Genomic DNA, 288,358 nt, shown 5'->3' on the forward strand with positions numbered 1-288,358 from the left:
TGCACCTTTACAGCTGGTGGGAAGGTTTTGGGGCTTCCTCCTTAGCCACACTGGCCTTGGGTTTCAACTGTGGCTCTGTTTCCACTTCTACATGTGGGTTGTCCACTGGGGTTTAGCTTGTGAGGCTCTGCCCTGCAGGGCTTGGGTTTGCCCCTGTGAGGGCCAGGTGTGGAAGTGGTGCAGCTGCTTGGGTCACAGGGGTTCTGGCAGCACCAGGTATTCAGGGGGGTTGGTAGCTAGGGCAGCAGGAAATATAGTGCTCTAGGAGGGTATGGCCACCAGTATTGGCCAATACATGCCAGTGTTCTTGCCTGGAGAAACCCCCTCCCTGACAGAGAAGCCGGGCAGGCCACAGTCTATGGGGTTGCGAAGAGTTAGATATGACCGAAGTGACCCTGCACGCATAGACGCAAGACTTTTTGCCTGTGACAGCTCTGCCACTGGGTGTGAATTATAGATACCCTATTACACTTTCCATTTTGACCTGCTAAATCAGTCAAAGTGTGTTTTGTTCCATTTTGTGGTAAATGTTAGTATTTACATTTTGGTGTCATCTCACATTTTTACAAGTCTTCTAAATTTTTAGAGGAATAACTCAAATAAAAGTGCTTTGTAGACCTTTGATTTTCCTTAGGTATAACATAAGTTCACATGGAAACTTGGCAATTATTCTCCGTATTTGAGTATTCCATAGACCATGTATTACACTGACAACTAATATGAAAAATGCATGCTTCCATAAAAAGAATAGAGCTGATTTTGTCTTTGCTTAAGTCAACCAAATATATCAGCACGGTTACTCCAGTACTCTTGCCTGGAAAATCCCATGGATGGAGGAACCTGGTAGGCTGTAGTCCATGGGGTCGCTAAGAGTCGGACACAACTGAGCAACTTCACTTTCACTTTTCACTTTCCTGCATTGGAGAAGGAAATGGCAACCCACTCCAGTGTTCTTGCCTAGAGAATCCCAGGGACGGGGGAGCCTGGTGGGCTGGCGTCTATAGGGTCACACAGAGTTGGACACGACTAAAGTGACTTAGCATAGCATAGCATAGCATAGCATACTCTTCCCTTTATTTTAATTCATACATCCAAATAACCTTTAGAGTAAAGCCAAGAAGATGAAGAGTTGCCAACAAAAAAAATGCTTAATGCCAGATTCCTCCTACCTAAAAATCTTTGTTTTTACTATTGATTTGAATGAAACACCCCATTTTCCTTCTAGTGGTTTCCTCATTCATCAATAGCTCTTTATCCTCATGATCATGAGAACCACCAACTGCAAATGGGCTGAGTACAAACCACCTTTAGAAACTTTGAACAATCACGTCCATTTTAATGTTGAATAAAACGTTTGAAACCTAATAGGTTCATCTAGCCAACAAGCCATTATACACTATTTTACTGCCAGTTTTCTTTAATTATCACTCATACATGATATATTTACAGTTCTGGGAAATTACACTCACACATGATATATTTACGGTTCCAGGATCTTGAAAAAGACCATAACTCTTATAAAGATTGTGTTTATACAGCTTTGCCATTGTAAGTTACTTGATCACTTTGCGTATTTGTACAGCTGAATCCCCAAGGTAGGACACTCCTGCAAAAGGCTTAACTGGAATGGACATGTTATACCATGGTTAGGATTAGGGTAAAGGAATGTCATTTTCTTGACTTAAAGATGCTCCTACGTTAAGCCTGTCTATAAATAAGATCTGTATGATAAAATATCAGATCCTTTGCATGGTAATTATCATACTTCAGGGCCTCCAAATTAAAAGAGAAAATTGCATTACCTTTCCAGATAGGCTCTGTCCTGACTTCTAGTCTTGTGGGGTGACAGTAAAGAACAGAACTGAAAGGCAGGTGGGCAGGAAGTGTCTGAACTCCATGAAGGTATTCAGTGAGAATGGATTTCAAGTTGTCTGCCTTGCAGTTCTGCTATTCAGAGATTTGGTTTCTGTTGTGTTTTTGATAAAAGAGGAGTGGACGGAAAGGCATAGACTGACGGTGCTTACTGTATTTCTTTGCAGAAACAGACAGTATAAAGGCTTCCTAAGAGCCTTACAACATTGGTGTAGTGGATACTGTGAGGCGCCATTCAAGCTCCCAAGTTCCCCACTTTTGCCTGAGGCTGATGGCAGCTCACCATGTCTGCGGGAACTGCCCTCCACAGGGCAAGCAGCTTCATCTAAGATTAGGTTCCCTCCCCAGGGGCAGCCAGTATCCAATGATTGGCCCTTTATCTCAATTAGGACAACTCCCATGGATGGCTCTAGAGACTGTCATACAAGGTTCAGAAAAACAAATATCATATATTAATGCACACATGTGAAATCTAGGAAAATGGTACATATGAACTTATTTGCAAGGCAGAAACAGAGACACAGATGTGGAGAACAAATGTATGGACACCAAGGGGGGAAGGGAGAGGGAGGTAGGGTGGATTGGGAGATTGGGATTGACATATATATGCTACCGATACTATGTACAATAAAATAGATAGCTAATGAGAACCTACTGCAGAGCTCAGCAAACTCTACTCAGTGCTCTGTGGTGACCTAAATGGGAAAGAAATCTAAGGAAGAGGGGATATATGTCTATGTATGGTTGATTTACTTTGCTGTACAGCAGAAACTAACACAACATTGTAAAGCAAGTATACTCCACTAATAAATAAATGTGTATGTGTGTGTTAGTTGCTCAGTCATATCCTACTCTTTGTGACCCCATGAACTGTAGCCCACCAGGCTTCTCTGTCCATGGAATTCTGCAGGCAAGAATACTGGAGTGAATTGCCATTCCCTTCTCCAGAGGATCTTCCCGACACAGGGATTGAACCCTGATCTCCTGCACTGCAGGCAGATTTTTTACTGTTTGAGCTACAGGGAAGTCCTAATAAATAAATCAATGATTTTTTTAAAAAACCAACTCTGACAGGCCATCCCTGCTCCAGAGCTTTCCCATAAAATCAGTTGAGACCTCTTTTGAGCCAGCATCACAGGTCAACTCTGCTTAATCCTTCTGTAAGCAGTGCTGTCGAGAGTACTCCCCAATTAACCCCCTGCAAGCAAATTTCGGGCTCAGAGACTTTCCCCCCTCAAACCCGACCTCAGACATAAAGCAAAATTCTTTGGCAGAATTAAAGATGACCATTTTTTATCTCATGGTAGATTATTGCTCAATTAACCTGGCTTGAGCGAATGAACTGGCCACAGTTAAATTCCTGCTGGCTTTCCTGTGGATCAGTGTGTGGATCCTTTGGGGGTACAGACTTGGTTGTGTATATGTCCCTTTGAAAAGGAGTAAAAAAAATTTAAGCATCGTAGAATATATACAAGTCTGATATTTAAAAAGTAGAGTTAATGTTTGTCAAATCATAGTAAATATATGAATGAATAAGAGAGTCTTTAGTTTCTACTTTCTCAATTATGTATATTTTCCTTATAGCACAATACATTGTTAATATTGAGTGACTCTGAATAAGAATGAAACTTTGGGCATTGAAGACATGACCAAGATGTACCTGGTCCTGTAGCGATGTAGATGAACCTAGAGTCAGTCATACAGAGTGAAGTAAGTCAGAAAGAGAAAAATAAATATTGTATATTAACACATATATATGGAATCTAGAAAAATTTTACAGGTGAACCTATCTGCAGGGCAGGAATAGAGATGCTGACATAGAGAACAGACTTTTGGACACAGCAGGGGAAGGAGAGGGTGGGATAAACTGAGAGAGTAGCATTGACATATATACATTGCTGCTGCTGCTGCTAAGTCGCTTCAGTCGTGTCTGACTCTGTGCGACTCCATAGACGGCAGCCCACCAGGCGCCCCCGTCCCTGGGATTCTCCAGGCAAGAATACTGGAGAGGGTTGCCATTTCCTCCTCCAATGCATGAAAGTGAAAAGTGAAAGTGAAGTCGCTCAGTCGTGTCCGACTCTTCGAGACCCCATGGACTGCAGCCCACCAGGCTCCTCCGTCCATGGGATTTTCCAGGCAAGAGTACTGGAGTGGGGTGCCATCGCCTTCTCCAATATATACATTACTGTGCATAAAATAGATAGCTCGTGGGAAGCTGCTGTATAGCACAGGGAGCTCAGCTCAGTGCTCTGTAATGACCCAGAGGAGTGAGATGGAGAGAGTAGGAGGAAGACTCAAGAGACAGGGGACATATATATACTTATAGCTGATTAACGTTGTCGTACAGCAGAAACTAATACAACACTGTAAAGCAATTATGTGCTCAGTTGCTCAGTCTGAGTTGCTATAGCCTGCCAGGCTCCTCAGTCAGTGGAATTTTCCAGGGAAGAATACTGGAGCAAGTTGCCATTTCCTCCTCTAGGGGATCTTCCCAACCCAGGGACTGAACCTGCATCTCCTGTGTCTCCTGCATTGGCAGGCAGATTCTTTACCACTGTGCCACCTGGGAAGTCCAAAGCAATTATACTCCAGTTAAAAAAAAAAAAAAAAAAAGATAGACCTGGTCAAACCATGGTTTATCCAGCCCAATGTTCTGGAAGATTCTGTGAAAGATCTTGACAGTCATTCCTGACATTGACTTCAAAGTGTCAGGAAGTTTACCCCAAACATGTATCCTTTGTGCTGTCATGGCCCTGCTTTTACATAACCTATTTCTGTGATGTATACTTATTCTAAATCCCCCACTGGACTAGGACTTCCTCAGTGGGAAATTATTTACATCTGTATCCCTCCCCTCTTAAGCACAGTAATTAATAGGCCCCTATTGAATTCCAGTTTCAATCAGCACAGGATTTATTAGCACTTATGAGATCCTGGGCACCAAGCTAAACATGGTTTGAGAAAATGAGTCACAGTTAACTACCACCCAGGAACTACTAAATATCTGGGGTTATAACACACTTAAACAGCTGGAGACCATTTGTTGTTGTTGCTTAGTCACTAAGTTGTGTTTGACTCTTTTTCAACCCCAGGGACTGTAGCCCACCAGGCTCCTCTGTCCATGGAATTACCAAGGCAAGCATACTGGAGTGAGTTGTCATTTCCTTCCCCAGGGAATGTTCCTGACCCAGGGATCGAACACTTGTCTCCCGATTGGTGGGCAAATTCTTTACCACTGAGCCATTTGGAAGCCCTAGAGTCCATTTAATGGTGGCCAATTAAATATGGTAGGTGAAATATTCACAGGAGTCTTTGATTTCTCCTGATGCTCCAGTCAAGAAACAGTACAGGAATACAAAAACCCTAAAGCCACAAATGTAGAGAAAACTTGAGAAAAGATCATTAGCAAACAGGATTTCAGTGAAATGTTGGAAGTGTGTAACTGCCTAAAAAGCTGGAAGATGGCTAAAACCTGAGCTGCTGCTGCTGCTGCTAAGTCGCTTCAGTCATGTCCGACTCTGTGCGACCCCATAGATGGCAGCCCACCAGGCTCCCCCGTCCCTGGGATTCTCCAGGCAAGAATACTGGAGTGGGTTGCCATTTCCTTCTCCAATGCATGAAAGTAAAAAGTGAAAGTGAAGTCGCTCAGTCGTGTCTGACTCTTTGCGACCCCGTGGACTGCAGCCCACCAGGCTCCTCCATCCATGGGATTTTCCAGGCAAGAGTACTGGAGTGGGGTGCCATTGCCTTCTCCGAAAACCTAAGCTAGCAGGGCAGAAAGCCAAGAAGTCAGTCATTCTCCACACAGAATACTACCAGGAAGCTTGCAGACACAAGGAGGGAGGGCAGTAGGGTAGAGCTGAAAACAGAAAAATTTATTTGGCAATTTATATAGGGATCTGTTAAAATGCAACTCCCCCAACCAAAGGGCCAGAAGATTGCAGCCTTCCCAAGACAACAGAGGAAAGGAAGCTCACTGTGGAGAAATTGAACCAGGAAATCTGTGGATTCGGGGACACCAGACTCAAGTGAAAAGAAGGGTGAGTCTGACAAAAAACAGAGAGACAAAATAAAGTCTACAAACTGAATGCTGACACCCCTCAAACTTACTCACCCTGATGAAAACTGGCCACCAGATCATGTTGACCTCATAAGAAACTGGAGAATTCCTTTCTTAGGAAACCAGTCCAAGAGAAATGTCTACATTGTACTTCCCTAGTGCAGTGGGTAAGAATCCGCCTGCCAATGTAGGGAACACGGGTTTGATCCCTGGTCAGGGAAGATTCCACACGCCACGGAGCAACTAAAGCCCTTGCACCACAACTACTGAAGCCCATGCACCCCAACTAGAGGGCAGCCCTTCTCTCTGCAACTAGAGAAAGACCCAGCAAAGCCGCCCCCCACCCCCCCAAAAAAAAGAAATGTGTACGTAAAATGACAACTCAGAATTTTCCTGATGAAATAGGGCCTGCCCAATCCCACAGTGGTGAAAGCCACCAATCGCCAAACTCTGCTCACGTGTACAGAGCTTCTGAGTGTTTCTCACTCAACATATTAGGACACCAAGGGCCACCATATGTTTGAGAAAATCCTCTAACAGGACTGACAGGGACCAAAACAAATCACAGAGAGTATTTAGAAAACCAAAACCAAAACAGAGTTTCAGAATAAGAGAAGATACTGTTCTATAAAGCAAGAACTGATTTCACTAAAAAATCCATTTAGAGAATAAAAATTCAGAAAATTATGTCTATATACATATATAACCAACAGAAGAGTTGAAAGTAAAGTTGAGAGAATCTCTCAAAAAGGAGAACAAAAACCAAGGAAATGGAAAATAGGAAAGAAAAGAGAAGTATAGATAAAATGATACTGAAAACTGCCTGGAAGAAAAATGCAGATCATGTGCAAATGATCAGGCTCAGGAAGAATCAGACTTCTCCACCACAACAGGAGCTAGAAGACAGTGGACAAATGCCTTCAAACTATCAAGAGTAGCTTGATTCTTCCAATGAAGATTTGGAATGCATCATCAGCAAACAACTGGGGGAAAAGTAAGGCAATTATTAACTCCAGGAACACCAAAAAGTTGTACAAGACAGGAAATGTAATAATGGTATACTACATGGCTAAGCTGTGAATAATGATTACTTAGAATGTAAACGTGGCCTACTAATTTTAAAATGGTGACAAATACATCGGAAAGATGAAAAGGAAGAAAATGTGTGTGTTGATTCTGAGGAAGGGCAGTGTAAAGGAGTTAGAATTTCATTTAATAATAAAAAATAATAAACCAATAAACAACAGTAAAAGAATGTTATTTAGAAATATGAAGGGATTATCATACAAAGTAAGCCAAAGACAAATATCGTATGATATCACTTATATGTGGAGTCTTTAAAAAAAGATACGAATGAACTTACTTACAAAACAGAAAGAGACTCACAGATATAGAGAACAAACTTAAAGTTACCAAAAGGGGAAAGGGAGGGAGGAAGGTTAAATTAGGAGTTTGGGATTAACATATACACACTGCTATATATAAAATAGATAACCAATAACCAACAAGCGTCTGCTGTAAACACAGGGTATTACTGAGTACAAATACTCAATATTTAGTAATACTGTATAAGGGGAAAGAATCTACTTCCCTGATCAGGGATTGAACCCAGGCCCCTGCATTGGGAGCATGGAGTCTTAGCCACTGGACCACCAGGGAAGTCCCAGGAATAGGTATATATTGTTTCATTAAATATGAAACAAATTTTCCAATTGTTGTTCAGCCACTAACTTGTGTCTGCCTCTGACACCCCATGGACTGCAGCACACCAGCCTTCCCTGTCCTTCACTATCTCCCAGAATTTACTCAAACTCATGTCCATTGAGTCAGTGATGCCATCCAACCATCTCATCCTCTGTCACGCCTGTCTCCTCCTGCCCACTCCTGCCCTCACTCTTTCCCAGCATCAGGGTCTTTTCCAATGAATCAGTTCTTTGCATCAGGTGGCCAAAGTATTGGAGATCCAGCTTCAGCATCAGTCCTTTCAATGAATATTCAGGACTGATTTCCTTTAGGATTGACTGGTTTGATCTCCTGACTGTCCAAAGGACTCTCAACAGTCTTCTCCAGCATGTCATAAACAGTGGTTATATTCTCAGACCCCCTCCAACTATTTAAAATTAATCTACAATGTAATCCAACCTAAATGCATCTATTACACGTAAGCAATATTTTATAATGGTCATCTGAGTTAAATTCCCCCATTCCAGTCCATTTTAGTTCACTGATTCCTAGAATGTCAACGCTCACTCTTGCCATCTCGTTTGACCACTTCCAATTTGCGTTGATTCATGGACCTGACATTCCAGGTTCCTATGCAATATTGCTCTTTTCAGCATTGGCCCTTGCTTCTATCACCAGTCACATCCACAACTGGGTATTGTTTTTGCTTTGGCTCCATCCCTTCATTCTTTCTGGAGTTATTTTTCCACTGATCTCCAGTAGCATATTGGGCACCTACCAACCTGGGGAGTTCATCTTTCAGTGTCTTATCTTTTTGCCTTTTCACACTGTTCATGGGGTTCTCAAGGCAAGAATACTGAAGTGGTTTGCCATTCCCTTCTCCAGTGGACCACATCTGTCAAATCTCTCCACCATGACCCGCCCGTCTTGGGTGGCCCCGTGGGCGTGGCTTTGTTTCATTGAGTTAGACAAGGCTGTGGTCCTAGTGTGATTAGATTGACTACTATGGGCAGGAATCCCTTAGAAGAAATGGAGTAGCCATCATGGTCAACAAAAGAGTCCAAAATGTAGTACTTGGATGCAATCTCAAAAAAGACAGAATGATCTCTGTTCGTTTCCAAGGCAAACCATTCAATATCAGAATAATCCAAGTCTATGCCCCAACTAGTAATGCTGAAGAAACTGAAGTTGAACGGTTCTATGAAGACCTATAAGACTTTTTAGAACTAACACCCCAAAAAAGATGTCCTTTTCATTATAGGGGACTGGAATGCAAAAGTAGGAAGTCAAGAAACACCTGGAGTAACAGGCAAATTTGGCCTTGGAATACGGAATGAAGCAGGGCAAAGGCAAATAGAATTTTGCCGAGAAAATGCACTGGTCATAGCAAACACCCTCTTCCAACAACACAAGAGAAGACTCTACACATGGACATCACCAGATGGTCAACACCGAAATCAGATTGATTATATTCTTTGCAGCCAAAGATGGAGAAGCTCTATACAGTCAGCAAAAACAAGACCAGGAGCTGACTGTGGCTCAGATCATGAACTCCTTATTGCCAAATTCAGACTTAAATTGAAGAAAGTAGGGAAAACCACTAAACCATTCAGGTATGACCTAAATCAAATCCCTTATGATTATACAGTAGAAGTGAGAAATAGATTTAAGGGACTAGATCAGATAGACAGAGTGCCTGATGAACTATGGATGGAGGTTCGTGACATTGTACAGGAGACAGGGATCAAGACCATCCCCATGGAAAAGAAATGCAAAAAAGCAAAATGGCTGTCTGAGGAGGCCTTACAAATAGCTGTGAAAAGAAGAGGAGTGAAAAGCAAAGGAGAAAAGGAAAGATATAAGCATCTGAATGCAGAGTTCCAAAGAATAGCAAGAAGAGATAAGAAGCGATCAATGCAATCAATGCAAAGAAATAGAGGAAAACAATAGAATGGGAAAGACTAGAGATCTCTTCAAGAAAATCAGAGATACCAAGGGAACATTTCATGCAAAGATGGGCTCGATAAAGGACAGAAATGATATGGACCTAACAGAAGCAGACAATGTTAAAAAGAGGTGGTAAGAATACACAGAAGAACTGTACAAAAAAGACCTTCACGACCAAGATAATCACAATGGTGTGATCACTCACCTAGAGCCAGACATCCTGGAATGTGAAGTCAAGTGGGCCTTAGAAAGCATCACTATGAACAAAGCTAGTGGAGGTGATGGAATTCCAGTTGAGCTATTTCAAATCCTGAAAGATGATGCTGTGAAAGTGCTGCACTCAATATGCCAGCAAATTTGGAAAACTTAGCAGTGGCCACAGAACTGGAAAAGGTCAGTTTTCTTTCCAATCCCAAAGAAAGGCAATGCTAAAGAATGCTCAGACTACCGCACAATTGCACTCATCTCACACGCTAGTAAAGTAATGCTCAAAATTCTCCAAGCCAGGCTTCAGCAATATGTGAACCGTGAACTTTGTGATGTTCAAGCTGGTTTTAGAAAAGGCTGAGGAACCAGAGATCAAATTGCCAACATCCGCTGGATCATGGAAAAAGCAAGCGAGTTCCAGAAAAACATCCATTTCTGCTTTATTGACTATGCCAAAGCCTTTGACTGTGTGGATCACAATAAATTGTGGAAAATTCTGAAAGAGATGGGAATACCAGACCACCTGACCTGCCTCTTGAGAAACCTATATGCAGGTCAGGAAGCAACAGTTAGAACTGGACATGGAACAACAGACTGGTTCCACAGTGGAAAAGGAGTATGTCAAGGCTGTATATTGTCACCCTGCTTATTTAACTTCTATGCAGAGTACATCATGAGAAATGCTGGGCTGGAAGAAGCACAAGCTGGAATCAAGATTGCCAGGAGAAATATCAATAACCTCAGATATGCAGATGACACCACCCTTATGGCAGAAAGTGAAGAGGAACTAAAAAGCCTCTTGCTGAAAGTGAAAGAGGAGAGTGAAAAAGTTGGCTTAAAGCTCAACATTCAGAAAACTAAGACCATGGCATCTGGTCCCATCACTTCATGGGAAATAGATGGGGAAACAGTGGAAACAGTGTCAGGCTTTATTTTTTTGGGCTCCAAAATCACTGCAGATGATGACTGCAGCCATGAAATTAAAAGACACTTACTCCTTGGAAGGAAAGTTATGACCAACCTAGATAGCATATTCAAAAGCAGAGACATTACTTTGCCAACAAAGGTCCAACTAGTCAAGGCTATGGTTTTTCCAGTGGTCATGTATGGATGTGAGAGTTGGACTGTGAAGAAAGCTGAGCGCCGAAGAATTGATGCTTTTGAACTGTGGTGTTGGAGAAGACTCTTGAGAGTCCCTTGGACTGCAAGGAGATCCAACCAGTCCATTCTGAATATCAGCCCTGGGATTTCTTTGGAAGGAATGATGCTAAAGCTGAAACTCAGTACTTTGGCCACCTCATGTGAAGAGTTGACTCATTGGAAAAGACTCTGACGCTGGGAGGGATTGAGGGCAGGAGAAGGGGACGACAGAGGATGAGATGGCTGGATGGCATCACGGACTCAATGGACGTGAGTCTGAGTGAACTCCAGGAGTTGGTGATGGACAGGGAGGTCTGGCGTGCTGCAATTCACGGGGTCACAAAGAGTTGGACATGATTGAGCAACTGAACTGAACTGAACATTTTATAGGACAATTTCCAGGAGATGAGTTTTAGGTTTCAAGCTGTAGGTAAATACTCCAGTTATCTTTTGCTATATAATACGTTTTTGAAACTGAGTAGCTAAGGGACTTCCCTGGTAGCCCAGTGATTAAGAATCTGCCTTCCAGTGTGGGAGACATGGGTTTGATCCCTGTTAGGGAGCTAGGATCTCACATACAGTGGGGCAACTGAGCCCATGTACCACAACTACTGAGTCTGAGGGCCTCAAAGAAACAGCCCACATGATGCAACGAAGATCCAGTACAGCCAAAAATAAATACTTCTTTAAAAATAAAATTGAGTAGCTTAAACAATAACCATTTTATTACATCTCATGATTTCATGGGTCAGGAATTTGGGCAGGCCTCAGCTGGGTGATTCTTCTGCTCCAAGGGTGCCAACTGGGATTACTCACTGGTACTCAACTGTCAAGTGTGCTGGTCTGGACAGTTCAAGGTTCCTCCCTTGTCTGATGCCTGGGTGGGGATGGCTGGAAGGTTGGGATCAGCTGGGTCTATTGACTCTGACATGGTCCTCTCATCGTAATTGGTCTTCTCATGTGGCATGTTAAAATTCCTCAAAAGAGTGTTTCAAGAGACCTAAGTGGAAGCTACAAGACTTCTCACCTAGTTTCAGATAGCATGTAGTATCATACTTCTACCACCTTGTGCTGGTGGCAAATGAGTTAAAAGACCTACCAAGATTCAAGAAGAGAGTGGGGACTTCCCTAGTGGTCAGTGGTTAAGAATCTGCCTTGTAATGCAGGAGACTTGTATTCAATCCCTGGTCCGGGAACTAAGATCCTGCATGCTGCAGGGCAACGAAGCCCACATGCCACAACTAGAGGGTCTGTTCACCACAACGAAAGATCCCCATGATGCAACAAAGATCCTGAGTGCTGCAACTATAGACCTGAGATCCCCTGGAGGAGGGCATGGCAACCCACTCCAGTGTTCTTGCCTGGAGAGTCCCATGGACAGAGGAGCCTGGTGGGCTACAGTCTATAGGATTCCACAGAGTCAGACATGACTGAACAACTTAGCACACATGCACAGCCAGATAAATAAGTAAATAGATTAAAAAAGATTCAAGGAAAATGGCTGCACAACAGTGAGATACAAGTAGGCATGGTTCAATAGAGCACCATCTTTGGAGGCTACCTCCACAATGGAGATTTAATGTTCTAACTCTGTATAGGTGAAATACCACTCACATTTTCATAAGGAAAAAACTTATGTTAGTGAGTCTCAAACTGTACTCTCAAGGAAACCTACTGTCTCACTGCTCACGTTGAATAATGTTGATCTTTAATATATTTGGAAGAAAAACTGAGATGAATCATTTTTTAAAAATCAATCTTTTGTTTCCCTATGAAGATTTTACTTAAACCCTATTGTTTGATACTCCTTACTTGTGTGATGGAACAATTTTTTGAAATATTTTGTTTTTGGGAATTCCCTGGTGGTCCAGTGATTAAAACAGTGCGTTTACTGCCAGGACCCAGGTTCAGGCCCCTTAAGGAACTATTAATAAGACCCTGCAGGCCACTTGGTGTGGCAAAAAAAAAACAAGAAAAAGAAAGATTTTGTTTTTCACATGGCCTTTTTCTCCTTCCTGGTTCTGTGTGGAGTCAGGCTCTTTGCGCTCACTCGCCTATAAGAAGTATGTGTGTCAGATTCGGAAGCAGAAAGCTCTCGCAGATACTTCCTGTTCTGGATTTTGTTTTCATAAAGCCTGAGCTTCCAGAATCTGTCATGCAGAAAGAGGAAAGAGGTGAGGGTTGAAAGGCAACTAAAGGATGCTGAACAGCAGAGCTTCCCAGAGCTTCCCAGCTTAGCCTTTCCATCCACCTCGTTTCTCTCCCCAGACCTGTGAAACCTCCTGAGTCACTTCTTTGTATCCTCTACTCCATGAAGCAGTCTGAAAATCACAGCTCTAGAACAATCATTGCTCAGATCTTCTGAGTTGGGGAACAACTGGGGATAGTGGAATGGAAGTTGAGGAACTTCAGGTACACAGACTCCCATGTTTCTCTTCTGTAGATTTTAAAAAATTATTTAATTGGAGGCTAATTACAATATTGTAGTGGTTTTTGCTATACACTGACGTGAATCAGCCATGGGTGTACATATGTCCCCCATCCTGAACCCCCCCTCCCACCTCTGAGATGAAGAAAACAGTGGAGTTACAGGTGACTGGAACTGTTTAAGCCTGGAAGTATGGAAGAATGTTGATGCTGATCATCAAAAATGGAGAGCTGAGTAGTTGCATTCAGTATTGGCAGGGAGTAATTTCATCTTTGGAATACTAATAAATCTGAGGTTAAGGGAAAGCGTCCTAAACAAGGTGACCTGCACACAGCTGGAGAGATGGAAACGTCAGTCAGGTGAAAAGCTCAGGGCTATAGAGAAGAGACACCAGCAGCTGTTGAAGAAGTGAGCTCCAACAGCAAAGAGCAGAAGACTGAGGACAGAAACTTAATGAGATCCTGCTACAAAGGTTGAAAACTGGTGACCCACCGGCTGCAACAACCTTCTTCTTTGACTATTGCTTTCTTACTGAAAACGTTGTTCTCTAATATCATAGACTGTCAGAAACTGCCACCCAAAGTTACATCAATAAGAAAAGAACATTCCACTCTTACCTAAGAGTCTAAGACACAGAGAGGTAGCCTCGATTGATTCTCAAGCCAGGTGCAGAGCTGTGGAAAAGGGGTTTCTGGAGACAATACTCCACATCTATCTTAACATTGTAGATACAAGGGAACAAGACTTTTTGGGTCCACTTGTAGTCCAGATCTGGTATCACACAGCACCGCTTTGTTGGAACCAATCAAAATACAGATTCATTTAAATTCACTTAAACTCCACACTTCCCCCAAAGCTTTGTAACAACTCCATCCTTTTCTGTGTTTGGTGAGATGTCCCAAGATGCTTGAGGTGTGAACTCTTCCCCCTTTGCTGTGGATCAATAAACCTGAATCTTAGACTCTGGATTCATTTCTGCAGGCATTGGCATGATCAGGGGAGGACAGAGAACAACTGGAGGCTCTCATAGTACCCGTCTTTAGGATTGATTGATTTGATCTTGCTGTCCAACAGACTCTCAAAGAGTCTTCTCCAGTCAATCCTAAAGGAAATCAACCCTGAATATTCATTGGAAGGACTAAAACTGAAACTCTAAAATTTTGGCCACTTGATGTGACGAGCTGACTCATTGGAAAAGACCCTGATGCTGGGAAAGATTGAGGGCAGAAGGAGAAGGTAGCGAAAGAGGATGAGATGGTTGGACAGCATTACTGATTCATTGGACATCAGTTTGAGCAAACTCCAGGAGGTAGTGAAGAACAGGGAAGGTTGGTGTGCTTCAGACTGTGGGTTTGCAGAGTCCCACACGACTTAGCGACTGAACAACAATAGTACACGCCTCTATTTTTTTTTAATTGTTTATTTTTGGCCACACTGCAGCAGCATGTTGGGTTGGATCTTAGTTTCTCCATGTGGGATGGAACCCTTGCCCCCTGCCTTGCAAGGCGGATTCTTAACTACTGCACCACTAGGTAAGTCCTACTCTTCCATTTTACGAACAAAAATCGGGGACTAGGATTAGCGGTCCTAATTGTCTTTACAGTTTTTCTTTCTTCACACTCTAGATGTGGAGACTGATGAGTTCCACAGGATTATTACGGAGTCATTGGGACCGCCAGTTCCCCGGGGGTCTTCTCCCACCTTACCCTACTGTTCCACATTTCTTCAGCACCTTTCCTCAGACGAAACTTCCTTTTTCTTATTCCTGTCCCCCAACCCCCTCTCTTAGGAATGATCAACCGTTTGAACCATAAACCACGTCCCGCCCTTCATTCAAATCTTCCTTTTCTGGCAAAGCCCTCTAAAAAGGTGGGCTAGAAATCAATGTATCTCCAGACAAAACAGAAAGCAAACACGTCCTAACAGGAATATAGTGTTTTACTTAAACTACAACGTCAAGCACTTTTAACAAGGTCCCTTGTCCTCTACAGAAAAATATGTTAAAGCACCGCTTAACTCTGAAATCCTCTGCGGGGTCGATAGCTCACTCTGCGCTTGCGCGTCCGGTATCTTGGCCCTGCAACCCCGGCGTGGAGCAGCGGCGCGGCCGCGGATTGGTCGCCGGGGCGCCGGTCATCCGCGCGTGCGCAGTTCTCCGTCCGCGCCGCCCATCCCGCCGCCCGTCCGCGGCTTCAGGAGTGGTCAGGCTGCAGCCGGCGAGCCGGCGAGCCGACAGCCGGGCAGGCCGAAGGTGGGCCCGGCCTGCTGTCTCCTAGGAAGAAGAAGAAGGGGCTTGCGCTCCCGATCTCCGGGATCCCTCAGCCCAGCAACCTGCCCCGCCAGTCAAGGGAGAAGCTGAGGAGCCACCGCCGCCGCCGCCGCCGCCATGGCTGCCATGATGGGTCGGAAGTGAGCCTGTGGGTGACCGTGCCGGCCCGGGCGCTGCCGCCCAGGTCCCGGCCGCCCCGCCGGGGAAGCGCGACGCCGCGGGCCGCGGGCCCTTGGCCTTCGCCACGCTAGCCCCCTCGGCTCGGCCTACTTCCTCCAAGACTGAGCGGCGGGGAGTGGCTCCCGGCCTCGGGGCCCGGCAGCCGGGAAGATGGCGGACCCGGCCGAGTGCAACATCAAAGTGATGTGTCGCTTCAGACCGCTCAACGAGTCGGAGGTGAACCGCGGTGATAAGTACATCGCCAAGTTTCAGGGAGAAGACACGGTTATGATCGCGGTGAGTGCCCCTGTCCCCACCCAGGGCCCCTCCTTCGGGCCCGGCCGCTCGGGGAGTTGAGAGAAGTGGGGAGTGAGCGGAGAGCGAGCTTTGGGGCGCCCCAGCCTCCCCAGTGGGGTTCGACGGCCCAGGGGAGGGGCTCGGCGCCTCGTCGGTTGCTCCGGGGTCGCCGCACCCCGGTCTGCAGCGCCGGGGACGGGAGGCACCCGCCCTGGGTCCCGGGCACTCCCCTACCTGGGGCGCGGGTGGAGCCGCCGGGGAACCAGTCGAGTGCTCGTTCGCCGACTTTCTGTGCGCCTGCAGGTTCTGATGTAGATGCAGTCGGTGTGTCGGACCCCCTTCCCCTCAGATTTATCATTCATAAAATAGATCAGAGTTCGGCCGAGAACGTTGGGATCTGCCTTACCGAACCTTAAGTAGTAATGATATTTAGTCTTAAAAGAAATCTTAAATGTGCGTTAGACCGTCTTGTTTCCTCCGTGGGAGAAGGAAAACCGTAACAGTCGCAGTTACGCTGGTACCTTCAGTGTTCAGCCAACCCGCTTTTGAGTTTACAGTTACAAATGGCGAATCTAGGGCTGTAAAAAGTAGTTTTCTTTGGAAATCGGAGCGCTCGATTTTGTCTCATCCACCAGCGGATCTCGCCGATCAACGTTGGGTTAAATAAGTGCCCAGAGAGACTCACTGGGTTTTATGGGGTAGCACTCCGGGAAAGAGTGTTAACTTTTCGTGTGTATACCGAAGTATTATAAAAGCAGATTTAAAAAAATAAATAAATAAAATTTAATCAGTAAACTAGATTTCTTATTAGTACCAGATTCCTACTTCTACAATTAGGATCTGCCTTGAAGAAAAATGACTTTGATAATCACAAGGATGGTGAGATAATGTCTTTTGTAATGTGAAACATAACGTGAAAGGTCCTGAAAATGATTCCCAATTCAAGGAGATTAAAATGGAGAATAAGGTAACTGCCTACAGAACAGTGAACTCTGACAAAAAATTAAATTCATCTTTCTTGCTGATGCCATCTTTCTACATTGCTATCACACTCCCCAATTTTAGTGTTTTTTCACCTTTCCATTTAGCATAAGTTTGAATATCTTAATATAGAAATGGGACAGAAATATCACAGGAGATGGAACATTGAAGGTTAGAAGCATTGACATGTAAGACAGAACTTAAGTTCCTTAGAATTTTTATGTGAAAGTTTCCAAGTTCAGCTCTAGAAGATTAATGTCATAGCTCCACATTGCTTGGGACGGTTTTGGCAAACAAGTCATTAGGTTCCTTATAACTGCAGCTCTTACTGTGTGAAGACTGTCAGGCTGGTTCTTTGTTAACAAGTCCACAGAAAAACCCTTGCTATAAATGACATCATGGAGAGGCCAAGAAGTTATGCACGAAACTGATCATTCTTTTCCTTCAGGATGAGCTATTTCACGTTATTTTAGAGGATGTTCACCAGGCCTGGGTTGTTGGTTGGCTGACACTAGTAGGCTATTAGTTTCTCATAGAGTTCTTGTGATTACTCAGCCTCTACAGTAGTTGACATAACCAAGCTGTTTTCCTTTCAGATTTGTGTTAAGGCTGTCTTATTTCTTCAGATATATTTTTGTGGTTATTTACCCAAACCGATAGTATTATCAAGATTTATTTGTTGTAATGGTAAGATTTGGGATTCACAAAATGTTTTATGGTTAGGTTAGAAGACAGCCTTCTTTTGCAGGCCAAATATGACATAAGATACGAGGAAAGAGTTAAAAGAAAATAAACAATTACCACAGGAAGCACACATTTATTTTAGGTTGTTTCCTTTGGATAAAGTTATTTTAAGTTCGTTACTTAGATTTCCTTAGTAATTAAGTGGTAATATTAAACATCATGGACAAATAATTTAGTCATAAATCAATAATGTACAGTTAGTTGCCCTTTAGATAAACTGGTAAGTATTTTAGTCATTTTGGGTTTTTTTTTAAGTATAAGCAGAAGTATATTACAACTGAGTGTGATACAGCTTTAGAAAATGTAAAGCAACATGTTTAGTTCGTTATTTTCAGAAACCAGTCTTTTGCATATAGAAGTCATTAATTACTCTGATACCTCTTTTTAAAAAAATTTTTAAGTGTATTCTTTAATTTTTTTTCTAAGTTGTCTGAGAATTTGTAACGGCAGCTAGGAGTGGAAATAACAAACCTCTAGGTTAAGTCATCTCTTGTTTTTTCTTCATTTTACTGGATACTGACCCTGATTCAAAGTAAATAGATTAAAAAGGAATTGCTGCAGTGCAGCATTTAAAATTAAATTGTCTGAAATAATTTTAAAACATTATGTATACAGACTTCTGGTTAAATCAAAATTTAAAAAATCAGTGTTTTAGTTTACAGTGTTACCGAATTGTAAGTATAATCATTGCTCACAAAGAAGATAGTTTTTTAGGATTCTGATTTCATCTACTTTCAGTTTCCAATATATTGTCCAAACTTTTTTCCTGTTACCCACGTAGTCAGTGATTTTAATGTGATGTGACCCCATGGCCGTGTAATCTTGCAGTATCTTTCTGTGCTTTGCAGCCTTTGTACAGATTTTTTTTGTTTGGTAATTAAATGCTCAGTGAAGTGCTATACATATCACATATTGAATGAAATAGAAATGCGTTACTTTTTGAAGATCTTTGACAGTGATATAGTAAAACTATTTGCTTTAGATAAGCAAACTTGTGACCCACAAAAACTGGGGCATAAGGGAAATGCCTTCTGTAGTTCAAAGGAGCCAGCTGAAAACACCGAATAAAAGAAATCAATAAGAAAAGTTATTCCTTCATCTGTTTATGCATCATAAAAGTGGAACATGCATACTTGCATCAAGTATCTTTACTGACTATCATTCCTTATATGGTATACTATAGAGGCTGCCAGAATCCAAAACGGACTGTTGTGGTTCATTGAAATTGGACCTAGTTCTTACCTCCAGCACAGCACAGTTTCCCCTTTCAGATGAATGATGATTTGGTGTTCGATCCTGATTACCTTATATATGAAAATTGAAAAAAGGAGCCATCAGTTGCAGAATGTTAGCCCACATCAGTGTACAACTAAGGAAAATCTAATATGATGTAATCCCATGTGATCTGAAAATCACTATTCAGAATTCCAGAGAAAGACATATTCCTGCCAGAAGTGTGTCCTTTGTAACCAGATTTGGTGTTCAGCCTGGTCTGTGCAGATTCAGATAGGAACCACTGAACTTAAGAAATCTAAGGTAAATAAACATTCCTGTTTGGTTTTGTCTCCTTGAAGCCTAAGTTAGATGTGAATACATCTTGTGAGTTGGAGTATTTTTGGAGATACACATTTTTAAAGGCTGCATAATGTATATTTCAAGACCAAGGGCCAAATTTCTAAAGATAAGGATATCCAGATCATGAGTGTTTAATTTATTTGAAAGATTTATTAGTTATGGGATGTACCTTTGTTATAGACCATTAGAAATAGTTTTTATGTTTCACAAGTCTCATTTTTCATCCAGGAAGCCAGGATCACATTTGCTTTAAGAAAATTATAATTCAGTTTTGTAAGTAAAGTAAGGCTATTGTGTGAACTTAATAATAAGCACTGAAGATAGTTTTTTATTTAACAGTGGTATAACTTCAAATACAACTTAGCCACTAAACCACCACTTTAAACAACTTTAAAAAGTCACTCAATCCCAGCTTTATTATCTTTATATCTGCATGCTCATATCCTTATTCTAATACAGTGGTAGTTTGCATATTTGGTGTGAGGTGATGCCTGAATAAACAGCTGCATAAAGTATCAGCTTTTGAGGCAGACTTTATATTACCTGTTATTTTTGGCATATCTCTTTCTAAATGTTTGTGAGCAGTTTTTTTTTTTGTTGTTGATGTAAAACTGAAGATAGGACTTAAGTGGTGTTTGTTTTTTTTATTGTTTAAATGTTTATTTAAATAAAATATCATTTGCCTTATTTTGGAAGGATGCAGTTGTCATACTGTTACCTAACTTCTACTGATTAACTTGTTTCTTCAAGCAAAATTAGAATTCGTGAATTTGCTAATGGTGGAGGGTGTCTCTGTTTCAAATCAGGCAACATTACTGATCACTTATATTCAGTCCTTCTATATAAGTGCTTAGCTTGGGGGCTTCCCTGGTGGTTCAGATGGTAAAACGTCTGCCTGCAATGCAGGAGACCCGGGTTTGATTCCTGGGTCGGGAGGATCCCCTGGAGAAGGAAATGGCAATCCACTCCACTCTTGCCTGGAAAATCCCATGGACAGAGGAGCCTGATAGGCTACAGTCCATGGGGTCGCAAAGAGTCGGACACGACTGAGCGACTTCACTTTCTTTCTTTCTTACTGTTTGATAATTTATCCAGCCTTCTCCTCTGTTGTTCTTTGTGCCCTACTCTCATACTAATTAAATGTCATTTCTAAAATTGTGTTACTCTCTTACAATATCTCATACCGTGTCGTTGTTTGGTCACTAAGTCATGTCTGACTCTTTGCAACTCCGTGGACTGCAGCATACCAGGACTCCCTGTCCTTCACGATCTGCTGGAATTTGCTCAAACTCTTGTCCACTGAATCGGTGATGCCGTCCATCTCAACCTCTGTTTTCTTCTGCTCCTGCCTTCAATCTTTCCCAACATCAGGGTCTTTTCCCGTGAGTCCCTCTTTGTATCATGTGGCCAGAGTATTGGAGCTTCAGCATCAGTTCTCATACCTTATAGATACTAAATAAATGTTTGCTGAGTAAATGAAGAGAGAAAAATACTTTTTTCTTTGATAGAACAAAATATAAATATAGTTTATTTCTGTTATTTTGAACTTGTGTTTTCAGAATTATCATGAATACATCTTGCGCCATCAGTGAAATAGTAGATTGTCTTTTATTAGCCACACCTGTAGATTTGAATGTCAGTGTCTTGGAGTCTTAGCAGAAGGACACTTTATGTGTGTTGTAGCCAAAAAATAATCAAGACATTGAGAAGCCTACATTTAATTGATGCCAAAGGGAGGTCATCTTTGGGAGTATATCCTTCAGGAATGCTTCCAGCTGCAGAGAGAAAACAAACAAACTAATGGTGGTTTAAATAAATAAGAGGTTATTTTTCTCACGTAGGAAGTCTGGAGATGGACCTTTACTTCTTGCTGACTCTGTTACCCTCTGTCATCCTTAGTTATTGACTTTTCATCATCATATCTGTCTTGTTTGCAAGATGGATGCTCCAGTTCCAGACATTAATCCCAGAGAGGAGAAAGGGCAGCTTTGGCTGAAGTGATTCTCAGACACCTCCCAGCAGACTATCACTTCATAGTGTCTAGAGCTGGGTCATGTGGCCAGTAGTTACAAGGAGATTCAGGTAGCAAGTGGTTAGTTTCCAGCCTGTCTGGTGGGAGGCCAGAAGGGGAATTGGGAATGGCTTTGGCTTTTAGGGCTGTTTGTATCATTGTTAGTGTTATTCCAGGCTTTGGGGAGGGGAGTTGTAGGGTATAGTTTCTAAAAACTATGATCTTTTTTAGCTAAGACCCTAGGCAGTATTCTGCAAGGTGAAGGATTTTTTCTGGGGTCATGATTGTTTATTTTGGGGCCTAGCTCCCTTCCTTTACTTTAGAAGAGACTAGAGAGCTGGCACTGGCACCCCACTCCAGTACACTTGCCTGGAAAATCCCATGGACGGAGGAGCCTGGTAGGCTGCAGTCCATGGGGTCACTAAGAGTCGGACACGACTGAGCGACTTCCCTTTCACTTTTCACTTTCATGCTTTGGAGAAGGAAATGGCAACCCACTCCAGTGTTCTTGCCTGGAGAATCCCAGGGATAGGGGAGCCTGGTGGGCTGCCATCTATGGGGCCGCACAGAGTCAGACAGGACTGAAGCGACTTAGCAGCAGCAGCAGAGAGCTGGCGCACATTTAATTTCAGTGCTGAGAACCCTCATGCTCCCTCTCTTATCTTTAGATGCTTACTTTCTCTCTCAGATTACTAATTGTTCCTGCCAGCTTTTAAACTTGCTCGGATCTTGCCCATCATAAAACATAGCTTTCTTTGTGCCACAGCTAGATTTCTATTCAGTTACCTCCTGATCTTTTTTCACCTCTTTCCAGTCTGATCTTTGTCATTGGAGTCTTCAATTTTGCCTTGACCTCTCCACTATGTATGAGATAGTCACTTCCTCCTTGAAAATTCTTCTTGACTTGCATGGATAGTATACTCTCTGATTTTCATTTCATACCTCTGGCTCCTTCCTAAGCTGTATCAGCTGTGCTCAAATTGTATTCTCTAGGCCCTTTAAGGGACCCACATAATCAAAACTATTAAAAATAATGTTAAAATGTTAGTTGCCTTTTTAACCATGTTGACATTTGATTGGTGCATCCTTGCACTTGAGATTGAACAACATCCTTTGGTTTCTTGATGCTCCAAGTTCCTTTCAACCTCAGGTTCCTTAAGCGTCTTGTTCCCAGGGCCTGGAGTACTTCCCCACACTCACTCTCCCTCATGAGTAACACTGACGAGACTGACAGTTGGTGTGCTCTTTATTCTTTGGTTCATTAACATCCCTTCTCCAGAGTGATTCTCTGCTGTTCTTCTGCCTTCCCCAGTCTCAGGTTCTCCCCTAAGTGCTGTCATAGCCCTTCTGAAGTACCCTCTTGTGCAGGATGGAATTCTAGTCAATTATTTGTCTGATATCTGCCCCGCTGTTATTTCCACTAAAGCAGAGAGTGACTCTGTCGTGGTCATCCTTCTGGTGTGGTGTCCAGCATAACTGGCATTCCATAAATACTTAAATGGATGAACGGTTGAAATGCTGTTGCACTACACTGAAAAGCTGAGTGGAATAATGGGAGGAAACCTGAACTGAAGGGAGACTTGAGATTGAATTTTAATTTTGTTGTTTATATATTTGGACCTTTCACGATTCTAATTCCTTATCTGCAGGATGAGTTAGTGTTGAAAATAGAGTCTCTATCTGCCAGAAAAGACACTCATTAAGTAACAATCACTCAACAGTATGAGTGACCACCATAGTAACACTTAATTTCTGTGCTGGGCCTTGGAAATACAACAAAGACTAAAACAGACATACTTGGTTTTGTGGAGTTTATTGTAGTGGGTTTGTTCTGGGCCCTAAGTAAGGACTTTTCCAGAAAGGTTCTAAGTGATGCATAGTAGGTATCCTATTTTGAAGGTTAAATATATGGTGATGTCTTTAAAGGAGCTTAGAAATGTCTGTTTCACATTTAATTTGTATAGTTGAAACTTTTGTTTCTGTTTTTTAGTCCAAGCCTTATGCATTTGACCGGGTGTTCCAGTCAAACACATCTCAAGAGCAAGTGTATAATGACTGTGCAAAGAAGATTGTTAAAGGTAAATATGTTATATACCTTCTAAGTCATCCCAGCAGTAAGTCCAGTTTTGTTTGTGATCTCTTCAATTTACCCAGCTTTCTTTTTTTTTCATTTTACCTTCCCTTTCTTTTTAGTTAGTTGCAGAAGTTCAGATAATAAAAAGGTCAAATATAGTTAAACCCTATTGCTCAAATTTCATGAAATAATTTATGTATAATGCCTGTTGAAGGGTGTTATGAGAATTACAATGTTGTATACATATCCTGGAAAATCCCATGGATGGAGGAGCCTGGTAGGCTGCAGTCCATGGGGTTGCAAAGAATCGGACACGACTGAGCGACTTCCCTTTCACTTTTCACTTTCATGCATTGGAGAAGGAGATGGCAGCCCACTCCAGTGTTCTTGCCTGGAGAATCCCAGGGAGGGGGAGCCTGGTGGGCTGCCGTCTATGGGGTCACACAGAGTCGGACACGCCTGAAGCGACTTAGCAGCAGCAGCATACATATCCTTGGAATATGCAGTTCTATTCAGTATTCCCAAGAGAGTTTCTAAGGTAGCTGTTCTAGAAATACAGCAGCATGAGAATGAAGACAAAATTACTAGACAAGTTTCTGTAAAGTAATAGGAAACGGCAGCCTGTCATTCCCCTGTTGCAGTGTTATTCCTTCCCTGGGGACTTGCCCTGTAGTCAAATGAGAGACCCTTGAGGAATTCACCAGAGGTGCCAAAGATGAGAAAAGTGTGTGCATTCCTGTTAACACCATTAACCTATGCTAAGATATTTTCTAAAAACAGAATCTTAGAGCTGAGAGGGCATTGTGATTATATGGATTTATTAATAAACTTTATTTATAAAAATAAGTGCAGAAACATCTTATATCAAAAGGATCTGATGATTAAATAACTATTGCTTTGTGAAATGATTTCTTTCACTCTTTGACAGCTCTAATTGTTAAAAAATACTCAGATTGAGGCAGCATCTGTCTTATATTGTTCACTGAGCTAGTGGGGTTGGGATTCAGTATCAGGTCGTTAGGTTAGGATTAAGTAGAACACAGACATTTCATCTAGTAACAGGAGGAAACAGTTTATGGGTAGAAGTAGGTCATACCTGTGATGGAAGGAGAAGGTTCATTTCATATTAATTCCGTTTTGTCTCTGATACAGGGAACAGAGTTGTTAACAGAGGTGGGTGGTGGGGGAGGAAGTGTGAGGAAAAGGTATAAAGTCATCTAGCAGTGTGGAAGTGAATGGATTAGGGAGATGTGGCAAGATTGCCAGGTAGCATTAAGAGCGCACTTGAGGTTAGCTGCCAGAGAGTTGAGTTTACCTAGTTGTGTTTTGCCAGGAAGTACACAAGAAGGAGAGGAGGGCAGGAGATGTAGTCAGGAGAGTGATGCTAATGGTGAACTGTGGAATCTAAGCTGGCTGAGGGGGAGGAGGATGCCGGTTGCTAGGGAAGGGGGTGATTTACTAGGGGACAGTGAAAAAGGTGGTAAAATTATAGTCTCAGTGGAGTCAAAGGTTTGTTGAAATCAGGGTAATAGAAGGAGTAAAAGGAAGTAAATACTTGATGCTCGGAAGGCAGTGCAGTTGGTGATGAAAGGAGTGGGACGATGGACTTGGTATCTAAAGGAGAAAAGGATAAGACCATGGAGAAAATTAGGTTAAGAATCTGAGAGGCCAGGCTGTCGTCTAGTACACGGCCATCTACTAATGGGATCACTCACTACTTACACATGAAACCACCGAGGGCTACAGCAGGAATGGGGTCGGTGTGAGATGGTGGACAGGAGGGAGAATTCACTGGTGATTCTGTAAACAATTGCAAGAAAGAGGAATAGACAGCATTATCTTTTGTTGTAAGCATCAAATAGTTTTCCAGATGGATCTCTCTGTCAGGGATGCAGTTATACTACATTCTTTGATTTTGGCGTAGTTTTGTCATCAGTACAGCATAAGATTAGTTTTTTTAATATTATAAAGTTATTGATTCATGAATTCACGGGCAGTTTAAATGTATGAATCATTTTCATATCTGCTCCAGCCAGCATTAGACCCAGTCTGCACTTGAGTATTGTAGATTTTAAAATCTGCATGCAAGCCTTTAAAGTGCAGTTCTATTCTGTCATTTTAGCTCATAATCCTATTTTGAGTTTTGTTTTTACAGTTGTCTTACTACTGATCTAAACTGGCTATCAGCCTATTTTGATAAGTCTGTTACAGTGTCAAGGATATTGAAGGCGTTTTTTTTTTTTTTTAAGGTCCTTAAGCACACTGGAATTTGGAAAGTATTACTGTGAATCATTTAAAAGTGCTTAATGGACCATGGTCCTTAGCCTAATCTTCTAAAAATGGAATATGGCTGTTGGCGGTTATTTAATCACACTGGATATTTAACTAACTTAAAATTCTCTTACCTGTACATTTGTCTAATTCTTAGCTTGGCAACATATCCTCAAGAATATGATGGAAAGCTTTCACCCTTTTGTGAAATCATGGTGCATGACTGGTTTTTCCTCACGTACTAGTTTAGTGACCAAACAGTGAATGAGATTAGTTCAGCCATAGTTTTTCCTTAGTGAAATTTTGGTATACTTGTCTGCCGTTCCCAGAATCCATCGTTTTTCACTTTTTGAAAATGAATGTAGTATTTGCAAGTTAGTCATCTTCTTTTACCTCCGTTCTCTGTGACTTTCGTGAAATGTTTGTCCTTGGGATGTAATTCTCTTAAAACTAGAAACTTGAGCTCATTTAAAACCATTCTTTGACCATCCTACCCACCTCAATCCCAAACTTCCTCTTAGCAGTGTTTTTTCTGTTCATTTTGCAGATGATGTTTTAGAAAATGGTAGTACGTCATTTTTTGACATAGTCATCTCTTTAGGCATTGCAGGTCTACTCATTCATTATTCTTCTTCTGAACATTTTAAAAGTTCTCTTTAGGGCCTTAGTTTTTGTTTTTGTAAAATTCGCTTATCCTGGGCTTAAGCTTTCTCATATTGTTCTAGTGATTTTATCTCTTTTGTACACTCTCAGTGGTGTAGTTTTTAAGAAGAGGCTCGTACCTACTTTCTCAGAACTCTGTGGTCTGTTGTCTTGACATCTAGGGTACTTGTTTCTACTACCTTTTATTCTATTTCATTACTGTGTATAACTCTAAGATGACTTCATTCTTTTTTTTTTTTTTTAAATCTCTGTCCTTTTCCTCAACATTTTGATCCCTTTTACTTTTTACTTTTTACAGAAGATTTCTGCTTTACTGTTTGGAACAGAGTTCTGAGTGGCAGTTCCCTTCTTAGCAATGTGATTAAGAACACAGGCTTTGGAATCAGACAAATTGAGGTTGAAGTCTGGGCTTTGCCACTTTTTAACTTTGTGACTTGTGGCAAGTCACCCAAGCTTTCCAAATCTTCGTTTCCTCTATAATAAGCATAGTGTAAGGATTTAAAAAGATAAAGGTCTTTACTCAGGACCTGGTATGAAGTAAACAATATAACAGATAGCAACTGCTGTTCATTTCCTTTATCCTCTAAGAAAAGAAATTACTTTCTTAATTCACTCTGAACTAAGGATAATTACTTAGCCACAACTGAACTTGGGATAATTCATAACCTGTATAGATATTTTCACTCTATAAAATTAGATTTCAAGCAAGTTACAATGGAAGGTTTCTGTCTCTCTCTCCCTGTGCCAGCTTTGTAATTTATAGAAAGATATCATGGGGCTATGACATTTTCCTTTTATCTTCACCCAGAAACTCTCTACCACTTTGGAGGAGCCTGGTTGTAGTAGCTGGTAGGACTTGGACAAGATACAAGTGAGGTGGAGTTTCTAATAAATACATAGATTTAAGGAGAGTGACACGGTGGGGGAGAATGATGAGGTGTGAGGACAGAAAAATCAGTTAAATCATGGCAGGTTGGACTTGGGACACTCATTGGCACACAGATCAAGTAGAGGGCCATGATTAGAAACTGGTAGGCAGGGATCAACACAGTGTTGGGTGAGCTGGTGTTTCTCCTGAGATGTGGACTCGAGGAGCAAGCTGCCAGGTGTGAGGTGAGAGCAGCTAGTGTTCTCTGGGTCCCTCAGTGTCCACCAGGGTTGTGTTGTTTCATAAATTTATGTACAAGTATTTAGCTTATGTATAGGGCTATAACCTTTTCCTTTTTGTAGATTCATTAGATAAATTTTTTTTTCTTTTGAACATGGTTTATCCACTTGTATTCTCTTGAGTCCTGAACCTGAGTGATGTCTACCAGTTGGTTTTCCCAGTGTAAAGTAGTTGTCATTTACTTAGCATTTGCTGTTTGCCAGGCATCTTACCAGGCTTCCTCAGATTCCCTAGTTTCCCACCATAGCTTCCTGCCCTGGACTGTCTGCCACTGTATCCATTTTAATTTTTCCAGATGTAGCCTGCCATGTGTTCATTTTGGTTCTTCTGTTCCTTGAGAATGTAGTGTGGTAGCTAAGAGAGTGTGTCTTTGGAGCCAAGACTGTCTGGAATGCCTCCCAGCTCTACCTTACTAGCTGTGGAACTGTAGGCCACAGTTTCTCAGTTTTCTCATCTGTAAAATGGGAATAAAATAGTGCCTTGCATAGAGTTTTGTGAGGATTAAATACATTAATACATGAAAGATTATTAGAGCCTCAGGGCTTCCCTGGTGGCTCAGTGGTAAACAATCCACCTGCCAATGCAGGAGTTGCAGATTCTATCCCTGGGGCAGGAAGATGCCCTGGAAGAAGGAAATGGCAACCCTCTCTAATATTCTTAGCTGGGAAATCCCACGGACAGAGGAGCATGGTGGACTACAGTCCATGGGTGGCAAAGAGTTAGACATGATTTAACGACTGAAGAGCATAGAGCCTGACATATAATGCTTTCAAATGTTAGCAGTAATAATTTTATATGATGACTTCTAATGCTCACAGCCTTACCCTGAGCAGACATTTTTGCTGATGGGAAAGCTGAAGTTCAGAGAGATTAAGTGACTTGTACGAGGTTGTAAGCTATTGCCTGACTTGCTAAGTATGTTTCTCTTATTTACAAGTATGAAAGTATTATTTGTCCATAGTTCCACCTCCATCTGTTTCTCACAAGAAAGGCAAAAGTATAGAGGGGCGGGACTCTTTAGAAAGGTGAGAGAGATTCTCTGTTTTAGTGTTAATAATCATTCAACAAGTATTTGAGTTCATCCTAAGCGCGAGGTACTGTGCTAGGAGTTAAACACAGCCCTGGCCTCAAGGATTTTACAGGCTCGTGAAGAAGACAGTGGTCAGTATTATGATAAAATGTAGGTGCTACGAGAACACATAGGGTGGGACTTTTACCCAGATTCCTTTGGAGGTGGCTTGTGGAATTGGATTGGAGGAAGAAGTAAAGCCTAAGCTAGTCTCAAGGGTGCACAGGAATAGAAAGGAGAGTGAGGTGTGCCCTCCAGACAGATATGCCTGTGGGCTAAGACTGTCCACACGTGGAAAGGATCGCCCGTGTTGAGGGAAGACATACATTATGGTATGACTATGATGTTGAACCATCTGAAATTGTCAAATTCAGCCATTTTTTACCAATAAAAACAGTGTGAGGGGAAGGATAATGGGAGATAGAGCTGAAAGGCAAACAAGGGCCAGTTCCAAAGGTGCCTAATTTTATTGCTTATAGATGCATACTCTGGGGTTTTCAAAGAGAAGAGTATTATTTGTGTTTGTTTGTTAAAGGTCTATACTTTTAAAATATTCATTGTATGTAAATTTTACCTCTGAAGAACAAAACTGCGAAACATTGAGTTCTAGCCAGTGGTGTGTGTGCGCTGGAGTATTTAGATGGAAATGTACTGAAGTCTCTGAAATGCATTTAATAAATGGGTGGATAGATACATGATTAAGGCAAACAGTAAAATGATAAACTGTTACTGATAGAACTAATAGTACTGATTATAGGGTTGTTCACTGTAAAATTCATTGTTTTTCTGTATGTTTACACTTTTTTATAAAAAAACATTGACAAATCTAGAAAGAAAAAGTCAGGAATGGATTTGGAGGTAGGAAGGAAGGGATTATTTTCCTAATTGATAACACTGTTATTACTTTAATGATAGCCTGGTGCCTCTATAAATCAGCTAATCCTGGTTCTATCCCTTGCTCCCAGGACAGAGACCCTAGATTATAGTTTTCAGTAAATATTTGAAGATTGACTATTACACAATCTCTGTTATCATATAAAAGTTTTAAGCTTTGCTTAAAGTCCCAAATACAAACATATTGCATACATTTATTATCCTACAAGCCCTCATGTAATGTTTCACCTAACATAAATGTGTTTCACCTAACGTATTTTACTTTTAATATAATATAGACATACGCTATTTATATGATCTTAGGAAAGTCATTTATTCATTCATCTACCAGTATTTATTAAGTAGTTATTGTGGCAGTTGCTAGGTAATTGGATCATAGCATGGATGAACATTCATGTATAGATCTAATAAAACTTTGGAGTTTATCCTTAGATTTTGTGTGATCGATTAAAAGATCTTTTGCACAGGGTGTGATATTGATATACGGAGATCAGTTATATATAAAAGAAGTAGATTGGAAAGGGTCTAGTGCTTTTTTTTTTACCCTAGATGATTTCATCTTCAGAATTATTAACAGAAATACTGCAATCTTAATCTGTTTTAAATTTAATTCCTGAAATTATTTTGCTTCTCTTCATGAAACTGAAAAGATTTTGAATGAAAGTTTCAAATGTTTGAGATCTCTTAAAATCTTCTCAGAGACGTAAGTACTAATACCTTCTTTTTCTTATAAATAAATATTTCTATAGCAAATCTAATATCTAGTTAGTCGTGACCAATGTTGGGACCTTTTATTCTTTTTCTTTTTGTAAATAGTCAACTTAAAAAAAGACAAGAATTTGCTTGCTTATTATAAATTTATTTTCCACTGTTACCATCTGCTGTTTCCAGCAGAGGCCTCAGTTTGTACTTTGGCTTCCTCTAAAATAGTATATGATTTTATAGTACTTTTCTTTTTATGAAAACAAGGAAAAACAATTTTAAAAGTCCCCAACAAACTGAATCCCCAAAACTGGAAACCAAAAGTCACCTTGCTCACTCACATTCCACCACCACTCCTTAGTCTAGTAAAAGAAGCTGCTTAAATGTTAATGGTAGGTCTTGGGGTACACAAAGGGCTAGAAAAAAAATTGTGTGGTTTGTTTTTTTTTAATTCCATAGAAACTCTCTTATAATTGATTTTGAGATGGGACTGGGCTTGTTACACTTTGTAAGAGGAGGAATATTGTGGATTTTAACCACCTGTAGGCCACCGATCAGTCTTCCTTCTAAAAGCTAGTTCATATCTGTACATAAACTGGCAGAGCATTTTTTTTCCTTTTAGGTCATGTAAAGCTGTAGAATACTGTTGCGTTGACATCTAAGATGTACGTTGACAGGAGAGATGATTATAAGCAATGGAATTTAAAATTTGTTTCTTACTGACAACAGACAGTAATTTGGGATAAAGAGAAAGGAATTCCTTAGGTGAATCCTCACTAAGCAAATTACTATTATATATTCTTACTAATTTCCTTTAATGGTCTTGCTTAAGGAAAAAAGCCTCCTGGTATATTAAAGCTCTTATTTTCTCATAGATGTACTTGAAGGCTACAATGGAACCATATTTGCATATGGACAAACATCCTCTGGGAAGACACACACAATGGAGGTAATGTTTTTTAATCAGTATTTGGATGTAGTTTGCAGCACATACAGTGTATTCATTCATTATTTGTGACATTTTATCATGCTTAAACAGCTTTATTTACTCTTTACTGCTTTGTCTCATACAAATTATATACGAGTAACATGGTTAGAATCTAATCAGTTCCTGAGTTTGAATAGAAATGTTATATATGAAATCATATTGAGCTTTGTTTTAGCCACATAACCACAAAATTGTGCGTGTCTTAGAATTAAATAAGAATTCTCTGTCACCTTATAATGGGGAATTTTGAAATTTTTAATGTTTATGTGTTTTCAGTTGTATTTGGAGCACTTGGGTTTTTTCTTTCTCTCCTTGGTTGTGTCTCTGCATCTGTCTCATTTCCCAACCTCTAGCCAGGTACTTGTCCCTCTTTGATAATAAGGGCTCCAAAATTATCAGCACTGCTATTAATAATGAATGTAAACCTGCTCCAGCTTTGCTTCTAGAAAACATCCTATAACCTGCCTCTGCTACAGTGTGTCTGCTTTTATCATTTATCTGAGCATTCTACATATGTAAAGTAAATGATTGCTTATTTTGGAGTCACTCATTTATTTTCATGTTAAAGTCAGATAACAAAGACAGTCTTAGCACTTGGATGAATTTGACTTGAAGTAGATAGAATGATGCAGATTTAAATGGTGAGCAACTCACAAACATTTTCCTGGAATGTGTTCATTCACAAATTGCATCATCTGAATCTAATGATTAAAGAAAAGGCTAAGATCAATTGGTAACTGTATGATTAGCGTACATTATTTATATGTAACTTACCAAAATATGTAACAGTTGAATTGGTTTTTTTTAGGTATTTGTACAGCCATATTTTTTCACCAAAAAATTAGCAACAATTAGAATTCCTATCCTCTCTTGACTATGAATTGTAAATTAAAAGTTTTGATTTTTAATTTGTATGTTACAATTTATTTAGGAACTCTAGTTTTGTTTTCTGTTTAGGGTAAACTTCATGATCCAGAAGGCATGGGAATTATTCCAAGAATAGTGCAAGATATTTTTAATTATATTTACTCCATGGATGAAAATTTGGAATTTCATATTAAGGTAAAATCATTGGGGAAAGGTGGTATTTTATTTTATATCTAGAATAATTCTGTTCAATATTTTTTCTTTAAAAAATATTTTAAAAATTATGGGCAGGTGTAGTTGAAAGATTATTAGAATTAGTAAACTCAGACTCTTCCTCTGACATAGTAAAGGAGTAAGCCAAGTCTTTTTTGCCTTAGCTGCCTCCTCTTTAAGATAAAGGAATTTGTTTTGGTACAAAGCTCAAAAGTTCTGACTAATTAGACCTAAGGAGTCTAATTTTAGATGAAGATACCTAGTGGAAAATGCACTTCAGTCACATAAAGAGTTGAGTGATTTTAAGGCTTCCCATCAGAATATGAGCTGTAGCTGAGTTGTCCCTAGCACTGGCACTGGTACCTGGCACTCAGGCTGGAAAAATATTTGATGAGTAAGTAAATAAATTACTTTGTAATTTTAAGTGGTTGATTTTTTCCCCCCTTTGTTTCCTCTGCCCTTTAGGTTTCATATTTTGAAATTTATTTGGATAAGATAAGGGACCTGTTAGATGGTAAGTTAAGTTCTTGCTCTTCGATGTTACTGTTTTTAGTTGTAAATGTGAGACCATTTCTCAATAACCTATATGAAACTGACTTGAATTACAGGAAACATTGAAAAATGCTTCTTTCAAAGTTTTAATTTAATCCATTTTAACTTATTTAAAGCATATATTTGTGGGTGCTTCATAGGTAGTAATCAGACAATTGGACTGGAGTTCCAGAGCCTGAGTCTTATGCTCTTGTCTTTTCTCAGCTGTCAGACACATTGTCCTTGGCAAACCACAGAACCAGTCTCACTTAGTGTTCTTATTTTCAGAATATGAGTGGCAGAGGTTGGCCTGGACCTAAAATTCTATGTCTCTATATAAGTCTTACTTCTCTATAGGCTCTTGCTTTTGCAGTGATATTTTCATGTTTTTTTAAATTCAGTGTTATTAGGCTTCATGGGGAGAGAAACAAGAAACAATTGAATTAACTATTTCACAGCCAGTGTTAGCAGTTAGGAAAATGTTAATATTATTTATTTTTCTTTTTCAGTTTCAAAGACCAATCTTTCAGTTCATGAAGATAAAAATCGAGTTCCTTATGTAAAGGTAGGTATAATTCAGAATGTTTAGAAAAGCCCTATGATAACATTTTTTAATGAGTGGTGACATTCTTTAAAAATTTATTTTACAGGGATGTACAGAGCGTTTTGTATGTAGTCCAGATGAAGTTATGGACACCATAGATGAAGGAAAATCTAACAGACATGTAGCAGTTACAAGTAAGTGGCATATTTAGTAATACTAGTTAAGGTATAGACTGCTTTAAAGTTGATTTTTCTTAGGTGAAATAATGCTTTAGAAATTATTAGTAAGGGAAAGCCTTGTTTGTTGATATTTGGTTGTGTGATTTCTTTGTAGATATGAATGAACATAGCTCTAGGAGTCACAGTATATTTCTTATTAATGTAAAACAAGAGAACACGCAAACGGAACAAAAGCTGAGTGGAAAACTTTATCTGGTGGATTTAGCTGGTAGTGAAAAGGTAAAATCTTTATATTCCCATGGAAGCATTTTTAATGAACTTCAGCTCAGATTTGGGCTTATGTATTTTTCATTGTTAAATCTTGAAAATGCATATCAGACTGGGTTTGGTGGTAGTTTTGAGAGCTGTAAGCATTTATGCCAGTGTTTTGTCATTGCAGATTACTGTCCTTTAGGCCATAATCCAATTCTGCCGATAAGTGTTATCCTTGACGTAGGTGTATGCTTTATTGATAGTGTGTTGAATGTATGTCATTAAGAATTGTACTAGGTATCCTTTTCCTAATTTTTGGTGTCTATTTTATTGACCCTGACAATGGCCTCCCTCTAAAAACTGTCCATGAATAAGTCCTTTTGGATTTCGCCGTACTCCTTTTGGAGGATTATTTAAATATTATAGTCCTATACAATCTGATTCTGATTTATGTCAAAATCAAAATAAGTTCAAATGTCTTAATACTGACCTGTGTGACCTTTTTTTTGTTGTTTGTTCTGCTAATTTGTTTTTTCTTCTGATTGGAATAATATACCTGCTCCCTTCTACACAAAAATCTTAAACACATCCTTCAAAGTGTATCTCTAATTTTGCAAATACTGAGAAGCTGCTGCTTCAGGCATCATTGCTGACATATTATTCTGTTATCTTTATGTATTTTACATTTTTTTAATAGAAGCAAGTTTGCTTGTATAAAATTGATATATGTAAATTCAGTCTCTCTGTAACCATCACAACATCAACTTTGTGCTTTAGTAAATTTTTTAGTTTCATTTTCCCATGCATCGAAGGGGGTTAACACATTAGTAAGCTGTCAATACAAATCTACATATAAATAGGTTAATTTCATGAGCACACCTAAAAATAAAATTTGGTATCTCCTTAATCTCATTTTTGTCATGTTAAAAAAAACCAAGGTCTCAGAAAAGTCATACTTGATAAATACTGATAACTTAGAGTAAATACTGGGGCTTCCCTGGTGGCTCAGCTGGTAAAGAATCCACCTGCAATGCGGGAAACGTGGGTTCGATCCCTGGGTGGGGAAGATCCCCTGGAGAAGGAAAAGGCTACCCACTCCAGTATTCTGGCCTGGAGAATTCCATAGACTGTATTGTATAGTCCATGGGGTCGCAAAGAGTCGGACATGACTGAGTGACTTTCACTGCTACTACCAGGGTAAATACTTGGCAAACAAAGTCTTGAATCTTTCCCTTTTCTTTTTTACTAGTTATTGATGACCTCTGAACGTTTTAGAAAATTAGAATCACTGAAACATAATTTTGTTTCATTCTTTTGCAATCTTATGTATAGGTTAGTAAAACTGGTGCTGAAGGTGCTGTGCTGGATGAAGCTAAGAACATCAACAAGTCCCTTTCTGCTCTTGGAAATGTCATTTCTGCTTTGGCTGAGGGTAGTGTGAGTACACTTGTTTTCTATTTCCCTGTTGTCTAATGGGGAGTTAAATATAGATAACATACATACATGTGGATGGATGTGAGTGAGAGGGATTCACTGAATGAATAGGTATGAATAAGTTGTCTTTTAGGGATTTATTTTATAGTGTTAGTGTGTATATCCAATTCCCATTTTAATAACTACAACATATTTTATTACTGAGAAACCCATTTGTCTTCTTTGGTTTTTTTGTTTGTTTTTGTATGTAGACATATGTTCCGTATCGTGATAGTAAAATGACGCGAATCCTTCAAGATTCCTTAGGTGGGAACTGTAGAACCACTATTGTAATTTGCTGCTCTCCATCATCGTACAATGAATCTGAAACAAAATCTACACTCCTGTTTGGTCAGAGGTTTGTTTTTGTTCAGGAAATATAAAGTCTAAATGTAGATAGGCATTTCATTTATTAAATCTAGGTAAGTTTCAGGATAGATATATTCAAATCAGTGTGTATTATTAGTATGCTAGAAAACATTAAAGTCAAGTGATAACTTGAGTCAGATTTATGTGAGAAGCTTCAGTTCAGTATTAAACATTTGAATCCAATAATAAAGCAAAAACCTGAGGGATATAATAGTATGTTAAGCCTCTTGACATATGTGACCTGTTCAAATAATGGGATAACTGTATATGAGGTGGTTAGCCGAGGCAAATCAATAATGATGACTTGGACTGTCGTTGATAATTGCTTTTCTTAATTCTGTCTTACAAGTGAATTGGAAAAATAATGGGCCCGTGTTTTTTTTTTTTCCCTTATCAGGTTGCTGATTTTTTTTTTTAAGCTATTCAGAGGTGTTGTAACTGACCCAAATCTAATGGGTTGTGAATAAACACTAAACTAAGTACAGCTCCTAGAATTTAGTCAGAGATAACTAGAGAAGAATAGTTCAATTACCTAGCCACGTATGCTTATATTACAGAGATATAGATATCAATTGAAAATAATTAAGTCATATACTTCCCCTCTCCCCCCAACTACTTGTCTTAGGGCCAAAACAATTAAGAACACAGTTTGTGTCAATGTAGAGTTAACTGCAGAACAGTGGAAAAAGAAGTATGAAAGAGAGAAAGAAAAAAATAAGACCCTCCGGAACACCATTCAGTGGCTTGAAAATGAACTCAACCGATGGCGTAATGGTAATTAATACCTTATGAATTTGTTGTTTAGAGTTTGTGGAATAGAGATTCAGAGCTATTTTATAAATTTGAGACTCTGATATAAATGAAAATAAAAACATATTAGGGATCATCAAATAAAAATGAATAAAATCTTTTACTTTAAATTCTGATTTTACCTGGAATTATAAATAGAGGCATAAAGGCCAGCTAGCTGACTATTGAAGTCTCAAGATGGCAAGATGTTTAGGATGAAATCAATTAAAAATACAAGATTAGATGACTGGCTTTAGAAGATAAAGGGGACAGTCAAAGATAATTCCAACTTTTCAGATCTCAGGGACTGAGCAGATTAAGTTGATAAGAGCTGCTGAAATTGAATAAAATTAAAATTAATTTTAGACAGGTGAGTTTTGTTAACCATTCTGTTGTCTTATTTTAGGAGAGACAGTGCCTGTTGATGAACAGTTTGACAAAGAGAAAGCCAACTTGGAAGCTTTTGCAGTGGATAAGGATATTACTATTACCAATGATAAACCAGCAGCCACAATTGGAGTTACTGGAAACTTTACTGATGCTGAAAGAAGAAAGTGTGAAGAAGAAATTGCTAAACTGTACAAACAACTCGATGACAAGGTAAGTATTATTTGTGTTCTGTTTTGTTTTAGAACATTATTGACTTGTTTTTATTTTCTAATTTCAGTATTAATGGGTCCTCATGACCTATGTACATATTCCTAGGTTCCTGTTAACTTTTTCAAGATCATTGTATTAACAGAAAATATAAAATGACAATTTCTGTTTCTGTGCAGAAACAAATGTATAAGGCATACCTTTCTTCCCCTTCTCTTTAAGCTAAAAGAACTTGCAAAAGGAAATTTGACGTGGATCCTTGGAGAGTCTTAATGAAATGACCTTTTAGAATCAGCTGTCTATGGTGCTAATGATAAAAATGATGCAAGAGGTTAGACTGAGGGAATAGAATCAAATGGAAATACTATCTTCTTCGTACTTTGATGATATCAGTAGTATGAAAAATAGCACAATTATGAACCAAATAAAAAGGATGGGAAAAACAACAGTAAAGAGACTAGAAAAAATTGTTCTGGTGTTGTCTTTGATTTTTTTCTTAGTAGGTGATATTTTTAATGTATTTTAAACAGGGATGGTAGGTAGGTTTGAAGTGGCTACATGGCATTATTTTCAGTAATAGCTTTAAACATGTTTATTTTAGCATGTATTTTGTGAATAACTTTCATAAACATAAGCCTTTTTTCTTATTGCATGATAAGGATGTTACAGTTACTGATAATTGAAAGACGCTCCATTTGTTTCAACATCTTTCTAAGATAAGAGGTTAGAATAAGCTATGTCGAATTTGGAGAAAACAACTTTGAAATACTGGGGAGTGGGTAGTAATCTTACAGTTTGTGTTAGGAAACAGAACCAGGTTGTGAGCTATTTTGTTAACTTGTAACTGAAAATTCTAGGATGAAGAAATTAATCAACAGAGCCAATTGGTAGAAAAACTGAAGACACAAATGCTGGATCAGGAAGAGGTAAATTGAATACTGCTTCCAGAAAAGCTGTACAGTATGTCATTGTCACTTAAAAGATGAAGGCATCTACAGAGCTCAGAACATACTCCAGTACATTAAAACATTTTTTGAATACGTCCATGCTTCACCATGGATATCCTATGGGAGCAGTACATCATACAAACAGAAGCAAAGATTGACTTCTTCGGGCTTTTGGGGGTTGGGTTTTTTGGGTTTTTTAAGTTTGAGTTAAGTCTAACTGGAGGGAAGAGAATGATTTTCTTTTTTTGCATTTATTCTTTAGTATACATCTCCTGGGGTTTTCAACTCTGTCTTTTGCTTTCCTTGTACAGTGCTACTTTGTCTTATTCTCCCCCAAACATTCCTTATTGATCCTTGGACTGGAGTAACCTTAGGTTCCCCCTCCCTTTATGAAAAGTATTTCCACATGAAAATGATGAAGGAAGGAGTATAAAAAACACTTTAACACTGATATATGTCCAAAGGGATTGTTAAAGAAAAGACTTATTTCTGAATCACATTGGCTTTGTTTTTAGTAATTCATACTTTAGGGTATGACTTTTATCATAGAAATGAGAATGTCAGTGAATAAGATTATTTTTTACTCTACCATTTCTACCTTCCCCTTACCTGTTTCTCATTTCTGTGATCTTCACTTTCATCTTGTTTCTTTCAAGTTCCTTCTCTCTAGTTTGTCCTTTTGGACCCTCATTTTACCTTACTTGGCAGTCAGTTCAGTTGAGTCGCTCAGTCATGTCTGACTCTTTGCCACCCCATAAACCGCAGCATGCCAGGCCTCCCTGTCCATCACCAACTCCTGAAGTCTACCCAAAACCATGTCCATTGAGTCAGTGATGCCATCCAACCATCTCATCCTCTGTCGTCCCCTTTTCCTCCTGTCCTCAATCTTTCCCAGCATCAGGGTCTTTTCAAATGAAGTCAGCTCTTTGCATCAGGTGGCCAAAGTATTGGAGTTTCAGCTTCAACATCAGCCCTTCCAATGAACACCCAGGACTGATCTCCTTTAGGATGAACTGGTTGGATCTCCTTGCAGTTCAAGGGACTCACAAGAGTCTTCTTCAACACCACAGTTCAAAAGCATCAATTCTTTGGCGCTCAGCTTTCTTCACAGTCCAACTCTCACATCCATACATGACCACTGGAAAAACCATAGCCTTGACTAGACGGACCTTTGTTGGCAAAGTACTGTCTCTGCTTTTGAATATGCTGTCTAGGTGGTCATAATTTTCCTTCCAAGGAGTAAGCGTCTTTTCATTTCATGGCTGCAGTCACCATCTGCAGTGATCTTGAAGCCCCAAAAAATAAAGTCTGACACTTTCCACTGTTTCCCCATCTATTTGCCATGAAGTGATGGGACTGGTTACCATGATCTTAGTTTTCTGAATGTTGAGCTTTAAGCCAGCTTTTTCACTCTCCTCTTTCACTTTCAGCAAGAGGCTCTTTAGTTCTTCATTTTCTGCCATAAGGGTGGTGTCATCTGCATATCTGAGGTTATTGATATTTCTCCTGACAATCTTGATTCCAGCTTGTGCTTCTTCCAGCCCAGCATTTCTCATGATGTACTCTGCATATAAGTTAAATAAGCAGGTGACAATATACAGCCTTGACGTACTCCTTTTCCTATTTGGAACCAGTCTGTTGTTCCATGTCCAGTTCTAAATGTTGCTTCCTGACCTGCATACAGGTTTCTTAAGAGGCAGGTCAGGTGGTCTGGTATTCCCATCTCTTTAAGTATTTTCCACAGTTTATTGTGATCCACACAGTCAAAGGCTTTGGCATAGTCATTAAAGCAGAAATAGATGTTTTTCTGGAATTCTCTTGCTTTTTGATGATCCAGTGGATGTTGGCAATTTGACCTCTAGTTCCTCTGCCTTTTCTAAAACCAGCTTGAACATCTGGAAGTTCATGGTTCACGTATTGCTGAAGCCTGGCTTGGAGAATTTTGAGCATTACTTTACTAGTATGTGAGATGAGTGTAGTTGTGTGGTACTTTGAGCATTCTTTGGCATTGCCTTTCTTTGGGATTGGAATGAAAACTGACCTTTTTCAGTCCTGTGGCCACTGCTGAGTTTTCCAAATTTGCTGACATACTGAGTGCGGCACTTTCACAGCATCATCTTTCAGGATTTGAAATAGCTCAACTGGAATTCCATCACCTCCACTAGCTTTGTTCGTAGTGTTGCTTCCTAAGGCCCACTTGACTTCACATTCCAGGATGTCTGGCTCTAGGTGAGTGTGAGTGATCACACCATTGTGATTATCTGGGTCATGAAGCTCTTTTTTGTACAGTTCTTCTGTGTATTATTGCCACCTCTTCTTAATATCTTCTGCTTCTATTAGGTCCATACCATTTCTGTCCTTTATCGAGCCCATCTTTGCATGAAATGTTCCCTTGGTATCTCTGATTTTCTTGAAGAGATCTCTAGTCTTTGCCATTCTATTGTTTTCTTCTTATTTCTTTGCATTGATTGCTGAGGAAGGCTTTCTTACCTCTCCTTGCTAGTCTTTGGAACTCTGCATTCAAATGGGAATATCTTTCCTTTTCACCTTTGCTTTTCATTTCTCTTCTTTTCACAGCTATTTGTAAGGCCTCCTCAGACAGCCATTTTGCTTTTTTTGCATTTCTTTTTCTTGGAGATGGTCTTGATTCCAGGCTCCTGTACAATGTCATGAACCTCCGTCCATAGTTCATCAGGCACTGTCTATCAGATCTAGTCCCTTAAATCTATTTCTCACTTCCACTGTATAATCTTAAGGGATTTGATTTAGGTCATACCTGGATGGTCTAGTGGTTTTCCCCAATTTCTTCAGTTTAAGAATGGGGGATAATTGAAAAGTGTTTCAATTTTCAACCTTCAAACCTTTGTTTGAGGTTCGTTCTGGGGATCAGAGCAAAGACTTACAACTTCAGTAAGAGGTGTCTGAAAAGTGAAAGTGAAAGTCACTCAGTTGTGTCCAACTCTTTGCGACCCCATAGACTATACAGTCCATGGAATTCTTGAGGCCTGAATACTGGGGTGGGTAGCCTTTCCCTTCTCCAGGGGATCTTCCTAACCCAAGGATCGAGCCCAAGTCTCCTGAATTGCAGGCGGATTCTTTACCAGGTGAGCTACAAGGAAAGCCCAGGAGATGTCTACCGTCAGTCAAATTAATCCTGGTTGAATCATCATATTTGTTTCAACTCTACTAGCATTGTTTCTCCAAGGGGCACTGGTATCATTTGCATAATTCTTCATTTATATTGTTCTGTCCATTTTACAGGACAGTTGGCATCCCTGGCTCCCACTTGTAAGTGGCATTAGCACTCTGCCCCATTAGAAAACTACAAATTCCAGATGCCCCTACTTCAAAGCAACTGACCCACATGTCTCAGTATCCTCCTAAGAGTCTCTTGGCTTCTTCCAATTTAGGTTTTATTTGCTGATACCATGTTTTCCTCAGACATAGCTCAGATGCCATGCTCCTTTGGCCAAAGAAAACTTAAACTTTTAAAGCATCTACTGATTTCTTTGTTTTTTTGTGCATAGTTAGGATCCTTGTGTGTCTTTTTCTTTCTGTTAGTGTGCACCTAACAATAATTTTCCTATTTTAGCCACCTCCTCCATGAATTCCCATCCAGAAATATCCCCTTTGCTTATACTACCAAGCACTTTGTCATGTCCTGTCTCCATTATGGCTCTAGCGTTTCATTTTGTATTGCATTCGTTTGTGTATCTGTCTTCCACTAGATTTTTTCCATCTCCCACAGTGTTGAGCACAGAATGTGCACACAGTAGGTATTCAGTAAATCTGTTGAATGAATAAATGTTACCATGTATAGTAATGTCCACATTTCATCCCCTTTTTGGTTAGCAAGTAATAAAAGGTTTTTTTTTTTTTTTTAACTTGTATATGTTTTAAAAATCAGTTACTCAGTGTTCTTTGGATAAAATAGATATTTTTATTCCTTCCTACAGCTACTGGCATCTACCAGAAGAGATCAAGATAATATGCAGACTGAACTGAATCGCCTTCAGGCAGAAAATGATGCCTCTAAGGAAGAAGTAAAGGAAGTTTTACAAGCCTTGGAAGAACTTGCTGTCAACTATGATCAGAAGTCTCAAGAAGTTGAAGACAAAACTAAGGAATATGAATTACTTAGTGATGAGCTGAATCAGAAATCGGTAGGATACAGTTTTTTTTCTTAATTGGTAAATTATTCTTAATTGGAAAGTTACCTGAGTAAATTATTTCTGTAAAAGCTTAAGACTGGTAACATCGATTCTTGAAGAACTCAAGTGTCAACTTTATTTCCTCCCATATATGAAGCTTTAAGGTGGAGGAAGAGGGTTATTTTTTTAGTTTCTAAAGGTCTATTAATATGTAATTAAAGTGGTATTTTAATTGGCTACATATTGGCTACTCCAGATATTATTCTACTGTTAAAAGAAAAAAAAGTTGACTACTAGTTGCCCAGTAAAGTCATTAGCCAACTGTTCAAACTATGATTTTTAAAACGTGCACAAAAAGCAAACTAGCAGGATATATGACTTCACATAACTTACATTTTGTTCACTGTTAAATTTCCAATACCTGGACCAGTGTCTTCTAGGACAGTGTAATAGCTTTATCATGGTTCCCCAGGAAATGAAGGTTTTTGTTTTCATCACTGTAAGGCAAGAGTCCCTGCCCTCTGGCAGTGATGCCAGAAATGGTATACAACTGTGACTGCTTCTGCGATATTTTGAGCATCACCATGGATGAGCTCTCATTTTCTTAAAGTTTTGTTGTTAATGCTGGCTTCTTGTTTAGAAATCATATTTAAAGTTGGACATAGGATCAGTGCTCACCAGTTGTTTCCCGTCACATCAAGTGTTTAAAGGAAAGCAGTCAGTGCTACGAAATGACATTTTTGAAAGCCTTTCTGCTCCTGGAGAAGTTCCTTTCCCTTTTTGATCTCCCAAGTTACATTTAGCTTGAAGTTATAATTAATGCCATGGAAATCAAAATACCTTTATAACTCTTAACTGAGTTGCATTACTAGCAAACCTAATTTCTGTTTGAACAAATGATAGGAGTTTCCTAAAACTCTGTAAACTGTAAGTTGGTCCTTAACCACTGACTTCAGCCTTTATGACTGTTCTGTTTGTGTCCCAGTTTCTATATGAGCACTGTATTGGTAAGGAATTAGAAACCCCTAAAGTGGTCTGCATCTTTTTATATACTTAAGAGTATTGCTGTTCAGTTGTTAGAAATATTGTCTGGTAATTTGGACTTGGTAGTACATTGTAGATCACACTGAGTGAACTCACAATCTGCTGGTTTTCAGATGCTTTTTTCAGACACTTAAGGAAATGACCAGAAGAAATGAGCAGCTGAAACAATGGTATCTTTACTAAAAGATACTGATTAAAAGTCAACAACTTGCATTAAAAATACAGTATATGATCTGTGACACAACTAACAGTTTTAAAGCAGGCAGGTTCAGTTGAATTTTCAAAATTGTGGTAACTTTGTTGCTGGTAAGCCAGCTGTTATTTTAAATTTATAATTATAGTAACTCATATAGTAATGCTACTTCATTGTCTCCTGGATAATTGCATGTATCATAGTACAAAAGTAGTAGTAATTATCAGGTGAATTCTTCTCGGAAACTAAAGACTATATAAAAAGCAGATAAAACTTAATCAGCCATCTAGAAGACTTATCAGTTCCATACTAACATATATTTTCCCAGACTGTTTCCAAAGGTAATAAATGAAAATAAAATCTAGTTAATTTGAAAGTTTTCCATTTCTAGGTAGAAAACATCCAATCTCAAAAATTAGTGAAGTAATACAAACTGTCTGCTCTTGATGGAGCTACAATATGGCTACTTTACATGGTCCTCTTAGGCCTAAAATACATTTTAAATTTGAGCTGAGAGCTAGCCCAGAACTCAGTAGAGAATTCAGGAAAATGAAAGCAGAAAATAATGGTTTTGTGAGTACTGAATGAAAGTGAAAATGAAGTTGCTCAGTCGTGTCCGACTCTTTGCAACCCCATGGACTGCAGCCTACCAGGCTCCTCCGTCCATGGGATTCTCCAGGCAAGAATACTGGAGTGGGGTGCCATTTCCTTCTCCAGGGGATCTTCCCTACCCAGGGATCGAACCCAGGTCTCCAGCATTGCAGGCAGACGCTTTAACCTCTGAGCCACCAGGGAAGGTGACTGAATGAAAATACCTGTCAATATTTGAGTTGATCTTTCATTTAATAGATTTCACTGTACCTTTTGTGTTTTGTTCTATTAGGCAAGTTTAGCAAGTATAGATGCTGAGCTTCAGAAACTTAAGGAAATGACCAACCACCAGAAAAAAAGAGCGGCAGAGATGATGGCATCTTTACTAAAAGACCTGGCAGAAATTGGAATTGCTGTGGGAAACAATGACGTAAAGGTAATTGTAACTACCTGAGAGTAAGCATGATTATCTGTATAGAGCTCACGCTTTCATTTTTCACAAAGCTCTTTTCATGCCTGTCATCTCCTCCTCCAAGACCCATCTGTAGTAGAGGGTATTAGCTTCATTTTAAATAGATGAGGAAGAGGGAGAGGATAAAGGGTCCTCAAGGAGACATGCTCAGTCAGTAGCATTTATCTGGACTACATGTTTAGTTTTCTTCTCTATGTAAAGAATTTTGCACTTAGAAATTATTGTTAATAAATTACTCCACAGAAAGTGTGTAATTGAAACAATAGCTCCAGGAGTAAACTGTAAGTAAATTAGCTTCTGATTGCTGTACGTGTTTAAAAAGATAAAAGGTGAGCACTGCTAATTAATTCTTTATATTTGGAAATTTTTTAAACATACAGTAGTAAACAGGACAATACTGTGAACCTCAGAGTTAATCAGTTATCAAAATTTTGTTACATTTTTTCTTTTCTAATAATCTTTTTCAGGGTGCGGATACTTAGTTATATTAGCACTAGTGTGTAGTTAAAAAAAAAATTGCAACCTGGTAGATTTTAAAACTTAGATCAAAAATACAAGCTAGACTCTTAACTGAAAAAACATGCACATAACATGAAAGGTTTGTATGTTGCAGTAGATATTTGTATGGACTTCCTTTTTTTTAAATTAAAGTCTAATTATGGTGACAAGGAGAGCAAATTTATACTTGAGTTTGTAGTGAAAGCCAGCTAAGCAGCCCTGTTTAAGAGTTGGAAATGAAATAAAAGCTTTCACTGTGGAGCACACTTTCCTTCTGTTGTTATTCCAAACTATTGTTTGTTGATGGAGGCTAGGATTCATTCTCATAATTGTGTCATTTCTTAATGCTGGCTCACCTGATCAGAACAGAAATGCGTTGTTAAACATTGAATGATGTGACTTGCTCTTTCTTCACTGTCAGTCTGAACATCCTGCCCTGTCCTGTTTGTGGTGAAGTATGTGAGATTGATTACGTTCTGTTGGAATCTTCCAGTATAAAAAAAGTAGATTTCCTTCATATTCTGAACACTGCAAACATGTTCAAATTTTTCTTTGTAAATTTGTGCCTTGTTTTTAGAAAAATCCATCCATTTCATTGAAGAAGAAAATGACAACCCACTCCAGTATTCTTGCCTAGAGAATGCCATGGACAGAGGAGTCTGTCAGGCTACAGTCCATGGCGTCACAAAGAGTCGGACATGACTGAGCAGCTAACGCTTTTCACTTTTTTCATCCATTTCATGTTCAAATAATTTAGTAAGTGAAAAAGTGGTAAAGGTAGAGAAAATAAAGAGTAAAACTGGCTTATGTCTTATGGCAGAGCCAGTGAAAACCAGACATCTAAACCGCTTTTGTCACTAAACCATTGCAGTATTTTGAAAACAAGTCAGACTTGCAGATAGGTTCTTTTAAAAGAAAAAATGGATCCTCATTTTTCTTGTGTTTTGCATGTAATTCTTTTCCTGTTAAACATCATCAGTAAGTGCTGCTTGAGTTCTCCTTGTTTTGCATTATGTTTCACTCTTTGTGTTATACAAGTCTCTGGATTTTGATGAATGCATAATATAGATTCACCATTGCAGTATCAGAATCACTTCATGGTCCTAACAAGTTGCTTGTGCTTTATCTGCTCATCCCTCTCCCTTGAATCACTAGCAAACATTGATCTTTTTAACTGTCTCTAGTTGTGCCATTTCCAGAATGTCATATAAGTAGAATCATACACTATTAGCTGTTTCAGACTGGCTTCTTTTACTTCAGTTCAGTCGCTCAGTCGTGTCCAGCTCTTTGCGACCCCATGAATTGCAGCACGCCAGGTCTCCATGTCCATCACCAACTCCTGGAGTTCACTTAAACTCACGTCCATCAAGTTGGTGATGCCATCCAGCCATCTCATCCTCTGTCATCCCCTTCTCCTCCTGCCCCCAATCCCTCCCAGCATCAGTGTTTTCCAGTGAGTCAACTCTTCACATGAGGTGGCCAAAGTACTAGAGTTTTCAGCTTTAGCATCATTCCTTCCAAAGAACACCCAGGACCGATCTCCTTTAGAATGGACTGGTTGGATCTCCTTGTAGTCCAAGGGACTCTCAAGAGTCTTCTCCAACACCACAATTCAAACACATCAATTCTTCGGCACTCAGCTTTCTTCACAGTCCAACTCTCACATCTATACATGACCACTGGAAAAACCATAGCCTTGATTAGATGGACCTTTGTTGGCAAAGTAATGTCTCTGCTTTTGAATATGCTATCTAGGTTGGTCATAACTTTCCTTCCAAGGAGTAAGCATCTTTTAACTTCATGGCTGCAGTCACCGTCTGCAGTGATTTTGGAGCCCTAAAAAATAAAGTCTGACACTGTTTCCACTGTTCCCCCATCTATTTCCCATGAAGTGATGGGACCAGATGCCATGATCTTCGTTTTCTGTATGTTGAGCTTTAAGCCAGTTTTTTCACTCTCCTCTTTCACTTTCATCAAGAGGCTTTTGAGTTCCTCTTCACTTTCTGCCATAAGGGTGGTATCAATTGCATATCTGAGGTTATTGATATTTCTCCTGGCAATCTTGATTCCAGCTTGTGCTTCTTCCAGTCCAGCGTTTCTCATGATGTACTCTGCATATAAGTTAAATGAGCAGGGTGACAATATACAGCCTTGACATACTCCTTTTCCTATTTGGAACCAGTCTGTTGTTCCATGTCCAGTTCTAACTGTTGCTTCCTGACCTGCATGTAGATTTCTCAAGAGGCAGGTCAGGTGGTCTGGTATTCCCATCTTTTTCAGAATTTTCCACAGTTTATTGTGATCCACATTTAAGGTTTTTCCATGTCATCTTTTAGCTTGATAGCTCATTTCATTTTTGTATGTAAAAGAAAATGAAAGTGTTAGTTGCTCAGTCATGTCTGACTCTTTCCGATCCCATGGACTGTAGCCTGCCAGGCTCTGTCCACGGAATTCTCCAGACAAGAATACTGGGGTGCATTGTCATTCCCTTCTCCCGGGGATCTTCCAGACCCAGGGATTGAACCTGGTGTCCTGCATTGCAGGCAGATTCTTTACCATTTGAGCCACCAGGGAAGCGCTTTTGTATGTAGGTAGGTACCTGTTGAAGGCCACTTTGGTTACCTCCAGTTTAAAGCTGCTGTAAACAGACATTCATGTGCAGGTTTTTCTGAGTACATAAGTTTTTGATTCGATGGGTTAAAATAACTAAGAGCATGATTGCTAGATCATAGGTTAAGACTATATTAACTTAGTGAGAAACTCCCAAACTGTGTTCGAAATTGGCTTATAGCATTTTTTGCTCCCACCAGCAATAAAATGAAAGTTCTCTTAATTCACATCCTCACCAGTATTTGATGTCATCATTTTTTTGGTTTGAGCCTTTTTAATAGATATGTGACATTATCACACAGTTTTGGTGTTTTTGTTTTTAATTGAAGGATAATTGTTTTACAGTATTATGTTGGTGTCTGCTATACATAAACATGAATCAGTCATAGCACACTGTTGTTTAATTTGCGTTTTGGACTCTTTATTTTCTTACCTTGAATTTTAAGAGTTCTGTTTGTGTGTTTTGAATAATAGTCCTTCATTAGGTTTGTGTTTTGCAGATATTTCTCCCAGTCTGGCTATCTTTTTAATGAAGTCTAGCTTGCCATTCTTTTTCTTCATGGATTGTGGTTTTGGTGTTACACTTTAAAACCTCATCTCCAAACCCACAGTCACCTAGATTTTCTCATTTGTTATCTTCTAGAAGTTTTTTGATTTTGAATTTACATTTAGGTATATGATCCATTGGGAGTTCATTTTTTTCTATGAGGTATTTACATGTGGATGACTAGTTTTTCCAGCAGTTTAATAAAAAGACTGTCCATTTTCCATTGAATTCCCTTTGTCCTCCATCAGAGATTATTTGACTGTATTTGTGTATGCTATTCCTAGGCTTTCGATTGTTTTCTAATAACCTATTTGTTCTTTTGTCAGTACCATGTCATCTTAATAACTGGAGGTTTAGTAAGTCTTGAAGTTGGGTAGTGTTAGTCCTTCAACTTTGTTGTTCCTCAGTATTATGTTGGCTGTTCCTTTTAAGTGATAATATGAATGACATCAGAAAGAGAGGTTTTTAGTTTCAGATTCCCTTGTTCCCTTGTTTCCTTGTTTTGCTAATATATTGGAAAGTGATTGACTTTTGTGTAAGTTAATCTTGTATCCTGTAATGTTGCTATAATGGCTTTAAATAGTCATGTCATCTGCACACAAAGACAAGTTTACTTCTTTCTTCTCAAGCTCCTTATTTTTAATTTGAAGTATAGTTGATTTACAATATTGTGTTAATTTCTCCTGTAAACCAGGGTGATTGATTTATACGTAGATACACATTCTTTTTCATACACTTTTTCCATTATGATTTAGCACAGAATATTTAAGATATATCCCTGTGCTGTACAGTAGGACCTTGTTGTTTATCCAGTCTATATATACTAGTTTGCATCTGCTAATCCCAACCTCCCACTCTCTCCTTCCTCCCTCCTCCCCCTACCCGCCCCACCCCCTCACCTACTCCCCACTGCCCCTTGGCAAATACTAGGTGATGCCCATAAGTGGGACTGACTGCTGGATCATATGGTAATTCTATTTTTAGTTTATTTTGAGAAACCTCCATAGTGTTCTCCATAGTGGCTGCAGCAGTTTACATTCTCACCAGCAGCGTAGGAGGGTTCCCTTTTCTCCACACCCCCTCCAGCATTTGTTATTTGTAGACTTTTTAATGTAGGCCGTTCTGACCAATGTTAGGTGGTACCTCATTGTATTTTTGATTTGCATTTCTCTAATAATTAGTAGTATTAAGCATCTTTTCATGTGCCTTTTGGCCATCTGTATTTCCTCTTTGGAGAAATGTCTGTTTAAGTCTTCTGCCTCTTATGGGGGGTGAGGTGTTTTGTTGTTGAGTTGTATGAGCTGTTTGTATATTTTGGAAATTAAGCCCTTGATGGTCTCATCATTTGCAAATATTTTCTGCCATTCTGTAGGTTGTCTTTTTGTTTTGATTATGGTTTCCTTTTCTTTGCAAAAGCTTGTACGTTTGATTAGGTCCCATTTGTTTGCTTTTGCTTTCTGCTGCCTTGGGATACTGAACTTAGGAGAACATTGCTATGATTTGTCAGAGAATATTTTGCCTATTATCTCTTCTAGTTTTATGGTGTCATGTCTAATGTTTAAGTCTTTAAGCCCTTTTGAGTTTATTTTTGTGCATGGTGTGAAGGAGTGTCTTAACTTCATTGATTCATCTGGCTGTCCAACTTTCTCAACACCATTTGCTAAAAGACTTTTTCCCATTGTATGTTCTTGTCATCTTTGTCAGAGGTTAATTGTCCATAGGTGTGGATTTATTTCTGGGTTCTCTGTGCCAGTATCATGCTTTTTTGCTGACTGTAGCTTTGTAGTATTATCTGAAGTCTGGGAGGGTTATACCTCCTGCTTTTTCCTTAGGATTGCTTTGGCAATTCTAGATCTTATGGTTTCATATAAATTTTAGGATTATTTAGTTCTGTGATGAATGTCATGGGTAATTTGATAGTAATCCCATTAAATCTATAGCTTGCTCTGGGTAATATGGACATTTTAACAATATTAATTCTTCCAGTTCAAGAACATGGAATATCTTTCCATTTCTTTGAATAAACATCAGTTTCCTCTATTAATGTTTTGTAGTTTTCAGCATGTAAGTCTTTTGCCTACATGGTTCAGGTTTATTCCTGTTTTATATGTTTATTGATATGATTTTAAAGGATACTGGGGTTTTTTACATTGCCTTTCTGATATTTTATTATTAATGTAAAGAAATGCAATCAGTTTCTGTGTGTTAATTTGTATCCTGCTACCTTGCTGAATTCATTTTATCAATTCTAGTTTTGTGTGGATTCTTTAGGGTTTTCTATATATAGTATATTATCTACATATGATAATTTTACCTGTTTCAGTTTGGATATCTTTTATTTCTTTTTCTTGTCTGATTGATGTGGTTAGAACTTCCAGTACTACATTGAATAGAATTGGTGAGGGTAGGCATCCTTGTCTTATTCCAGATGTTAGTGGGAGGGTCAAGCTGTTTTTTTGTGTTTTATTTTTATGTTTTTGGGTTTGGGGAATTTCTTTGGTCATACTGTGTGGCTTGTGGGATCTTAGTTCCCCAACCAGGGATTGAACCCGGGCTCCAGCAGTGAAAGTAAGTCCTAACCACTCAACCACTGGGGAATTTACCTGAGCTCCTTATTTTTTGACACTGAATATTGTACTGGAATTTTGTAATGAAACTCATTAAAGTTACTAAGGAATGTGCACTGACCACAGTTCCTCCTTAGTGAACTTAAAAATCATTCTTTTCCAGCCACCTAAACATCATTATTTGTTAAGTTTTGAACTGGACTTACACATAAACAGTAAATTTACTGAGCGCCTTTGAGGAGGAAATCCACAAATTGAAAGAGGCAGAGTTTATTAGTTTTGTTTGTTTATATGTTATATTTTTTTCCCTGTAGGCATGTGTTAACATTAAGTTTAGAAGGTAAGGAAGGCAAAAATTAAGCTCTCCTTTACTTACCCTTTAGTAAAAACAATATTTAATAAAAGTTCCAAACTTCCTACAAATGTTGAATAATATTAAAAGTATTTAATTTTGTTTAAGATTTTAGAACCTAATTGGGTAAACACACACACAAAAAACCTTTTTTTTATCTTTCATTTCTGTTTGTCCTTTTCTCACAGCAGCCTGAGGGAACTGGCATGATAGATGAAGAATTCACTGTTGCAAGGCTCTACATTAGCAAAATGAAGTCAGAAGTAAAAACCATGGTAAAACGCTGCAAACAGTTAGAAAGCACACAAACTGAGAGCAACAAGAAAATGGAAGAAAATGAAAAGGAGTTAGCAGCATGCCAGCTTCGTATCTCTCAAGTATGTGTTACAGAACAGACCTTCCTCATTTTTTTGAACAGCCACATAATAAATTTTATTTATTGTTAAAGTTGTAAGAAAAATGACCTTTTGTAGGTTATTTTGAGTAACAACATTAAGCAGTTAATTCAGCTACTTTTTCCTACTCTAGCTGCAGTGTGATAACATGAATGATTTAACTGGGTTATATTTGGTGACATGTATATGTTAAGTAAAGGAATTTACTAGAAAGCTGTGACTGATGACTATTGAATCTGGAATAATTCTAGCATAAGCAAAACTGCAGGGCCAGTTATATGGCTTTGGCAACTAAATGGATGAGACCATTCAGCAGGATAGGAATTGGAGGAGAAAGGCAGAGGTTAATGTTAGTTGGAGATAACAGTAAGAATATTACTTCATAAATCAGCCTTTAAAGTGCCTTGTTTTGTAAGTGTTAGAAATTGCACAGATGACCATTTCATTGATTAAATTCTTCATCTTTATAAAAACTTGCCCCTGAACATTTTGGTCTTAAGTATCTTGTTCTGTAAGTTTATTTTATGTTTAATATAGTGATAAATCTTGCTTACTCTCAAATATTCTGAACAACTGAGTGTGTATGAGAGGTTTGCCTCCATTCATTGGCTCCACTTCATAACAGTTTATTTTCCTCAAAAGCATGAAGCCAAAATCAAATCATTGACTGAGTATCTTCAAAATGTGGAGCAAAAGAAAAGACAGCTGGAGGAGTCTGTTGATTCCCTCAGTGAAGAGCTAGTCCAGCTTCGAGCACAAGGTACTCTCTTCCAGTTATTCGTGAGTGATACCTATGTTATAAACTGTTACTGACTCCAGTATGATTGTAGTAAACATATTGACACTGATGGAGAATACACTAGTAGGAATACAGACCAATTGGAATAGTAAATATTACATTTTAGTGTGGCTTTGAAATTGTTTTTGAATATGGAAGTGACCAATCTAGGAATTTCTAAGTTGTGTGTGTGTGTGCGCACGCACATGTGCATGTGCCATGTGCACCTGTCCTGACACAGGGGACTTAGAAAGCTGTCTTGTTTCCCTACACACACTAGCCCATCTATTCCAGAATTTGGCCAAAAAAATAAAGGAAACCATAATATCAATACAAAGAATATAACTATGGTCACTAATCAGTATGTACTGAGTAAAATTTACTATGTAGCATTTGGGTAATTTAAAGTCAAGTACTGTTAAGGAAAGTTGTTTAGTCAGTCAATCATGTCTGACTCTTCTGTGACTGTAGCTTGCCAGGCTCCTCTCTCCATGGGATTTTTCCAGGCAAGAATACTGGAGTGGGTTGCCATTTCCTTCTCCAAGGGATCTTGCCCACCCAGGGATCGAACCCACGTCTCCTGTGTTGACAGGAGGATTCTTTACCACTGAGCCACTAGAGAAAGCCCATTAAGGAACCTAGCCTCATAAAACCCATTTGCCCCTTGGTTTGTATCAAGAACTCTCTTCTGTTTTCTCTTCCCACCCAAACAGAGAAAGTGCATGAAATGGAAAAGGAGCACTTGAATAAGGTTCAGACGGCAAATGAAGTTAAGGTAAGTTTGATGTAACATTGGACTCTAATGGCTTTAATTCATCATTATTAATCATGATTAATCTGACTTAAAATCCTCTTCCCCCAATTATTTTAGCAAGCTGTTGAACAGCAGATCCAAAGCCATAGAGAAACTCATCAAAAACAAATTAGTAGTTTGAGAGATGAAGTCGAGGCAAAAGAAAAACTTATTACTGATCTTCAAGAGTAAGTGTGTTTTCCTTTCTTCTGAGGTAGTAGAAACTAACTTGGAAAGACTTGCCTGTTTAGACAGGAGGACATAAAAGGTCACTGGTGGGTAATATATCCTTATTTCTAATGTTTCTAACCTGCATTTTTCTTTGAAACAATTTTTGACTTGAAAATAAAGAATCTTCATTTGTGAGAACTTCTAGTTCCAATGGAAGTTTTTGAAAATTTTTCTTAGGTCTTTTGATGTAGATATTCAGTAAAAAAAATATTGCTCAACTTTAACCGTTATTTCAGATACACATCACTGTCTTCTCCAGATCCTTTCCTTAACGTTTTAAAAAAATAATTATTTATTTTAGCCTGCATTGGCTCTTGTTTGGGGCATGCAGGCCTCTCTAATTGTGGTGCATGGCTCTAGGGAGTCTGGGCTCTGTCGTTTGTATCACTCAGGGTCTCTAGTTGAGGCATGAGAGCTCAGTTGCCCCATAGCATATGGGATCTTAGTTCCCCAACCAAGGATTGAACCCAAGTTCCTGCATTGCAAGGTGGATTCTTAACCACTGGACCACCAGGGAATTCCTGAGAAAAACTTTATGAAAACTGTGTGTTTTAAAAATGTTTCTTTTAATAGAAGTGGTTGTCTTAGTTTTTCTAGAACATATTTTTCTTACTTCCACAGCCATACACATATAGCATAGAATTGATAGAAATTTGAGGTCTTTGACCAAATCATGATTTGAGTAGGAGGCAAAGGAGAGTAACAAAAAATGATGACAAAGCTTGGGACATGGAACTTTTTGTTAATGGATTTAGGGAAAGAATTCAGGAGAATGAAACATACGAAATCAAGATACAGTTTTAAACCAAACTGAAAAATATCATATGGCTGAATGTGGCCAGATCCTCTTTCTGCCTCTGTGGACGGCAGCCTAAAGAGGAGGCCTGGTGTATGTGAATGGTGAGACTACAGAATTTAAGACTTTGAAAATTTTTAATTACAGCATTCAGAAAATGATTTTGATCTTGTGAGGTGTTTTTTATTTTGTCAGCCAAAACCAGAAAATGATGTTAGAGCAAGAACGCCTGAGAGTAGAACATGAAAAGTTGAAAGCTACAGATCAGGAAAAGAGCAGAAAACTACATGAACTTACGTGAGTAGATGTTTTGATTCAAGTTTAAAAATAAAAAACTAAGAGAATTGCAGGCATTGCTCTCAGTTATATTCAGTGGATAAATGTTTCACTTTGTGTAGGCGAAGGGGTGTTTTTCTTAAACCCTCTGAGTTGGTTTGATTTATACCTAAAAACATGCAATACATTCTAGTACTTTAGTGAAAGCAAGGTCTTATATTTCGCTGATAATTAAGATTCAGATTAATTACTTCAAGATCCATCATAAAAATAAACCTAAAGCGTGACATTTAGAAGTTTAGATTTCAGGATCTGCCACAAAATCTGTTTTTGTCAGATTTGATCTTGCATAAAAACACATTCTTTTTTGTCTTCAGTAATTTATAATCTGTAATTTTCCTTTAGTCAGAGTTGTTTCTGATATGCTATATGATAATACATACTCTAAAATTTAGAAAGAACCACTCCTTATTCCTTATGCTGCATATTCTTTCATCTCTCCCATTGCTATGACAGTTCTTTCCTGATAACCTATAGATTTTAGAAGATTATAAGGCATATGGAAATTTCTTTGAAAGGCTAAACATTGGTAAATTTTTTCAAAATAAGATCTTTTTCGTATATGAATTTAAGCATTGATCCTGTCAGATAAAAATATTTGATTGAATACTTGTGCTAAATAAAACTAGAATTTATGGACTCAAAAGCGCATATTTACTGTATTTGTATATTCTCCTACTGTTCAGGGTTATGCAAGATAGACGAGAACAAGCAAGACAAGACTTGAAAGGTTTGGAAGAGACAGTGGTAAGAAAAACTTGGAAATAAATAGGATTGGGGAATATTAATGGATTCATCCCCTGGTTTTAGTAAATTTGAAGACCAGCTTCTAAAAATTCTGCTTTCTTAATTCAAGGCAAAGGAACTTCAGACTTTACACAACCTGCGGAAGCTCTTTGTTCAGGACCTGGCCACCAGGGTTAAAAAGGTAATAAAATAATACCAGGGTGGATATTTATGTAGTAGTGCTTGTTGTTTTTATTGTTCATCGCTAAGTCATGTCTGACTCTTTGCAACACTATGGACTGCAGCACACCTTAAAGCTCCTCTGACCTCCTCTGTCTCCCGGAGTTTGCTCACAGTCATGTCCGTTGAGCCAGTGATGCTATCTAACCATCACGTCCTCTGCCACCCCCTCCCTTCTCCTTTCTCCTTACAGTAGTGCTTTCTGTGTCTGATTGTATTCACAAGTGAAATAACTTTACATTGTCGTAACAGCTTTGGTAGTAAACTTAGACCTTTTATTTGATCCAGTAATACTTTTTCATAGCATTGATTGATCTTTTTCTAGAGTGCTGAGATTGATTCAGATGACACTGGAGGCAGTGCTGCTCAGAAGCAGAAAATCTCCTTTCTTGAAAATAATCTGGAACAACTCACCAAAGTCCACAAACAGGTAATAAAGAGTCTATTCCAATGTCACTGCAATAAAAACTGAGAAGTAACAAGCATTTGAATCTTAAGAGTCCTAAGGATTTTCATACCTTGAGCCATTCTGTTACTGTGTCATGCAATTATATAAATAAACCACTAGCAATTTTTACACTAGTTACTATTTTTAATGGCCTTTTATCAAGAGGCCAGTGAAAAGATGGGTTGTTATTTTCTTTGTAGGGTTTCAGGTCTGTCAGTTTCCTTAATTTATTCATGGTCATTTTTAAATCTCTGGGAGACAAGTCTTTAAGTTAAAATACCGTTGTTGTTGTTTTTTGGGGGGAGGGGGGTCTTCATACATTTAATACCTCAGAGTGTGAAATATATAAAATAACAAGGTGGTTCATTTTTTTTTTTTTTTGTAAAGTAGGGACTTCCCTGGCACTCCAGTGGTTAGGACTCTACATTTCCATTATGGGAGTCCAGATTCTATACCTGGTCAGGGAACCTAAGATCCCGCAAGCTATGCAGTGTGGCCAAAAAAAAGAGGAATACTTACTGTGGGGTTTGTTTGTTTTGTTTACTTTTTTCTTTTATTAAGGCTTGATAACATGATTCAGTTACTTAGTTTTTAAGCTCCTTGGCATACTTGTATGTCTTTGTTACTGTAAACCTGGTGTTTGCACTAGAGTGAGATTCAGGAAATTTTAGCCTTTCTTTCAGCACTTATTAAGGACTTGTTAAGTTTACGTTTACTTGTGGATCTCACTGTATCTAAAAGGATTTTCATGTCCACCAGATGAGTCTCTTGATGAAGAGACCTAATGCTATGTTATAACGTATTGTCATGGGGGAAAGAACAGTCTCACCAGCCCCTCAATATTGAATGAAATTATATTTGGGGGGAGACATGTGAGTATATTTATAGATACATGTATTATCTGCATGTTGCTGCCTAAATTAAACTAGCTGTGGGAAAACCTTAACATAAAATGTAGTGTTTTTTTTTTTTTTTCCAAGAAAGTTACAAAATGTTTATATTTTTTCAAATAATCAGTAAAGCCAGAATCCTTGTTTTCTGTATCTACCTTTAGCTGGTGCGTGATAATGCAGATCTTCGCTGTGAGCTCCCTAAGCTGGAAAAGCGACTCAGAGCTACAGCTGAGAGGGTGAAAGCTTTGGAGTCTGCACTGAAAGAAGCCAAAGAAAATGCATCTCGCGATCGCAAACGCTATCAGCAGGAAGTAGATCGTATAAAGGAAGCAGTCAGATCAAAGAATATGGCCAGAAGAGGACATTCTGCACAGATTGGTTAGTAGGACACAATAAAACCATGAAGCTTTGCTTTGGTTTAAATATTTTTATTTACTGGAGAATGTAGTCTGATTTGTCATATGGTATTTGTTACATTTTCTAGTTTACCAGAGGGTGGCACTGTTGGGAGTGACGAGCGTTGAGGCATAGCCACCTTAGCAGGGGAAGGAGCTAAGTCAGAACTAGATGAGCAAGACTGGTCAGGTTTAGAGAAACTAAGAAGAGCACTGTTATTAAAGCAAGAAGAGACTTGAAAGAAAATGTCATCCAGTATCTTGTGCTTTACTTGTAAAGCAGTGATACAGGAATAAGGTTTTTAAAAAGTTATTAAATTTAACCTTTCAACAAGATTTTTAAGGATTGTATAGGTCCTTGACAAAAGGATGTAACTGAAAAGAAAAAGAGAGATAGAAGGATTTGCTGAGAAACAAAAAGCCAAAGAAAAAACCTTTGGGAATGTGTTGTAAATAAAGAGAAGAGACTAAAGTAAGCATTTGTTTTTCATACTAGCTAAACCTATTCGTCCCGGGCAACATCCAGCAGCTTCTCCAACTCATCCAAGTGCGATTCGTGGAGGAGGTGCATTTGTTCAGAACAGCCAGCCGGTGGCTGTGCGAGGTGGAGGAGGCAAGCAGGTGTAAGCTCCCCACGACACCCGCGGGTTTGTGAGCTCTCTCTGGCTTTTGAATCACAGCTGTCCTTGGGAGGTGTTCAGCAACTGGTGGTTAAATACTTTTTTGGATTCTAACATTAGTAGCATGTTTTCTTTTTATATATGGGATTCTGAAAGTAACTTACCATGGTTTCCTTTAGAGTCTTTTCATAATTCAGATCATAGTATCTGCATATTCAAATTTGTGTTCTTAATGTTGTTAACCTAATACTGGGTCATTTTTTTAAAGCTCTTACTTAATTGTTGTGTTATCTAGTGTAAATACCATGGTTTTGTGGCTATTTTACTGGATATTTAATTATGTTAATTTTTTCATACTTGAAATTTTCCAGTGTTGAAATTTTCATGTATGAAATTTGAAGTAATGAAACATCTTTTTATACCTCCTTACTTTCAGATTATTTCCAGAAGATTCCCCTAAGTGGAATCACAAGAAAGTGAACATTTGTAAGATTCTTGACACATACTAACTAACACACTGCTATTCCCAATGACTGTGCTAAATTGTATCCTCGCCAAGGACACTGTCTATTTTGCTGCATCTTTGCCAGTATTAATAGTTTTTAAATGTCCAGTTTAATAGGCTGGAATAAGCATCTCATTGATTTAGGAATGAATTAGAATTTTTCATATATTTATTGGCCCATTTATATACTTTTTTTTTTCTGTGTCCTTTGCCATTTTACTATTGTGAGTGGTTTTTCTGACTGATTTATGAGTTCTTGTTTCTTTGTAAATAAAAGTAATAGCTGCACCCTGTCAAAGGATAGACAGTTATCACAAAGCAAGAAAATAAATATCATCTGGAAATAGCACCCAATATATATATCCTTCTGGAACTTTCTTTAAATATTATAACTTTTAAATTAGGAAGGTTAAAATGTAAATAACTGTAACACACTACCAGTATACTATGCTGTTCTGAATATGCTATCTGATAGCCTGCTTTTTTAACTTGCCAGTATATTGTGAACATTTTCTTAATACAACATGGCTAATTATAGCTGCCTATTATTTTATCAGATTTAATTCTTAGCAAGTCCCAAGTGTGTAGGTGGTTTGGAAACTAAGGAAACTAAAAAATACAGTATAATTATGAGATAGTTAACTGGTTTGTTTCTGACAAACACTAAAGTTGTTTTATTTTAATCTTCCTTGTTTTTATGTTGTCATTTTTGCATAACATTGGCTTGCAATTTGAGTAGAGTATTAAGCAGCATTCTGGAGAATTCACATTTCCATAAATTTAATACAATTTTTTGTCCACATACTAGAGGTTTCAAAAGAGAGTGACACAGTGAAAGAGTTAATGGATATTGGAGTCCACCTAAGTTTGAATTCTGATTTTTTTACTTTTATGAACTTTAACAAGTTACTTTTTTAACAGTTGATTTCTTTTTTGTTTTCACTCCTTTTTAAAAATTCTTAGGCATAAAAGTAAATTATGAAGTTTATGACCCATTTAATGTATCTCTGAAATAGAACATTTTTCTATATACCTCAACATTATCACAATTGACAAAATATTTTTAATATTATATCAATCCATATTTGGAATTTTCTGATTACTTACTGATTTTTAAGTCTTTTACAGCTGGTTTGTCTAAACCAGGGAATAATCCAGAACCGATGTTTACATTAGGTTATTTGCCTTAAGTCTCGAATCTAGAATAACATCCCACCCTCTTTTTTTTTTTTTTTTTATGACATTGACTTACTAAATAGAAAAGGCCAATCTTCTGGAGCGTAGGCCACCTCTGGTGTGTTTGGTTGTTTCTGGATGCAGCTGCTGTGTTCCTCTGTTCCCTGTTTATTAAAAGCATTTATTGAATTCTTGTGCACATTTTTACAGGATTACATTGTAGGTGTTATGTGTTTAATATTGTGTCACATCAGCAGACATTACAGTGGTTTTCCTGCCCCTGTTTTTTCTCCTTTGGATTAATGACTTGTTGAGCCTCTTTATTAATAAAATGAAAGTCATTCTTGAGAATTATACAAGTTAAGGCATCACTACCTAGTACAGAGCAGATGCTGAGGAGGTGCAAGCTGTCTTTTCTGAAATAGAAGGTGGGCAAAAGAATTTTCAAAGGGTAAATAGAAATCAGGTAAAAGTTTATCTGTTTTGGATATTGTTCTCACATTAAAATTCACGTGTGAACTTTGAACTCCTGTCTCATTTGCAGAGAGCATAGTCCATGACCTTTGTTAAGTAAAGTAGGTTTTAGCAGCAGATTGCTGATCCAGTGTAATGAAAGCACTTGAGGGAGTTGGCTAACCTAGGTAACACAGGTTTTCAAGACTTGAAGTAACTATAAAAGTATGATTACGTACAGGTTTGTTTCATTGCTGGTCCAAAGTATAATGGTTATTATTTTTTAAAGTCTTGCAGTGATCAATCTTAAGCCCAGATTGAGGAGTATATGATAACTACTTTGTAGAGATTTTTTAATTATTAAGAAAAGCATTTCAAAACACTGCATTTATTCTGGGGAGAGATGGCAATGTATGAATGATAGTGATACTCGTAGTACCCAGTTTTATGTGGCTGGTTGGTTCTTCTAGCTGCATGATGCTTTGGACACGTTGAGGTTTTCTAATAAACACAGAGGTAAATAGGCAGTGGATTACAAGGATGCCTCCAGGTAACTCCTACGGGGATTGTTTACTTTTATTTTATTTTACTTTTGGCCACACCTCATGGCTTTGGGGATTTTTAGTTCCCTGACCAGGAATTGAACTCTGGGCCATAGCAGTGAAAGTGCCCAGTCCTAACACTGGACCACAGGGGAAGTCTCTGGGATTGTTTATTTCTTTGTTCCTTTCCGTAGCACATGTACTTCAGGCTTATTGGTACACCCCACCCCTTTTTGTTTTTCACAGCTACCATGTATGTAACATTGCTAGTTAATTAGTGGTCCTTGACTTAATGTCACTGACACTGTCTACTGGCTGGCATTTTATTGACCATCATTTTCTTAAAAAAAAACAAAACAAAACTCTGTAAGTTATATATCAGCTTACTCATAGGTCTTGAGGTAAGTAAAAGCAAATGCAGGGTTGACTTCCTTTCAATATTGTACTGTCCCTAGACAGCTCTGCTTAGGAGACAAAAGGAAGAGAAATCAAATCATTCATTGTTGCGATGAGTTTTGGGAGAAGTGGTCAAAGCTGTTGGCTAACTGTTTTTAAACTAATTGGTATATTTCATTTCATTCTTTTCAAACACAGGTTTTGTATAAATAATATTTTCTCTGTTTTTTTCCATCTTCAGGTGTTAAAAGTAATTGAAGTATGAAGAGGACATAATTCAATGACTGTAGCCTGTATCCCTTGGGAACTCTAGAATTATAACGTTTTTTAGTGTATAAATTGTACCTGGCCTGTACAGCTGTTTCCTATCCACTCTTCTTGTAAACTCTGCTGCTTCCCAACACAACTAGAGTGCAATTTTGGCGTCTTAGGAGGGAAAAACGACAGTTTATAACTGTGGCCCTATTTATTACACAGTTTGTCTTTCATGTCTTAAATTTAGTCTTCACTGTGCCAAGCTAACTGTATCATATAGGACTGTGCTTTTTGTACTTGTTCGTGTTTATTTTTTAATCTCAGTTTAAGTTACCTAGCTGCTACTGCTTGTTTTTCTTTTCTTATAAAATAATACCTTATTTTAGGGGAAATGGAACTTTTAGATTAAATGTCTTAAATTTTACCACTTACAACACTACATGCCCACAAATTATATCAGGTCAGTACTGTACTTAAAAATCCTTTGAAATGATTTCAGAGTTAAAATTACATGCATCATCTCTTGAAGTTTGCTTCTGAAAACTACTCTTTGAGCACTGAAACCTTTAACTGAAAACTGCCTAACTAGACACTTGAGACTGGGCAAGGCTACTTAATTATCTTGTGAAATGCCTATTGCTGAAATTATCTTGAATAGAAATCTTTCACACTATCAAAAGCAAATCTTTTGCTTTTGTTTAAGAAAAACAGTTTGGAAAAGAAATTCATTTCTCTTCTTCCCAATGCTGTATACACATAGCTTGGTGGAATGGAAACACCTTGCTTTGTGAGCCTGTTTAGTTAATATAAGAATTGGATGGATAATAATCTGTCAACTTTATATAATGAAATGAACTAAGATATGGATATTATAGGATTAAACATAATTCCATATTGTTAGTACTGTATTGGTTGATCTAAATTTATAGCATTTGGAAATTGAGAAAACATGTGGAAGGACAGGACAAATATATGGCGAATTTATAAATAATAGGTAAATTTTGGTCTGAAAATCCCTGAGGTGTCTTTAACCTGCTACACTAAATCATACACTATAACATACTTCTTATTTAGTCTAGGAGTAGTAAATTATTTGCAAGTCACTAATAATCCTCAAATTATTTTGTTGGCGGTAGCTGGTAGTTTTGTAATTACGTGTATCTGTTTTTGCCACTTCTTCCTCAGATGATTAAACTAAGTCAACAGTTTATTTTAGAAACTATAAAAATAATAGGGAAAGAGATTTCAATATTTGCTTCACCACTTGGGAGTGGGTAACTGCAACTGTGTTAGCAGAAATTTGCAAAGACTGGGAATGTAAAGTTACTCAGAGGAGAAAGCTGGAAAGTTCTGTGTTAGGATCTGTGTGGCAGAATTAACTTTTTGAAAAAGTTTTATATACAGATATTTGTATTAAATTTGGAGCCATAGTCAGAAGACTCAGATCATAATTGGCTTATTTTTCTATTTCCTTAACTATTGTAATTTCCACTTTTATAATAATTTTGATTTAAAAGATAAATTTATTTATTTTTTTAACAGTCAGAAATCCTCGCTGTTCTGATCTGCAGCAACCTTTAAAATGATTGTATTGTTTTTAGGCTTGATCAAAAGAAACACTCCAAAAATTGAGATGAAAACTTGCAGAGCGGCAAGATTGAAGCAATGCAGTTAACTAAAAACAGTGCTACTGCCTGTTGGTGACGATAGTTTTCTAAATGAAGAAATGTTTGGCTGCATTCACACAGACATTTGTATTTTGTTTGCAAATGAAAGCTTGCTTCTTTGGGCAATATTCTTAAATGAAGCAGAAATTTTTTTCTCTCTTTTGTCTGAATATAGGAGTTTCTTTCTTGTAAGATGTATCACAGGTATTGGTGCTGTGTAACAAACAATGAATTGTAACTAGTGTGTGGTTCAGAATACACAATGTTAGGGTTTTTAAAATATCAATGGTTTTTTTCTATTTATAATTTCAGACTTTCACAAAATGTACAGAGAATTTCATAAATTTGTTTTAATTGAACTGCTTTTGCTATGGTAGGTCATTAAACACAGCGTTTACTCTTATAAGTGAAAATTCTGATCATCTGGAACATTGATACTTATTTCAATTTACAGTGTCTTTTTTTTCTTTTTGACTGAATAAATTAATGTTCCTCTGAATGGCATTGATAAATGGTTCAGAAAAGAAACTCAGTGAAATGAAAGTAATATTTATTCATGGTGATCAGTTAAATTATTTGCCTAATTTAAGAAAACTACTGTGCATAACTCTCAATTTGGCAGGAGATGATAGAGGAGTCTGAGTCTGCCTGTGGAATACGTTGGTTTCTTTTCAGTGCTTGAAGATACATGCAGAGATAATTGGTTTGGGAAGACGCCATATAATTTTAAGTTAACCTGCATGCTGTAAATGTCTTTTATGTTTAAATAAAGAAAAAATTTTTTGAAATGCAATGACTTTCTTAAAATGTGTTTCAGTTTTATATCAGGTTGATTTTACATGACCAAGTGGCCTTTTTTCTTGACAGAATAGTCACTAGTGTGTCATTGTATTCAGTATAATTTTGTTTCCTAATGAATTGCATGTGCTTTGGATATGAGGTATTAAATAGGCTAAAGAATTAAGAGCTAGAGATGAATCCTCAATCTCAGTTATTTTGCTGTACTGTGATAAGGACATGTCACTCTGTTGTTCTTCCCCCAAAACCATAACCCCTGTCTGATCATGAGAAAAATACCACACAATCCAAATAGAGGGACATTCTAGCAAATACCTGGCCAGGACTCTTCGACAGTGTCAAGATCATGGAAAACCAGGAGAGACATATCTGAGGGGACTCTGCAGACTTGACAACTAGATGCAGTGATGCGGTGTGGTTTCCTCAGTTGAGCCCTGGAACAGTAAAAAGATATCAGTTGGGGCTTCCCTTTTGGCTCTGTGGTAAAAAAAAATCCACCTGCCAATGCAAGGGAGGGGTCCAATTCCTGATCCAGGAAGATCCCACATCTATTGATCCTGTGCTCCACATGAAGAGAAGCCACCACAGTGAGAACCCTGTGCACCAAAACTAGAGAGTAACCCCCCATTCTCCGCAGCTAGAGAAAAGTCTGCACAGCAGTGAAGACCCAGCACAGCCAAAATTGAAGAAAAAGATACCAGTGGAAAAACTGGTACAGTCTGTTAGCAGTGATGTGCTGGCTGATTGCTTAGTTGTGATCAAAGTGCAGTGGTGATGGGAGTAGCACTATTAAGAGGAAGAGTTTGAGGGGATTCTCCGTATTACCTTTGCTACTTTGCTTCAAGTTAAAATTGCTCTACAAGGTGTATTTACTGATTTATAAAGCCTCAAAGAGCAGGAGACAGCAAACAGTAACATTTGGAGCAGGAAAGCAACCTCAGCAGACCCCAGACACCTGACTCGACAAACAGTGGGCAACACCAAGAAGCAATTTAGTATTCTCCCCGCCTCCAAAAGACCCCCAAGTGGTCGTGAACGTGACCTGTAGGGATAAAAGTAGCCTGAAGTGGGACTAATTGAAAGTCTGTGTAAACCAGAAAGCAGTTTGACCCCTGGTGCTGACTTCATTGCTGCACAGCTTGGCAACTACCTCTCCAACATGCTAGCATGATCCTGTTTGTTTATTATCTAGAAAGGGTAAAGGAGAGGGTGTCTGGATAGAAGAGCCAGGAATAGTAGGGTATGTCACCTTGAGGGTAGGGTGACATACTGGAAACGAGTGTGCCAGTTAGTGATGTATGTTGCCTCTCCAAATCTACCTTTATTATAGAAGACGTTTGACATGCACAGAGGGGAGGAAAGGGGAGAAGATGGCCATATGCAAGCCAAGGAGAGGCTGAAAGCCCTCACAAGGAGCCAACACTGCCCACACTGGATTGCAGCTTGCAGCCTCCAAAACTGAAGTCATCCATCTCTAATTACCTCATCTTGTCTGTGGTGCTTGGTTTCAACAGCCCCAGTAGACTGATATGATGGCCAACACAGGCAGTGAGCTGGACCCTCAGCATTTCTTTTCTCCTTTCTCAGCTCTGGCATGCTTTGGTTTCCTCGGGTTTTGTTTTGTTTTGTTTAATATTTGTTAATCTTAGCTGCATCGGGTCTTAGTTGTGGCACACAGGCTTCTAATTGTTGCATGGGTTTAGTTGCCCCAAGGCACTTGGGATCTCAGTTCCCCTGCCAGGGATTGAACTTGTGTCCCCTGCCTGCATTGGAAGGTGGGTTCTTAACCACTGAACTACCAGGGAAGTCCCGGGTTTGCCTCTTGTTTAATACCATCCTGTCAGTGACGTGAAGGGGGTTTCAGTGTGGGGAGCACCCAGGGTGCACAGTCCCTTAGCTTGTGGCACTGGTCATGTGACCACCTTTCTGTCAGCAGGCTGGGTCTCCTGTGTGTTTGCCCTTCAGCAAACACAGGCATATCCTGTCCACCTGATCAATGGTCAGGGGTGGGAGGTGGGTGGCCTTGGATCACTTAGATCCCAGCGGAGGTGTTTCCTTCTGCTCAGTCGCAGCCAGCATCTTGACTTGGCCTGCCTGCACCCTGCTTGCCTAGTGACTGTGGACCAGCTGTAGCCTGGGAAACCTAGCAAGCCTCTTCACCATCCTGTGGGCAGCAACCATACCTTTGCAATGAGATCTGAACCCCAAACACTGGGAGGGGGCTCCATTCAAGTCTGTTTCTTCCCTAGGTACCCTCCTTTAGCCTTAGAGTATTCTTGAAAATTCTCTGTACCCGTTTATAGTTAATCCCCATGGACCTGGGCTGATAGTGATATGAACGTTTGTGATAAGAGTATTTAGAACCTCAACCTTTTCGCCTTGCTTGGTTACCTGAGATTAGATTACTAGCAGATTAGAGATTCTGTGAAAAATTTGCCAGCCATACAGGGAGTACCCAAAGAATCGTGGTTTCAGAAATGCCACAGTCAACATATGAACCAGTTGCTTCAGGTCAGCTTCATCATGTCCCCACCCTGCATAGGTACAGACAGCCAAGGATCACAAGGCATGTGAAAAAAGTCTTTAGGATGAGAGAATCAAACAAGGAAAATAATATGGAGGAAAGTGGAACTAGGAAAGGGGGAGAAGATATTTTAAAAAAACACACTACGGGCTTCTCTGGTGGCCCAGTGGTTAGGAATCTGCCTGCCAATGCTGAAGACAGGTTTGATCCCTGATTCAAGAAGATTCCATGTACCGCAGAGCAACTAAGCCTGCGCTCAATAGAATCCATGGACCACAACTACAGGAAGTCCAAGTACAGCAATGAAGACCCAGTGCAGCCAAAAAAAAAACCTTTATTGGGGAGCTATTCCTCAACCAAGTGAGAAAAGAGGAAGACGTGGGACGTACAAAAGAAGGGATTACCAAGGTGAGAGCGTCAAGAGCAACTGGTCCAGATGAGAGCACCCAGTCAGAAGACTGCCAGTTATGTTTCCAAGACAGACAGACAGACTGATGGATGTGTTTGAAGATTTTGAGGGAAAAAAAAAGTTTATAGCTGAAGATGAGTTTAGGGTTAAGTGATTGGCACATAGAACACTAAGGGAAAAAGAATTACTGATTCAAAGAAGAATCTGAAGTATAACCCCCCCAAAAAAAGTAGACTCACAGGTATAGAGAACACACAAGTGATTACCAGTAGGGGCGTGTGGGAGGCACAAACTATTGGGTATAAGATCAGCTCAAGGATGAATTGTGCAAGAGAGTCAATTCTTATACATGGAAACTAACTTTAAAAAATTGTATTAAATTTGTTTTTAAATAATGCCAAAAAAGAATCCTGATAAGCAAGGAAAAGTCGCTGTAGTGTATTACATAACTCAGCTGTAATCGGCACATTGCATCATAGTAACGGAAGCATGGATTGACAAGTGAATGTACAACACGACTGTATTGAGAAGAGGGGTTGTGTATACGTGTTGATCATGGTGAAAGAGGGTTCAGGTTTCATCTTCCACAGGGTAAGACAACTGGTAACACTCAACCATGAGTAATCAATAAGCAGAAATTTGGAGACAAAACAAAATGAAAAGTGGCTGTGTCTGCCTTATTTTTGACAAAGGAGGCAAGAATATACAATGGACAAAAGAAAATCTCTTTAACAAGTGGTGCTGGGAAAACTGGTCAATCACCTGTAAAAGAATGTAACGAGCACTTTCTAACACCATACATAAAAATAAACTCAAAATGGATTAAAGATGTAAGACCAGAAACTATAAAACTCCTAGAGGAAAACATAGACAAAACACTCTCCCACATAAATCACAGCAGGATCCTCTATGACCCACCTCCCAGAATAATGGAAATAAAATCAGAGATAAACAAATGGGACCTAATAAAAAGCTTTTGCACAACGAAGGAAATTATAAGCAAGGTGAAAATACGGCCTTCAGAATGGGAGGAAAATAACAGCAAATGAGCCAACTGACAATCTCAAAAATATACAAGCAGCTCATGCAGCTCAATACCAGAAAAATAAATGACCCAATCAAAAAATGGGCCAAAGAACTAAACAGACATTTCTCCAAAGAAGACATACAGATGGCTAACAAACACATGAAAAGATGCTCAACATCACTCATTATCAGAGAAATGCAAATCAAAACCACAATGAGGAACCGTCTCATGCCGGTCAGAATGGCTGCTATCAAAAAGTCTACGAATAAATGCTGGAGAGGGTGCGGAGAAAAGAGAACCCTCTTACACTATTGGTGGGAATGAAACTAGTACAGCCACTAGTACAAGTGTGGAGATTCATTTAAAAACTGGAAATAGAACTGCCTTATGACCCAGCAATCCCACTGCTGGGCATACACACCGAGGAAACCAGAATTGAAAGAGACACATGTACCCCAATGTTCATCGCAGCACTGTTTATAATAGCTAGAGTGTGAAAGCAACTGAACTGAACTGAACTGAAGGACATGAGAGCAACCTAGATGTCCACTGGCAGATGAATGGATAAGAACGTTGTGGTATATATATATGATGGCAAGTTACTCAACTGTTAAAAAGAACGCATTTGAATCAGTTCTAATGAGGTGGATGAGACTAGAGCCTATCATATAGAGTGAAGTAAGCCAGAAAGAAAAACACCAATACAGTATATTAATGCATATATATGGAATTTAGAAAGATGGTAACGATGACCCTATGTGCAAGACAACAAAAGAGATACAGATAAAAGAACAGACTGTTGGACTCTGGGAGAAGGCGAGGGTGGGATGATTTGAGAGAATAGCATTGAAACATGTATATTATCATATGTGAAATAGGTCACCAGTCCAAGTTCGATGCATGAAACAGAGCACTCAAAGCCGGTGCACTGCGACAACCCAGAGGGATGGGACGGGGAGGGAGATGGGAGGGGGGTTCAGGATGGGGGACCCATGGACATCCATGGTGGTTCATGTCAATGTATGGCAAAAACCACTACAATGTTGTAACTAGCCTCCAATTAAATTTAAAAAATAAAATGAAAAAAGGGGAGGTAACTTTAGAAAAAATTATGTTTCATTAAATATTAAATTCTAATTTTGTCAAGTAAAAAAAAGGGGCTGTGTCTGGAGAGTGAGAAAGAGGTGAGGTGGGGCATGGGACCCTTGTTACATTTTCTTTGGGGAGTGGGAATCACTGTTTTTGTGTAAAGTTTTTCAGGCGTGTTTGACTTTTTAGGGTTCTGCTTGTATTCCATCGTCAGGTGGTTCCCCTCCGAGGATGGCTTCAGAAGCTAGTCCCAGATTCTTGACCCAACCTAGAATTCAACTTGCTCATTTGTAGAAAAACACTTGAAAACCTCGAGGTGATTGTTAGGCCCCTTGCTCTGTATTTCTGTGATGCCAAGTCATCTTGTCTAGAGTTATAACATCTGGTGTTTACTTCAGCAGGACGTATGTTAAAATTAGAACAAAATGGAGAAGAGTAACTAAGGTGGCTCCTGCACAAGGGTGACACACAAATTCATGAAGCGTTACATATTTTTGAGTAAAATGTTTCTCTGAGTTCAAAAAATATATATAGAGAGAGATTACATCTGAAGGGCTCACTTTAAATTAAGCCTTCATAATCACTGACTTTATGTGAAAAGAAATCCATAGGCTCTCAAACTGAAATCAGCAGTTCTTAAAAGTACTTCTTTCTTCAGTAAATGCATGCTTCCAAATTTTGAAGATTTGGAAGAGAAGTGGGTTTTGTTTTAATTGTGGTAAACATAAAATGTATCATCTTAATCGTTTTTAAATGTACAGTTCAATAGTGTTGGAAGAAAAGTCATTTTTTTATATTTGTGTGTGTGTGTATGTGCACAGAAATTAGCTCAGACCTGGAAATATTTGGGACATGATCTACATCAAATATTTATTGTTCTTCAGTTCACATTAGCTTGACAGAATGATGTTAGTAACATAAACTTTAAAATATTTCCAGTGGAGGTAAAATCAGAACCAATGACAACTATTTAAAATATTCAAGAAGTTAACTCGTTTTCACCCACTTAGCAGCCAAGAACCATTGGAAATGAAAACTCAAAATACTGCAACTAAATCTGAGAAATCCCAAATAATTGTCCATTGTTTCTTGAGAGACAGACAAGACATCACCAGTGTAAGCGCCAGGAAACACCCACGTTACCATCTTGGATATATTCTTTTCTCACTGGATAAAAAGTTAGGCACCCAGCTTTTGTATACAATAACTGGAATTGTGCACAGGCCCCCTCCACACTGCTCTGAAAACGAACTTTTGTTTTATGCAAATGTAGGCGAACGAGAATGAACAAAAGGTGCACATTTTAAGGCTGAGCGCATTCAACTGAAAATGAAAAGTGGATTTTTCTTCCGGTAGGAGACCAGCCATGTTTTGCAGCGGGCCGGCTGGAGGCAGACCTGAGGCCTCAGGAGTCCCCTCTTTGCAAATGACTGTTCACTGGCAAGGACTTTCTAAATGCCTTTGTCGGAGGTCCCGACGTGGCCCTCCTGCAGGAATAAACAGGAAGAAGCCGAGCAGTCTCTGGTTCCTCCGGCCCCATGTGGGTGGTGAGGGCCAGCTCCTCCCCACAAGACTTTTTTTTTTTCTTTTTTTTAATATTTATGTATTTATTCTGGCTGCATTGCATCTTTTAGCTTCGGCATGTAGGATCAGTTCCCTAGCCACAGATCGATCCTGGGCCCATTGCACTGGGATCTCGGAGTCCTCCTACTGGACCACCAGGAAAGTCCCTGCAGATCCTTCATTTTGTTATTTAAAAAAATTTTTTGGCCTCACTGAGAGGCATGTGGGATCTTAGTTCCCTGACCAGGGATCGAACTCGCACCCCTGCATTGGCAGCAGAGTCCTAACTGCTGGATTGCCAGGGAAGTCCTGGATCCTTTATTTTTTAAAAAAATGTGTTTTATTTACCGTTGACTTACAATGTTGTGTTATTTTCTGTTGTACAGCAAAGTGACTCCGTTTTACATACTATATATTCTTTTTCATATTCTTTTCCATTATGGTTCATCACAGGATATTGAATGTAATTCCCTGTTCTACACAGAGGGACCTTGTTTATCCATCCCGTATATAATAGTTTGAATAGTTTGCATACGTCAGTTCTAAACTCCCACTCAGTCCCTCCCCACTCACCCTTGGCAAATACAAGTTTGCCCTCTGTGTCTGTGAGTCTGTTTCTGTTTCACAAATAAGTTCATTTATGTCATTTTTAGATCCCACATATAAGTGACATCACACAACATTTGTCTTTCTCATTTACTTAGTATGATCATCTCTAAGTCCATCCATGTTGCGCTGCAGACCCTTTAACTGAACTTTCACAGAGGAAGGAGGGCTAGAGACCCCTGCTTAGGAGGCCTGATGAAAAGATGCTTGGTTATTTAGGAATGTTGGGGTCTTGATTCCTGAGTCTGGACACAGAGGCAACCATCAAAGTGCCTTCCTACTCCACCCCCCACGACACACACACACATTCTAACTTCACTCTGATATCCAACAATCACTCCATTGAGAACTCTGCAGCCGGCAGCTCCAGCACTGTGTCTTCATGGCCCCAGCCCAGAGCGATGGCACCTCCGCCCTGTCCAGTTCACGCTTTCTTCTCCACTCTTCACTCTGTCCCTTTCCCCCAAGGGACTCTTGCATCCATCCTTTGAACTTGGATGTTCCCTTTGTTCTCCCAGCAACACATGCTTTCTGACACATACCCTCATGATTTTAATGTACCTATTGATAAACCCCAAATCTGCTTTTTCAACCCCACCTCTCCCATAAGTTTCTAACTCATATATCCAACTGCTTGCAGGCCATTTACACTCGAAGACCCCATAGGCAACTGCAATTTAACACGTCCCAAAGTGAACTGAAAAAAAACCCAGACGTGATTAAAGTCCACAATAGCGTACTTGAAGTCCTTGGGGACCAATGTTTTATGGAATTTTGAGTTTTTCAGAATTTAGAAAAGATAATACGCAGTATTCAAGAAACAGCACCAGTGAGGTCTGTGCCAGTACCTTGTGATCAAACATGGTTTTTCTCTTCAGCAAAATGTACCACTATTCACTTCCAGTGGAATATACAAAGGCTGAAAAAATTCTTATGTCAGTTGAGTATCTCCAGCACTTCCAGTTCTAAGAACTGATTCTACTAAAATACACCCATGTGCAAAAATGTATTTTGTAGGAAGATGTTCACAGCATGAGGGAGGAGAATCCTTGGCATGTTTGAAAAACAGAAAGGTTCTGTGCTGGAGGGTAGTGAGCCAGAGAGGAGAGATTGGAGAGGAGGGAAGGGCCCGACCCCACGTGTTGTGAATTGTGCTGTGTGCTTAGTCACCCAGTCGTGTCCGACTCTTACAACCCACAGACTGTAGGCTGCCAGGCTCCTCTGAGGATGGGATTCTCCAGGCAAGAATACTGGAGTGGGTTGCCATTTCCTTCTCCAGGGGATCTTCCTGACCCAGGGATCACACCCAGGTCTCCTGCATTGCAGGCAGACTCTTTACCGACTGCGCTAAGAGGGAGAGTTGACCTCCTGTTAACCTCCCATCAAGTGATGTGGGTAATGTCTCTTGCCCTTAAACCTGGGAAAATCATTAGGACAATCCCCACCAATAGCGTCTGGCAGAAGTGACACTCTGTAACTTCCAAAGTGAGGCCATGCTCTTCTGCCTTGTGTCATTGGTACACTTGGTAGTAATAAAAGCCAGCCACCATGCTGTAAGGAGGCCAGGCCTCCAAATGGAAGGGAGAGGTTTGGGTTTCTGGTCAAGCGCCCAAGCTAGGATATCAGGCAACAGCCAGCATCAACCGCCAGACTGAGTGTAAGTCTTCAAGTGATTTCAGCTCCCACTCCAGTGTTTCCCATATAAGCAAGCATGGGAGTGAGCTCTCCCCACCCAAAGTGCAGGTTTGTGAGCAAAATAAATGATTATTCATCTAATGGCTATTGTAGGCCTCTGTGTTTGAGATGATCTGCTGCCCAGCGACAGATAACCAGAATACCCACTGAATCGGGTGTTTTTTTACAAAGATCCTTCAGTGATCCATATGCACATCTCAATGTGAGAAGTGTTGGTTTATGTAAAATTGTGTGACATGCCCCAGGGAACCCTTCTCAGTGTGGCAGCCTGGATGGGAGGGGCGACTGGGGGAGAATGGATCCGTGTATGTATATGGCTGAGTCCCTTCACTGTCCACCTGAAACTATCATGACACTATTCATTGGCCATACTCCAATATAACACAAAAAGTTAAAAAAATTTTTTTAATTGTGTAACAAATTTTTCTACTGCCCTCAACAGCACTGATTGCAAATTATGAAAAATTGCATAATGAGTGAAAATGCTATTTAGAGTAATTTTTCCCAGAAAGCTGGATAATGGTTTTCTGTGAAACCTGCTGTGTTCTCTAGCTGTGAGAACTTGTCCAAAGCTTGGGTCAGACTTACAGTTGGCAAGTAGTGGGTTGCCATGAGAGAGAAAAATTGGCAAAATAATTAAGGCAAGTCAAGAGATTTTAGGGGCCAAGCATCCTGAAATGTTGTAGAGATGAGCGATGAGGGTGTATGACTAATATCTAGTAAATTCACTGTATTTCAGGGCACTAATCATCTTAATAGCAGATGGCTTTGAAATCTTTCAAAAACAAATGGTATCATGCTACCAAATTAAGTGCAGATGAATACATGCAGGTGTTTGCTATTATTAAAGCATCACCACAAAGCTGTCATTCAGATCCTCCTCCTGGGGTGAAGTTTGAAAGCATGTTAGCTCCAGGTCTATGGTTTCATAATGCAGTATACAGGGGAAGCTTTCCTAACTACTAGTAAATGTGGTTAATCCGTATCATGCTTCAGGTCTTCATTCATTTTAGTTTAGTTAACTGTTCTAAATTCTAAGTCAACCCAGATTACGAAGATTGATAAATATCATCAGCCTCCACACCATCTCAAACAACTGGATATTTGAGAGCATCTGAATTTTTCCATGAATTTTCATCTCCAAAATTCCAGACGTTTGGCAGTCGGTGGGCAAAACCAGGTAATGTAGCATTTCCTTTTTACTCTCTCAGCCTCACCTGCCTGCGTGCATGAGACTATTCCTGCAAAGTATGGTCCTGCAGCTGTAGTTATATTAAGTGCAGCTTGCCTAATTCATTTTCCAGTTATTAAAAATAACTTACTAATAACAGTTCTTAGTAACAACAACAAGCAACAGAAATAAGTTCTGGCTAATTTAGGCAGAAAAGAATTTATTGGAAGGTTAAGAGGGGCTCCTGAACACAATAGGAGGAGGAAACCTGGGCTGGAGAAAGGGTAGCGATGCAGCTAATCTTGGCCCCACCCACTTCCCCAGCCACAGTACCATCACCTCACTAAAACCATTTTCCCAAAGACCCACCCTTCCTGTAGCACCACCTCCGGAGCCAAAGCCCTCTTGACTTCCATATGTGAAAGTAGATATGGGAGCCACAAACTGCCCTCCTCTTTCTCCCACAGCAAAAAAGATTATTCCCCATAAGAATACTGGGATGTTATAAGGAATTGGGGTGATGCTAGACATCCAAAAGCCCACATATGTCTGCTATAAATAATATGCAGGGTTTATTTCAATTATAAAATAATTCATGTTCATTGTGGGAAATGCATAGTATTGTTTTTCTTTTTTTTCCTAAAATTGGATTTTTGTTGAATGTACTATTATAACCAATTGTTTTTCACCTAACAATGCACTGTGATCATTTTCCATGCCACTGACTGTTCATCTGCAGTGTGATTTTCAATGTTGGGATGGTCTTTCTTCTCTAATATTAATTTTAAATCCCTTAGGCAATTTCTGTCTCCCTCTCTTTTTTTACCAGCATAAAAATGACACTAGACTGAACATATACTCCTTTTTTTCTTTCTTTGGTTTATGTATAATGAAGCCTCCCCAAGTTCCAGGCATTGTGCTAAGTGCTTCTGTGCATTTTCTCATTTATTGTTCGTCCCATGCAGTGAATCCTATTATCACCATTTTACCGTGAGGAACACTTCCTGGAGGTTCTGTCACCTGCCTACGTTCACCCAGCCTCTGACACCCACCACTTAGCTTGGAGGTCACACACATGGCAGGTGCAGAACCTGCCTGGCAGCCCTGGCTTGTCCGAGCCCAGGCTCAAGCTTGAACCATCTACCTTCCTTCTTATATAGAAATCTTTGCGTAATCCATGAATATTTCCTTAGGATAATAAATCAGAAAAAAAAAGGGGGGGGGACTTCCCTGGTGGGTAGGGCTTCTCAATTCCACTGCAGAGGGCGAGAGTTTGATCTCTGGTCGGGGAACTAAGATCCCACATATCGTATGTGGTGTGGCCAAAATAAATAAAATAAAAACAAATCAGGAGATGTGGCACTGGAGGAGTAAAGACTGTTGATACATATAGTCAGTTGCTGTCCTGAAAGTTTGTACCAACTCATACTGCCACTCCCCTGCTCCTGGAACTAGATTAAACTGCTTATTTTTCCACACCAGGTTGGCCCAAACCTGGTGAGAATTATGTTTATCAGAGAACTTTGGCCAATCTAGCTGGTGAAGAAAACGATGTCTTGGCTTTTGTTTGTTTTTATTGACATATAGTTGCTGTCTAACATTATATGTTACCGGTGTACGATGTAGTCATTCACAATTTTTAGAGGTTATGCTCCATTTATAGTTATTCTAAAATACTTACTGCATTCCTTGTGTTGTACAATATATCCCTTTAGCTTATTTTGTACGTAGTAGTTAAATCCCCTACCCTTATACTGCCTCTCCCCGCTCCCCTCTACCCACTGGTAAATGCTACTTTGTTTTCTATATCTGTGCATCTTCTCAACTGTTTGCTGTACTTTTAATTACTTTATTTTTGGTTGCGCTGGATCTTTATTGCTACTTGCTGGCTTTCTCTAGTTGCAGTGAGCAGGGGCTAGTTTTCGCTGAGGAGCGTGGGCTTCTCATTGTGGTGGCTTCTCTCGTGGAGCACAGGCTCCAGACATGTGGGCTTTAGTGGCTGTGGCTCCCACACTTAGTTGCTCCGTGACACGCGGAATCTTCCCAGACCAGGGACCAAACCCGTGTCCCCTGAATTGGCAGGCAGACTCTTTATCCACTGTACCACCAGAGAAGTATGGTTGTATTTTTTAGGTCCCATGTATAAGTGATATCACACAGTATTTGTTTTCCTCTGTCTTATTTATTGCACTTATAATAATGCCCTCCAAGTCCATCCAAGTTGCTGCAAATGGCAAATTTTCATTCTTTTTATGGCTGAATAGTATTCCATAGTATATACAGACCACATCTTCTTTATCCATTCTGTCAGTGGACATTTAGGTTGCTGTTATATCTTGGCTGTGTGAACAGTGCTGCTATGAACATTAGGGTTCATTTGTCGTTTCCAATTCGTGTTTTCATTTTCTCTGGATGTATACCCAGGAATGGGATTGCTGGATCATATGGTATGAACAGTGCTCTTTTCAGTTTTTTGAGGAATCTCCATACTGTTTTCCATAGTGGCTGCGCCCATTTACATTCCCACCAGCAGTGTAGGGAGGGCTCCTATTTTGGTTTTTAAATTGTGCATCTTTTGTATTTTGTTAAAACACCAGCTGCGTTTTATGGTTTCTTCCTACGTGTCAGTAGAACGTAAGTGGAGGGAGGGTATCTGTTTTGTTCACTGTTGGTGTCCATTTTGTTCACTCTTGTATCCTCAGCACCTAGCAGAGTGCCTGGTATACAGCAGTCACTCAATAAAGATTTGCTGAATAAACAAATGCACAAGCCAGTGTGCGAGGCACTGAGGGCAGCCCTCCCCCTGGCTCATCTCATCCGGTTCTGACAAGTCTCTCTGTTTATCTGCTGTGGATACTCATAGGCAGGTGTGCCCAGCAGGGACCCCAAGAGCCTCACTCTGAACTTCAGGTTCTGCTGCCATAAGGAGGACTTCCCACTCTCTTGGTTTTCCCAGAGTTCCCCCGGAAGGATTCCTGGTATAACACTTAGGCTATATTTAAAGTCACACTGGGGAGTTCCCTGGCGGTTCAGTGATTAGGATTCCTCACTTTCACTGCCAAGAGCTAGGCTTCAATCTCTGGTTGGGGAACTAAGATTCCACAAGCCACGCAGCCAAAAAAATAAAAAAGAATAAAAAAAATTAAAATCACACTGCCCCTAAAATATCCCCAGATTTGGTGAAAATGTGCCCATTCACTTTCCCATGACTTAATTTTTTTATAAGCCTTTTGATTTTTTAAACAATTATTCAAAAAAGTCCATTTTTTGGTACTGATGAACCTATTTGCAGGACAGGAAAAGAGATGCAGACGCAGAGAATGACCTGTGGACAAAAGAGGGGAAGGAGACAATGGGACAAATGGAGAGAGAAGCACTGACATGTATATCCTTTATATCCTTTATATACATGTGTGAAACAGAGGGCTGGTGACAAGCTGCTGTACAGCACAGGGAGCTCAACCTGGTGCTCTGTGATGGCCTCCAGGGGTGGAAGGGAGGCTCAAGGCAGGGGGGGGCGGGATGTGTATAGGTATAGCTGATTCACTTTGTCGAACAGCAGAAACCAACACAACATTGTAAAGCAATTATCCTCCAATTTAAAGTAAATTTTAAAAAAATTACACAACTTTACAGAAAAAAAAAACCCTCCATTTTTAAATTTAGCTTTTGGTGACAAACCCTAATGGAAAAAGATGAAAAAGAACATCTATGTATACGTATATAATTAATATATATACCTGAGTCATTTTGCTGTGCAGAAGAAATAAACACAACATTGTAAATCAACTAGACTCCAGTAAAATCTAGAAAAAAAAATAAGACATTTAAATTTAGCTTCCTGAGTCTGTGCTTGTACCCTCAACACTTCCCTAATGATTTTCTGCTCCTGAGTAAGAAGAGGACGCTTGATCCTGTCACGGACACACTTAACAACCGTGGAGGCGCCAAGGGCCCAGATGACGTGGAGTTTTGTTTCAGCGTCTCAGTGGGATGCTCAGTCCACAGCATGAACCCCTAGGACTTGACCGGGGCACAGGCCACATGTGGACTTCGGTGTGGCCCCACTCTCCTTGGTATAAAAGTAAACAGTTCTCATACCAGGGGTCAGGGCAGACTGATTTGATTAGAGGCTGTGTCTCAAGTTAGCCTAGGATGGTGTGCCAAATGTAACCATTTTCACTGCCTCTATCTCCAAAAGAAGAAAAGAAATAGAAACTTCTATTTGTGGAGATTAGAAAGAACTCTCTATGTATTAACAACATGAGCCCTAATCCTCTGCCATATATATTGCAGGTACCTCCCATTCTTTTCAGGTGCCTGTTTGCTTTATTTGTGGTATTTTTTTAAACTTGAAAATGTTTTCCCCTTTTTTATAGCAAAATCTAGCAAACTTCCTCATTATGTTCCCCGCCGCCCCCTCCCCGCCCTGGCTTTGGAATTATATATAGAAGTCTCTTCTGCTCTAAGTAGGCTAATAATCATACATAATAACCATTTCTCTTAGGAATTCCCTGGCAGGCCAGGGGTTAGGACTCTGCACTTCTACTGCCAAGGGCCTCAGTTCAATCCCTGGTCAGGGAACTAAGATCTTACAAGCTGCATGGCAAAAAAAAAAAAAAAAGCTATAAAGCCATAATCATCTCTCTGTGGAATTATCTTGAGTTGGGATTTAAAAAAAGAAAACTTAGCTTTTCAATGTAAAATCAAGGTGGTACATAGAATCCCTCCATAATAGTGATACAAGGGCACCAACTTAGCTTGGCCATGATTCCAGGGCAAACAAATCAGTCCCAGACTGGGGTGTCAAGGGTCTTGACCCTGGGAGGGAAGATGGAACTATCACCTCTGTTTCTGCTCCAGATCCTACAGATAGCAGAACATCTAACCCTGCAGACACTGTAATAAAAAGTGGGGCCTAGCTGCTCACTGCTCAAAAGCCAATAAAGAGGCAAGGTTGGTGGAAAGGAAAGCTTGCTTTATTTTGGATGCTGGCAAGCTGGTGAGGCAGGGGGACGAAGGCCCAAAGGCTGACTCCCCCCACCTGACAACCAGTGGGCAAGAGCTTTTACAGGTGGAGGGAGGGGGCTCCATGTAGAAACGACACAGTCAGTGGTGATGATCATCTTGAAATCGGTCATCAGTGGTCTGACCAGTTTCTTCTTGGTCATTTTAAGTACAGCAAATCTTTAGTTCCTGGGTTCCCACTTCTTTGAGGCCAATTCTCAGAACTGTTGCAGCTTCTGTTGTGGCTACAGTCTGATCACAGTAGAGTTAACTTCTTCCACCTGGAGGAGGTTTCCGTGTCTATAAGACAGCTCACAGGATATGGCTCAGAATATTATCTATAGCCTTCAAGGAGGAAAGAAAGGCCCTTGACTTTGCTTACTGGCCAAAATATTATTGTTTTGTCCTATTCAACTGCTTTTCTTTATTTTTGTGTTTTCTCACTTTTCTGATTAAACTTATCCTTTGGCTAAAGTTTTTCCACAGACAAAAGGCAGCCTGAAACATGGAGGGCAAGGACTACAGGGTTCTGCTCCGTTTCAATACTACTTCAGTTCCTTGGGGTCAATAACCTTGAATATATCCTGGCATTATTGTAGGCAATAAGGAGGTATCTTTGTATCAACGTGTGTATTCAGAGAATTTTTCTCATTAAATTTCTAAGAACTGAAAAACAACAACAAAAATTAAGTAGCTTCAGGACGTCCCTGGTGGTCCAGGGAAGTTAAGAATCTGCCTTGCAATGCAGGGGACATAGGCCCAATCCCTGGTTGGGGAACTGAGATCCCACGTGTGGCAGAGCCACAAAGATCCCAAGAGCCGAAACTAAGACCAGACAGAGTCAAATAAATAGATACATAGTTTTTAAAAATTAAAAAAATTAAATAGCTGTAAAGCAGTCCTCAACAGTAATAGAAAATTAGCTAAGGAAGAAAAAGGAAAGAAACCACAAAACACAACTCACCCAAATGAAATATATGTTAAAACATGTAATTGTCTATACATATGAATGAGAATTGTTTAGGATGAAGGGATTTGCATCATAAAACTAGTTTACCAGTAACTTGTAATAAATTCTAAATATTTATTGAATTCCTATGAATTCCAAATAAAGGGTCCTGCTTCCAATTTCTTGGAAGAAAACCTGGATCCCATAAGAAGGTGGGAGGCATATTAGAGGCTTATTTTGAGCCACTGGTCTCCCAAAATACACAAGCAAATCAACTTTGTTTTTTGGGGTTTTTAAAGTATTTATTTGGTTGCCTAGGTCTTTGTTGCTTCACACAGGCTTTCTATGTCATGGCAAGCGGGGGTACTCTCTGGTTGTGGAGCGTGGGCTTCTCGTTGCAGAGCACAGGCTCCAGGCTGTGGGCTCAGTAGTTGTGGCACACAGGCTTAGTTACCCCGAGACATGTGGAATCTTCCCAGACCAGGGATTGAACTCGTAGCCTCTCCATTGGCAGGCGGGTTCATAACTACTGGACCCCTAGGGAATTCCAAATCAACTTTGTTTTGATTCGACATTGAGCATGCTAATTTTCTGGATACAGCTACATCTTACAGCAATCACAGCAAATGAAATTTGTCCCCTGCAGAACTTGTTGGAACCTCCCTCTGTTGTGGAGATTCCTTGGTGGCTCAGATAGTAAAGAATCCACCTGCCAAGTAGGAGACCCAGGTTTGAGCACTGGAGAAGGAAACGGCAACCCACTCCAGTATTCTTGCCTGGGAAATCCCATGAACAGAGGAGCCTGGCGGGTGATAGTCCATGGGGTCACAAAAGAATTGGACACAACTTAGGGACAGACTTTCTGTTGTATTTGAAAAAATAAAGTTACAGCAGCAGTTGGGGTTACGTGGTGACAGGAGGAATGGTAATCAGCTGCTAATTAGAATTCAGTGAAATATTAGGGCAATCATCACAGGAAACTCCCACTCAACACTATACATAAGTTTAAAATGCCCAAGGGTAGCAATTAACTTCTGGAAATAGTAGCAGGTATGCGTACTTGAATTGAAGTTAATCAACCCATCTCTATTACCAACACAGTTTACAGAGGCTACAGCTTGATATTTTAATGGAGCCACATCAGTCTGGTGTTTATACCCAGGAGTGTGGATTTATACATTTTAAAATATCTTTATTTTGATTGTAAAACTGTTGCTAAAGAAAATTGGCTTCGACAAAACATTCTTTTGATATTGGACTCTCCTCTTTCTTTTTTCCTTGGAGATTATTTAGGCTTTTCATCAGGGAGAGGTTCTTAGGTAACCTGCAAACACAAGGCACAAACAGATCTTCAAAGTCGTATTGACCTTATAGGGACCTTCACTTTGTGGAGACTTGTGTCAGATCTTTTAAATGAGTCAAAGGAAACTTGGAAAAATGATTTTTTTTCCGCCTTAAGTTACAATTGAAAACCTTATTTGAACCATGGAAAAATTAGAGAAACAGTCCAGAACATAGCCAAATAACATAGTCTAGACTTTACCTCGGAGAAGGCAATGGCAACCCACTCCAGTGTCCTTGCCTGGAAAATCCCATGGACAGAGGAGCCTGGTGTGCTGCCGTCTATGGGGTCGCGCAGAGTCGGACACGACTGAAGCGACTTAGAAGCAGCAGCAGGAGTGGACTTTACCTGCGTACAGGATGCTGTACTTGCTGGATCTTGACTTAAAATTTGCATTTAAAAAGATGCAAGACAACAACTACACAGTCCGTCTATTTATAGATAAAAAATAATACCCAGTCATTTCATCTAGTGGAGAAAAGTTTGGTTTCTTCACATCCAACCCAGAAGATATTCAAACATATGGCAGAAATCACATATGACATTTGAACAGATTTATTTGCCTGATCCTGTATGTATTTATCTATTTTGGGGCATTTGTACATGAGAACATAAATATTACTTTATTGCACCAACCCCAGAGTATTAGTTACTTATTGCTGTTTAACAAATTGCCTCCAACAGTGGCTTGTATAAATAAAAATGCTGCTTCTTTCCACTTTTGTGGAGCAGGAATCTAGGCACAGTTGAGCTGAGCTGCATGAAGCTGCAGGTGAGCAATCAGCTAGGTCTGGGTTCTCATCTAAAGACTAGACCTGGAGGGTAGAAGCCACTTCTAAGCTCACACACCTGGTTATTATCAGTCTCAGGAAATCAACTTTCAATCTTACTCACCTGAGCCTCTGCATAGGGGCTGACTGACAACATGGTCGCCAGCTTCCCCAAGGGAACCAGGCAAGAGACAGGCAGCAAAAGTTGGGGCCACCAAGATGGAATCTGCAGTCCTTCATCACCCAGTCTCAGAACTGACACCATCGCCTCCACCAGATTGTCTTCTCTAGAAGTGAGTCACTCAATCCAGCCCACGTGGAAGGGAGGGGATCATAGAACAATGTAATACCAGGAGGCAGAGATCAGAGGGGGCTGATTTCAGAGACTCTTTCCATGATCAAAATCAGTCCATGAGGATCTTATGGAGAGGAAGTAGCTGGATATGCTCTGTTATTTTTGTCTGCCTGCCATCTGTTTGGGAAATGACTCCTTGCTCCTTCTCAGTCTCTGTGGCTCTGGAAACTGAAAGCTCGCCTCACCTTGGCTCTTGGGGTTGGGCAGCCACGGTGTCCCCAGCCTGGTCAGTAACAATACTGCATCTCCGTGGCCGGAATGACTGGTTTGGGGATGAGACACACAGAGTCCTTTTTCAGGAATTGACACAGGTGCTGGCAGAAACCAGGCCTCTTAGGATCACAGGTGCTGTGAAACGTGGGAAACTGGAATTCTTCTGTCTCCTGTGTCTATATATAGGACTCCTTTGCTCCATGTGAAAAAATTCTTAGAATAAAAGAGAGCTGAGAGGTGCAGAGTGAGTTAAACACAGCAAATTCTCGTACATCTCCTACCTCTCTGAGCCCAGCTCTGCCTAAAGTCAGGCTTACCTTTTCTTTTGCTTTTTTAATTTATTTGGCTGCACTGCATCATGTGGGTTCTTAATTGTGGCACATGGGATTGAGTTTTCTGAGTAGTGATCGAACATGGACTCCCTGCATTGGGAGCACAAAGCCTTAATCACGGGACCACGAGGAAGTCTTTTCTTTTCTTTTCTTAGTTAGCTTTGAATCGGGTTTTTAATCACTTTCATCACAACAACAACAACAAAATGGTTCTAATATATCCAGATGTTATGTATGTGGTCGCAAATACACTATCTTCCCTTAATAAAACCATCATAGCAGTGGCTTTTATAAAGTTGTCTGAATACATTTAGTATATTTAAATTTTTTAACCTTATCAGCATAATGTTTAGAAAACCAAGCTCCATGTGTTTCCTATTGTTTGAACTACTTCCTTTATTCACCTTTAATTTACTTTTCTCAAGATTCAGGAAACGTCTTCTTGTTCCATTTAAGTTCCCTAAGAACGGGGACAAATGCTTTCCTAATTATTATTTCCTGCCTAACGTGCAGCACAATAGCTGGCCACACAGTAGATCCTCAGGAATTGTTAAGTGAATCTTTTAAGTATCCTTTAGATTATTGTTCCATAAGGTCAAGACTTGATTTGGGGACCTCCCTGGCAGTCCAGTGGTTAAGACTCTGTGCTCCCAATGCACGGGCGTGAGTTTGATCCACGGGAACTAAGATCCCACTTGCTGAACAGTGTGGCCAGATAAATAAATAAATACATAAACAAAATAAAAAACCAGACTTTATTTTTGCCTGTATGAAAACCAGTTCAGTATTTTCATGTTAACTTGAGGTTATTCCTATATACTTGGGCTTTTCATAATCACTGCTCTAAACAATTCATAAAATCATTAAGTGAGACTAATCATAGAGGAATGCCAATGTTTATACTTCTTCCCCCAAGGAGAGCTCCTGAATCCTAAACCATTATTTCATGTCTCTAAGCAACTTCCCTCTGCTTCACCCCTAGTCTCCATCACTCCATGGTGACTCAATTTCTAAAATAGCCTTTTGTGTGAAACTTTGTGAAAGGCTTTTTGAAAATCTTAATGGACGCTATTCATGAGCTTTTGTACATATGCGTATGTGCCTCCTACGAGGGATTTATTAGCTCTGTGAGGCTGGTTTCCTCTTATAAGACCATATAGGCCCCTCCAGCTCCTTCCTTGTCTCCCCAGGAGCATAGGTGTGCATGCACTTGTCTTGAGGAGAAGGGCTCAGCTCTTCTCTGTGGATCTGTTTTGATGGGTTTTCAATATGTGGCAGGTATTGTAGAATAATGTAGGGTGGAGACTGCCAAAGTCAAACTCTCCTAAAAGAGATGAATAACTTTGGTTCAGTTAGCATGCTGAGGTCAGAAACAGGGAAATAGGGGCTCTGGTATGGTTAATATGGGCTGAAAATGGGAAGTTAGGTTAGAAACACAGGAAGTTGGTGGTTGTCAGCCAAGGGTCAGGAATGTCACAGTCCTTTAGGAATCCGACAGTGGCACTGGTTTCCTCTTTCTTCAGGTTCCCTTCTCTCTTGATCTCTGCACATCATGCTTCCATCCTGCCTTGGAAAATACTCCTTCTCAGTCTTTCCTGGAGGCTCTTTTGTCTCTTTAATGTGATTGTTTTCCATCTTTGGTCTTATTATGTCTCCGTCTGCATGTTGCCATTGTCAACTTCACATCCTCCCTTCGATTTAGGGAATCTATTTTATAGGCTGATAGAAATGTAAGTCATAGTAATTATAAATGTGTAAATTTGGGTCACACAGTTCTTCTCTGAGCTCCAGATGAGTCTATTCACCTCCCTAGAGGACACATCCATGTCAATAGCCCACAGATATTCCAAACCTGTGTCAGAAATCAAAGAACATCTGAACATGTCCAAGATCATATGCAAGGTCTGTACATAATTTAAGGCCTTTTTCCCTCCCTTGGCAATGCTTTGGGATCTTAATTCCCCTACCAGAGATTGAACCCATGTGCCCTGAAGTAGAAGGACAGAGTGCTAGCCACTGGACTGCAGGGGAATTTCCAAGGCCTGTTTCACTATAGATGACCAAAAATAAACAAAAAACCCTACTATATTTCACAGAATCTAAGGAGAATCTGGACAGGATGGGGGTACAACTAGGTTCAGAAAGACCTGGAACCAGAACCTAAAATCCTGATGATTTCTCTCCAGATTATACCTCTGTACCTCCCACCCGCCACCACACCCCCCATTATCCATTTCATATCTCCTTTTGATGTGGACTAAATTCTTCTGCTTCTCAGTTTACCTGGTGGGAAACAATAAAGATTTCCATTTTCCCTGCTTTAGTCATGCAGAGCGAGACTGACCTGATTCTTTCTGGGTTTTCAATTCAAAACCCTAGAGAAGAAAGTCATTGACCTGGCCGTGGTCAAAGTGCCCACCCATCAACCGATCAACTTTGGCCCTACATGTATGTGTATGTAACTCGAAGTTGTCCTGTAGTTCACTGATGCTCTGGTCATTCTGCTTCAACCTTTTTTCTCCGTGTGTTTCATTTTGGAAAGTTTCTATTACTATGCATTATACTCTTTATTTATTTGGCCACACTGGGTCTTAGTTGTGGCCAGTGGGACCTTTTTCTTTTAGTTGCGGCATGCAGGCTCTTAGCTGTGGCACGTGGGATCTAGTTCCACCACCAGGGATTGACCCTGGGGCCCCTGCTTGGGAGCTTGGAGTCTTAGGCACTGAACCACCAGGGAAATCTCTGCATCACTACTCTTTTCTTTAGTTGTGTCTTATCTGCAGCTATTCACATCCAGTATGTTTTTCACTGTAGACATTATATTTTTTGTACCTATTATGTTTTTTAAATTTTATTCCATTTTGTTACTTAAAGTGCTTACTCTTTTGTTTAGATTCTTAAACATATGGAATATATAATCACATATAATTATTAACATAACAACTGTTGTAATGTCTTTGCCACTGATTTTATCTTTGTCTAATGTCCATGTCATTTCTGGGTCTGTTTCTATGGATTGCTTTTTCTCCTCATGATTCATGGTATTTTTCTGCTTGTTTGCATGCCTGGTCATTTTTCACTGGATGCCAGACATTGTGAATTTTACCTTCTTAGGTGCCAGATATTTTTCTATTCCTATGAAAGTTTTCTTGAGCTTTGTTCTGAGAAGCAGTTAAATTACTTGGGAAGAGTTCAATCCTTTCCACAGTTCTGCTAAGCTTTGCCAGGCGGGCTGAGAATGGCCTTCATTCCGGAGCGCATCTTGCCACTCCTCTAAGGCAGTGGAGTGGCTTTTTGCATGCTCCCACCTGATGCCCTGGGAATGATAAGGTTCTTCATTCCAGGATGAGTCCCTCTGGTCCTACCTTTGAGTAGTTTCCTCACACTCAGGGGCTGACCAGTCCTCAACTGAAGGCCCTTGGGGACCCTCCGCTGGTCTCTGGAGCTATTTCCTTGGGTGGCACTCCCATCGCTGCCACTGGACTGCTCAAGGACACAATGTCACAGCCTCCCTGGACACCGGGTCCACCGGGGTTCCCACTGTCTGAGCTGCCCCTGCAAAACTCTCCAGGCAGTAGGCTGAGACAACCACAGTGCTCACCTCACTTGGCTCCACTCTCTCAGGGATTGTTGTCCTGGGGTGCAGTGTCTGAAAACACTCGTTTCCTGTATTTTCCTGTCTTTCAAAATTGTTTCAGAAAGGAGAAAGGTAAATCCAGTTGTTGCTGTCACGCCATCTGGGCCGGAAGTAGAAGTCCAATCTTTTGAAACTAATTGCAGTTTTTTTTTTAAACTTTAATCTCATGAGATTTCCCTGGCAGTGCAGTGCTTAAGACTCCTGGCTTCCATTGCAGGTGGCACAGGTTTGATCCTTGGTGGCGAGGGGCCTAAGATCCCACATGCTGTGCATTGGAGCCAAAAAAATCAATAAAATGTGTGCACAGATCAGAGCGTCTTCATCTTTGCATCTTGGAATTTAACACAGCAAGTGCTCAACATATGTTTAGTGAAAGGAACTGAAAACTGTGTATAATTACACCCAAACAGAGACCAATCTTCACTGTTTATTCCACAGCGTTTTTAAAGCTGTTACCTGCAAACGTGGGCTATAATTTAAACATTCCTATATTCTGGACTTGACTACATGTGTTTAAATCAAGTATGTCATTAGCAAAATTCTCAGCCATCAAAGGCGATTCTCAACAAAAGTGGTTTAGTTAGAAGTGTATTTCTGAAGCCCTCCTACTGATGAGGGTGGCAGACGGTTGGCATATGTCTTCTGTGCATTTGGTTTACTGCTTATGTTGAATATGAGATCTTCTAAGTGTGTCACAGATTTTTGAAAAAAGGCTTGTGTATTTACAGCTCATTTTGAGCAGAGTGCAACTGCAAATTCCAAGCAAACAACCTCATCATTTGCTTCCTCGTGTAGTGAAACCCTTCCCTGACCGAAAAGGAAGTCAGACCACGTCTCCAACAGTGCATTCAACCCTGTGGAGGTGAAATGGTTGCTCAGCAGTAATAGATGCTACCGTTTGATATTAGGCTTTTCAAGAGTCAGACCTCTGAGATTCTGTCATAGGTCCGTCCTGGACTGCACGTTTTCTCATATGATTAAGTCCATCCACAGCCCCTTCTCAAACCTCTGGGATACTTTGTGTAGTTTGAGCTTAAACCTACTTGAGGGCTCAGTGCTTTCTTTTCTAACCTAAATAAAAAATATCCCAAGAAATAAGTGACAATGAATTCCCTAAGTCCAGTGCTTAGGGCTCCATAATTCCACTGCAGGGGGCACGGGTTCTATCCCTGATCTAGGAACCAAGATTCTGCATGCCATGTGATGCGGCCAAAATATTAATTAATTTAAAAAAACCTCTTCATATGCAGTAGTGTGGATGGACTTAGAGATTGTCATATGAGTGAATAAGTCAGACAGAAAGAGGAATACCATATGATATGTCTTATATGTGGAATCTAAAAATAGGGTACAAATGAACTTATTTACAAAATGGAAAACAGACCCACAGACATGGAAAACAAACTTATGGTTACCAAAGGGGAAAGGTGGGGGAGACGGATAAGAATTCATGATTAGCATATACGCACTGTGTGCGCCCAGTCGCCCAGTCGTGTCTGACTCTGCAGTCTCATGGACTGTAGCCCACAAGGCTCCTCTGTCCATGGGAGTTTCCAGGCAAGAGTACTGGAGTGGGGTGCCACTTCCTACTCCAGGGAATATTCCCGACCCGGGGATCAAACCCACATCTCTTGCATCTCCTGCGTTGGCAGGTGGATTGTTTATCACTAGTGCCACCTGGGAAGCCATATATATACACTACTATCTGTAAGATAGACAATCAACAGTAACCTACTGTATAACACAGGGAACTCTGCCCAATACTCTGTAATAACCTAAATGAGAAAATAATTTGAAAAAGAATAGATATATGTATATGTATAATTGAATCATTTTTCTGTATACCTGAAACTAATACAACATTGTAAATCAACTATATTCCAATTAAAAAAAACTCTTAAAGACAAAATGCCCAACCCAAAGGAAACTCTCAAGTGCTAGAGTTTCAGGCGTAATGGGGATAAATATTTTGAGTACTTTTAAGTTGCTCATCTTACCCATACATAAGGCTAGCCCTGCCAGAGTATGGATGACAATCGCTCTATCACTAAATAGGAAGAGGGGTACTAGAAGAGACCATTTAAAAAAATTCCAGATGTACTGTTCCACTGCATCCTAAGAAACGGCTGCTTTTACTAACAGCAATGATATAAGTGAAACCTTATTCCCTAAAGGAAAAGATAAAAGAAAAATCAGTGGTTTGGAACCTTTAGTCTTTTCCAGCAACCTACTCAAGCCAACAATGACCAGTTCCATTGATTTTGTTTATTTTAATCTAATTAAAGTATCCAACAGCCACTTTCCTTCCCTCTTATTGTTTTGGGAAAATATCATGCTTTGAAGTAGTCTAATCTAGGCTGATAAAAACAATCAATGTTCAGATTTCTTTACGAAGATATACTAAATTCCATGATGACAGAAATGATGCTCACCTTTATTCTGTCCATTGATTGCTCTGTCTCATTTTGTGCCAATGGCATGTTGTTTTGATTCCTGTAGCTTTGTAGTATTGTCTGAAGTCTGGGAGGATTATGCTGTCTGCCTTGTTCTTTTTCTTCAGTACTGCTTTGTCACTGCTGGGTATTTTATGATTTCATATACATTTTAGGATTATTTGTTCTAGTTCTGTGAAAAATGTCATGGGTAATTTGATAGTGTTAGTTGCCCAGTTGTGTCTGACTCTTTGTGACCCCATGGACTGCAGCTCACCAGGCTCCTCTGTCCATGGAATTCTCCAGGCAAGAATACTGCAGTGAGTATCCATTCCCTTCTCCAGGGGATTTTCCTGACCCAAGGATCAAACCTGGTTCTCCTACATTGCAGGTATCTAAGCCACCAGGGAAGCAGATTAAATTTATAGATTTCTTTGGGTGGTATGGTCATCTTAGCAATATTAATTCTTCCAATCCAACAGCATGAGATATCTTTCCATTTCTTTGAATCCTCTTCAGTTGCCTTTATTAATGCTTTGTAGTTCTCAGCATATAAGTCTTTCACCCCTTGGTAAGGTTTATTCCTAAGTGTTTTATTTTTTTGATAGAATTTTAAAAGGGATTGTTGGTACTTCCAAGGTGGTTCAGTGGCTAAGACTCTGAACTCCTAATGCTGGTGACTTGGGTTTGATCCCTGGTCAGGGAACTAAATCCCACATGCCACAACTAAGAGTTTGCATACCACAACTAAATATCTTGCATGCTGCAACTGAGACCTGGCACAGTCAAGTAAATACGTAAATATTTTAGAACATAAAAAGTAAAATGGATTGTGTACATTCCCTTTCTGGTATTCATTGTTAGTGTAAAGAAATGCAACCAATTTCCGTATATTTATCTTGTATCCTGCTAACTTGCTAAATTCTTTTATCAGTTTGAATAGTTTTTGTGTGGAGTCTTTAAGATTTTTTTACACATCAAGTTCACTAATCTTTTCTTCTGTATCGTCTGATCTGCTGTTAATCCCATCTAGTGTCTTTTTTGTGTGTTTTCCATATTTAAAAGTCCAGTGTGGAAATGTGGATTACATCTTTTCTTTTTCTTTTGGCCATACTGCATAGCTTGTGGGATTTTACTTCCCAACCAAGGATCAAGTCTGTATCCCCTGCAATGGAAGTGTGGAGTCCTAACCGTTGGACTGCCAGGTAATTCCCAGATTACATCTCCAAGTATCCCTTTGTCATGCTTCTTTAACACATGCAGTATAACAACTGTTTTAATGTTCCCATCCACCAATTCTATCATAAGTTCCATATTGAGGTCTATTTCTATTGATTGATTTTTTTTCTCACTGTGGGTTGTGTTTTCCTGCTTCTTTTTGTTCTGTCATTTTGTGCAGACACTAGACTGTGAATTTTATATTGTTGGATGCAGGATTATTATTATATTCCTATAAGTATCTTTTGAGCTTTATCCTGATTTGCAGTTAAACAACTTGAAAACCATTTGATCTTTTCAAGGTTCACTTTTACATTTTGTGAGGTGGAGCCCAAGCAGCCTTCCTTCTAATCTGGCCCCTCTCCTGAGGACATATTCTTTTTAGTGTTTGACTTAATGTGTGGTAGTGAAGAGGTTTTTGTTCTGGCAGAGGTTTGGCCTGTAAGGAGTGTTCAGCCTCCTCCTTACAGGTGGTAGTACTTTCTCTAGCCTCGGGCTCTTTCCTCACAGGAATGTTCTGATCGCAGCTCAGCTGAGGACTTGAGGGAACCCTCTGAAGTTCTCCAAGGCTCTCTCTCAGAGGGTTCTCTGCTCTCCTGTGCTCTGCCCTGCAAGTTATAACCGCTTTCACTTCAGTTCTGTCATTTTCATGGTTCTTCAGCTCAGAGATTCCCTTGGGCACCATTTGCGTTTCTCCCTCCTGGAGCCGGAGAAGACCCTTGAGATTCCCTTGGACTGCAAGGAGATCCAACCAGTCAATCCTAAAGGAAATCAATCCTGAATATTCATTGGAAGGACCAATGCTAAAGCTGAAGTCCCAATACTTTGGCCACCCGATGCGAAGAGCTGACTCATTGGAAAAGACCCTAATGTTAGGAAAGACTGAGGGCAAGAGGAGAAGGGGGCGACAGAAGATGAGATGGTTGGATGGCATCACCGACTCAACGGACATGAGTTTGAGCAAACTTTGGGAGATAGTGAAGGACAGGGAAGCCTGGTGTGCTGCAGTTCATGGGGTCGCAAACAGCTGGACTTGACTGAGTGACTGAACAACTACAACTCCTTGAGCTACAGCCTGGAAAGTGTGGATGGTGAGCTGGGACCCCTCAGGGGTTTCCTTATCTGAGGGAACACTGTCTTCTTCTTTGGCTATGCCATGTGGCTTGTGGGATCTTAGTTTCCCAACCAGAGATTGAGACCAGGCCTTTAGCAGTGAAAGCACTGAGTCCTAACCACTGAAAAGTGAAAGTGAAAGTTGCTCAGTCGTGTCCAACTCTTTGCAACCCAATGGACCACAGAGTCCATGGAATTCTCTAGGCCAGAATATTGGAGTGGGTAGCCTTTCCCTTCTCTAGGGGATCTTCCCAACCCAGGGATCAAACCCAGGTCTCCTGCATTGCAGGTAGATTCTTTTACCAGCTGAGCCACAAAGGAAGCCCCCTAACCACTGAACTGCCAGGAAATTCCCAGGAACACTGTCTTAAGCTTTTTTTGGGGTCCATATCTGTGAGCCAGTGTTTTATATTTCCAATTTCTTAATTAAGGTAAGAGGGTAAATCCAATACCTACTACATCATGGCTGGAAGCATAACCCACCTGATGTTTTTGATCCCACTAAGTGACCTTATTCATGGTATTACATCTGGTAACAAGACTAACAGGCCCAAGGAATTGCTAGGTGGAACAGTGGTTAGGACTTGGTACTTTCACTGCTGAGGGCCTGGGTTCAATCCCTGGCTGGGGACTAAGATCCCATAAGCCACATGACACAGTGAAACAAAACAAAGCAAAAAATAAGACTAACAGGCCTGTAACTGGAATGATACACTCCAGTGAATGATATACTTACTCAATAATGACATTTGTATCATAGGCTGACAAAGAAGTTCTCTTTAAAGTTTTTTTTAAAGACTAGTTGTTTGTTTTTTTTTTTTTTGGTCCCAATTTTTTTGGCCTCATGGTATATGGCATCTTAGTTCCCTGACCAGGGATCGAACCCCACTGCCTGCAGTGGAAGCTTGGAGTCTTAGCAATTAGACTGCCACTGAAGTCCCCCAATTTTTTATTTAAAAAAATTGAAGCCTATGGAAACTTGAAAAAATTAAACAATGGAAATCCATAAGCCCTTCTGCTAGATTCACAAATTATTATTTTGCTACATATACTTCATTTCTCTATATATACTTTTCAACCAATTAAAAGTAAGTTTTACACCTAAATATTTATTCTGCATCTTCCAAGAAAAAGACCTTCTCTTATATAACAAGAGCATTATCTTCTTTAAGAAATTTAACACTCTTACAATAATATTCGCTATTATATAGCCTGTATTCAAATTTCCTCTAGTTGTATTTTTCTCTTTCCAGAATCACAGTCCAATCAAGAATCACTCACTGTCTTTGGTGCTTATGTCTCATAAAGCTCTTTTTCTCTGCCATCTTTGTCTTTTATAATGCTGACAGTTTTGAGGTGTTCAGACCTGATATCTTGTTGAATTTAGATTTTTATAAACTGTAATAGTGTTAGTAAATTTTATGACAACTTGGGAAAAAGAAATGCCTCATTGTTTTGGAATCATATTCATCCTGTCACTTTGAATACTATTAAATTTTGACTATGAATGAATCTTATGTTAAGAACTAATATATCTGAAAATTGCTCAGTGACTCAACTGTGCTATTACAAAACTTAGAAGTAGAAGCAATCTAATACTGTATTTCTCCCTGGTGAAGGGAAAGGCAATTGAGAAACTTTAGCTGTTTTGTTTTGTCATTTTTCTGTCTTAAGATCATAGGGTTGCTTAAAAACATAGTGAAACTTCTTTGCAAGCACAGTTCTTATAATCAAAATAGAAAGTCAACACTTTCATGTTGACTCTTAAGCAGCTGAACTTGCATACCCCTTCCTCCTCCAAGTGAAATGGAATAGAAAAATACTTATTCTATTTTTTTTTAACTTTTTATTTTTATTGGAGTATGGGTTCAATCCCTGGCTCGGGAAGATCACCTGGAGAAGGAAATGGCAACCTATTCCAGTATTCTTGCCTGGGAAATCCCAGGGACGGAGGAGCTTGGTGGGCTACAGTCCATGGGGTCACAAAGAGCTGGACACAACTTAGTGACTAAATAACAACAGTTGATTTACAATGTTGTGTTAGTTTCAGTTGTATAGCAAAGTGAGTCAGTTATACATATCCATGTATCTATTCTTTTTCCAAATTCTTTCCCAATTAGGTTGTTACATAATACTGAGCAGAGTTTCCTGTGCTACATGGTAGGTGCTTGTTGGTTATCCATGTTAAATACAGCAGCGTGTACGTGTCCATCGCTTGTCGTATTCAGATTCCCAGGAATATGCATGAGAGAAAGAAATGCATTTTTCTCCTGATGAAAACAACTTCATTTTACTTTCAGAAATTTCAAAACTACCATCTGGTAGTCAACCCTGTTTTTCCACCAGATGGCAATAATCCATAATGGCTGAGCACGATGAATGGAATGTACACAAGGGTGTGAGCATTCAAAGGGCTGTGAGTGCTCAACATGTAATGTAGGAAAAATGATAAGTCCCAGGAGAAGAGGATAAACAGTGGGTTGCTAAGCCTGACCCTCTGGGGGCCAACAACAACCGTCATAAAAGGGATCACGTCACTCATCTTTATTATTGTGGAATCACAGAAGGAAACGATCTGCACCGTTTCTTTTCTTTTCTTTTTTTTTTGTTTCTTGAATCATAGTAAAAAAAAAACAGAAGATAAGGTGGAGACAGTGTTGATATGTAAGTATCAACCACATTTTTTGGCCACATTCATGGCCAAAAAGATGTTGCATGGTTCCTAACAGGAGACACAAATTCAGGAAGGGTATTTTAAGAAAAAGGAGGAAGAAAGAAGTTGCAGAAACTGCTGATGAAATCTGAAGTTTGTGTCTCTGTCCTGCCGACACCAATTTGCTGGTCTTTCAAAATCTGTTTAGTTAGTGTATCTACTTGGTTTTGATTTTAGACGGCATCACAAATATCCAAGCCAACAGTGGACCATCTGGCCCACATGATGCCTGGTGCTCGATAGTCCAAACTCAAGGTGCAGGTCTTTCCGCGACAGGCTCAGGGGACAGGACTTCCGCCTCCCGCTGAATAGCTGTCGTTTTCTCCTCCTCTGGGTTCTTTGTTTCCGAGTACTGGATAGTTCTCTGATAAAGGCCAGGCTGTTCTTTTTGAAGACTAAATAATACTGACTTTTATCATTGTTTTCAGCATTTTCCTTTTTGAAAAATAACAATAGAGTCACAAAGAAGTTTTAAAAAGAAGTTCTGGCTTGTGAGTGAGATGACACTTCTAGAGTTCGAAGTGAACTGGAAAGAATGGAAACGAAGCTGTGTTTTAGGGCACATTCATACGAAATTTCCAAGGAGACTGTTAGCAATATTTCTTTTTGTTTTAGTTAATAGATCAAGTGATCTATTTAATATAGGTGAGGATAGTATAGAAATCAAAAAGAAAAAATAATAGTTATGAGAGATGTGATCCAGGGAATTCAGTTTTTCCTTCAGACAAAATTGTTAAAGGAGATGGTCATGTTTAGTTGCTAAGTCATGTCCAACTCTTGCGATCCCATGTACTGCAGCCCTCCAGGCTCCTCTGTCCATGGGATTCTCCAGGCGAGAATACTGGAGTGGGTTGCCATTTCCTTCTCCAGAGGATCTTCCCGTTCCAGGAATTGAAGAACGGGGTCTCCTGCATTGAAAGCAAATTCTTTACCAACTGAGCTATGAGGGAAGCCCCTTTTAAAGGAGGCTATAATGAAAAATGTTAAGCTTTTATCTTTTTAATTTATTTTTTAGTCATGTTGTGTAGTATTCAGGGTCTTAGTTCCCTAACCAGGGGTCAAATCCATGCCCCCTGCATTGGGAACTTGGAGTCTTAACCACTGAATGTGCCAGGAAAGTCCAACCTTTTATCTTTTTCAAAAAATATTTTTATCACTATAAAAAATCCTAAATGATCAATATAAAACTATTGAAGAATGCAGAAAAATAAAAAAGAAGAGTTACCAATCTGAAGACAACTCCTATTAACATTTTAGCAATTTCTTTCATTGTTTTCTTTCTTCTAGAAATAAGTTTGTTTTTTTTTTATCTTTACGCAAAACTGTTTGTTTTCATGGCTTTTCTGACCTAATTTCCACATTATATAATAACATATCTGTTTTCTTATGAGATTAGAATGACTTAATTTTAATTGTTTCACAACGTTTTGGTAAGGATGAGTCATACCTAACTAAGCCATTATTGGACAATTATTTAGTGTCTCCTTTTTGGTTTAACAAACAACCCTATGATGAACACATCAATGTATACAAAATGGTTTCCATACTTAGACTTTCTTAGAATAGATTCCCAAGAGTGGAATTACTAGCTCACTGGTGGTCGAGTGGTTTAGAATCCACCTTGCAATGCAAGGAACAGTGGTTTGATCCCTGGTCTGGGAAGATCCCTCATGCCTCAGAACAACTAAGCCCCACAACTGCGCCATAACTACTGAGTCCACACGCTGCAAGTCCTGAAACCTGCATGCCTAGAGCCCATTCTCTGCAACAAGAGAAACCACTGCACTGAGAAGCCAGAGCTCTCCAATGAGGAGAAGCCACCACTTACAGCAACTGGGGGCTTCCCTGATAGCTCAGTTGGTAAAGAATCCGCCTGCAATGGGGGAGACTCTGGTTCAATTCCTGGGTTGGGAAGATCCCCTGGAGAAGGGAAAGGCTATCCACTCCAGTATTCTGGCCTGGAAAATTCCATGGACAGTCCATGGGGTTGCAAAAAGTCGGATGTGGCTGAGCAACTTTCACTTCACTTTCACTTTCACAGAAACTAGAAAAAGCAGAGTGCAGCAAGACCCACCACAGGCAAATTTTTTTTTTAATGAAAACATAAATCTTTAACAAAACATGAAAAAAGCACGAAATATTTTAATGCTTTAGTTCTGATTTTTATCATTGCCAATTTTCTTTTTTGCAGAGCTGCTGGTTTCCCCTAGCAATGGGCAAGAAAGCAGCTTTCACACTGATGCCAATATTATCATAAACAACAAACAACAAACCACTTCCCTAAATGGTCTCTCATTAGTATTTTAATTTGCATGTCTTTGATTATGAGTGAGATGGAACCTTTTACCACTGTTTGCCAAAGACCTGAATTTCCTCTTTTGTGAATTGTTTACTTATGTCCTTTGTCTGTTCATCTCTTGGGGTCTTTGTTATCCCTACTTACAAAGAGAACTAACAAGCACTGTCCAGAGAAAGACCTTCTGTCTGCAACGCTGTGAATTCCTCCTCTTTATGTCAGTCCAGACTCAGCATCCGAACAGCAGAGTCAAGGGGAAACTGGGAAGAATAGGGAAGACAAGTGATACATTTCTCTCTGTTGTAGAAGGGAAATGAAAGGTCATGCTACTGAGATAAAAGGCTCTGTTCTTTCACTAAACCCTGTTCTCATTTTAATACTGCTTTCTACACATTTTCAAATATCATATTATGTATATTATGTATCATGAGGCATATATCTCAGCATGAGCCACTGTGAAGCCATGGTGGCTTCACAAAGTGTCCATTCCAGGGAGATTTGTCAATGACTTAATTAGATGTTATTTAATTTGGAGTGGCATCCTTAATTTTGTAACCACTTCCTGAAAGGCAGGCACTTCCACGTATTTTTCTTCCCTGGATGCAATAAGAGCATGTACAAGACAAGATGGGGGTATAAATACAGACTCCCCTGCTTTGCAGTGATGGGTCAGGAGCTAAATAACCTATTTGTTCTCACCTTGAGCTGGTGACTATGGAGAAAGTGAAAGTCGCCCAGTCATGTCCGACTCTTTGTGACCCCATGGATTATACAATCCATGGAATTCTCCAGGCCAGAATACTGGAGTGGGTAGCCTTACCCTTCTCCAGGGGATCTTCCCAGCCCAGGGATCGAATCCAGGTATCCCGCATTGCAGGTGAGCCACAAGGGAAGCCCTTGTGACTATGGAGAACTAGCCTCAAAAAAGGGCAGACCAGTAACAGGAACTCAAATGCTAATAATGACTCTGCAACAGCTTAGTCGCTCAGTCGTGTCTGACTCTTTGTGACCCCATGGACTGCAGCCCACCAGGCTCCTCTGTCCATGGGGATTCTCCAGGCAAGAATACTGGAGTGGGTTGCCATGCCCTCCTCCAGGGGATCTTCCCAACCCAGGGATCGAACCCAGGTCTTCTGCATTGCAGGTGGATTCTTTACCGTCTGAGCCACCAGGGAAGTCCAATAATGACTCTGAACTCCCCAAATTTCTGCGTCTGGAAAATGGGGATAATAGTTCCTCATGTTATCCAAGGGGTATTTGAAAGATTACATTATACAAGAAAAATATTTTGTGGGTGAAAGGAAGAGCATTAAGTGTGATTACACTGCAGTGTTAGTTTTAAAAGTTAAGTTAAGGGACTTCTCTGGTGGCACGGTGATAAGGGATCCACCCTGCAATGCAGGAGACGTGGGTTCGCTCCCTGGTCCCCGCGTGGATAACATCCAGCATGACACAGCGAAGCTTCTGTGTGCCGCAACTAAGACGCGATGCAGTTCAATAAATAAATAAATAAGGTTTAAAAAATTAAGACCCCAGAACGACTTCCTTTGTCAAATATCTTGAGGTCATACAGAGAATCAAGGAACACTGGGGATGAATAGGATCTCATCCCAGCCAGCTCTCTCGATTCACTGGTGGAGGAACTGAAGCTGTGAGAGGAAGTACCCAACATGATACTTGTTTAAGATGACACTGCTAATTAATGACAGAAATGGACTGTTAATCTAGGGGTCTGAATTCCCTCCAGAAGTCTTTCTACTGCCTTCCTCTCTCCCCACACGGTCCAGTGAGTTGAAAGTTACTAAGCACCATCAAGTTAAAGAACTCAATTTGATTTTCTTACAATCTTTTCTTTTTCAGCAGGGGCCGGTGGCATGCGGAACTTCCCTGACCAGGGATTGAACTGGTGCCCCTGCACTGAAAGCCCAGGCTCTTAACCTCTGAACAGCCAGTGAAGTCCATTTTCCTTATCATCTTTGACAGAAACTGTTTCCAGCCCCATTTGTATTCTATGAAAGCTAAAAAATTTTTGTATCTATTTATTTATTTGGTTGTACTGGGTCCCAGTTATGACATGTGGGATCTAGCTCCCCGACTAGGGATCGAGCCTGGGCCCCCTATATTGGGAGCACGGAGTCCCAGCCACTGGACCACCAGGAAAGTCTCTAAATATTTGTTGCTAGGAAAAATAATTACTTCACATAGGCTCAACTATGGGTGTAAAAATGTTCGACAACAGCATGTGAATTTATGTAAATGTAAAACGCTATACGTCTAAATGTTTAAGAAACAAGGGTCAAAGAGCAGACTTCAATCAAACGGACTCTTTTGGGACTCTGGCGTGCAAGGCACTAGCTCACTTTCTCTATTAGCCTAAGCAGGACTGTAAACACCCAGGAGAATGAAGGTCACCAAAATGAAGCAGAACCAGTTTGGCAGTGGGTGTGCGATCTCACTTCACTAGATGGACTAGGACGAAAAGAAATAAATCTGCTAGCCACTCAGAAAGAGGGCTCTGAGATCTTTTTCTTTTTTAAAACAAATATTTGTTCATTTGACTGTGCCGAGTCTTAGCTGGGGCACGCAGGATCTTCAGTCTTCATTGTGGCACGTGGGATCTTTATCTGTGACATGTGAGATCTAGTTCCCTGACCAGGGATTGAACCTGGGGACCCTGCATTGAGAGTGTTGCATCTCAGTCACTGGACTACCAGGGAAGTCCTGGCTCTGGAATCTTTATGGTTTAAGAAAATAGCTCTTTCTTTTCAGTTCATTGTTTAAGGAAAAGTGTGTGAACTCCAGCAATGATGTGGATTGCCTTAAGACAACTGAATGTCAGTACAGGGGAGAATCTTTTTTATCAGAGACTGAGTGAACAAGCAACATGTTGGTTTATTTGCATGAAGCTATGGGAAGTTGTATTAGTAGATACATTCAAATGGTCAAGAGTTCAAACACGTGAATTACAAGTGGGGCCAGAGAAGCCACATGCTCAGATGGAGAGCTGAGATCATCTGTCAAACCAAGGGAGAGAGTTTTTTCTTTTTCCTCTCCATTTCTTTAACTATTAAAGAACTATTAAATCTTATTTTTATTTTTTGTTGTAGTTGATTTACAATGTTGTATTAATTTCTGCTGTACAGCCAAGTGATTCAGTTATACATGTATACATATATTCTTTTTTATATTCTTTTCCATTATGGTTTATCCCAGGAGGTTGGATATACAGTAGGACCTTGTTGTTTATCTGTTCTAAATGTAATAGTCTGGGGGCTTCCCTGGTGGGCTAGTGGTTAGGACTCCATGCTTTCACTGCAGAGGGAACAGGTTCAATCCCTGGTAGGGGAGCTAAGATCCCTCATGCTGCCTGCCCCTCAAAGGTAATAGTCTGCATCTGCTAACCCCAAACTCCCAGCCCATCCTTCCCCGCCCCTGCCCTGCCTCCTCCCTGGCAACCACTTGTCTGTTCTCTGCGTCTGTGCGTCTGTTTCTGTTTTGTAGACAGGTTCACTTGCGCCATGTTTTAGATTCCACATGTAAGTGACATTATATGATATTTGTCTTTCTGCCTTCCTTTACTTAGTATGATCACATTATATGATATTTGTCTTTCTGCCTTCCTTTACTTAGTATGATCACCTCTAGGTCTCTCCAACTACAAAAGAACTTTCATATTCTATCACATGCTTTCTCCGTCCTAGTTAGGATTTAATGTCTTCTTAGATGTACAAAATCCTCTCTTTCCTGGCTCTGTGCAGGCCCATGCACATGTGCAAAGAGTATGAGCGTGTCAATCAAACTGAAAAACAATGGCAAGAAAGTCCTATGTGGCAAGAACTTTTCTGGTGATTTTTCAAAGTAGCCATATTATCTGCCTCATTTTATTCCGTCCGTTAAACGGCATCTTTTCAATTCTGCACACTGTGCAAAATCCTCAGTGTTTCAGAGCCATTAGATGGCTCACTCAGACCTCACAGACCTTTCAGAATTCTATACAAAGCACAGAGGCTTTACCACAACCCTGGATTTGAATTGGATAGCTCTGACCATTTTAGATTCTGCAGCTGTTATACCATGGAATGAAGATTAAAAAAATACCTCATTTTAGCCATTAGTTTCAATCTTATCTTTTACTTTCAAAACAAACTGGTAAGGCAGCAAAAAGAACTGTTTTACTCTCCCAGTGACCTTGCACCCAAAAGGAATAAGTTGCAAATATGATAATATGTTTGTTTTTTTTTTTCAAAAAAAGGGGGCAGAGGAAGGAATTTCCTGGCAGTCCAGTGGTTAGGACTCGGTGTTTTCACTGCTGAGGCCTGGGTTCAATCCATGGCTGGGAAACTAAGATACTGCAAGCCAAGAGGTGTGGCCAGAAACAAACAAATAACCACAGAAAACATACCGGCAGCATGTTATTTAAAATACATACTAATATATATGTTTGCCTATGGATGGCATCACTGACTCGATGGACGTGAGTCTGAGTGAACTCCGGGAGTTGGTGATGGACAGGGAGGCCTGGTGTGCTGTGATTCATGAAGTCACAACGAGTTGGACACGACTGAGCAACTGAACTGAACTGAACTGAAAAGACAAAAAGGAAAGTAAAACCTGCCCACAGCACAAAGTAAAAGTTGGTCTCAAAATCAATGAAAATAGATTTTACAGGACTGTGTAATGAAGCCCCTGTGGCCAGTGTCACAGATCACAGAGTGGCTGCATTTTATGTCTCATATAAGGTACCCTGACAACGCTGAGTGGGAGCTTTGGTATTTTCCTGACTCACAAGGAAGGGAGCGTGCCATCGGCTGAATCATCCTCCTCGCTTCCTGGGGTGCCTGGTTGTTCCAAGACACTAATGGAGGATTAAATTCTGGTTACCATGACAGCTACGTAAATGCTGTCATGATCTTATCAACAGATGTCATACAGTGCTCCCTGGAAGTTGAATTTTTTTCCCTGTCAAAAATTCAATTTCAACATAAATTCTTCGATAACTAGGCACAGTGGATCTAAAGAATTGGTGATATCCTTCCTTTTCTTCACTAGCTGTATTAAGATACAACTCATCTTTTACTTAAAATATATTCCTTCTAGTGAATGGTGTTTGTCTTATGATGTTGCTTATTGTGCTTTTAGAAATTAAAATGAATAGTATGAATAGAAATAAAAATTAAAAGTATAATCAATTCTCTTAGACTTACAGAAACTCAAATTTGAGAAAACAAATCTGAATACCTAGAGCATTAGCTGGCATCTAGTGGCAATGGGTTGGTTTTATCTGTAACGGCGCTAATGTAAACTGTTTTGTGTAAGGACCTGATGGTGGAGACTGTGTTTTTGGTAGATGTTCTGTCCCTTTCCTTTCTCCATTCCAATGGTTAGAGTCATCCCTGAGAGGCAGAGTAGCAGCCACAGAGGTTCCTGAAACTCTTAGTTCCTCAGTTGTGTCTGACTCTCTGCAACCCCATGGACTGTAGCCTACCAGGCTCCTCTGTTCAAAGAATTCTCCAGGCCTAGTGAAACCTGCATTTTTATTTTAAAAACTTTTCTTTGGGGAGGTTTACAGGTGCTTCCCAGGTGGCTCAGTGGTAAAGAACCCGCTTGCCAATGCAGGAGATGTGGGTTTGATCCCTGGGTTGGGAAGATGCTCTGGAGAAGGAAGTGGCAACCCACTCCAGTATTCTTGCCTGGGAAATCCCCTGGACAGAGGAGCCTGGCGGGCTACAGTCCATAGGTTGCAGAAAGCTGGACACAACTGAGCGACTAAACGACAACTTTTAGGATGATTGCCGCCAAGCTTCAAGGACTAGAAACACTTAAAAGTCTTCCAAACCAACATCATAAAAAAAGGTCAGTGACCTTCAGAGTTCTTGAAAAGCCTTTACTAAATGTGTTCAAAACAGCTCTGAGCACTAGTTGCTTTTTGTCTTTTCCCTGCTTTTTATATAGTATTTTCTCATTTCACTTGCCTTCAGATGTTGGTCATTATTATTTTTGCTGAAGTATTCCTTGGAATCCTTCTAATTTCAGTGGCACAAAAAAATTGCCAAGGGCCTGTTATATTTCTTTGTGTTTTGGCCTGCTTTACATGGCTTGAGGATCCCAGTTCCCCAACTAGGGCTTGAGCCCTGGAGTGAAAGCGCAGAATCCTAACTACCAGGCCACCAGGGAACTCCCAGGCCTGTTATATTTCTAATCTGTTCCTGGTTAGGAAGTCAGTTAACCAAATGTATCAGCCAGGGTCCCATCAGGAAAAGGTCCAGCTAAGTGAATTTAATGGAGGTGCTGGAACTATTCTCGGAAGTGGGGGTAGGGAAAAGGAACAGACAAAGGAGTGAGGTTTGCAGCCAGAAGTCATCCTCAGGCCTGGCCTCTGGGTACAGGAGGAAATACCAGGGTCCCAGAGCCTGGAGAGAGCGCAAACCATGCAGAAGGGCTTCCTCAGGGAAATGCATTTGGGGTGGTGAGCAGCTGTCTTTCCACCAGAACTTTCGAGGCACAGAATGGAGGGAAGTGGACACCCTGGCCTTTCTCTCTGTCCACCCTCTAACCTCTGTCAGCGCCTTCCAACCAAGAGCTGCAGGGCAAGGGAGACTGGCTGTGATGAAATCGCAAGGGGTTAGCCTCCAGGGCATGAAGCAGGGCAGAGAAGGCTGGAGAAGGCATCTGGGGATGGTGGTTGGGATGGAGAATAACCAGCCTGATGAATTCAGAATTTTGGATCCAGTAAAAGTTCTGTGCATGAACTCTGTTCCGCCTCAGCGCCAACAACATGCCTTGCCCTTTTTTCTTTTTTCTTTTTTTGGTTCTCAGCTATTTGGATAGTCTATATTGCCAAGATATCTGATTTATAGTTGATCTGACTTAGAGTTTTGTAGTATCATCACATTTGGATTTATGCTGGGAATTGATATGGTTATACTTCAGTGTAGCAATAAAGAGGACAACATGCATTTTAATATTCTAATATTTTAAATATAATTTTGATTGTACAAAAACATGTTTCTTTTTTGAAATTTATTAAAATTTTTATTTTATATTGGAGTATAGTTGATTTACAATGTTGTGTTATTTTCTGTTGTATAGCAAAATGACTTGGTTATTCATATACCTAATATTTATTCTTTATCAGATTCTTCCCTCATAGATTATTAAAGAGTTTTGAGTAGAGTTCCCTATGTTATACAGTAGGTCCTTGTTGATTATCTATTTTATGCATAGCAGTGTGTATATGTTAATCCAACCTCCTAATTTACTCCTCCCCCAAAATGTGACTTCTGAAGTGTGGAACTGAGACAATTCTCCAGGATTGATTCCTCAATCAAATGTTAGTGATGATTATTAGGGTGAATTGAAAGTACAAAGGCTGCAGACAATGTAAATTTTACAGGCTCAACTAAAAGTGGCCTAGGCTCCTGCTGTCGTGGAGCTGGAGGACTCATGGAGCATATTTGGGAAAATGCAGTTGTGCTGGCCAGCCCCATCTGCACATGTGTTTCAAAAATCCCACGAAATAAAGTTTGTATTTGAGCTTAGAGCCACTCAGTTGTATTTGAAAATAAAAGAGAGGTTATTATTTCTTGGCTCTCAGAATCTGCATAGTGGGATTAACCGCCAAGTGCCTGCAGGCTGGATTCAGCACCCTGGAGTGACTGCCTTCTTCCCCATCTCACTTCCTCACCCCTAACACTGGTCCTTCCATCACCTTCAGTCTTCCTGCACTTTAATCCTTGCCTCAGGTCTTACTGGAGGAACCCAACCGAAGAAAGAGGTATACTTTCTTCTTCTACCTGTGTAAATCTGTACACTTTATAACAATTTTATAACAAATTACTCTTTTACTAAGAGTTGAAAAAAACTCTACAGAAGTTCAATTTTATCAATTACTGACTACCTGCCCAATGTTGGTCGTTTAGTCCCAAAGTCGTATCCGACTCTTGTGATTCCATGGACCGTAGCCTGCCAGGCTCCTCTGTCCATGGGATTTCCCAGGAAAGAATACTGGAGTGGGTTGCCATTTCCTTCTCCTGGGGATCTTCCCAATGTTAGGTGGCAGGAAAAGGGACTAGATGCTTTTATCTCATTTAATCCTCTGACCCAGCCTGATGCACCTATCATATGGATTTTAGTAACATGATTTGTTTGGATGGTTGGTAGCTCAGCTGGTAAAGAATCCACCTGCAATGCAGGAGACCCTGGTTTGATTCCTGGGCAGGGAAGATCCCCTGGAGAAGGGACAGGCTACCCATTCCAGTATTTTTGGGCTTCCCTGGTGGCTCAGCTGGTAAAGAATCTGCCTGCAATGTGGGAGACCTGGGTTTGATCCTTGGGTTGGGAAGATCCCCTGGAGAAGGGAACAGCTACCCACTCCAGTATTCTGGCCTGGAGAATTCTGGGACTGTATAGTCCATGGGGTTTCAAAGAGTCGGACACGACTGAGCAACTTTCACTTTCATCGATACCAAATTACATACGTTTACATAAAGTGTTATTTGCACATTTACTTATCACCAGTTACTTGCTAAGAAACACTGACACAATGTTGACCAAAAGTGGTGAAAGCAGATATCCTTGCCTTGTTTCTAGTTAGGGGAGTAGCTTTATTTTTAAATCAAGAAATAGTATTTCTACCTTAACTATGTTTCACGTGGAAACACTGCACTACTGTCTAGTTTTGGTAAACATTAAGGCAATGGCACCCCACTCCAGTACTGTTGCCCGGAAAATCCCATGGATGGAGGAGCCTGGTGGGCTGCAGTCCATGGGGTGGCTAAGAGTTGGACACGACTGAGCGAGTTCACTTTCACTTTTCACTTTCATGCATTGGAGAAGGAAATGGCAACCCACTCCAGTGTTCTTGCCTGGAGAATCCCAGGGACAGGGGAGCCTGGTGGGCTGCAGTCCATGGGGTCGCAGAGTCGGACACAACTGAAGCGACTTAGTAGTAGTAGTAAACATTGTTCATGCAGTGTGAAAGGCTTAAATAATGAATTTTGGATTATTGATTTTTAGGATCATTTCCTTACTGCCTTTTTTAAATGTTGGAGATAAATACAAAAGTGAAATGAATGCATATTTTATTTGGAGGCTATAGGCAGAAAATATTATCAATACAAACATATTTGATTGGCTGATAATAGTCTAAATTTTACTAATTTTCAGCATTGGTCAGTTTTCATTCCAATCCCAAAGAAAGTCAATGCCATAGAATGTTCATATTACTATACAATTGCACTCATTTCACATGATAGCAAGATTATGCTCAAAATCCTTCAAGCTAGGCTTCAGCAGTAAATGAACCGAGAACTTCCAGATGTACAAGCTGGATTTAGAAAAGGCCAGAGATCAAACTACCACATACACTGGATCGTAGAAGAAGCAAGGGAATTCCAAAAAACATCCACTTCTGTTTCATTGACTATGCCAAAGCCCTTTGACTGTGTGGATTACAACTATCTGTGGAATGTTCTTAAAGAGATAGAAATACCAGACCACATTATCTGCCTCCTGAGAAACTTGTATGCAGGACAAGAAGCAACAATTAGAACCGGACATAGAACAACGGACTAGTTCAAAATTGGGAAAGGAGTACGTCAAGGTTTATTTAATTTATATGACGGATACACCATACAAAATGCTGCACTGGATAACTCACAAGCTGGAATCAGGATTTCTGGGAGAAATAACCTCAGATATGCACATGATACCACTTTAATGGCAGAGAGTGAAGAGGAACTACAGAGCCTCTTGTTGAAGGTGAAAGAGGAGAGTGAAAAAGCTGGCTTAAAAGTCAACATTCACAAAACGAAGATCATGGTGTCCAGTCTTACCACTTCATGGCAAATAGATGGAGAAAAAGTGGAAACAGTAACAGATTTCATTTTCTTGGGCTCCAAAATCAATGTGGACTGCGACTACAGCCATGAAATTAAAAGACACTTGCTCCTTGGAAGAAAAGCTATGACAAACCTAGACAGCATATTAAAAAGCAGAGACATCTCTTTGCTGACAAAGGTCCATATAGTCAAAGCTATGGTTTTTCAGGTAGTCGTGTACAGGTATGAAAGTTGGACCATAAAGAAGGCTGAGCACTGAAGAACTGGTGCTTTCGAACTGTGGTGCTGGAGAAGACTCATGCGAGTCCCTTGGACTGCAAGGAGATCAAACCAGTCAATCCTAAAGGAAATCAACCCTGAATATTCATTGGAAGGACTGGTGCTGAAGCTGAAGCTTCAATACTTCAGCCCTGATGCGAAGAGCTGACTCATTGGAAGATCCTGATTCTGGGAAAGATTGAAGGCAAAAGTAGAAGGGGATGACAGAAGATGAGATGGTTGGATGGCATCATGTCTCAGTGGACATGAGTTTGAGCAAACTCAGGAGATAATGAAGGACAAGGAAGTGTGGCATGCTACAGTTCATAGTGTCAGTTCAAAGAGTTGGACATGACTTAGCAACTGAACAACAACTAATTTTCTTGTTCTAGAAAGCCCTACATATAATTTTTTTTTCCCCCAAACTTGGCTGGACTGCACTACCTGTGGGATCTTAGTTCCTGGACCAGGGATTGAACTGGAGCCTCCTACACTGGAAGCTCAGAGTCTTAACTGCTGGACCGCTGAGGAAGTCCCATCTGCCTATATAATTTTGAAAAGAAGTTCCAGGTGGCAATTTTCCCTAAGTCGTAATTATTCATGCCTGCACTTGTTTTTAATGGGTGTAAAAAAACTGATCATGTAAATTTATATGGTGAAAATGGTGAGATTTTACAAGACAATATTAACAAAGTTTTTAAAATCCTTAAAGAGATGGTGTTATGTAAATTGGAATGCCATGCCTATAATTATAATTCCCTTTGATATTTCTGGAATTTAAGCCCACAAATAAATACACTCAAATACTGAAACATATTAGGTAATATAATTTCTAGAGCATCTGTGTAACCTGTGGAAACAGGAGGCAGTTGGCATTACAAAGCGGACCAGTGAACAGATACATACAGAAACACATGCCTTCAGTGTTTTTTCTCAACCATAATTAGGAGATGAACAAATGGTCCATAAAATTTTTATTTTAGTATCTAAAATAGAGGATCCAATTCATTAAAACTTAAGTCTCTACTTAAAGAAAAATAAAGCACTCTTGAAAATGTACCTACATGTGATATGATTTATACTAAGCCCTAAACTAAATATCGTAATTCTTGGATTGTTAAAGATAGTTGAACTTAATGAAAATAACTCTGAATTTTTAAACCTGATAATGTGTACTAATATACCTGATATTCTCATTCTAACCAGGCGAACTTTGATAAAATAGATGAAACCTGAATGTCTTAATAACAAAATAAAGATACTAGAAAATTTAAAATATTTTTTTGTTTGAATAGGTAAATCCTTTTCATGGTTTGAATATCAAAGTTTAAATAGGAATACAGTGAAAAGTCCTTTCTATATCTTCTATCCACAGACTTCTCATAACTCAAGTTACTTTGTCCTACTTTAATATATGTACATGCTAGTACATTATTCTGTTCCATTTTTCTGCTTTTTTCATGGAACAAAAAAATCTTGGAAATCTTTTTTTTTTTTTTGGAAATCTTAATTTTAAAAAAAAAAGCATTTTTTTTTTTTTTTGGCTGTGTTGGGTCTTCATTCCTGTGTGGGCTTTTCTCTGGTTGCAGCAAGCAGGGGTTACTCTCTGGTTGTGGTGTGCAGGCTTCCCACTGCAGTGGCTTCTCTTGTTGCAGAGCATGGGCTCTAAGTCATGGGGGCTTCAGAAGTTGTGGTTCCCATGGTCTGGAGTACAGGCTCAATAGTTGTGGTGCACGGGCTCAGTTGCTTCACAGCATGTAGGATCTTCCCAGAACAGGGATTGAACCCGTGTCTCCTGCATCGGCAGGCAGATTCTTTACCATGCAGCCACCAAGGAAGCCCCAGAAATCTCAATATTAAAACACGAAGAACTTTTTGTTGTTGTTGTTAACAGCTACATAGTGGTCAAATGTATGGTTATATTGTAATTTAGTGTCTTGCTTATGGATATATTTAAGCTGTTTCAAGGATAAGAAATACCTTGTCATTTCTCATGTGTGGAACTACATATGTGGGCTAGATCCCTAGAGGTGAAATTGGAGGTTCAGAGTATGCATACATTTGTAATTTTGATAGACACTGCCAAATTCTTCTTTCTATATATTTCAGCCAAAGCAGTGGGGCCAGATATAATTTTATGCCTTTTTCATTTCATTCAGAAATGCACAAAGTGGGTTACCTATTAAAGAATAAGGAAGAAAGGACAAATTTATTCAGCAATTTAGAGTACGTTTTCACTCAAAAATACATTCAACAGAAATTTACTGTACATCTACTGCATGCCAAGTGCTTTTAGGCTTTTGGAGCTACCTACCTAAACAAATCAGACTCAAATCTCTGCCTCTGTGGAGCTTACATTTTGGAACTCTATGCTACTTCTTAAGACACAAGTTAAATGTCAATATCCTGAAAATGATCTGTTGAGATCCTGGGCACAGGCACCAGACGTATGCTACCAGTGTTATTTAAAACCGACTAGAGGCAATGTTGCATATGATTTCATAGCTTTCCATCAGGTCCTTTTAAACAACACACTTGGGCGAGAGCTCTTTTTATCTGACTCCATCTGCTGTTGGTAGTGATCAGCATACTGTGGGCACTGTTGTAGCATCTGAGATTAGGTTGTGAAATAGGAAGTGGAGTTATGTGCAGATCAGCAAGTGTGTGCAAACTGTTTAGTTCTATCTGAAGCTGAAACCACGGGTGTCCAACTCAGGCTTGGGGAACACGGAAGATAAGGTTATCAGCACATGCCCATCAGGGCACAGTTTCCCTTTTGCTGTCTGTCCCTGTTTTGATTCTATAAAGAGATCCCAGGGGTTTTATGGAAAACAGTGTCAGAAGCATACACCAGCAGTACTCTTGTCTGCTGAACAAGGGCATGCAAAATATTACTTGTTAGGAAGTAAGGGAGACAGAAAGGACAAATGATGCCAAGCAAAGTGGGTGTATTGTCCAGTGGATGGTCAGAGAAAGTATGGCCTCAGGCTTGTGCATGTTTTCTTTTTCCTTTCTTGGCTGTGCTGCAGGCATGTGAGATCTTAGTTCCTGGATCAGGGATTGCTCAGAGTCTTAACCACTGGACCTCCAGGAAGTCCTTTTCTTCCTAAAAGAAGATCTTAAAACTTTAGCTCCCCCATTAGATTTAATTTTATAAGAAGTCAGTAAACTACAGTTGTTAAAAGTCTTGCCAATATCCCACTGGGTTCTTTGCAGTCACTACAGGATAACTGGGAGTTCAGCTTGTGACGGGGAAGTCAGACACAACAGCATCTTCAAGCATGATGTGAAGAATACAAAGGAGCCAGTTCCAGAGACTGGCTCTTGAATCATACCCTGACCTTTTTTCTTTTGCTTGTTTTATTAAAATTTCATCTCTGCACCATAATAGACACAGTTGGTTAGTAACCAATGTTTTCTGCAGTCCGAATACATAGCAGTGATTTTTCTGTCCTTGAATCTTAGAAGGAGGCTTTGGACTCGCCAACATGCTCCTTTCACAGTTGAGGTCGAGAAGGGCGAAGTGACAATGGCATGAGCCAGGTCTCTCTCCCGATTCCCAGTTCAGCAGAACTCCCTCCACAGGCTCCCCAGGGAAACCTGTTATGCCTCCGACTTCCAGATTCCGTGCTGTCATCCTGCAAGCGCTGCAAGCTGGGGTGACTTTGGGCAATGACATCGTGGCCCTCACGGGGTTTGCACATGGCAGAAGCCTCCCTGGAGCCGCCCGCCCGCCCGCGGAATGTGCGCGCTGTTTTCGCACTCTGCCGGGTGGTCCCGGCGAAGGTCCGGGACCGGGTTGTGGACCAGGGTCTCCAGAGTTCCCTTCCGTCAGGTGAGGTCGCGAGGGGACTTCCTCCGATTTCTGGGCCCGGAAAGGCTGACCCTCGCCCGGCAGCGCTCCTAGCCGCACGAGAAAGGGGACAGGCGGGCCCACGCCCCCTTCTCCCCTGGGCCCCACTCCTGCCACCCCAGGGCTCGGGCCGTTTCCCTTCTGCCCTTCCCTCGTTTTCCCCACCGGCGTCTCCTCAACTTTTCCCACTTGGTGTTTAAAGGCGCCACCGCCCCCCTCCCTCGGCGAGCAGCTCGCGCGCCTGGTGCGATCCTCGGCCCCTCCCCCCGCCTCTCCCCTCCTCCTCCCGGATCCACGCCGCCCGCTCCCCTGGCGCCCGCCCGGCGGTCACGTGCGCCGCGCCCCGCCCCGTCACGTGGCCCCGCCCCGCCCCGCCCCGCCCCCGCGCCGGCGCGCTCCGACGTGCCCTGGAACTCACCCGCCCCCGGAGAGCCGCCTGCGGGGACGCGCCGGCCGCGGCCGCCGCTGAGTGAGCGCCCTTCAGGTTCGTCTGGGCGCCCCGCCGCCGCCAAGCAGGGCCAGGAGGGAGCCGCCCCCCCGCGAAGCCGCCGGGCCCTCGGTGAGGTTGGTGAGGAGAGGGGAGCCCGGGCGGAGGGCATGTCGGGGCGGCGCTGCACAAAGGCGCCCGGGGCCGGGGCTGCGGGGCCGGGGGAGGCGTGTGCTGGCGCGCGGCGACGCCGGGGTGCGCGAGGTGCGGCCGGCGGGGTCCGGGCGCCGGGCGGGCGCGGGGCGCCGGGCCGCTGCCTGCCGCTCGGCCGACGTGGGCGACGGGGTTTTAAATGGCTGGAAGTTGTGGCTCCTCTGCCCCCCGGGTTTCCTGACTTCCTGTGAGAGGGCAGTGCCCGCCGCCCCGCCCCCAGGAAGGAGGGTGGCGGGCTGTGTGTGTGTGTGTGTGTGTGTGTAAAAGGCTGGTGGTGCCGCCCTCCTTTCTGGCCTCCCGCCGGCGGCGAGCCCGCTCCTCAACTGCTGCAGGGGGTGCAACCCCCGCCCGCCCAGCAGCCCCGGGAGCCGATCTGGGGCTCCTCGAAGGCTATTGATCCCCCCAGACTGGGCATGGGGACTTCTGAAGCTTCTAGAGGTGCCCCGCCCCTGCTCAGTGGGCATCTGCTTCTTTCTAGCCCTTCTGCGAGGATTCTCCTCCACCGTTCTTAATTTCAGAGCACCCTCTGTGCTCTTCTCAGGTGTGTGTGAGTGTGTGTGTGTGTGGATTGTCTTCTAAGGATGACTGTCCTTGACGTGTGGCGTCTGAAGTTACCGCAGACCCTTTGACACGAAAAGGCCACAGGGTCATTCTCGAGGCGTGGTGATGTTTTCCTCCTGACGGCAGCCGCCGTTTTCCAGGCACTTGGGAAGGCGAGCATGTTCAAAGCGTGGCTGTATGAAAGTTCTGATGTGTCTCCAAGTGAAGTATTTGTTCTCGGGACAGGTTGTTAACATTCGTGTTGCTTTTTGGTTAATTAGAACATGGGAGGTAATTAAAAGAAAAGATTTGTTTACGTTATTTTGAGCTGTGCTGGGTCTTCGTTTGCTGTGCGCAGGCTTTTTCTCTAGTTGCGGGAAGCAGGGGCAACCGTTCGTTGTGGTGGGTGGTCTTCTCTTTGCTGTGGCTTCTCTTGTGTCCTCTGGGCTCTAGAGTGCGGGCTTTGGTAGTTGGGGCAGGTAGTTGTGTCTCAAGGGCTTAGTTGCTCCGCGGCCTGTAGGATCTTCTGGGACTAGGGATCGAACCCGTGTCACCTGTATTGCAAGGCGGATTCTTACCCACCAGACCTCCAGAGAAGCCCCGGTGGTGGATTTTTTGGAACATTGAGGTATGTGTTCCTAACAGGAGGTGAATACGGGGAGGAAGGAAGGAACTTTGAATGAAGAGTCCACTCGGGTTCTGATTAAGATTCTGCCGCTCAACTTCTGAAGGTGAGACCTTGGAAGACTCTGAATGTTACAGTGAAGGGTGGCTCAAAAACGTCCAGCTCCTGGCCGCGCCTCTTTCATACCCAGACGCTGGGAAATGGTGGCCTGGAGGTGGATCTATATCCAGTGTTCCTTACCTGATCCGCAGGAGGATGCCTGACAGGACAGGATGTCTTTTGTGTTATCTTTTGGTCGGAGTAGATGGTCTGGCTGCTGGGGCCAGTATTTATCTCTTTCTCTCTGTTTTAGACAATGCCTTGGAAATGTTTCTTAGCAGAGTTTGGCTTGACTCAGCCTCTAAAGATTTGACCCTGAGTGGGGCAACTGGAAGAACCTGAGGAGCTGGGCATGTCGGTGTGACCCCTGGTTGTAGGATGCTCTGCTGCTCTGGAAAGGGACTCTCTGGGGAAAATGAGTTAAATGAAGTCTAATGTACCATATTGCACGTGCATGCCCCAGTATGGGGTGGTAGGTTTCTGTTCCTACTTTATGGAGGACAGAAGTTGGAGAAGATTGCTAACGCACTGATTCTTGTGATGTGATGTGATGCCATCTGTAGAGTGGTTGTCCATATATAGTCAATATTTTACGTATCTTTAGTACTACACTAGTTGTGAGGCACAAGTGAAAATACGTAAATACTGCAGAAAAAACAGTGTATTATTTGTAGTCAACCATTTGGCAGTTCTTTCATTAATAAGAAAGTATCTGCAGAGTGCTTTTTTTACTAGGTTGACAGAAAATGTGTTTTACGAATGTAAAGTGCTTCAAGTGATGCAGTTGACAATTCTGAGAATAAAAGGGTAACAAACAGTTTAAGTTAATTAAGACAGTGAATACGATGCTGTGTAAAATTACTAAGTGGTAGCTTCCCTGATGGCTCAGCTGGTAAAGAATCTGCCTGCAATGTGGGAGACCTGGGTTTGATCCCTGGATTGGGAAGATCCCCTGGAGAAGGGAACGGCTACCCACTCCAGTATTCTGGCCTGGAGAATTCCACGGACTGTGTAGTCCAAAGGGTTGCAAAGAGTCAGACGTGACTGAGCGACTTTCACACTCACACACTCATTTTTGCGTATATGAGAAAACTGGTGCTAGGAAAAAGCAGTTTAAGGTAAATCTGCCTAAAGTGGACATTACAGTTTTGTAGTAGTGAGAGAGAAGAGTGAAATTAAACTTTTATCTTATATGGAATAGTTTTAGTTGTACTTGCAAACATGCATTGTTTTGTTGAATGAATCAAAAGTGAAAAGGCACGATGGTACCACATAGCATCATTGTGCTTCAAAATCATGCTCTTTTGAGGAACCAATTGGGCCGCTATCTTTGTGGTTTCTTTAATTGTTAACTGTTCTAATTGTGCCACATCCTCATTTTTGGATGGCTTTGCAGTGATTCAGCCATTTTCCTGTTTTATTGACTTAATATTTTGCAGTTTCAGTGTGCAGTTGACCAGTTTTTTAATTGAACTGAACTACCAGATCATGACCTCTCTAAGCACCTCTTGCCTTGATAATCTAGTGCTTCTCAAATTTTAGTGTTTGTGGGAATCACCTGAACTTCTTAAGCCCCATGTAATACCAGTGCTGCCAGGACCTCACACTAGTGCTGTCACGTGGAAATGTGATGCCAGTCACCTTTGTAATTCTCAAGTGTTTAGTACTCACACGATAAGTAAGGAAGTTACAAAGAAGCCATGAGATAAATCTTATTATCATTTTGTCTGTATGACAGCTTCAGACTCCCATGTGTGTTTTACACTTAGAGCACGCCTCAGTTTAGGTTAGCCACAAGTTACATGCTCAGTAGGCACATTCGCTTAGCAGTGGCTGCTGTGTTGAACAGTGGTGGTTCTGGAGTCTGCAGTCTAAATCACTGCTGTTCTAAGTGAGCTTTCAGATTGGCTGCATCAGCAACCCTTGGGAACTTGTTAGAAATGCACATTTTTGGGCCCCACCTCAAACCTACTCTCATTGGAATATCTGGGATTTCATTAATCTACAGCATATGACTATAGAATGCGTATGTGGTGTTTTGGATATGATCACATAACAGGAAAAATTCATTAGGGGAAAATTAAGGAATATGGTCATTATTGTCAGTATTGGTTCATGGAGTGTGATGAATATACTGTACTAATGTAAGATGTTTGCAGTCGGGGGAACAGTGTACAGGGTATATGGGAACTCTGTACTATCTTTGCAGTAAATCTGTGAAGCTAAAACTCATCTAAAAGAACGTGTTTTTAGTTGTTGTTGTTTCCACACCGTGTGGCATGTGGAATCTTAGTTCCCAGACACAGTGTTGAACCCGTGCCCCCTGCAGTGGACGCTCAGAGTCTTAACCACTGGCCCATCAGGGAAGTCCCAAGAATGTTTTTTTTTTAAAGCAGCTCTCCAGGTGATGCCGTCTTTCACTAAAAGTGAGACGCAGTGATCTGGATCACCAATATGACCTGCCCTACTACAGCTTGGGTGGCAGGATGGAGGCTACTATTAGGTCTCCTAGGGTAATAATAGTATTTTACTATTAAGAACTAAAACTTACAAAGCACTTAACATGTGCTAGGGATTATACCAAGTCCTTTGCGCATATTCACTTGTTTAACTTTCACAATATGTGATATATGCTATTAATCAGCTCCCTTTCACAAATGGAAAAAACGCTGAGGCTCAGAGAGGTTGGGTGCCTTGTCTGAGGTTACATAGCTAGCTAGAGGCAGAAACAGGGACATTTGACAAGGTGCTCATTTTAAAAGCAATCAGTTCAGTTGTGAGTGTTCTCTTTGAGTAAGTGCTAATTAATGTGAGTGTTTTGTATCATGCATTCCAGTTTACAAAGTACTTTTTCTCTTTCCATTTTCCTAAGGATCTTTTGAGGTATGTATTGCTTCTTTAGTTTTATAGATAGTTCAGGTGCTGAGGGCCTGTGAGTTGCTAAATGGCAAGCCCTGATTTAAATTTCAGTCCTTCAACCCTGAGTCCTGTGCTCCTTCACCACTGGAGAATTCAAACTGTTAATACGTTTTGAAGTTAGAGCAGTGTCTTTAAAAGTTAAGCTGAAAATTGCCTGTATGTTGCTGTGTATTACTAGTTTGTTTTAAAAAATAGTTTTATTGAGTTAAAATATACATACACTAAAATAAAAGTCAACAATAAAACGGCGTGAGCAGCGACATTGCTTAGCATTGTTCTAAGCAAAACAAGCCAGACATTGATGGTTATATACTGTATATGGTTGGTGCTTTTCTGTCTCCGTTTGGTTTCCTTGAGGAAGCTGTGATTAATGCGATGCTTTTTTATCATGCTTTATAGTTTACTAAGTACTTTTTCATGTTTTCTCTACCCATTCTCACAGGGATCTTCTGAAGTTTGTGTTGTTTCCTGTTTTACAGAGGGTTGAACCACAGTTGGTTTAGGCATTCACCACTTGATAGGCCTCTGGGTCATCTCCAGTTTCTGGCTGTTATGAATAAAGCTGTTACAGATGTTCATGTAAGGCCTTTGCAAGGACTTATGCTTTCATTTTTCTTGGATACATACCTAGAAGAGGAATTTCTAGATCATATATTAAATGTATGTTTAACTAAGAAATTGCCAAAGTGCTTTCCATGGTAGCGGTACTACTCTGCATTACCACCAGCAGTGAACGAGAGTTCCCAGTTGCTGGTATCCTTGCCCTGCAAAATATCCTTAATGTGTATTTAAAGCCATTCTGGTAGGGGCGTAGTGATACCTGGTGTGGTTTTTTTTTTCTTAATATTTATTTATTTTTGGCTGCTTCAGTGTTAGTTGTGGCAGGCATGGTCTTTGCTTGTGTTGCACAGGCGCCACAGCCCTGGGCTCAGTAGTTGCCATGCACCGGTCCTCTAGTTGAGGCTCTCAGGCTTAGTTGTCTGGTGGCACGTGGTATCTTAGTTTTCCCACCAGGGATTGAACCCGAGTCCCCTGCATTGGAAAGCAGATTCTTAACTACTTGACCTCCAGGGAAGTCCCTGATATCTGGTGGTTTTAATTTGCCTTATTAGAGTTTTGTTTAACAGCTTTATTGAGGTATAATTGCTGTAAAATAAACTGGACATATTTTAAGTGTGCATTTTGATGAGTTTTGACGTAGGAGTAGGCCTGTAAAATCATCACCATTTTCAGGATAGCAGACATACCCATCTCTCACCTCCTAATTTCCTTAAGCCCAAAGGTAATTCATTGCTTTTGTTCCCTGGTAACTATTTCTGTGTGTTTCTGATCTGCTTTCTGTCACTGTTTATTACTTTGTATTTTCTAGAATGTTATGTAGGTGTAATCATAGAGTATGTGCTCTTTCTTGTCTGGATTTTTTTCACTCAACAAAATTATCTTGAGATTCATCCAGTTTGTTGTGTATATCAGCATTTTGTTCCTTTTTATTATTGATTGATATCCCATCGTGTGGATATTACACAGTTACTTTATGTGGTCACCTGTTGGTGGTCATTGGGTTGCTTCCATTTAGGTGCTGTTACAAATAAACCACTGTATACATTCGTGGACAGGTCTTTATATGGACTTGTGTTTTTATCTTCTTTGGTAAATACCAAGGAGTAGAATCCCTGGGTCGTATGGTTGGTGTATATTTCAAGGTTTTAAGAATCTGCCCAACTTTTCCCAAAGTAGTTGTACTGTTCTACATCCCCACCAGCAGTATGTCAGAATTCTGGTTGCTCCACATTCTCAGAAATACTGGTATGGTCAGCCTTTTAATTTTAGTCATTCCAGTAGGTGTGTGATGTTATTTGTGTTTTTAATTTGCATTTTCCTAAGGAGTAAAGACTTCGGGCATCTTTTCATGGACTTCTTTACCATCTATAAATCCTCCTCCTTGGATATGAATACTTGTCCATTCCTATCTTTTGCCCCTTTTTTATTGGGTATTTGTCTTCTTGACTTCTACAGTTTTTGTGTATTCTATGTATGAGTTCTTTGTTGGAGATAAGTTTGTGTCTGAGATATTTGTGACTATGTTCATAAGGGATATTGGTCTGTAGTTTTTCTCTTTTATAACTTCTTTTTCTGGTTTTGGCATGAAGACACGCTGACTTCATAGAATGAGTTGGGATGTGTTCTCCGTCTGTTTCAATTTTCTGTAAGAAGTTTGTTTAGAGTTGGTATTGTTTTCCTTACACTTTGGTAAAATTCACCAGTGGAGCCATCTTGGCCAGGAGTTTTCTTTGTGGGAAGATTTTTATAGACAGATTCAGTTTATTTAATAAACATAGAATGATTTAGGTTATCTGTTTCTTAAGCAAGCTTTAGTAATTTGTCAAAGACATGTATCTGGTTCATCTAAATTGATGAATTTATTAGCATAAAGCTGTTTATAATGTTCTCTTATTTTCCTTTTAATGTCTTTAAGATCTATAGTTATATCCCTTGTTTCATTCTTAATGCTGGCTATTTGTGTTTTTTCTCTTTAGTCCTTGGTCAATTTGGCTAGAGGATTGTCAGTATTACTGATCTTTTTTGAAGAACCAGCTTCTGGTTTTCATTGATTTCCTCTAACATTTTTCTGTTTTCTTGTTTACTGATTTCTGCTCTGATCTTTATCATGTCCTTTCTTCTGCTTGCTTTGGGTTTAATTTGCTCTTCTTTAGTTTCTTAGAGTGCAAGCTTACATCACTGATGTGAGACATTTTTCTTTTCTGATTGTTGGCATTTGGTATATAAATTTTCTCTGAGCACTGCTATGGCTGCATCCCACAAACTCTGAGATGTCACCTTTTCATTTTCACCCAATTCATATCTCTTATTTGATTTCTTGTTCGACCTGTGGTTTATTTAGAAGTATGTTGTTGTGGAGTTTTCAGAGTATATTATTTATGTTATTCCAGTCCTTACAGATTTATTAAGATTTGTTTCATGGACTAGAATATAGTCAACAGAACATGTATGTTTATAAGAAACTACTGAACTAGCTGTACCATTTAGCATTCCCACTAGTACTGAATGTGTGTCCAGTTGTTGGTATCTTTGTCAGCCCTTGATATTGTCTTTGTTTTTAAAAAATAACTTTATTCTAATTGGTGGGTAGTATTACCTTGTTTTGATTTTAGTTTGCATAATTGGTTTTCTAATGTTTTGTAAAACAATTTAAATTTGAATGAGAAGAGTCATGTTTTTTGTTTTTCCTTCCAGTAGAGGACAGGAACTTGTAAGGCAGCAGTCCCTAACCTTTTGGGCATGAGGGGTTGGTTTCATGGAAGACAGCTTTTCCACAGACCTGAGCAGGGTGGTGGGGGCGGTGGTGTTCAGGCAGCAGCCTGAGCGATGGGAGCGGCTGGGCTGCACACCGGCTCCCGTCTGCGGCCTGGGCATTGGCAGCAGCAGCAGTTCATCACTGTCTGTGCTACAGAAGTGCTACTTTTCAGTTTTCTAAAAGGGTGAATGTTTATTTGCCTTTCAGTCTTTACTTTTTAAGAGGATTGAAAGCTGTGTGAGGATTGAAGTGATTTTTATAGTTTTGGGGTAGACTTGTATAAACTGATTTAAATTATATTCTCCATTTTACATTCCCACCAGCAGGGCACATGAATTCCAGTTTCTCCACCTCCTCACCTCCTTATTTCTGTTGTTATTTTTACACTAGCCACTCTCATGGATGTGGCATGGTGTCTCATTATGGCTTTGATTTGCATTTGATTTGCTTATTGGTCATGTGTGTATTTTCCTTGGAAAAATGTCTATTCAGGTCCTTTGCCTACCTGACTCTGCTTATTGCAATTTATTTTGAAGTAGATTGGCATAATTTAACCTTTATAATGAGTACTTTTTTCTTTTTTTTTTTAAAGTAAGTTATTGATGCCTGACTAGACCTTTGCAATGACCCCACCATAATAATCACTATATTTGTTTTTTTGTTTTGTGAGCTATATGTTTTTGTTTTTTAAGCATGGAATTAAGTTGAATGTAAATAGTCATTTCAGAGATTAGGAGGGTAATGTGTATAGTTGCAGAGGAATATCTGAGTTGGTCAGGGTGGGGTGGCAGTTAATGCTTGGGTAACCAGTGGAGTCCTGAAGTGAATGGAGTTTTTCTTCTAAAGTGAATTATTAGAGGATTAGAGGTCTTATAAAACTTAGTAAACACCAAGTTTATGATTTTCTCTTTAATATGTAACAACGATTAGTGACGTGAACTGAGACCCTGGGCAATGAATGGGTGCTCCCCAGAGGGAAATCAAGGTGTTACAACAAGCACAGTGGGTGGGATGCCGCAGAGGCAAGATGAAAATTATGTGAACTGTAAAAATGATAATTTCTTTTTTTTTTTAAGCTAGTTAGTTAATTTGGCTACGTGGTGATTGTGGCTTGCAGGGATTGAGCCCCGGGCCATGGCAGTGAAATCCTGGGATTGTAACCACTAGGCCACTGGGGAACTCCCTTAGCTGATTATTTTAGAAAGTTCTTAGTGAAAAATTAAAATGTGGGACTCAGGTGTTCAGAATCTAGGAGGAAGAATCCATAGACTGGAGTGCATGTAGAAGGGAGTGAGAGCTGAAAAATGTGGAAGCCGAATGTTGATCATAGTTCAGTTCAGCCGCTCAGTCGTGTCTGACTCTGCGACCCCATGAATCGCAGCACGCCAGGCCTCCCTGTCCATCACCAACTCCCGGAGTTCACCCAAACTCATGTCCATTGAGTCGGTGATGCCATCCAACCATCTCATCCTCTGTCGTCCCCTTCTCCTGCCACCCTCAATCTTTCCCAGCATCAGGGTCTTTTCAGAAGAGTCAGCTCTTCGCATGAGGTGGCCAAAGTATTGGAGTTTCAGCTTCAACATCAGTCCTTCCAATGAACACCCAGGACTGATCTCCTTTAGGATGGACTGATTGGATCTCCTTGCAGTCCAAGGGACTCTCAAGAGTCTTCTCCAACACCACAGCTCAAAAGCATCAATTCTTCTGTGCTCAGCTTTCTTTATAGTTCAACTCTCACATCCATACATAACCACTGGAAAAACCATAGCCTTGACTAGACGGATCTTTGTTGGTAAAGTAATATCTCTGCTTTTTAATATGCTGTCTAGGCTGGTCATAGAGGAGTGATTTTAAAGGTTCATGGGAAGCTACTATTGTATAGTTAGCGTTTGGTGACATAGACTACGAAGGAAAAGGAAGTTTAACCTGTTGCATCAAGCAAATATTCCTTTTGTTTTTTAGTCTTTTTAATAATTGAGTTTTTTTACCTTTAGACTATCCCTCGTGGTAGCCTATGTCATCCCATTAAAATTCTTCGTGTGTGAGTGAATCTGAAAGGATTAAAAGCCAGTTTAATGGTTTTTAATATGAAAGGGCTTGATCAGGACTGTTCAGTAGAGTACTGAATTTACAAATTTTTTGGGAATACAGTAGGCTCCTCATTTTCTGCTCTGTCATTTGGGTCAGTATTTATATTTCCATGTATAAGATGAGGTCACTTTAGAGTGGACCCAGAGCTATAACAACCACTGATAATGGAGAACTCGTAGTACCTCTTAAATGTAATTTGTGTTTTGATGAGAAAAGCATTGTATGAAAGTAAACAAGAGATGGAATGTAAATTTATTTAAAGTGGGGCAGCATAATGTAAGATATGTTCATAGGAATGTCAAGTACGCATGATACCACTTTTAGTTTGAGTTACAGTTTAAGAAGACAGTTCTCTAATGATAGGAAGCATTGAAATCAAGCACATAAAAGCCAGGTTGGGAGAATGTGTCACTACAGGCTCCAAGCTCATCTTGTATATTTCCTGCCCCAGCCCTTGAATCAGTTATTTCTCCAAAAAGCCTTGGTCCTTTTATTTGAAGAATGGTATTAGAGACCTGTGTGTGAGTGCTGTGTGTGCTTGTTGCTGCTAAGGTGTCATTTCTTCTGACAGCAGGATTCATGTGTGGTGTACTAAGCATATAGCCATATATCTGTAATACTTGTTTGTACAATCTGAATCTGTGGTAAACAAAGTGAGTTCACATTTCTGTTTCCAGGTCTAATCTGTTATCGCAGAATCATTCTAGCTTCCTCCCTTGCGTGTCTATAAATTCCAACATTGGGAAACTTGTATCCCACCATCTACATTCTCTATACTTAATTTTTCAATTCCAGTGTGTGTATGCGCGTAGCAGTATCAGAATTTTTAGTTCATACTCCCACAGGAGATGTTGTTTATGTGTTAGTTATATGCAGTTCCTTTGTGTTCTTATAAACTTGACTTATTTCCACAGTAAGTGACGTCAGCCTCTGCCGCCATTCCTGCTCTGTTCGGTGAGGTCATTCCATCCGTGTGTAATACTGCTTGACCATCGAGTCACACCTGCTTCCCTGCTGGGATCCCCTCAACCTCCTAAATGATTATTTAGAATTTGAAAACATTGGAGTACATGCTTGTGTTGTAAAGATGAATGGGTTTTGACAAGTGCATAACGTATTGTGTACACCATTACAGCATCATACAGAATAGTTTATTGACCTGAAGGAATCCGCAGTGCTTCACCTGTGGAACCCTCCCTCCCTGCCTCCCACCCCTAGCAATCACCGTCTCTGTGGTTTTGACTTTTCCAGACTGCCACACGATAGAATCATTCTATATGTTGCCTCTTCTGTCTATATATTTTTCTTTCACTTAACAAAATAAATCTGAGACTCACTTCTGTCTTCATAGCTCAATAGCTCTTTTCTTTTTATTACTGAATAGTAATGAAAGGTCCATCTAGTCAAGGCTATGGTTTTTCCTGTGGTCATGTATGAATGTGAGAGCTGGACTGTGAAGAAAGCTGAGCGCAGAAGAATTGATGCTTTTGAACTGGGGTGTTGGAGAGACTCTTGAGAGTCCCTTGGACTGCAAGGAGATCCAACCAGTCCATTCTGAAGGAGATCAGCCGTGTGTGTTCATTGGAAGGACTAATGTTGAAGCTGAAACTCCAATACTTTGGCCACCTCATGCGAAGAGCTGACTCTTCTGAAAAGACCCTGATGCTGGGAAAGATTGAGGGTGGCAGGAGAAGGGGACGACAGAGGATGAGATGGTTGGATGGCATCACCGACTCAATGGATATGAGTTTGGGTGAACTCCGGGAGTTGGTGATGGACAGGGAGGACTGGCGTGCTGTGGTTCATGGGGTCGCAAAGAGTCGGACACAACTGAGCGACTGAACTGACTGACTGAATAGTATTGTTTGGCTGTCTCACAGTCTATCCTTTCACCTTTTGAAAGACATTTTGATTGCTTCCAGTTTTGGGCAGCTGCTCTGAATATTTGCATGCAGGGCTTTTTGTAGAAATAAGATTTCATATCATCAACCTTGTTGCTAGATTGTATGGTAAGACAACATTCACTTGTGTAGAAACTATTAAATGACTTCCAAACTGCCTCCACCATTTTGCATCCCCACTAGCAGTGAGTGAAAGTTCCCATTGCTCTACATCCTTATCAGCATTTGGTGGTGTCAGTCTTTGGGATTTTAGCCATTCTAATAGTGGTACAGTGATATCTCATTGTTTCAGTTTGTTCCGTTTTCATTCCAGTCCCAAAGAAAGGCAATGCCAAAGAATGCTCAATCTACAGCACAGTTGCACTCATTTCACACGCTAGTAAAGTCATGCTCAAAATTCTCCAAGCCAGGCTTCAGCAATACGTGAACTGTGAACTTCCAGATGTTCAAGCTGGTTTTAGAAAAGGCAGAGGAACCACAGATCAAATTGCCAACATCCCTGGATCATTGAAAAAGCAAGAGAGTTCCAGAAAAACATTTATTTCTGCTTTATTGACTATGCCAAAGCCTTTGACTGTGTGGATCACAATAAACTGTGGAAAATTCTAAAAGAGATGGGACTACCAGACCACCTGACCTGCCTCTTGAGAAACCTATATGCAGGTCAGGAAGCACCAGTTAGAACTGGACATGGAACAACAGACTGGTTCCAAATAGGAAAAGGAGCACGTCAAGGCTGTATATTGTCACCCTGCTTATTTAACTTCTATGCAGAGTACATCATGAGAAACGCTGGACTGGAAGAAACACAAGCTGGAATCAAGATTGCCGGGAGAAATATCAATAACCTCAGATATGCAGATAACACCACCCTTATGGCAGAAAGTGAAGAGGAACTAAAAAGCCTCTTGCTGAAAGTGAAAGAGGAGAGTGAAAAAGTTGGCTTAAAGCTCAACATTCAGAAAACGAAGATCATGGCATCTGGTCCCATCACTTCATAGGAAATAGATGGGGAAACAGTGGGAACAGTGTCAGACTTTATTTTTGGGGCTCCAAAATCACTGCAGATGGTGATTGCAGCCATGAAATTAAAAGACGCTTACTCCTTGGAAGGAAAGTTATGACCAACCTAGATAGCATATTGAAAAGCAGAGACATTACTTTGCCAACAAAGGTCTGTCTAGTCAAGGCTATGGTTTTTCCAGTGGTCATGTATTGATGTGAGAGTTGGACTGTGAAGAAAGCTGAGTGCCGAAGAATTGATGCTTTTGAACTGTGGTGTTGGAGAAGACTCTTGCGAGTCCCTTGGACTGCAAGGAGATCCAACCAGTCCATTCTGAAGGAGATCAGCCCTGGGATTTCTTTGGAAGGAATGATGCTAAAGCTGAAACTCCAGTACTTTGGCCACCTCATGCGAAGAGTTGACTCATTGGAAAAGACTGATGCTGGGAGGGATTGGGGGCAGGAGGAGAAGGGGATGACAGAGGATGAGATGGCTGGATGGCATCACTGACTAGATGGACGTGAGTCTGAGTGAACTCCAGGAGTTGGTGATGGACAGGGAGGCCTGGCGTGCTGCAATTCATGGGGTTGCAAAGAGTCGGACACGACTGAGCGACTGAACTGAACTGAATGACACAAAGTTGAGTATTTTTTCATGTGCTTATATTCTTTCATGATGTGTCTTTTCAGATTGTTTTCCATTAAAAAAGTTGGTTCTTTTGTTGAGTTTTAAGAGTTCTCTGTGTGTTCTGGATAAAAGCCCTTCATCAGACATCTATTTTACAGATATTTTCTCCTTGTCTCTGGTTCATGTTTTCATTTTCTGTATCTTTCACAAAGCAGGAATTTGTAATTTTAAGAAGGTCCTCTTTAATTTTCTCTTTCATGAATTATGCATTTGGAGGTGCATTTAAAAATTCATCATCAAACCCAAGGTCATATTACTTCCTTTTAAAATTGGAATATTTTTGAGACTTCCCTCCTCTTCCAGTGGTTAAGAATCTGCCTTGCAATGCAGGGGTCAGGGGCTCAATTCCTGGTTGGGGAACTGAGATCCCACTTACCACAGAGCAGCCAAACCTGAGCCCTGCAATTTAGAGAGTCCATGCCCAGCAATGGCAAGGTCCTGTATGATGCATCAAAGATCTGTGCTGCAACTACGACCCAAATCAGCCAAATAAATGAATATCTAAAAAATAAATTGGAATATTTTCGCACTCTCATAACAATCCAAGAAAAATTCTTAGGTCCCCCTCTTTTCTGACTAAAGGAGGACTTCCTGGCATAGATCTTTCTGAAATACTACATGCAAGTATCACTTTTATTAAAAGATGCTTGCTTTCTGAAATACTTCTTTTGTTGTTTCCTCTTTTTGTATTTAAATCTGGTTTTGAATTTCCTTTATCAGTTTATGCTTGACTGTGTTTTCTATTGCTTTCCAGTTAACTGATTATTTCCTGTATCCCTCCTATTTTTACTGTTTCTTTTTTTTTTTTTTTTTACTGTTTCTTTATGACCAGAATAGTTTATGACAACGAATCAGTATATTTTGCTTGTCTTCTTTAGGCCTAAAGAAATACCTTATATCCTATACATTTTTATTCTTGGAAAACAGGGATTGCACATTCAGAAGAAACCTTAGTATCCCTATCATGGCCTATAGTTTCTTGTTAAGTGAATGATCTAGAGAACTATTCGGTGAAATACTTTCTTATTCTGGAACTTATGCTGGAGTTGTTTTAAACTTTTTTGTTGTGCTCATTAAGGTCTATTTGATTTCTTTAGTAGAGGCCTATTCAGGGAGTGTTAAACAAGTACTTGTAAAGCTGCTGGAGGACTTTATGTCAAGAATTGGTACTTAAATTGCGATATTTTTAAGTGGATTGATACATATGTGAGGCTGTATTAGGATTTTGTTGTTCATGGTATTAAAATTGTTAAATATTTAGTACATATATGTATCAAACTTAAATTTGGATATTTGGTCTTAAATTTGGTCATTAATTATGGATACATTTGTCACAGTCCTCTTGAGACTTTGTTTACTTGTTTACTTCCTGTTGTACCAGGTAATGATCTCATTCTGTGAGATGTAGTTGATTAAAGCAGATGTCCAGGGGGAGGAAGATAGCATTTGCTGAGCTGTGTAATTTGTGCTCGGAAAGAAATGAGAAAAATTGTAGACAGAAAGGAGGAGGCCATTAAGAGTTTAAAATAGCAAGGTAGAAATGTATCTGATTTGGTGGGGAGCGAAGTAAAAGCTCTAAACAGTTGTGTGTCTGTTCTTACTGAAATAGCAGAAGGTCCATGGGTAAGAAGTGCTTCATGCTGCAAAGAGAAGCAGTGGTTGTTACTGGACAGTAGACATGCAGAGCTCTATCCTAATGGTTGGGTTCTTAGTAGTTGTGTGTGTGTGTGTGTGATGAAAAAGGGTAGAGGAGTGTGGTGATGGATGTTGAACATATTTCAGTAAGTGGAGTGTTGTGTTTAAGAGGGTGATGGTGTTAAATGAGTAAGCATGCTAACCAAAATACTTGAGAGGTTAAGATAGCAGGATAAACAGTAGTATGTAATAGGGCTTCCCAGGTGGCTCAGTGGAAAGGAATCTGCCTCCGGTGCAGGAGATGGGAGTTCAGTCCCTGGGTCAGGAAGATCCCCTGGAGGAGGAAATGACAGCTCACTCCAGTATTCTTGCCTGGCACATCCCATGGACAGAGGAGCCTGGCGGCCTATAGTCGGTAGGTTGCAAAGAGTTGGACCCAACTTAGGGACTAAACAACAGCAACAAGTAACCTAAAGGGAAAGGAATTTGAAAAAGAATATGTGTGTGTGTGTGTGTGTGTGTGTGTGTGTGTGTGTGTGTGTAACTGAATCTCTGTGCTGTACACCTGAAACTTGCACTATATTGTAAATCAGCTATGATTCAATACAAAATAAAAAAGAATCCATAGTTTGGGGAATAGAGGAAGAAGCAAACCAAAATTAAGACCATAAACATCTGTTTTAATACAGCTTACGTTTTTAAATAAAAATAGGAGCATGAGTTATCCATGTATTTGCAGATCAGTTGCCCTTAGATCTCAGTTTTTAGAGTGTGTGTGTGCTGTGTGGTGGCATACTGTTGTTCAGTGGCAAAGTTGTGTCTGACTCTTTGTGGCCTGCTAGGTCCCTCTGTCCATGGGATTTCCCAGGCAAGAATACTGGAGTGGGTTGCCATTTCCTATTCCAGGGGAAGTATTTTAGAGCCATCCCACAATTTTATTTGTACATATAGTTTTTAATAGGGCTTTTCTCTTCATATTTGTTATGTCCAACTTTTCTTAGACCTTGGATTGCAATATATAATTCCTGCGATATGACTTTCTAGAAGTTTATTATTTTAGTCGTCTCAGGGGCTTCCCACTTCACCCCTCACCCCTATTCCCTTGTAGCTCAGTTGGTAAAAAATCTGCCTGCAGTGCAGGAGACCCAGGTTCAGTCCCTGGGTTGGGAAGATCCCCTGGAGGAGGAGATGACAACCCACTCCAGTATCCTTGCCTGGAAAATCTCAGGGACAGAGGAGCCTGGTGGGCTGCAGTCCATGGGGTTGCAAAGAGTCCGGCATGACTGAGCAACTAACGCTTGCTTACTTACTGTCTCAGTTCCTGTTATTCGCCTCCTCTCCCTCGCGCCCCCCGCCCCGTGCCCTCTGGCTCCTGTCACCTGCCTTGTGTCTACCTACCTGTTCTGTCTGCGGTCTTTGAACTGCTTCTCCATCTTCCTCCACCCTGCAGTTCTCATTTCCTTTACAGTAATGAAAGCTTGAGTCTGGGCGTCCCATGCTGAGTGTAGTGAAACTGCCTTATGTTCTCCCTGACTCCTCCTCCTCCTCCTCCTTATCTGTGTGCGGTCAGTGGGGCAGCTGTGGTGGCAGGGCCGCCTCTCTCTGCCCCTCGCCCCTCCCCTTGCAGTTTACTCCTTATTCTTTTTGCTTCCTTTGCTCCTTTCCTGCGGATCAGTGTCTGACCAGCTCTGGTTCATCTGGGCGCCCCTAGCCTTCTGTGGATTCCCTTATTTGTTCATTATCTTCAAAGGTGTTTCTTAAATTGTTACTTCCTGGAAAGTAACAAATTGCCTGAGGGTAAGTATTTCAGTGTGGAATTTTGAAAAGCTGTAGTGAAAACCTTTTCTGTAGGTAAAAGGATTAACGCTCCTGGTGACTAATGTTCTGGTAATGCTTGAAAGTAAAGGCGGAATGATTGGAAGCTTAGAATTTCTATTTACCGTGTCAGGAAGGACTGGGTGGATTTGGCAAGGTAGTTTCTGGCGGGGTAGATTCTGGATGTGGTGAAGTTTTGGGTGCCTGTTGGAACACCCCAGTGGATCTGGCGGTTGTGTCCTAGTTGTCTTTAATCTAGAAGACTCCCTCATTTCATGAAACTGTTTAAAGCATTCAGGTGTGTTTCTCATAGAATGTCTCACATCCCGGATTTATTCAATTTTTATAAAAGTTGTTTCTCATGTTAACAACTTTTAACATGAGAAACATGTTAAATTTTAAAAAGTCATTTCTGTCAGGATAACAAAGGTGGAAATGAAGTTGAAGCAAAGTGGAAATAAAGTAGGAGGGGCAGTGGTGAAGTATACTTGTGTTTTTATGTGTTTGGAGGGTGTTGCTGGACACAGCCCTGATGTGCAGAATTGTTGGTGTTCCTTATAGCTGTTGTAAAAACAGTCATGCACTGCCAGTAGCATCGCCTTCCTTAGTCTTCTTTCAGCAATCCTGGTTAAAATTAATGAAATTTATTTTTTTTTATAGGTTTAAATGTAATGCTGGATGTTTAGTTCTTCTAAGGTACGTTTCTTATTTTTACTATTTTTTGAAACAGCATTACTCTATTAAATTCATTATCCAAGTAATTTGTTTCTACAAAGTAAATTTGAGTTGCAGAAATTGTGTGACTAGTTATCACCTGGGCTTTATCTGTTTTGGAGGAGGATGTTCTCAGGGTGTGGTGGTTATGGCACATACTGCATCAATAATGCCGTGCCCAGTACTTGGGTGCTGAGGAAAATTGGTAGGCCGTTGTGGGACCTTGTGTAAACATTTCTGGTGTAGTCAAGAGTTACTCAGGTTTGCCTGAGAATTCTCGAGTATTGGGCTGAGTGTGTTTTCCTGGGGCTGCTGTATCAAACAAAGTGCTGCAAACTGTGGACTTAAACTACAGAAACTTGGGTCATTTCCTAGGGGTCCAGTGGTGAGGGCTCTGTGCTCCCACTGCAGGGTGTGTGGGTTCAATCCCTGGTCGAGGAACTGAGATCCTGCATGCTGTGTGGCGCGGTCAAAAACACCACCAAAAAAACCGGAAATGTGTCTACTTGTTTTGGAGCCGGAGGACTAAGTACCCCAGGGAGAATGCTTCCTCGCCTGTACCAGCCTCTGGCGCCTGCTGGCAGTCCTTGGTGTTCCTTAACTTGTAGCTGCTTCATCCCCAAGTTCTGCCTCTATCTACACGTGGTCATCTTCCTTTGTGTGTCTCCTCTCCTTATCTCCCCTCTTCCCTCCTTAGAAACACATTGGATTTTAGAAAAAATAGAGAAAGTGAAGTCACTCAGTTGTGTGCAACTCTTTGTGACCCCATGGACCATAGCCTACCAGGGTCCTCCGTCCATGGAATTTTCCAGGCAATAGTACTGGAGCGGGTTGCCATTTCTTTCTCCAGGGGATCTTCCCAACCCAGGGATTGAACCCGGGTCTCCTGCGTTGCAGGCAATCGCTTTACCATCTGAGCAACTGGGGAAGCCCATTGGATTTTGGGCCCACCCTAATCAGCACAACTCATCTGAGATTGACTGTATCTGCCAAGACCCTATGTCCAAGTATAGTCACATTCACAGGTCCTGTGTTAGGACTTAGACGTACCTTCTTGGGAAACCGCCTTCATCCCACAGTGGTTGGGGCCTGACTTGAATTGAGCAAAATTGAGCTCCTGTGATCATTTTGAAGCCTAAATGCTGTGTTTTACAAGGTACTAAAATATTTGAAATTGGTATAGAAATAAAAGTGAATCCTAGATTTCTTAAGCCAGGTTAGGTCTGTTTCTAGTAGATTTTGAGTGGTGTGTATATAATTTATTTTTGACATTTACAACTAAAAAGATTGGATATTTGTTGGAGTTTGTGGAATTCAGCTTAATGAGGATTGTGGTCCTCCTAGGGGGGTTGTAAGAGGAAACAAAAGTAAATTAGCAGTTTATTTCTTCTGTGTATTTTGCCTAAAAATAATTGGTGTTTTTTTCCCATTAGTACTAGGAAATTAAACTTACATATTTGGATCACTTTTTTTTTAAAAGCTCAGTCATACCCTTGATCATTTTAGAAAATAGAGAATTTTCGAGAATTCATTGAATGGCATTGAGGATCATTGAAATTGTAGCTTCAGCTTCAAAGAGGGTTTTAGGTGAGACACACAGTGAACCTGGCTTAATGCCTGGCCCTTGGTCAGTGCCTAACATGTATCATTGTTAGTGAGCCTTTCTGAGAGAGAGAAGGAGGTGTGAGCAGTCAGGAAGAGAAGGAGAGTTCCTCTCACCTCTTATTTTTGATAGTCGTATGTCTGACTGGTTAGCGTATTTGCCATTTCAGTCATTGGTTTGGCTTTGGTCATAAATGATTGAAAAATGTAGATTTCCTTTAGAATGAGAGCATTTTTACTTCAGGGTGGTAAATACAGTATTAGGCACAGGTTTAGTTTCTAGATTTGAGATTTGAAGGTATTGTTCTTTATCATGTGATGCTTGTGAATGAATATTAAAAATCCAGACCAGATTAACTTTTTTCTGTATTCTCTTCCCCAGTTAAATAAAAACAGCTGCAGTGATCCACAAAGCCACAATGTGGCCAAGCGTCCTTTCTGGGAGGTGAATATTGCTGAGTGAAGATGGCTGACAGAGGCGGGAAGGCTCTTCCAGGGCCAGTGTACATCGAGGTGGAGTATGATTACGAGTACGAAGCGAAGGACAGGAAGATTGTGATAAAGCAAGGGGAGCGGTACCTCCTGGTGAAGAAGACCAATGACGACTGGTGGCAGGTCAAGCCAGACGAGAGTTCCAAAGCGTTCTACGTGCCGGCCCAGTACGTGAAAGAGGTGGGCCGCCGAGCCCTGATGCCGCCGGTGAAGCCGGCCGCGGGGCTGCCGAACCACTCTGTGAAGACGGCGCAGAGTCTCCACCTCCAGAGGTCTTCGGAGAATGTGAACAGGTTGCCCGAGCTGTCAAGCTTTGGGAAGACATCCTCGTCTTCTGTTCAAGGAACAGGTCTTGTTCGTGATGCCAATCAGAATTTTGGGCCCACTTACATTCCAGGTCAGACCATCAACCTCAGCCTGGACCTGACCCACAATAATGGAAAACTCAACAGTGACTCACATTCTCCCAAAGTTCCTGGCCAGAATAGGACACGCTTATTTGGTCACTTTCCCGGTCCGGAGTTCTTGGAGGTAGAGAAACCTGGCTTCCCCCAGGAACAGTCTTGTGATTCAGCGGGAGAAGGCTCAGAACGGATCCAGCAGGATTCGGAGTCTGGCGATGAGCTGAGCAGCAGCTCCACTGAGCAGATAAGGGTAAGACCGACTGACAGGTGGTGATGGAACACTTGTGCCACCTGCAGAACCATTTGATTATAGGTGTTATTATCTTTACAAATTTACTTTATCAAAGTATGGTGGTGTTAATTTCTGGTGTACAGCCGAGTAATTCATGTATACATATATTTTTTTTTCATATTTTTTCCATTTTGTTTACTACAGGATATTGAATATAGCTCCCAGTGCTATACAGTGGGACCTTGTTTTTTACAAATTCTTTATTATAGGTGTTATTTTAATTAAAATCTTTGTAAGACTTAAGAATTGTTTTGCTTTATGTTCAGAGTACATAGGCTTTTTTTTTAAACTTTATTTTCAGAGTACTTTTTTTTATTTCAAAGTATTTTTTTTTACTTTATTTTTAAATTTTACTTTATTTTCAGAGTACGTAGGTTTATCCAGAGAGAGAGAGAGAGAACATGTGAAATAACTTTTTGGCTGATGGAGGTTCACTTTAAGGTTTCCCTAAGTATTCCTGTTCCTCTGTAGGACTAGAACTGCCCCAAGTTTGGACACTTTTCTTTTACTAGAAAATTTTTGTTTTCTGACTGCACTTACTCTGACTGGTTTTTACTAAGTCTTCAAGTAATAATGAAAGTAAGGGAAAATGTCATAGGAATACTAACTCTTGTTGTTTGAAACTTGTTTATTAATTTGGAATATTTTAAAAATACAAAAATATATATATAGAGAGAGCGAGCGAGCTTACACACTTTTATCTGTTCAAGCACTTTTGTGTCTTAAGTGTCTTGGAAAAAATTTTGTATCTATGGTTTGATTCCCCCCCGTGCCCCGCCCTCTTGAGTGTTGTTTGAGATTAGTTTGTGCCAGTTTGTCAAGTAAAGTGAAGTAATTTTAAAAGCATGCATGAAATTGAAACCTGAATGTATTTAGAAAAGTTTAATATTAAGTGAATTTGATAAGTTTTGGGCCTAAATCTCTGTTGTAAGATCTCATCAAATTAAGTCAGTGAGTAATTGTGAGGCTGCTCTTCAGTGTGGTCTGATTGTAATGAAACTAGTATGTTCTTTTTCTTTTATAGGCTTTAATTTTTCTCATGACGTTTTGAATGGAGATAGGAAAAAGGGAAGGTTCTCTAGAAAATCTTGTGATGCTTGAGGCCAAGGCAGTTTCATGAAGAGTGCTGCCAACTTATCATCATTTGCCTTAGTCTTTTCTTCAGTCCTTTTGTGATACTTTGATGTAGAATATACAGCGTGTTCTGGAACTTTTCTGTACATGACTCCTTATTGTACCAGTTGCACTTGGGAAAGGCATGTGTTATCTTCTCCATCTGGCCATCACCACTGTTTCACACTTGAACTTACGCTTTGTGTGTGGGCACACTAGAAGCCCTCTGTTCTTTTCATTGTGCTCATCTTAAATTCACTGTGTAGGTCATGCCTCCTGATCTCTCATGGACTGTTTGGAAATCCTATTAGATTTCTCTAGCCAGACCCTGTCCTAACTCTTCATGGCAGTTGTTTCAAATCTTTTCCATTTTATTCAGTTCTCTGATTCACCTGCTTTTCCCTGTTCTCTTACCAGAGAGTCTTTCCTCCTATATCACAGCAGGAATGTAAGCCTTGGAATGGGAACTGCTTCTGTTTGGGAATGCGTGCCCAGCAGTTAATTGAACTGACTTTAGATTTGAATCTGGATCCATCTCTCTCTCTCTCTCTTTTTTTTTAAAAAACTTTACAATATTGTATTGGTTTTGCCATACATCAGCATGAATCCGCCATGGGTGTACACGTGTTCCCCATCCTGAACCCCCGTCCCATCTCCTTCCCCATCCCATCCCTCTGGGTCATCCCAGTGCACCAGCCCCGAGCATCCTATATCATGCATCGAACCTGGACTGGCGATTTATTTCACATATGATATTATACATGTTTCAATGCTATTCTCCCAAATCATCCCACCCCCGCCCTCTCCCATAGAGTCTATAGTCTATAACACTGTTCTACACATCTGTGTCTCTTTTGCTGTCTTGCATACAGGGTTATCGTTACCATCTTTCTAAATTCCATGTATATGCGTTAGTATACTATATTGGTGTTTTTCTTTCTGGTTTACTTCACTCTGCATATCTCTTACCAGCTGAGTGATGATTGGGGAAAATTGCTTAACTTCTATGTATCTGTTTGCTCCTCTTGATGTGGGGATCACAGGTGAGTTACTTTGTACCTCACATGCTTAGAACTGTGCCTGGCCTGTAAGTAAGTAGGTAGGTCTCTACTGCTGCTTGGTAACTTACTCTCAGATCTCCTGGCTTAAAACAGTAAACATTTATTCTCTCACAGTTTCTGTGGGTCAGTCATTTAGAAGCAGCGTATTTGGCGGTTTTAAAGGCGTAGGGTCTCTCATGAAGTTGCTGTCTCATGAAGGCTTGGCCAGGCAGGGGCAGCTGCCTCTAGGATGGTCACTCACGTGGGGCTGGTTGGGCCTCTCTGCAGATACTTGGATATTGCATCTAGCTTTTCCCTCAGAAGGAGGTGCGTTGTCTTCTTATGGTCTGAAGTTGGAAGTTGCACGCTGTCACATCTGACCACACACCCTGTTCTCTGTGGAGGAGACCCCGCAGGGTGTGAGGGTCAGATGCTGGATGCTGGGGCCGGCTGTCCCAGTGTGCACTCAGTACCACAGAGCTGTCCGCCCTGTTGTTGTCGTTGCTGTCACTGTATTGCCACCATGAAACCTATGAGTGCGTCTGTCCACAGTCATCTCTCCCGGTGCAGGCTGTGCAGGCGTGGCCTCTCCTGTCAGAGAGTGGCCTCTTCATATTTGTTCCTTTTTCAGAAACCTCTTATCAAACATTGTGTAGGGGTGTGCTCGTGTGGCTTTAAAGTCATTATTTACCAAGTTTGTCCCTTCAGTATGTAAATTTGCTCATTTTTTTCTGTTTTAATAAAGCTTTTCAGTAGTACCTTCCCCTCTGAGCATCACCTTCCCCTCTTTACTGGCAGCTTCTGGGAAGAGTTGCGCGTGTTTACTTCTCTGCATCTGTTCATTTCCTGCTCCTTCCGTAATCTGTTCTCGTATGGCTTCAGCACCCCATGTAAACAGCTTCTGCTGAAAGCTACCCATGGTCTCATTGTTGACCAATTTACAGACAATTAGGATATTTTTATATGTAATCAATACCATGATTACAGTGAACAATATGAATAATCAAAAGGCAGTGTAAAGTAATTTTTCATTGAGGCATATCACGTAATCCATTGTGTGCATTGTACTAATCTTGATGGCTTTGTGCTTCTGCACAGCCGTGAGCCCCCTCTCAGTCAGCAGCCACACCCCTACCCTCCATTTTTCTGCTAGGAGATTTCCGTTTTTCTGACATACTACCATTGATCAGTCTCCTTTAATTAAACTGTGCATTCTGAGAAGATTGTAGCTTCTTAAGCAATTGTAGGAAGTCATTTGGAGGGCTCGCCTGTGCCCTCTGTACCTGCAGTGGTGACATCTTGGATAACACCACAGTTGAAGTGTCGACGTTGGTACAGTCAGATGCTGACCATTTCCATCAACAAGAGGACCCCTTATCACCACACCCGCTACCCCCCCACCCCCAAAGCTACTTAACCCCTCGTGGCCACTAATCTGTTCTTCATTTTTATAATACGGTCATTTCAGGAGTAGTATATAAATGGACTTAAAGCCTGTTTAACCCTTTGGGGTTGACTTTGATTCAGCATAATTCTTGAGAGATTGATGCAGGTTGTTGCTGTATCAGTGTTCTTTTTGTTGATGACTAGTATTCCGTGGTATGGATGTACTGTGCTTCACCTGGCTATTGCCAACAAAGCTGCTACATGTAAACATTCCTGCACAGATTTTTCTGTGAATTTACCTTTTTATTTCTCTGCCGTAAATGCCCATGAGTATAATTGCTGTGTGCACGTTTGATTTTTCAAGAAACTGCCAAACTGTTTTCCAGAGTGGCCATACATCTTAACGTTTATACCATTAACAGCGGTGCTTATGATCCAGGTTCTCTGCGTGCTCAGCAGCAGTTGCTGTTGTCACTTGTTTTTTCTCTTTTTTTGTCTCCACTGGGTTTTTGTTGTGGCACATGGACTTCTCTCTCGTTGTGGGTGGGCTTAGTTGCCCCATCAGGGACCAAACCTGTAACCCCTGAATTGGAAGGTGGATCCTTAACCACTGGTCCACCCAGGAAGCCCCTGTGTCACTTTGGCCATTCTGATAGGTATGTAGTAGTAGGTTGTGGTTTTAATTTGCATTTCCCTATCATTGAACCTCTTTCATGTGCTTATTTGCCATCAGTAGATCCTTTTCATTCAGTGTTTCTTCATGGTTTTGCTTTTTTTTTTTTTTATTATGATGGTGTGGCTTTGTGTGTGTTTTTTGGTATTTTGATATTTGTGTGGGACATGACTGAGCAACTGACACTCTCACTTTCACTTTGGTACTTACCGTGTTTTCAGTTTGGGAAATTTCTATTGACGTATCTTCACGCTCACTGATTCTTTTCCCATCCATGTCCAGTCTACTGATCATCACTTCACAGGCATTTTGTCTGTTACAGCGCTTTAGTTTGTAGCATTTCTTTTTTATTCTGTCTGAGATTTTCCACTCCTCTGCTTGAATTACTCATTTCTTGTAGTATTTTGTCTACTTTTTCTTTCACAGCCCTTAAGATATTAAAAGCAGTTATTTTGAATTGCCTGTCTGACAACCCCAGCATCTGCGCCGTGCCTGAGTTTGGCGCTGTAGTGTGGCTGGCGTTCTCAGTGCCTTGGCTGTGCTTGGAGTTTTTCCTGAGAGCCGCCTGTGTGTTGTTGGGCCTCTATTGTGCAGTGTTAGGTTGCTGCTGCTGCTGCTGCTAAGTTGCTTCATTCGTGTTCCACTCTGTATGACCCCATAGACAGGAGCCCACCAGGCTCCCCGTCCCTGGGATTCTCCAGGCAAGAACACTGGAGTGGGTTGCCATTTCCTTCTCCAGTGCAGGAAAGTGAAAAGTGAAAGTGAAGTCGCTCAGTCGTGTCTGACTCTTCGCGACCCCGTGGACTGCAGCCTACCAGGCTCCTCCGTCCATGGGATTTTCCAGGCAAGAGTACTGGAGTGGCTTGCCATTGCCTTCTCCAGTGTTAGGTTAACCTGGCTAAAAATTGTTGTTGTTGTTGAGTTGCTAAGTTGTGTTCGACTCTTGCGATTCTATGGGCTGTAGCCCGCCAGGCTCCTCTGCTCATGGGATTTCTCCAGGCAAGAATACTGGAGTGGGTTGCCATTTCCTTCTCCAGGGGCCTTCCCAACTCAAGGATGGAACCCGTATCTCCTACATTGGGAGGCAGATTCTTCTTTAACACTGAGCCACCTGGGAAGCCCGGCTAGAAATTGGACTGTTTTTAATGTTTGATGTGGGTATCAGAGGCTTGAACTTCTTTAAGTCCACATGTTTTGGGCCTTCTCATTAGTGAGAGTTCCTCATTAGTGTCTGGTTCCCCAGTAAATCTCTGTGTTGCCTTTTCTGGCTGGGGGTGCTGAAATGCCTCATTGCTTGCCCCACATGGCCCCACTGATCTCCTGCTCAGGAAGGGCTCCTTGCTGCTCGGCACTGGCGGAAGCTCTGATTCCTCACTCAGCCTCCTCTGTTGGGCATGTGTGTGTGGTGCGGTGGTGGTGAGGGGACGTCTGTGACCGTCCGGCAGTGGTCGCCCTGGTTCCTTTCCCTGCCTTCTCTGACGCCACCTTGGTGGGGCTTTGGGGTGTTTGTCACCACTGGTGGTCTGTGGGTGGAATCGTTGGTTTGTTCTGTGGCATTTGGCCGGACTAGAGTGTTAATATCCAAAGCTTTCAGTCTTGCTGGTCTTCCCCTTTCCTGGATCTCTTGCTCCATCTGCAGCAGGGATTTGTTGGGGCTCTTTTGGTCAGTGCCTGTTGGTGTTTCTGGATTTGCTGACTTCCCTCTTCGAACTTGGATGGATGAAGCCACAAGTAAGCTCAGGGAGCTCATCAGCATGTGGTTCCTTGGGTCCTGAGGTCATAGGAGGTTTATCTTCTCTCTGCCTTTGAGTCGTCTTCTGTTTGTTTTATATGTTTTTATTTATACCTAAGTGAGGGATAGGATAAAGTACCTTTCTTTCCCCCAGAACTGGAAGTGATTGGAAAGTTTTTAATGGTAGTTTTAAAGTGTTTTAAGTGTTCCGTATCTTGACCACCTAACAGTCTTGGTTAGAGGGTGGCCTCTCTGCCGCTCAGCAGTGGCAGGGGAGGGTCTCTCGTCATGGGCTTCCGCTGTGCCCTGTCCTTTTGCTTTGGTGTACTCATCACACTTCTGCTTGTTTTCTTTCTTCTCATGAGTCAGTCTATAGGAGTCTCCAAGGCCAAGCTCCCTACTGTGTCTTGTTCATTTCTGTATTTCCGGTGCCTAGGATAGTACCCGGTACCCTGAAGAGGGAAATGGCAGCCCACTCTAGTATAAGAATACTATGGACAGTATGGATGCCTGGGAAATCCTATGGACAGAGGAGCCTGGTGGGCTACAAAAGATTTGGACACAACTTAGTGACTAAACAACGGCAATGACATGTAGTAGATGTGCCGGATATAATGAGGATCAGTGTTTAGCTATAGATACATGGAAGGGGAGACCTGGATTAATATCCCATCAAAGATGCATGTTTCTGTTTGAAGTCATTTTCTGTTTAAAAGTCATCCAAAAGTGCTGTGTGACCTGTGACACAGCATAGGGTTTATGAAGAATATTATTAGAGAGATGAAGTTAGAGGCAAAAAGCTGTGATGCAATATAGATATTCCAAAATTTGAGTCAAAGAAAATCATAAAATTCAATTCACCTCCCTGCCCCACCCCCCATTAAAATAGACATATCATACGCAGTGTCTTCATCAGAACAACATTTTTTTTTTGTCGTGCCGTGTGGCATGTGAGATCTTAGTTCCCCAGCTAGGGATGGAAGCCGTGCCCCCTGCAGTGGAAATGGCAGAGACCTAACCACTGGACTGCCAGGAAGGTCCCCAGAGCAACAAGTTTTTAGGTCATTTCAGAGTTTATACTAATGGTTGATCTGAGGATGAAACTGAAAAATCAGTGTTAGTTCAGTGCTCCAAGCCTTCAAACAGCTTAAAAAGAGTGCACTTTGCTCCTGATGTCCTATTTTTCTCTCATGATCTCATTAATATTCCTTTAATATGTGTCTTACCAGCCTTGAGTGTCAAGTTTCCTGATTCCCTGTAGTTCGAAAATGAGGTCTAAAGCTGGAGAGTCGAGATGGCAGACTTTCATCTGTGAGGCTAACGGGATGCCAGAGGGAGAACGATGACTTTAGGAAGAAGGCCAGAATGCTGTCAAGCTTAGAATCATGTTATTTTAAAAATACAATATGAATATTTATGATGACTGTAAATCTAATAATGTTTAAATTATGTTTATAATAGCTTCTTATGTTGGCAGATATATTTATAGAAAGAATTTCTTCTTTGACGGTGCCAACTCAATGTATTTCTGCCCTTTGAAGTCTAATATTAAATTAATCTGGAAAATTTTATATATGGAGCTGTTCATCAACATTTCAAGATGTTATCATTGTGTACTGGGCTCATAAAATCACCCCTCTAATTTTTATAGATTTAAGCTTTGTTTCTAATTCAAAAATATTTAAGTATTTCCTTTTAGTCTTCATTCCCAAATTATGTGGACTATTTATATAGATGTTTATTGTATTAAAAAATACAAGACTTTAATTATACATGCGTATGCACAGCTGTGTATTTACCAAGTAAGAGTCACACTGTGTGTGCAGTTGCACTCTAGGGAGTATTTAAAAGATACCTATTATACAAACAGTATTTATTAAACAAAGAAGAATGCTGAGAGATATAATTTTTCAGGCTAATTGGATTTTTTGGTTGGTTCAGGATTAGGTATAAAAGGTTTCAGTGTTTGTTAGAGATTTTCCTAAATCTGTTTCCACAAAGATGGTGCTGAATCTAAAAACAGATATAAATTAGCTTTGTATAGCGCCAGCTAATAATGTCCCCTTTCATCCAAATCCTCATTTGCCATTGGTAGATCTTTCTGTTAAGTCCCTCCCCTGCCATGCTGCTGGAACCAGGACTTAGCTGTCTTAAAATTTGCTGAAATGCTGCTTTGTCACCTGCTCAGACTCACCACAAACTTCCTGTTTAATTTATTGCTTTACAGCAGTTCGGAAATTAGAAATTTTAGGAGATTTGGGGGCTGATGACTTCTGCTAGATAATGGCTTGACTATGTTGTGGTGAATTTGTCTGAAAACCTAATCTTCAGTATTTACATCATAATTATCTTTGGTCAAGTGTGAATGAAGTCCAGTGTCTTACTTAGAAAGCAGTTGGAATTGTCTCTTGAGTACTGTTGTTGTTATTATTTTAAAATATTTTCTTGATTGCACTTGAGGGCAAGTGGGCTCTTAGTTCCCTGACCAGGGACTGAACCCATGCCCCCTGCATTGGAAACTTGGAGTCCCAACTACTGGTTTGCTAGGAAAGTCCTCCCGCCTCTCTTGTTTTGGGTATTGTTTATTTTAGTTTTAAAATTTAGGGCAGTGAACTTAGAATAGATGTGGCTTTCGAGATTTGAAACCTGCTGCTGTGTAGTTGTATGTCCACGGGCAGGTTCTGAACTCAGTCTTCTGATCTCTGAAAATGGAGCTGAGAATTGGGCTTCAGCAGCTGCAGCTCGCAGGCTCTGGTTTAGACTCAGGAGTTGAGGCCCATGGGTTCAGTCGGTCCATGGCATGTGGGATCTTCCCAGACCAGGGCTTGTCCCCTGCATTGGCAGGTGGATTCTTAACCACTGGACCACCAGGAAAGTCCCCTCAGTAATTTTCTTATCCTGTTAACCTATCATGGCAAGTAGTAATGTGGTTTGATTGACATTTCACTTTCACTCCATTTCTTTGACTGTCCCTTGCTTTGAGCATATAAAGTACTAATGGGTGGTAAGAAGTAAAGGAAAAGGATTCTAATAATCTGCAAAAATGATCACCACCTCCACACAATGGAGAGTTGTTTGTATTAAAATGGAATCATAGTGCAGTAATATTTTAATTAGTGACATTCCTGAGAGTGACAGGATCAGCAGTGTTTTTTTGGGTGGTATTGTTATTTTGACTTTTTCCTCTGTAATCAACCTGATCACAACTGTAAATAAAGAGAGCCACGCTTAGGCAAAATTGTGAGGTTTTTCAGCTGCAGCATCCTTTTGGCTGTGTTTTCTTTATATTCTCCTTCTCTGAGTAGTGTTTGGGAAACACCATCTTCTGTTTCTGCTCTCTGGGATCATCATCTGTCAAACTTTTCTACTAAATCAAAACAGGAAAGAATAAAAGTTTTTTTGTTTGGTTTTATGTGTTTGACTACATACACGTTCATACAGTCCCAGGAGTCTTATTAGAATTTGATGGAACGTGAACTCCTTTCTCAAGAAATGCACACACATTCACACCAAATTTTGCTCTAATTTCATGGTATCCAGAAACCCAGATTATTAAAGTGAAGATTTTGGACAAAGGAATTATGGAGTGAAAACTGATGAATCTTCTTTAAGGAAGTTTAGGCGTGAATGTCTAATTATGTGGAAATTTGGGAGAGAAACTAGATCTGTTTGAAATTACAGATGGGTCAAACCTGAAGGCAAAATTAATTGAGATCTCTTAGGATGACTGCTCTTATTCTCCTTGGCATGCCTTCTATTCTCCAGGAGAAGAGCACCTGCTTCTAACTGTTGCGGGTCTTCACTCAGAAACTGCTGGTATTAGAAAGTAAATGCTTTATTATCTGTCATTAGCTTCCTTCTGGAACAGAGCCTCTTAATTTAGCATTGATCTGCTTACCAGGCCCCTTTCTCTTGTTTGGTTGCGCCCTTTCTGAGATCTAGTAAAAACCATAGGCCATCTTTCCAATAAAACACCTGCATATATATTCATGCATGCCCCTGAGCTTACAGTCCACATAGAACTTCTTACATTCTCCTCCTTTTCACGTCTTTCCTGACCTTTTTTTTTTACCTTTTCCTTTTCTAAGACAAGTCGGTCTCTTCTTTCGGTTCAGTTGAGTTCAGTCTCTCGGTTGTGTCCAACTCTTTGCAGCCCCATGGACTGCAGCACGCCAGGCTTCCCTGGTCTCTTCTTTACCTTTCTTCTAACCTTTACCTGTCCTTCTGCCTCATGATTCCTAGATGCATTTTACCTTTTTTCTGCTTTAATTCTTGTCTTTTAGTCAGAGCTTAAGGGTAGAAACCCAGCTGTGTCCTGTTTAAGCAAAAGTGAATTTATTGACTCACATAACCAAATTGCAGGATGGATTTATGTATGTAGGTGTTAAGGGTGATTGGAACTGGGGCCTTTTCACTGTGAGGATTGCTTTTTTTTTTAAATTTTTGGCTGTGCTGGGTCTTTGTCACTATGTACAGGCTTTCTCTAATTGTGGTGAGTAGGGGTCTTCATTGCTGTGCATGGGCTTCTCATTGTGGTGGCTTCTCGTTGCGGAGCATGGACTCTAGGCACACGGACTCAGTTTTGGCACACGGGCTTAGTCGCTCCATGTCACGTGGGGTCTGCCTGGACTAGGGATCGAACCTGTGTCAGGGAAGGCCTATCAGGATTCCTTTTATCCTTTTTCTCTCTCATCTCTGATTCTCTCTCCACGATGCTGTCATTCTTCCAAACAGACGTCTTCCCCATGGCTGTAGACAAGTTGCTGCTGGGCACTGGGGTCACATTCTTAGTTTTTCTATCAGAGCATCTGTTTTTCCTCCCGTAATTCTAGTTCAGAAAATCTTGGAGAAGGAATTGACTTGGCTTGCGATATTCTTATGCTTATGACCTGGGCATGGTTGGACCCTACCCAAACTGCATAGATGAAATCTGAGGAAAAGCACTTCCCCTAAAGAAGTGGCAGACATGCTGTTCCCAGAATAAGGGAGAGTGCTGGGCAAGCAGACAATAGCAGGTGACCACATCCTCTTCTGAGGTTCAGTCTTGGGTCTTCCTACTTCATGCCCATTCTGTGCCAGCTCAGTCACCAAGTGCTGTGAAGGCCAGGGGAAGAGCTGGCCACGACGCCGTTACCAGGCTGATTCTAGTCTGGCACAGGACGAGCAACGTGATATTCCCTGTGTACGTGTCCTACCCTTCAGATTGTCGTCCTTAAAGCCAAAGATTGTATCCTGCCTATTTCTGCCAGCAAATTTCTGACAAAATATAAGACAGTCAGTAATCTGTGTGGTGAAGGCAATATTGAGTTTTTTTTTTTTTAATTAAAAGAAATTTTAAAATGTTTTGGCCATGCTGCGTGGCATGTGAGATCTTAATTCCCTGACCAGAAATCCAACCCATGCCTGCTGCAGTGGAAGCGCAGAGTCTTAACCACTGGACTGCCAGGAAAGTCCCAGGGCAATACTGATTTTTTTTTTAAATAGCAATTTAGGGGAATTCCCTGGTGATCCAGTGGTTAAGACTCCTTGCTTTCATTCCTGAGGGGATGGGCTCAATCCCTGGTCTGGAAACTAAGACCGTCAAACTGTGCCATGCAGCCCTTCCCCCCAAAAAAGGTGGGGGGAGCAACTTAAAATGCTTAATGTGATATATCTGTAATTGATAATAGATGAACTTGTGATGGTTAAATTTTGTGTCAGTTTGGTTAGACCATGGTGCCGAGATATTTGGTCAAACATTATTTGACCAAATGGATATTTCTGTGAAGGTATCTTTTGGGATGAGATTAACATGTAAATTGGGAGACTCTGAGTAAAGCGGATTGTCCTCCATTTTGTGGGTGGGCCCCCTCCAGTCAGTTGAAGGTTTTAATAGCACAGAGAACAGAACCTCCCCTTGGTAAGAAGGAATTCTACCAGCAGACTACCTTTGAGCTCAACTGCTGTTCTTGCCTTGGTCTCCCGGCCTGCCTTGCAGGTTTTGGACTGGCCGAACCTTCACAATTTCATGAGCCAGTTCCTGAAAGTAAATCTCTGTGTCTGCCTACCTACCTCCATCCATCCATCCATCCATCCATCCATCCATCCATCTTACATCTTGTATCTCTTTTTGTGGAGAGCTCTAATACACAGGTTACAGCCATGGACTGCTCCAGGCATTTATCATCGCAGTCAGATCCAGAACAAAGGCCTGAAGTTCACGTGTGAAACCCTTTGCAGGGACGTCCCCCCTTAGCTTAATTGTCTTGGACTCATCTACGGATCAATTGCGCTGGTAGGTGGGTTGAGCACTCTTCTACATCAGCCCCTTCACAAAGAAGGTGTGAGGTGTGCAGGTGGTGTAATTGGCATTTCCATCAGAATCTCATCATTTGGTGGAGAGCAGATAATTGAAGAAAGGATGGGGCTGGTGCCTAGGTCCTGGAGGCTTACTCGGTAGTCAGAAGCAATAAATGTTCATATGGTACAATTATTTGCTGTACATTGGAATATATCTATCTTTTGGAATATGGAATGATTGCATTCTTTATGTTTTAGAATTCCTGGATACTGTGTAAGATCGATTGGATATAAATTTCACATCTGTAGACTGATTCTGATAGTCTTTAATGCATGAATTTTCCAACCTATGATTTTAAAAAGTCTTAGACATTGTTTAAAGATTAAAATCACAGTATCAGTTGACTTGAGATTTTAGAAATTTCTCTGTCTCTTTAGATATATGTATGTATACACACACAGACATAATTTTAGTATGATAGTAGCGAAGCAGTAGAAAAAGATGGTTGAAAAGTTGATATAATTTAATAGTCATTAAAAAAATGTGTATATTAAAAATGTTCTATGTTTTCACCGTGTTTTCTTTCTCGGAAAGAATTTGTTAATCTAGGTGACATAGCAACAAAAACAACAGATGTGGAAACATTTTTGCTTTTTTGTTGAGAAAAATCTCATCTGTATGCATAGAATATCTTTAGCAATTGCTTCAGTAAATGCCAGACAGATGGTGTAAACTCAGAATGACTCCTCAAACAATTTTATCACAACAATTATTTTGAAGCATATTATAACAACGCTCGAGCTCAGATTTCTGGGAAATCATGAATGTAACTAGGTACATAAAGAGGGAAAGGACTAGACTTCTAAACCAGAGAAATTTGTGTCTATGAGATGCTTAATTTCTAAAGCCCTCTTTTCATAACCTGTGGTTGAATACTATCTGTTTTTCTGTCTCATAGAGTGGAATTCAGTAACTTAAAAGTGGTTGAAGGTAGGTAAGTGACAGGTTGGCCTTAAAAGAGAAGTAGAAAAATAAAGAGCTAGAGGGAGTTCATGGATATTAATATTATAGTGAAAGAGAATGGTGGAAGGAACCCAGTCATTGTTAGTTGGGCATCTTTGCTGTGTCATGTGCTGGAATAGATGGTTACATGTGTGCTTGCTTCACAGCTCTCTTTTTACATTGAAGAAACAATTGCATATTTTCAGTTTATGAAGTCACGGGAGTATTTATACGCTTAAAATACTTTAAAATAATTATATCAAAATCCTGACTTTGATTGAGCTGTGTGAGTCTAACCAGTTTTTTCATGGAACACCGATTGTATTTGAAAGAATGGCGGACAAACTGCTTCTTCACAGCAGGCGTTTGTTAGACATTCTCTCTCAAAAATGAACAAAGTAAGGCTGTCTCTTAGGGAAAAAAAAAGATTTGTGTTGCAAATGATAAAAATCAAGATTTCAAGTGAAAATTAGAATCTTGAAAACTTGCATCTGCTACCACGAACTTATAGTTTTTCAGTTTTAAGACTTTCCTGATGAAAGTGATGATGTTAAGGATTTTGTGTTCGGTTTTTGTTTTTGATATCATGTAATGAAATGTTTCAACATTTGGAAAATAAGATAAGCCTAACTCAGTAGATTAAAAATTTTCAAGTGATCAATGCATGATGGATACAGGAATCTTTCAAGGACAAGGTAGACCAGTGGATTTTAATGTGACAAAGTACTAATAGTTAATTGGTGTGATTTTATTTAGTTATTAAAAATTTTTTTTAAATGTCTTTTTTTGGCTGTGCTGGGTCTTCACTGCTGCACGGGCATTCTCTAGTTGTGGCAAGTTGGGGCTACTCTCTTGTTCGTAGTATCGAACTTCTCATTGTGGTGATGTCTCTTGTTGAGGAGCACAGACGTGGGCTTCAGTAGTTGTGTGTTCAGGCTTAGTTGCTCTGTGGCATATTGGCTTTTCCTGGGCCAGGGATCAGACTCATGTTCCTGGCATTTGGCGAGTGTATTCTTGACCATTGGACCACCAGAGAAGTCCAAATTGATGTGATTGTAGATTCCACATTTCAATGAACCTTTAAGAAACTACTACTCATTGAGTTTTGGAGGAATGTCAAAGAATGTCCACAATTACCTGAAAAGCCTATTAAAATATTTCTCCTTTTATTATCTGCATAAGACCATTTTTTGTTTATGTACTTCAGCTGGAGCAACACATTGCAAAGATTTAATGTGGAAGCACTTTTGAGAATCCAGATAATGAAGAGATTTGTAAATGTAAAATGGTGCTATTTCCCTCACTAACATTTTTTGGGAGACCATCATTATTTTTCTAAGTACATATTCATACTAGCATGTGACAGGTTTATTATTTTGAAATAAATTTAACAATTAATTTAAAAATTTCCTTTTAGTTTTAACTTAAAATACTATACATCAGTAGATATAACCTCCGTGAGCAAAAGCTCTTCTGTATCCCAGGTAATTTTTAAGAGTGTAAAGGGGCTCTCAGACCAAAACTGTTTTTGAGAATGCTATTTTGGTGAAAGGGTGTGCACGTAGCTCAGAAAGCAGTATTTGAGGGAGGCCTTGTAGGATTCTTCTCCTTAGAATCAAATGCCTTTATGTACGGTTCAGGGTATATGTTAGTGGTTCAGGGCTTGATGGTAAGATTTTTTTTGTAAAATGTTTAACAATTAGGCTAGAGACATGTTGGCTAAACTGTATCTCAGACAGATGAATTATATGTTAAAATCTGTTATCAGTAAGTTTGGTAAGCCAGATAGTCAGTGATTTTTTAATCATACATAGAATTAAATTTAACTTTTTGTTGTAAATGTTTATGGAGTATTGAGTATTGGAGTCGTGTGCCATTGCCTTCTCTGATTATGAACTATAGTAATATTAAAATGTTGGAAATTTTCTTGCCTTAGAAATGGTTTATACTTACATAAAATATTACTTACAGTGTACATAAAGAAAGTCCCGTCTCCCCAAGGAGGGCACAGTATGAAAATTCTCAGTTTCAAGATTGGAAAACCTTTAGTATGCAAAAATGAAGTGAGAAAAAGTGAAAGACTTGTGTCTCTATACAGATGGAAAAGAGGAAGGGATGATTTCCCGTAGTCAGACTGTGGAAAGTTTTTTTCTGTGTGTGCTGAAGTTAGAAACTGGAAAGGTTGCCAAACGGACAGTGGGAGGGTGAGTCTGCCTGTGTGTCAGTTAGGCTTGGTACGCTGAGCGGGGATGCCTGCCTCAGTGGCGGGACTGTTTTCCCGGACTTTCCTATAAGATGAACTCAACATTGCTCTTCTTTTATCTGTTTAGCTTGTTGAACTAACATTTGAAGCAAGTTTGGACGAGGAGATAATTAATGTTGAGTCTTAGGGAGTAAATAAATACGTATTTCTCAATGCACTGAAACCTCAATCAGTTTTTCTGGGGAACAGAAATTTTTGCCTAATTGAATAGCCAGCATCCATGTTTGATTCATCACCGATTAAAGGCTTTCTACATGCTGGAATAGATGCCATGTCTAGTCTGGCTTCTGCTTTTAAGGAGCTCATATTTTAGCATATTTCAGCTCACTCTCCAACAGAAGTAAAAGCATATGAAAGATTACCAGGGCTTTCTTTAAAGAATCAGACTTTTGTAGGCATCATCATTATTACGATTCGTTGCCTTTATAGCAGTATATTTATTAGTTTGTAGTGTCTCCAGGACATACGCAGTGTTACTTTTGAAGAAAAAAATAATCATACTATCATGTGTCATTTGTCTTAATTCTGCTAAAGTGGAAATGTTGAAAACTTCCAGTTAACAGTTTTGATTAGATAGGCTCTGATTACTATAATTTTTTTAAAATGTAAATGTTTACTTTTCTATATGTCTGATTAAAAAAAATTCATCTAAACCAAAAAACTTGTTTCTCCTATTCTGTGATCTGTTTATTTCTGTGTTCACTATTGTGATATTCACTTAAAATCCTACAGATGTGGACTTATTTTGATGACTCTACCTTTTGAATTTTACTTTTTGGCCTCTTAATGAGAGCCCACAGTGTATGTCCGACCTTATTTATCTTCCTGTCTACTAACTTTTCCACAGATGAAGACCACAGTCGTGTTAGTTAGAATCTCAAGGACCCAAGTGCATCATCTAGCAGAAGGTCCTGAGAGGAGGATGCTCGGCCTCCCTGTCTCTTTGAGCAACTAGTTGAGTGTGAGGCTGTCCCATCCCTGGCTTGGGAGAGCAGACAGGTGTGTAGCACTGTAGACAGAAGAGTATGTGAAGCTCATTTTTTTATATAAAACTTATTTATTTTTGACCACAACTTGAGTGGGTCTTCATTGCTGTGTGGGCTTTCCTCAAGTTGTGGTGAGCAGGGGCGACTTTCTAGTTGCAGTGTGTGGATTTCTCATTGCAGTGACTTCTCTTGCTGCAGAGCATGGGCTCCAGGCAAGCGGGCTTCAGTGTCGTGGCCCCCAGGCTCTAGAGCACAGGCTTAATAGTTGTGGTGCACGGACCTAGTTGCTTCGAGGCATGTGGGAATCTTCCCAGATTAGGGATCAAACCTACGTTTCCTACATTGGCAGGTGAATTCTTCACCACCCAGCCAGGGAAGCCCGTGAAGCTCATATTTGAAAGAAATGGGTAGGTGTGTCTTGGCAGTTATTTTATAGTTTCCAAGTGATTGTGATTTTTTTGTTGTTGTTGCTTCAAAATACTGAAGAACCTTGAAAATGAATCTTGAGAATTCTTTTTTTGCTTAAAACTATCTAGTGCCCCATATTTGTAAATGCTCAGGTGTTGAATTATGTAATCTTTCCTAGTGGAACATACTTTCGGACTGTTAATTATCCTGCTTTTATGTTGCATCACAAAACTTACCAACATTTGGAAGTTGGATTTTTCATAGTGTTATGGTGCAGCACCCATGATGACACATTTGTTCTGACGAGTATAAGTGAGAATATATTGATGCTTCTGAGAACGAGTGGGAGGTAGTAAATCTGAACTAAGTTGATTGGCTGCCATGCTCACAGAGAGGAAACACAGTATTTAATTAGTTAAAATATTTATTGATTACTTTTGCTGTGTTCAGTTCAGTTCAGTCGCTCAGTCGTGTCTGACTCTTTGTGATTCCATGAACTGCAGCCGCCAGGCCTCCCTGTCCATCACCAACTCCCGGAGCCTACCGAACTCATGCCCATTGAGTCGGTGATGCCATCCAACCATCTCATCCTGTATCGTCCCCTTTTCTTCCTGCTCTCAATCTTTACTGTGTTAGGTTATGATTTACAAAAAGTATAAAACAGTATTCTCAAATCTTTTACTAAAAGATAGGCAAAATGAAATTAAAGTGAAATAACTTAGCACTTAATATTTCTTAGTGTTTTTCTGTTTGTAACTTTAGGGAGAGAGAATGTGCCCGTTATTAAATTTCAAAATATTTTACACTGTAGTAACAAAAGTATTCATTAAGCACAGCTCTAAGAAATTGGTTGGGACAGTATAGGTAGTGAGTAATAGCCTGGACTTTGAAATCAAACAGACCTAGTTTTAAATCGTAGTTCAGCAACTTCCTCATGAGGAGCAATTATGAAACTCCTGGGTGCTGAGAACAGTAATGAGATGAGTAAGTCAAGTGCCTCAGACAGAGTATATCCTTAGTAAATATTCATGTCTGTGTATTTTTGTTGTTGTTATTGCGAAAGGAAAATTTTATTGAGAAAGACAGTTCAAAACTCTGGATTTCTATTTGATAATCTTCAAAAAGGATTTTCTAACTTCTAAGGAGGCATGCCTGTTTTTTTAAAAAACACATGGTTGGCACATTGGTTTAGAATCTCTTTGAATGTGCTTTGTGTATTTTGTATACTGTATTGGGCCTCTTACATGTATCTGTGGGCCCAGGACATCTATTCCTGTGACGGTAATGTGATTGTCTTAGGCACATTTTTATTTTATTTTTTTTCTCAAGGACAGGAACTCCTTTCTGTCCTGTCAGTCAGGATGTATTGAACATTTCTTGAATGAATAAGCAAATGAAGGAGAGCATGAAAGACCAGTTAAATCAAAAGACATTCATTCCCTGGTGGCTCAGATGGTAAAGAATCTGCCTGCAGTGCAGGAGACCTGGGTTGGATCCCTGGGTAGCGAAGATCCCCTGGAGACGGGAATGGCTACCCACCCCATTGTTCTTGCCTGGAGAACTCCATGGACAGAGGAGCCTGGCAGGCTACAGTCCATAGAGTGGCAGAGTCAGACACGACTGAGCGACTAACACTAAGTCAATGGAGGAGAGCCTGAAAGACTAGTTAAATCAAAAGACATGAAAAACTATGACTTCTCAATTCTGTTTCATAATTAACATGTGTGTTGTCAAACAGAGATCTTATTCACGGGCCAAAGTCTTATTCTTGTTTTTCCAATTTTAGCCTGTAATATACTTCCAAAGGCTAGTTTTTGTGTGCTTGCAGTACACAAGTTTTTTATAGCTTGTAACTGTTAACCTTTTCTGAAAATTCATTATTATATTTATAACTTTAATAAAATTTTTACCCATTAATGAAGGAGAGAGGCAGTATAGGATAAGACAGGCAAAGAGCCAGGTTGCCTGCGCTCAGTGTTCAGGTTGATCACATTTTGGTTGTCTAAACCTGGACAAGTACTTGAATTTTTCTGGAAGTATTTCCCCCTTTGTAAAATGGGACTTACCATAATACCTCTGTCACGGGGTTTTTATGAAGATTAGTTGAATTTATATAAGTTCTTAGAGTACTGGCTGGTCCACAAACTATGTAAGTCCTTTCTTAGGTGTACTCCTAGTACTAGATAGAACTATATATTTTTGACTTTTTAATTAAAAAATAGAAAAATAACAAAAGCCTAGTTTTATTATGCAAGATATAAAATTTATTTAGCAAGTGAATGAATGAATACAAATCATAGAAATACAATTATCTGATCAAAATATTAAAGGTGGAACTTAAATACTGAGGTAATTTGATGTAGATACTTACATGTATATGTCTACATTTGATTATTTTCTATTAAGTGATGTAAGGCTATGTTTTCTAGATAAGTATTTTTCTGAGACCATAACAAGGCAGAATATTGAAAACAGAATCTGCAGTGTCTTCCCTGTAGTTCAGAGAAGTTTGGACACATCAAATTAAGCAGTAATTTTTTTCTTTTCCAATTGTATCAAGATATATTTGACATACAGTACTATGTAAGTTTGATGAAATATAGCATGATGAAATGATTACATACATAATGAAATGAGTGATCACAATACATTTAGTGAATATCCGTCATCTTATGTAGATACAAGGTTAAAGAAAAAAAAATGAGTTTGATGAGAACTTTTAGGATTTACTCTTAACTTTCATATATAACATACAGCAGCATTAATTATATTGATTAATCATGTTGTACATTACATTCCTACTGCTTATTTATCTTATAACTAGGTTTGTACCTTTTGACCACCTTATCCAGTTCATCTTCCCCGCCAACATTTCCCTTCTGCCTTTGGTAACCACAAACCTGATCTCTTTTCCCATGAGTCTGTGTTTTGAAGTATGATTGACCTACAATACTATGTTAGTTCCTTGTGCACAACATAGAGACACTTTACAGGATGATCACCACTAAACAATAGTTTTTTGATACCCACTGAGAACAATTGACTTTTAATAGAACTGTTAGATTTTTTTTGTACATATTTGTTAAATATTTTAATCATTTTTTTAATTTGGAAAGGAAAACACTGATGGAAAAGAATAAAATAGGAATCATGACTTTAGATTTACTGGAATAATAGAGTCATACGTGCATTCCTTAAATATTTGTTGAGCACCAGCTGTGTATCTTGTATTGTACAAGGTTGTGGGTATTTGATGGTGAGCACACAGCATATCTTTTCATAGAGCTCTACTTTTGAATGAATACTGGAAACCTGTGTAGAATGGTAGATCATCTCTATTGCTTCCCTCTTCCTTCCCTGACCTCCAGGCATTGCTGAAGGAGAGACCTGCGGGAAACCTTGCAGCAGCGTGTGGGAGCCATTGCTGTGGCATGTGGGAGCCATGGAGGAGACTGTAGCATGACTCTGGTAGTGTAGGTGGCTGCGATTTTAGTTGAGGAAATTATGTGATACAAAAACTGCCAGCCTCCTGTCAGTCTGTTAGTCTCTGTTGACTTTTGTTTAAGCTGGAGCCAAATGTAAGCATGTTAGGTGATTTGTGGGGATGCTAGTAGGATAAGGCAACGAACTGGGTGATACAAGATAGGAGGTCAAAGGAAAAGTTTGTAGGGAAGGATAAGTTAGATAAGTTAGACAATAAATAAGAAAGCTAGAAATTCTGCACTTAATTTTTGTGACTGTTTGACTTAGGCTAGGTTCTAATAAAGTTAAATGTTTTAAATAAGATTTTCCTTTCTTTAAAGGAAACCACTGAAGTTCTTTGTGATAACTGTATTTTCGTAGTTAAGCAAGGGAAATTTTCTTGTCTTTGAAATAGGTGTTAAAATTACCATATAAATTAAAAAAATGAGTTGACGCTCACTGTTAACAGGAAGGTGACACTTACATAGCTGAAGATTGCATTTTCTCTTCATCCTTTCTGAGGTCTTTATGGAAGGAGAATGTCAACCTTGAAGGAATATAAATTTTGTAGTTATTTGAAGTAATTACTTGGGAATAATGCAGTATAGTGCATATTCATCGAAGTATTGTGTACTTGGTTTTAATAAAATCTAGCTTACAGTGGGGGAGGGTGTTGACACAGGAGTTGGCAGCTTTCTCTGAAGAGCCAGATAGCAAATATTTTGGGTTTTGTGAGCTGTATGGCCTTAGTCACAAGCATTCAACTCTACTGTTGTGAAATAAAGCAGCCAGAGACATTGGGGACAAAGGAGCATGGCTGTGCTTCAGTCAAGCTTCATTTACAAAAACAAGCAGCAGACTGGGTTTGTTCCATAGTTTGCCTGTCCCCGTACCATAAGGAGATACGGAAAAGCTGCGGTATTTTTTTTTCGTTTTTCGTATTTCATTTTAAAAGGTGTAAAATACAATAAAATATTCAAATACAAAACTACAGAAACATTGTTACACAGATAACATTTGAGACTTCTGAAACAGAATTGTTATTTAATTGCTCAAAAAGTTCATCAGCTGGCATAAGACAGTTGAGATTTTTATGTATTGAAGGAAACAGGATTTTCATTTTGAAATTATGGAAGTGCAGGATGTTTAAAAATTAAACATTTTAAGCAAAAGTTCACAGCATGCACCTATTATAGTTACAGCTTCATTGGGAACATCAATTGATTATACTTGAATCAATTTTTTGGAGGTTTTTTCTTTTTAATTATTTTCTCCATTTTCCAGTTTTTTAAAAAAGGGAGGTAGATTTCTTGTGCAGCTTATTAATATGTTACTTTTCTGGCCAGCAAAGTGTGGTTTTAAAATTTTATCATTTACGGGACTTCTCTGACAGTCCAGTGGTTAAAACGCTGTGCATCCACTGTAGGGAGCATGGGTTCCATTCCTGGTTGGGGAATAAGGTCTTGCATGTGTGTGGTGTGGCCATAAATAAATAAATATATATATATTTATCAGTTATCTGCTAAATATCTCCCTTGAGTATGTCGATTTTCTTTTATCTTGTTTCTATGTCATGTGGATGTTATTGCTAAATATTCAAGTAATGTAACATATGTAGAGATAAAAACTTTTTATAGAAAAACCATCTCTTTCATGTTTCAGTTAAAGTAATTTTTCTCATTGACGGTTTTGGTACTGTAATTTAAATGAGACTATGGAGAAAAATGATGTTTTTTCATCAGTTACAGTAACTTTTAATGTGTATGTACTCAGTCACTCAGTCATGTCCTGACTCTTTGAGACCCCGTTGACTGTAGTCCATGAGACTTCTCTGTCCATGGAATTTTCCAGGCAAGAATACTGGAATGGGTTGGCATTCCTTCTCTAGTGGATTTTCCTGACCCAGGAATCAATCCCGAGTCTGTTGCAGCTCCTGCATTGGCAGGAGACAACACCGCCTGGGAAGCCCGCAATAACTTAACAGCCGGCTGTTAAAGAACTCTTGATACAATCAAGTGGGGGGAATGTGGGCTTTTTATCTTTTCAGCTACGGCTTTAAAGATTTAAGTAGGAATTAATAAATCTCAGTGTTCCCCTAAAAACAATGTACTGTAATAAGAAAAATGGTATCAGTTCAGTTCAGTTGCTCAGTCGTGTCCGACTCTGTGACCCCATGAACTACAGCACGCCTGGCCTCCCTGTCCATCACCAACTCCTGGAGTCCACCCAAACCCATGTCCATTGAGTCTATGATGCCATCCAACCATCTCATCCTCTGTCATCCCCTTCTCCTCCTGCTCTCAATCTTGCCCAGCATCAGGGTCTTTTCAAATGAGTCAGCTCTTGGCATCAGGTAGCCAAAGTAATTGGAGTTTCAGCTTCAGCATCAGTCCTTCCAATGAACACCCAGGACTGATCTCCTTTAGGATGGACTGGTTAGATCTCCTTGCAGTCCAAGGGACTCTCAAGAGTCTTCTCCAACACCACAGTTCAAAAGCATCAATTCTTCGGCGCTCAGCTTTCTTTATAGTCCAACTCTCACATCCATACATGACCACTGGAAAAACCATAGCCTTGACTAGATGGACCTTTGTTGACAAAGTAATGTTTTTGCTTTTTAATATGCTGTCTAGATTGGTCATAACTTTCCTTCAAGGATAAGCATCTTTTAATTTCATGGCTGCAGTCACCATCTGCAGTGATCTTTGAGCCCCCCAAAATAAAGTCAGCCACTGTTTCCACTGTTTCCCCATCTATTTGCCATGAAGTGCTGGGACTGGATGCCATGATCTTAGTTTTCTGAATGTTGAGCTTTAAATCAACTTTTTTACTCTCCTCTTTCACTTTCATCAAGAGGCTCTTTAGTTCTTCTTCACTTTCTGCCATACTCTTAATATAGTTACTTGCTCTGATAACATACGTGCCATAGATTTTATGTTAGTCCATTCACCAAAATAGAATATGGAGCCTGAGAAGACTGTTCCTTCCTATGACTAGCTTTTTATTCTATTAAAAGGAACCAGACATTTTGATGCTACTTTCAATATATCTCATTCTGAAGAGCCAGCAGTGCCCCAAAATGACAGACTAGGCAAGAAGTTGGTAAATTGTAGCTGAATGTAGGTCTCTGCTGCAGATCTTCTTGTTTGTCTGCTTTTATATGGAGAGACTTCCGAATCCTGAATGGAAACCTTTTTATTTGTCCTGTGAATGTTCAGATACCTAATATAAAGGAACAGACATATAGGGAGCCGCTGTATCTCACATGAGCCTTCGAACAGAGCAATAATGTCTTTAGATGACGATTGGGGTTAATTTGACTTAAGGGAAATATGTCTTGTATTTAGGAGTCTTCTCTGAAAATTCTGAACTGAGAGCCAGTTTTGATGAAGAGAGGTCAGCAGGGCCCTAAAAGGATACGAAAGATCTTGGAAAACAAGGTGCAGCTTTGAGTAGCATTAACTCTCTGTAGACCTGGAGTACATTTGTTAGGTAGATATTGTTTTCTGCACTTTGAAATATAAGTAGAATGGCTTATGTTTTTCTCCCAGGGAATGCAACTGTATGAGGTGGTCGAGAGGAGCAAAAAGAAATTGTTTTTAAAATTAGCTGCTGACTGATTTTCCCTTTCTTTTGAATTAATGTTCTTTAGCTTGTGTGTAAGATGTTGGGAAGCAGAAAACACATGAAGTATCAGTCTTATTTTTTCATAAATGCCCTCTGAGGGTAGCAGTGAGTCTAAAGGAGTTTCAAGAGAAAAGGACTCTGAGTATAAATCTCTACCAGTCAGGGTTCTCCCAAGAGACAAAACCCATAGGGTATATATAGATACATATCAGAGCAGATGTTTTATAGCAATCGGCTCATGCTGTTCTAGAGACTGAGAAGTCCCACAGTCTGATCTGCTGTCTGCAAACTGGAGATCCCGGGAAGCCAGTCTGTGATTCAGTCTGAGTCAAATACGCTGAGACCTAGGTGGAGGGTGGAGGGGGTGGTCCAAGGCCCAAGAACCAGGAGAGCCAAAGTCCTTGGAGCAGGAGATGTGGGCATCTCAGCTCAAGCTGGGAGTAAATTTGCTCTCCCTCTGCCTTTCTGTTCAGCTGAGATCCTGAACTATTGGGTGGTGCTTGACCCCACTGGTGAGGACAGTCTTCTTGACGCAGTCTGCTGATGCAACCCTAATCTCTTCTGAAGATGCCCTTACACACACACACACAAAAGTAATGTTTTACTGTCTATCTGAGCATCTCCTTAGCCCAGTCAAATGAACATATATAGTCAGTCATCACAGGAATTGAAAGCAGGGGCTACAACAGATACTTGTGTGTCTATATGCATAGCATTATTCATGACAGCCAAAAGGTGGAAGCACCCTAAGTTCCATCAACAGATGCATACATAAGCAAAATGTTGGATGTGCATACATAGAATGGGATGTTATTTAGCCTTAAAAAGAAGTAAATATTGACATATACTAGAGCATGGGTAGAACTTGAGGATGTTATGAAATAGGCCAGTTACAGAAGGACAAGTATTGTATAATTCCACTTATCTGAAGCACCTAGAGTAGTCAACTTCATAGAAACAGAAAGTGGAATGTTGGTTGCCTGGGGCTGGGGTAGTGGGGGCTGGAGGGTATTGTGTAATGGGTATAGAGTTTCAGTTTTGGAAGATGAAAAGTTCTGGAGATGAATGGTGGTGATGGTTTCTAAGAAAGAAGGACTCAGAATGATTACCTAATGTCTAGACAGGCCTCAACTTGTGAAACTAGGATGAATGGCTCAAAGAAGTGCTAGACTTTTGACCACTGTCATTACAGAACAGTCCCATTCCACCTGCCCTGCTTTATCCATTAGCTACTTGCAGAACTTGATAAAGGGAGCTGTATTCACATTGTGACTTCCTGTGAGGATCATAATTCCAAGTTCAGTGACTACACTTTTGGTCTAGAATGAACCCAGAATACTTACAATCATGATGAAGCACTTCATTCCTTGCCTGCTCTAGATTTTCTGGGTAACCTTGAAGTTTTGATGGTTGACCTTCATGGATATCATAAATGTTCCTACCTTTGTAGCTTAGGCTACAGAACTTCTTAAATGTCATTCCAGAATGGTTTTGTGGGTTTAAAACTAATGGCCCTTTTTTCCCCCACAGATTTTTAATCTTCAAAATAAATGTGTGCCTTGAAGAATAAATTAGAAAATGTAGATAAACAAAAACAAACAAAACCAGCCATAAGTCCATGAAATAAATTGCAAAGCTTACATGGTCTTTTGAACGTCTTTTGTACATGTATATGTGTGTGTGAGAGTGTACATATTTTTATATTTATAGACTCATACTGCTACGTATTTAAATACCTATTTTGAGCATTTGTAAAGGAATTCAGGGCTTTAGTATTTCTCGCTAGGCAATCAAAATGGTGGAAAATCATCTATTTTTTATTCACTTTGGATACTTCAGAGGTTTTCAATATAACTTTAAGGAAATAATGCTTCAAAACTTAAAACTAACACTCAGTTTGAAATTAATATAATAATAAATTATCCAAGGAGCTGTATTACACTGTTCTCATGCAGACTTGTTAATGAATTATGACATGTGGTAAGTTAGAAACACATTTATTTAGTTGTATTTATTCAGAGTAACAGTTTATAAATTCTTTTCCTTGGATAATGAAAATTTTTCAAAATATTTTATTTCTGGAATCTTTATTTTTTGAAAAAACATCAAAGAATAGTTTGGTGGGAATGTAAATTGCTAACAGCCACTATGAAGAACAGTATGGTGATTCTTTTAAAAAGTAGGAATGAAACTACCATACAACCCGGTAATCCCACTACTGGACACATACCCTGAGAAGACTAACTGAAAAAGACACATGTACCCCAGTGTTCACTGCAGCACTGTTTACAGTAGCCAGGACATGAAAGCAGCCTAGATGTCCGTCAATAGATGAGTGGTTAGAGAAAATGTGGTACATATATACACTGGAATATTACTCAGCCATAAAAAAGAATGAATTTGAGTCAGTTCTAGTGAGGTGAATGAACCTAGAACCTGTTATACAGAGTGAAGTAAATCAGGAAGAGAAAAACAATTATCTTATATTAAGGCATATGTATGGAATCTAGAAAAACGGTACTGATGAACCTATTTGCAGGGAAGGAATGAGACACATACAGAGAACAGACTTGTGGACACAGGGGAGGAGAGAGTGGGACGAATGGAGAAAGTAGCATGCTAAGTCGCTTCAGTCGTGTCCGACTCTGTGCGACCCCAGAGATGGCAGCCCACCAGGCTCTCCCGTCCCTGGGATTCTCCAGGCAAGAACACTGGAGTGGGTTGCCATTTCCTTCTCCAATGCATGAAAGTGAAAAGTGAAAGTGAAGTCACTCAGTTGTGTCCGACTCTTCACAACCCCATGGATTGCAGCCCACCAGGCTCCTCCACCCATGGGATTTTCCAGGCAGGAGTACTGGAGTGGGTTGCCATTGCCTTCTCCGAAAGTAGCATAGACCTGTGTAAAATGCTAGCTGGTAAGACGTTGCTATGCAACACAGGGAGCCCAGCCTGGCGTTCTGTTGAGGATCTAGAGGGCTAGGATGGGGGAGGGGAGGGAGGCTCAAGAGGAACATTGTAAAGCAATTTTCCACCAATTAAATTAAAAGAAAAAATCATTTTTCAGAAAATGAGAGAAAAGATAGTGTGTCAACTCTTTAAATGTGTCCCATATTACTATTGATTAATTTTGTATCCTTTTTAAATTATTATATTTTTTATTCTTGCTGGAAACTTCAGCTTCTAAGATTACATTTGTACATGTGGTGCATACTTTCAATAATTAAACAGAGCATTTTTTTCCCCTTTGTAATTGTACCCTAAACTTTTACCCTCTGGAAATTTCAGCAACAGAGTATTCTTTGGTCATCCCCTGGGTGCTGAGTGTAGAGTTACCATTCATGTCCCCAGGGAGGGAGATTTATAATGTGAATGGCAGCAGACTAGGCGGTTGCACCATGGCTTCATCAGCATAAAATAGTAACTAAGGCTCGTTATTTCAGCAGAATGTCCTTCTGAGGAATTTTATTTGCTTAACCCACCAAGGGCAAGCATCTCTGGCTGAATACTTTCAACACAGATTAATAATGAGGTTTCATCAATAAATATTAGTTCCTAGTGGCTATCTCCTTTACCTTTCTACCTTAAACATTCTGTAGACTGGGAAAGCAGAAATCATTAGACTGTTGAGTCAGAACTTCAGGAATCTTCAGTTCTAGACTTTGAAAACCTGTGATAATTAAGACGTGGTCTTGCTCTGAACTCTTCAGGGGCTTACAGTTTACCGGGAGGCAGAATGACAGCTGATTACTATGTGATGTGTTGGGGACAGTTAGTACATTTGAGTACGAAGTGCTGCAGCCCGGCAGCCACTGGCCAAGTATGGTTGTTTAACACTTCGAATGTGGCCAGTAAGACGGAGGAACTGAGCTTATTTTAGTTACTCCAAGTTAAAATTTTAAAACTGATACTTGATTCATGTATTGGAAAAGTGTTTAAGATGGTTTAGAATAATTTGAATCTGTGAATCTACTTTTCAACTTTAAATTTTATGAAATCCAAATACATACGCAGTATTTTTGATGAAAGTTTTAAGATCTGAACTGAAAAGTGCTGTATAATACACTCTGGTTTTGAAGACTTAATAAAAAAGAGTTCAATTTTGACATTGATGATACAGTAGAATACTAATATTTTACATACTGGTTTAAACATACATTATTAGAATTCAGTTCACCTCTTTATTTTTACGTTTTTAATGTGGCCATTGGAAAATTTTAAATCATCTGGCTTACATGGTATTTGCATTAGTGCTGCTCTAGATGCACAGGAAATCTGCAAATTCTCCCCCTGATGAATAGAGGAGCATCTCAAGAGAAAATGCCCTTTGAACCAGCTCTTTATGGTTTGTATGTGGTTCCTGGATTGCGGACAGTTTATCATAGATAGAGGGATAATGTTTTAAAATTTTTAGGAGCCTTAAATTCTCTGCTGTGAAATTTGAACTTCTACAATCATTGAAATGTTTGTTAATTTTATATATATATATATAAACTTATTTATTGCTGGGCTGGGTCTTCGTTGCTGCATGGGCTTTTCTCAAGTTGCGGCAAGCAGGGGCTACTCTCTAGGTGTGGTGCACAGGCTTCTGGTAGCAGTGGCTTTTCGTCGCAGAGCATGGGCTCTAGGGTGTGTGGGCTTCAGTAGTTGTGGCGGGTGGGCTCTGTAGTTGCAGCGCCCAGGCTCTAGAGCACAGGCTCAGTAGTTGTGGTGCACAGGTTAGTTGCTCCTTGGCATGTGGGATCTTCCTGAATCAGGGATTGAAGCGATGTCCCCTGCGTCGACAGGTGGATTCTTTACCCCTGAGCCACCAGGGAAGCTCCTTTTTGATGTTTTTAAAGTAGGTAAGTAATAAGATCAGATTTGTTTTCAGAGAAGGACTTGTAGGACTGGAGGACCATTTGGAAAAGATGAAGAAATGGGACTTTTACTCATTCAGCCAAATGATGGTGAGAACCCAGACTGAGGCAGTTGTCTCAGGATAAGAGGGGAAGGAATTCAAGTTAGAGTAGGAGAAAGAGTTGGTGGAAGCTCATGGAGGTAGAGAGAAGAGACGGGGTGACTCTGAGATCTCCCTGTGAGGAGCTCCTGATGGTGTCGTGATCGTCTGAGCCACCAGGGAAGTCCTGTGAAGATAGGAGGACAGTATATTATGGGCAGAGGTTGCGGCCGAGGAGGTGATGAGTGTGGGCTTCTGTGGAGGAGCCATGCTGGTTTTAGACACCACGTCTGCCGTCCAGGGGAAGGAGGTGGGTGTTTGAGAGAGAGTTTGGTTTTACTGAAGCAGTGCTGTCAGTTAAGATGTCCCAGGGAGACTGTAAACAGAGGAGTTGGAAATTAACTTCAGTGCATGGGTTTCATGACATCTTCTTTAGTTCCGTCAAAAGGATTTCCCTTCAGGAGCATCCTGAGGGCTTGCCACGTGCGGGTGCTGTGCTCAGCGCTGAAGAGGAAGAGAGAAACCGGGCAGACATTTGTGCCTGGAAGGTGATCCAGCTCCAGAGAGAAAGGCACACGTACCCCTGGGATGACAGTGCAGTGTTGTGAGCTCCGCAACAAGCTGCTGACCAGTAAGGCCCAGGGAGGACGCACGTGAGGGCAACAGGAGCTGATGCTGGAGAGGGGCGGGCTTCATTTCCAAGGGGAGATTTGTCATTTGTTCCTTTTTGGCAAATCCCTTACAACCCCCAGCTGTGCACACACCCCCTCGCGACTGTGTATGTGTGGTCCTTGGGACCCCAGGCTCTTCACTGTGGTATCTGTCAGATCCTGTCCACCCCCCGGTAGGTCCAGAGTTGTGAGTCACAGTGATTTTTGTTGGCCGCGGTTCCTGCAGGTTTGGTGGCACAGGAGTGACTCCATCAGTGTGTTTGTGTGGTTCCCAGAAACCAGCGTCCGTAGGCCTCCTGCTTTCCTGCTCAGGACCTGCCTTGTTATGTCTGTCAGGGAGGAGGCGGAGATGACAGACCTGTGATATGTGAAAGGGGTTTCAGGGTGTTGGCACAGTGATCAGAATGGGGGAGGACAGAAGCCAGGTGACACTTCAGTAGATGAGTGTCAGGCAGCAAGTCCTAGAGAAGTTGAGCGGCCTTGAGTTGAAATAGCTGGAGAACCAGTAAGAAAAATAAATTATCTACCATGAAAATAACATCTGCAAAAGCTTTCCACAGCACTGAACTCACTTAGCTACCAGTTATTGGAAGACTGCATTTCCTTTCCTTGGGTTATGTCAGTTTAAAAACATATGACTGTGTGTACTTGGAAGGTCCCTCCCCACTTCATGGAGTCCCCAGCTTCTTCTGCTTTCCTTAAGGATGCAGTTAACATCTGGTGGGAGCCTTTTCCTGACCATGTCGTACCCTCTTCTCTCTGTTCAGTGCTGCGCTCACCTCCTGCCACTGGAGGCCTTGCCTGCCCATCTCTCTCTCCACTCAGCTGCTGACCCTGAGAGGCTGCATCATGTTCGCCTCCTGCCTGGCTCACGTTGTTGCTGTTTAGTCGCTAAGTCGTGCCTGACTCCCTGCGACCCCATGGACTGTGACCCGCCAGGCGCCCTAGTCCATGGAGTTTCCCAAGGGAGAAGACTGGAGTGGGTTGCCATTTCCTTCTCCAGGGGATCTTCCTGACCCAGAGATTGAACCTGCATCTCCTGTGTCTCCTACATTGCCAGATAGATTCTTTACCTGCTGAGCCATCTGGCTCATTATTCATTTTTAAGTGATAGTTAAATAAGTGAGTCACAGAAAATATCAGTATACTGTTGAGAGCCTGAGATCTCAATGCTGACATGCTTTCGTCTCTTCAACTTGCAAGTTTTTGTGTTAAAAAATTATTAAAGGGTAATATATTCCTCCCCCCTCCAAATTTGACTTTTAAGTGAGAAGATTGTCTATTGAAAAGTCAGATTTTTCAGTTTAAAATTGATACAAAGTTTTCAGTTGTGAAACTAAAATTTCACTCTTATTTTAACTGAATATTGGCTTGTTGACAATTTTTTTTTCTTTTTGTCCTCATTCTGCTAACTGGCCCTAATGTTATTATAATTAGCAATTATGGTAAAGCAGAGTTTAAACAGGTAAATTACCAAAGGCAGTAAATGTCATTTTCCACATGAATTAAATAGAATTTAAAAAGTAATTAAAATTCTATTTTGGAGTCTGATGCTTTGATAAATGTATTTTTCCTCCCATAAATCTAAATATAAAGGTATGATTATAGGTTGCAGGGACTTACACTGATTATTCAGTAATATAAATCAGCATTTATGGTAAGGTAGATATAATACTTAATACTGAAGTGTTAGTACAGAGTAGCATAGCTCTTACTAGTTAAGAAACAAGAGGTATAGCTAATATGTATTCTGTTCTCTACAATTTATTTTACAAGCAGTTATTGAGCTAATGTCAAAGAGGACAACTTTCAGTATTTTTGCTATTAAAGTAAGGATTTAGGCACAATTGAAGTTTAAAGTTACCTTCTTTGTATGTGGTTCCCCAATTTTTCCTTTCTGTGGATAGTGGGAAGACTGTTTTCATCTGTGTATGGATAAAAGTGGAACAGGCCAGATCTTTTTTTAAATACCAAATTGGGTCATGTGCAGAGATACTGGTCCCAGTTCAGTTGTTAATTAATGACAGGTATGACCCATAAAATTAACTTTGTTTCTTTGTTCTCCTTTTGAAGTTTTTTTTTTTTTTGTATGAAAAATCCACTTATTTTTGTTGGTGGCAATCCATGAACAGTTCATGTTTTTTCACTTTAATCGTATAATAAGTTATATATTTGAAAACTGATTTTTCATTCATATATTGGAAGTACTTCTTATTTCCTTTGAATTGTATGCTGAGTAAGAAGTGATTGGTGGTATAGACTTTAAGAATTGTCTTTTAACTTTTTATATAAATATATATATATTTATATATATATATAAATATATATATATGTATATATGCTGCTAAGTCGCTTCAGTCATGTCTGACTCTGTGCGACCCAATAGACGGCAGCCCACGAGGCTTCCCCGTCCCTGGGATTCTCCAGGCAAGAACGCTGGAGTGGGTTGCCATTTCCTTCTCCAATGCATGAAAGTGAAAAGTGAAAGTGAAGTTGCTCAGTCGTGTCCGACTCTTAGCGACCCCATGGACTACAGCCCACCAGGCCCTCCGTCCATGGGATTTTCCAGGCAAGAGTACTGGAGTGGGGTGCCATTGCCTTCTCCATATATATATTTTGCTGGCCCAGACAGTAAAGAATCTGCCTGCAATGCAGGAGACCCAGGTTTGATCCCTGGGTTGGGAAGATCCCCTGGAGAATGGAATGGCAACCCACTTCAGTATTCTTACCCAGAGAATTCCATGGACAGAGGATCCAGGTGGGCTACCTACAGTCCTTGGGGTCCCAGAGAGTTGGACACAGTTGAGTGACTAACACTTTCACTTTTTTCATAGTTGAAGCATATTGGACCAGGGAACTGGTTTGCCATAAGTCCATTTAGAAAGATTGAGTATCTTCTGAACAATAGTGCACATAAAAATCACAAAGCGTACTTAAAATTAGAGATTCTCCCCCCCCTGCCCCCGCACCCCCCGCCCACCCGCCAAACACTTTTTTCCTTTCCCTCCCTTCTTAGTTTTTTCTTTTTCCTGTCACTACCATGTGTTTGGAGCTGATGTGATGAGTCTGTGTATAAACTCACTATAACTTTTTTTTGGCCCTGCTGCACGGCATGTGGGATCTTAGTTCTCTGACTAGAGATAGAATCTGTGCCCCTGCATTGGAAGCATGAAGTCTTAACCCCTGGATTACCAGGGAATTCCCAAGAAAACCAATTTTTTAAAATTGTAACTTTTGAATTTTTTCCTCCGATTTTATTGAGATATTGTTAACATATGGTACTGTATATGTTTAAGGGTATATATTATAATGATTTGGTTTACATACATCATGAGGTGATTATCACAGTAAGTTTAGTGAACATCCATCTTCTCATACAGATACAAAATTAAACAAATAGAAGAAAATTGGTTTTTTGTGATGAGAACTTAGAATTTACTCTCTTTCATATATAACATGCAGCACTATTATATTTATCATGTTGTACAGTGCATTCCTAGTACTTCTTTATCTTACAGCTTTTGACCACCTTTATCCAATTTCCTCTGCCTCTGGCAGCCACAAATCTGATCTCTTTCACTGAGTTTGTTTGTTTGAAGTGTAATTGACCTACAACAATTCATTAGGTCCTGTTACACAACATACTGACTTAGTATTTCTGTCTTTTCTTTCCTTGTGACTTTCTGGCTATCTTTGTTGCTGTGTTTGAATTCTTTTCTCTTTTCTATGTGTACTATTGTAGATTTTTGGTTTTGTGGTTACCGTGAAGTTTATATCTGTCTGTCTGTAAATGATTATTTCAAGTTGCTGATCTCTAAACACATTTTAACAACCCTGCATTTTTACTCCCCACTCTCCCACATTTACTGTTTTTGACATCATATTTTACACCTTTTCCTGTTTTGTATCACTTATTGTGAATATAGATGGTTTTACTACTTTTGTCTTTTAACTTTCCTATGAGGTTGATTTACTTCCTTTCCTGTATATTTGCCTTTACCTTTCATAATTTTCATGTTTCTGGTTGTAACCTTTTTTGCTTAAGAGAAGTCCCTTTAACATTTCTTCTAAAGCTGATTTGGTACTGAACTCTTCCCTTTTGCTTGTCTGTAAAAGTTTCGATCTCTGCATTAGATCTGAGTGAAAGCCTTGTCAGAGACCCATAATGTTTATTAACTTTTTTTTTTCTTCATACTTTAAAATTTTAAGTTGGAAGTGAAATGCACATTTCTATTTTGCTTTTCTGATTAACCTCATAAAAATTTTTTTGTCGTGTTCAGAAACCATTAACATTTCATTGCTTTTATGGTATTGCCTCGTATGTTAGGTCATTATTTACTTAACTATTCTGTTGTTGGACATTTAGATTGTGTCTCATTTATTTCTGATAAATAACATTGGAATAAACATCTTTGCAGGAAATTTTTTTCTATGTGTAGATTTTTTTATCTCCCCTTTTTCCTGAAAATATTTTTAAAAGCTTTTGAAACATACTGTCAAAATGTTTTCCAGAAGGATTCAGCTGGCTAAAATCACCAGCAATAAACTGGAGTTAACATTCATCTTCACCAGCATTATGTTCATTTAAAAACCCATAGTTTTGGTTCACCAGGAAAAAATGGTATGTAATTATGGAACCATCCCTTGTTGTAGTCAGTACATGTTTTGTGTACATGTAAGCATAAATTTGGTACTTCATTCTAAGTATTTTTTCTACCAAGAATTTAAATTTTCGAGAGTTCTTGAGGAAACTTGTTAGTGATCAATGAGTGGTAGTTCTCTTGAATTTTTCTGTCGTTTAAACAGTTGGTAATAAACAGGGACAGTGTCTTTTTTGCCACGATCGGAATATTAAAAACACTGAGCCCTCTTCTGTTCTCTTTCTATACATTTTGGAAATTGAAGGTTTAAGTTGATCTTAAGTTTGTACTCAATCGTTCAGTCGTGTCCAACTCTTTGAGACCCTATGGGCTGTAGCCCACCAGGCTCCTCTGTCAGTAGGATTTGCAGGCAAGAGTACTGGAGTGGGTTGCCATTTCCTTCTTCAGGTCTAAGTTTGGAGTTAGTTTGTTAGAAAAACAAAGTTTTTATTTCTGCTGAAACTATTTGTAACAGCAAATGAACAACATTTCAAATGAACATCTGTCCAAACATTTAGTGGTAAATTAGAGTGTGAAATATTGAAGTTTTACCATTTGTCCATTGTCAATAAACCTCTTCTAATTGTGTGATCTACTTAGATTGCTGTTACATCTCTTGATTTCAGACATAACTCTTGTCTCTGTTTCTTGGTTTATCAGTTTTGAAGATTCTCTGATTTAAAAAAATTAGGGTCTATACTTTTATCCTTTTCCTTTCTCCTCAATGTTTGATATTTATGTATTTTCTTTCGTTCTTTAAAAATATTTATTTTTGTTTAATTATTATTTATTTGGTTGTGCCAGGTCTTAATTTTGACATGTGGGGTCTTTTAGTTGTGGTGTGTAAACTCTTCAGTTGCGGCATGTGGCACCTAGTTCCCTGACCAGGATTTGAACCCAGACCCCCTGCATTGGGAGTGCAGAGTCTTAGCCACTTGAAGTACCAGGGAACCCCAATTTATATGTTTTCATTTCTTGTATTATTTCATTTGTTACCTTAAGTGGTAATTGTGAGCCTGTATCTCTGTTGTGTTACTAAGATTCCTAGACTCTTGGTTTCCCCTTGAGTTCTGGAAACTGCCTCCAAGCGGAAGTGCTGGGGGGTGGTTGGTGCTTGTCCTTCGTTTCTTCTCTTAGGGATCGTAGTTCTGAGCTGCTTGTTCTGTGGTATAAGGCCTGAAAATACTCGTTTCCTATATTTTATTTACTTTTCTAGTTGTTCATGGCAGGAACATAATTTTGGATCCTCCTGGCTGGAAGCTGGTGTCTTTTAATGGCTTCTTAACTCCTGAATCTAGTGTTTGCTTCATGGCCCTTGTATTGAAGTCTTCAGAGGGAAGCTAGTTCCTTTTCGTTTTAAATACCATCTTTTCCTGTGAGGCTGCCTATTTCTGACTTTCTGTTTCCTTTACTGGATCCTCCTTCTTTGCTTGGTACCTTATTAATTGCATCGGTAATTGTAATATTACCACCAAAAGTCACCTTTGCCAGACCCCATGCTAACTTGATACCTGTGTTTTCATTTTAATTCATAAAGCAACTGCTTAGTATTCTCTAGGGGTCTGTGTTACCCCTTCTTTCCTTCTGTGTATTCTCAAGTTTGGAGCCCCATCTGTTTGCTGATGACTTTTATATTTTTAGCACTGATTTCTGTACTGAGCTCTCAATCTGTCTACCTGATAGTCTGAGCATTTCCACCCAGACTTTTAAAAGGAGTACTGACCTACTGCAGTGTAAGTGGAACTCCTCTGTCTTTCTGTGTCCTATTCTTCATCTCAGTGTTATTTAACCCATGGTTAAACACACACCAAAAAACAAGCTTCCCACAGACAGACATACACTCTGCACGTTAATTTGACTTTCTAATCTCTTCTTGCACCTAGCCCTGCTTCTCCGTTCCTGCTCTCCTTGTGTCGTTGCAGTTCTCATCTTCGGTCTGTTACTGACCTCCTAACTCATCGCTGCCTCTAGTTGTGTTCATCTAAAATCTGCAGTATTTCTAAATTTTAAATCAGAATGTGCTTCCTGGCTTAACTTGTCCAATAATTCCTTAAATGCTGCTGGGCGACATCTGCCTTTGAACACAACACACAAATCTCCTTGTTAGACGTTCGCTTCTCTTACATCTTTCTTGTGTTGTTCCTATCACCTGCCCTCTCAGGCGGCATCCTCCCCGACCACACCATGCTTTTTTTTATATGTTTGTTCTTGCGGCTTCCTGTATCCACAGCTTTGACTTGGCTAATACTTCCGTGTTCATTTTTGAGGCTTATTCCCTTGTTTCCAGGCCTGTTCATATTTTGCTCCCACACTCTCCCACGTGTAGCTCTAACAGTATGTCTGTTATGCATTTAAAGGATCTTTGTTTCACTTTCTTTTACTATATTAGAGGTCCTAGAAGACAAGACATTTTAAAACTCATATTTGTAACCTTTGCACTGTGGAATGCTTGACTGTCAATCCACTTTTAGATAGTTCCTGTCTTAAATGACGACATGATTATCCATCCTTTTCCCTAATAGAAATGTGGATGTTTTCCTGGTCACCTATCTTTATCACATGTAACCAGCTCCGAGTTTCTCAATTCTGCTTTTACTGGGGTATATGTGTTTGCATTCTTTTGTTCACTTGTTTGTTCACTTGTTCATTCAGTAAATTTCCCTCAGGGCTACTGCCTGTAAGACTGTGAACTAACTATAATGCATGCCAAACATTGCATTGAATTTGTAGAATTTATAGATTAATTTTTGGAGGAGTAACATGTAAGTATTAATATAATTTTGGGTACCTGAGGAAAGTTTTATAAGTATTCCTCTTTTTTTTTTTTTTTAAAGCTTACTTGTAAGTGTTTTAACACTTCTCTTAGTGTAGATGAGATTTTAAAAATTCTGTTGTATTTTCTAATTTGTCATTGTTCATCTGTTGGGAACTGACCAAATGATCATCTTATCTGGCCAACTTACTCAACTTCTTGGTACTTTTCATAGGCTTAGGTTTTCAAATATTGGTTACATCAGTGACAAATATCAGGGTTGTTTTCCTTCGAGTACTTAGGAGTTCACTTTTTTTTTTGCATCTTAGTACATTTCCTATCTTAGTACATTTGTTGAATAAAAACAGTGATATTTGGCATCCTGGAATTATTCTGGACTTTAATGAAAATGCTACTTTCTTAGCAGTACCTTGCTGAGTATGATGTTTATTTTGAATAATTTGTAGTCATTTTAAGGAGGCATCACCTGTTCACTTGCTAAGAGTTTTATCCTTAATCCATGTTGAATTTTATCAGTAACTTGGTTGGCATCGGTGGTGATCAAGTCAATATATTAATGTAAAGAATTACAGTAATAGATTTTCTGAAGACAGATCCTCAACATTTCTGCTTTTTCCTGATTTATTTAATGCAGTGCTAGATTTGAATGCTAATGGTTTATTGAGTATATTTTCATTTCCATTTGTAAGTAAGATTGGTTTATACTTTTATTTCACTTAGTTCTCTGCTTTTGTTTCAGAATTATGCTAGCATTATAAACTTTTTAAAGCATTTCACTTTTTTTAGATTGGAAAAACTGAAGTGTCTAAATAGAAGTTAGTTAATTAGTTATTTCTTAAAGCTGTAGTAGCATGTGTTGTAAAATCATTTAGAAAATGGCTATTTCTTGGCATCTTTATTTCCCCAAGTTTAGTAAAGTACCAGGGGCAAAGAGCTTCTTTAACTCTTGTTGAATTCTCTAGGTAAGTTCTTAGGAAATGATTTACTATGTAGAATTGTTTGTTATATTAACAGAGTTTGTTTTAGTCAGAGAAGCATTGTTACCCTGGCTAATTCAACAGGATATGAAATTAGTCTGGAAATGAAATACATGCAAATCTGTCTTCATGGATAGATTTTCTTCATAGAAAGATACTGTTTGGTGATAGTCTAAATTCAGAGCTGACCTTTATAGGAAAATGGTCTCATTAGTATCACTTAATAGAGTATTTGCATAATTACCATGTGTAAAAAGACCAAAGGTAACCATTTTATAAATGTATTCATGTCTTGGGTTATTTTTACTATTTTCTTTTTTTTTAAAGCTTATTCTGTGATTTAGAGTCATTATAATTAATTTATAAGTAAATGATATTTTAGAAGTTAAAGAGCTTTAATTTCAATAAAATTGATTTGGTGTATACATTCACATTTCCCCCTTTTAAAAAATTCAGTGTTTTCAGATATTCATAAAACTCTGGTATATTGTAGAAGTAATGGGACATCTGAGTGGTTCTCAGATTAATATAGCAAAGCAGTGGTTCTCAACCAGGGGCAGTGATGTCCCCATAGAACATTTGGCCGCATCTGGAGACTCTTTAATGGTCACAGTGGGAAGAAACCGCTGTCATTGAGTAGGTGGAGGCCGGAGGTGCTAGTGGACATAATGTACTGCACAGGATAGCCCCCTATAAAAAAGGATCTGTCCCCAAATGTTAGTGATGCCAAGGCTGAGAAACTCTGTTGTAAAAGGAAGCTAATATACACAAACACCCAACATAAAAATGTGTTCTTAGATGTGTGCTTATTCTTTCAGCAGCTATAACTGTTAGTACAGTTTGCTGCTGCTGCTGCTGCTAAGTTGCTTCAGTCGTGTCCGACTCTGTGTGACCCCATAGATGGCAGCCCACCAGGCTCCCCTGTCCCTGGGATTCTCCAGGCAAGAACACAGGAATGGGTTGCCATTTCCTTTTCCAATGCGTGAAAGTGAAAGTGAAGTCGCTCAGTGTGTCCGACTCTTAGTGACCTCATGGACTACAGCCTACCAGGCTCCTCCATCCATGGGATTTTCCAGGCAAGAGTACTGGAGTGGGGTGCCATTGCCTTCTCCGTAGTACAGTTTACAAGGTCCTTATGCAAAGTGTGTGAAGAGTATTCTGCTCTTGACTGACATCTAGTGAGATATTTACAAATAAATGTAAAACTGAAAGTTGAAATTAAATAAGCGTGTAAATCAGAGTTACAGCTAGTTGTTTTTTCTGCTCTTAGGAATTTCACATATAAATAAACTAAGAAGAGAGTAAAGATTTGTTTAGGGCTACTGAGAAACAGGCTTCCCAGGTGGCTCAGTGGTAAAGAATCCGCCTGCCAATGCAGGAGATACAAGAAACGCAGGTTGAGTCCCTGAGTTGGGAACATTAGTTGGAAAAAGGAAATAGCAACCCAGTCCAATATTCTTGCCTGAAAAATCCCATGGACAGAGGAACCTTGCAAGCTACAGTCCATAAGGTCAAAAAGAGCCGGGCACAACTGAGCGACTGAGCACACACACGCACACACACACACTGAGAAATTATAACTGGGAAGGAGTAGTATGTGGTAAATTCTTGGCTGAAGTACTACTATATCTCCTTTATCTTTTACTTATATTCTTGATTTAATATTAGAGCTTAGGATATAAAATTTTTTTATAGTTTTCTGAGTAAGTGCTGACTTCTGTGTAAGACGTTTTGTATTTTAAAAATTGCTTTAAAATTGTGGAGTTTTAGAGCCAGTGGAGACCTAAGTGGTTTAATCCAATTTCTTCACTTACAGAGATTAAACAGTTCTGTTTCATAGAGATGAAGCGATCTAGTCTGTGGTTTTGCAGCTTGTCAGGCCAGATCTTAAACTGGAGCCCGCCGCTCCCAGCTGCTAGTTGAGTGTGCTCTCAGGGTGAGGGGCAGTAACTAAGTACACTCTGGGTTCTTCTGAAAGCTTTTATGTTTGTTTTTCAAACTATGAATATTAAAACTGTTAAATTCTTATTTTTTCAAACTATGAACATTAAAACTTAAATTCTCATTTCCTTTAATATATATACACACCTCCATATATGTTTTAAAATGAATTTGCATTTATGTTTATAAATCTCATGTTTTATTTAATTTTTATTTATAAGCATTATACATGTGTAAACATGGATATTTCAAATCTTTCATAGGCAACGACACCTCCAAATCAAGGGCGACCTGATTCTCCTGTCTACGCTAACCTGCAAGAACTGAAGATATCCCAGTCTGCTCTTCCCCCGCTCCCCGGAAGCCCAGCAATTCAGATTAATGGAGAATGGGAAACTCATAAAGATAGTTCAGGGCGTTGTTATTACTATAACAGAGGTACACAGGAAAGAACTTGGAAACCCCCTCGTTGGACTCGAGATACGAACACAAGCAAAGGAGATTCCCAGAGTCCAGGGGATCAAGAGGTATGAGGAGCTGGGGGTCAACCAGTGAGTTACGGAGCTTTTTCTCTTTTCGTTCCTCAGAGAAGTAAATAGGTTTGCTTCTAACCTTTGAAATCTCTAAGATACTAAATCTTCTTTCCAAGTTTTATCATATTACTGCTTGTTGCTTCCTAGTGTGTAGATAGTAGACAGCAGCTAGCCCTGTGGCATGCTTACTTGTCTAGAGTTAACTGGGTTAATGTTGCCTATTGCCCTTGGTTTCCCTCACATGCTAGAAGATACTAATCCAGTCATTGTCATTGCCAAAGCAGTTACGATTTTTTAGAAAAAGAAGGGAAGAAAATATGTGATGTGATTTAGCCAAACAAAAACCCAGTTATTTGATGCTTTTCTTTATGATTTGATGGGACTGGCAAGATACTTCTCAGTTTTTGTTAGAGGTACAAGATCACTTTTTATGTCTGTGTAGGGGAAATAAGTATAATATAAGTCCTTTGCTACAGGCTGAACATCCTCTAAGTCTGACAGTTCACTCTAAAAACATTATTTCTTGATTGGCTGGTTGTTTTCTGTTTTTTTGGCCATGCCATGTAGCTTGTGGAATCTTAGTTCCCCTACCAGGGATCGAATCTGTGCGCCTGCAGTGGAAGTGTGGATCTTAACCACTGAACTACCAGGGAAGTCCCTAAAATCATCATTTTCTCTGACAAGTGTCCATTACCATTTCCCCAACCTTGGTTTCATAGACACACACACAGACACACATACTCAGTGCAACACACACACACACCCCTGGAGGGCGGTGCAACACACACACACACACACCTACCCACCCCTCTACACACACACATACCCACACACACCCACACCCCCTCTATCCCCTGATCCCCCCAGGCTGGGACTGCAGATGTGCAGAGAAGCCTGGGTAGGATGGATGGCACGGAGTTACATCCCGCTGTATGGTAGACGGCAGCGCCTGCACACACACAGGACTCCTGCTCTTAGAGCAGCTGACTTGTACAGCAGAAACAGAACTCCAGCTAGGTAGGAGCTGGAGGAATCAGGCAACACATCCTGTGTAAGGCAGAGTCTAAGAGCTTTGTATAGTTAATAACCCCTCCTCTTGTCCTATTTTTCAGTTGGTTATTTATAGCTATGCTTTGGTGGTAGCTTGTATTAATACTTTCAGAGTTGAGGAATGAGGTAGAGGGTTAGTGAGAAATTGTTCATGCGTTACTATAATAAGAGAAGTGTTAGGGAAGTGATTTGAATTTGTGTGTCTAGAAAGATTTGAAAGTAAGTTGTCCTGCGTGTCCATAATAAAGTCAAGTCTTATCATTTGGAAGAATTAGGGAAATGGCTAAATTATAGAATAAAGGGATTTAAAGTATACACGGAAACTTGAATAATAGCCTTTCTTAGGTTTCTGTTACGCTTCAGAGACTAGACGGGAGTGATCTGTAAATTGCAGTCTGAGCTCACACCTCTACTCTCTGCACATATTGTGTAAAAATAGGTGTTTCCAGAGTGGCCAGGGCACACCTTCCAGTAACTTCTTGAGAAAGGTTGCATATGGAGGTAAAACAGACTGTGTGTGTGAAAATGTTGACACTGTACTCTCACATTTACTTGAGAGTTTGCCTGAGAGCAGAATTCTAGGTTGGAGATCATTTTTTCTCACAATTGCGAGGCATTTTGAACTTGACTTTATGGTGATCTTGGTCAACTGCATGTTGGATGTCTCCAGTGTTGGAACCATGAGGTCTTCCCTTTCAGACTGACCAGTCTGCAGAAGTCAGAACACTGGCCAGTAAGAGCTGCCCAGGGTGTTGGTAGCAGCATTTATTTCACACACAGCCCATTAGTCTCCCCTCTTTCTGTCTGGTACCCGTGTTCCAGTTGTGCCTGTTGTTTCCCAGCTCAGAATTTCTCTTGAGAGGGAATCAGTCCCTGTGCTTCTGCTGCAGGAACGGAGGGTGCACACTGGTGGCCCGGCATGAGAAGGGGATCCTGGCTATCTCAGTCCTCAGTTTAGTACCTCGGTTCCAGGAGGAACCCGAGCCATTTGAAGACGTTGCTGTGTAAACTTGGTGGATTTCATCTTTCCTCCTCAGTGCCACCCCAACCCCCACCCGTTTAGATTCTGCTTGCTTTGTGGATAATTTAGGTTTTTGTTCATCTGCTTCTCAGCCTCCAGAGTTCTATGGCTCTTGTGTCTTTCTGTGTTCTCCCTGTTCTTGGGGGTTCAGATCTTTTTGAGCTTATTTCAGTACTGTTACCTTATTGGGGTTCAAGTGGGAGCAAGCTTCTCTTTCATTCTAACTCGGAAGCTTGTTATTTTAGTGGTTGCCCTAGAACAGTGGTTCTCACCTAGGGCAGTTTTGTCTGCAGGGAACATTAGGCAGTGTCTGGGGATGTTCTGAGTTGTTACAGCTCAGGAAGGGTTACCAGTGTCTCGTGGGTAGAGGCCAGAGAAACTGTTGTGCATCCTGTGATTCACACGAGAGCTCCCACCATGAGGAATAATCTGGCCCTGACTGTCTGTGCTGCTGCTGCTAAGAACGCTACCTTAGAAGCTGTAACCAGCGTATGTGTCAGCGTCTACAATTAATCAGCGTCTGCTTGCTCCTTGAAACCCTCCAAGAACTCTTTAAGTGCTGTGGGGCTCTTTGTTGTTGTTTATTTCCATTTTCTAGTCCCCTTTGCCCCCCACGACTGTGGTACATTTGTTGTTTAGTGACTAATTCATGTCCAGCTCTTTGGTGATCCCATGGACAGTAGCCCACTAAGCTCCTCTGTCCATGGGTTTTCTCTCGGCAAGAATACTGGAGTAGGTTGCCATTTCCTTCTTCAGGGGATCTTCCCAGCCCAGGGATTAAACCCATGCCTCCTGCTTGGCAGGTGGGTTCTTTACCACTGAGCCACCAGGGAATCCCCACTGTTGTACATGGGGGGCTTAAAATTAATCCTCATATTTACCACTTTCTTTTTGAGATTTCTTAGGCAGATTACATTATCTTGAATAATTTTTTTACTGCCTTAAGTACATATCCATACCTTTAAGTTTCCTTGGTGAGCCTCCATTAGTGATAGAGTCTTGGTTTTCATTTGCCTGGAAATTTATTTTTCATTATTTTTCAAGACTGTCTTTACTGGTACACATTTCTAAGGTGATTGTTTGCTTTTTGTTTTTTCCCAGTTCCTTGAGACTTACTCTCATGTTTTCAGGCTTCTGTTATTAATATGCACAATTCAGTCTATAGGTCTCTTCTTGCAGGAGGCTTTGAGGACCTTGTGCCTGTAATTTCACTGTGATGTGATTAGGTGAAGTTATCTTTTTTTATTTCCTGCCCAGGCTTTGTTGGGAATCCCAAATTTAAGGAGTTTCTACCTTTGATTAGCTCTGGAAAATTCCTGTATATCTATATGCACTATCTATATACAGCTCCTGTCTCATTTTCTCTTTCCTCTCATTTTGGGACTTTGATTAGATAAATGTTTAATCTGCTTACTCCGTTAGTCCTGTTTCTGGATTTCCGTTATACTTAACATTTTATTGCTGTCCCTCTCCGTGCTTTGTCTTCAGTCATTTTCAAGTTAGGCTCCTGTTTGCTGTTTCTCTCTTCATCATGTGTGTTTATGTGATATTAAACCAACCCTTGAACTTAAAAGATGTGTTATTTTTAATTTGTTTGGGGGAGCTACCCATGTTACTAGTTTGAAAATTGTGAAACATACAGAAAAGTGGAAAGAATAGCACCTTGAGCCCCTGTATGCTCGGCACCCTTCATCTGGTGTACAAGTTGTTACCACTTCACCACATTTGCCTGGTTTCTTTCTTCTTTACTGGACTGGGTCTTCGTTGCTTCACACGGGCTTTCTCTAGTTGCGGTGAGCAGGGGCTACTGTCTAGTTGCGGTGTGCAGGCTTCTCACTGCGGTGGCTTCTCTGCGGAGCTTGGACTCTAGGGCGCGTGGACTTCAAAAGTTGCACACATTTCTTTCTACCTCCTTTCACCCTTCTATCTCCACTAATTATTTTAATCTGAATCATTTGTCCAGACAATGTAATGTTTTATTCTCTAAGTATAAGGACTTTTTCCAGTAAAACAAATTGAAAACATTGAAAAATGCATTTATCACATCCAAGAAATTTAATATCTGAATATTATTTAATACAAAGTTAATATTCAGTGTTTCTCACTGGTTAGTTAATATCCTTTATGTTTTTTATTCCTGCAGTAAAGGATCCAGTGAATGATCGTATATTGCATTTATTTGTCATATTTTTCTTGGATCTTATTTTCTACTTTATTTTTGATAATTTCAGTATATAAAGGCTTTAAGAGTCTGAATATGCTGTTTTTCTGCTGACTCTCACTCATGCTGTTTGATTCATATCGTGTGTGTATGTTTTAATGTGAGATGATAGTTGTTGGAAATCATAGATAACAAATCTTAAATGCTGACTTTGAAAGTTTCCTTCTGAGAGGCTATCCTTGTGTTTCTCTCAGGTGCCTGGGGAAACTAGTATCCTATGAACATTTGAAACTAAATTTTCAGTTTTAGTTTCCCTAGGCCACCTAGGTAGTAGTAATTTGAATGCATAAAGACTGGCTTGTTGGGTTCTCCCCTGATTTCCCCCAATTATTCCTGTGATTTTCCTAGTATGCAGTAGAGAGACAAGATTTGTTTCTGGTTTACCCTATAATCTGCAGGTATAATTCTTTGGGGTCCCCTGTCTTTATTGTGGGACTCCCTGCCTTACATTGTCCCGAGTCCTGTTCCCCAGCATGTCTGCATGGTCTTGAAAACTAATGTTTTAGCTCAAGGTTTGGCAAATGCCTTCTCAGAGAATGCTGCCTTTTTATTCTCCTTACCGATCTGGATTCATGCTTCTAGTTTGTTTTGTTCCTGAGTGTTTCTTAACCTCTTGCTCCTTGATGGTTTTGGAAAAAATTGTGATGTAATATGATGTGACATTTGTATATATTGCCAAAATGATCACAATAAACCTAGTTAGTATCTGTCACCATACATAGTTGCAGAATTTTTTTTTCTGGGAATGAGAACTTTTAAGATCTACTCTTTTATTAGCAAATTTCAAACGTGCAATGTTGTATTATTAACTCTGTAACCATGCTGTAGACTCCATCCTCAGGACTTAATTTGTTTTGTCACTAGGAGTCTGTACCTTCTGACCCTCTTCGCCCATTGCCCATGTCTCTGTCAACCACCAGTCTGTTCTCTGTGCCTGTGAGCTTGCTTGTTTGGTTTGTTTCCACATTCCACATGTGAGTGAGATTGCTGGGTATTTGTCTTTCTTCTGCAAGTTATTTCAGTTAACATACTGGCCTCAAAATCTATCTGTGTTGTCCCAAATAACTAAATTTCTTTTTTTTTTTTAATGGCTGAATAATATTCTCCATACAGATTGCCTTTTATTCTGTTTCTAAAAGATTCTTATTGTACCTCTCTGATATTAGCTTATGTTTTAAGTGGTCTCAATTGGATTAAAATAATCCTGATTTTTCAGGATTCAGTTAGGTTTTCCATTTTTTTTAACCACTGCTATTACAGAACATGTATAGCTCACTCCATTCAAGACTTCCCTAAAGTTGTCTTTGTCAGTTTTTATGAACATGTTACTGACATTAGGATGTTTGTTACTTGTACACATCTGAGTGTTTCAGACCAAATACGATGGTAGAAAATTTGATCTATTGAGTAGATGTAATTGTAGAAACTGTTTTACCTGAATGTGACCCTGGAAGGGTCATTTGCAGAATTAGCCCAGTAAATATTACACTGAATTTCTTAATTTTTCGGTGTTATGTTTGAATTCATTCAATTTTTTTTTCTTTTAAAGTATAGTTTTGAATAGTTTTTAACAAGCATTTGTGTTGAGTGAGTCAGGAAAACTTTATGATCAATTAGAAAATAAAATACAGAGTTACAGAGCTAGTGTCTTTTCCTCCCCTCTCCCATCCCACACACTTTAAAAAAATTAGCTCAAGATATATTTAGTAAGCACTTTCTATTGGGTGTTTGGCTAGGAACTTGCAATTAATAGGTGAAATTTTCAAGTATCTCAGTCTAATGAAGAGCCCTCACCTCCTACTTTGCTTACATATAAATGTGCGTACATACATTTGCTCTGTCCCCATCATTTTTTAACCTGATTTCAGTTGAAAGTAGCACAACGTAGAAGGTAGTGTTTTTATCTCTCAGTCTGAAAACATTGTTTTTAGTTTCATTATAGTGAATATTTGTAGGCTTGCATTAATGCAACATAATAACTTATTAATTTCCCCTGCACCACTTACAATGTACCATTAAAAAGACTAAACAATTTGTTTTGAAAATTAAATACTTGAATATATTCAAGATCTTTTAGTATGTATAGCCAAATAAAGTCAATTGCTTAGATTTTCAACTGCTGTATATATATATTCAAAGAAGAACAATCCTTATGTTTCTGACTATTTGTAGCTTTTTTCATCAGAAGAAAACTACCACAGCATTTGTCACAGCCAGTCAGATAGTCAGTGTGGTTCTCCTCCAAGGGGTTGGTCAGAAGAGTTGGATGAACGTGGGCATACCTTATATACCAGTGACTATACTAATGAAAAGGTACATTCTTTTTTTCTCATCTAGTTTTCTTGGCAGATTCCTCTCATAAAATTGTTGTGTACTGAAGCTCTAGTAGTATTTTAAAAACTCATGAAAATATTTTCTTATAATTCTGTAGTCCTGTCAGCTGACAGTCTGAAAACTCAGTGTAACTACTGATTCATGGTTTTAAACTGCTTCCAGTTACCATAATTTTTGTGGTGTCAACCTGTTTAAGACAGAATCTTTTTAAGAGTTAGACCCGTTGAGTGTCATTCTGTTTATGCCTCTTCAATAAACATATTTCTTTGTGTTTTTCTTGGCAAATAGTTTTTTGGGAAGTTTTCTCAACATGTCATAATAATCCCCCTCACTTCCTACATTGCTATTTCTTTTATAACCAAGTTATGTAAAACAAAAACCATGAATCTAGTGCTTTATGATTAATTAATTAGTGTGAGAATACTTGCTGTAATTTTATGTGTTTATCATCAGAGAAGGTAATGGTTGGTTGTGCTAGTTTAAAAAATAAAAGCCTTGTGAATAAATGGAAATAGGTTTTTTCACTCCACATTGTTTCTTTAATTATTTAACACTAGAACACATGAAAACAATAATTTTCATTTATTTCACAATCAAGATCATATGTTTTAGTCTTTACTCCTTCATATTTCCGGTATTATATGAAGTTTTGTTGTTGGTGTTACTTAAATTGTATGAATAAGCTGTGTTGGCTACAGCAGGTAATTCTAAGGGTTTGTATGAAGTTTGGATTAAATCGTTTAGTAGTTTCATCCTTAAAGATTGAAGAAAAATTCCCTTTTGTTAATTTCTCAACCTGATTTCAGGGTTGTGTGTCCTTGTGTCCACATACATATATATGTTGTCCGTATATGTATCTTTGTATCTTTATGTTATCCATTTCTTGTGTTGTTAAGTGGTGCTTGGATCACTAGCTTGACACTGGATGAAAGAGAGAAAATAAATTTGCATTTAATATTTAGTTACTTATTTTTATTGAACTTAAAATGCAAGTCTGTTAGTATAAGTTTGTTATATTTCTTTTGGAATGTTTTTGAGCAAATAGAATAAAATTCATAAGAATATCATCTAATACCTATGATTTTATAAGCTTAAGCTCAACTTTATTTGTGTTTAAAATATAACACCTGTTTTGTTTTTATAGTGGCTCAAGCATGTTGACGATCAAGGTAGACAGTATTACTACAGTGCAGATGGATCTCGGTCAGAATGGGAGTTGCCAAAGGTAATAAACCTTAACTCTGAGTTTCTGTGTAAAAATAGCGGATGAAGTAATACCTGAGAATGGTTACAACAGGTTTATTTTAAAATTTTTATTCAGCGCTTAAAAAGCAGCAAGACTAGTTTTTCCATAATTCATTGAGAATCTGTTGCTTTAATTATTCTGTGACATACATTTATAGCTATATAATATTGATAATCCCTATTTAAAAGTTTTTTGACTCAGTTTTCAGTGTTCCTGGATCTAAGATCCCCTTTAAGTGGCAGTAATGCAAAGAGTTCTCTTAAATTTGTTGAGTTTTCTGCAGGAAGTTGGTGTTAAACTTATTTAAAAGAAAAGCAACTCAGTATTCAAGTTTATTCTTGTATGTAGATGTGTGTTATAGTTGAGTCAATCATTAGCAGCATGTAGTAATGAGACCTTCCAGGGTCTCACTGGCTTTCTAAAGATAAATGCTCCAGGGCTGAGTTTATCTAAAGCAGTAGGTTTCAAAATGGTTCTGTACTTACCACTGTTAGTATTAAGATATAAATATATATAAATATTAATGATATCTGAGCAACCATTTACATTTTAATTGGTACCTTATTTTAACATTTTAGAAAAACCTATGAGTAGCAGATGTATCTGTAGTGTCAATTATCAGATAGACATTAGTTTCTAAATAAAATTTTCTTTTTCCCAAAGTAAGTCAATTTAAAGAAAAATATTAGTAGTTTAGAGATACATGGATATAGAAAAAAATCATTAAAAAATATAGTGCAATGGATAGAATAAACTATAGTTAGAGGGACAGGAAGATAACAAATATTAAAATATGGTTAAAGGAGATGGAACGTGGGTGGAAAGTTTCCTGTATGCACAAATGAGGAATTCTCGAAGAAGAAAATGGAAGAAGTGGTAGATAAATAGTATTTTGGAAATATAATTTCTTGGAATTTTCTGAAACTAAAGGAAGGCATCAGTCTTCAACTGGAGCCTTCAATACTGACAGAACACAGAAAAGTAAATACACCTATTGACAAATTTTACTGAGTCCGTGAAACTTCAGTAGAGGGAGACAGTCTTAATAGCCATCAAAGGGTAAAAAGCAAGATTACCTGTGGTGGCAGTTTGCATCACTTGACCCACTCCTCACCCACTGCTGTATCAGTGCTTTTTGCTGTGTATCTTTGTAGTGACCTCTTGCTGTGGATGGGGGCGTATTGTCCTGCTATTACCATGACTGAATATAGTCTAGACATGTGACTTGCTTCCACTGATGGGATGTGAGCAAATGTGTCATAAACATGGTATTGAAAAGGGCTTGTACACCAGGGCTTGCTTTTCCACCTCTGCCTCTGCTGTGAGAGGAATATAGGGTCCTAGGTAGAGTAAATAAATACATTTTAGGAAAATGAACAGTCTCAGAGATCTGTGGGACCATACAGAAGACCTAACATTCATTTCATGAGAATTCCAGAAGGAGTGAAGAAAGAGTGTGAGGCTGAAAAATATTTTCAGAAACAATGTTTGAAAACATCTCAGATTTGATAAAAGACAAACCACCAGATTCACGAAGCTGAGTAAATACCAAACAGTATGGACTCGAAGAAACCCACATCCAGACACACTGTAATCAGATTTCTGAAAACTAAAGACTTCGTCTTCCCCCCCGCTCCAAGAAATATCGTGAAAGCAACTCAGTGAAACCACACAGTACTTTGTGGGGGTAATGATGATTTGAATAACAGAGGATGTCTTATTAGAACCCATGAAGCCAGAAGGAAGTGGTGCAACATTTTACAAATGTGGAAAGAAAAAAATTCATGATTGTATATCCAGCAAAAATATCCTTCAGGCATGAAAGTAAAATAAAGACATTTTCAGATTAAAGTAAACCCAGAGATTTATTACCAACAGTCTTGTTCTCAAAGAATTGCTATCAGAAATCCTTAAAACGGAAGAGAAATGATAAATGAAGAAAACTTGGGACGTTAAAAATGAACAGAGTATAATGGGAAGGCTGAACATCTGAAGACACATTTGTCTTGCGTTTTAAAGGGATATAAGAAGACATTACGTGAACTGTGAACTTCCTGATGTTCAAGCTGGTTTTAAAAAAGGCAGAGGAACCACAGATCAAACTGCCAGCATCTGCTGGATCATGGAAAAAGCAAGAGAGTTCCAGAAAAACATCTATTTCTCCTTTATTGACTATGCCAAAGCCTTTGACTGTGTGGATCACAATAAACTGTGGAAAATTCTGAAAGAGATGGGAATACCAGCCCACCTGACCTGCCTCTTGAGAAATCTATATGCAGGTCAGGAAGCAACAGTTAGAACTGGACATGGACCAACAGACTGGTTCCAAATAGGAAAAGGAGTACATCAAGGCTGTATATTGTCACCCTGCTTATTTAACTTCTATGCAGAGTACCTCATGAGAAACGCTGGGCTGAAAGAAGCACAAGCTGGAATCAAGATTGCCGGGAGAAATATCAATAACCTCAGATATGCAGATGACACCACCCTTATGGCAGAAAGTGAAGAGGAGCTAAAAAGCCTCTTGATGGAAAGAGGAGAGTGAAAAAGTTGGCTTAAAACTCAACATTCAGAAAACGAAGATCATGCATCTGGTCCCATCACTTCATGGGAAATAGATGGGGAAACAGTGGAAACAGTGTCAGACTTTATTTTTGGGGGCTCCAAGATCACTGCAGATGGTGACTGCAGCCATGAAATTAAAAGACGCTTACTCCTTGGAAGGAAAGTTATGACCAACCTAGATAGCATATTCCAAAGCAGAGACATTACTTTGCCAACAAAGGTCTGTCTAGTCAAGGCTGTGGTTTTTCCTGTGGTCATTTATGGATGTGAGAGTTGGACTGTGAAGAAGGCTGAGTGCTGAAGAATTGATGTTTTTGACCTGTGGTGTTGGAGAAGACGCTTGAGAGTCCCTTGGACTGCAAGGAGATCCAACCAGTCCATTCTGAAGGAAATCAGCCCTGGGATTTCTTTGGAAGGAATGATGCGAAAGCTGACACTCAAGTACTTTGGCCACCTCATGTGAATTGTTGACTCATTGGAAAAGACTCTGATGCTGGGAGGGATTGAGGGCAGGAGGAGAAGGGGACAAACAGAGGATGAGATGGCTGGTTGGCATCCCTGACTCAATGGACGAGAGTCTGAGTGAACTCCGGGAGTTGGTGATGGACAGGGAGGCCTGGCGTGCTGTGATTCATGGTGTCGCAAAGAGGCGGACACGACTGAGCAACTGAACTGAACTGAAGAAGATATTCTATGCAAATAGAAATCAAAAGAAAGCTGCAATAGCAATATTCATATCAGACAAAATAGGCTTTAAAATAAAGACAGTTATAAGAGACAGTGGACGCTGCATAAAGATCAAACGATCAATCCAAGAAAAAGATATAACAATTGTAAATATATACATACGCAACATAGGAATATTTCAATATATAAGGCAAATGCGAACAGCCATAAAAGGAGAAATCAACAGTAACATAACAGTAGTGGGGGACTTTAACACCCCACTTTGATCAATGAAGAGATCATCCAGACAGAAAATGAATAAGAAAACATAGGCTTTAAATGACACCCAAGGCTGGATGGGCTTAATTGATATTTATAGAGCATTCCATCCAAAAGCAGCAGAGTACACATTCTCAAATGCACGTAGAGCATTCTCCAGGATTGATCACATGCTGGGCCACAAAGTGTGCCTCAGTAAATTCAAGAAAATTGAAATCGTGTCAGGCATCTTTTCCAGTCACACTGCTTTGAGATTAGGAATCTAACTGCAAGGAAAAAAACTGTAAAAAACACAAACACGTGGAGATTAAACTATATGCTACTAGACAACCAATTGATCACTTAGGAAATCAAAGAGGAAATCAAAAAAATTATATTTGACCTTTAAAAAAATTAGAACATTTCTAAGGTGGAGATGGTATCTAGGACAACTGTATTGTGAAGAGGGGAGAGTAGTGTGACATAATTGTTGGTAAGGTTTCTACATTTCACTTGAAATAGTAAAATTCTGATATTGGTAGATTGGGAGGAATTAAATACATAATTTGTAATACCTAGAGTAAGCACTAAAAAACTGTAATGCAAAATAGACTTAAAGAGCTATAGATTAAATTATATTAGTAAAAACTCAGGATAGTCCATAGGAAGACAGGAAAGGAGAAACAGGCATGATAAACAATATAAAACAAAGCAACAGACTTAAATCCTAACATATAAATAAATTACATTAAATGTAAATGGTTTAAACAGAGCTATTGAATATTTCTGGAAATGATAAAAACCATGACCCAATTATATGTTTCTACAAAAAGATCACTTCAAATGTAATGATATATTACATCATGCTGAAGATTACTTATCATATAGTTTATAGTAAGTCTCATACTTCATGGTGCCATTGCAGAAGCTTTGCCATTAGAATTAGGTCTTAGACTATAACTTTCCTGTCAGTGCTTCTATTCAACAATTAAAAAAAAACAAAGAAGAATTAAGAGACGCAGTTGTTCCTTTTATTATTAGAAAATCAGGAGATTTGCCAAACTTAGAACTGTTACTAGTTCAGCAAGTTTGCTGGATATAAAATCAACCTAAAAACTACCCAATTCTCTAGTAAAAAGTTAATTTGAAAATATGATAGGAATAAAGTTCTTTTTTATATTAGCAGCAGCAACAACGCCAAGAAGAATCCTAAGATTATACCTATAGAAAGTTTGTAAGATCTTAAGAAAATTTCAGAGCAGAATTGAGGGACATAAAAGATGACCTGAAATGATGCGATATACCATTATGATCTTGGGTTGGGATGCTTAACATTGTAACAGTGTCCCCATTGATCTGTAAATTCACTGCATTTCCATTTACTATTCCTGTCTCCACCTTTTTTGTTTTTTTGAATTGATGCTAAATTTTACTTGCAAGCAAAAGTCTATGAAGAACCAAAATATTCCTGAGTAGGGAGAATGTCTACTCAAGAATAGGAGAGGGGTGGGGTCCCTGCTTTAGTGATTAAGTTGTAGGCACATGTGCAGAGAAATAGACCAGCAGAATAGAATAGGAACCTCAGATGTAGCATCACAAATCCCTGGGTAAAGCATGGACTGTACAATAAATATTTCGAAGATTATTGGTTATTCCCAGGGGGGAAAATGAAATAAACATAGATCTTGACTTCTCACCTAATGATTAATTCCAGGTAGATGACAGTTGTAAATGTAATAAGCAAAACTTTAAAGGCTATAGAATGCTGGATCAGAGAATGTCTTTGACTTCAGAGTAGGAAGCATTTCTTCAATAAGACTGTGTAAGGAAAAACTATAAAGGAAAAGATGGACAGATGTGACTACCTACAATCCAGCAGCAGAACACCTTTTAATATTAAAGATACCATACACAAAGGGGAAGAGATGAGCTTTGGGCTCAGAAAAGCTACATTCAATTTGCAAAGCTTACAAAGGCTTAGAAACCAAAATGTATAAAGAACTTGCTGGTTCTTTATGTACACACTAGTGAGAGAGAGAACCTAATTGAAGATAGGCAAAATACATGACTGTCAGGGTAGTGTGTAATTTCCTTGGTGCTGTCTCGTCACAACAAAAATTTGAAGCGATGGACGTTAAAGCCCTAGGTGTGTCACAGTTCTCAGACAGTGTTACAGCTCCGTGTTACAGCTCAGTTTTATTTGGAAAATACATCCTCCAGGCATGAGGGCATGCTGACCCAAAAGCCGCGAAGTAGAGGGGGAGAGAGAGAGAAAGAGAGACGGTGCGCGCGGGAGAGAGACCCCGGGCCCTCTAGCTCCTCTTTTTATATGTTTTTCCTCCCCCTGGGCCTGCCCTATGTAACTTGGGCTAGTCAGGAGTGCTGTTTGTTCTACCTGAGGTCCTCACTGTGGTCCTCAGACCTTCCTTCGTTCTATTTTCGTGGGCTTTTCTCTTCCTTGTCTTTTAGCCACCACCATTCTGGACTCCTTTTTCCTATTCTAACCACCTAACATGACTAAGCCATATGGAGGAAAGGAAATTCATGAAATAAGTATTTGAAAAGAATTTCCACGTCACCAGGAGAATGAAAGCAATGAAGTAACATTATACATAAGTATATACATTTATTTTCTATACACAAATGCATATAAATTGAACAGTACCAAGTAAGGCAGTGGAGAGTATTATATTCTGCTGGTGGAGTGCTGTCAGTACCCCACCGTTCAGAAGGTTAAATTGTGCTGTCTGTGAAACTGCTAGGTGGCGTTTCACTGGGCTCCAGAGATCTCTGGTCCTTTGTATCTCAGCACAAAAAGAATTCAGCAAGAGGCAAAGTAGTGGATAAGATGTGACTATTAGAGTAAGACACTTGTGGGGCTTACAAGTGGGTGGGTGAGAGAGTGACAAATGCTGAGAACTTACTGGGTTGCAGTTTTATAATCAAAGGAAAAGTAGGGAAGGGCAAAAGACCATCTGTCTCATTCTTGAGTAGACATCATGCTTTCATCATCAGCTCCTCCTCCAGATGGGGCAGGGGAGTTTTGTCCCTGCCTGGTCAAGCCAGGGCTGTCATGCTGCTGTGGAAAAATTACTTCAGGTCTCAGTACAATGAGGGTCTTTCACTTTGGAGTGTCACCTTTCCATAAATCACTGTTTTCTTTATTCAGGCAGAAAGCATGTCCTAGGTATCGTTAACTTAGTTCACTAGGCAGGATGTGGGTCTCATGCCAGCATTGTTTTATTGTTTGGGGGCATGTCTCAGGCTTCGGTTGCATGGGTTTTGCCGCTAAGCAAGCCTGCTTGGTTTTGTGGTTAAGCAAGCCTGCTTTCTTCAGTGATCATTAACGTATTGTGGTCTTCCAGAGCCCCCTAAAGTTCCTCTCTATCTACACTCCTCAAATGGTATTTCTGAGCTATTTGATTATCCTACTCTACCCCTATCATCCACATACAAGGTAGTGTTATGAGGAAGTGAAGTATAAATGAATTTGAGCTGCAAACTCACCAACATGGATTTAGTTTTTTGTTGTTGTTGTTGTTTTTTAATAAAAAGATTATTGAGTGAAAAACCAAATGGAAGATTGATATGTGTGATATAATTCCATTTATATAAAATTTAAAAGCCCACAAATAATACGTAGTTATGCTGCTGCTAAGTCACGTCAGTCGTGTCTGACTCTGTGTGACCCCATAGACGGCAGCCCACCAGGCTCCCCCGTCCCTGGGATTCTCCAGGCAAGAATACTGGAGTGGGTTGCCATTTCCTTCTGCAGGGGATCTTCCAGACCCCGGCATCGATCCAAGGTGTCCGGCGTTGCAAGGCAGATTCTTTACTTTCTGAGCCACCAGGGAAGCCCTTGCTGGGGAGGGGAAGAGGAACGGAATCTAAAAAATGTGCTCAGGGCACCCTCATATTTTATTTCTCTATTAATCAGAAAGTTACCTGTCTTAGTTATGTTGGAGCTCAGTGGTGGGTTTTTACTATAGTTGCTATTCTCTTGTATGTTTGAAATTATTCAAATAAAAATGCAATTAAAATTCTTAAAAGAGGTGTTTTTTAAGATTTTTTAAATGTAAAGTTTTAGTCATCTTGTTCAACTAGATGTGTTTGTGTGTGTATTTTAACTGTGGTGTCGTCTTACTTTTCTAAAATTACGTGACACTTTATTTTTGTCTTCTGTCTACATTAGATTTTATATCACATTTTATTTATGCTTTATTTGCTTTTATGAACATACGATTGCCTAGTAAAACTGTCAACACCTTTAAAATGGTGATTATTACCCAGTTTAATTTTACATTGTTTTTGTTGCCCTGCTAAAAGGATTTCTAAACAGTTGTGGTAATTATAAAGTTCAAAAGCTAGGGTAGATATCCATTAAAGTTCATAACACAAGCTACACACAACTGCACATTTTAATTGTTCCTAACAATGATTGTATTGAAGTGATAATACAACTCTACTTAATAACTGGGTTTCTGCACTTAAGAAATTTATTTCACAGAATTTCTTGGGGGGAAGCCTTTAATCTTCATCTTTGTTCATTCTATAAATGATCCTTTTGTGAACTTGTGTAACAGATTTTAAGATTGCTGTTTGTTAGGCAACAGTGAGTGAAAAACATATACCCATGTGACTGCCTGGCTTTGGCAAATTCTGATGTGAAAAATGAAGTAACAGCTTTGGGAAATAGTTTGGAGGGCCTGCATGGACTCATTTTGGAAAGGGAAGAAATGACATACTGTGGAGAAAGATGTTGGAAGGTTTTTTTAAAATAATAAAAACAGTATAAATTATGTATTATTGAAATTTAATAAGATAAAATAATTTCACTGAAATTACAAAGAGTCATTAAAATTTAAGATTTACTGGGGTTTTTTGAGAAGTAGGTATTAGGAATACTTTGGTGTCAGGAGAAGAATGTATCCCTTAAAAATAGATGAATTTTCTTTTGTCATTTTATTGTAATTTATTATTTATAATATATTAAAACTGCCTGTATGAAACAGCATAACTCTTAAACCTCACATTTCTCAAATGTTTATGCCTGGTGGTCTACTTGACATTTCAAACATTGCAAGACTTAGAATCTTATTAATAATGTGTTCTTAATTTTATATGTAGTTTTTTATTGGCAGTTACTACTTATCCTTTGTGAGGAGGGCATGACGACCCACTGCAGTGGGGAATCCCCGTGGACAGAGGAGCCTGGTGGGCTACAGTCCATGGGGTCGAAAAGTGTGGGACGTAACTGACCGACTAAGCACAGCACTTATCCTTTGTACACAACTGATATATTCACGATTGGTGTCTGGCACTAGTACGGTCACTACTGTTTGACTTGGTTGCATTTTACCACTTCAGAGAAATAAATAGTAGTGTACTTGGCCTATAAAAGGAAAGTAAAAGTAAAAACAAAAAGCCCTTTAAAATGTGAATATACTATTGTGTGGAGAAGGCAATGGCACCCCACTCCAGTACTCTTGCCTGGAAAATCCCATGGATGGAGGAGCCTGGTGGGCTGCAGTCCATGAGGTCGCTAAGAGTCAGACACAACTGAGCGACTTCACTTTGACTTTTCACTTTCATGCATTGGAGAAGGAAATGGCAACCCACTCCAGTGTTATTACCTGGAGAATCCCAGGGACGGGGGACCCTGGTGGGCTTCCGTCTATGGGGTCGCACAGAGTCAGACATGACTGAAGCAACTTAGCAGCAGCAGCAGCAGCAACGTACTGTTGTGTATGAAAGCATCATTTTAAAAACATAAGCCAATAACTGAATTCATGTGGATTTTCAGAGTAGAAGGAACTTTAAAAAATTAATTAGTCTGGTGATCTCATTTTACAAATCATAATAACTAATATTTATTGAGACCCTATCAGGGCAACATTTAGCACTTTTTATATGCTATTTAACCCTCTGCTTCTGTTGTATCTGTTTTACAGTGAATGCAATTTAGACTTGGGGATATTAAGTGTTTTGCCAAAAATAACATGAACTCGGTCTCTCCAACACCCAAGTGTGTGAACTTGTGCCAGGTGCTGGTCAGAGATGAGTGAACTCCTTTTAGTGTCACCTGGTGAGCTTTGCCTGATGCCACGTGTCACTCGGAGCCAGCATGTTTAGATTCCACTTTTGTTTCTATTATTTATGAGGTGTAATTTGTTTTCTTTAGTACAACGCTTCATCTCAGCAGCAAAGAGAAATTATTAAAAGTAGGAGTCTGGACAGGCGGCTGCAAGAACCAATAGTATTGTCAAAGTGGAGACATAGCACCATTGTGCTGGACGCCAATGACAAGGTAGGACATTCTGAGAAAATAAATCTGTTGAGAACTCGGGCAAGTTCTTTATGCTTTATTTTCTTCTTTGTTGAGTCTCATACCTTGGTGGTGACTGTTTTATTGCATGCCATATCTGTTTGTCCCAGAGTGGGGATTGGTTTTGAAGTTTTCTGGTTTTTGACTTATGGCATAATGATGTATGTATACCTGATAACATTTGGGCCTGGTGGGTGATAGATTTTTTTCATAATCTCATTTTAAATTCACACATCATTATTGTTTGTCTTCAGTTTCTAAGAGATTTAATGGTAAAGACATTTAATTAACTTTCCCATCCCAGGAAGATTGAAAGCCTGCTCCTCCTGTTTCCCTAACAGCTCTCTGCTCAAAGTGCTTCTGAGAAGTCTTGTTCTCTGTTTGAAATAGGGAGTGGATTTTGATGCAAACATGAGATTGGAAAAGCGGTAGAATTTTTAACTTCCTTGTGAGTTACATCTTTACCTTGTGACCTCAAGTCCGGTGATAGAATAGGAACTTACTACAGATTTGTAGACATCAGACATACTGATGTTAAAGTGGTGCTGATGAAGTGAGAGTGGCAGTAACACCCTAAAACTGAAATATTTGGCACTGGGGACTCTCTATTTTACCAACAGGATTCTCCTTCGGCATAGTTAATAGGTTTCCTGCATTTGCAGGCACGTTAGTGAAAGCAGGAGGCCCTCTCCTGAGGCATATTTCTCTGTGTTTGGATACTTTCAGTCCTAAATTCATTTTTAAATTGTCTCTATCAGTCAGTCAAATAAGTACTTCTAATTTCTATTTGTAAGGATATTAGGTGGTAGAGTGTAGAGGGCATATTAAAGGAATGAAATTCTGGAGTCTGTGCTATTGAAGGCTTGGAAATATATTAGAATTTAAGTTAACCTATATAGGTAAGAGTCCTAGAGATTTTATTAATAATAGAAAAATTCATTTAACTATAAGAACCAGATTACACTTCATTGTATACAAAAAACTCCTGTACTGTATGTGATGAATGCTCTAATGCCCAAGCTATGGTTGAACCAACTCTATTGCATCATCCAGTGAACTCTAGAATAAAAAGGATGCTTTTTTTGCTGGTGTAGACTTAAAATTTCTTACCTCTTTGTAATCTTTCTTGAGATTCATTTTCAGTATATTATTAGAATAACATGTGGAGTTCTTATTTCATATCCTTTTTTATCTAATTGTTTCAGAATATGATAACGTGATTTTCTTGAGACTAGACTTATTTTTGTAGAAATGGCTTTTTCCCCTCTACCTTTATAAATGGGAATCTTAGATAATTATTTCATCAGATAAACTCTGTTACTTATCATCATCTTCTAGTATATATGTTTTTAAGATTCAAGATTATAAAAGAGGGGCTATACCAGAACAACCTGGTGGACTAATACAAGGGGTAAAATCTGCATAACTTGAAAAGTAATCATAGAAACCTAATACTGTGTGGCAAATGTTGTTACAATGCTATAGGTCCTAATTCAGTTGCCAGACAACCTTGAAGGAAGTAGGTGAGGGTATGTAGTTACCACTCATTTTATTCAGTTACTTATTTTCTAGTTTATGGGTCATCAAATCTTCCCTCTTTTTCTCACACTGTTTTAATATTAAGCACTCTTTGAGAAGTCAAGAAGTGGAAAAGCAAAACTTCTGAAGCTGTCGAAAAAAATACTTAAATGAGGCTAAACTGTCATTTGGACATTAAATGTAATTTCTTTTTATAAAGAAATATTTGACATGATTTTAATGTTTTCTCTATATGTAGGCCTTGGATGTTTGCTTTTAAGGTTGTCCCTTCAAAAATTCTTCCTGTAAAATTTCACTGCTGCCTAGTTTCTGTATTTACAAATTGTATAGGTTATGAACCTGAAGACTTTTTTCCAAGTAAATGGATGTTGAATTAACGGTTTTGTATTGTGATTTAATAAAAATTCCCAGGCTCATCACCAGTATTTTATCCAGTTTCATAAGTATAGAAAAGTAGATGATACAGATGTGAAGATGAATGTCCAGAGAAATTATCTGGCTTTATCGGAAAGTTAATAATAGATGTTGGCATATGATTTTCCTAATTCTCTTTTCCTGAAATTATTCAAAGCTTCTAGGAGAACAGAGAACATTTAAATGGAACTTGGCTGTTGGTACCAATAAAATGTTTCTTTGGTCCTATCCTCCATGAATAGTGTTACAAATACCTGAGGTAGAAATCACATACCATTCTAATATTGACAAAGCAGAATTTCTTTCAGAATGCACATTATTGGTTTCCTTCTATTATACTCTTGTAGGCTTAGATTTTAAAATATTCCTTTTTTTTCGGGTGAGTTATTAATCTGTAAATCTGAGGTTTCTTCTTTGCATACTAAAAAAAATCTTTGTTTATTTCTAATAACTGGGGTTAGCTATAAATTATATTAAATATTAATAGCAGTTTAATTAAATACAAGTTCTCATTCTGGCAGTTGCCAAGTAGTTCCTGTGAGTGTTCTGTGCCAAATCCTACCAGGATTCACACCAAGAGCAAATTAACATGTTGACTGTTAACATTTTTATCCACAAATGTGCAGATTTTATTTATTTTAAATATGGTTAATTTAAGCTGATGCAGCATCATGATTTTAAGGCAGCATGCCTCATTTCTTTTGAGTAATCCTGTATATGATATTTAAGTTTATAGTAATTGGTACAAAATATGCCATATTTTATAAACTTTATGACATCTGTAGTTTTCACATCTGTACCATATTAGTTTCATAGCTAAATATAGAAGGGAAGTAACTAGGAAAAAATTTTTCTCAGCCTCCCTTATTAAGCTCTCCTTCTATGAGTAGAGGGAGAAATACAATTATATGAAATAGAGTAACATTTTTCATTACTTATTTTTTGTAGGAATCTCCATCTGCCTCAAAACCCTGCTATCCTGAACATGAGTCTTCTCCCTCTTCACCAAAGCACCAAGATACAGTTAGTATGATAGCAGCAAGTAGAAAATATAGTCCAATTATTTCAATCAGTTTCAGCAAATTAATTTTCTCTTAAGTGTAATGTTTAAATATCTCTTGAGCTTCTATAAAATTTCATTGGTCTCTCAAAAAATAACCAGATAATAGGTTTAAATTAAAAATTAAATTAATTAAATTTTTAATTAATTAAAAATTAATTAAATTTTACTGATTTAAAAATTCTCTGCTTTGTGCAAAATATGGTACCTTCATGATCAACTTGTATACCATATTTATAAGGGATGAATTTATGTTTGGCTTTTGAACATAAATGTTAAAGTCCCTGGAGAATACTATCAAGTTTACACATTACCCTTTCTTCCTCAGGCCAACAATCCAAAGGTAAGAAGCACCCTCCTCCTTATTAACGAGCTTAGATACCCTTTTCCCTTCTAAACCGTCAGATGCATCACCCAGCCTATGCCAGGTAATATTGGCAGTACCTAACTCAACCTGAGGTTTCTCCTAAGCTTGGAAAACCGCCGGTGACTTCTCTTCAGTCTTAACGATGGAGAAATTCTACTTGACCTCAATGTTTGCAGGACCTCCCTCCCCAAGTCTTCCTGCATTTTGCTGCTCCTCCTCTTCCCCTCCAGTGGCTCCATTTCCTTTCAGAAAGGGGGACTAAACTCTATGTTGAGGTCTGCGAGGCTGTGCCTGTCCTGGGTCCTCAGCCCCGCTCACTTGTTCTCACTGCCCTCTGGCTCTTCAGCTCCAGGGCCTTCACGTACTGAAACCCGTGTCCCTCATATCTTTGTCCAGTCAACTTCTAGGTCATTCCTTAGAGCTTGGTTCAGACTCAGAATTTTATTCTAATCCTCTAGATTTGGTCAGATTTCCCTGTAGTGGATTTCCCTGGTGGCTCAGTAAAGGATCTCCCTGTAATGCAGGAGATCTGGGTTCAATCGCTGGGTCGGGAAGATCTCCTGGAGAAGGGAATGGCTACCCATTCCAGTAGTCTTGCCTGGGAAATTCCATGGACAGAGCGTGGCGGGCAGCAGTCCATGGGGTCACAAAAAGTCGGACAGGACTGAGCCACTATCATTTTCACTTTCATACTTTCCCTGTAGTCCTCTTCATAGCATTTAAGTATATGTTATTTGATTCCATAAAATAGAGCAACTCTTTTCATTTCTTATTTCTTGTAGGAGCTTCCAACCCTTAGTTAATGTCTTCCCCACTAGACAAAGGAAAGCTTTCTTAGAGCAGAACCAGAGTACTCAGTGCAGTAGAGTTTTGCTGTTCCAGGGAGTTTTGCCGAATGAAGAAATAAAATTTGTAAAGTTTTTTAAAAAACAAACTTTCATTGTTATTTCCTTAATTTTAAGGAATAAACTTTATTAGGATACTTCTGATTTCCTAGGGACCCAGATTTTCACAGATGGTGCTTTCCTTTTACAGGCTCTTCCTCCCTTCCCTGAGCAAGTCTGGTCTTTTGATTCGTCTAACATGTTGTCCACCTGTCCTTCTGATGTTGCTCAGAAGGTTTCATTGCCTACCGTGCTCCTTGGCTTCTCTGCACCTACAGTTAATCCTGAGCTGACTTGGAGGAGGACTCTGTAGGTCCTGCCCCCACTAACCTCAGCATAACAGTTCTCTGAGTTGCAAGTCATTGACTGCATCCATGGAGTGAAAGTTACCTTGTGTTCCCCCATCTGCCTGCTGAGAGTTTAAACTGCAAAGGGACTCATAGGGATAGATAGGGGCTGTTTTCTCCTTTTTTCTTTTACATTGTTTAACACAGTCCTGGGTACGTAAACATCAAATAAAGATAAAAGTAAATGTGATTTTAGTGGTTTTGTCAAGAATTATTGTATGAACCTAAGGTACTGTTACTACAGTATCTTAATTTATCCATCTATCTAGAAAAAGGAAAACCGTTTTAAACTTAAGTATGGGTAATGTATAACTTCTAAGAAGACCTTTTATAAATTATTTATATTTTGGTAAAAGGGAATTTCTAGGTAATCCTAGAAACATGAGTTTATAAATGTCCCACGTAGGTTACAAAGGACTGTTTGCAGCTTTTTCCCCCAGGCAGTTATCCTTTCTCAAGGGTTTGCCAAGCACCCTGACCGTCTGGACTCAGGGTCCCCTCTCATGGCTGTGGCAGGGAACTACCTCACCAGGATTCTGTTTCGTTGTATATTTGCTTGCATGTGGGAAAAAAAAAAACACAACTCTTAATTCTGCCTAAGGCTATTCTGTTTTCTCATAAGTGTAGAGTGTCCTTCCCCCCATCCCCCAGTTCAGCACCCTCCAACCGCCCCCACGCCCAGAGGCTTCTGTCCCCTGAATATCTTCCTCAGCCTCTGCTCCCTGTCCTCCACTCGTACTGTTTGAACTGAGTCTTTTACCTGTCTTTCCCACTCTTACCCAGTTAATATGAGCAAATATTTTCTTAGTTCTTTGACTTAAAATCTGGTTGGCATAAAGCCTTAGTGGTAAGAAAAAAGAAGCTACAAATGTAGAAATGAAACTGACACTGTTAGTGTTAGTTACTTGGTGTCATCTTTAAATCTCTGCAAATTGCCCAGCTACCTCTCAAATCTCTTTTTTTTTTTTAAATTAAAACTGTATTGAAATATAACTAACATACTGTACCATTCACCCATTTAAACTGTACAGTTTGGTGGTTGTTAGTATTAATATATTCAGATACATGCAACTATTGTTACACTTATTTAGAATATCTTCATCACCTTGAAAAGAAGTACTCATCTGTCATGACCCCTTCTACCTCCACACTCCATCAAGCCCTAAGCAGCCAGTAATTACTTTATATCTCACTAGATTTGCCTGTTCTGGTCCTTTCATATGAATAGAATCATATAATACGTGGTCTTTTTTTACAAGCTTTGTTCACTTGCATATAATGTCTTCATTCCGTCTCTTCTAATCAAAGCAGATTAAAATTTCATCCATTAATACAAATTTTAAACATGTTCATTTTTTTGTTGTTCTTTCCAGTTTTCAAATACATTGTTTTTCATAGTCACCTGAAGTCCTTTTTAGAAATAGGTAGTCTATACATCTTTTAAAAAATTAATAATATTTCTCTACAGTATGACTAGAGCATGGATTCAGTAGGATTTTGTAGGCTGATCTAAAGACCTAATCTCTATTTGTCCCAATGTACCTATGAAAATATGCATTTTAAAGTTTTCAGTTACTAAATAGTGAATACAATTTTGAATATATAATTTGGAAACAAGCTTTGACCTTATGTTCTCAAATAATGGTATTAAAGTGCTTGATCCACTTTGGAGCAAAGGACATTTCAACACGTTCTTTAACAAGTGTGTTTAGTGGACAGATTATCTTAATTTTTTTCCATTGAACATGATTTAGACATTAATTTTTTTTAAATAAAACTGGTTCTTTAAACATTTTTTTAATCTAGGTGAAACTCACTTAACATAAAATTAGTCATTAACTATTTTAAAGTTTGTAATTCAGTGGCTTTAGTGTATTTACAATATGTGCCTAGTTTTAGGATGCTTTCATCAGGAGACCCCTACCCATCAAGCAGTCACTGTACATTTCCCTGCCCCTTCTCCCGTCCCCGCAGTAAGCTCTAGTTTGAAGATCTGTATGGATTTACCTGTCCTGGAAGTTTCATTACAGTGGTTCTTTTTTGACATTATATTCTTCCTCTGTGTGGAAAGAATCTTTTTATTACATTATTATAAGATGATTAACTGAAGATAAAAGTTTTCTTGGGAGATATTGATTTTGATATTAATAGTTATTACCCAAAATTGGGAAATGTTTACTTTACTAAATGAATGCAAAATCAGTTACAAATTCTGGAGCCTGCAAAGAGGTTATGAACCTGTGGAAGTTTTCCCAGATTACTCAACGGAACAAATATTTGCTTGTTTTCTTGCCTTATTAGGTTAAGACAATCTTATTACAGTCTTTTTGGTTCAACCTTAACCAATTTTACTAGTTCTTATTAAAACTTTCCTGCTTATTTTCAACTTGAAGTTTCCTTTGGAAACTTTGGAGTATCAGCATATTTAGACTAAGAAATATTTGTGTGTGAGTATGGACAGTTTTTAGAGGGCTAAGAAATATTTGTGTGAGTATGGACAGATTTTAGAGGACCTAACAAAGTTTTTATGAAGTTATTTTAGTAAGCTACACAAACACATTGATGGACTTTGATCCTAAGTGGAGAAAAGTACACCAAATAGTATGAAAAATCTGTCTAAATTCCTTTTTCCAAAGCTCACACCTGGATAGTCAAACCTGTATCCTCCTGCTCATCACTTTTATGTCAGATGCAGAACTTCAGTGTTTAAGAGCTAAAGCTTTATTTTCTCCATCACTGACCTTCTCTTACATTTCTTTTTTTAATGCCTTCTTTTATTATTAAATTTTATTTTTTGGCTGTACCACACAGCATTCAGGATCTTAACTTCCTGACCAGGGATCAAACCCACACCCCCTGCAGTGGAAGAGAGGAGTTATTTGTTTGTTTTTGGCTGCGCTGGGTCTTTGTTGCTCTGCACAGGCTTTCTCTAGTTGCAGTGCGCAGGAGCTACTCTAGTTGCAGTGCGCCAGCTTCCCACTGTGGTGGCTTCTCTTGTTTTGGGGCACAGGCTCTAGGTGCACGGGCTCCTACTGTTGTGGCATGCAGGATCTGCGTTGTGGCATGCAGGATCTGCATTGCGGCATGCGGGATCTTCTTTGTTGCTCTGTGGCACGTGGGGGTCTTCCTGAACCAGGAATGTAACCCATGTGCCCTGCGTTGGCAGGTGAATTCTTAACCACTGGACTCAGGGAAGTCCCTCTCTTACATTTCTTAGTAGTGTGATAGCACAACTACTTTGTTCTTTAATTACTGACCTTCCATCACTGACCTTCTCTTATATTTCTTTTCTTAATGCCCTCTTTTATTTTATTTAATTTTATTTTTTGGCCGCACCACACAGCTACTTTGTGGGTTAATTACTTCAATAAATATATATTGAGCCCCAGGTTGCTGCTAGCCACTGTGCTGGGTGCTGTCATACAGCGATGAGCACAGCAGATCTAGTTCCAGCATACAGCCTGATAGAGGGTGAGTAAATTATATGTAATACTGCTTTGCATTAAATGCAACACAGTAGGTGAACGAGGGGCCATAGTCATAGGTGGAGGAGCTCCTACTTGAGGGGTTGGGAAAGCTCCTCTAGAGAATGCCTGGTGGTCCTGTGGTAAGACCCTATGCATCCAATGCAGGAGGGACAGATTCAGTCCCTGGTCGGGGAATTAAAATCCCACATGCTGCTTGTCGCTGCCAAAAAGTGAAAAACAACAACAAAGAGCGTTCTTGACGCTGAGGGACCCCCCTCTACCCAGCTGCTCGAGCTTGGGAGATTCCCAGCTCTTCCCTCTTCCCATCCCTGTCAGCTCTGTCTTCTGAATCATTCTCACATTTGGCCCCTGTTCACTCCTTCACTGGAGAAGGGAATGGCAACCCACTCCAGTATTCTTGCCTGGAGAATTCCATGGACAGAGGAGTCTGATGGGCTACAGTCCACAGGATGGGCTACAGTCCACAGGGTCGCAAAGAGTTGGACACGACTGAGTGACTAACACTTTGACTCGCTTACTGCCCTGGTCCAGGCCTGAGCGTCTCTTGTGGTAACTAGGAGTGTTCCGCTTGAGTCCATTGTCACCTGCGTCTGCTTCATTCTCTCCACTGCCTTTGTTTCTTGCTACTTCTCCACCTCAGTACGTGGAGAGAACTTACAGCTCTTGCAGCTGATGCTCCTTTGGCCTCTGTGGCCTCACCGGTTTGTCATCTCCACCCGCTGTGTTTCCATCTAGCTCCTCCTGGTCCTCAGTCTCTAGGAAGCTGCTCTGACCCCCTTCCTTCCTCACAGGGGGAGTTAGGGGTGCCTTTCTCACTGCACTTCTCGTTGGTGTGGTCATTGCTTTGCACCTGTATGCTTTGAATGTGGCAGATTTTGTTCTTACGTTCACGTTGAGTGCTTGCTCCTTAGAGCGTTAGTGCTTGGGTCTTGGTCCCTGTGAGAATTTCCTGGGTACTCTGGGCCCTGCCCTTGAACGATGTCTGCACAGGCACAGTTTTGTGCAGTATCGGTCCATTCACAGCTCAGGTAAGAATCCCTGATCCAGAGTGTTTTTTCATCCCTCAGGCTCTGGCCATCTGTCACTGCTGCTGTCCCTTCCGTTTCTCTTCCTGTTTTGATGCTGGCATTTCCGTCGTGTCTCTGCTTGTTCACCCACACTGTTCCAGCTTTGGCGTTTTTAGTAGGCTTATTCCTGCTCCTGTGCTTACACAACCAGGGCCCATCCTTTCAGATTAATGTTACTTAGTTTCTGGATCATTGAAAGTTTTTTTTCCCCCCTTCTCTGCATTCTGAAATAGGGAATGTTCTTAATGTCCTGTGCATGCTTTTAACTGTGTAATTGATGTTTTTACTGAGAGGCAATAGAGAGTTCTTACAAAAAGAATCAGACTTGGCATATCTAAGGAGAGCCAACCTTAAGCTTTGTGAAAAAAATTTCATTAGTGTGGATATTTCCCAAGTTCCCAGTGTACAAAAGTGATTAATAGAACAGTTAGTCAGCTTTGTCTATAGATGTGACTTTTTCTTATCAGACCAGGGAAATATTATCTTTTAGACATTAGTGAGAAAATACTCAATATTTATCTCCTGTACAAGAAAAATTTGGTTGTTTTTCCTAATTAAAGTACATTGAGAACATAGCTGAGGTATGAGTCAAATAGTTAGAAGTAAATTCTGAATTGGGAGTCTTTTTTCCCTGTGTGTGTATATCATATGTATGTTTCAGTTGAAATAAAATTGACTGCTTTGTCCTGTGTGTACAGTGCTCATTAATGCTGATGATTGCTATAGGCATTAACTCATTTTGATTAAATTGATTTGAATATAGGAGGCGAGAGCAGTGAGAAGCCCTTCTTCAGTCCCACCTGGAAGGATGTTAAGATGATATTTAACTTGAGCACAGTGGCTTTTGCCTTCCTAGGGTGTGATGGTAAAGCTGCGTAACTGGGTTTTACATCGACTGACTAATAGGTGTAGTTAGTCTAGAGCCCAGTTCACCATGTGATCATATGTTTAATGGAGCATGTAGTGAATTCTTTATGCCACATTAAGGCCAATTCTATGCAGAGTACCAGTTACTTTATTAAATACAGTCACTGCATTTGTTTCACCTGGTTATTTTTATATTCTGACAAAGTGGGTATCTTAAATAATTTTCAGACTATAATGTTGTACAGTGACAACAGAATAAATAATTCCTTTTCTTGTGATATTTATCCTTATAGCATTGTATCCCTTGCTTTGAACAGAAAGTCATAAATCACTTTTCCAGTGCTGACTTGTAGCATTCATATGGAAATCTAGTTTGACTTTACCTTATGGCTGCTGTTACTTGAGAAGACCAAGTGCTTAATTATAAAAATAACTGAAAATAATTTTTTTAACTGAAAATAACTTTACAGAAGTATTAGAAAATTGTATTTTTAACATATTATACAACTAAACATATTACTACTGACTAATCTTTTCTTTTAAGCTAATATTAGAGTACCAGATCATTTTGATTCAGTTGTATGTAAGAATTTAGACTTCATTGCCTATATGAATGATGTATAAACAGTAATACCTCTGTTCCATACCATAGGGTCAAGAGAAATATGGATTATTAAATGTAACAAAAATTACTGAAAATGGAAAAAAGGTTCGGTAAGTACACAAATCATTAATGATATTTTTTATCTGATTGATATAAATAAAAACTATATAAATTATATTCTAGTAGAAGTGATTAACAGTTTCAAAGCATTTCAGATGTATTTTCTAATACTATATATATATATAAAAGATTGTTAGGAAGTGTAGCAAAAATTTTCTTTATCTTGACACATTTCTTAGGGTAAGGTTAAATTCAGAAATGATAAGGCAGGTGATTCAGAGCAACCATTAGCTTTATTAAAATTTTTTTTAATAAGTAATGAATGCACATGGAAAAACACAAAGGTATACAGAAGAGTCAAATCCAGTTACCAGCCATGAGTTCCCTCCCCAGAGACAACCAGTTAGGTCTAGTGAGATGTACTGTTTTCCATCAGAGATAGAATGAATATATATATATATATATATACACACACACACACCCCCCACACACACAGAAACACACATAGGTTACTTTTAACAATCTTTTAACAATTTATCTTGGAGGTGGTTCTGTTTCATTGCATGTACAATTGGCACATTGATTTTAACTGCTGCATGTTGATGATGTTGCTCAGTCGTGTCTGACTCTTTTGTGACCCTATGGACTGTAGCCTGCCAGGCTCCTCTGTCCATGGATTTGTCAGGCAAGAATACTGGACTGGGTTGCCCGCCCCATGGATGGAACTGCTGCATTGGCAGGCAGATTCTTTCTTTCCCCAGAGCCACCTGGGAAGCCTATAGTTGTATGGCTATATCATAGTTTATTTAATTGTTCTTTGCAAGTATATGCCTGTCTATTGGTAGACATTTAGGACTTTTACATCTTTTGCTATTACAAACAGTATTACACTCCGTGTCTTGCACAGCTCATTTTATGAGTATGTAGATATGCCTGTAGAATAAATTTTATAGAAGTGGAGTTGCTAAGCCATATGTAGTGGTCCCATTGATAAAATTCCAGATTATACCTCAAGGTCCTCAGTCAGTCCCAACTTCCAGGAGCCTGGGTTTTCTCTGCACCTTTGTCAGTCCATTATGTTGTCAGACTCTTTGATCTTTGCTACTGGAGGTTAGAGAGAAATTGTATTTTTATTTGCATTTCTTTTAGTGGGGTAGAGTGTCACAAACCGTATGTATTTCTTTGTTGTTGTTGTTGAATTATCAGTTTATACTCTGACTCTTTTTCTCTTGGATTGTTGGTTTTTTTTTTTAACTAATTAATTCATTTTGGCTGCGCTGGCTCTTTGTTGCTGTGGAGGCTTTCTCCAGCTGCAGCAAGAGGGCACTACTCTGGCTACAGTGAACGCGCTTCTGATGGCAGTGGTTCTCGTGTTGTGGAGCACAGGCTCAGTAGCTGCGGTGCATGAGCTTAGTTGCCCCACTGCTGTGGAATCTTCCCAGGCCAGGGATCTAACCTGTGTCCTTTGCATTGGCAGGCAGATTTTTATCCATTGCACCACTGGGGAAGTCCAGGTTGTTGGCTTTTTGGGTAATGAATTTAGGAAATTAACTCTTTCTAAGTTACATTTTCTCTGATTAAAAAAAAAAAAAACTGTTGAAATGCTGTGGTTTTTAGTGTCAATCTGTTTAAGAAACAGTTTAAAATTTACGTGTAGTCGAGGTTTTTAGATTTGCTTTAATTGAACTGTCTTTGTCAGATTTTTGTACTTGGAAGTTTGTCTCTTAAGTACTCTGAAATAACTTTTACAAGTACTGCAGTTGTCTATTCCTTAAGCTGTTGCTTGGTAGAAGTCGGTGAATTGGATCTTTTTTTTTCTTTTGGGAATAAGTAGTGCAAGTAGGTCTTTGGCTACTTTGTTTTCGTTGTTGTTTTTCTCATAATAGTTTTTTGGATTTTCTTCTTCTAGAATACTTTTCCTAAGAGTACATCTATTTCATTATATTCAGATTTATTCACATTTTGTTGTTCAGTCACTCAGTTTTATCTTGACTCTTTGCAACCCCATGGACTGTAGCATGCCCTGTCCATCACCAACTCCCAGAGCTTGCTCAAACTCATGTCCATTGAGTCAGTGATGCCATCCAACCATCTCATTCTCTGTTGTCCCCTTCTTCTGCCTTCAGTCTTTCCCAGCATCAGGGTCTTTTCCAAGGAGTTAGTTCTTTGTATCAGGTGGTCAAAGTATAAGAGTTTCAGCTTCAGCATCAGTCCTTCCAGTGAATATTCAGGACTGATTTACTTTAGGACTGATTGGTTGGATCTCCTTGCAGTCCAAGGGACTCTCAAGAGTCTTCTCCAACACCTCAGTTCAAAAGCATCAGTTCTTAGGTGATCAGCTTTCTTTATACTCCAACTCTCACATCCATACATGACGACTGGAAAAACCATAGCTTTGACTAGACGGATCTTTGTCAGCAAAGTAATTAATGTCTCTGCTCTTTAACATGTTGCCTAGGTTGGTCATAGCTTTTCTTCCAAGGAGCAGGCGTCTTTTAATTTCATGGCTGCAGTCACCATCTGCAGTGCTTTTGGAGCCCCCAAAATTAAAGTCTCTCACTGTTTCCATTGTTTCTCCATGTAATTGCCATGAAGTGATGGGATTGGATGCCATGATCTTTGTTTTCTGAATGTTGAGTTTTAAGCCAGCTTTTTCACTCTTTCACTTTCATGAAGAGGTTCTTTAGTTCTTTGCTTTTTGCCATAAGGCTGGTGTCATCTGCGTATCTGAGGTTATTGATATTTCTCCCAGTAATCTTGATTCCAGCTTGTGCTTCATCCAGCCCGGCATTTGGCATGATATACTCTGCATAGAAGTTAAATAAGCAGGGTGACAGTATACAGCCTTGACATATTCCTTTCCCAATTTGGAACCAGTCTGTTGTTCCATGTCTGGTTCTAACCGTTGCTTCTTGACTTGCATACAGATTTCTCAGGAAGCAAGTCAGGTGGTCTGGTATTCCCATTTCTTTAAGAATTTTCCACAGTTTGGTGTGATCTACACAGTCAAAGGCTTTGGCGTAATCAATAAAACAGAAGTAGATTATTTTTTGGAAGTCTCTTGCTTCTTCAATGATCCAACGGATGTTGGCAATTTGATCTCTGGTTCCTCTGCCTTTTCTAAATCCAGCTTGAACATCTGGAAGTTCATGGTTCATGTACTGTTGAAGCCTGCCTTGGAGAATTTCCTGCATTACTTTGCTAGCGTATGAGATGAGTGCAACTGTGGTGGTAGTTTGAACATTCTTTGGCATTGCCTTTCTTTGGGATTGGAATGAAACTGACCTTTTCCAGTCCTGTGGCCTCTGCTGAGTTTTCCAAATTCGTTGGCATATTGAGTGTAGCACTTTAACAGCATACTGTTTCTGTCCTTTATTGTTCCCATCTTTGCATGAAATGTTCCCCTGATGTATCTGATTTTCTTGAAGAGATCTCTAGTCTTTCCCATTCTATTGTTTTCCTCTATTTCTTTGCATTGATCATCTCATCTTTCTCTGCTATTCTTTGGAACTCTACATTCAAGTGGGTATGTCTTTCCTTTTATCCTTTGCCTTTGGCTTCCCTTCTTTTCTCAGCTATTTGTAAGGCCTCCTCAGATGACCATTTTGTATTTTTGCATTTTTTTTATTGGAGATGGTCTTGATCCCTGCCTCCTGTACAGTGTCACAAACCTCCATCCATAGTTCTTCAGGCACTCTGTCTATCAGATCTAATCCCTTGAATCTGTCACTTCCACTGTATAATTGTAAGGGATTTGATTTAGGCCATATCTGAATGATCTAGTGGTTTTCCCTACTTGAGTTTAAGTCTGAATTTGGCAATAAGCAGTTCATGATCTGAGCCACAGTTCCCAGTCTTTTTTTTTTTTTTTTTTTGCTGACTGTATAGAGCTTCTCCATCTTTGGCTGCAAAGAATATAATCAGTCTGATTTTGGTATTGACCATCTGGTGATGTCCATGTGTAGAGTCTTCTCTTGTGTTGTTGGAGGAGGGTGTTTGCTATGACCAGTGCATTCTCTTGGCAAAACTCTGTTAGCCTTTGCCCTGCTTCATTCTGTACTCCAAGGCCAAATTTACCTGTTACTCCAGGTATCTCTTGACTTCCCACTTTTGCATTCCAGTTCCCTATGATGAAAAGAACATCTTTTTTGGGTGTTAGTTCTAGAAGGTCTTGTAGGTCCTCATAGAACCGTTCAGCTTCTTCAGTGTTACTGGTTGGGGCATAGACTCGGATTACTGTGATACTGAATTGTTTGCCTTGGAAATGAACAGAGATCATTCTGTCATTCTTGAGATTGTACCCTGCATTTTGGACTCTCTTGTTGACTTTGATGGCTACTCCATTTCTTCTAAGAAATTCTTATCCAGAGTAATAGATATAATGGTCATCTGAATTAAATTTGCCCATTCCAGTCCATTTTAGTTCAGTGATTCCTAAAATGTCAATGTTCACTCTTGCCATCTCCTGTTTGACCACTTCTAATTTACCTTGATTCATGGACCTAACATTCCTGGTTCCTATGCAGTATTGTTCTTTACAGCTTTGGACTTTACTTCCATCACCAGTCACACCCACAACTGGGCACTGTTTTTGCTTTGGCTCCATCTCGTATTCTTTCTGGAGTTATTTCTCCACTCTTCTCCAGTAGCATATTGAGTACCTACTGACCTGGGGAGTTCTTCTTTCAGTGTTGTATCTTTTTGCCTTTTCATACTGTTCATCGGGTTCTCAAGGCAAGAATACTGAAGTGGTTTGCCATTCCCTTCTCCAGTGGACCATGTTTTGTCAGAACTCTCCACCCTGACCCTTCTGTCTTGGGTGGCCCTACAGAGCATGGCTCATAGTTTCATTGAGTTAGACAAGGCTGTGGTCCATGTGATCAGTGTGGTTAGTTTTCTGTGACTGTGGTTTTCATTCTATCTGCCCTCTGATGGATAAGGATCAGAGGCTTATGGAAGCTTCCTTTTGGGAGAGACTGACTTTTCATACTCAGTTATGTTAAAATTCATGGGTCTGTGTTGCATTTTGCATGAATCTTTACCTGTGCATAATTTTGTAGCATCTTGTAGGTCATTTGGAATATACCAGTTTATGAAGTTTGCTGAGTTTTCAAATGTTGGCACATTTTATTTTATGATACCAAAGAATCACAAATCAATATTATCATTGTCAGAGTCACTAAGTTTTGAAATATTGTCAACCTTACCGTGGCACAAGTGCTGAGTTTTCCAAAATTCTGCTTTCTGTTTGACAGCTTTAATTTGTTATTGTCAACATATACTATCATTTATTTTCCTTGAAATGACAGGCTCACTTCATCCATTTTTGAGATAATGTCTACCTGCCAAATAGTCAAGTTTAAATAATCACAGTGTATCACAGCCAGTTGTCTTTTTAGAGGAAAAAAAATTGGTTCCATGAAAAAAACGTGACTAATTTCTGCCTGCAACTCAGTCACACAGACCTCAAGGGAACTATCATTCACTCAGTATTCAAATATCCATTATTTATCCTGAGGTATACATTCCACAGTTTTTCTGATTTTGAAAATTAAAGTCAAAAAGCTTATTTAAAGTAGAAGTATATTTGAAGTGGAAATATATTTTAGCATTTTTCAGAGAGGCTAGTAAAGTAATGCTCAAAATTCTCCAAGCCAGGCTTCAGCAATACGTGAACCATGAATTTCCAGATGTTCAAGCTGGTTTTAGAAAAGGCAGAGGAACCAGAGACCAAATTGCCAACATCCGCTGGATCATCGAAAAAGCAAGAGAGTTCCAGATAAACATCTATTTCTGCTTTATTGACTATGCCAAAGCTTTTGACTGTGTGGATCACAATAAACTGTGGAAAATTCTGAAAGAGATGGGAATACCAGACCACCTGATGTGCCTCTTGAGAAATTTGTATGCAGGTCAGGAAGCAACAGTTAGAACTGGACATGGAACAACAGACTGGTTCCAAATAGGAAAAGGAGTACATCAAGGCTGTGTATTGTCACCCTGCTTGTTTAACTTCTATGCAGAGTACATCATGAGAAACGCTGGGCTGGAAGAAGCACAAGCTGGAATCAAGATTGCCGGGAGAAATATCAGTAACCTCAGATATGCAGATGACACCACCCGTATGGCAGAAAGTGAAGAGGAACTATAAAAAGCCTCTTGATGAAGGTGAAAGAGGAGAGTGAAAAAGTTGGCTTAAAACTCAGCATTCAGAAAACGAAGATCATGGCATCTGGTCCCATCACTTCATGGGAAATAGATGGGAAAACAGTGGAAACACTGTCAGACTTTATTTTTGGGGCTCCAAGATCACTGCAGATGATGACTGCAGCCATGAAATTAAAAGACGCTTACTCCTTGGAAGAAAAGTTATGACCAACCTAGATAGCATATTGAAAAGCAGAGACATTACTTTGCCAACAAAGGTCTGTGTAGTCAAGGCTATGGTTTTTTCAGTGGTCATGTATGGATGTCAGAGTTGGACTGTGAAGAAAGCTGAGCGCCGAAGAATTGATGCTTTTGACCTGTGGTGTTGGAGAAGGCTCTTGAGAGTCCCTTGGACTGCAAGGAGATCCAACCAATCCATTCTAAAGGAGATCGGTCCTGGGTGTTCTTTGGAAGGAATGATGCTGAGGCTGAAACTCCAGTACTTTGGCCACCTCATGCAAAGAGTTGACTCATTGGAAAAGACTCTGATGCTGGGATGGATTGGGGGCAGGAGGAGAAGGGGACGACAGAAGATGAGATGGCTGGATGGCATCCCTGACTCGATGGACGTGAGTCTGAGTGAACTCCGGAAGTTGGTGATGGACAGGGAGGCCTGGTGTGCTGCGATTCATGGGGTCACAAAGAGTTGGACACGACTGAGCGACTGAACTGAACTGAGTAGATACTATCTAAATAAATATAAGATTGAGTATAAAATAAATTTAGAAATGAAAATAAATCCTTCCAAAATATGTTGCTCGTTGAAAGAAAAATGTGCTCAGAGTGAAGCACAAAGCAAAATCCGGCTCAGTCTTAAAAGAGACCTCTAAAAAATGATTTAGAAAAATTAAACACAAAGGCATATCAAAAGAATATGAGAATATCCATTTCCATAGAGAAAGTAGATAGTTTCAACTAAGGGGAATCACTAACATCTTTAAAATGATAAAGCCCTATGGATCAACTCACAGTGAAAACCTAATCATTAGAAATAGTCCAAGTAGGTAGCATAATGACTATTAGCAAAACAGGAAATAAAAGGAAAAATAGAGACCCCCGTAGGAGTAAACTTTATTTTACTTTTCAAGGCAAGTAGATGTAAAAAGTTGTAAAATAATAAAGTAGGTCTAATTGATAGATACTAAATTCTACATTCTGCAAATGGAGAATAAACCTTCTTAGGAATGTCTGTAAAGTTTTCACAAAACATGCCGTATGTTTGGCTGTAAGGCAAGCCTTAAATTCCTATGGAAGATATATTTTATGTTCATTTTAGCCTGCCAGCAAGTAAATCGCCTAAAAGGTAAACATTTTTACCTCTAGAGTAGGGATTGAAAGAGAAGAAACGAGGCCTTTCCTTTATACATTTCTGTGCTCAGCATTTTGATAGAGTATGTGTGTTGATTCTGTAATTTAGAAAAGTTTTTGAATGCCTCACTTTAGCAACCTTAGTGATGATCATTCAGCATGGAATTTAGAATGTACCTGCTGTCTAGTCCTTACCTAGTGCAGCCTCATTAGGGGAAGGACAATAGCTAAGACATATAAAACAATCTACAGTGAATTAGGTAAGATAATCCTGTTTGTCTGCTTTTTGATTGTGAATAAGAATTCTTGCCAAATGTTGCTATCCATTCATATGATTTGGAATTGGTGTCCTTGGTCACAGATGTGTTTGCCAGATTACTCCCATGTGAACATGATTAGATGGGTAGTTATTCTGATAATCTGTATCTCTAATTTACTTCATTTGCTTTGGGGATATAAAATGATTGTAGTTTCCATTTGAATTATATCCCCAATAAAAACAGTAAGAATGTCAGTAATGAGTATAAATCGTGGACCACATTGATATTGGTGAAGTCGATTTTAATTTTTTAAGTTTGGTTGGAAAAACAGGGTATGGAGTTCTCACTGGCCATCTTTTCATTACAGAAAGAACTGGTTGTCTTCTTGGGCCGTTTTGCAGGGTTCATCTTTACTCTTCACTAAAACCCAAGGAAGTAGCACAAGTTGGGTAAGTATTTCTCTTCTTTGGAGGCTTTACACATTTAAATTATGTGGACAGTATTGCACTTGAATTTCATAAGGTAGTCCAGAGTCCTTCTAACTACCCCTCATGTGCAAATAAATGAGGCTTTCTTAGTTAAAGATGCATTTTGACTCATAAGAGAAAGAAAAGGGCCATTTAGAAAAGTTGACTCCTATTGTTAAAATTTTGCTCTTTCAGGTATTTAGTTAGAGAATAAGCTGTCATGTAGCAAGCCCCACCTTGATTTGTAACCTGACCCTTGGATACTAGTCAGGTTTCTGTGTCTATATATGATACCAGCCCGCTTTCAGAAGAAAATAAAATGTCACTATTACTTGTGGGACTTTGAAGCTGTTTGTATATTTGAGTGTTTACTACTGTTAATTCTCTGTTATTTATAATACAAATACCAAAAATTATAATTTGTGACATATCATAATAGGTTAACATTTTTTGAATCCTGAAAATGTATGAGATACTGTTCTAAGTATAGAAGATGGTGTGTGTGTATGTGTTGTGTGTGTGTGTATGTGTGTATATATATATATATCTGTGTTACTCTCTTAACTCTGGGGGAATACTGTTTGTCATCCCCTCTCCTGCTGTTGGAGATGAGAAAATGAGATGTGAAACAGTTCAGTGACTCACTCAAAGTCTTAGAGCTACGTAAGTGACAGATCTGGGTACCATTTTGGCTCCAGAGTCCATGCTCTGGGTATTTCCAAAAAGATTTAAAAATGAAATTAAGCTAATGTCTTTTGTCTGCTTTATATCCTACCTTAATGAATATTTCTTAAAATTACTGAGTTGCTTTAAAATGACTAGGACCTGTTGGCCTTATCTTTGATAAAAGAGAAATCCATTTGTAAAATCAAAGTCACATAACCTTTACAGTTATGTAACATTGTTCAGAGCATGCTAGTCCTCAAATACCATGATGTAGTAACCTCCAAAACTGTTGGGTTGAGTGCAGATAGGAACTTTCTGGAATATTTCTTCTGTTTTGCTTCTCTGATGCTTTGATTTGCTCTCTGGTCTGACAGTACAGTGAAACTGACCTGTAATACGCTTATCCACATTAGAAGATTGAAATTTTTATTTGACTTGTCTTAAAGTAAATTGATAATTATTTTTCCTTTGTCACCTGAGGGGAAGCGTATGGTACTTTTTTGTTATATTAATGCATTTCTAGAAGACGATGCATTTATTTATTCTTCCTACTTGTGGCTCAACTTTTATTTGAAATTGAGTGAAGGAAGTGAATGAAAGCAATGGAGAAGCAATTAGAGATTAAAGTAATAAAAAAGTTCCTGAAGAAAGTTGGATAATGATCATTTATTTGATAATTACGAATCCCTAAAGACTGCCAAGTTGTAGTATATACAGATAAAACAAGTACATAGATCACTGTGGTAAGTGAGGCATCATTGAGGTAGGCAAATATGTCCGTGCTGCTAATTTGCTTCAGTCGTATCCAACTCTTTGCAACCCTATGGACTATAGCCCACCAAACTCCTCTGTCCATGGGATTTTCTAGGTGAGAATACTGGAGTGGGTAGCCATTTCCTTTTCCAAGGGATCTTCCCCACACAGGGATCAAACCCATGTCTCATGTCTCCTGCATTGGCAGGCAGGTTCTTTACCACTGGCACCACTGTGACTTAAAGAAAATGAATTTTTTTTTCTAATTAGGGGATGTTAAGTGAATACCCCAGCACAGAACCATTAGTATAGACTGATGGTTGCATTTTAAGATCTCTTGAAGACTTGACATAAATCAGAACTCATAATTAAAACTAATGCCAGCAGAGGGCGTAGGGCATTTCTGTTCATCATCTCAAGTTGGGTTACTGCATTACCATGTGATAATAGCAGAAACATAGTTTAAAATTCACTGAGCTCACCAATTTTGAAGTTGTGAAATTCTTAATAGCGTTTTAACTTTAGAGATTCACTATTTGAGTTTTTGCCTTTAAATGAAATTTTATTAATATATTGTCAGTAATACATTATGATAATCATTTCAGATTGATATAATTTGATAAAACAGTCACACTGTGTTTTATAGTCTTAAAAACTAAACAGATGTGGGATATGATAAAATGCTTGATTATGCAGTCAATTCTTAATTTTTATTGTATGGCTAACTAAAAAATCTCAAACCACCTTGCTTTTTCTTCCCATATGTAACACATAATAAGGGAATTGAAACTAATTTAAGTGGCCTAAGTAAAAGCAAATAAGATTATTCAAATTAAAAAATGTGTAAGTATATGTAATATATTTTGGTGTATGTAGCACTCATAAATATTAAAAATTGATGAAATATGCAAGATGCTTTTTAATTAACTCTGTAATTAGGATTGTTCACAAAGGATTTGAAAGACTCCTAGCTTTGTTTCTCTACTCACTCACCAGCTAGATCTATCACAAGTAAAATGTGTCCTGTTTATATAGTGAAATCACGTCTTACCTGAGGCTGGCATGTCAGCCAAAAAGCCAAGAATCACCTCCAGTGAAAATTTCCTTTGAGTGTAACTTAGGAAGACGCTGTCACGAGTCAGTCTCTGGCAGAGTCAGTTTTTCCCTTTGCTGTTGGAAGACATTACGTTTCTTTCAGTTGGGCTCAGATGGTTTGTTCCAGGACCGTGTTGGAGACGTATGATTCTTTACAGATTAGTTTCACACTAAGTGCAAAAACCTCTACTGATATCCCCTGGAAGAAATAGCCAGTTCAGATCTTACACTCACTCCTGGGCATATATTCATTGATGGGATGCTGAGCCAAACCATCCATACTATTTGAACCTCTGTTTTTAGAAAACCATTCACGCTTTATATTTATTTTTGATTTCATGGGTAGTTAAGATGGAGCAAATGAAATGTGCACATGCTGCCTGTAAGATAATATGACACCAGTGCCGCATCATCCAGAATCCAGCCAGCCTCTCCTTCTCCTTTGGGATGGGTAGATGTCACTTGTTTCCTGGAAAGTATTAGTTGTCCCCTGGGTTGTTAGATCAGTAACTTAAATTATACTTGCCTTTTTCTTACTCCCTTCACCTTATTTGTTCAGCGGGTCATGGCAACACCCCCACCTCCAGCTCGTCTCCAGACCTTGCCAGGTGTCCTCTGGGTGACAGCCTTGCTTCTGGTGGAGAGCCACAGTCCCTGAGTAAGGGGAAGGCGAGCTGGATGGCAGGGCCTCTCCTCAGAGAGATCTTACACAGGAACCAGAGTACGTGGCCCCGCCAGCCACAGGGAGGCAGCTCAAGGCTTTGTGAGGAGGGGCTGTATGACTCCTCTCTATTACCCCCCAAGTCTTCCCTTGTGAATATAAGGGAGGACAAGCCTGTTCAAAGTAAGTTGTAAAAAGCATTCATCTTAAAGATAAGCGTGAATTGATAGAATAACAAAGTCAGAAAATACTCAGGTAAATTCTAGGGCTTTTGCAAAATATTTTGGAGATGTAGCTTTGCCTGTGTTGTGTCTGCTTGCAGTTGTATTTTTGTCCTGCCTGGTTCCATTATGGTTTTCTCTTGTATGTCATTTTGCCATTGTGCACTGTAATGACATCGTCATTTTCTTCCCTTTTCCCATCAAGTCATTCTGCCAGCAGGGCTCAGTCTCTGAGCTCCTGCTCTCGCTGCTTTCTTCCTGGAAAATCTCTGTCCGCCGCCGGCCTGCTGTCGCATATGTAAAATCTGATCCTGTTTCCGCTGTCACTGTATGTGTTCTTGTTGCATGTCCCTTGCCACAGTAGTTCTGTTTTCTTTTCCATGAATGCATTGGGGCGATGATTACAGTGGAGAAAAGCAGTACTGGATTTTGAGAAATAATGGATAGCAAACATGAAATTTTGCCGACCACAGTATTTTTATAGCATTCCTTGTCATGTCATTGTATTTGGTTACTGTAACTTATTCGGTTGGTTATTTATATCTTAGCTTATAACTATCTACCAACCATGTCATGATGACAAGTTAAACTGTATTTATCGTTTTGTTAAATGTATCCATTTAAGTTTTATAACTTTTGAAATACATCAGATCTGCTCAGAAAGTTATCTGTGCCCATCATAGCTTTGTGATTTAATTACAGTGATTTTTAAATTACAATGTGAATTAATTTTAATGTTTTTTGAATGACAAAAGGTATAAAGAAGGCAGAGGCTCTGTAGAATTGTTAAAATTTGTTTTGTGATTTTTTAATTGTTCACTAGTTCCATGAAATAGTCTGAATTTTGTTTTGATTCCACTAATAAATCCCATATAATACCTTGAGTTTTTTTTAGTTATGTCAGCTATAGTATTTAAAACCAGCTGAAAAGATGTAGTAAAAGGGAACAGATGAAGTTGAAGCATTTATGAAAAGTGAAATTACAAATGTTGTCATTGACGTTGTGAATAGTGAATAAGTTATCACAAGGTTGGTGGGTAAGATTCATTTTCGATGACACATAGAATTTGAAAATATTTTAGCAAGTGAGATTTTCTATAAAAAATCTTTATGAACTTGAAGATTACAATTCATCAGCCTGTAAGGATTTTTTAAACCCCCAAATCCTACAGTAACATAGGAATGCTATTTTCTATTCTCAGTTAATAGATGAAACAGAAATTTAAGTTAATTATGGCAATATATAGAGTAGGTCTATATTTAACATACATTTTTCTGCTGCTTACTAACCTTTTCCTTATTTGGTTAACAAAATATAATAGCCAACTAAGTGCTGCTTCTTCTCAAACCACCCATGTTCACTGTCTTCCTGATCAGTTCACCGTTCCTCTTTCAATTGCTGAGGCTTTAGAGCATCTGACTCCAGCTTTTATTTCCAGTAAAGGCTGAATAAAAGAACATGGGGCTCAGGATTTTGTTTTTACAAGTTATTGTTAGTTGTTGACAACATAAAGAGTCAATAAGGAAATAACCTTTGAAAGTACAGAATCCGGTTTAGAGAATGTTTATTTGGTGGAAAAGAACTTGGTTATCTGCCAGATGTTATTTATATGTATATAAGAATATGACCTTTTGAACACGTCATTTTACATAATTACGGATAGTTTAGAATAAATTCAATAAAACAGAATTGCTCAGTCACAGTATACATGTGTTTATAAATTTGAAAATATAGTATTAGCAATTTTTCCTCTCCAGGAATTCTGGTTTATAGCCCACTTGCAAATGAGGGCCTATTACTCTCTAGCCTCACCAATGTCATTTTCCATCAAACTTTTTGTTGTTGTTTTTATACTAATGGGTGAAAAAAGATTTTAGCGTGGCTTTACTTTGTATTTTTCTTATAATGATGGAGGTTGAGCCATTTTGTTTCCTTTTCAATGAACTGTATGTAATCATGTCTTACAAACATTTTTCAATTTCAAGTAGGAATTGTTATTTTATGATATAAAGAGAGAAGAATTTGAGGTAACCCCCTGTTTTGTTTATTGTTAATAATACAAAATTGGTCTTAATTCTTCTTGGATACATGTATGTACATAAATATAACAAAGGTTTTTCCTTTTTTCCAAAACCAAGTTTGGGAGTAATCAGTCCAAACCGGAGTTCACAGTGGACCTTAAGGGAGCGACCATCGAGATGGCTTCAAAGGATAAATCCAGCAAAAAGAATGTATTTGAGGTAATAAATTATTGTCAAAGTATAATCCTCATTCTTAACCATAGTAATTTTATGTTCTGAATTATTGGGGAAATTGTCTTTCAGTGTGACAAGTTAAGGCAGTTAGTCATTAAGTCAGTTTGTATTTGACTTAACTTTTAAGTCAAAAAAGCTGGTGTATAGATCTAACTTCATTTGCGTAAGTGATTAGATCTCAGACTTGATATTATAAGCCTTTGTTCCAAGTCTTGAATTTCCCCAGCATCAATAAAAGGTGTGGTTCCCTTTATCCACAAGATCGAATATTAAAAAGTAAGTTAAAGCCTTCCCAGTGTCATAAAAAGCTCCCCACAGTAACACATACTGCCTAAGAGACCACCCCAAACTCAGTAGCCCAAGAAAAGACTCACGTCGTTTGCTCAGTTTGGCCTGCCCAGAGCGGAGTGGTGGTTCTGATGCTTAGAGCTGAATGGTGGTTCTGACCTCACCCAGGTCCAGTCACCAGGCTTCAGTCGTCCAGCAGCTTGAATGGGGCTGAACAGTCTAGTTGCCCTCTCCAGGCTCAGTGCTTGCTGCTGGCTGGGCTCCTTCTCACTGGCTCTCTCTTTGTTCAGTGGAGTGACTCCAGGCTTCTTTGCATTCAGGTTTCCCAAAGGGCCAGAGTGGGAGCCCCAGGGCTTCTTGAGATCTGGATGAAGAGTCAAACACCAGTGTGTTCTGCGTCTTAAAGCAAGCCAGGTGGCTGGCCAAAAATTCAGGGTCCCCCTGCTGGTGGAGGAGCCGCGGTCACACTGCGTGTGTGGAGAACAGAGGGGTGTTCAGACGAGCTTTGCAAATAGCCTTCCTTTAGAGCCTCCTGTCTCAGGCCTTTCCTCCTGTTGTCCAGGGGTATTGGAAGAGTTGACGTTTCCCAAGTGGAACCTAAGTGTTTCTGTCCTGTTGATTTTTACTCCTGATGAGTCTACCTTCAGTACCAAGGGCTGCTAGTCTCTGCTTGTCAAATGTTTCCTCTGTTACAAGACTCACAATAGAGATGTTGCAAGTTTATGCATTTAAAATAGCACTTGTTTCATGTAGCTGGAGTTAACATCTTCTGTAAATTATTTCCCCACTAGATTATCCAAAAAGAAGAAAAAATTTTCAAGCAGAGACTGCATTTTTTGCTTAATTTTTTTTAGCATGTATCAAAAACTTTTATTTCATTCATTTTTAAAATTAAATTATTTATTTTAATTGAAGGCTAATTACTTTACAATATTGTAGTGGTTTTTGCCATACAGTCACATGAATCAGCATGGGTGTACATGTGTCCCCCATCCTGAACCCCCCTCCCACCTCCCTCCCAATTCCATCCCTCAGGGTTGTCCCAGTGCACCCTGAGTGCCCTGTCTCAGGCATCGAAGACTGGTGATCTATTTCACATATGGTAGTATACATGTTTTAACGCTATTCTTATTTTTAAGTGAGAACCTCTAACAGAACAGAGTATCTTACGTGCAGTGAATATTCACTATTGATTGATTGCTTGGCCTGCTCTCTAAGAAGAAATTCAGGGAAGGAAATTACTGTTTCCTGAGGTAGCCTTGTTTCATTCCAGAATGAAGAGGGTCCCATGGCCAAATAAATTGGGGAAATACGGTGTATTTTATTCCTCTGTTAGAAAACCACAGTGCACCCTGGAGGAACAAAACTCCAAGAAGTCTGGAAGGATAGAGTCTTGTTCAGATCTCCTCAATCCAGTATTTTCTAAATTAACATCACATAATGAATCCTTTGTTTATTTTTTGAGGGGTATCTTTTAAAACATTATTATAGGAGTTGTTTGAGGAATATATCTCAGAATGTTGTTTGATAAGCACTGCCATATATTCCTCTGGGAAAAAAGGAAATCAAACATTCACCAGCCAGAAAATAGAAGGAATGCTCTCTATGGCTAGCTCAAAATCCTTCTTCAGTTGAACCAAGGATGTCATATGTAAATTTGTTACCACATTCATATAGAATCATACATAGTATCCTTACTTTAGTTAGTTCATGGTTTGATAGCTCAGTAATGTTTCTGTCTAAAGGGGATGTGAAAATTATTGTCTGTGCCCTCTCTTTGTACTAGGTCACTATATTTTCGTACTAAGTAGGAAATATTGAAAGTCCAACCCTTCTATATTCCCGTCTATATTTATCTTTTTTAACCAGAGAGAAAAAATTTCTCTAGTTTATGTAAAACTATCATAGGATTTATTTCTTTACAAATCATATTTCAATTCTCATTTAAAATGCATAGCCTAGATACTTGAATTTGCTTTTAATGATGACGTATATAAGATTTCAGCAAGTTTTGTGGTGTTTGCATGATAGTTTGGTATCCTAAATTATTAGCTTTTTTTGAGAATGTATTGTGAGAAAAACGTCATGTTTTGTAAAATAATTCAGCTGGTATTATTTTATACTAAAATAAAGGATAATGGCATCACTGTGGAATCTGTAACCTTGCATCACCATTAATATAATATATGGCATCTCATCTTCTGCTGGTGGTTTAGTAGACTTTGAATTAAATCCATTTACTTGATTGAAAGCACTAACCACATATATATATATATATATATATATTTTTTTTTTTTTCCCTTCTTTAAAGCTGAAAACCCGTCAAGGAACTGAATTGCTGATTCAGTCTGACAATGACACTGTTATCAACGATTGGTTTAAAGTTCTCAGTAGTACCATCAGTAATCAGGTATGTGTTTGACTTAGGGTTGTTGTTTTTTTTACCTTAGAGCTGTTTAATCTTTCTTCCTTTTTTTTTTTGGCTATTTATTGTATATCTAGTTTCCAATTTATGTGTGAAAAAATACTTTTAAAAAATGCATATTTGACAGTGATCAGTTTAGCAATTCCTAGGGCCTGATGGGGCTTCCCCATTGGCTCAACGGTAAAGAATCTGTTTGCAGTGCAGGAGACATAAGAGATGCGGGTTTGATTGCTGGGTCAGGAAGCTCCCCTGGAGGAGGGCATGGCAAACCCGCTCCAGTGTTCTTGGCATGAAATCCTGTAAACAGAGAAGCCTGATGGGCTACAGTTCGTGGGGTCGCAAAGAGTTGGACATTACTGAGTGACTGAGCCATGAGCACATGAGAGGCTGATGAGTGATTTAACATTCACATTTATAGGATGTTTGCCACCAGTAGATTTCATGTAACTGTCACATGAGGCATTGGTTCAAAAAGAAATTAGCTCCAGAGGCAGGGCCAGCCACTATGCTCTATTGTCATCTTGTCATCAACTGGAAGTGCTGGAAATCATACCGTGTGGTGGAAACTGGTACTGAGCAAAATGGTGAGATGAATGAAGTCGTCTGGTCATTCGCACTTTCTCTTTCCTAGTAACTTTTCTACTTACAGTACCCTTGTGTTCCTGGTAAATTTCTTTTCATATGTATTATACCTAAAAGAACTTCATATTTATATTCTGAAGCTGAGTTAGTAAGAGCAGTATTGAACAACTTGAAGCTGCACTTTCTTAGACTGTATTCCTACCCCCTCAGCATATGGAGACATGGCTCCTGATTAAGGATCATATGTCAGTGACAGAAGTGAAAGGAAAGCGGATACTTAGGAGTATAATGATTTTAAGCTAAATGGAGACAGAAGAAAGTTGGGGAATCACTGGCTTTAGTAGAGATTGAGGTGTCTCTCAGAGACTTTGTTAGTAATGCTTCATTATTCAGGTTTGTGATCATATGCAAGTGTTCTCTTTCTGTGGGTCTCAGTTTTTCTACTAAAAAAAAAAAAAAATTGGACTGGATTGTCTCCAAGTATCCTTTTATGCTCCCAAATTCTGTGATTCACCCAGTTTAGAACACCCAGATATTAAATCTGAATTTTTTTTTTAACTCTTCCACCTCCAACTTTTACTCTTCTAGTAAATTATTCACCAGTCTAGATGTGAATTATTCCTTTGCAGTCTGTAATACTGTATGAAATTTCTGAACCTTGTCCTTTTTCATTTATTTCTGAAACCATGGACAGGTCTTTAAATTTTTATACTACGAGTAAGCCCCGAACAGTTTTCGTTAATTTCACCTTACACCATCCCACACCAATCCATTCTTAGTGCCACTACAGTATAAACTTCCTAAGTCACTTTTATAATCCCCTCCTGCTCAGAAACCTATGATTCGTATTAAAGTTCAACAGCCTGAGCGCAGTCTGTCTATCCAGATGTACCTTTTCCTCTACCCAGAATGGGCTTTCTGCTCTAGTCACAGTAATCCATTCACTATCCTTTGAAAGCAAGGATATTGCTGTTCATTTACCAAACGCGTGAGTGTCTTATGCACTGGGATGTAGCAGCATGCAGCCAGACGCGTAGAGCTTACAGTCAAAGGCAGAAGACTACTGAAGACAGACAGCCGAACAGTTAATATAACGAACGTGTAAAGACTCCGATTATGTAGAGGCTAACACTAGTGGAGGGATCAAGGGAGGCCTTGTGGAGAAAGTGGTTTTTTTAAATTAAGGCCTCCAGGTTCAGGGAATAAGCCAACTGAAAAGGGAAGACTATATTATTGATTATAAAAATTTTAAATGTATACTGTTTGCAGAGTAGCAAAAGATACTGAAAGCAAGAGATGGGCAAAACTTCTTCAGGGAAAAATACAAAACTTTATTGAGAGACATTGCCAAATCTTAATTAAATGAGAAGTATATTGTGTTCATGGATTAAAAGATTCAGTTATATAAAGATATAATATTCTTCCAAATGATTTATAAATTTTTAGGTTTGAGGTATTTGGATCTCCTTCAGAATCCCAGTGGGTTTTCTGATAGAACTTGACAAGCTTTTTCTAAAATTCATTTAGAAATGCAAAGGACTAAGGATAGACACCCTTGCAGAAGACTTGCAGTTTCATATGTCAGGCCCTGATAAAGCTACCTATCCATAATGGGAGAGGTACACAGACCCGTGGAACAGAATAAAGAAGCTGGAGACAGACCCACATACCTTTCAGTGTGCCGGGACAGGGTGCGTGCTGGTCAGCTGGAGGCCCAAGGAGAAGCCGGAGCTTTTCCTTACACTGTGCACAGAAATGGATTCTTGGTGGAATAAGGATCTCAGAATGAAAGGCAGAGCAGTGTTTTCAGTTTTGAGAATTCAGTCTGCTTTTTAACTTGTAGAAGTAAACTTAGTTAGGCTTAAATGAGTTCTAGGGTCTGGGAGTAAGGATGAACTGTTGACACAAAGTGCAGCTTTAAAAGACTGTTGCTGTGAAACGGTTATGGTGCCATTGCAGGTAAGCTTTGTCTGTCCTGTTACCAACAGTGTAGCCTCATCCTGATCTGTCACTGCAGGTACATCCTGACCTTCTAACAGTTATCACTGCCACTTGATCAAACGATTATTACTGTCACTTGAGGCAAGATAGTGTCACTATTAGTACAAACCCATTATTCTTGTGAATTATCAGTAATTTTTTTCTTTATTGAAATTCAGAATTAATGCCATCAATGGGGGAGAAAAAGTATTTTTTATAATATTTATCAAATATCTAAATCATGGATTCTGTATACTAAATAGTTCCTTAAAGTCATGTGGAAGAGTTGATCACTGATCATTCTGAGAATTGCATCTAAAGTAATCGTAAAAGTAATATGTGTTTGGAAAATCTCTACCTAACAGACAGTAGAACCCGATGAAGCAATTGAAGAGGAGATACCAGATTCACCAGGAATAGAAAAGCACGATAAAGAAAAGGACCAGAAGGAGCCGAAGAAATTGCGTTGTAAGTTTTTCTTTCCCAGTTTTGCTAGTGGTTTGAGTAAGCTCATTATTCTCTTAGCTCTTCAGAGTGTAAATGCTGAGTGGAGTCACCACTGTTACAAGAGTGTAAGGTTCAGTAGTAGCAGCCTCAGTGTTTCCGTGTTCTCTATCTTCGTTTACTCACTGTAATTTTTCACCCTAATCATATGCACCCCAATGGCAGCATATATCGCATTACCTTTTCAAGAGAAAAAAAAAATGTACACAACAGAATGCACTTATGTTGAGGTCTCTAGGAAGCTGAATTTTATGAACTGAAAAATATGTAATTACTGTTTAAGATCCTTACACATTAAGAAGTCAAAAGTTAGGGGATATGTACTGTAGTTCCAAACTGAACACCAGGCAGCCGCCTCTGACTCATGGATGTCTATGCAGGTAGGTGCATGAATTTAACCTCCAGACGACATTATACATACAGGACCAGAGTGAGCCAGCAGTTTCAGGGATTGCATTTTCTAAAGCAGGCCTCTTGTAAATTACATAGTTTAAACAGGCCATTAGCCATGACTCTGAACTTTGTTAAATCTATTTGAACAGATCCACATTTAACTCGGAACTTTTGGTCTTCACAGTAACTGAAGGAGTAGAAAAATCAGTTCTTTTGTTCTTTTACATTCTAATTGTTCAGGCCTATTACTGACACTGTCACCGTATAACAGTGTAAACACATGAAAATTGTATTCTTTTAATCCTTTCCTCACATATTGTTTGTGCTCTCAACTTTCTTCACATATAGTTATTTTCAAGAAGTTTACTTTTCAAATTTGTGTTATGGTAATCAAAAAAGAAATCAGGACTACAAGAAATGTAGAACATTTTCCAGGTGATCCCATCCTTAGCTCAGGGTAGGGATACTTATGATGAGTCTGAGTTCAGCTTGAGGCACAAATAATGGTGATGGATATGTATATACATATATGTGTGTACATATGAGTACATCTTAATATATATGTATACATACACAACCCCCAGCTCCCAGTTGAGTAAGGATCAGGAAGGGTGGAGGTTTTGTTTATGTTTTATAGGATGGTTTCTTTACTTTTTGCTCTTCATTTTATGCTCTAAAACTGGGGGATAGTCTAAGACTATACATAGCATCATTTATTAAATAATGAGTATATATTAGAATGGAAAAGGAAATGGCAACCCATTCCAGTGTTATTGCCTGGAGAATTCCAGGGACGGGGCAGGAATCTGGTGGTCTTCCATCTATGGGGTTGCACAGAGTCGGACACGACTGAAGCGACTTAGTATAACTTACAAATGTCTTGGCACACGTACCAAAGAAGGCACTGTTTGTGGCCAGTGTTTTCCATTCTAATATATACTCATTATTTAATAAATGATAGAAATGGAATGTTTTGTGTGGTGTATTACTTTGAAATTGGGTCTGTGTTAATTTAATTCTTCAAGAGTTACTCTTTAAACCATATTAAAGTTAGAATAATTGATTTACTGTGATTTTTATATATGAGATTAATATACTTTGAATGCTAGGTGGAAAATTTTTTATCAAAAAAGCGTTTATCTTATGAAATGCTTAATATCTATCTGTCTTAAGCTGCAAAAGTATCTAGCATAGATTCTTCAGAACAGAAAAAAACCAAGAAAAACTTGAAGAAGTTTCTTACACGACGCCCCACTTTGCAAGCTGTTCGTGAAAAAGGTTATATTAAAGGTAGGTAGAAGTGATGTTTATAGCAATGAACTTTGGCCAGAATCAGAAATAAGACATTTTACATTTATAGCTGAGTAATTTCGAAACAGTAAAAATGTTTTCATTCCTTATTCATTATCAGTTCAGTGATTGCAATACATTTGAGTAATTAAAATTGATTTTTAAATGCATGTGAGTTTAAAGCATTGAACAGACGTAAATACCAAATTCAGTTTTTAGAAACCCTGCACCAGAGGAACTACACAGATGTGATGGGTTGGGTGGCAAACTTTCAGAAGACAATTAAGATTTTTAGTTTTGAGATACACAGATCAGAAGAAATATTGAATAGTCACTAACAGTAGAAAAAAAAAGAAGAAAGATAATGAACAATTTTATTCTTGATTGTTTGCCTTCAATTCTCATTTAAGGTAATTACAAAATTAGTATAAAGTGCTTTTTCCTAACTAATTTTTATATTTTTTTCAAGTGTAAGGGTCACAATTCACTAATAAGATCTTTTAATATTCTTTAAAATTACATGGGCTGTGTATACCTTTAATTCTTAAAAGTGTGTTTAATTTCAAAGGTAGAATTTTCTAATACATAACTCAAAAGACATTTGTTCATCAGTAAAAAATATAATAAAAGGTAGCATAATATATATATTATGCCTGTCTTTTGTCAAGATTCTAACAAAGACTATTGTTGGGACATCTGTTTGCAAAGCATGTAAACTAAAATATAGAAATAAGTTTCAGTAAACACTACTATGTGTAAAATGGGTAACTAAAGAGAACCTACTGTACAGCACGGGGAACTCCACCCAGTGCTCTGTAGTGGCCTATAGGGGAAAAGAATCTAAAAAAGAGTCAATATATGTATGTGTAACTGCATAATTTTGCTGTACACCTGAAATTAACACAACCTTGTAAATCAACTACAGTCCAATGAACATGTTTAAAATAAGCAAAGCATTTGCTGGGGAAAAAAACGTCTATAAAGATGAGATACAGACAAGGTAACTTAAAATAGTGATGAGTTCCACGAAGAATTGAACACAGTGATAAAATAGAGTGACTAGAGTTGGGTTACCTTAGGTAGCATAGTCAGAGGGTTTTTTTTTTTCCCCCAGTATTTATTTATTTGGCTGCTCTGGGACTTTGTTGTGGCACACGGGATCTTCAGTTGCAACATGTGAACTCTTAGCTGCAGCATGGAAAGTCTTAGTTGCAGGATGTGGGATCTAGTTCCCCAGCCAGGGATTGAACCTGGGCCCCCTGCGTTGGAAGCATGGAGTCTTAGCCACTGGATCACCAGCAAAGTCCCAAAGAAGGTTCGTCTAAGGAGGTGACATATTAGCTGAGACTAGGAGTGATGAGAAGCTCCATCTGGGTGGGGAGATTGATCCTGTCCTCTGCACGGGATGAGAAAGTAAGAAGGGAGTCAGGGACTTCCCTGATGGTCCAGTTCTTAGGACTTTGTGCTTTCAATTGCCAAGTGCAGGTTCAGTCCTTGGTCAGGGAACTAAGATCCTGAAAGCCACGAGGTGTGGCCACCAAAAACGAGCAGAGGAGCCAGGCAGGAGTGAGGGAAGGTGTTCTGGAGCTTCATGAAGAAGGAAAACCATGTGGTGAAATACAGTTGGAAGCAGTCAGCAGAGTACAGATCAGAAGGGCATGTGTCGTGGTGAAGTGCACCTTTGCAAGGATGCCTCCTGTTGAGCTCCCAGTGGTTTAGCCACTTTGTGAACTGTTATTTCTTAAAATCTCTTCCAGATCAGGTATTTGGAGCCAATCTTTCTAATCTGTGTCAGAGAGAGAATAGCACAGTGCCAAAATTTGTGAAATTATGCATTGAACATGTCGAGCAATATGGTAAGGAAAAAAAAATTTTTTTTTAAATGTTAAGCACACCAGCCCACTGTTTTGCCATTCAAACCCCTAGGATTTTTGATTTTGAGTGTTGGAACCAGAAGTTCTTTTTAGTTGTAAATTGTCAAGAAAAGCATGTTTTGCAAAAAAAAGAAAAACTTACTCTTTTGTACTGTTTCAAATTAAGAGCTTTGCAGTCATCTGTTGAATGTTCAGTACTTAGGGTTGATTAAGGATATGGTATTCCTTGAAGCCATTTGGAGTTGATATTTGCTTAAAATGAAAGTGGTGATTGTGAAACTGTGTTTAAGAAATGATTGGACAGTATTGGAGATGGTGTTTACTTACCAAGAGAAAGTTTCTTCTGTTTATAATAAAAATGAGATGACCTTCCAAAACTGCTAAGTCAACTATAAAGTGTCCAAATAGACAAATCCTCTTTATATCATTTCTTGTAAAAGAAGACTTAAATTAATTTCTGTTTTGGTTAATTTTAGCATGTTATTTATTAGTGTTATTTATACTAGCTTTTAAAATAACAGTATTTTGACTGCAGTCACATTAACTTACATCAGAATGTCATTAAAAAATTCTTGTGTAATGAAAATGTTTGCATAAAATGTAATTACTGCTGCTTACGGATCTCTTGTCTGATCTTTATCAGCCCTACAATAGAGAAGCCATGGTCCTTGCCTTTACTGGAAGTTAAATGAATAATAAGCACATTAGATAATGTTAATATGTGCATCATCATTTATTGAATATTTGAACTTTGGGGGATTTCATTGTGTGAGTTTCAAATGATTCTATTCTACATAATAAATAAAAGAAATTAATAGCTATCTCAAATTATCAGTTCTTCTTTTAGAACCATCATTTTAGTTGCTGGCTTGTATTAAGTCTATTGGGCTTCTCTGGTGGCTCAGATGGTAAAGAATCTGCCAGCAATGCAGGAGACCCAGGTTTGATTCCTGGGTCAGGAAGATCCCCTGGAGAAGGGAATGGCTAGCCACTCCAGTATTCTTGCCTGGAGAATTCCATGAACAGAAGAGCCTCGTGGGTTACAATCTATGGGGTTCACAAACAGTAGGACATGACTGAGCGAGTAACACTTTCACTTTATATTAAGTTTATTATAAACACTGACTCTTGAGAGTCCCTTGGGCTGCAAGGAGATCAAACCAGTCTAAAGGAAATCAACCCTAAATATTCGTTGGAAGGACTAATGTTGAAGCTCCAATACTTTGGCCACCTGATGCGAAGAGCTGCTTGTTGGAAAAGACCGTAATTGCTGGGAGAGGTTGAGGGCAGTAGTGGGAGAGGTTGAGGGCAGTAGTAGAAGAGGAAGGCAGCAGAAGATGAGGTGGTTAGATAGCATCACCGACTCAATGGACATGAATTTGGGCAAATTCTGGGAGACAGTGAAGGACAGGGAAGGCTGGTGTGTTGCAGTCCATGGGGTCACAGAGTTGGGCTCGACTTAGCAACTGAACAACAGCAGTAATTTGACAAACATTTTTTAGAGGGTGCCTTAATACGTACATTTACACTATGAAATGATATATGAAGAAATGGGTAGGCTGATTTTATCTATCAGCTTTCTTTACTGTTTGATTTATCCTCAAGTGTTTGTTGAAGTTTATCATAAATTGTTAGTATTTCAAGGTTGAGATGATTTCTGTGAGAGGATCCACAGTCTGCATGATAAAGTAGATTTGTTGCTGTTTACCAAACAGTTCAGAGTGAATCTCCACTCCTCTTTCCCTGCCAAGTAGCTATAAAAAGCCATTGAGAGGAAAAGAGAAATTTTATTTTAGGCTAAATGTTAATAAATAAGAATTCTAAGACATGAAAGCATCTGTAGATGAGACCAACAAGAACTTCAGTCTTGAATTATTGTTATTTGTCTCTTAGGACTGGATGTTGATGGGATTTACAGAGTTAGTGGCAACCTAGCAGTGATCCAGAAGCTGAGATTTGCAGTCAACCACGGTGAGGTCATATTCCCTGTTGTTACATACAGAAGAATCACTCATACTGTTAGATTTGGTTTAAAATAATTTCCAAGAATTTCCTCTTCCTTCTCTTTTGCAGATGAGAAATTGGACTTGAAGGATAGTAAATGGGAAGATATTCATGTCATCACTGGAGCCCTCAAAATGTTTTTTCGAGAATTACCGGAACCTCTCTTTACATTTAATCATTTTAATGATTTTGTTAATGCAATTAGTAAGTATGTAGTTGCACTCAGTTTCCCCCCAGATGTTGAAAACCCTCTGTACATACGGATCAAGCTACTGCAATTCCTTTTGATCTTACTTGAAACAAGTTTTTTTCAAAGAATCGCTTCACTCAGAAATTTTAAATGTGACCACCAGGTGTCACTGCGTATCACCAAATACCAGGTTCCAAAACACCCTGTCACGGCTTTCAGTTTCATGCAGACTCTCCACTCTTTTTTTTTTTTTTTTCAGAACAAGAGCCACGACAGCGTGTCTCTGCTGTGAAGGACCTGATCAAACAGTTGCCAAAGCCAAATCAGGACACAATGCAGATTCTGTTCAGACATCTCAAAAGGTAAGAGTTTCACGGCGGGAGAGAAGGAGTAATTGGGGAAAAAGAAGGTCAGAGAAGTGCACAGACATGCTATGTGGTGTGGGACCCCAGGGGCCAGGCGACCAGACCCAGGTTCAGAGCCCAGCTGTGCTGCTCTGCTGTCTTTGTAACATAAGAAAGATAACGTCTCTGAGCCCCAGTTCCTTGTAGGCAACATGGTTTGGTATAAAGAATACATTAAAGTTAATTTCATATGTGAAACTTTTATTAATATATAATGTCTAGCATGTAGTAAGTGTTCAGACATAGTTGCTTAAGTTAATTATTATGGAGATGAGATTGGTTATTAAGAGAGGAATATTCAGTTACCTTAAAGTCGGGGTAATTAGGTCTAAATTACCATATAGTTACTTTAAAACTTCGGATAGGAAGAAGACCAGTTTTCTAAAATACGTGATCACAGCATGAGATTTTTTTTTTTAATAGCAAAAATGAGTAAATTTCAAAGTTTATTCTCTGTGCTCTAATGAGATTTCCCTGTCACTTCAGTGGGGGAATCATTGTTTTCTGAATTATAGCAGGTGTTCAATTATACCTGTCACCTAAGTTTATCCAAAAGAAAATTTTCCATATTATTCAGAGTGAATTCTGTTTGGTTAAATAGTTTATATGTACCTTAGGGAAACGAGCATTATTTCTCTTTGCTGAATGCAAACTGTTTATAACACTGAAGAATTTCCCCATTTTTAAATTTTCTCTTTTAACAATTTTATTTTCCTCTTAGAGTTATAGAAAATGGAGAAAAAAACCGAATGACCTATCAGAGCATAGCGATTGTTTTTGGTCCCACTCTGCTCAAGCCAGAGAAGGAGACTGGTAACATAGCGGTCCATACTGTCTACCAGAATCAGATCGTAGAATTAATTCTTCTCGAGATAAATTCCATCTTTGGACGCTGACACTTACTGAAGACAACCTGTGGAATAGAAGCTGGATTTCATCAGATTCCAGATCCTTGTACCTGACGTATCTTATGTTTGGACCAAGCAGTGACTCTTTGATTTTGCACTTTTCTGAGGGATCAGAAGGGAACGGAAGAGTCCAGATGTGTGTTAGGCCCTCATATTTGCTGCTTTGTTGCAAGTTGATAAACCTGTGTGTACCTTTGAATTAATTTTATCCTAAATGTTTGCATTTCACACTCTGAATTTCAGTTAAAAAAAAAAATCAAAACTTGCGATTCTAACCAGTCATATACACTGGATAATTTGGTAAGAATACATTTTTTTCTCCTTAAACTGGAAAACGTAGAATTTCTTCTCATGATTTGATAGGTTCATTACTTGATAGAACAACGCTTACAATCAGTTATTTTGAAAACGCTCCTGGGCATTTTAAACAAAGTGAAGTACGTCTGTTTCGAAACCTGTGTATTTCTTTCCAGGGTTTCTGCATGCAGTGGCGGTCTGAGTGCTAGGACTCATTACAACCCAGACAGCATCCCTTGATGAAGGCTGGCTGTCTTCACTGTGTAACACAGCAGCACACTAATAGTACTTAAAACACTGTGATATACTAGAGTTGAATTTAGCATAAGCCAGTTCAGGGTATTTTTGGGGCTGTCTATACTACACTGACTTGTAGCTAACAATCCTAATTCTCTCTAGTGCCATATTGAGTGCTTGGTATGACCCTGTGGAGAAGCCAACTTTCTTTGATGTAAGTTCAGGCTGAAGACTGTCCTTTAGCTCATGTATATAATTGTGTTGTATAGTCTCAGAGTGCATTCTAACCCCTTGTTTCTAATCACGATACTGATCATTCTTCTCTGTGAATATTAGGTTTCCTCCAGAAACAGGCTGTTATTTGAGGAAGTTAACTGTGTGCACTTTTAGATTTTAATTACATTTACAGCAAATCACTGTAATGCAAATGGTACTGGAAAAATGCTGAATAGACTTGCTAAATGGTAAATGCACTACAAGAGGAACCTTTTAGATTATTTAATATGTACAGAATACATTAGAAAAAAATTTATTACAGAATTCTAACTCTGCAGTATGAATAGTGGAAACCCATATGTAAATTAGATAGAGGTCAGATCGAAAATGACATTGCTAAATCTGAGAATTTCTTTTTACATTACTAATGTAGATCGGTTTGTATAATAAAACAGGGTTTGGAAGGTTTTGTTACAGAGAGCATGGTCTGCTGAAGATTTTTTTAAAATGTATTTTTCTAGATTAACTGCTGTAAATGAAATGTCTAATCCGAATAAAGAAAACTATAAGAGGTTTAGAGATTTTTTCCATTGGAAATGTGCATTTTGGTTTTTAATTTTGTTTTGCTTTTGCATTTACTGGCACACTTTTTATAATACCTCATTTTAAAAAAAATCCAGTGAATCCGGTATTTCCTGTGGCAAATACGTCTCCCTCATTTCACGCCTTTCCTGCTCCCCACCACACTAGTGCCCTCTCCACCCGCCCCGCCCCTGCCCTCTGTTTCTTCATCAGTATTTGAAAGTGAATGATTTGTAACCAAGACTCTTTTTCTTAGAATCACATTTACAATTTACAGATTCGTTTTCTTGGGAACAAATATTTTTTGTATGACCTGTCTAAAACCCCTCGCCTGAGTTTTGTGGTAAAAGTATTGTTTGTGGTTGTGATCTTATTAAATTGATAACAAACTAAGCTATTTGACAGCAGTGGGAAAGCAGATTGTCTTGGGCAGGGAGAAAAATCCCCCAGATAAGAATGTTTATATTTGCCTAAAGATGTCCATAACCGTATACAGTATGCCCTAGGCCTGGCCTGTGTAGTGATTGTATGCCAGGAAAACAATTAGATGCAAATCAGTGATGTTCTTTCTCTTGGTAGTTACAGCATATCAAAGAATAAAATTGTCCTGTGTTTCTTGTTTCAAAGTACACGTGTGTATGTGAAGTCTTAAATGTTTTAATAGTCCATGGCTAATCAGCTTATTGTAATATTGTATGTACAATGAGATCAATGTCTTGTGTTTTCATCCTCTGTGAATTAAAAATTCTCACTTGTTTTGTCATAACAAAACCAGTAATTTTTCCTGTCTTGATAGCTTGATTTTTAGTAGAAAATATATTAAAAGCTGAAATAAATTGTCAGTGAAATTTCATTTACTAATAGACTTTCTTTCAGAGTGTCATTTAAAAAAAAAAGTTGGAAATGGAAAGAAAAAAGTATATTCAAGTATGTTCTATTTCAATACAAGAAAATACGATTTATTATTTTATTTTATTTTTTAAATTTTATTTTATTTTTAAACTTTACATAATTGTATTAGTTTTGCCAAATACTGCCGTAAGAAATTTTGCCTTTTACTTTAGAAAAAGTTAGTTAAGAAAAAAAGCATTGTTACCTTTTAGGTAGAGGCAAACCTATAGATTTTTTTTCTCTTATGTGAAAAGCACAAATGGAATAATTCAGCCAAACTTTGGGCATAGACAGTTGTGTTATGTATGCATACACACATGTATGTGTATGTGTGTCGTTCAGTTGCTAAGTCCTGTCCAGCGTTTTGGCACCCAGTGGACTGCATCACGCCAGGCTCCTCTGTTCATGGGATTTCCCGGCAAGAATACTGGAGTGGGTTGCCATTTCCTTCTCCTGGTATCTTCCTGACCCAGGGATCAAACCTGTGTGTCGTGCATTGGGAGGTGGATTCTTTGCCATTGAGCCACCAGGGAAGCCCGAATGCATCACTGCTTACCTACAAATGAAAACTCATCGATAATAATAATGGTAGATACCTGGAGACCTTTGTACTGTTTTAATTTTATCCCAAGGTTCTTTGTAAACCTGTAATATTAAATATTAAGATAGCAATGAGAGGAAAAAAAGATTATTCCATAATTGTGCCCCGAGATTTTTTTCTCAGTTCATGGGAGAGGCTTCTGATTAAATGTTTACACGTGCCGTTTTTCACGACACTGATTTCTCCAACATCTTTAAGCATTTAGAAGAAATACATAGAGGAACCTACAACATGTCTCTTTAGTGAAAAAGAAATAAGAGTAGTCAGATGGGTATCATCCTCTCACTGGTCTTATAAAAGTCAACTACTCCAGTATTGCATCCATATAGAGTTGAAAATGGGTAGAAAACAAGATTTTATTAAGTTTCCTGGTCTCTCAACTCTAGCCGTCTGCACTAACGATCCTCTTTTATAGAAAGCATGCCTAGTTTGCGACCGAGGTGTTTTAATTAGTGAGTTCGGCGTGTTTGTTACAGTCCCTGAGTGGAGCATTGTTTCTGTTTCTGTTTTTAAACGGTATTCCAGTATAACTAATACCATCATGTTACCTGCAACTTCAGTTTGAAACCGAAAAGAAGAAGGCAAAGGGGCTGCAAAACAAGATCAGCAGCCTTACAATGATGGTGATTAGAATCTGTTGAAAATTCACAAGCCCAGAGCCCAGGCACTGCAAAGTCAGCCCTAGGCCTTGGCAGAGAACGGGACGTCCAGAATGCTAATAAGACCTTCTGTAGCTACGGAAGGCAGGGAGTTCTCCTGAAGAATCTCAATTAGGCTTCTCAACTGAAATTTTGTGGACCAGGGGTGGCTGTAAGTGTATTCAGCTGGATTGAGCTTTTACAGATTAGCCTTGTGTGACTGTGGCACTTAAATGAACTCTTTCATTTCCTTCATTGCTTCCCTTCTGCAGGAAAAAAAAAATGCAAAAAGCACTTTCATGATACTCATAAACAGAGCACGTCGAGAACAAGGTAACTGTTTAATGCACCACCACAATATGAATCCAGAAAAGTTTGGTTTCTTAATTTTTCTCGTCAACCCGCCCTTCCCTTCATTTTACTTCCTCTCCCAGTGTTTTCAGAAGAATAGCCCTTGGTAAAGATTTTAACTGGGAGCCAGATCTTCTAGGTAGTTTTTTCTTGTTTTGTTTGCTTGCTTGTTTTTGCTTTTAATATTTAAAAAAATTTATTAATTTGGCTCTGCGGGGGTCTTAGTTGCTGGATGTGGGAACTTTTAATTGAGGCATATGGAATCTTAGTTCCCTAGCCAGGGATCAAATCCATGCTCCATGCAGTGAAAGTATGGATCTCAACCTCTGGACCAGGGAATTCCCTAGGTAGTTCTAATTGTTGTGGCTCACAGTGGAAGTAGCAGTGAAACCTGCAAGTTGTTGTGAACCCTGTGATGTTGATGAAATCTGTACTGACATCAGAATGAGATGTGATGCTGTGGAAGCTATCAACAAGGCCTGTGCATAAGTAGAAGTTAGAACAGCTGTCAGGTCAGGGTCATGACTAGTGGGGACTCAGCCTGGTACTCAGGGCCTCCTCCTGGACATTGAGAGATTGTTTATATATTTGGTCAAGAGAAATGGGTATCTTAACACTTAAGTAAAACTGAGTCTCATCGATGGATCAAGCAGGACAGACCTACTGGGACCTCACATTCACAGTCTTAGGTTATGGAGGCCCAGAATGTGTGTGCAATCCTACAGCCGGAGGGCTGGGCAGTCACTCAGAAGGATGAGCCTAAGGGAAGAAGCATCTTTATTAGTTACGTTATTTCTATTTAAACTTTGTGATGCATTTAAGTAAAGCATATTCTGGCATGTTCACATATTGTTTGATGATGAAACAGCTTGTCTACCTGTTGGGGGCATCTGTTTTCAAGCTAAGTTCATTTTTATTTATGAGACATATTGAAACTTCTTTTCTATGTGTTATGTGCATTCTGGTGACAATGCACGCGGCCTGTCTCAGCAGTTGCTGTTTGCCTTGGACTGTCAGATGATTGGCTGCTCACACAGTCTGTATTGGGGCTTCCTGAGGCTCTTGTGTCCACGGCATCCAGATTTCCTGGAGCGGGTAGACTTGAAGAGGAATCAAGGGCCTCTGTGGAAGCCAGCACAACTGTGTGGTCCCCCCTCTATAGAGGGGGGGTACCAATATTTTTAGTTCTATGAGTCCCTGAATTCAACACTTATGTTGGAAACCAGATCAGATGTGTCATTCCTGACACCTGGCTGCACCTTATGACACTCTCTGATTATGGCTCTGCCTCCTGACCTGTTATGTTAGCCAAATTGATTCTGAGCATGGCCAGTACCAACAGCTGAACCTTCTTACCCGTCTAACCACTCTTGGAAGCAGCTGGAGCATATTCAGTTGGCATCAGTAGTTCCACAAAGCCAGCGTCAGATGATATTAAATCATTTTTTCAGATAACAGGCAGCTCTGAAACATCTCCCACTGCATAGGAGGTTGGGAAGACACTTTAATATAAACAGTCTTCTAAGATCCCATTTATTCATTTAACAAATTCATTGACTTTGTTTAATAAATATGAATATGTTTTGTTAACACGGAGCTTTAACCGTTGGGGATATGATGGTGAATGAAACAAGAGTCCCTGCTTTTGTGTTTATGTTTTTGAGATTGGTATTATGACAACTGGTGTATGTTTAGTTCTGACGTAAAACCCTTACTGAGTAGGTGAACTGAGATGGTCAGCCTCAGTAGTTTTATTATAAATTATGAATACGCCTTCCGGTCAGCTGCTAGTGTTTTGGTTGGGCTAGCTTGCTGAGATTGAGCTGAGATTTATTGCTTTGTGATTGGGTAGCTTGAGTTGAGAATGACATATATAATTTGAGTACTTGTTGAGTTGAAGTTAGGCAAGTTTGTCAGATAAATACAGGAAATATTGATGGCTTTGATGAAGCATCGTTTCAGTGGATGAGGCCTGGGTTTAAACAGCAGATGGATCATCATGGTGGGAAGCAGTAAAATGTGGAGTGGAACATTAGCTGACGTTTCAGGAAAATCGTGGATTTAACAACGTTAGCAGTCACATAAGTAATCCACATCATACCTCCTGTGTGAAGACACATAGAAAGGATTCTGGGAAGATGCTGGTTACAGCATAGTTTTTCAGTTCTCACATTAAAACAACAACATAATGACAGCAAAACTAGGTAACATACCCTCACAACCCCCAAAAGACAAGCGACTGGATAAAGCTCCACCCGCTCCAAGATTTGCAAGGATACGATGTCTGTGAGAGGAGCAGGAAAGACCATAGGGTAGCATCTGACAGACCCGAGAACCGCAGTGTAGCCACCAGGACTGGAGGGGCTGAGTCACTCTCCGCTAGGAATTCTCAAAACTAACCTGTCAGAGGTCCCTTCCAGGGCAAGGCCTCTCATTGAAGAAGGGTTGCTGGGGGTGGAATCAAGATTGGGCAGGATAGGGACAGTGGATCAAGAAGATTGTCTAGGTCAGGGTGGGCAGGAGAGACGGAGCCAAGAAGTCCCAGGAATCAAACTGCCACGTTTTTTTTTTTTTTTCTTTAGTGAATAACTTTATTACCTAGGGTCAAAGGTGAGATACTGGCTCAGCACTTTCCAGAACATGGGTTGGTGGACGGGGTCTGCAGCTTTTTCCTCTTTGACTCAGCCTCTGTGAGCTTGACTGTGGAGGAGGGAGACAGGACCAGCCTGAGCTCAGCAGCTGCTGGTGTTGAATTGCAGGTAACATTGGGCTGTATGTTGGTTGGTGTAGATTACTGAATTCAGATAGTTTGCTGAGCTTTTTGCTCCTCACCCAGCTGCTGGTTGAAGGAGCCTAGCCCCCCTCCAAAATTCAGCACACAGCTCCCTCCCCTGCTCTTCCCTAATGTTTAACACAATTCAGAAACAACACCAGAATGAATCTGATAAGGTAATGAACCTTTCTTGAATCCCTAGTCCAAAAGTTCAGAAAGATTACTTTGACCTTAAAATGAGCAAAATAATAGCATCAAAGCCAAATCTCATATGAAATTGTGAGGAAAAAAAGTATAGTAGCATCCCTATGCAAATGGAAGCATTCCAGAAACACATGCCCATAAAGAAAACTAATCTTTTATTTCAAAATGAACTCAAGGTTTTTAAGGAATAGTATAAGACATGAAAGTAAACATCAAATCAGAATTACAGAAACTAACATGACAGAACTCAGGACAGAATTTAAAATGTTTCAGAACTGTAAATAGAAACATAAGTGCAGATAAATAAAACATAATGCCTTAAAAGATGTGAAAATTTTTTTTAAAGTGACAATGGAGATAGATAAAAAGGTCAAATACAGAATCAATAGGAGTTCATACAGAAACCAAGGGCAAGTAAAAGACATTAAAAATATTTCAGGAGTACTTACCTTAAGTTATAAAAGAGCATACCAAATAACATATTAATATAGCTAACATAAAACTAATATCAGTATAACTAATAATCTAAGATAACCATCAATAAGACATTCTAATGGAATTACTGGACTGTAAGGAAAAGCAAACCTTTGGGACATCTATTTGAAATGACACGTGACTTGTAAAGGAAATTATTAGATTATCAGAATTTTCAACAGTAACACATTATACCAGATGCAAATGGAAGCAATGTATTTAAGATTCTCAAGGAAAGAATCAGTCAAGGGATTTTTCTATCCAATTTTGAAGTAGAAAAGGTGTACATTGTCATCTGCATTTAAGAATTCAAGACCCTTCTCATGATCCCATCGTTTAGGACCGATTACAGAAGTTTAGATTACAGTTTCAGGCTACCAAAATGTCTCGGAAACATCAGCATAAGGACTAGTTGTGTATTAAACATTTAACTGCTCATAGAAATAAGACTCAGCGAGGGCCAACAGGAGGGTATATGGTCCTTAATGACTACATACACCCTGCGAGTGAAAATTTAATGCCACTGCTACAGAGAATGAGGAGAAAGTATACCAAAGCTGTTAATGTTTTCATGTTGGTGAAGTAATCAACTTTTGTAGTAACATTTGATCTCTTGTCCTCAGTTCCTAAAAATTCTTCACAGCTATAAACATGGAATGGTGTTTCTTCCCCTTCCTTTTGTCTTTTGTCTCTAGTAGTTTTCAATATTTCACTTCTCTTACTATAGCTATTAGCTGTATATTCTTTTACTGTTCTTTCATGATTACCACAATCTGTTATAGTTGAAGGGCTAATCTCCCTAATATTTAAAGATCTGTTAGAAGGTAAGAAGGAAAAGACCAATAATCCAGGAGAAAAATGAATAAAGGAGTAAAGACAAGAGCAATCATGAAGTGATGTGTTTCATGTAAGAATCAATGGATGCTCAACTAGCAAGTGGAGGGTGAATGAGAAATGACACGTGTTCCTCCCTCTTGTTTCATTCGTCCCCACACTGCAGGTGCTGTGTTTTCTGTACACTGAAGCCCTTGCTACAGTTTTATTATTATTATTCCTCCCTCCCTACTCATATCAGCCCTCAGCATATCTGTGGTAAATAGCTAGGATGGACCTTATTAAGTCTTAGAAACTGCCTTTTCCCTCTTTTGGCATTGATGCTCTTGAAATTATTATCTTTCTACTTCTAAGAAGACATTATCTTGAAACTTTTCTTGGATTCTCAGCTACTTTGTTTGGTAGCTGGTCATAAGGGCCACAAATGGTAAAATTAGGAACATTGAACTTATATTTGAAGAGCAAGGAATCTACACTTGTTTTCAAAGTTGTATTCCATCCCATTGGTTTTTCAAAACAGCATTGGGAAGAATAATTTCCCCTTATGACAGGAATGTTTGTGTGTGAAGCTCATTTCAAACCAGCAATTTTTGAAAACTCAATTTCTGGAAAGTCTAATAGGCAGGGGGAACCTGCCATCATTTTGGATGAGTTTATACCTGGGCTTAGGGCACCAGAGTAAGTGTGACATTTATTTATGTCACATATTGATGTAAGGTTTTTAGCAACTTTGTCCTCTTCTTGCTTTGGGATGTGATAACCTGCACAGAACTGTCAACTCGTTTAAAAATGACGACATTCTGCATGACATTCAAAAGGGAAAGAGAAAAGCAGCTCTCATTTAGTGGGTATGGCAGTTATTTGTGTGGAAAATGTCCTGTTTCCCTTCATTTCACCTAAACAGAGTGATAAATCTGCATGGTTTTCCAGCTGTCACCACGGTCATCAATAAAAGGCACACGGACTCTTTCTCCAAGTAGCTGAGTCTGCTTGAAATTGTAATAGTACTATTTTATTAGCCAAACTGCTAAAAGTTTTTCTCTTAGAGAACGATTATATTTTACTGAGAATAATTGTGCTGCCAGGTAATGGAAAATAAACATTAAACACTGATACTATCAGCCTCTTGACTTGTCTAATTTTCCTGGTTCATAATGCATTGTGGCTAGACTGATGAAATCAAACAGTTAATGGTAAATTACCTGTCAGCTTGATTTGTCTACTCTGTTCATTATCTTTGGTGAAAATACGGATGAGACGAGTGAGTGTGTGGTGTTTTAATTTCCTTGAGCTTGGAGTAGGAGTTGGAAATGTCTCTTTGTAGAGAGTAAACTTAGTATATGTATATTTAAAATAGCTGCCCACTCACAACCTGGTTAGACATTCAAAACACAAGCATCGAGCTCTTAGTATTTTGACTTTTGGGGGGGTATTTTTTGTTTAGAGTAATCTTAGGGTCCTAGAAAACAAGAGTGGAACCTCTTCTGGTTGTCACTTCAAAAAAATTGTTTTTCAGTTTTATTTTTTTCTGGTTTTCAATTTTTTTCAATTAATATTTATTTCTGGTTGCACTGGGTCTTCATTGCTGCGTGTGGGCTTTCTCTATTTGTGGTGAGCCGGGGCTACTCTTCATTGTGGTGCAACTTATATGCAAAGAACATCATGCAAAATGCCAGGCTGGATAAAGCACAAGCTGGAATCAAGATTGCCGGGAGAAATACCAGTAACCTTAGATATGCAGATGACACCACCATTATGGCAGAAAGCAAAGGGGAGCTAAAGAACCTCTTGATGAAAGTAAAAGAGGAGAGTGAAAAAGCTGGCTTAAAACTCAACATTCAAAAAACGAAGATCATGGCATCCAATCCCATCACTTCAGGTCAAATAGATGGGGAAACAGTGGAAACAGTGACAGACCTTCTTGGACTCCAAAATCACTTGGACAGTGACTGCAGCCATGAAATTAAAAGACACTTGCTCCTTGGAAGAAAAGCTATGACAAACCTAGATAGCATGTTAAAAAGCAGAGACATCACTTTGCCAACAAAGGTCTGTACAGTCAAAGCTGTGGGTTTTCCAGTAGTCATGTATGGATGTGAGAGTTGCACCATAAAGCTGAGCACTGAAGAATTGTTTTGAACTGTGGTATTGGAGAAGACTCTTAAAGAGTCCCTTGGACTGCAAAGAAATCAAATCAGTCAGTCTTAAAGGAAATCAACCCTGAATATTCATTGGAAGGACTGGTACTGAAGCTGAAACTCCAATACTTTGGCCACCTGATGCGAAGAGCTGACTCATTGGAAAAGACCCTGATGCTAGGAAAGATTGAGGGCAGAAGAAGGGGATGACAGAGGATGAGATAGTTGGATAGCATCACCAACTCAATGGACCTGAGTTTGAGCAAGCTCTAGGAGATGGTGAAGGACAGGGAAGCCTGGCATGCTGCAGTCCATGGGGTGGCAGAGAGTCTGACACGACTGAGTGACTGAACAACAGCAAAGGGCTTCTTTATTGCAGTGGTTTCTCTTGTTGATGGGCTTCAGTAGTTGTGGCACACAGGCTCAGTGGTTGCAGCTCACAGGCCCTTGAGCACCGGTTCACAAGTTGTGGTACATGGGTTTAGTTGCTCCAAGGCATGTGGGATCTTCCTGGACCAGGGATTGAACCTGTGTCTCCTGCATTGGCAGGTGGATCTTCATCCACTGAGCCACCAGGGAAGCCCCTGGCTGTCACTCTTCATCGCTACTCCCGCCAGGTATTTTAAGGACATACCTGCACACACCACCAGACGGTGCGCTGAACACAGAAGGTTTTTCTGCTCCTGTGACTGACATTGAAAACAACTTGCCATAAACACAGGAAGGCCTTCCAAAGAGCAGAATGGAAACTGTACATCTATTCCAAAGTGGACTAAGTGCAGTTCTATTCAAACACTTAGGAAACAGTACTTTTGGATCTGGAGACAGTGGCAAAAATTTAAAGCTGGATTTTGTCTTAGGTTGAAAGATCACTTTAAAAAAAACCGTTTGTAAATTGAAAGAGAGCTTCCTTTAGTGTCAGCCTCTCACTGCGTGATCTTATAGACACTTGAGGGCTGTTTGAACCTCACACCAGGGAGTGGAGGGCAGGGTAAGGGAACATGAACTGAAGCAGATCTTGGTGACATGAGGCAAGTGGCCCCTTCACTGGAGTCAGGGAGATGCTGGCACAGTGGCGGAATTGGGATGCTCTGCAGAACTGGGTTTCCCCAGCAGATCCGGGTCCTTGCTCAGCTGCCCTTATACTAGGGAATGTGGTGCTCTGCATTCCAAACTTCTAGTGAGTTTGGGAAGGACATGGAAAGCAGAGACCCTCTACATTCCCTCCTGGATTCTAGACGGCCAGCAGCTGGTCGGTTTCAGGGCAGTGCTGGGTGAGGTGCACCCTGGGAAGATCCGGAGTCTTGGGGTCAGGAGAATATGGGCACTGCAGTCAGAGACCTGAGTTCCAGTCTCGTATTTCTCAACTGGAGTTGAAGCAAATTTCTTGAACTTTTAAGGACTTTAATTTCTTCAAACATAAAATTCAGACAATTATACCTTCTTTTCAGTTCTAGGACAAGGATTAAATGAGAGAATGTCTTGGAAGCACCTTGTATAGTACCTGGTTTACAGTAAGTACCTAATCATTTGTGTGTGTGTGTGTGTGTGTGTGTGTGTGTGTGTGTGTGTGCGTGTGTATGTGCATGCTAAGTCACTTCAGTTGTGTCCGACTCTGCAACTCTATGGACTATAACCCGCCAGGCTCCTCTGTCCATGGGATTCTCCAGGCAAGAATACTGGAGGGGATTGCCATGCTCTCCTCCAGGGGATCTATCTATCTATCTGTATATTTGGTCACACCTTGTGGCACACAGGATCTTAGTTCCCCCACCAGCTATGGAACCCGTGTCCCCTGCAGTGGAAGCATAGAGTCCTCACCACTGGACTGTCAGGGAAGTACTATATATTGATTTTATTTGGTCCTTTTAAGAGCCCTGGGAATTGTGATGTTTAACAGACATACTTGCAGTTTCAGATGGCACTTTTAAAATAAAATTGTCTCCTAATGATAGCTTGAGCCCAGCCACTCGATGGGAGAAGCAACAGAACCTGTAGGATCTTATTTGCAATTGACATTCTCTATTGTAATTTTGTTCTTGGTTATTTTTGAATTTTATTTTTGTTTCACTGGAAAGGAAAGATGCTACTCAGTTTTAAATGTTAAAAGGGTACAAGTTGCTTTGTTACAAAAACTATATTTCAGCAAGATCAGTGGCTGACAGAGGGCACAGAACAAGAGGCAAAATTGAGACAAACCCCAAGTCTAAGCTGTTCGTTCAAAAACAATTTCGAGTCTTTCCAATGTATGAGATGCTGGGATTATGATGAATATTACCAGATATGTTTTCTGCTGTCCGGGTGTTGATTGTCTAGTGAAGGATAGAGATATTATTCAAATCATCCCACTAATAAATGTATAATTCAAAACCGGCGATTTAAGTGCTCTGAAAGCCAGGAACCAGGTTTATAAAAGGGTAATTACAGAAGGGCCTGGGTTAGATTTGGGGTCAGAGAAAGCTTCCCTGAGGAAATGCCTCTGGGGCTGAGGTCAAAAGGATGAGAAGGGTTACCTGGTTCACAAAGAATGTCCAGCCCACGGGGGGCTGAGGAAGGAGAGCAGAGCTGGGGGGCTCCCAGGAAATGGCAAGAAGGCAGAGCTGTAGACAGAGAGGGACAAGGGGCAGGCGGTGGAGGGGGTGATGGGGAGGGGGTCACAGTAGTGAGAGTGGCTGCCAGCATCCATTTACCTGTGCCAAGGGGCCGGTGGGTGCTTCTGGGACCACCTGGCACCACAGGCTTGGCTTGAGTTTCCCTGGGAATCTAGGCTGCAAGTCCAGTGGCCAGGCTGGGGTGTGCACTTGCCTTGCCTTGTCAGCTGCCAAGGTCGTTGTCACATGTGCTGCTGTGCTGTGTATGCTTCTGGGCAGAGAGGAAGTGTAGCCCCAAGGGCAGGCATCCCTGCAGGCAGGGGCTCCTGTTGGGCGCCTATCGCAGTGGTGGTTGTCGGGGCAGGCCTTTGTTCCTGTTTATTTGCCCAAAGAGGCTGTTAAAGCTAAAACCCATCAGTCTGCCCATTTTAACGACCGTTGAGCAGCTGAGATGCTCAAATGTTCTGTTACCTCTCTCGCTGGTCAGTTTCATGGTGTTTCTATTGTCTCCAGGATTTAATTGTTTCTCCAGTGGACAATGTGATCTGGAAATCCTGCGTGCTCCTACAAGAATCAGAAGTTCACCCCACACTCTTGCTTGCCGCTTCTCCCAGCCTATGGAGGCCTGAAGCAAACCTGGGAGTGAAGTGGGTTTTCTGCTGAGGAATTAAGTAACTGAAGAATTGTTTTTAACTGTAGTAAAATATACATACATGAAATTGATGATTTTAAGTATATAATTCAGTGGCACTAAGTATATTCATTCAGAGAAGGCAGTGGCACCCCACTCCAGTACTTTTGCCTAGAAAATCCCATGGATGGAGGAGCCTGGTAGGCTGCAGTTCACGGGGTCGCTAGAGTTGGACATGACTGAGCAACTCACTTTCACTTTTCACTTTCATGCAATGGAGAAGGAAATGGCAACCCACTCCAGTGTTCTTGCCTGGAGAATCCCAGGGACGGGAAGCCTGGTGGGCTGCTGTCTATGGGGTCGCACAGAGTCGGACACGACTAAAGTGACGCAGCAGCAGCAAGTATATTCATTCAGAAAACTAAGATCATGGCATCCGGTCCCATCACTTCATGGCAAATAGATGGGGAAACAGTGGAAACAGTGGCTGACTTTATTTTGGGGGGGGCTCCAAAATCACTGCAGATGGTGATTGCAGCCATGAAGTTAAAAGACGCTTACTCCTTGGAAGGAAAGCTATGACCAACCTTGACAGCATGTTAAAAAGCAGAGACATTACTTTGTCAACAAAGGTCCGTCTAGTCAAGGCTATGGTTTTTCCAGTAGTCATGTATGGATGTGAGAGTTGGACCATAAAGAAAGCTGAGTGCCGAAGAATTGATGCTTTTGAACTGTGATGTTGGAGAAGATTCTTGAGAGTCCCTTGGACTGCAAGGAGATCCAACCAGTCCATTCTGAAGGAGATCAGCCCTGGGTGTTCTTTGGAAGGGCTGATGTTGAAGCTGAAACTCCAATACTTTGGCCACCTGATGCGAAGAACTGACTCATTTGAAAAGACCCTGATGCTGGGAAAGATTGAGGGCAGGAGGAGAAGGGGACGACAGAGGATGAGATGGTTGGATGGCATCACCGACTCAATGGACTTGAGTTTGGGTGAACTCTGGGAGTTAGTGAGGGACAGGGAGGCCTGATGTGCTGTGGTTGGGGTCTCAAAGAGTCGGACACAACTGAGTGACTGAACTCAAGTATATTCACAAGTTGTGCAACCATCACCACTATTCACTTCCAGAAGTTTTTCATCACCCTGAATAGAAACTCTGTCCCCGTGAAACACTGACTCCCTATTCCCCCTTCCCCAGTCCCTAGTAACCCCTCATCTCCTTCCTGCCTCTGTGAATGTCATTGCTCTAGGCTCTGCATGTGCATGGAATCATACCACATTTGTCCTTTTGTGAATGGCTTATTTCATTTAGCATAACATCCTCAAGATTCATCCGTGCTGTGGGATGTGTCAGAATTTACTTTCTTTTTACAGCGCAATAATATTCCATTGGATATACACCATCTGTTGTTTATTCACTCACCCATTGATGGACGCTTGGATTGTGTCCTCCTTTTGGCTGTTGTGAATAATGCTGCTGTGAACATGAGGGCACAGGTATCTGTTTGAGTCCTTGCCTTCAACTCTTTTGGGCACATGCCTGGGAGTGGAATTCCTGGGTCATAAAGTAATTCTATGTTAACTTTTTGAGGAACTGATTAAAAAATTGAAGTATAGTTGATTTACAATACTGTGTTAATTCCAGGTGTACAGAATCATTTGGTTACACACACACATATATTTAATATATGTCTATATCTATAGTCTTTTAAACAATTCTTACATTAAATAATAATACAAGATACTGAATATAGTTCCTTGTGCTATACAGTAGGCCCTTATTAGTTATCTGTTTTATGTACCGGAGAAGGCAATGGCACCCCACTCCAGTCCTCTTGCTTGGAAAATCCCATGGACGGAGGAGCCTGTTAGGCTGCAGTCCATGGGGCCGTTAAGAGTCAGACACAACTGAGCGACTTCACTTTCACTTTTCACTTTCATGCATTGGAGAAGGAAATGGCAACCCACTCCAGTGTTCTTGCCTGGAGAATCCCAGGGACGGGGGAGCCTGGTGGGCTGCCGTCTATGGGGTCGCACAGAGTCGAACACGACTGAAGCAGAGCATAGCATAGTGTGCATGTTAACCCCAAGCTCCCAATTTATCATTCCCTTCTCCCCTTTGGTAACCATAAGTGTGTTTTCTATATCTGTGAGTCTGTCTCTGTTTTGTAAATAAGTTCAGTTGTACTATTCTTTTAGATTTCCACATGTGAATGATATCATGTGATATTTGTGTTTCTCTGTCTGACTTACTTAGTGTGATAATCTCTACATCCATACATGATGCTGCAAATGGCATTATTTCATTCTCTTTTGTGGCTGAGTAGTATTCCATTGTTTATATGTACCACATCTTCTTTATTCATTCATTTGTTGATGGCCATTTTGGTTGTTTCCAGGTCTTTTTGTTTATTGTAAATCGAATCATGTATTTCTTTTTTTCTTTTTCTTTTGGCTGCACTGTGTGGCTTGTGGGATTTTAGGTCCCTGACTATGGATTGAACCCAGCCCTGGCAGTGAAGGCACGGAGTCCTAGCCACTGAAGCACCAGGGAATTCGGATCATGTATTTCTTAAAGTCAGTTTTTGTGACATGAACTTGATGCCCTAGGCCCCTCCCGGCACAAGTCCTCAAGTCTGATCCTTTCTATGACAGTGTCCTGCTGTGTGCTGCCGTAACCCCTACCCTGGCACTGTGCCCACACAGATAAGACTTAGGTGCATCTCCTGGGGGTTCTGGCAGGGCAAGGTCTGTGTCTACTAGATACGGGTTCTGGCAAGCTGAATCAGTTCTCTTTGATGGTTGTTTCCCTTTCAGTGACTGTAGCCTTGGAACATGGCTTCTGAGGACTGTTTCCCCATTAATTAGAGCTCGCCTGGGCCAGCCCTCTGGGCTCAATGCTGTTCCAGACTCCTGGGAGCACAAGGGCTTGTGCCATCTCTCTAGAGGCCAGATCTCTTAAAACATTGACCAGTTTTTTCTTTATTCCCATTAGGAGATTTCGCCATTTAGAAAACTATGCTAAAATACACGTAACATACAATCTACCATTTTGACCCTTTGTATTAAATAAATGTAAGTTCAATGGCGTTAGTACACTCACAGTGTTGTGCAACTTTCCCATCCATTTTAGAAAGATCCGTATTTGTGTTCAAAAGAGGTTTTGCCTTTCTAAAAGCAAAGGGTTTTGCCTGAGGCAGGTGGGTGCTCCCCAGCATGTGTGGTTCTCCTGAATTCGCACAGAGTTACAATCAAGTCCACATGGCCAGGCTGGCCCTGGGCTGGTGAAGAGACCACGTGGACCAAGAACGGGGCCTCTCCCCGGGCTCCTATCACCCCATCCTGCCTCTCCTTCTCTTCCACCCCCCTTTGTTTGCACAGTATTGGAAATCGATGTTCACCCTCTCCCAAGGCTTCAGCATCTTTGAGAGGCTACATGAACAGTGCTGCTCTGTGAACAGCAGTGATTAATTCCCACCTTTGCCTGCAGCAGGTGATGGGGGTGGGGGTGGGGACAACACCAAAGAGCTGGAGCAGGAGGCTTTCTTATTTTTACCAATCACTATTTAAAGCTAGAAACCGGTTAGCTTTTTTTTCAGCGTCACTGTTTCCGAGCACAAGTGCCATTTCAGAAATCAAGCAGCCACAAAGCGGAGCCTTGTTGCCTCAGGCTACTGAGAAGCCTGGGTCCTGCCCTCAGCTTCATCCTTAACCTTGGGCATGTCTGTGATATCTCTGCAGCTCAGGTCTCCTCATCCACAAAGCGCAGGAGGTGGGCTCCATGCCTGCTGGAATATCTCTCCCCACTTGGAGGTGCTAGGACCATCTTCCTTCCTGCCTTCAACGGGAGTCTCTGCCCAGTTGTAGACTCAGAATAAGAGGAGCTGGAAGGATCGGAAGGAACTAACTCTGCACCGACTTTGCAGAAGAGATCATGGTGGTTCTCGGGGAGAGTACCTTGGAGCTGTAGATGCAGGAGCGGAAGCAAATCCTCCCAAGGGAACCAGCATCTCCTCAGCGACTACAGGACTGTCTGTTCTGGACTGGGCAGCACTCACCCATGTCGGCCACCCTAGGGGTTCTGTTACCGAACCAAACATAAGTTCACTTGCCCTCAGAGCAGCAAAGCCAACTTACTGACACCAGGCTGCAATGGAGGAAGTTATAGCATTTATTGCAGATGCCAAACAAGGAGACCAGGCAACTCATGATTAAAAGACTTAAATCCCCTGATGATTTTCAGGGGAGCGTTTTTAAAGGCCACATTTGTGGGGAGGGCTGAAGGATGCATGACTTTCTTCTGATTGGTTGATGGTGCAGGGTGATGTTGCAGGAATCTCAATTGTCAACTTCTGGTTCCAACCAGTCTGGGGTCTAGTGCTTGTGGTCAGCATGTGGTCAGCATTCTCCACCGGGGGGGCAGGGTGTCCTTAGTTCCTAAAGGAAAACTCAGATATACCCACTAGATCGCTCTTTTTGGCCACACCACACGTGGCATGAAGGATCTTAGTTTCCCAGCCAGGGATCAGATCTGAGCCCCCTGCAGTGGAGTGTTAATCACTGGACTACCAGGGAATTCTGAACTAGGACTCTGTTTTATTCCTGAACCAGCGTCATTATTTTTTCTTAACTGCATTTTCTTTGTTTCTGTGTTCCCTAGCTTCCGTAATTAGCAACTGCTTAAGTCTGACCTGGTGGCATAGTGGTAAAAAATCTGCCTGCCTATGCAGGAGACACAAGAGACGCAGGTTCCATCCCTGAGTCAGAAAGATCCCCTGGAGGAGGAAATGGCAACCACTCCAGTATTCTTGCTGGGAAAATCCTGTGGACAGAGGTCCATGGGGTCACCAAGAGTCAGATGCGACTGAGCATGTGCGCGTGTGCATGCGTGCGCACGCACACACACACACACACACACAGTCTGCTCTTTGGAGTTCAGGCAAGACATAGGAGACTATAGCCTTTTTCTACAGACAAGAAACAGGGGCTTTTGTGCCGGGAGGGCCGCACAGGGCCCTTCTTGGTTTCAGTCCCCTCTTTCCTTTGACATAACTCCATCTTGAGGAGAACGGGTAGAGGGCAAGAAAGGGAATAAAGTTTTGGATAATCACAAACTCGGCAGAGGAACTGGGTTTAAGGGAACCTGGTTTTGGTTCAGAGCTCTGGGATTCTCCTGGGAGGATTAGGGAGTTTAGGGATTCCTGAGGTTCTTGCCTTAACTCTGCCCTCAGGGCCCTGTTCTCGGTCATGGAGGACAGCCACTGACCCCTTCTTTGTTTTTTTCTCCTCTTTTCCCAGGCAGGAGGCTTGCAGGGGCCTTCCTGAGACGTGGGCCCACTGTTGATTTATGGGAACGGCCCCCCTGTGTGTGCCAGGTGGCATCCCTTAGCGGGATCTGTCACCTTCCGTAGTTGGCCACGTGGCCGGGGCCAGGCAGCGGGCAAGAGTGGCTGCCTCCTGGCCTCTGTGCTCTCACCCGCCCAGAAGCAGGGGCCCCTCTCCTCCTCTGGGATGAGGGCTGATGGCCCTGCCCCCCAAGTGCTTGCCCTGCACACAGTTTATGAGAGTGATGGTGAGCGAAGGTCCTTCATAAACACAGAGTCGTGGGTGGTAGCATTAGCTCTTAAACATCATAATCGGCTCTCCTGGTGGCCTCTTCAGCTTGCCTGGGGCTTTCCTTCCCCCCCATAAAATAGGAGGTCGGAGCAGGTGAGAGAGGAGCACATGTGGGTTCTGGCGCCTCAAACTAAAATACCTCCCTGACCCCAGCTGGTGAGAATCTGTGTCCTCCTCAACACACGCCTGGACGTGTGCTCTCACACACACACACTCACACATGCACACGCATGCACACACACTGGACATGCACTCACACACTCACATGTGGACATGAACTCATGCACACATGCACGCACACACACATACTGGGCATGTGCTCACACTCACACAAGCACACATGCCCTCACATGCATCTCAGTGGGCTGAGCTGGGGGGCCCAGGAAGCTAGATAATCTGCAACACGGGCTCACTGCAGATTCAGCTGTATTTCCATACAGACCTTGGCTGCCCCCCGTCCCAGCCGCCCTTCTGTTAAATCACAGTCTGTCCCCTCCACTTTGTCCTCCACCATCTCAGAGAAGAGCCGTTACGGTTTGGGAAGGCCTGGTCCAGGGACTTATGGGGGGCTGGGGAGTGAAGTTCCAATGAGTGGCAGGAACTGTGTCTGAGAACCTGTGCCCACTGTTGCCTGGGGGCCACATGCCAGCCAGCTGGTCTGCCCTGTCGTAGGTGGGTTCCATAGTGGACCTTGGGACAGAGTTCACGACAGGGCTCCGAAGGACCTGCTGACTGGTCAGACTGCTCAGTGCTGTCTCCAGGACGGACTGAAGGGTCCCCAGACACACTCCCGGGCTCACAGGTCCGGCTTCCCGCTTTCGGTCTGCGAGATGTTAGTCAATTTATTTATTCAACTTCTCCGAGCCAGTTTCCTCATCTGTAAGACTGAAGATGAAAGAGCCGACCATCCCAGGGCTGTTCATGGGATTAAAGACAGCACGTGTGCAAACGGTCCGTGGTCTGGGGCTCAGTACACGGCAGGTGCAAGAAATCACATCTTCAACTTATCTCTCCGGCCTGAGGCTTAGATCCAGGTACAGGAGGCACCTGTTGGCCCCACACACTGCCGTGCCCAGCGCTGGTTGAGCAGCCGAGCTGGTGGGAACCTCATCTTTCAGATGAGCGTCTGCAACGGAGGAAGCCCAGGCCCGGCGGGGTGAAGCCGACCCAGGACCCCCGGCTCATCCCCTCCGGCCAGGGACGGGCAGTCAGTCCCAGGTCACCCCAGGGATCTGTGCTGGGCTCCTGCCGGGCCTGGGCGGCCTCCCAAAGTAGAGGTCAGAACGAAGGCTGGGTGCCCCCATCGGCTGTTCCAGATCAGCCTGGACCTGAGGCCAAAGGAACCCTCGCGTTGCTGGGCGGGGGGCGGGCGGGCGACAGGGCGGGGAGAGCTGTGCGTCGGGGGTGGGGAGAGGCGTGTGTGGGGGCGGGGAGAGATGTGCGTGGGGGGCGGGGAGAGGCGTGTGTGGGGGACGTGGGGGACGGGACGTGGGGGACGTGGGGGACGTGGGGGACGTGGGGGACGTGGGGGACGTGGGGGACGTGGGGGACGAGGCCCATGTGGAGTGGAGGCCGCGGTACCCGGACGGAAGGCTGAGCAGGCCCGGGGCAGCAGGGAGTGCGGTCTGCAGCCTTGGACCACGGGCCTCCTGTTTCTGATGCCTCATCTCTGTGTCACTTGGGAAGACTACCGTCTTTGGACCCAGGACCCAAACGTTGTTGAACACGTGAGCCCAGGACGTGAAGTCTGGTCAGGACCCTTTGGAAAAATAGCGTTAGAATAGCACCGGTCATTGCTGAGACCAAGCTGACAGGCAGTCTTCTGCCAGGATCAGGGCTGGAAACTGGGAAATGGGCTGCCGCCCCTTGGTCCCCCAGCCCCAGCATCCGGGACTGGACTGGGCTTTAGGCATCTCCTGGCTCACCGTCCATCCCCATCCTGCATCGATACCCCAAGCACAGAAGTTCAGCTCTGCTGCTGTGTTCCCTGTCTCCTTTCCAGGAGGACATGTGCACCCCACATCCACTTAGCCCAAAGGGTGCGGGTCCGCACGGGTGATGACGGCATGAAGCTTTTGCCCCTGCCGTTTATGTAATAAATGTCATGTGCATGTATACACCTTTTTCTTTTTAAATTTATTTTATTGAAGTATAGTTGATTTACAATGTTGTGTTTGTTTCTGGTGGACAGCAAAATGATTTAGTTATATATTAGATTCTTTTTTATAGTCTTTTCCATTATAGTTTATTACAGTTAGAAAATAGAAGGCCTGCTTTAACCAGAAGATTCTTGAACTTCAGTAGATAGACATAGGCACGTAAATAGTGGTCTATCCAGCGGGGAATATAGTTCCCTGTGCTATAGGGTTAGACATTGTTGTTTATCCATTCCGTATATAATGGTTTGCATTTGCTAACCCCAAACTCCCACTCTGTCCTTCTCCCCTCCCCCTCGGCAACCACAAATCTGTTCTCTGTGTGAATCTCTTTCACAGATAATTTCATTGTGTCATATTTTAGATTCCACGTCTAAGTGATATCATATGGTATTTGACTTCCTCTTTCTGACTTACTTCACTTAGTATGATAATCTCTAGGTTCATCATGTTGATGCAAATTGCATTACTTTATTTTTTTTAATTGCTATGTAATATTCCATTGTGTATATGGACCACATCTTCTTTATCCGTTCATCTCTGGATGAACATTTAGGTTGTTTCCATGTCTTGGCTATTGTAAATAGTGCTGCTATGAACATTGGGGTACATGTATCTTTCCAAATTGGAGTTTTCACCTTTTCTGGATATATGCCCAGGAGTGAGATTGCTGGATCATATAGTAGCTCTATTTTTAGGTTTTTAAGGAACTGTTTTCCATACTGTTTTCCATAGTGCCTGCACCAGTTTACATTCCCACCAACAGTGTAGGAGAATTCCCTTTTCTCAACACCCTCTGTAGCATTTGTTTGTAGACTTTTTGCTGATGACCATTCTGACCAGTGTGAGGTGATACCTCATTGTGACTTTGATTTGCATTTCTCTGATGATTAGAAATGTTGAGTATCTTTTCATGGGTCTTTGGCCATCTCTGTGTCTTCTTTGGAGAAGTGTCTGTTTAGGTCTTTTGCTGGTTCTTTTGAGTGGACTGTTTGTTTTCTTGTTTTTGAGTTGTATGAACTATTTGTGTATTTTGAAAACTAAACCTTTGTTGGTTGTATCACTTGTAAATATTTTCTCCCAGTCAGTAGGTTGTCTTTCTGCGTTGTTTATGGTTTCCTTTGATGTGCAAAAGCTTATAAGTTTGATTAGGTCTCATTTGCTTATTTTTGCTTTTATTTCTGTTTCCTTGGCAGACTGATCTAAGAAAACATTGGTATGGTATTATGTCATTGGTGTAATGTAAATAATTTATTTTCTTTGTGGCTGTCCTGGGTCTGCATTGCTGCGCACGGGCTTTTCTCCAGTTGTGGCAAGCAGGGGTTACTCTTCAGCTGCAGTGCACAGGCTTTTCATTGCTGTGGCTTCTCTTGTTGAGGAGCACGGGCTCCAGAGCGTGGGGGCTTCGGAAGGTGCAGCACGTGGGCTCAGTAGTTGTGTTGCACAGGTTTAGTTGCCCTGGCAATGTAGGATATGGGGTCCAACCCTGGTCTCCTGCATTGGCAGATAGATTCTTTACCACTGAGCCACCGGGTTACAGCATTTGCTGAGTTCTGTTTCAAAAGCAAAACACATGAATTACGTTTTCGTAAGTCACTTCAGGAAGGATAATTGAAGGGTGTATATTCTCAGTATTAAATAATGCTTTCAATAATGGTTAAAAACACCAATAACAAGATGTAGGTATAAGAGCAGATAGAAGATAGAAGGCCTGCTTTAACCAGAAGATTCTTGAACTTCAGTAGATAGACATAGACACATAGATAGTGGTCTGCCCAGTGGGGAAGAACATTGTCCTTGCAACTGGACCATCATGGTTCAAATTCCAGTGCTTCTGTGTGACTTGAGCAAGTTACTTAACCTCTCTGGGCCTCAGGTTCCTCACCTGTAAAATGAGGATAATAATTGTATCTGCATGAGACATACTTGCAAAAGTTAAATGAGCTAATGTATGTAAAGTGCTTAAACTATGCCTGACGCCTAGTAAGTGTTCCACAAATAGCTGATAATTTATGCCATGCTTGAAATTTATTTATGAACAAATTACTATAGCAAGGAATTTGAAACTGGAGCGCAAAGTTCTACACTGAATATCAGGGATATGGCTCCATTTATATGGACTTCCCTGATGATTCAGTGGGTAAAGAGTCTGCCTGCAATGCAGTATACACAGGAGATGTGGGTTTGATCTCTGGTTGGGGAAGATCTCCCGGAGCAGGAAATGGCAACCCACTGCAGTATTCTTGCCTGGTTCCATTTATAAAACAAAGCTGTAAATATATAGCAGAATCTTTATAATAATTTTTAAGGACATAGGGAATGACCAAAAAAAGTGTTTTATGTACACAGGGTTGGATGTGTATCATGCAGCAAATTACTTTAAAAAGCTAAAAAAACACGAATTTGGTGGCTTCTCATACTGTGTCACTTAACTTTCAAAACAAATACACGGGATCTTCCCTTCAGGTTTTGGTGACATTTTAACAATGAAAAGTAGTGCTTTTTGAGTGAAGTAGTGAGAACATTTTGATTTCCAATGTTATGCTATTTTGTTGCTGGAAAAGTGCAGTTATATATACACACTCTCATATTTACTCACTCGAAAATGTGGAAAAGAATTTTCTAACTTGTTTAAAGATCTTCCCATGAAATTGTTAGTGTTTTGGGTTCATTCATTAAAAATATTTAAAAATGTAGAATGGATTAATTGACATCATAGAAGTGGAAAATTTACTTAGCTCATTTCCAGTACAAATCTCATATACTAAGCATGTATATAAGAATGAAAAATTATTTTGATTTATTATGTGCCCAGGTATGGCTTTCTCCTATTTGTATCTGCCTTCACAAAAGATTGTTTTCGATTATGGCAGCTTTCTAACCAAGCAGAGAAATATATTGAACTTTCAACAGTTGTATCACAAAGTGTGTACCACTAAGGATTTTAAGAAATAACTTGTTGTTCAGTCGCTCAGTCACGTTCGACTTTTTGCAACCCCACGGACTGCAGCATGTCAGGCTTCCCTGTCCTTCACCATCTACTGGAGTTTGCTCAGACTCATGTCCATTGAGTTGGTGATGCCATCCAACCATCTCATCCTCTGTCGTCCCCTTCTCCTCCTGCCTTCAGTCTTTCCCAGAATCAGGGTCTTTTCTAGGGAGTCAGCTCTTTGCATCAGATGGCCAAAGTATTGGAGCTTCAGCTTCAGCATCAGTCCTTCCAATGAATATTCAGGGTTAATTTCCTTTAAACCCCATGAATGGCATGAAAATGCAAAAAGAAATAACTGAGCATGTCCAAAAAATCACATTACTCTCTTGAAGCCTAAATGTTGCTGTGCTACTAATGAATAAAATAAAAATTTAAAAGTTAAAATACTGCTTAAAATGCCCATATTATGTGTTTTAAATGCACATGTTTAGTGCCATAGTACCTATACACAACTTATTATAAATAAATACTCCTTTATCAGGATGTGTACTCAAATGTTGTGTTTGCTAGGGGTCTGTAACTGTTGTCTCAAAGTACAAGACACCATTCAGTCCCCTGTGATTAGGCACTTGGGTTGTTTCCCATTTTTTCCTGTTTGCCATGTTCCTGGCTTAGCTTTAAGGGGTGGATTCTTAGAAGTGGAAATGCTTATTCAGAGAACCTATACATTTTAAGGGAGTGTTTTATATTTATTTATCACAAATTGCCTACAGTGACTTAGGAAATCTGTTGTAACTATTGTGCTTACCAGCGTCCTTCAGAGTGCTCTCCCCCAGCCCTGGGTCTGTTTTCCTGTGAATTCATCTGCCTGCTGGAGGAGAGGACCGTGGTCTGTCTGGGGCATTTGTGGAGCCCAGGGGCCCCAGGGAGGGCAGTTCTGGACAGGAAGCCTGAGTGACCTCAGACAGTGGCCCCCATTGGCATCCTTTGCCGCAGGCCCTTCCTGTTCTGCCAGGATGAGTGTCCTGGCCCTGGGGGGTCTGGGGGGGCAGGTGCAGGATGCCGTGGGAACACAGTCACCTCCCTTAGAGGGGGGAGTGGAGCCAGCCAGGGAGGTTCTGTTGCTGGAAACTGTCTATGGGATGATAACTGTTCACATGCCGCTGTGTCCAGGGATCAAGTGATCAAGTGCCGGGGCAAAGAAACCTCCTAACTTAGGCCACGGGGAAAGCACTTCCTTCCCTCTGGACCCCTCGCAGGAGGACAAAAGCAGACCTTGCTGAGTACTTTGGCCCTGGCGTTCTCCCTGGCTCCTTCCCTCCTTCTCTCTCTGTCTTTTTGCTAATGAAAGTGGGGCTCCCCCTCAGAATCCGAAAAGCCAGATTTCCCAAGTAGGGTGGCCTCACACTAAGGTGGTGGCATTTTCTTCTGCATCTCTTGGTCCCCTAAGCCGGCACATGGAGCTTGTTTCTCTGTCCAGAGGTTCTGTCCCCAGGAAGGGGATGGGTGATCTGACACCGGATTCAGATCAAAGCATTGAAAGCGGCTCCTGGGGGAGGCGGCAGCCTCACACACGGCAGGTGTGGATGGCCTGGATTCCCTGGGTGGTGGGGGACAGTGGCGTGGTTGGCGAGCTTTGGCACTGCCTGTCACTGCAGTGGCACCTGCCAGCGGGCAGGGCGCGGTTGTTCATCACTAAGTTGTGTCCCACTCTGCGACCCCAAGGACTGCAGGACGGAGGGGCCTTGGGAATCCGAGGACCAGCCTTGTGGTTTGGGTAGGGGTGGATTCTGCTTCCATCTTTGTCTCTGGCCCCACAGGGAACCCTGACCTGGTGTCTCAGCAGCCTGCACCTCCCTTCTTTCTTCCTGGGTTCTCCTAACACCACCGGGGCTGGAGTGGAAATCTAGGGAGGTGGAAATCCTGTGGCCCAGAGTGGGGGACGCAATCATGGGGTCTGAAGAGAAGGGGATTTATTTGCCCTCAAGGAGCAGAGCACTTGGGGAAATTTGTGATGCTTGCTTCAGGCCATCTGCTAGGTCTCCAGGCAGCTAAAGAGCCGTGAAGGTGGACCGAGGGCTGAACCAGAGTAAGTGGGCGGCCACTTAAGAGGTGAGATCAGCATCTCCACTGCTGCCCTTGATCATCTCTTCTCCCCTTGGACCTTTCCCTGGCTCCCTCCAACATGCGCCCACGTTACTTCATCCCACTAGCCAGCCAGCCAGCCATCTACTTGGTATTTCATTGGTTCATTCAGCAAACATGACAGTGGTTTAAAGCAGAGGGCGAGGGACTTGCTTGGTGGTCCAGTGGTTGAGACTTGGAGCTCCTGATGCAGGGGCCTGGTCCTTGGTCAGGGATCTAGATCCCTCATGCCGCAACTAAGGATCCCACGTGCTGCAGCTAGGACACAGTGCAGCCAAATAAATAAATATTTAAAAAGAAAAAAAGGCAGAGGATTGTAGGCAGGAGGCGCTCGCAGGAAAGACTTTGGACAAAATCTAGTTCATAACTTTGCATAAGAGAATGCTTTACAAACCTGGAGGTCCCCAGTCAATGATGCCCCAAGCCAGACTGGGTGGAATGAGCAATCCCCTCCTGGAGCAGATTCAAGTGCAGAAGAGGATGTCTAGTCATGGTGGCTGCGTGGATTTCTTCTCAGGCCAAGAAAACTCCTCTCTGGGTAATGCTACATGAGCCCCACAGTAGCCAGAGCGGGTTTACAAATGTCAATCAGATCACACCGCTCTGCTGCTCAAACTCTGCAAACTTTTCATTGTACTTAAGATACAGGTAAAATTCTAACTCGACACTGAGTATGATGCTCTGGGAGATCCGCCCCCCCCAATCTCATCCCCTCTGAGAACTTGGCTCCAGTCACGTCTCCCTCCTCTCATTCTTGCACTGTCCAACCAGAACATTTCACGCTGTTTCTGAGCTGGGGGCCCAAGCCTGTGGGCTCTGAGGGGCCTGGAAATTGCCTGGCTCATTTGCTAGTGTACCCCCAGGGCCAGCACAGAGGAGGTGCTCCAAGTGTTGGTTAAATGAATGAGTGATGCAGTTAGTGATGGGTAGGCTTTGCTCTGTAGGGTGAAAAGGGATCCATTTTTATTTTCTTTTTTATTGGAGTGTAGTTGATTTACAATGTCATGTTAGTTTCAGGTGTACAGCAAAGTGGCTCAGTTATACATGTATCTATGCTTTTTTAGATTCTTTTTGAAGGGGATATATTTCAGCCCTTTGCCTTCTGTTTTTTCTTCTGTTTCTTCTCCTCCTCTTCCCCTCCTCCTTCTTGGGGACATCACCTTCCAGTTTCTGCAGTTGGTGAACCGGTTTGGCTGATTGCTCTTTGGCTGTCTCAAAGCAGCACTGGACAAACTTTGGAGGCAACGGAGAAGTTGGATTTCTGGAATTAGCTAGAAAACTAGGAGAAAACCATGGGAAGCCTGAAAAGTGTTTTGAATTGACATGCGTGATGGGAAAGCAGGAGGCCACAGCCCTGGGTGGAAGGTGGGCAGAGGCAACAGGGTGAAAATAGATCAGAGAGAGGCTTCTGAGATTACCTCTTGTCTCATATGTGCTGAGACTATATAGGAGTTCAGGAACATAGGATGCTGGGTAAAGGAGGTTATCCAAGATGACAGGCAATGAGGTAGGTTTGGTAAAATGGAGGAATTGATTCTGGGATGGCGGCTGTAAGACTTTGCAGGTGACAAATCCAGTGGATTCTGTTCTGTGGATTTGGGACAATCAGGAAATAAGAGGATCTGCTGTTTTTCTGACCCCCATCACTCTGCTTTTTAAGGCTTTGAAAGTTTGTGAAACCAGCTGCAAGTCCTGTAAAACTGAAGCCTTTGTGTTGCAGAATCACTAGCATTTTCAGAACTTCAGATCGTGGCCAAGTTAAAGGTAGCCCATTCTTCCTTTTTAAAAGGAATGCGCCAGACACTCAGCTTAGTCCTGGCCTCTGAAGTTCCAGGGTTGGATTGTATGTTTCCAGGTATTAGTGGGCGATATGAGAGGAAGAAGAGGGGGCGGCACAGGAAAAGGGGGTCCCTACGTTAAGCAAGTGGCCAAAGCTGTCCACGGTGGTGTGTGGCAGTAAGGGCATTGATTTGTTCCTGGCTCTGACAGCTGGGCGGCCTTGCACAAGTCCCCTAGCGTTTCTGGGCCACAGACTCCTCATCTGTAAAGCTGGTGGTGGGGGTGGTGTTTTATGGGATTGTTTACCGGCGCTGTCATCTCTGGCATCTGACACTTCTATCAATCCTCAGCCCAGAGCAGTCCGGCATTTCCTTGACTTGGAAGGGAAATTCATCTCCCTTGCAGATTAAACACCTATTGATTTTTTTCCTCTGGCAGAGGGGAATGAGACAGCTCTTTCTTCTTCTGCAGACACAGGCAAAGGGGAAAAAAAGCAAAGTTAAATCAGCCTCCCACTCAATGCTTTCCCGTTCAAGTCTGAACGATGAACAGCGTTGGGTCCCGTGCAGTAACTTAGACTCGGCAGCTTAGAGAAATCTGAAGTTGGAAGGGTTCTCATAGACTGTGCAGGCCTTCTCTCTAAACTGAGGACACCGAGGCCCCCCGGATGAGAAGTGACACCGAATCAGGAAGTAATGGAGCCTGAACTCCAGTCTAGACAGACAGACATCCAGGAGTAGCTCAACCTGATGACTCTTTGCACAGACACGGTCCAGAGCCGGTCATTAGGAGCTGCTTTTGCTCTGGGATTGCTCCTTTATATATACGCGATTAGATCATCCTGCTTGCTTTTTGCTGCTTCGATTGGAGTTTGCTGCTGCTGCTAAGTCATTTCAGCCGTGTCCGACTCTGTGTGACCCCATAGACGGCAGCCACCAGGCTCCCCCATTCCTGGGATTCTCCAGGCAAGAACACTGCAGTGGGTTGCCATTTCCTTGGAGTTTACGTTAACCTAAATTAAGCCATCAACCTAGCTTTCATCCGAGCACAGCTTCTGGCCATAGGCGTCTCTTCACCCTTTGTAAGGAGACGTGGCCGGTGATTGGTGGCTTTGGGGAGCGCTGGAACGTGTGGCCAATGGGAAGTAGGGAGGCGGGGCTTCCAGGGGTGGGGCGTGACCGCGGGGCGGGCGTGACCTAGGGTCGGGCGCGGTCGCCGTGGTTACCGCTGCGCTGTAGACTGAGGTTAAGCCTAGTGCCTGGAGCCCCGTTCGCGTGCTGGAACTTCTCAGCCCTGCCCGGACTTTGCTGTGGTTTTAAGTTAACGGCTTCTGACCTCGAGTCTGTCCGAGCACATCTACGTCACGTGCAAAGCTTCCCGACGGGACGTCGAGGATGTTGTTTGAAGGAAGACTGCTTTCTCCATCACAGCAAAGCCTCCTGCACAGGCCTGGTGGGCGAGCCCTGGTCCCTGATGGAGCAGAAAGACCGCTTTCTGTGCGAGGGCCCTGTCGCCCACCTGGACGCCCGGTAGGGATGCGGAGTCAGGGCCTCAGGTAGAGCCCGACTCCTCTCACCGGTGCAGGTGGGGGCTCACCATCCTCTCCCCTCCCCACTGCCCCACCCACCCCACCTGTGCGTGGGCTCTGAAGGGCCTTGCACCCAGCAGTGAGCACCCATCTACCGTCTTCCCAGTCCTGGGACTCCTGTAGGCTTGTTTCTAAGTCTTGGACATTTGGTGAAATGAGTTGGTCTACAACCTTTGTATTCAGGGTTTGTTTTCCCTCCGAATTTTAGAGAATTCCTTTTTTTCCACTAGCGCCCGTGATACATCTGACTGATGAATTGCCCCAAGGAGAAAGTGGACCCGTTCGAAATACATCAGTTTTGTAAATTTCAGTTTCACTGGGGCTGGAAGGCCAGGACTTAGGTGTATGAGCCTTTCAGGGCCCTGAACGTCAGCTCGTTAACACCCTGAGAAAAAAACATTCTTCCATCATTACTCTGTGCAGAACACCTAACCTGATCCCTGGTTTTGCCCTCAAGTACTAAAAACACAAACTTCTGCCTTTACCACCTGAGGCCTGGAACTACTGCTCTAATTAAACCAGACGGGCTGTGTTGTCCCCACTTCTGGGCTCGGTTCTGCTGGAATCCCTTTCTCTTCTCTGCTGACTCCTTTCCACCCTCCACATTCCCCTTCTCCATCCACATCTGGTCAGCCCCACAGTCCAGCCCTTAAGGGCATTTGCCTCATTAAGTACTAGCAGAAAAGGCCTTTCAAATGGGAGGGTTAGTCCAGTCCTGGGTGAGGGGCCATCTCGGCCCTCCATGTGGTCCTGGGTTTGTGGAGCAGTGTAGAGAGGGTCAAGAGGAAAGAATTCACTTGTCTTCAGTGAGCATGCATGAAGACGAGATGGGGAAGTTGAGAGGTGGAAGCTCAGATCACGGAGAAGGTGATGGCACCCCACTTCGGTACTCTTGCCTTGAAAATCCCGTAGACAGAGGAGCCCGGTAGGCTGCAGTCCATGGGGTCGCTCAGAGTCGGACAGGACTGAGCGACTTCACTTTCACTTTTCACCTTCATGCATTGGAGAAGGAAATGGCAACCCACTCCAGTATTCTTGCCTGGAGAATCCCAGGGACAGGGGAGCCTGGTGGGCTGCCATCTATGGGGTTGCACAGAATCGGACACGACTGAAGCGACTTAGCAGCAGCAGCAGCAGCTCAGATCAGCATCCTTGACAGCTGAGACCCATTTGGAGTTTGTCCCAAGCTCCATAATAACTCCAAGTTTGAACCAAGTCTGGGAGATGGTGAAGGACAGGGAAGCATTCTGTGGTCCATGGGGTTGCATAGAGTTGGACACCACTTAGCAACTGAACGGCAACAACCACATAACCCCAGACAAGACAGCAGAATAATTTGGAGAGCTGTGTTTTTCCCTGTCAACTTATGACTGGCTGCATCTGGCTGAGAAAAAGGAGTTGGAGGAAGCAGGCCAGGAGCGATTTGCCGAAAGGCGCTGTGACTGAGTCTGAAACCCAGGCTGGCCAGAAATTGCAATTAACGTGGAAATGAAGATCTTTTCAGAAAAGAAAACAGCCCCAGTCTGGTTCCCTATTGTCTATCCTCTCCCCTGGCGCCCACCCAGACAGCCCTGAGACAGCGCCTGGGCTCACAGACCTGCTGCCAGGACAAGGGCGAGCGTCTCTACCCTCACCTGCTCCTGGAGCTGCTGTGGGCCTGGTGGCAGGTCCCCCTCAGCAGGAGGAGGAGGGCCTGCTCCCCTGGGGTCCTGACCGTCAGCTTTTGGGCAGTGTCTGTAATTGGCCTTCCAAGGAAACCCTGTAGCCAAATTGTGCAGCGCTTAAAAGCATGTCCAGAGATTAGCAGGTGCACTTCATGAGAAGATTGGGATGCTACCCTAAAGTCAGAGGACACAAAATTGTTCATGGTTTTTGGCGATGAAGAGGATCGGGTGTTTCTGCATTTCCATCTTCCTTTTAAAACATTTTTATTGATGTTATTTTTGTCTGCTCTGAGCTTTTGTCGCTGCGTTTCTCTAGTTGCAGCGAGCAGGGGCTGCCCTGTGTTGTGGTGCATGGGCTTCTCATGCAGTGACTTCTGTTGTGGGGCACGAGCTCTGGAGCACAGGCTCAGTAGCTGTGGTTCTTGGGAGCACTGCCCCACAGTACGTGGGATCTTTCTGAATAAGGCATTGAACCTGTGTCCCCTGTGTTGGCAGGTGGACTCTTAACTGCTGGGCCACAGGGAAGTCCTCATCCTTATTCTGTTTACCTCCTGTGAGTGGAAGGGGCCTCATGATGTCCATTTTGATGATGCCAGCCATCACTTGATGGCTCACCCTTGGGATACATGCCTTCCATGCCTCCCACTCCTTCTCCTTCATTAAGTACTGGGGCAGCAATCATTATTTTATATATGATAGTGCATATATTTCAATCCCAAACTCCTAATTTATCCCTCTTTCCGTCCCCTTTGGTAACCATAAGCTTGTTTTTCATATCTGTGAGCCTGTTTCTGTTTTGTAATAAGTTCATTTGTATCATTTTTCTAGATTGCACATGTAAATGATATCATATGATATTTGTTATTTGTCTTTCTCTGATTTACTTAGTATGACACTCTCTAGGTCCATCCATGTTGCTGCAAATGGCATTATCTCATTTTTTTATGATTGAGTAAACTCAGCATTCAAAAAACTAAGATCATGGCATCCAGTCCCATCACTTCATGGCAAATAGATGGGGAAACAATGGAAACAGTGACAGACTTGATTTTCTTGGGCTCCAAAATCAGTGCAGATGGTGGCTGCAGCCATGAAATTAAAAGATGCTTGCTCCCTGGAAGAAAAGCTATGACCAACTTAGCACATTAAAAAACTGAGACATTACTTTGCTGACAAAGGTCTGTCTAGTCAAAGCTATGGTTTTTCCAATAGTCATGGTATGGATGTGAGAACTGGACTATAAAGAAAGCTGACTGCTGAATAATTGATGCTTTTCAACTGTGGTATTGGAGAAGACTCTAGAGAGTCCTTTGGACTGCAAGAAAATCCAACCAGTCCATCCCAAAGGAGGTCAGTCTTGAATATTCATTGGAAGGACTGATGCTGAAGCTCCATTACTTTGGCCAGCTGATGCAAAGAGCCAACTCATTAGAAAAGACCCTGATGCGAGACCCTGACTGAGGGCAAGAGGAGAAGGGGATGACAGAGGATGAGATGGTTGAATGGCATCACCAACTCAATGCACATGAGTTTGAGCAAGCTCCAGGAGTTGGTGATGGACAGGCGTGGCGTGCTGCAGTCCATGGGGTGGCAAAGAGTCAGACATGCCTGAGTCACTGAACTGACCTGAATATTCCATTGTATATATGTGTTACATCTTCTTTCTCCATCCCTCTGTTGATGGGCATTTAAGTCATGTCCATGTCTTGGCTATTATAAATGATGCTGCTGTGAGCATTGGGGTGCATGTGCCTTTTGAAATTATGGTTTTCTCTGTGTATATGACCAGGGGTTGGATTACACTCAGGTGGTAGCTCTGCGTTTTGTTTTAGGAGTCTGCATTTTGATCAGTCTCCCCAGATGATCCTGACAGCTACACTTGGACACCCCTTTGAGACCCCCTTCTGCACCTTGTCTGAGATACACAGGTCACACTCTCCCAGATGTCTTAGCAGTGGGACAGAAACCACCCCTGCAGTGGGTGTCTTTCACTGAGAGTGTCCTGGCCTGACCGGTGGGAGCACCCTGTGACCAGGCGTCATGAGCGCTCAGCAGAGTCGGCAGTTCTGCAGGACAGCACCTGGGGCCAAAGGTCAGGTCTGTATCTGTTCCCCAGGGCAACTGTTACAAAGTATCACAGACAGGGAGCTTAAACAACAGAAACACATTTGCTTACAGGTCTGGAGGCTGGAAGGCAGGGGTGGAGGTGTGGGCAGGTTGGTTTCTCCTGAGGCCTCGCTCCTTCTTCTGAGCCTTTCACAGGCCTTCCCTCTGTGTGCATCCGTGGCCTAGTCTCCTCTGCTCATAAGGACACTGGAATATTGGGTTGGGGCCCGCCCCCAGGACCCTGTTTGCACTTGATTACTTCTTTAAAGACCTCAGCCACATTCTGAGGTGCTGGGGGTTAAGACGTCAACCTCTGATCTTTGTGGGGGGCACTTCAGCCTGTGGCAGGAGCAGCATGGGGAAGAGGGGGGAGGGGGAGGTGGGCCCACTCCCCTCCTCGCGGCCCTTCTAGCCTTTCCTGTGCCCTGGCCTCTGAGGGCTCACCTTTCCATGGAAGGGAGCATTGGGCTTGCCTGACCCTCTTCTGGTTCTGATCCCATTTGTCCTTCACAGCCATCGAGTGAGGCAGGCAGGGCATGTTCATGTTGTAGGGAAACAATTTCAGAGAAGTTAAATGGTGGATCCGAGGGTGCCTTGATGGGCGCCCAGAGTACTGTTCTTTTCATGGGTGCCCTGGGCCCCTGTCATTCCTTCTGCATCCTTATTCCGGGCTCTCAGGGGCTCAGGTGCAGAGTCTGAGGACAGCTGAGAGCTGCATGGGGCGATGCAGGACGGTTCCCTCTCTCTCTTGCTTTGATCGCCTCTCACACTCTTGTCTCTGGAAGAACTCCTGGGAGAGTAAAGCCCATTCCGTGTCTGTGGCTAAGTGTTTCCCTCCTTTTGCCCTATTAAAAGCATGGGGCTTGTCTCATTCATTAAAAATACATGTTCCATTTGCTGTGGTGTGGATGCTGAGACGGCTGAAGTGTCAAGGAAACCAGGCTGGCTCACGTCGGGCCTGGCCCTTGGGGCAGGGCCTGGGGGATGGATGGCTGAGCAGGGCATTGGTGAACCGTCTGGAGGATTCTGTTCACGCCAAGAGCACCCTGTCCTCGACCACAAACAAGCACTGCCACTGCTGTCACTTCTCAGAACTAGAGAGGGGAAGAGTCGAGTCAACGGATGGCGTCAGTGTCGTGGCAGCATCGTGAGCAGAGTAATGAGATGTGAGCTTCAAGGCCCTCAGTGATGGCGTGCAGACGGGGCAGCAGGTGGGGAGGGAGAGGGAGAGGAGGGATAAAGGAGGAGCTGGGCAGGGAGTGATGCTTACCTCAGTGTGTGTGTGTGTGTGTGTACGTGCACGCGTGCATGTGCACACACAGGCTCTTGTGATGTGCTGTGATATGCATACACAGGCTCTTGTGATGCATTATGATGTACATAGACACACAGGCTCCTGTGATGTGCTGTGATACACACACCCACCCACCCACCCACCCTCCTGTGATGCCCCATGATGTCCTGGTCTGCTCGAGGACCATCCATGCCCAAGCCATGCAGGGGGAAGCTCTGTATGATTCTCAGGATGCCCCAGGCCTCCCTCCCGCTCTCTGCCACGGCTGGAGCTTCTCAGAACCCAGCAGGGAGTGTCCAGCTTGGCATCGGGGAAGTGACGGGAATGATGTGTCACGGGACTCCCTGCCCCACGCTCACCTAGTACGTGAGCTCCTCTGCCTAGGAGTTGTTCTGACGCATCTCTGAGTCGCCAGGGGTGGGAAGGAAGTTAGAAGCATGATCTGCAAACCCAGAAAATCTGGGCAGATGTGATTCCAGGCCCCCAGCCTGGGTGGGGCTTGTGAGCAGAGTGTGGCCACCCCTGCTGTTGCACCCTGGCCTGGGGCTTCCCCAGAGGCGCGTCCGTGTCTGCTCAGGCCCTCAGGACAGGGCTGTGTCCTGGACACGGGTCCCAGCGGCCGAGGGGGATGAGGTCCCCTGCAGTGACAGGGCCTGGAGGTCACGCCGTCGCCACCTGCCGCTGAGTTCACGACTTCCTATTCTGGGCGCCGCCAGCAGTTGCCTAGAGAGGAGTCAGTCTCGGGCCACAGGAGAGTCTGGGCCCCTCAGTCGCTTTATAAACTGCTCTCTCTGGCAAGGCCAGGGGCAGAACGGCTTGTGTGTTGTTTTTTACATCCTTACGCTAATGAGGGGATGACGACAGGGTTTTTACTTGCTTCCAGCCAGGCTCATAGAAGTGGGTTGGGGTCCTTGATGTCAGTTTTCACCCCAAAACTAATTTCCCCCACTCCTGGGCCTTTGTCCGCTGCCCGCTGCTTCCCCGTTCAGTCGGGAGCTCTGGCCAAGGGCGAGAGAAGACCTGATCGGAGTGGGGGGCTGCTGCTTGTCCTGCCGCCAGGGAGGCTCCAGGCTGGTGATGGAGTGACAGGGGCCTCCCGCTCATCTGTCACTTGTGGCCCCAGCCCCACACTGCCCCCCACCCTGCCCGCCCATATCTGTGTCAGACCAGGCTGGGCAGTACCCTGCCCTGGCCTGGCTGGGGCCCAGAGCTGTGCTCAGGGAGAGGCCTGAGGTAGGGGGTGCAGGGCCCCTGGGGCGCCTGGACGGCCGCCAGCAGACAGCTTTGTTTGTGACACTTCTCTTCCCGAGACGCCAGCTGACGGGGGTGGAGGGGGAGAGGAGCAGGCATGAAAGGCGTGGGGTGGGGACCCGCTTGGCACAGCTGCAGAGAAGGGACTGCCCCCTCCCAGCTCCTGCATCCGCCCCTCAGATCTCGGGGCCAGGGGAGCAGATGTCTTGCCAGAGAGGCTCCCCATCAAGAGCCCCCCTCCTCCCTGGGGCCCAGCGGGGCAGGCGCCGGCCTGAGGGATGGCCTGCCAGCTGTTGGCTCCCTCGGGCGTTGGCCTGGCCGGGCTTTGTGTGTGCCAGGCGGCAGGTGCCATGCAGAGGGTGGGGGCTGGAGTGTGCAGGGGGCTCTGAGGTGGGGGAGGGGTCGGGGATCTGGGGCTGCTCAAGGGGCAGCAGGTTGTTGAGATGAAGGGGCAGCTGGCTCTCCAAGATTCTGGCCTGGAGGGGTCCCCCGGAAGGCCCCCACCAGCATCAGCTCCGACGTGGACTCAGTGCCAGGTGGACGAGGGGATCGAGTCTTGGCCTCAACCAAAGAGACCACGTCATTCCCTTTTCACTTGAAAAAATGCTTTCCAATCGTGGTCTCTCCTCCAGGCCTTGGACTTTCCCAGGACGACGAGACACAGTGGCGAGAGCATGTGGGTGCCCGGGGACCTTTCTCAGGCTGGCCTGGCAGTGCGTGCTCTGAAGTGGCCCCTGGATTCTGCTGGGAGCCGCGGGAGAGGCTGTGCAAGAGACCAGGGTTTACTGAGGCTACAGGCCTCTGTGGGGCCTGCCCTGGCCCAACTTGGAGCAGAAGCAAGCCCTTCAGATGCCTTCCCAAGGGTGGGGACCGTAGCAGCTGCTGGTTGAGAGGTCACCATGGTGATGGGTGACAGCCGGCAGCCCTGCCTGCATCTCCCCCCAACCCCCAGCCTGGCAGGCCTGCCCCAGCTCCCAGCCCCAGGATCAGCAGGGCTGCAGGGCCTGCCCACCGGCTGCCCTGGGGCCACTTCTCAGCCTCCACTTTCCCTCTGGCGACACGGGTTTAAAAGCAGATTCTAAGTTGAGTCAAATGCACATAAAAGCATCTCTTGAGAACTCCAAGGCTGTACAAGGGTAAGCTATTGTCCCTGTTTTAAATAAAATCGAACTCATTACTCAGGAGATAATAAAAATTATGATGTCAGTAAGAACCTCACCTGGTCAGAGTGGCCCAATTTTTCCTCCTGAGGATCCTCGGGGCCTGGTGATTCATTTTTCTGTTTTCTGGGGTCCTGCTGAAATCTGTGCTTTAAGATGGTTTACTTCCATTCTGTCTGAGGTGAAGAGTAACTGATCAACTCCCTTCTCAAAATTCTTCAGCTATTTTAAGGCCAGTGAAATCTCTTACGCAAGCTAAGCCACCCCAATTATTCTGACTCCTGCTTTTAACAACTGAACATCTTTTTTTCTTTCAGGATGACATTGACATATCTGCTCAATAAATTAGCACCAGCTGACTTATTTGGCTTGGCCGGGTCCTCCAGCCCATAGGAAAAAGGGAGGGGACCAGAGGATTAGAGGAAAAGGTTGGGGAGTCATCTCACCACTTACCAAGGTTAGAGGACCAGCACCCATTTTTTAATAAAAATGCATTAATTGTAACCTTTTTTTGAGGGTCTGTTTCTCATGTCTTTAATCATCTCTATTGCTCTTCTCTGAATCTGTTAAAGTTCTCAATGTTCTTTTGAAAGGATGTTCATAAAAATTCCCCATTATTCTGATCAGGGCTCAAGGAGCTACATGAAATCACAGAAGAATCACTTTTGAATCTCTGTAAGTCATACAAGCATCCATTATTATAGCCCAGCTGTCAGGCTGGCTTGCCTTCTTTGCATCTAGTAACATGACTTGTTACTTCACATTCAGAGCTTCTGGTCAGCTGGGGCCCCTGGAAGTTTTGTCTTTGTCTTCTGTCTTCCACACCCAGTGCCTGACTAGCAAGGACTTTGTGTTTGTATGGTCTCTCTCTCTGCCATTTTATTTAAAATATTTTCACTGAAGCAGAATACACAAACACAAAAGTACTCGTATAAGTATGCAACTCTATACATTTTCACAAACAGAAAGAGCCCATGTAACCAACATTTATGTTGAGTGACATTACATTGTCAACAGCCCAGAAGCCCTTCCTGTGGCCTTTTCCCGCCTTCCCGCCTGCCCCCCGCCCCCATCTGCCCGTGTTAACCACTGTCCTGATTTCTAAGGTCGTAGACTAATTTAGCCTGTTTTTATTCTTTGTAAAATGCAGTCAGAAAGTACACTCTTTTGTGTCTGGCTCATTCACATTACTCCTGCTCTCTTTTGTTAAGCTCACCCTCTTTATTTGGATTCCTAGAAGGATCTAGAAACCTGAGGACCCAGACATTTCAACCTCGGATGTGTCAGTGTCAGCTGTGGCTAACTAACCTAGTCCCCATGACACACCAGGGTTCTAGGTAGAATTTTTCTTTATCATTTACTGGTTATTTTGTCCCTCTTTTTCCTCAAAACCCATCATCTCCTCCCAGGTTGATTCATACTCTTATGTCAGGGTCACCTCAGAAGACACTGCATGTGTGTGTGTGTTGCCATATAAAAAACCCAGAAGGAGGGTTTTAACCCTGTGGGGAGTTATTTTTGCTATTTTGAGGGAGATGATGATGAGAGGCGAGGCTGTGTTTAGGGAGATTCCATTTGGCCATCAGCCCCTGGTTGTGGTCTGTCTGCTCTGCTCTAGGCCTGGCAGGTGTCGAGGCAGGGAAATGAGGGCCTCTAATATGTTAGGGCAGAGCTTCCAGCATTTCCCACCACATAGCACCCAAGAAAATAGCAATATTTACGTGGCAAACTGCGGTGCATGGAGGAGATGTTTCTGTAGTACTAAGTGATAGGATGTGATACAGTGTTTTACACCATTCACATACTTACAGCTGTTACAGTTATGTATATATTTATATGTAAACAAATAGAATACATTTAAATATATTTAGTAAATATATGTAATATATGTATTTTTGTTTTTATATGGATTTGTATTTAAGGAATCTTAACAGCTCCTTTTTCGTGTCATGTATAATTCGTGTCATGTATAATGGTGACTTGTGTGTCAGGGATGATGTGACTAGAATTTCAAGTCCAAACTAGTTTGTTGTTGTTCGGTTGCCCAGTCATGTCCGACTCTTTGGGACCCCATGGACCACAGCACGCCAGGCCTCTCTGTCCTTCACCATCTCCTGAGGTTTGCCCAAGTTTATATCCATTGCATTGGTGATGCCGTCCAGCCATCTCATCCTCTGACGTCCCCTTCTCCTTCTGCCTTCAGTCTTTCCCAGCATCAGGGACTTTTCCAATGAGTTGTCTGTTTGCATCAGATCACCAAAATCCTGGAGTTTCAGCTTCAGCATCAGTCCTTCCAATGAGTATTCAGGGTTGATTTCCCTTAAGATTGACTGGTTTGATCTAAATTAAACTAGTTTAGTTCCCATCAACTCTTTTTAATAAAGCAGTTCTTATTGGGAGAGTGAACATGCCTTTTTAGAGTGATGCTTCCTCAGTTAGCTTAGACGACTCAAAGGCCTGTCACCCAAAATCACGATGAAAGTGTCCAGTGTAAGTGAAGCTGAGGTTGAGCTGAGCCTGCCCGGAGCCCCTCCCCACCCCCACGGGCCTTCTCTGGGCACACGGAACACAAGGTCCTCCAGCAGCGCATGGGCCCCTCGTTCATGGGCAGCAGCGGCAGACTGTGACTGGCTGCCCGAGCCCAGGGCCAGGGAGCAGGGCCGCAGGTGCGGGCCGTTGTTCTCCTGTGTGCCTTCAGGACCATGTGCATGCCATCGGACTCCGTGCCCCTGGCTGCCCTCCTGGGAGCCTTCAGTGAGGTGGCTCAGCTGCTCAGGACCTGCCCAGCTGTCCTGGAGGACGGGGTCCTCTCCCATGGCCTTCCTGGAGCTCGTCTGCAGCACTCCAGTTGGCCCACCATTTGGGGGATTCTTCCTAAGATGTTGCTGTGAGTGAGTCCAGTGCTCCAGAACCCTTGCCTCAGGCTGTTCAGACTGGCTAACAAAGTGCCATGAACTTGGGTAAATTTATTTCTCATTGTTCTGGAGGCTGGAAGTCCAAGATCAAGGTGCCAGCATGGTCAGGTTCTGGTGAGGGCCTCTTCCAGGTTACTGACCCCCAACTTCTTGACGTCACCTCACGTGGTGGAAAGAGAGGATGGAACTCGTGGGAGTCTTTTGATAAGGGCATTAATCCCATTCCTGAGGGCTTCACCCTCATGACCTTGTCACCTCCCAAAGGCCCCACCTGAAATATAGAGGTTAGGATTTTGAGATGTGGATTTGGGGAAAACAGATTCAGTCCATGGTACCCTTCCAGCAAGCAAGCTAGTGTTTGAACCAGTTGAGACCACAGTAGAGCCTTGTTGGGTGACTTCTTGACTGTCTATTCAGAGGCTGGTGAAAAGCTGTCTCAACATGCATGGGGCTGAAGACCTTTACACAGGATGCACACAGGTGAGCCATGGACTGGCATTATTGGAATAAACCCTCTGCTGCATTTTCTTTGCACTTAAAGAACATTTTGTCCTGGTCTTAGGCAACAGGTGATCTATGGTGAAAAAGGCATTCTATAGGGAATGATGGTGCTGGCAGAGTATTATGGTCATGGAAAGCAAAAACTTATGTAGACTATTGCACCTGTTCCTACAAGGGCAAATTGCTGCCCCCACCATGGTGGAAGGGATTCAGTGTCATCAACGTGTCCCCAGGTGACTGATGATTCAGCTCAGGGAATAATATACTCTCCATATACTGTAAGGAGAGTACATCTGCATACCTCTTCCAAGCCCACCTCATCACCAGTCTTCCAATCTCGTTCTGTTTAAGTTCTTGACTAGTTGGCCAACCCATTAGTCTCTGCTCGTGAATCATTGTAGATCCATGCTTCAGTCATTGCCCTTGTAATGGGTCAGAGCAGCATACCCAAGTGTGGTGTGTGTTAAACCCCCAAACCCACAGGTCTACCAAATATGGTATCTCTTTCTTTGTATTAGGAAGTGCACTTTGTCACTCACTCCCGACATTTTTTGGACCCCTCAGTTAGTCAGTTCAGTCGTTCAGTTGTGTCCGACTCTTTGTGACCCCGTGGACTGCAGCATGCCAGGCTTCCGTGTCCATCACCAACTCCCGGAGCTTGCTCAAACTCATGTCCATCGCTTCGGTGATGCCATCCAACCATTTCATTCTCTGTTGTCCCCTTCTCCTGCCTTCAATCTTTCCCAGCATCAGGGTCTTTTCCAATGAGCCAGTTCTTCAGGTGACCAAAGTATTGGAGTTTCAGTTTCAGCATCAGTCCTTCCAATGAATATTCAGGACTGATTTCCTTTAGGATGGATTGGTTGGCTCTCCTTGTAGTCCAAGGGACTCTCAAGAGTCTTCTCCAATACCACAGTTCAAAAGCATCAATTCTTTGGCGCTCAGCTTTTTTTATGGTCCAACTCTCACATCCATACATGACTACTGGAAAAATCATAGGTTTGACTAGACAGACCTTTGTCGGTCAAGTAATGTCTCTGCTTTTTAATATGCTGTCTAGCTTGATCATAGCTTTTCTTCCAAGGAGCAGGTGTCTTTTAATTTTATGGCTGCAGTCACCATCTGCAGTGATTTTGGAGACCCCAGAAATAAAATTTCTCACTGTTTCCATTGTTTTCCCATCTATTTACCATGACGTGATGGGACTGAATGCCATGATGTTACTTTTATGAATGTTGAATTTTAAGCCAGTTTTTTCACTCCTCTTTCACTTTCATCAAGAGGTTCTTTGCTTTCTGCCATAAGGTGTCATCTGCATATCTGAGATTTTTGATATTTCTCCCAGCAATCTTGATTCCAGCTTGTGCTTCATCCAGCCTGGCATTTCCCATAATGTACTCTGCATATAAGTTAAATAAGCGGGTGACAATATGCAGCCTTGACATACTCCTTTCCTGATTTGGAACCAGTCTCTTGTTCCATGTCCAATTCTAACTGTTGCTTCTTGACCTGCATACAGATTTCTTAGGAGGCAGATAAGGTAGTCTGGTATTCCCATCTCTTTTAAGAATTTTCCACAGTTTGTTGTGATCTATACAATCAAAGGCTTTGCCGTAGTCAATAAAGCAGAAGTAGATGTTTTCCTGGAACCCTTTTTTTGGATGCCTGGGTCCCTAGAAAATTCATAATATCAAACACCTCCAAACTTTCATGGGGTTTATCTCCAGTCCCCTGAAATGCATGTGACTTACTAAGGCACCTAAAATATTTTCTACTTCCTGCTCACCAGGTCCAGTTTGCATAGTGACACCCATGAAATACAGTGATGTTCTCTGAGCATCTAGATGATCAAGTTCTTGTGGACTGTAGTACAACAGAGAACAAGATGGTTGATTCAGCCCTGACATAAAGCCTCAGGTGGAGTATACTGGCGTCCCGGCCATGTGAAGGCAATCAGCTTAGCTGCTTGGAATCAAAGAAATGCTTTCCCTAGGACTATAGCTTCTTATCAGGTGCCAAGTGTGTTTTTGCCTTGTCCTAGTACAGATACCCATCTGGAACTGCATTTGCACTTGGCGTCACCATGTGACCACTCTATAATCTGTAGTCATTCTGTATGATCTGTTTGGTTTCTGCACCAGTCAAATGTGAGTTAAATATTAATGTGGTCAGAATCACCACTCCTGCGTCTTTTAAGTATTTGATGGTTGCACTAAGCTGTGCAATTCTCTAAGGGGTTTTGATATTTCTTTGGGTTCATTATCTTGGTAGTGGGGGTTGGGGGGAGGTTCCACTTGAAAGGAGATGGTTTCCTTTTGGGCCTTACTACCATAATGGGCTTCATTCCATGAGTCAGCGAGCCACTGTGAGATTCAGGGAACAATAGTAACTTATCTATTACTAGTATACATTCTGGGGAAATGACAACAGGATAGACCCTCAGGGACCCACTGTAAGGCCTGATCTCCATAAGTTCACACTCTGACTGTGGGTCTGTTGGGGAAATTTGAGTCTCCTGTGGTTAGCATGAGATGAGAAATATTAATAGTACCTAATAGTCCCTGGAAGGTCTGGATAGTTCCCTTTCCCTCTTCTCTTCAGTGGCACCAGGTGTCTTCTGGGGAGGATCGGGGGGAGGTTCACAGTAGACCTGTGGCTGCGTTGTACATGCTTGCTCACAGAGATCCCTGCCCCCACCCCAAGTCAAGGGATCCTGGGCCTTTGGGTCCAAACATGGGCTAAGTTTTGTTTCTCCACTGTGATTTTGCCCACTAGACCCAGAATTTTTCTGCTTATGTATGTCATGCAGCATCTCTTTTTTCTTCAGTGTTTGTTTATTTGGCTGCTTCGGGTCTTAGTTGCAGCATGTGGAATCTCTAGTTGAGGCCCATAGGCTTAGTAGTTGCAGTGTGTGGGCTTTTGCTGCCCTGTGGCATGTGGGATCTTAGTTCCAGCAATCGTACCCACATCGCCTGCATCGGAAGGCAGATTCTTAAGCCCTGGACCACCAGGGAAGTGCCATCAAGCAGCATCTTAATAGTCTGCACATCTCCACAGGCCAGGGACCCCATGATCCGTTAGCCAGGGCCAGAGGTCCTTGGAGGCCCAAATGTTCCCAAGACCGCTCCAGGCCAAGTTCTTATGACTGTGTGCATTGTGTCTTTGAACCACCCCCTGCCCCCCCGCCCCGACCCCGACCCCTCCTCTGCTGGAATCTCACTTCTTTGCCATTAACATCAGGGAGCCTAATTCCACTGCAGCCTCTCCCACTGTCATTTCCTGCTTCCAGGAAACAGCCGAGAAGAACTTCTCAGGGAGGCCTGTGAACGCTTGACAGTGGAATTCTCTGGCCCCCGTGGAGGGAGCCATGGTCTGGGCCTCTCGGGGAGGGGGTAGGTGTGGCTATGTGTTGTGCAGAAGAGGTCCCGCCAACATTCCTCATGTCCTGAGCCTACATTTTCCTTTCCTTCAGAGTGCTGGAGAAGTCCTCCTCCTCTGCCAGCCACTGTTGAGTCCAGCGTAGCTCAGATTCCCCTCCCAGGGGCTCACACCAGCACATGGAATTCTGACTCTTCAGTGAACATGACTGTTTCATTAAATTCTCTCTGATCCAGTCTTATGTTTTATCCATCTCCACCCAGTGCCCTTAGAACTTCCTTTGAAGATGCTGCATGGATTCCTGCTGGTTTCCTATGAACCTTTTGGCCTACAGGCCCTCTCCTCCTGTTCTAGGCTGTGTCCGTCTCCATCTGGGCTATCCTAGAATAGAACTCTGATCATGGGCTTGGATGAAGGCCACAGGAAGGGTGTGGGATGGTCCTGAGGTGACGTGGCAGCCACGTCTGTCTGCTCAGATGTCCCAGCCTGGGGGTCGGGATCCCACCTTTTGCAACCAGTGGAAAGGATAAGAAGTCTGGTGGAGTTGAAAATGTAATTGCATGTCTGCACCTGGTTCCCACAGTCCCTGGGAATATCTGCCCAACAGGCCATCAGTGACTCCCTCAAGACTACCATGAAGGACTTGGGGATCTCTACCCATGTTCCGAGTTGGTCATTCAGGACCTTCAGTTTGTCCCTTTTCTGTGTATGGTCTCCGGGGCTGTCAGAGAAGACATCCTACCCCACAGACCTGTAATCACCACTGTCAGCACAGCCAAGCCACTCCACCTACCGACGTCTTGCCTTCCATCTGCATTTCTCCAGTGCCACTGCCGGGGATAATTTGAGCAAGTATGATGCTACTGTATTTTATAGGTGACCTGCACCTTCTTTCCCTCTGGTGAGGGGTTCATCCCAGCACATCTCCAGGATGTGAGCAGTCCCATCCTTGAATCTCACATGAGAGTTATGTTCCTCTGGGTCCATCCTTGATACCAGTGACTTCATCAGTCAGAGTCTCAATGGGAAAGGGAAGGTGCCATGAAATGGGGTAATTGAAGAGGGTTTTACAAAGAGATATTTACAGGGTTGTGAGCATGGTGAGGAGAAGGCAGTGGCACCCCACTCCAGTACTCTTGCCTGGAAAATGCCTGGTGGATGGAGGAGACTGGTGGGCTGCAGTCCATGGGGTTGCAAAGAGTTGGACACGACTGAGCGACTTCACTTTGACTTTTCACTTTCACGCATTGGAGAAGGAAATGGCAACCCACTCTAGTGTTCTTTTTTTTTTTTTTTTTTTACTCCAGTGTTCTTGTCTGGAGAATCCCAGGGACGGGGAGCCTGGTGGGTTGCAGTCCATGGGGTTGCATAGAGTCAGACATGACTGAAGCGATTTAGCAGCAGCAGCAGCAGAGCATGGTGAAAGGAAAGCAACAGGTACAGCACCTTTGGGCTGGGGGGAACTGGGATCCCCTGTCTTATCTGGGTCTGAGTGGTTCCCAGAACCTGGAGAGAGAGCTGTAGGTGTAGGAAGAGGATCTGTCATTTTGGGAGGAGGAATGCTGTTCTGTCAATCTTATGAAAGGGCCAAAGAATATGGGAGGAGGGCAGCGATGTTGGCAGGAGGGTGCTGGGGAGGGAGAGGGGCAGCCTTTCAACCCAGTGCTCCTCTGGGCACAGAAAACCTTCTGTCAGCATGCCACCTTGGAAATCCTCAAACTGTCTAGACTAGTCACCTCAAAAGTGATAGTGACACTTCCTGATTTAAAAAAAAAAAAAAGGAAGAAGTCACCTATTAAAGACATCTGGAGGGAAATTGGGGAAATTTGAATATGAACCAGTATTAGGGAATATTGAAAACTGAAGTCATGCTTCTTCATTAGAAATCTTTAGAAAACAGTTTGTGAAGTGTGATGAATTCTTGTGGGTAGTAGGAAAATAGCTTTCATTTTCAGATGCAGTTTTTAAAATGTCACACTGTCTGTATCACACTTTGAGATGGTTCAGGCGAAAAGGAAAATATGTGGCTGTAAATATAGACACAGCCACGCTAGCAGTTCTTCAGTCTGGGTGGTGGGTCTGTGGGTGGTCATCCATGTAGCTTTTTCCGTATGTTTGAAATTTTTCAAAATAAAAAGTCAACAACATGGTGGGGCGTCTGTGGCCTCCAGTATACTCAAAGAAGTGGAAGCAGATGGAAGCATTTGACAGCTCACAGCTGTCTGGCCACACAGGTGGGGCAGCATTTCTCACCTGGGGGTCACTCCACCAGCCTGTATGCAAATACCGAGGGAGCTGGATGAAACGCAGGTTTCTGGGCACCGCCTGCCTGAATCAGCAGTCATGTGGGTGGCTACGGAAAGGACTCCCTAGATGAGAAGCCTGACTGTGGTCAACTACCCTCCCAACTAAGGGTCAGGAGTGAAACAGTTTGATTCTGTTTCCCACTGACCTTGGGCAGTTGACGTTGGGCAATTTGCCTAACTTCCCAGAGCCCCCGTGGTGTCATATGCAAAGTGGTGACCTTACATGAAAACCAGCTTCCCCACCTCACTGGTTAGTTTAACTCCGTGTTGTATTTTCCTTAATGCTTTCTGAGGTGCTTTCCAGGTGGAGGTGACAAGCCGGGCAGTGAGGAAGAAGAATTATCGTTTACTGAACTATCATTATTCATTTGTGTAAGCATGGCATTTACGACATTGGGTTTGATGCTCATAACAGTGGTTAGAGACACAGTGATGACCCTCCCTTTCCAGAGGAGGAAATATGCTTGTCCAGGTTTGTATCAGCTTTCCTGCTGCTGCTGTAATAAATGACCACAAATGTAGTGGCTTAAAACTACACAAATTTGGGACTTGCCTGGAGGTCCAGTGGTTAAGATTCTGCTCTCCCAATGCAGGGGGCACGGGTTCAATCCCTGGTTGGGGAGCTAAGATCCCACATGCCACACGACTTGGCCAAAAATAAAAAGAAAGAAAACTACACAGATTTACAGTTTTGGAGGTCACATGTCCTAAAATCAAATTCAGCAGGGCTGTGTTCCTTCTGGAGGCCCTGGGGGAACTTGTTTCCTTCCTTGTCCAGCTTCTAGAGACAGCCGACACCCTTGGTGAGTGCCCCTACTTGCATCTTCACCCTGGCAGGGTGGCATCTTCAAATCATTCTCTCTGACCTTCCCTTCTATTGTCACATCTCCTCCTCTGACTGTGACCCTGCTTCTCCCTTAACGGGAAGATCCTTGTGAATACACTATGGCAAGCGTGCATGTGTGCTAAGTCGCTTCAGCTGTGTTTGACTCTCTGTGACCCCAGAGACTGTAGAATGCCAGGCTCCTGTGTCCATGGGATTTCCCAGGCGAGAATACTGGAGTGGGTTGCCATGCCCTGCTCCAGGGATCTTCCTGACCCAGGAATCGAACCCAGGTCTCCTGCATTGCAGGCAGACTCTTTACCATCTGAGCCACCAGGGAAGCCCTAGTGATTATGCTCTGCCGTCCCCCAAATAATCCAGGATCATCTCACCACCTCAGAATCCTTCATCACAACTGCAGAGTCCCTTTTGCTGTGTAAGTAGCATCATATTCTAGACTTATGTTTAAAATCAAAATGTAAAGCAAAACTCGAGTACAGGTGAAACTAATCTTGAAGAAAACCCCTTACACTTCATTAAGGCCACTGGAAACTCAAAGCTGAGAATTAACCATTTGTAGGTCTCTCTCTCTCTTGTTTAATCTGTGGCTTCTTTCCCTGGGGCAGCAGGGGAAATGTGGCTGACTAAGAAGGATTGATAGAATAAATGAAGGCATTTTTCCTCTTTCTGTCCCTTTCTGTTCCACCTCCTCTCCCTCCCTCTCTCAGTTAGGCACACATCCGCTCTGTCCCCTAGATGGACGCTCTGAGGGGTAACGCCCAGACAGTGCATGCGTGGGGGCCTCCTGGGCACACGTGAGCCTCTTCCCCTTCCTCTGATGAACGCCAGCTGGTGCAGGTGCATCCTGTCAGCGCCTCCCCTTGGCCTCTAGGTCTCTGTCCTGGGACTCTCCTAAGCCTTGGCGTGGGCAGTGCCTGCAGGCTGTTCGCACCCCCAGGTGTGCCATCCGGAAGCATCAGTGCCTCAGAGGCTTCTTGGACCCGTGGCCACCAGATCGACTGTGGGACGGCTTCCCCTTCACGCTCGGGTGGGCACTGGTAAGACTGGGTCCCGGTGTCCACCTAAGGCGACTTGCTGACAAGTCCTCAGGCTGGTTCCCCTCCTCCCCTGTTTCCCACCCTTTTTCTGCACTGCTCCTTCCTGGGGTCACTCCAAGCCCGTTTCTTGGGTAAGCTAGGATGAGACCTGGGACCCAGGACCCTTTACTGCAATGCTTACAGCTGAATAGACATCTCTTCCAGCAGAGAAACTATACGGGACTAAAAATAACTACACTCAGGCACAGTCAGGGCATTTATGAACAATAAGATATAGAAAGGCCACAAACCAACTGCCACTTCGGAGGGGCTGGGAGAAAAAACAAGGGATACTGTGCAGTGACCCCTACACAGAGCACCACCAAGCAGGTGGGCAGCCACCTAAGCCACGCCTCCAGTGGGACCCACGATCCACGCCCACCACCACCTTATTTGAGGAGCCAGCTCGCCCTCCTTCCAGGGGAGCAAGGGGACCCATCACTTGTTCTGCTCCTTCCTGCTGCTGCATGAGTCCCATGCTTGATACAGTGTTAGTCTTCTCAAATTTTTAAGACTTGCTTTGTGGCCTAACATATAATTTTTTCCTGGAATATGTTCCATGTGCCCTTGAGAATAATGCATACTCTGCTGCCTTTGAATGGAAAGTTCTGTGAATGTCTGCTAAATCCATCTGGTCTAATGTGTAATTTAAGTCCATGTTTCCAGACTGACATCTGTCCATTGTTGGAAAGCAGGGTATGTAAAATATTTTAAAATTTATTTTGGCTGTGCTGAGTCTTCATTGCTGCTCATGGGCTTTCTCTGGTTGTGGCCAGTAGGGGCTACTCTCTAGTTGTGGGGCGTGGGCCTTTCTCTGCGGTGGTTTCTCTGTTGCAGAGCTCTAGGCACACGTGCTTCAGTGGTCGGAGCACCGGGGCTCATGAGCTGTGGCCCGTGGGCCCTCGGGCATGCTGGCTTCGGTTGCTGCAGCTCGCAGGCTCTGAGCTACTGAACCTGTGTGGTGCTGTGCAGGTTCAGTTGCTGTGTGGCATGTGAAGTCTTCCCGGACCAGGGATCAAACTCATGTCCCTTGTATTGGCAGGCAGATTCTTATCCATTATGCCACCAGGGAAGTCTGGGACTGTCTTGATTACAACTGGTTCCCCAGCCTGATCCAGCAGCTGGCAACCATGGGGGCTGCAGAAGTGCTTGTTGCATGTCAGGCAGGTGCTTGGAGTGGAGACTGGCAAGGGTGGGTTCATGTGGGATGTTAAGGAATTGGACGAAAAGGGAGAAAGAAGAGAAGAGGGCATGGTTGTATGAGAAGGATGCTGGGTCGAGAACAACAGGGGGAACTACGTAGTTTGCTGAGGGGAGAAGGATGTGTCAGTAGCAGAACTGGGAGGTGAAGCCAGGAAAGAAAGCCTGGCGTGAGAGGGGAAGAGGCCCTTGTTCCAAGGTCCAGCTCCTCCAGGAATCAAGGTTTAGAAGGGGTCCCTGTGGGTGGGAGTGTGGGTTTTCTGAGACTGCAACGACTTGAACTTTACTCTGGGTTCTACAACCATTAAGTGTGAAATCAACAGAGGACAACAGGGCATCCCGTGATTTGTGGAGGCTGTTGTCTCTTGCAGATCCCTGAATGAGAGAGCTGCCCTGTTGTAGACAAAAAGCCTACTCAAGGCTGCACCAGAATTCTTCTTAGGGAGAGAATAGTCTTTGGGAAAATATGTTGACTAAACTTTTTTGGGATAAAAATGACACTATGAAAGGCATGGTTTTGCGGGGGACCCAAGCAATGAAAGATCTGTTTAAACTAGACTTCAGAAGAAAATGAGAACTTGATCTCAGAGGCGAAGGCAGAGGACCTTGAGTTGGTGAAAGACCATGTGGCCATAAGAAGCAGGAGGTTTCTTAAAGTGGCTGGAACGCAGGAGGGGAGACAGCCTTCCATGAGAAGGGGTCTGAGGTCAGTGGTTCTGGAGGACCCAGGCTCTTCCCCGCTGTCCTCAGCCTGGGGACCCTCCCTTCTGGTGGTGTGACATCTGTCCAGGTCTGGGCAGACAGTCTTCTTGCCATTGCATTTGAAGGCAGGGCAGAAGGGGATCAGGAGAGAGTGTTTCCTTTTGTATCTTATAAATTTTACCGAGAAGGAAATTATTTTCCAGAAGCTTCTAGGAGGCTACCCCTGGCTAGCTCTGATTGCCCTGTTTTCATGTGTCCATACCTTTACCTGCCCCTGACCAACATCAATGGGATTGTCAGGATCAGTCAGGCTCATTGTGGTTCATCCACTGGTCCTGTGGGAGGGCTCACCTTTGGAGAGCATAGCCCCCAAGCTTGAATAAAAATGAGGTTTCGTTACCTGGAGAAAGGCGGGAGGTGGCTGTTAGGGAGACATCTCATGGTGTCTGATGTGAGTGAAAAGCATGAGAGGTGGGGGCCTTGATGGGGGTGTCACCACAGTAACTTTTTGAGTAAGAATGATGATCTAAGATTATTTGGTATACAAATGACCTCTCCTCTCAGCTTTCAACAATTTGTAAAGTGTGTGTGCCTGTGGGAACTCTCTGCCTTGCTTGCTTGTGTTCATCTGGTAGCCATGGTGGGGTCGCCCCAGTGCTAACAGCTGGCATCTACTCTGATGGTCAGTGTTTGCGCCCTGATGGGCAGGTACATCTAGTGCCATCCTGAGTGTGCACAAGTCAAGGATGGTATGACCGTCACGTCTTGGTCAGAAGTATGTGAGTCCAAGATTTCAAGGGTAGTGGCAGAAATGATGTGACAACTGAAGCCCCTAAATGAGTGTGTGAAATCTCTAGGAGTGCTCTGAATACCTGAGAGTCATGGGAGAAGAAGTGGAGCCAACCTTATATAGATTTTAAGTGGACTGAAGATTTAGCTGACTTGCAGGTCACCACTGCATTGTACAACCAACTCACCATTGATGGGGAAGTACAGGCTCAGGGCAGTTTTCAGAGAAGACTCAGAAGGGTCTTTAGAGTACATCTTTGTCCTCTCTCTTTACTTGCCCTGGATTCTTCTTGCTCCTTCTCCCCAGAGTTCATCAAGACCTCGCTGGGGGAGGTCTGTGCAGCTGCAGCCCCTTGCTTCCTCCCCAGACCTGCCAGTCATCTTGAAGAGGAGTAGAGTCCCATTTCTGTCTCTCAGCTCTGGAAAGAACAGTAGGAGCTTCCACCTGGACGGACCACCTGAGGGCAGGGAGGCAGGAATCAGGGGTCCAAGGCTGGGAGGATGCTCCTGAGGGTGTCAGGTGGGGTACCTACACCAGTGAATGGGACTCCTTGTCTAAAAGGGATTCTCAGGCATGTTCATCCTACATGGATTACTCACACATGGGCTCCTGAGACATAGCTGCTTTTGATTCTCTTGCATGTAGAGCCAAGGAGGTGTTTGGCAGCAATTGTGAGGAGCTCTGAATAAGACCTGCAAAGACAGTTATTAAACTAATCCAGGATAAAGGCAGGAAGGGGTGTTAATTGCACCCAGCTTGACACCAACCTAATTTCTCTGGCATCTTTCTACAAGCTGAAAGTGGGTAGGAGGTCTAGCTGATGCAAAGATGTCTAGCTCTGCATCTGGTTATGCAGAGCAGGTGACAGCTGATGTTGCAACTTTAGGAGGTGAGCATCTCAGGCAGTGCTTGATAGGAGGAAACTTGGCAAAGAGGAACCCAGATACCTTTCCCATCAGGCAGGAGACAGAGCCTCCTCTGAGGAGGCCAGTGCTGTGCCTCTACCTTCCAGCCTCTTCTCCTCTTTGCTGGCCCCAGATTCACACAGACTTTGGGGAAATTGTGCTCATCCTAAGGTGAGCCAGCCGCCTGGGCTCGTATATCTTATTGCTCCATTGTGCTGTGCTCTGTTGACAAATTTGCCTCGTGCCTGTGATGGCTGCTTTAACTCTAGCACTCGTGTCTGCATTTCAGCCAGCAGGAAGGAGAAAAGGGGAAGATATGGGCTTATCTCCCCCTTTCATGACCCCTAGAAATTGCATACACCATTTCTGTTAATGTCCAATTGGCTGGAACCCACATGCAGTTGTGAAGGAGGCCAGTTTGCCAAATGAGGCCAAGAGACATCTGAGTATCTTTGCTGGAACCTATTATACAGAGTGAAGTAAATCAGAAAGAAAAACACCAATACAGTATATTAATGCATATATATGGAATTTAGAAAGGTGGTAATGATGACCCTACATGCGAGACAGCAAAAGAGACACAGATGTAAAGAACAGACTTTTGGACTCTGTGGGAGAAGGCGAGGGTGGGATGATTTGAGAGAATAGCATTGAAACATGTATATTACCATATGTGAAATGGATCACCAGTTCAGGTTCAATGCATGAGACAGGGTGCTCAGGGCTGCACTGGGATGACCCTGAGGGATGGGATGGGGAGGGAGGAGGGTTCAGGATGGGGGACACATGTACACCCACAGCTGATTCATGTCTGCTGCTGCTGAGTCGCTTCAGTCGTGTCTGACTCTGTGCGACCGCATAGACAGCAGCCCACCAGGCTGCCCCGTCCCTGGTTTTCTCCAGGCAAGAACACTGGAGTGGGTTGCCATTTCCTTCTCCAATGCATGAAACTGAAAAGTCAAAGTGAAGTCGCTCAGTCGTGTCCGACTCTTAGCGACCCCATGGACTGCAGCCTACCAGGCTCCTCCATCCATGGGATTTTCCAGGCAAGAGTACTGGAGTGGGGTGCCATTGCCTTCTCCACTGATTCATGTCAATGTATGGCAAAAACCACTATAATATCGTAAGTAATTAGCCTCCAATTAAAATACATAAATTAATTTTAAAAATAAATAAATTATTAAAAATTATAATGTGACAAAGGAGTTGGGAACAGCGGGACAGAATAAGCACAGCACCTGAGGGAAGAAGGCAGCAGGGGCTCTGGGCTTAACACAAGGCTGTCCTTGGCCCATCCAGACCTGGCCCTAGGCTTTCTACAGGTCTGGGAAGCAGAAACTGAGGCATGGAAGGTATTCCCTGCTGGAGATGGATAAGGTAGATTGGCAACACTTCTTTCTGCAAATTTCATTATTAGAACTTTTGAGGTAATAGCATATAATAAGGATAATCATATAAAGACTATTTTTTTTTCTAATTTTATTTTTAAACTTTACATAATTGTATTAGTTTTGCCAAATATCAAAATGAATCCGCCACAGGTATACATGTGTTCCCCATCCTGAACCCTCCTCCCTCCTCCCTCCCCATACCATCCCTAGACTATTTTGTTCTGATAGTATTTCATCATAAACGATCACGTTACTGAGTCCAAGCTCAAACTGCTTACTGCATAAGTCAATAAATGGGGAGACAACTTGTTGGGGGAAGGAATCGTGAATTTATTCAGAAAACCAGCAGACACAGAAGATGGTGGACAGTGTCCCAAAGAAACATCTTACCTGAGTTAAGATTCAGGCTGCTTTCATACTAAAAAGGGAGAGGGTTGTGGCTCATTGTTGAAGACTTCCTGGTTGTGGGAATCCTCTGTTCTTGCAGCTGTTCCCATAGGTCTGGTCACAATGTTCCTATAAACCTCCAACCATAGGCATCCGGTCCCATCACTTCATGGGAAATAGATGGGGAAACAGTGGAAACACTGTCAGACTTTATTTTTCTGGGCTCCAAAATCACTGCAGATGGTGATTGCAGCCATGAAATTAAAAGACGCTTACTCCTTGGAAGGAAAGTTATGACCAACCTAGATAGCATATTAAAAAGCAGAGACATTACTTTGCCAACAAAGGTCCGTCTAGTCAAGGCTATGGTTTTTCCAGTGGTCATGTATGGATGTGAGAGTTGGACTGTGAAGAAAGCTAAGCACCGAAGAATTGATGCTTTTGAACTGTGGTGTTGCAGAAGACTCTTGAGAGTCCCTTGGACTGCAAGGAGATCCAACCAGTCCATTCTAAAGGAGATCAGTCCTGGGTGTTCTTTGGAAGGAATGATGCTAAAGCTGAAACTCCAGTACTTTGGCCACCTCATGCGAAGAGTTGACTCATTGGAAAAGACTCTGATGCTGGGAGGGATTGGGGACAGGAGGAGAAGGGGACAACAGAGGATGAGATGGCTGGATGGCATCACCGACTCGATGGACGTGAGTCTGAGTGAACTCCGGGAATTGGTGATGGACAGGGAGGCCTGGCGTGCTGCAGTTCATGGGGTCGCAAAGAGTCGGACACGACTGAGTGACTGAACTGAACTGAACTGAATACAAGTGTTATTCTCTGTTCTGCAACTTTTATCTCTATGAATGGGAAAATGTTATGCCTTTAAAGGTCAGGGCCTTGAGAATGGACTATCCTGTATATTTCAGGCAGTAGAAAAAGCACAAAATACAAAGGTTAAAGTAAAGGAAACAGATCTAATATGGAGTCAGATTTGTTCTTCTCTGTTACAATAATGTTATTGACAACCAAGTTATACCCTTCATGGTGCTTCACACTCAGGAGGCAGGAACATAAAGCATTGTTACCAGAAATGTTTATAAAATTTCTGTTTCTGCTGCTTCTTACAAACTCTGCTCTTAGCATTAGTCCATCTGTGTGTGTGTGTGTGTGTGCACGCGTGTGTGGAGGGGGTGTGCTAGCTAGAAGGATCTCACTTCCTTAAAAGCTTCACATCTACCCTTGGCATTATCTCCACATGATGCTTTAATAGTTTTGCATTTGTTTATATTTTTGTAAGTATTTAAAGTGGTTGTCAAATGTTATTATATTTGAAAATTTGTTTTGGCATTTCTTTATTTCTTTCTGTGTGGAGAGGTTCAGAAATGGAAGTGACTCATGTCTTCCTGTGTCCACCCTGTGGGTGTATCTTGGCGTTTCCTCTCCCTGCCTAGCACCATTGATCAGCGATCTGCATGGAGCCCTGCTCCCCCTGCGCCAAAGATTCTCTGCCCTCCCCTTACCTGTTTTCTTTTCACCTTCGTTAGATTTTGGTGTCAAGGTTATGTGATTTATTAAGTAAATTAAATAACTTTCCTTCCACTTTTTTTGTACTTTCTGAAAAAGTTTATGTAACATAGGAGTTAATCACACATTGACAATTTAAAGAAATCTACCAGGAAATCCATCAGAGTTCCAGGTCTGCTTTGATGGTGGTTCCTACCTAACTTTCTCAGATCTTGATCTTTTCAAGCCTTCTAAATCTAATTGCATTGATTTTCATTGCAAAAGCACTGATTATTTATATTTACTATGAGAAGCATTTTTTGGTGGTCATTTCCAAGTTTATTACTGTAAAATTGTGAATAGTTTTAATCGCCTTTGTACCTTTATCTCTGATGTTTATCACTTCCTCATATCCAATTTATTAATTTTTTTGTTAAAGCTGTTGTCTTTATTATATTTGCCAGATGTTTATCGGTTTTGTTTCTTGTCAAAGAACCAGGTTTTTTATTTACTTAATTCATTTTTTTACTAACTTATTTTTTCTGCTTCTATATTAATTTTAAGATAATTTTCTTTGTTAAATTTTTTATATAAAAAGAATATTGATGGTTATGATGGGCTTCCCTGGTGGCTCAGTTGGTAAAGAATCTGCCTGCAATGGAGGAGACCTGGATTTGATCCCTGTGTCAGGAAGATCCCTTGGAGAAGGAAATGGCTACCCACTCCAGTATTCTTGCCTGGGAAATCCCATAGACAGAGGAGCCTGGTGGACTACAGTCCATGGATACAAAAGGTCGAACACAACTTAGTGAGTAAACCAGCACAAGGCTATGATGTTTCCTCTGAGTTTAACTATTTTTTTTAAAAGCAGACTTTATATTTTAGAGCAGTTTTATGTTCACAGTAAAATTGATTGGAAGGTATAGAGATTTCCCATAAACTCCCCTCCCCCCCACATACATTGCTCCCCCATTATCAACATCCTCCACCAGAGTGGTTTGTTTGTTATAGTTGTCAAGCCTACACTTGACAATTACCCAAAGACCACAGTTTACATTAGGGCTCACTTGTAGTGTTATACATTCTGTATATAAAATGGGTTTGGACAAATGCAAAATGACGTGTATCCATCCTTATAGTATCATAGAGTATTTTCACTGCCCTAAAATCCTCTGTGCTCCAGCAAAAGAAACTATAAGCAAGGTGAAAAGACAGCCCTCAGAATGGGCGAAAATAGCAAATGAAACAACTGACTAAGGATTAATTTCCAAAATATACAAGCAGCTCATACAACTCAACACCAGAAAAACAAACAACCCAATCAAAAAGTGGGAAAAAGACCTAAACAGACATTTTCCCAAAGAAGACGTACAGATGGCTAACAAACACATGAAAATGTGCTCAACATCGCTCATTATTAGAGAAATTCAAATCAAAACTACAATGAGATATCACCTCACACTGGTCAGAATGGCCATCATCAAAAAGTCCACAAACAATAAATGCTGGAGAGGGTATGGAGAAAAGGGAATGCTTTTACACTGTTGGTGGGAATGTAAATTGATACAGCCACCATGGAAGATGAGATTCCTTAAAAAACTGGGAATAAAACCACCATATGATCCAGCAATCCCACTCCTAGGCATATACCCTGAAGAAACCAAAATTTAAAAAGACACATGTATCCCATTGTTCATTGCTGCACTATTTTCTCAGTAGCTAGAACATGGAAGCAACCTAGATGTCCACTGACAGATGAATGGATAAAGAAGCTGTGATACATGTACACAATGGAGTATTAGTCATCATAGAAAGGAACACATTTGAGTCAGTTCTGATGAGGTGGATGAACCTAGAACCTATTATACAGAGTGAAGTGAGTCAGAAAGAGAAAGATAAATATAGTATTCTAATGCATGTATATATGGAATCTAGAAAAATGGTACTGAAAAATTTACTTACAGGGCAGCGATGGAGAAACAGACATAGAGAGTAGACTTATGGACATGGGGAGAGGGAAGGAGAGAGTGAGATGTATGGAAAGAGTAACATGGAAACTTACATTACCATATGTAAAGTAGATAGCCAACAGGGATTGCTGTATGGCTTAGGAAACTCAAACAGGGGCTCTGTATCAACCTAGAGGGGTGGGGTGGGGAGGGAGATGGGAGGGAGGTTCAAAAGGGAGGGGATATATGTATATCTATGACTGATTCATATTGAGGTTTGACAGAAAACAACAAAATTCTGTAAAGCAATTAACCTTCAATAAAAAAATAAAAATCCCCTGTGCTCTACCTGCTCATCTCTCCTCCTTTTTTATCTCATCTTTGAGCAGTTGGTTTCAAAAGTGATCTCATTATTGTTTTTCTCAAAATAGCCTGCCATTATATTCTTAAATTTCTTCTTAAACCATTGCTACTTTGAAGGGTATTTTTAAAAATATCCAGCTGATTAGGGTTTTAAAAATCATTGTTTTAGTATAAAACTTTGAATTTTGGATTTTATCATTTGAGATCACAGAAGATAGATTGAAAATTTTTCTGAGCAAAATTTTATTAGGCATGTCTGACTCCTTGTGACCCCATGGACTGTAGCCCATCAGGTTCCTCTGTCCATGGAATTTTTCAAGCAAGAATCCTGGAGTGGGCTGCCATTTCCTACTCCAGAGGACCCTCTGACCCAGGGATAGAATCCACATCTCCTGTAGATTCTGCTTTGTCAGGTGGATTCTTTACCACCAAGCCACCTGGGAAGTTCTTGACATCATAAATCATCTGCAAATACAAAGATTATGTAATCTTTGGAAATACATTTATTGAAATGAAAAAAAATTTATTAGGCAATTTGTTTTTGTTAATTAGCGTTTTATCAGTTTTATAACTTTCATATAAACTCCAAAAGAATGTGCATTGTGTGTTTTTTAAGAGCCATGAAATAAGTCAACAGTTCAGTTAAGGTTAGAAAATACACTGTGTAATATTTCTTCTTTTTAGTTAATTGTTATTGGGGGACAATGTTGTGTTGGTTTCTGCTGTATAGTAAAGTGAATCAGCCATACAGATAGACTGGCTCTGTGGGTCTTCGTTGCTGCAAGCGGGTGTTCTCTAGTTGCGGCAGGTGGGGGCCACTCTCTAATTGTGCTGCTTGGTGTTCTCATTGCAGTGGCCTCTTTGTTGCAGAGTGTGGGCTCTAGGTGAATGGGCTTCAGTGGTTGCAGCTCTCAGGCTCTAGAGCGCAGGCTTAGTAGTTGTGGGGAACAGGTTTAGTTGCTCCAAGGCATGTAGAATCTTTCCAGACCAGGAATTGAATCTGTGTCCCCTGCATTAGCAGACAGATTCTTATCCACTGTACCACCAGAGAAGTCCCCGCTGTGTACTATTTCAATCCTTTGATATTCATGGAGACTTACTGCCCAGTTTATGGCCTACTTGGTGTCCGAAAAATATTCAGTTCAGTTCAGTTCAGTCGCTCAGTCGTGTCTGACTCTTTGCGACCCCATGAGTCGCAGCACGCCAGGCCTCCCTGTCCATCAACTCCCGGAGTTCACTCAGACTCATGTGCATGAAGTCAGTGATGCCATCCAGCCATCTCATCCTCTGTCGTCCCCTTCTCCTCCTGCCCCCAATCCCTCTCAGCATCAGAGTCTTTTTCCAATGAGTCAGCTCTTCGCATGAGGTGGCCGAAGTATTGGAGTTTCAGCTTTAGCATCATTCCTTCCAAAGAAATCCCAGGGCTGATCTCCTTCAGAATGGACTGGTTGGATCTCCTTGCAGTCCAAGGGACTCTCAAGAGTCTTCTCCAACACCACAGTTCAAAAGCATCAATTCTTTGGTGCTCAGCTTTCTTCACAGTCCAACTCTCACATCCATACATGACCACTGGAAAAACCATAGCCTTGACTAGATGGATCTTTGTTGGCAAAGTAGTATCTCTGATTTTCAATATGCTATCTAGGTTGGTCATAACTTTCCTTCCAAGGAGTAAGCGTCTTTTAATTTCATGGCTGCAGTCACCATCTGCAGTGATTTTGGAGCCCCCAAAATAAAGTCTGACAGTGTTTCCACTGTTTCCCCATCTAATTCCCAGGAAGTGATGGGACCAGATGCCATGATTTTAGTTTTCTGAATGTTGAGCTTTAAGCCAACTTTTTCACTCTCCTCTTTCACTTTCATCAAGAGGCTTTTTAGTTCCTCTTCACTTTCTGCTATAAGGGTGGTGTCATCTTCATATCTGATGTTAATTTGGTAAAGCTAATTGATCATATTGTTCTAATCATCTGTATTATTACTGGTATTTTTTTCCCTGTCAGTTACTGAATGAAGGATGTTAAAAAATCTTCCACTATCTCTGTGGCTTTGCCTATCCTTCCTTTAATTTCTTTGATTAAAAAATGTTTTATTTTTTTATTTGGCTGAGCTGGGTCTTAGTTGCATTGTGCAGGATCTTTAGTTGCAACATCTGGGATATAGTTCCCTGGCCTGGCCTGGCCCAGGGATAGAACCTGGGCCCCCTGAATTGAGAGTGGGGTATCTTAGCCACTGGGCCACCAGGGAAGTCCCTGGTTTTTTTGATTTAAAAAAAATGTGTCTTGAGGATAACTTATGAGTTGCATGCATTTGTTTTCTTGACAAATTAATCCTTTTATTATTAGGAAGGGATCCTCTTTAGTAATGCTGTTTGACTTAAAGTAATACTCTTTGACCTAAAGACTCAATATTCTTTGTCTTAAAACTCTAGTAATACTCTTTTACTTAAAGGCTTCTTTGTTTGATCGGTATATAGCCATACCAACCCCGTTGGCTCAGACAGTAAAGAATTTGCCTGCAATGCAGGATACTCAGGTTTGATTCCTGAGTCAGGAACATCCCCTGGAGAAGGGAATGGCAACCCACTCCAGTATTCTTGTCTGGAGAATTCCATGGACAGAGGAGCCTGGCGGGCTACAGTCCATGGGGTCACAAAGAGTTGGATACCACTGAGCGACTAACACACGATTCTGTCATGATTAAAATTTGTGTGGTGTGTTGCACTCTTTTGCTTTCAACCTGTGTCTTTATATTTAACAGTACATATTTCATCTTGCTTCTGTATTCAGTCTGTCAAATTGACCCTTAATTGCTATATTTAGTCCATTTTCATTCATTGTCATTATTATATGATTGGATTTATGTCTCCCAGTTGAATTGGTTATTATCCATCTCATTAATTCTTCATTCTTTCGATTTTTTTGTCCCTAACTTAAACACTTTATTGAAATTTGACGTACAAAAAAACTGTCTATATTTAATGTACACACTTCAAGACTTTGGAGATAAGTGGACGTCTATAAAATCATCATCGCAATCAGTGCCTTAGTCCTATCCATCACCTCCAAAGACTTCCTCCTGCTTTCTCTTTGCTTTTATCTTTTTTTCAATAAGAACACTTAAGATCTGTACTCTTAGCAAATTTTGAAGAGTACAATAGAGTATTATCAAGTATAGACTATGCTATACAGTAGATCTTGAGGACTTATTTATCTTAGTTGAAACTTTGTACTGTATACTGTGTCATAGTTGAAACTTTGTACTGTTTGACTGATAGCCCTATTCCCCCTCCCTCCATTTTCTGCCCATTTTGGGGGTGTGAGAACTGAGTAATACTTAATATTCTGTTTTATTTCCTATATTGACTTTTTATATGTTTGTTATATTTCTTGTAGTGGTTGCTCATGCCTTCTAGTAATACATCCTTCATGAGCTATGTAAGAATTTAATTTGTTCTAGCCCATATTTTGTGTTCTTACTGTCTTATGCTATAATACCCAGAATGCATATTATTATTTTTGGTTTAAGTGGTCAGTATGTTTAAAAAGTATTTTAGAATATTATAAACATGCATGCACACACATATAACATTACTACAAAGATGACGTCTTTTATATTAACTATTTGCACTGATATTTACCCTTCTTGTTGGTCTTCATTCCTTCCTGCAAATCTGGGGTTCAATCTGGTATGTTGTTTCCCTTCAGTAAGACATAACTCTTTAAGTTTGGAAACTCTTCATAGCATTTCTTGAAGTACTAAGTGTAAGTGCAAGTGTACTGGAGACAAGTTTTTATGTGTCTGGAAATACCATCATTTTGACTTCAGTTTTGAAGCAACTTGGTATTGGGTATAGTATTTCAGGTTAACAGTTTTTTTTCTTTCAGCATTAAGAGATATTCCATTGCCTTTGGCCCTACATTGTTTCTGGTGAGAAATAATATGTCCTTTTTTGCTGGTTTCTCTTAAATTTGCTTTTTACTTTTGATTTTCAGTAGTTTGATCATGATGTGCTGAGGTTTTCTTTTAATCTGTCCTACTTGAGATTTGCTGGGTTTCTTGGATTTGTGGATTTGGAAGTTCACTGACCATTATCTGCCCGAATAATTTTCTGCTCTTTTCTTTTTTTAACTCTCCTTCTGGGACTCCAATTACACATATATTAAGATACTAGATATTTGATATTGCCTCACAGACAGATCTCAAATTCTTTGTATTGTTCTTTTCACTCATTTTTCCTTTGGTTTCCATCTGAAGATTTCTATTTCCCTGTCTGTAAGTCTGCTGATTTTTTTTTTCTTTGCTGAGTCCAGCCTGCCATTAAGGCCATCTGTTGAGTCCTTTATTTGTAATGTGGTTTTTAATTTCCAACATTCCTGTTTGATTCTGTTACAATTTCTCTGTCTCTGGAAATTACTTGTCTTATTATGTTTTCCACCTTCCTACTAGGTCCTTTGGGCTTCCCTTGTGGCTCAGCTGGTAAAGAAGCCGCCTGCAATGTGGGAAACCTGGGTTCAGTCCCTGGGTTGGGAAGATCCCCTGGAGAAGGGAAAGGTTGCCCACTCCAGTATTCTGGCCTGGAGAATTCCATGGCCTGTATAGTCCATGGTGTTGCAAAGAGTCGGTTGGATACAGCTGAGCGACTTGCAGTTTCACTTCACTTCACTAGGTCCTTTAGCATTACTTTCATAGTTATTCTAAAATCATTGCCTGAAAAATTTAAAATTTGGATCAGAGCTTACTATTTGCTTCTATTGATTATTTCTTCTTTTGATCATAAATTATATTTTTCTGATTGTTTAGATGTTTCATGATTTTGTATAAAATAACA

The 288,358-nt window shown here is 40.9% G+C and overlaps 2 protein-coding genes and 1 non-coding gene across 17 annotated transcripts; all 3 read left to right on the forward strand.

Moving 5' to 3' along the window:
* Positions 1-15,481: 15,481 nt before the first annotated feature.
* Positions 15,482-63,426, forward strand: KIF5B (kinesin family member 5B). 2 transcript variants are annotated; one of them, XM_061436187.1, is made up of 26 exons: positions 15,482-16,062; positions 23,364-23,451; positions 31,090-31,163; positions 32,160-32,264; positions 32,748-32,796; positions 33,323-33,378; positions 33,464-33,551; positions 33,691-33,815; positions 35,121-35,225; positions 35,474-35,619; positions 36,256-36,404; positions 36,826-37,019; positions 37,874-37,942; positions 41,920-42,126; positions 44,235-44,378; positions 51,177-51,365; positions 52,026-52,143; positions 52,875-52,936; positions 53,033-53,142; positions 54,177-54,278; positions 55,004-55,064; positions 55,174-55,245; positions 55,609-55,713; positions 56,786-57,002; positions 57,516-57,666; positions 60,953-63,426. In XM_061436187.1, exons 1-25 carry the CDS (start codon positions 15,937-15,939, stop codon positions 57,644-57,646), a joined length of 2,892 nt encoding a protein of 963 aa, XP_061292171.1. In that variant the 5' UTR covers positions 15,482-15,936; the 3' UTR covers positions 57,647-57,666; positions 60,953-63,426. The 2 variants fall into 2 exon arrangements, with proteins under 2 accessions (XP_061292171.1, XP_061292173.1); XM_061436189.1 differs by having other exon boundaries at positions 51,180-51,365.
* Positions 63,427-68,867: 5,441 nt separating this feature from the next.
* LOC133259977 (U6 spliceosomal RNA) lies at positions 68,868-68,976 on the forward strand. The gene has a single exon (XR_009740640.1). It is a non-coding gene; the product is annotated as a U6 spliceosomal RNA (small nuclear RNA).
* Positions 68,977-110,268: 41,292 nt separating this feature from the next.
* Positions 110,269-228,364, forward strand: ARHGAP12 (Rho GTPase activating protein 12). 14 transcript variants are annotated; one of them, XM_061436192.1, is made up of 20 exons: positions 110,269-110,326; positions 127,774-127,809; positions 129,812-130,575; positions 170,791-171,054; positions 177,525-177,665; positions 178,831-178,911; positions 188,603-188,728; positions 191,648-191,722; positions 199,432-199,493; positions 207,586-207,667; positions 211,287-211,409; positions 213,221-213,322; positions 215,937-216,035; positions 218,978-219,080; positions 220,683-220,799; positions 222,557-222,655; positions 224,567-224,644; positions 224,747-224,881; positions 225,127-225,229; positions 225,993-228,364. In XM_061436192.1, the coding sequence occupies exons 3-20, from the start codon at positions 129,895-129,897 to the stop codon at positions 226,165-226,167; spliced, it is 2,646 nt and encodes an 881-aa protein (XP_061292176.1). In that variant the 5' UTR covers positions 110,269-110,326; positions 127,774-127,809; positions 129,812-129,894; the 3' UTR covers positions 226,168-228,364. The 14 variants fall into 14 exon arrangements, with proteins under 14 accessions (XP_061292176.1, XP_061292174.1, XP_061292181.1 ...); XM_061436190.1 differs by having other exon boundaries at positions 110,314-110,401; XM_061436191.1 differs by having other exon boundaries at positions 110,321-110,406.
* The last annotated feature ends 59,994 nt before the right edge of the window (positions 228,365-288,358 follow it).

The sequence above is a fragment of the Bos javanicus genome, chromosome 13, assembly GCF_032452875.1.
Source record: "Bos javanicus breed banteng chromosome 13, ARS-OSU_banteng_1.0, whole genome shotgun sequence".
NCBI lineage: Eukaryota > Metazoa > Chordata > Mammalia > Artiodactyla > Bovidae > Bos > Bos javanicus.

Bases quoted from the DNA above. Each gene is read 5' to 3' on its own strand.
- KIF5B (XM_061436187.1), top strand. From the start codon at position 15,937: ATGGCGGACCCGGCCGAGTGCAACATCAAAGTGATGTGTCGCTTCAGA. The intron at 32,797-33,322 runs GTAAGTTAAGTT...TTTCTTTTTCAG, and splicing joins GATAAGGGACCTGTTAGATG to TTTCAAAGACCAATCTTTCA. The intron at 57,003-57,515 runs GTTAGTAGGACA...TTTTCATACTAG, and splicing joins AGGACATTCTGCACAGATTG to CTAAACCTATTCGTCCCGGG.
- ARHGAP12 (XM_061436192.1), top strand. From the start codon at position 129,895: ATGGCTGACAGAGGCGGGAAGGCTCTTCCAGGGCCAGTGTACATCGAG. The intron at 171,055-177,524 runs GTATGAGGAGCT...GACTATTTGTAG, and splicing joins AGAGTCCAGGGGATCAAGAG to CTTTTTTCATCAGAAGAAAA. The intron at 220,800-222,556 runs GTAGGTAGAAGT...AATCTCTTCCAG, and splicing joins TGAAAAAGGTTATATTAAAG to ATCAGGTATTTGGAGCCAAT.